This window comes from Zootoca vivipara, chromosome 16 (genome assembly GCF_963506605.1).
Source record: "Zootoca vivipara chromosome 16, rZooViv1.1, whole genome shotgun sequence".
Taxonomy (NCBI): Eukaryota; Metazoa; Chordata; class Lepidosauria; order Squamata; family Lacertidae; genus Zootoca; species Zootoca vivipara.
In genome coordinates this window covers 40,129,903-40,417,303 of record NC_083291.1, presented here as the reverse complement: position 1 = coordinate 40,417,303, position 287,401 = coordinate 40,129,903, and the positions used below count along the sequence as shown (strand labels likewise).

At 46.9% G+C, this 287,401-nt stretch overlaps 4 protein-coding genes and 1 long non-coding RNA gene across 17 annotated transcripts; 3 read left to right on the top strand and 2 right to left on the bottom strand.

Moving 5' to 3' along the window:
• Positions 1-14,945: 14,945 nt before the first annotated feature.
• On the top strand, positions 14,946-36,701 carry G6PD (glucose-6-phosphate dehydrogenase). Of its 3 annotated transcripts, none has more exons than XM_060269058.1 (13): positions 14,946-14,966; positions 16,039-16,184; positions 26,743-26,780; positions 27,018-27,126; positions 27,247-27,464; positions 30,209-30,367; positions 30,643-30,768; positions 31,281-31,374; positions 32,389-32,575; positions 32,732-32,967; positions 33,543-33,619; positions 34,132-34,224; positions 36,132-36,701. In XM_060269058.1, the coding sequence occupies exons 2-13, from the start codon at positions 16,056-16,058 to the stop codon at positions 36,220-36,222; spliced, it is 1,557 nt and encodes a 518-aa protein (XP_060125041.1). In that variant the 5' UTR covers positions 14,946-14,966; positions 16,039-16,055; the 3' UTR covers positions 36,223-36,701. The 3 variants fall into 3 exon arrangements, with proteins under 3 accessions (XP_060125041.1, XP_034996672.1, XP_034996671.1); XM_035140781.2 differs by having other exon boundaries at positions 14,962-15,084; XM_035140780.2 differs by lacking the exon at positions 14,946-14,966 and adding an exon at positions 15,151-15,253.
• LOC118097668 (ceramide kinase) lies at positions 35,398-57,119 on the bottom strand. Of its 4 annotated transcripts, XM_035140786.2 has the most exons (14): positions 56,551-56,686; positions 54,307-54,409; positions 48,470-48,571; positions 47,173-47,298; positions 46,474-46,602; positions 46,306-46,369; positions 44,066-44,211; positions 43,622-43,696; positions 43,052-43,204; positions 42,085-42,190; positions 41,924-42,006; positions 38,895-39,094; positions 37,624-37,817; positions 35,398-37,277 (listed from the first exon to the last, which is right to left on the bottom strand). In XM_035140786.2, the coding sequence occupies exons 3-14, from the start codon at positions 48,540-48,542 to the stop codon at positions 37,187-37,189; spliced, it is 1,440 nt and encodes a 479-aa protein (XP_034996677.1). In that variant the 5' UTR covers positions 48,543-48,571; positions 54,307-54,409; positions 56,551-56,686; the 3' UTR covers positions 35,398-37,186. The 4 variants fall into 4 exon arrangements, with proteins under 4 accessions (XP_034996677.1, XP_034996675.2, XP_034996674.2 ...); XM_035140784.2 differs by lacking the exon at positions 54,307-54,409 and having other exon boundaries at positions 56,596-57,119; XM_035140783.2 differs by lacking the exon at positions 54,307-54,409 and having other exon boundaries at positions 56,551-57,118.
• Positions 57,120-76,590: 19,471 nt separating this feature from the next.
• Positions 76,591-77,522, top strand: LOC118097589 (uncharacterized). Its single transcript, XR_004694075.2, has 4 exons — positions 76,591-76,690; positions 76,975-77,026; positions 77,234-77,306; positions 77,410-77,522. It is a non-coding gene; the product is annotated as an uncharacterized LOC118097589 (long non-coding RNA).
• Positions 77,523-79,279: 1,757 nt separating this feature from the next.
• Positions 79,280-98,573, top strand: LOC118075203 (dynamin-1-like protein). Of its 2 annotated transcripts, XM_035097079.2 has the most exons (18): positions 79,281-79,365; positions 79,472-79,607; positions 81,173-81,323; positions 83,023-83,069; positions 86,666-86,737; positions 86,830-86,916; positions 88,640-88,802; positions 89,083-89,203; positions 89,419-89,550; positions 89,851-90,057; positions 90,169-90,289; positions 93,549-93,704; positions 96,347-96,436; positions 96,536-96,634; positions 96,727-96,870; positions 97,339-97,448; positions 97,948-98,107; positions 98,437-98,573. In XM_035097079.2, the coding sequence occupies exons 2-18, from the start codon at positions 79,506-79,508 to the stop codon at positions 98,491-98,493; spliced, it is 2,019 nt and encodes a 672-aa protein (XP_034952970.1). In that variant the 5' UTR covers positions 79,281-79,365; positions 79,472-79,505; the 3' UTR covers positions 98,494-98,573. The 2 variants fall into 2 exon arrangements, with proteins under 2 accessions (XP_060125202.1, XP_034952970.1); XM_060269219.1 differs by lacking the exons at positions 97,948-98,107; positions 98,437-98,573 and having other exon boundaries at positions 79,280-79,607; positions 96,727-96,917; positions 97,339-97,447.
• IQSEC2 (IQ motif and Sec7 domain ArfGEF 2) lies at positions 97,776-267,370 on the bottom strand. 7 transcript variants are annotated; one of them, XM_060269213.1, is made up of 15 exons: positions 266,537-267,370; positions 236,051-236,080; positions 136,497-136,791; positions 135,504-135,902; positions 132,941-133,815; positions 127,792-127,953; positions 126,658-126,780; positions 121,850-122,016; positions 116,242-116,381; positions 116,001-116,126; positions 115,230-115,329; positions 114,726-114,887; positions 107,008-107,181; positions 105,345-105,394; positions 97,776-104,837 (listed from the first exon to the last, which is right to left on the bottom strand). In XM_060269213.1, exons 1-15 carry the CDS (start codon positions 267,211-267,213, stop codon positions 103,776-103,778), a joined length of 4,542 nt encoding a protein of 1,513 aa, XP_060125196.1. In that variant the 5' UTR covers positions 267,214-267,370; the 3' UTR covers positions 97,776-103,775. The 7 variants fall into 7 exon arrangements, 5 of the variants coding, with proteins under 5 accessions (XP_060125196.1, XP_060125199.1, XP_060125198.1 ...); XM_060269216.1 differs by having other exon boundaries at positions 97,776-103,600; positions 266,537-267,360; XR_009556893.1 differs by having other exon boundaries at positions 103,581-103,600; positions 105,345-106,017; positions 266,537-267,360.
• Positions 267,371-287,401: the final 20,031 nt, after the last annotated feature.

The following is a 287,401-nucleotide window of genomic DNA, read 5'->3' as shown; positions in this document are numbered from 1 at the left end:
TGGAGATGGGAAGCGGAATTTGAGGACACGGAAGAAGAGGTGTGGGTTTCACCGAGGTCGACGACGTCAGAGGCAGGAGAGGACTGGCAGAACATTTTTACTCCCACCAGCTCTGACGCCACTGACTTCTTGGGATTCCCGTCTTCTCAGGGGGAAGGAGAAAGATCGCAGGATTGGGGGGAAATTTTTACACCCACAGGGTCGGATGCCACAGACTTCTTGGGGTTTCACTCGTCCCCAGCAAGCAGAGAGCCACTAGGAAGGGGGGGAGAGGAGCCTGGGAGGGGGGTGGATGTGAGGGACAAGGGATACAGGGAAGTCCCTCCCATCTTAAGTTCCAGCCCATCCCCAAGCGCTGGAGAGAGTAAGGAGAGCTCTGCCTCCAGCGGAGAGTCAGGAAGTGGTGTCCGAGGCTCAGGCAAGGTTGTGGAGCCCAGGCCGCAGGTGGGACAGGAAGTTGGACGCACGGGGGGGGAGGCCAATCCCCCCAACTCCCGAATTGCGACGCAAACGTAGGGGGAAGAGGTTGGGTCTGCCAAAGCTGTGGTGCTGGAAGAAAACGCGCCAATCGCCATTCGGGAGTTCTGACACCTCACCTTAAGGATGCATTTTTACTGCTCTGAACACTGTAAATAATCAGCACTTAATAAAAGCCTTAAAAGACCATGTTGGAGTCGTCACTCTAGAGTAGCCATACCAGGCCCTCTGACACCAGGTATTCAAACGATCCCAGAGGCGTGAACATCGTGGTCTTCCACTCATCGCCTTCCCTGATCCTGATTAAGTTGTACGCTCCCCTTAGATCGAGCTTGGTGAATATCTTGCCCCTGCGCGCTGCTGTCAACAGATCGTCCACTCTGGGCATTGGAAACGCCACTGGTTCTGTCATGCTGTTCAGGCGTCTAAAATCCACCACTAGACGGCGCTGTTGCGTGTCTTTCTTGTCCACCCAGAAGACCGGGCTGCCCCCTGCTGCCTTGCTTTCTCTGATGAACCCCCGCTTGAGGTTCTTGTCGATGAACTCCCTCAGATCCTCCAGTTCCTGGTCTGACATGGAGTACAGCTTGGCTGGGGGTAGCGTTGCCCCTGGTATCAGGTTTATCTGACAATCAAAGGACCTGTGCGGTGGCAGGTGGTCGGATTCCGCTTCGCTGAAGACCTACTGTAGGTCCCAGTACTGTTTGGGAATTGCCTCTCCCCCCTTAACGTGCATGGTGGCCACCGTGGCTATCGGTGGCCCCTCCCCTGGTTGGCGCTGCATGCAATGTTCCAGACAAAAGTCAGACCCAAATGTAATGCATCTCTGGTGCCAGCTTATGGATGGGTCGTGGCGTGCTAGCCAGCTCATTCCTAACACTAGGGGGGGGTCTGAGATGGTGGTGACGTTGAAAGCCAGTGTCTCTGAGTGCCTTCCTACTGTCATTCTCATGGGGGGGGGGGGTCTGGTGGGTGATGGCCCCTCCCAGGAACTCCCTGCCGTCAATGGTGGAGACGTGCAGGGGAAAGTCCAGCTGCAGCAGTTGGATCTGGTGTGCTTCCGCAAAATTTCTGGAAAAAAAATTGCCAGACGCCCCCGAGTCGATTAACGCTAAAACCGTCAGTGGGTACCCATTAGGGAGTGTCAGAGTCACTTCTAGAACCACCCCTGCTCTGGGGGGTGTGGGCTGGCGCTGCCCCTCTGTGGAAGGGAGGGAGGGAGGGGGCTGGTTTCCGTCGATTGCGCCTGGCTGCTGCCCCTTGTCTCCTGCAGCCAGGCTGTCTCGTTTCCCTGCTGTTGCGTTGAGTCTGTGGAGGCGGGCATAACAGTTCCCGCCCTTCCCTGCCATTCCCGGCGATGCGGACAATTCCTGACGAGGTGACTGGGGGAGTGGCACAAAAAGCAGTTTCCTCCCCTCCCCTCTTTGCGTTTCTGTGGTGCCGGGGTTTGAAAAGCCCCCCCGCGCGCGCTCCTCCGATGTCCATCGGTTCCGGCTCTGGGCTAGGTCTGGGCGGGGCTTGGGGTGGGCCCTGGGGTGGGGTTTGGTGATGAGGTCTGTCCTGGGAGCGTGGGAACCAAGGTTTTGCTGCGCGCGTCGTTTGTTTGTCATTCCATCTGGATTCCTGCCGCACCCCCACCGCTAGCGCAGCTTTGCTCAACTCATCCATAGTCCGCTGTTTTGGACCTCTCGCCAGCTCATCCTTAACGTCTGGGTGCAAGCCCAGATAGAAAGCTGATTTCACTGGATCACTGTGCAGATCCCACCCCAGTTTGTGCACCAGCATGGTGAATCTCGCCCAGTACTCTCTAACTGTTAATTTTCCTTGTGTTAAGTTATGAAGCTCTTCTTTTGTGGCTTCCATTTCACTGTCACTAGCGTACATTATTTTTAAAGCTTCTAAAAATAGTTTTACGTTCTTCATGCAATCATTTTTTTGCGCGATGAGCGGTCTGACCCATTCGCGGGCGGCCCCCGTCAAATGCTCTATAATAAAGGAGACTCTGTGCGCGTCATCTGGGAATTCCGCTGCATGCAGTTCCAGTGCATAGTTTATTTCCGTCTCAAATCCTAGGTACTCCCTAGGGTCGCCGCTAAACTTGGTGACTAGGGTCTGTCCCCTTCTCATTTGGACTAGCTGTGGCTGGGGCGCCCCCCCCACCTCTCGCGGCTCTTTCCTCATGCAACTTTTTCTGCAGGTCCAATACCATCACCCTTAGCTGCTTCTCAGTCTCCTCTTTTGTCCTCACCTGATCCACCAGCTTGGTTTATGATGTGTTTGTCCAGGTGCCAAACATGCTTTTTAGGGCGCTTCCCAAATACAATGACCTGCGTTTTATCGTAATTTATGGATAAGGCATTCCTCGTGGAATTTTTTTTTTAAAGTAATTTTTATTGTGTTTTTTTTACATCAATATAAACCAACTCAGACAAAACACAAAATTATAAACCAATCCCCTAAATACACAAACTAAATACACATTCCAGTAAATCCGTTCTGCCGAACTTGACTTCCCTTTTACATAGTTTTGGTTTTATTTGATCATAATCTCATTTATCTGCTTTCTATCCTTTTTTCCACATTATATAATCATATATTGTCCTATCTTCTGTTCATACAATATTTTAACAGTTATAGATATTATGTCATTCCTGTAAGTGTTTTTGCTATTTTACAATGCCTTTTAAGATATTCCCAAAATTTACTCTTTATAGGTTTTTTGATCTTTTTGTTCTCTTATCCTTCCAGTCAGCATGGCTAGTTCTATATACTTGGTCATCTTACCTCTCCACTCTTCTACTGATGGTATTTCTGATGTTTTCCACCTTTGTGCAAGTAGGATTCTAGCCGCGGTGGTGGCATACATAAATATTTTTACATCCTCTTTTTTAATTTCATTACCTATTAAGCATAATAGGAACAACTCTGGCTTTTTTGGGAATGTATACTGTAACATTTTTTTGATCTCATTGTATATTATTTCCCAGTAAGGTCTCACTTTTTTACATCGCCACCACATACGATAGATATCGCCCATTTCCTCCTTGTATTTCCAGCACTTTTTATCTTTTGTTTTTGCCAGCTTGACTGGAGTCAAGTACCAACGATACATCATCTTCATGATGTTCTCTTTGAGTATCGTACAAGCAGTGAATTTCAGATTTTGGTTTCAAACTTTTAGCCATAGGTCTATCTCAATGTTATGGCCAAATCCATGGCCCATTTAATCATTGCATCTTTAGTCTCCTCGTCTTTAGTATTCCATTCCAAAATATAATCATATGCTTTTGACAATAATTTCTTGTTTCCCTCCACTATGTCCAACTGAAATTTTGATTTACAATTATTAAAGCCACTCTTTCTGTTATCCTCTTTAAACAAATCCCTTATTTGATAATATTGGAGCCAACTTGTCATTTTATCCTTTAGTTGTTCATATGACTTGATTTTCCATTCATTTCCAGATCTTACTATTATTTCTTCATATGTCAGCCAATTGGATGCCATATTTTTTTTTCTTTATTGTTAATGCTTCCGTTGGAGATAGCCACCATGGAGTTTTCCTTTCTAGCAATGTTTTGTACCTCTCCCACACCTCAAATATCGGCCTTATCAAAATATGTGTCAAGAAACCTCTATGGGCTCTAACTTTATCATACCATAGGTACGAGTGCCACCCGTACCTGTTATTAAATCCTTCCAGATCTAAAAGATCTGTGTCCTTCAGAACCATCCATTCCCGTGCCCATACAAGGCAGGGGGTGGCAGGGCGGGCGAGGGCAAGGCAAGGCACAGCCGCAGCCACGACGGCTCCGAGGCGTTGCTGCATATCAGCATAATATTTCAACCATGTTGTGGGTTCAAGCCCCACCTTAGGAAAAAATTCCTGCATTGCAGGGGGTTGGACTAGATGACCCTTGTGGTCCCTTCCGACTACAATTCTATGATTCTATTGATATATTACCATAGCATATGCATCATTCTGCTTTCTTGAATTGTCCTACTCCTAGGCATAGCAGCCAACTCCTAGAGACCTAGGTGCCTCCCCCCCCCAATTACTGGTAAATACCGTATTTGAAAGAGTCATCCCCCCCCCTGTTGATGGGCTTTCTATGTGGGGCTTATCTGCCCCCACCCCCGTATTTTATTAAAGATGGAAGAGGGAGGGAAGGAAGGAAGAAATAGAGAGAGGGATAACTCATATTTGTGGGTGTCTCTGGGTGATGCTGTGATGCTGGAACTCTGCAGCAAGAGGACGGGAGGGTCGGGCAGGCGAGAGGGGGTGGCAGGGCGGGCAAGGGCGAGGCAAGGCATGACCGCAGTCACGACAGCTCCGAGGCGTTGCTGCATATCAGCATAATATTTCAACCATGTTGTGGGTTCAAGCCCCACCTTAGGAAAAAAATCCTGCATTGCAGGGGGTTGGACTAGATGACCCTTGTGGTCCCTTCCGACTACAATTCTATTATTCTATTGATATACAGTAATACCTCGGGTTACGAACGCAATCCGTTCTGGATCGCAGTTCGTAACCCGAATAGTTCGTAAACCGAACACGACCCGAAGCGCCGTTTTGCGCATGCACAGACCGCACACACACGCGGCGAAAACACTTCCGGGTTTGCGCAGTTCGTAACCTGAACTGTTTGTAAACCGAGGTGTTCGTAACCCGAGGTACGACTGTATTACCATAGCATATGCATCATTCTGCTTTCTTGAATTGTCCTACTCCTAGGCATAGCAGCCAACTCCTAGAGGCCTAGGTGCCCCCCCCCCAATTACTGGTAAATACCGTATTTGAAAGAGTCATCCCCCCATGTTGATGGGCTTTCTATGTGGGGCTTATCTGCCCCCCCCCCGTATTTTATTAAGGATGCAAGAGGGAGGGAAGGAAGGAAGAAATAGAGAGAGGGATAACTCATATTTGTGGGTGCCTCTGGGTGGCGCTGTGATGCTGGAACTCTGCATGTACAGGAGCCTTGTAAGCAGCTTTCTCTCTGCTTGATTTACAGCAGGCACGTCCAACAGGTAGATTGTGATCTACCAGTAGATCACTGGATGTCTGTGGTAGATCACTAGTAGGTCACTGGCACCCCTAAAAAAAGCTCACCCAAAATTTTCCTCCTCCCTCAAAAAAGTTGACCTATGACCTGAAGCCCTAAAGAAAAATGGGCCTCCCTCCCTCCTAAAAGAAGCTTCCCTTCCTTTTAAAAAAACTCAACAGCTTTGACCTGAACCCCCCAAAAGGGGGTAGATCACCCCCAGTTTTAAACTCTGAGTAGATCAGAGTCTCTTGGGAGGTGGCCACCCCTGATTTACAGTATACAGATGCAGGAGGAGGGGCAGACTGGAACACTACTGCTTTTTATAAACATCACTGTGTCTGTCGAAGCTACAGCCCCCCCTTCTTATTCACTTCCTTTTAGCCTTGCAGAGCCACCTTAGTCAAATTGAATCCTCTGCACCCTCATTAAATCGCCAATAGAACTCTTAATGCGATTCCTGAATGCTCATTAACAACTCCCACTGAAGAACAATAGGGTGAAGTGGTCAGCTATCGAATATTGCCTGGGGATATCTGCTCCATTGTCTTAACTGCTTAACTACTGGTAGCCACTTTGCTTTATTTATTTGATGTGTTTTAGTTACAGCTGTCTCCCCCCCCCCCCCAGCAAGCGGAAACTTAGCTGCTCTTGCTAAAGCAAAGCCCTTTCCACTTCAGTTTTTGGAGGGGGAAAGTGCTGGTTATGGTCTGTAAAATACATTAATTTTTTGCTTCTGGGGGGGGGCAGCTGTCCCCTCCTGCCCCCCCTGCCTACGCCCATGGCACCTAGGGTCACAGGTCAAGTTGGCACTCCTGATCTCTCAACCTAATGAACCTCATGGGGTTGTTGGAGGGGGGAAAGTCATGTATGCCACCTTGAGCTCTATGGCAAAAAGGTGGGATATACTGTAAAAGAAAACAATAAATGAACAAGCAGCTGAACTATGGGTGCCATGTGCATTTCAACTCATAGATACATATGTCAAAGTATGTCAAAATACCAGCCTGTACCTGGAAAGAAGCCAGGGTGTTTTCAAAAGATAAGGCTGCAACCTTTTCCTTCTGGCCCAACTCCTATGCTTTGAATTGTTGCAGGGTTTTTCTTCCAGGGGAAACTTGCTACAACTCACTTCTGGCACTTTTCAGGTGGGTTCTGGAATCTCTCAGGTGGGTTCTTTTGCTATTCTAAGAGAAAGAGGGAGGCCCAGCACCTCTTTTTCTACAAAAATAGCACTGATTAGTATGACAGATAGGTGCAAGGGTGAAATAAAACCTGTAGAATTTCTGCCTGCTGCAAAACTCATTAACCCGCATAGGGATTTAGTGAGAGTTGCAAACAGGCCTATCAGAAATGACGGTGAGGTTGTGGGGTGGGTTTAAGCTAATTGGGAGAACCTGATTGGAGGGGCTGGCTGTCTCTGGGGAGAATGGCATGTATCCAATTTTGATTGACAAGGGGATCTTTTAGTAGTCAGCGTCCCAGGGGTCTCAGCTCCATTCCTGCTAGTGAATTTGATCTGGCAAGGAGCTGATCATTGATCTGGCAAGGAGCTGATCGTTGGCTGGCTTTCTGGAGCTTAAAAACGGTTGTACCTGCTTTCTTATTGCTCTTGTTTATTGCCTTTTTGGCTTCCCTGTAGTTTATTATTTCCATTAATTCATTATTCCTTCTTTTCACCTCCCCTTTATTTGATCATTTGCTTCCCCCCTTTTTTCCCTTCCCCCCTTCCCCCCTTTCGTTCCTGTCCCCCCCCTCCCCATACCTAGATTTGATAGTTTAAGACCTACTGGGGTGGTGTGGGTGGCCTGCTTGGGTTTGGAAGGCCCCTTAGTTAGGCCCAGCGGGCCTTTGGCTTGGGCTTTCGCCCATTTTATTTACCGGCCTGTTGAGGTTCCAGGCTCCCCCCCCTCCTTTCTGCTTTGCTAAGCCGATTGCTTTAGCTCCCCCTTTAGCTCCTGCCTGCATCGCAGGTTGCTTTTACTTAAATTCAGCCTTATTTTGCTGATTTCTTCGAGGCCCTCCTGGTAACATTCACAGGGAGCCTTGAGTAGGCCCGGGTGTTTCCTGAGTCATTCTCAGGAGCGACGGCCATTTTGTTTGCTTCTTCTTGGGTGGACGCCATTTTGTTTCTCTGATTGGTGGCCTGGTTACTTTCTTTCTTTAATTCTAGGCTGACTGTTTGCATTTATTGCCATTAATTTTTCTGGTTAGTCTAATCACTTGCAGGAATACTTACGCCATGGCTGATGGACGCGCCCGAAGAGGACCATCGGGGGCCCTTCACAGGCTCTTCGCTCCCCCCCCCACGGAGTCAGCGGCTGGTCGTGTGCAGGCTTTTTTAGCCAGCCTTGCAGGGGATCCGGAGGCCTTGGCTAGTTTTGGGTCTGGCCTGGATGCGCTGATGCAGCGTTCGGCGGTGGCTTCTGCTTCTACGTCTGAAGCTGCTGCTTCTACTTCTGCTGCAGGCCCTGCTCCAGCTCCCATCACGGTGGTGGCGCAGGTTCATGCCCCGGCCCAGAGGGATGCCACGCCTCCCCAGACTGCAGCAATGTCGCCTGCGGTTGTTCAGGAATCCCCTTCCGAACTGTCTTCCTTAGATGAGGATGACATTGTTGCCCCTTCTGGGAGGGTATCTGCCTTAACTCAGATGGCTCCTTCGGTGATTCACCCTTCTGCCGCAACTGTGGGGCGGCAGAAGGTTAGGCCGGCGCGCAAGCCTGCTAAGAAGCAGGCCAAGTCTCAGAGCGCCACTGGGGTGGGGGTGGCTGCCCAGACAATGGCGACACCTGCTCCCGCTTCTGTATCTGTTGTCTCTCCCCAGACTGCGGTTGCTGTGCTAGGTCAGGTCCAGTCTTCATCTTCCTCGGAGGAGAACGCTTTACCCCTGCCGGCTAAGACCTCGCTCGGCAGAAAGCGTCGCCGATCCAAAAAGTCCAAGAGACGGGCCAAGCGTCGCAAGGATGACTCTTCGGCGACCTCGACAACAGGTTCTTCGTCTTCTGATACGGATTCAGATTCCCCTCTTGGCCTTTATTGGGGGTTTGGCGAACAGGCTGGGGGCTTCCCGGTTTGGATTTGGAAGAGAAGCCCCTGGACGACGGCAGGTCTGTGATGAAGTCCATGGACACTACTTCCCACGGCCTGTGCGGTGTGGCTAATGGCTCCAGCAAACCTGCTGGTGGCGCTCTGACCACCTTTGCTCGCTGGCAGGTGTCACATCCCCTTACATAATCCCGAACATCCTCCCGCACCCCTGGCCACCAGAAGTGTCTCATGACTAGGTGAGTGGTTTTGTCCCTTCCGAAATGACCCGCCGTTGGGTTGTCGTGCATCTGCTTGAGGGCCTTACCTCTCAGTTCTCTGAAGATGCGGGTGGCAAATTCATCAGCTGCTGTCAGTGCTGTGAGTTCTGCCTCGCTCACCACTGCTGCTCCGCATGACCATGCTGATGGGGGGAAAATGTGCCTGGGTGCTGGTGGCAACTCCTCCTCCATGTATCTGGCTTGCGGGAGAGGGCATCCGCCCTGACATTCTGCTCCCCCGGGATGTAGTGGATAGAGAAGTTGAAGTTCGAGAAGAACTCTGCCCACCGTATCTGCCGCTGGTTGAGCACCCTGGCAGTTCTCCAGAACTCCAGGTTCTTGTGGTCTGTGCACACCTGGATGGGGTGCTTGGCGCCCACTAGGATTGTGTCGCCAGTGCTGGAACGCAGCGTGGATCGCGAGAAGTTCCCTATCAAACACTGTGTAGTTGCGTTCTGGCTGGATCAGCTTCCTGGAGAAGAAGGCACAGGGTCTCCACTCTCTGTTGGCGTCCAGTTGCAACAGAATCGCTCCCAGAGCCTTGTCCGAAGCATCTGTCTCCAGGCGTAGGGGCGCATCCTGCACCACGTGGAACAGGTGCTGGTCTGAAGCGAATACCCTCTTGAGGCTTTCGAACGCTGCTTGCGCCTCTGGTGTCCACCGGAACTTCTGCTTGCCTCTCAGGCAGTCGGTGATAGGAGCCGTGACACGAGAGAAGTTCTTGATGAACTTCCTGTAGAAGTTAGCGAAGCCTAGTAGGCGTTGGGCATCTTTGCGCGTCCTGGGGCTGTGCCAGTCCAGGATGGCCTGCACCTTGTCCTTGTCCATCGCCAGCCCCTTGTCTGACAGCTTGTAGCCCAGGAAGTCCACCTCTTTGGTGTGAAACTTGCACTTCTCCAGCTTCACATACAGGTGGTTCTCCTTCAGGCGCTGCAACACCTCCCTGACATCCTTCACATGCTGCACTGGGTCATTGGAATAGATAAGGATGTCATCTAGGAAGACCAAGCAGTTCTTGAAGAGGAGGGACCCCAGGACGTGGTGCATGAAGGCCTGGAAGCATGCTGAGCCCCCTTGCAACCCGAAGGGCATCACCAGATATTCAAAAGAGCCCAGAGGCGTGAACATCGTGGTTTTCCATTCATCGCCCTCCCGGATCCTGATCAAGTTGTACGCCCCTCTTAGGTCTAGCTTGGTGAAAATCTTGCCCCTGCGTGCCGCTGTCAGGAGATCATCCACTCTGGGCATGGGGAAAGCCACTGGCTCTGTCACTGAATTCAGTCGTCTAAAATCCACCACAAGACGGCGCTGTTGCGTGTCTTTCTTGTCCACCCAGAAGACCGGGCTGCCCCCTGCTGCCTTGCTTTCTCTGATGAACCCCCGCTTGAGGTTCTTGTCGATGAAAGCGCGCAGATCCTCCAGTTCCTGATCTGACATGGCGTACAGCTTGGCTGGGGGTATCGTTGCCCCTGGCACCAGGTTGATCTGGCAGTCAAAAGGCCTGTGTGGGGGTAGGTGGTCGGACTCCGCTTCGCTGAAGACCTCCTGCAGGTCCCAGTACGGCTTGGGTATCGCCTCACCCCCTTTGACATGCATGGTGGCCACCGTGGCTATCGGAGGCCCCTCCCCTGGTTGGTGCTGCATGCAATGTTCCAGACAAAAGTCCGACCCAAACGTGATGCATCTCTGGTGCCAACTTATGGAGGGGTCGTGGCGCGCCAGCCAGCTCATTCCCAAAACGATGGGGGGGTCTGAGATGGTTGTGACGTTGAAAGCCAGTGTCTCTGAGTGCCTTCCCACCGTCATTCTCATGGGGGGGTTTGATGAGTGATGGCCCCTCCCAGCAACTCTCTGCCGTCAATGGTGGCCACGTGCAGGGGAAAATCCAGCTGCAGAAGTTGGATCTGGTGCTCTTCTGCAAAGTTTCTCGAGAAGAAGTTGGCTGAGGCACCACTGTCAATTAAGGCGAGGACTGTCAGGGGATAGCCATTTGGGAGCGTTAGCGTGACTTCTAGAACCACTCCTGCTCTGGGAGGGGTGGGCTGGCTCTGGGAGCGTGGGAACCAAGGTTTTGCTGCGCGCGTCGCTTGTTTGTCATACCATCTGGATTCCTGTCTCACCCCCACCGCTAGCGCCGCTTTGCTTAACTGATCCATAGTCTGCGGTCTAGGACCTCTTGCCAGCTCATCCTTAACGTCTGCGTGCAAACCCAGGTAGAAGGCTGATTTCACTGGCTCACTTTGCAGATCCCACCCCAGTTTGTGCACCAGCATGGTGAATCTCGCCCAGTAGTCCCTAACTGTCGATTTTCCTTGTGTTAAGTTATGAAGCTCCTGTTTAGTGGCCTCCATTTCACTGTCGCTAGCGTACATTATTTTTAAGGCTTCTAGAAATAATTTTGCGTTCTTCATGCAAGGATTTTTTTGCGCGATGAGCGGTCTTACCCATTCCCGGGCGGCCCCCGTCAAATGCTCTATGATAAAGGAGACTCTGTACGCGTCATCTGGGAATTCTGCTGCATGCAATTCCAGCGCATAATTTATTTCTGTCTCGAATCCTAGATACTCCCTAGGGTCGCCGCTGAACTTGGTGACTAGGCTCTGTCCCCTTCTCACTTGGACTAGCTGCGGCTGGGGCGCCCCCCCACCTCTCGCGGCTTTCTCCTCTTCCAACTTTTTCTGCAGGTCCAATACCATCACCCTTAGCTGTTTCTCAGTCTCCTCTTTTGTCCTCACCTGGTCCACCAGCTTGTTCAGCTCCTCCTGCGCCCCTCGCGCTTCCTCCTGAGCGGCATGCAATTGCTGCTGTGCGTGCGCTGTGAGGTTCTGCAGCTCCTGCTTCGCTGCTTCGGCCTCCAGCCTCCAATGCTCAGCCTCTTGAGCGCTCATCGCTGCACTCCAAAGTAGCCAAAAAATGATTCGGGAGTTGGGGGGATTGGCCTCCCCCCCGTGCGTCCAACTTCCTGTCCCACCTGCGGCCTGGGCTCCACAACCTTGCCTGAGCCTCGGACACCACTTCCTGACTCTCCGCTGGAGGCAGAGCTCTCCTTACTCTCTCCAGCGCTTGGGGATGGGCTGGAACTTAAGATGGGAGGGACTTCCCTGTATCCCTTGTCCCTCACAGCTGCCATTAGACAAAATCTCGAAATTAATAGGCATCATCGAAGAGGTCTTGTTAAAGGAGAAGGTGACCCTTCGTCAATTGCAGTCCTTAATTGGCCATCTTAACTTTGCGTGCAGGGTGGTGGCGCCTGGTCGCCCCTTTTGTGCACGCCTGAACAAACGCACGGTGGGCCTCCGTTCTCCCCATCATCATGTGCGTTTGCACCAAGGTGAAAAAGCCGATCTGCGGATGTGGCTTGAGTTTTTGAACAATTTCAATGGGGTGTCCTTGTGGCAGGATGTGTTGATCCTGCACAACGACTTTCAAGTTAACTCCGATGCTGCGGGCTCCCTAGGTTTCGGTTTATTTTGGAATGGCAGGTGGTGCGCTCAGCGCTGGCCGCCTGATTGGCAGGGGACGGCCATCACGCGGGATTTAACCTTCCTTGAGTTCTTTCCTATAGTTGTAGCCGTTCACCTGTGGGCCGATGACTTCAGAGACCATCGCGTTTGCTTTTGGTCTGACAATCACGCGGTTGTCGACGTCCTCGCCAAACAGTCTTCAAGGTCCCCTCGGGTATCTGCCCTCCTGAGGGCCTTCATTTTGCAATGTTTAAAATTTAATATAGCCTTCTCAGCGCGATTTATTCCGGGACTGTCTAATGATATCGCTGATGCTTTGTCCCGTTTCCAGATGGAGCGATTCTGGTCCCTGGTTCCGGACGCACAGACGCAGCCGGAGTATTTCCCGGATCGGCTATGGAACCTTGGGAGCTCCTAGTGTTGCAGGGAGTAGCCGCGTCTGTGTCTCCCTCTACTTTACGTGCATATCAGAAAGCCTGGACTGATTTTTTGGCCTTTAGAAGTCAGTCCTCTGCAGTGGTTGGGTCGGCCCGTCCCACTACAGCGCAGGTGTTGCAGTATCTGGCGCACCTCTTTCAATTGGGCAGGGCGGCCAAGACAATGAAACTCCAGGCCGCTGCCATTTCCTTTTTCAGCAAATCATTTTATAATAAAGACCCATGTGCAAAATTTATTGTCCGTAAGGCCATGGAAGGTTGGGGCCGCCTTCGCCCCCCTCGCGGCCTCAAGAGGCTTCCCATCTCTTTTGACCTTTTGACCAACATGCGCCGGCAATTGCGGGCTGTGTACTGGTCAAAGTACGAAGCAAGGCTTTTCTCTGCAGCTTTTGCAGTGGCCTTTTTCGGGGCCCTGCGGGTTGGCGAGGTTGTCTATGAGGAAGCGCGTACAGGGCTGTCTAAGGGTTTACTTTTGCAGGATGTGCGTATCTCGTCATCCGAATTGCAGCTTACAATTAGGAGCTCAAAAACTGATCAGTCTGGCAGGGGTGCCGTCATGCGCCTTCCTGCCACCGGTAAGAAGGGCCCTTGTCCTGTCAAGGACGTGGCTAGGTACTTAGCTGACAGGCCCGCAGGGGATGGTCCGTTCTTGAAGCATTTGGACGGGCTGCCTATGACTAGGCAGCAGTTTGCTAGGGTTATGAGGAAGGCAATTGCAGCTTGCGGTTGTACAGCTGCAGATTACGCTCCTCATTCCTTCAGGATTGGGGCGGCCACTACTGCTGCTCACTGGGGTTTAACTGCAGACAGGATTAAAAATTTGGGTCGCTGGAAGTCTGAGGCTTACAAACTCTATGTGCGACAGCGTCGCTGATTTATTTGTTTTGTTCTTACTGTTTTCATCCAGGACCTGCACCTGTCCGCGTGTGGTTGGTTGGACATTCTATTGTTTACTGGGCCGGCGTCAGGGCCACTGAAACTGACTTCGGGCGTCATCTTGGTCTTCCCCAGCACGTGCAGGTTTCATGGATGGGCCATCGGGGAATGCGCTGGGGGGGATTGTTGCCTTTGTTGCGGGACAGGGTCTCCAGGGAGGGTCCCCCTCACACTATGGTTATCCATTTGGGGGAAAATGATTTTCACGAGAGAGATTGCCTGTCCCTTCGCACAGCCATGCAGACTGATTTGGTGGAATTGCAGACTTGGTTGCCTGGGGTGCACCTTTTCTGGTCTCAATTGCTACAGCGCAGAGTTTGGCGTGGCAGCATTGGCCCGGCCAGTCACGCTGCATTTGAACGCATGAGGAAGCGTATCAATAGTGCGGTTTCTAAAAAGATTGTAGACTTAGGAGGGTCGCTTATTTTGCACCCTGCGATTAAATCTACCGCCACCTCCCTATACCGCGATGATGGTGTCTACTTGTCCCCGGCTGGGTGTGATTTTTGGTTGGGGGCTGTAGCTTGGGGTTTAAAAAGTTGGTTAGGTTTATGAGTGTTGGCGGGAGCCTGCGGCTTTGTGGCAGGTTAGGCTTTGGTTGATGAGTTTGGGAGGGGCATCGCATGGAGGTGCATGCCCCTCAGTGGTTGCTCTTATAGAAGTATTCCGTTAAAGGAATCCTGGGGCTCCGGGGCTCTAGTCTTTACACCCCCGCACGGTGCGGGGCTGGGGCCTATACAGAGCACGAGCCTTGGGGAACATTTCTGGAGGGGGAGATTGCCTGTTGCACAGTTATCTCCTCCTCCATGCAGTGTTTACTTGACTTTCCTATTGCAGGAAGTCAGAGCTGGTCCTGTCCCACCGTGGGGCAGAAGATTAACCAAAGCCTAAGGCCAACACTCAAAAAATTAATTGTAATTTTAAATAAAGTTGTGGCCAAAATTATGCCAAAAACAAAACCTAAAATAATGTGTCCGTCTGAGTTATTGGTTGGGAATTTCTGGGGGTCTTGGCTCGCAAAACAACTTGTTGTTGTTTATAGTCGTTTAGTCTTGTCCGACTCTTCGTGACCCCATGGACCAGAGCACGCCAGGCACTCCTGTCTTGCACTGCCTCCCGCAATTTGGTCAAACTCATGTTCGTAGCTTCGAGAACACTGTCCAACCATCTCGTCCTCTGTCGTCCCCTTCTCCCAGTGCTTGTAGGGTTAAGGAATTTCTATAGAGAATTTCTATAGAGATGCATACGGCGATGCAGAGAAGCAGCGTTTCCGACAGGAGGCAGAAAGCAAATGATCAACGGGAGGTTGGCCCGTTCTCCGATTTCCCCTTTCTCCCTTCCGGAGAGGCGGCCGCGCTGTTTGCAAGCCCGCCGCCGCCTGGGCGGAGGGCGCGAGGAGGAGAGCCGGACGGGGGCAAGCAAGGCGAGGGCAAGGGGGCGGCGGCGGCTCGGGGCTCCTCCTGCAGCGACGCTGGCGGGCTGGTGAGGGCGGGCCGGCCGGGCAGCCGGGTGTGGGCGCGCTGGGCGGGCCATGGGAAGCCGCGCGAGCGTGAGCGAGGAGCGCCTCGGGGGTTCGCCGGCGCTGCGAGCAGGTAGCGGGCGCGGGAGATCGCGGAGGGTCGGCCGGGCGGGGGAGGGGGCGCCGGCTGGGCCGCGATGGCGGCGGGTTGGAAGCGGAGCGAGGGCAGGGCAGCATCCCGGGATCCGGGGAGGAGGCCGCTGGGCGCGGAGGAGGAACAAGGCACGGGGCAGGCAGCCCCCTCTGCGCCCCCGACTTTCGAGGGGACTCCCGGCCAACCACGGCGCGGCTCCCCCGGGCAGCCTCGGTCTTGTTGCCGCTTCGCCGCCTTCGCTCGCTCGCTTTCTCGGGGGAAGCACTGCGCGCGGTCCAGCCGCTGCCGCTATAATCGAAACTCCGTCCGTGTGAATGTGTTTGGCCTCTTATTCCCGGGTTCAAGGCGTTGACAGGCCGTGAGATTCAACGCACGTGTTTTCCTTGCAGAACTTTTTGGGTCTTCTTCTTCCCTTTGGCCCCGCTTGTTTTTCTCTCCCGCCCCCTGCTCTGGTCTACAGCTCATCGTTTTGGACCTGAGTAGCAGGAGAGAAGCCAAGCTGATATTCAGGAAGTATCTTGTCCATATTTGTTTTTGAATTTATCCTGGGGAAGAAAAGAATGCTTGAAGTGCCCCAGAGGCACATATGCAAAGCAGCCCTGCTTGGGTCAAGTTGAGACTAGTGCTTTGGCAAGCCATTCAGCATGTAGGCTGTGCCAGGAAGGAAAGAGGTGGGAAAACTGCTCACCTGAGCAACACCTGCCGGAGGTGAGTGGGTCAGGAAGGAGGAGGAGCCACATTTGACAGACACCTTTTCTCCTCAGGAGACAACGCTGCCACCATGAGCCATCATCAGCCACGGGAGAAGCTGTCTCGGACAGACATCTGTGGGATGCTTCGTGAAGAGTTGTGCAAAGGGAATGACTTCCACGAGTCAGATACCCACATCTTCATCATCTTGGGGGCTTCGGTGAGTTTTTTCCCCTTTGGACCACTGCAAACCTGATATATACTGTAGGCATCTTTATATTTTAGGATCTCTAGATTTTGAGGTCTTTTCTTGTCATCCAGCGGTACTGTATATAAATTTTATGAAATAAATAGAACCCAAACTGGGACAAAAATTCCCAGGGTGGCTGGCTTGATCTCTAGGGAGGGAGAATCTAGATGGCTATATGGCTGTGCAATGGGCATGGGAAATGGCAAAGGTACATACAGGTATGGAACAAGTGAGTGGTGCTGGCCCTCCATTTCCGTTGGCCATATGCCCACGGCATGGGGGTGGGTTTCCCAAATCTATCATGTGACTGGCATTAATAAGGGGAGGGGGGGAGCCGTGTGCACTACCTTGTGCTTCTTGGAGGAAAGGTGGGATATCAACATAATGATAAAGAAATAATGTATTGTTATAATTGCATTTGAGAGGCTTTTTTGTTTATAGCACTCTAAGCTATTCATTCATTCATTAAATTTGTATCTCACCCTTCCTTCTAAAGGAGCCTGAGGTAGCTCAATAGAACTTTGAGGTTAAAACAATAGAAATAAATCAGTAGAACAGTAAAACCAATAGGGATGGAGGGTACTCAAGGGCTGAGAAAAAGTTGCCACAGAATGTAACTTAGCTTTTATTCAAACTGGTGTTTAAAAGCAGGATGCAAGTGTTTGCATCACAATAAACTACACAAATCTGTTTCTTCATCCCCTCTTCTTCTTTTTTCTTCCTCAAAACTTTCAGGTTGGGGTTGGGGAGAAATTTTGTGTCTTCTGTTCTGACATCTTAATGTTGCATATTTTCTTGCTGGCACCACCCAATTACATTGGTAATTGATCCCACATATTATGGGGGCAGAATTTGACAGAGATTATTTTTTTCAGGGGGTGGGAATCCCATATCCCATGCCGTGTGTTACTGTGCCTCAGTAGAAGCTTTCTGTTAACTGAAAAGGGAACTGGATTGTGTTAGGAGAATTCACTTTTCCTTTTGTATAGCCTGGAACTCCAGAGGGTCATCTCTTGAATTTTTCATTGCTCCACCACTGAGCTCCCAGCTGTTTCCCATCACAGCAGTAGCTCTGCTGTGACCCCGCTTTGCTCTGCTCCCACATCCCCTTTTGACCCAGTCTAGCATCTTCCCTTCCAGAGCTGTGACTCACAGCCACACAAGGTTTGTGCCTGGTGACAGGATGCTGGTGTGGCCCAAATACAAAAACAGGTGCTTCAGTCATGCTGCCCTGAAGCAGACACTGGCTTCTCTTCCTGCCCCTTGTATAAGTGCCTCCTTGCGCTGGGAAGCTGTTGTATAACTCTGCACAGCAATTACTGTGTGGTGTGTAATCATCAGCATCCCTTCTGGTGTTTGTGAGCATGCTTGAAGGGGTAGGTAGCTAATCCGGGCATTGCATGGATTTAGCAATGTGTTGGTAATCCAGTGCTTGGAAAGATCAGCCTAAAGTGGCTTGCCTCCTTCTCACCATTGGCCCCTTGCTATAATTGCAAAATATTCCCCTGTCTGTGCGGGGGATTGTTTTGCTGGGGAGCAATTTCAGTGAGAATCAAACCTACTACAGCAGGCATCCCCAAACTGCGGCCCTCCAGATGTTTTGGCCTACAGCTCCCATGATGCCTAGCTAAGAGGACCAGTGGTCAGGGATGATGGGAATTGTAGTCCAAAACACCTGGAGGGCCGAAGTTTGGGGATGCCTGCAGGGCCGTCTCGAGCAGGTCGGGTGCCCTGGCGCTGAGGCGCGGAGATCGCTCCGGCGCCCCCGCCCTCACAGCGTGCAGCACACGGCTTCCACGCAGCTTCGCTGCGCAGCCCCCCCGCCGCCGGCCCGGCGCCCTGGCGCCCTGCGCCACCGGGACTGCACCTAGAGCTGGGCCTGGATGCCTGTACTACAGTCACAAAACTTAATCCTTGTAAATATACTTTGTAGTGTGACCACATTTGAAATACTGTGTATTGTTCTGTTCGCTTAAGCAAAAAAAAGGGATATAGTGGAGCTGGGAAAGGTTCAGAAAAGAGCAATCAAAATGATCAAAGGGCTGGAGCAAGTCCTCTATGAGGAAAGGTTACAACATTTGGGGCTTCTTAGTTTAGACAAAAGGGAAGTAAGAAGTTTATAAAATTATGTGTAGCATGGAGAAAGGGGAAAAGAAAGAAAAGTTTTTCTCCTCCTCTCATAACACTAGAACTTAGGGACATCCAGCAAAGCTGAATGATGGAAGATCCAGGACAGAAAAAAATAAAGTGCTTCTTTTCATAGTTTCACTTTGACTTTTGCTCCCATAAGAGGCAGCGATAGCCACCAACTTAGATGGCTTTGAAAAAAGGTTAGACAAATGATGGCTGCGTACTGATGGCTGCGTAGTTGGAAGCAATGAGCTTCTGAATGCCGGCTTCTGGAAAGCGCAGGAGGAGAGTGTGCTCTTGTGCTCGGGTCCTGCTTTTTTTTGGGGGGGGGGTCCCACAGGCATCTGGCTGCCCCTCATAGCTGCCAAGTTATCCCTTTTTTACAGGGATTTTCCCTTATGCTGAATAGGCTTCCTCGCGAGAAAAGCGAAAACTTGGCAGCTATGCTGCCCCTGTGTGAACAGGCCATTGGTCTGATTCAGCAGATGGTTCTTATGTTGTTACTCCTGAGTCATATCCTACCTTGTGTCTTTGTTTCCTTTCATGTTCAAGATGACACATACACAATATGCTGTAAACCACTTTGAAAAATTTCTTTAAAATATAAAGCGGTATAGAAACAAAATAAATAATTATGAAAATGAGTGGGTGCAGCAAGATAATGGGGTACTGTCATAAGGGTACGGTCAATAGTGTTTCAGGAATACCAACATAAGCTATACTTGTTAGTTGTTGTTAAAGGTCTTTTTTTTTGTTCTGGGAATAGTGGCAAGGGAGATGTGGACCCCTTCAATTTAAAAGGAGAGGCACAGAGGTTTAAAGGAGCCCTCTGTCTACCCTGGAATGAAGCCCCACCCTTCAGTTCCATTGGAATAGGCTGCAATTGCTCAGAAGTGCAGCAGTAGGAAATGCACTCTGCCCACGATTAAGGGCATTTAATTCATAAATGTGTTACATCATATCTGTTTAATGAAAAGGACTGTCCAAAGATGAGAGGGAGTGATGCTAAATGGGAATGGTTGGAGGGTGAGAGATGCCGTCGTAAGGCCCACAGTAGCTGCAATATCTCTTTTGTATTTCTTCCTCTGGTCAAAATGAAGGCGCCTGTGCTTTTTCTGGCCTCAGGCACATCTAGGGCATTTTGGAGTCTTCCTCCTTAAATACAAATCATGCCTGTACTTTGGTGAATTGCATGGGGCTGCCAAAATGACTTCCTTCTGCTTTTTTCTTTGATCTCTCTTCTTTGTGTCTCTTTCCTGTTTTCCGTTCTGGAGTGGGTTGGCCTAAGACCGCTTGGGCCGCCTTCTGCATGGTTGCAGTTCAGCACACAGGAGAGAGAAGGAGCCGCCTGAGTGCTCAAGGGGCAGGGAGCACAGCTTTAGCAAAAGGAGAAGCACCAGCTTTTGCTGAGTCACTGGGGAAGAAGGTGTGGTGCTCTCAGTAGGTAAAAGAGGGAAGTGAGCCTTCTGGTATGTGGGGAAGTAGCAGTCTTCCTCAGTAAATGAAAACGCTACCAGTTTGGAGCCATAATATACAGTGGTACCTCTACTTACGAATAACTCTACTTACGTATAATTGAAAGGAGAGACAGTGTCCTTGGGAAAAACAGGAACGGTTTCTACCAGGACACCTCTGTTGTTAGCCTTGTAGATTGTAGGCACAATGTGGCCAGTCTAGCCTGTTCCTGTCAGAAATGTGGTTGCGCAGCGAGCTGGTGTTTGGTCTGAAAGCACATACTGTACATAATTGGCACACTCACTTCCCAAGACTGAACCATCTGGATGCACCTGAGGGTTAGTTAGGGTAGTTCCAGATGCCAGCTTTTCCCCAGTGGTGCTAAGGCTATTGAGGGCAACTAGCTAACTGATTCAAAGGAATGATTGCCAACAAACAACGGATGTTTTGGAGAAATGAAGCCTTGCCTTTTAGACACTACTAATTTGTAAGGACTAGCAGGATTGGGAGGTTAGAACTGCATCTAAACAGCAACTGCTGCTCAGAATCCTAATCCCAGAAAATGACAGTATGATCAAGCATGGTTTTAAGGGCTCTTGTCCTGCTGCTGCCATTCATAGCAACGATTTTGGCTTAGTTCCCAGTGAGCTAGTAAACATATAGCTGGCTGAGGGGGTTGCATATTCTACACAAACTGTACACACGTACTCACATACAGTGCCTACATAGAGAAAATTAGTGCTTCCCGAAGAAGACAAGACTATGATGTTTCTCCCTGACATAGTTTTCTAAATGCAGGTTTGTGGAGCTCAGTTCTTCCTGGTGTTCTGCCGTCTGAAGTGCTACTTGAGTCAAAGCGGGATGTGCTTCTCCTGCTGCAGCATGCCTTATCTTGGTTGCGCAGTGGTGATGACCATGGGTTCTGACAAGGGCTTGTGAGATTTCAGTGAGACCGTCTTGGCTGTGAGTCTGGGAAGACCTGCCCTCTGCCTTGCAGGCTTTTTCCCATGTGGCCCAGACTGACTTCACCACAAAAGTGGAGGCTTCTGAAGAGGCCAGAGACCATCTTGGCTGGCTGCCTCTTAGAGCAGACCCAGGACATCCACAGCTGACAAGATGGGCAGCGGCAGGGGGTGGGGGTGGGGGCACCTGCAGGGGTCCCGTGTCAGGGTTTCTGCCTCCTGATCACTGGGAGCTGCTGTGAATGATTGAGATCTTTTAGGCCATTGTGCAAGGCAGTGCCCATGCAATTAAACAAGGGAGATGTTTAAACCAGGCAAATAGGAGGCTGCCCACATCATTGGTTCATTCTGACTCATCATTGTCTATCTCTACACTAACTCTCAGCAACACTGCAGGGTTAAAGGTAGGGGCCTCTGCCAGCCTTGCCTGGAGATGCCAGGGCTTGAACTGGACCTGCCAGTGCAGAGCAGAAGCCCTGAGCTGTAGGCCTTCGCTGCTAGGGAAGAATAAAACGTACAAGGAGGTATTGCTTTTTACTACCTTTCCTCATTGGAGTTGCTATGCTCTGGTAGCTTACATTTCCTGTGTCTATTCAAAAGCAAAGCCTATTGAATTAAATGGGGGTTGCTCTGTGGAAAGTATGGTTAGGATTGCAGCCAAAGTTATTCTGTGTATTGGTTGGAATACCAAGCCAGTTCTAAATGCCTGTGACAGGATCAGGCTTTGTGGCACAAAAGTGAGGGTCCCACACCATACACAACCTCTACAGTAAGTAGCTTCTCTAAATACTCGCCAAGATTAGTGCTTATTCTTTCCCTCTAGACTTTAAAGCAGAGGGGACTAACCTGGAGCTTCTAGATGCTCTGGGTCCCCAACTCCCACTAGTCTCTGCCAGCACAGCTGAAAGCCAAGGAAATGAGTATTGCAGTCCATCAACTGGAAATGAGTATTGCAGTGTGTGTGTGTGTGTGTCAAACGGTAGCTACCCTTTGCTTTAAGATTAAGGACAGGGAAAGAATGGTGAACCAGGTTTTTATAAGTGCTTCAGGTGAGAAAGCTGAGGTCTGGAAACAGAATTAGATGAGAATTGCAGATTTGATGTCTGTAACTTGTAACCACTAAGCCTGTTAGCAGCTTGCAACAAAATTTTAGTTGATCAAGTGTCTCTTTGTTTAGTCAGTTAAATAATAATTAAATTTGCATATTCCATAAAGCAAAGCATAGCTGTCTGTTAAGAAATATCGATGTATGAGATAGGCACTTACAATCTAATCATCCAAAGCTAAGACTCATTGTTAGAGGGAGAAATCCTTCTGTGTTGATTTCTTGTATTATTTCTTCATGTTTATATTGCCCTTCATGAGGCAATCACAGGACTCTTTACAACATAAAATACAGAACACACTACATAATAACAACTAAACAAAAAGCCCAATAACCCCCCTCCCCAAAAAACATTTAAGAGGCCATAAATTAGACAAAGGTCTGGGAGAAGAGGAATGTTTTTACCTTGCGCCTAAAGGTGCCAGGTGGGTCTCTTTAGGGAGAGCATCCCACAAGTGGGGAGCCACTGCAGAAAAGGCCTGTTCTCATGTTGCCACTCTCCAGACTTTTCATGGAGGAGCCACACAAAGAAGGGCCTCAATTGACGTTTGCTGGGTCTGGGTCAGTTCATAGGGGGAGAGGCAGTTCTTGAGGTATTGTGGTCCTGAGCTGTTGAAAGGTTTTAAAGGTCAAACCCAGCACTTTGAAATAGGCACAGAAACTAATGGGCAGCCGGTGCAGTTGGCCCAGGATTGGTGTGATATGCTTGAACTGCCTTGCCCCAGTGAGCAAACTGGCACCAGCTGAAGTTTCCGAACAGTCTTCAGAGGCAGCCCCATGTATAACAAATTGCAGTAATCTAACCTAGAGTTTACCAGAGCATAGACAACAGAACCCAGGCTATCCCTGTCCAGAAAGGTGTGCATCTGGGCCACCAGCCAAAGCTGATGGCAGAATATCAGGGTATTCTCAACCCTGGTAAGAAATAAACAAGTGTGCATTCAATTTGCAGAGCTGCATATTAGAATCAGCTCCACCACTTAATTAGAAATTAAGCTGGTTAGAGCTTGCAGCCCTGGTAGCTAGCTGTTGAACTCCTCTCACAAGGGAGAAACAGGAAGACTTGCAGGCTAAGCTGCTGGCAGCTGCTCAGGAGGTTTTTAGCGAAGGCAATAAAAAGATCACCTGACCTGTGTAGGCAACAAATGCACCTAGAAAGAAAGTTGGGTGCCCACACTCCACCCAGTTGCAAACCTCATGTGTCCTGGATGTTTCACACCTTTTTGGCCCAGGTCACAGCAGGTAGTTGACTTAGTAGTGTTTGCGTTAGATAAGGAGCTTCTAGCCCTGGATGGATACAGGGAAAGCGAGGGCTTCTGTAGGTCACTGCCACTTGTAGCAGCAGCAGCAGCAGCAGCAGCAGCAGCAGCAGCAGCAGCGGTAGGGCACTGTACTTTGTGGCCAAAACGGAAAGAAGCCATGTGAATCTGGAATGCCTTGCGGCTCAAGAAAGGTCTGGGGATTCACAGAGGGGGAGAGGAGTCTGTATTGTACCATTGATGAGGCAATCTGTTACTTACTATTCACTGCTAAGCACTGCTAACCTACACCAGTGGTTTCCAACCAGTGTACCCAGGGGAGACTTGAATGGTGGTCAGGTGTGTTGCGGCAGCACCGGCCTCTGTCCCTCCCACCTCTGATGCTCTCTCACGTCCACAGTGTTACAAACTCAGGTAGAAAAGCTAGGAGCCAAATTGCTCCTGGAACCTGGGTTACAGGCTCAAAAACAGAATGGCAGCAGCGCTTTCTTTCTTTTCAAAAAGCGTGAACTAATATGCAATTAGTTTGGCTGCTGCGGGGAAGCGTGGCACACCCTCTGCCGCTGCAGGGAGGTAGGGAGGGACTCTCTGCCACTTCGGGGAGGCATGGCAAAGCCCTCTGCTGCTGCGGGGAACCACAGCGCACCCTTCACCAATGTGGGGAGGTACAGCAGTTCCCTCTGCCGTCATGGGTAGGCGCAGCAAGGCCCTCCACTGCCACAGACGCTGCTCATGCTGCTTATTTCTAATCTTCTTCTCCCCTCTTTTCAGGGTCTCATTGAAAACCTTTTGTCTCATTGAAGGTCTCATTGAAGACCTTTTCAGGGTCTTCATTGAGGAACCTTTCTTTTCTCACATACCGGTACTTCTGCTTGTGCTTATTGAGTTGAAGAACAGAGAAGCCAGGAATGCTGGTTTTATGCCTGGAGGCAGGGCTGGGTGCCCAACATGCCCAGGGAGCCACCCCAGGGCTCCTCACAAAGGTTTTGTGTTTTGCAACAGGCAAACCTTTTCTCAGTGCTGTATAGCAAGACTGGGGAGGGCAGGAGAAAGCCATAGTCCTCTTGCTGAAAGACTAGGGCGGGCTTGAACTCCTGTATAGGGAGAGATTAAAATGTTGCGCACACAATAAAGCAAGAAGAGTTTGGGAGTGCGTCTGGCCCTGCCATGCAGCTTGTTGAAACAACATTTCAACATTCCCCTCACCTCTGAATAAGGACATCTGGGTTTAGGAGGGGAGTTTCCAGGGCAGAAGGCACCTGGATTTATAAAAACCAATCTCCAGAGAACCTTTGAAAATCTCTTAGGAGGGCACATAATGGGCGACAGACCTATTTGATTGTTTTTATTGGTTATATATTTATTCCTAATGCTTATCAGACTAATACCAATCTCTCAAAGCAATTCACATTAAAAAATCAATAAAAGCATTAATAAAATATTAGCAGTTTTTTTAATATAAAAAATAATTCTTAGCTTAGCATTTATGTTAAAGGTAAAGGGACCCCTGACCGTTAGGTCCAGTCGTGACCGACTCTGGGGTTGCGCGCTCATCTCGCATTATTGGCCAAGGGAGCCGGCGTATAGCTTCCAGGTCATGTGGCCAGCATGACAAAGCCGCTTCTGGCAAACCAGAGCAGCACATGGAAACGCCGTTTACCTTCCCGCTGTAGCGGTTCCTATTTATCTACTTGCATTTTGACGTGCTTTCGAACTGCTAGGTGGGCAGGAGCTGGGACCGAGCAACGGGAGCTCACCCCGTCGCAGGGATTCGAACCGCCGACCTTCTGATCAGCAAGCCCTAGGCTCAGTGGTTTAACCACAGCGCCACCTGGGTCCCAAGCCATTTATGTTAGCCACCAGCAAAATCAAACAGTACAGCAGCAGAAATTGGAACCATCTTGGAGGACAAAAGCCTTCCTGAGGAGAAAGAGTGCAGTCAGGTAAGTTTTACTCAGAGTAGTCCCATTGAAATTAATAATTTTGACTAAGTTAGGGTCATTAATTTTAATAGATCAACTCTGAGTAAAACTTAGTTGAATACCACCCAGTTTTTAAAATTTGATCTTTAAAGGCCAGGCTTTAAAGGCCACTTCAGAGAACCTCCTGGGCAGATTGGAGGAGGAGCCAGGGAAAGGTGTTTCCTCCTTCGACCACGTGCAGGCCATAGTCTCTAACGCTCAACACCAGGTTTTATTTGTTTCTCTTTCTCGGAAACATTATGATCCTGGTAATCTGAGTTGCATTTTGGTTTGTTCCAGGGGATTTTGTTTTGTCGCCCGGGAGGTGGGGGGGGGGTTTGCTGGCATATGTCACAGAACTTTTCACAATTTTCTGACCTGGAAAACAGAATTGCTTCCTCCTTCTAGCACCTTGGTATAAATATTCTGAAGGGTGGCATATAAAATCTCTGAAACAAATAAATCATCTGTGATATTTTAACAGTAGAATGAAGAAAAGGGGGGAGGGGGGAGGTGCAAGATTCATAGTGGATTAATGGTCTCTTGTAGTAGAAAAAAGACCAAGTTTCTCTTGTGGCCTCTTAAAGACTGACAAATTTACTCCGGCATAGCCTTTGATGGACTGCAGTTCCCTTCATTGGACATGTCTGACCTGATTTGATGTACAGTGTGAGTCTTTTGAAAGAGGCCCTGTGGAACATGTGTACTCTGTATCCACAGGGCCTCTTTTAAAGGACTCACCCTGTATAAATGTGTTAGTCTTTGAGGTGGCACACAGGGTGTTCTGCTGCTTAGCAACCAGATAGCTGATCGGCTTCTGACTCAAACATGAGGGGCTGGACCGAAAGCCCACAGGTGTGGGCACCCTTTGGGCTCACGCTGCATGACTAGGCATGTTTGCAACTGGGCTTTCTGCCAGTGGTAACAAAGCTTGCTGCCTGCCGTGTGATGAAAGGACAAAGGCGACTGCCAGGGGTGTTTCATGCAGCGTGGCACTGCCAGGCACAGGGAGGAGCTCAGGCTGGGGGAAGGAAGCACCTGTGCCAGGGAGGGGTTTTGCAGTGGAATGCCAAGCTGTAGTCTTTGGGGTGCAAACTCCCTATACTTCCTGAATGTCCCCTAAATCTGGTTCTATATGGCCGGGTCTTCAGAAAAGATACGAGGGCAGAGATGGGCTGCCTTTTGTCCTTCCCCTTACCAACCCCAGTGCAATGCTTTGGGAGCAGGGAACTATGGGAGATTGCAGTGTGGTGGTGCAGTGCAAGACTGGAGTCGTCTCCTTCCTGTGATTTAGGAAAGGCAGGAGGAACGTCTGGTTCACTCTTATTTCCTCAGTTATTGACTGATGACCACAGATATACCAGCAGGAATTAACTGGTGATTATTATCAGTGTGTTTACATGGCCATATACTTCAGATAGAGCAGTAGTCATGTGTATGGGGATTTGGAAGGACGGCTGTCACTCTCTCTCTGTGGAGCCCAGTCTCAGCCCAGCTCAAAAGAGCAGGGATTTAAACAGGGACTTTTCTGTTCTGAGTCGCTTGAGTCCCAGCCCCATACATGCCACCCCTCAGCCTTTGCCTCAGCACACATTCTTTGTCTTATGCTTTCTGTGATAATGATGACTCCCTCCCCTCTCTGTTTCATAATTTCAGGGTGATCTAGCTAAGAAGAAGATCTATCCAACCGTCTGGTAAGTTCACTGCCCCGAGGCTTTGCCTTCCTTGTGCCATGGGGCTGCCCAGTTGAATTCACTGGCGGGAAGAGGAGTGCGGGGGGAGTGCACCGCCCCCCACAGCGCGATCCCGGTAGGGTGCCATCACGGCTGCCCTCCCGCCACACCCCCGGGACGCGCGCCAGCCCCACCCCCAGTGCTGAGCATGAAGCTCTGCCACTGTTTGAATTGGGACTGTTCTGATTTCCCATGCAGGTGGCTGTACCGCGATGGGCTGCTTCCTGATGACACTTACGTGGTGGGTTACGCCCGGTCCCAGCTCACTGTTGCCGACATCCGCAAACAGAGCCAGCCACACCTCAAGGTGAGACTTTCCTTCTCACCTGCTGCCTCCTCAGCCCACAGGACTTTGTTCACATGCTTAAGTTTGTTGCATTTGCCACTGGAAGTGATTGCAGCAAAACAGATCTATATATCATTCCAGGCCACCCCTGAAGAAGAACAGAAATTAAACGACTTCTTTGCCCGCAACTCCTATGTCTCAGGAAAGTATGACGACCGGGCCTCTTTCCAAGGTCTGAATGCTCACCTGAATAGCCTTCACAATGGCCAGAAGGCAAACCGCCTCTTCTACCTGGCCCTACCGCCAAGTGTCTATGCAGACGTCACTGGCAACATCCGGGAGAACTGCATGAGCACTGTGTAAGACTTGGGGCCTGGCAGGGGAATCAGGGTGGGGGAAGGGTTAGCAGGAGGGCACTGGGGCAAGTTTGCTCAGACAGAGGAGGTCGTGTCTGGTTGGAGTTCTCCCTCCCTTGGTGGCCCCTTCCAGGAATGTGGAAAAAGGCTTCTGCAGGCCCTCCGGATCCTGTTATATGGGGTGGGGGCAGGTGGGCAGGTAGGGAGAGCAAGTGTTGGGGCATGTGCAGAGTAACCAACAACACACCACCAGATTATGCAAATGGAAAACCCAGAATGGAAGTGTCAAAGAAAAACATTGGACAGTTTAGGGAGGGTCATTTCTTTAACGGCCAAGTATAATGCAGTTCCTCAGCTTAGCAGTTACATACAGTTGTAGTGTAAAGTAATCCTACTATGCTGTTAATTCCCAACAGACAGCCTATGGCACATGTAAAAAAATGTCTTTCCAACAACACTTGCTCCCTGCAGCAATCCAACATGCATTAGGTTCTAGCCAAAGGGTGGGGTCTAACTTTCTAGAAACACAAGAGTATTTTTTACTTCATTTTCTGCTTGGTCACTCTCTGACTCACTCACACAAGTTTGCTCACTCACTCAGGACCAGCTGAAGGTGCAGGACAAGCACACCTTTTTTGTCCTTTGCATGCATAAACTCACATACACTAATAGCAAGAACAAATAATTGAAAGAGCAAGGAGTGGGCACAGCAGCGATCTTTCTCCATGGCACAGATGGTGGGATGAAGAGAGTGAGTGCTTCAGGAATCTGCTCCCTCTGCCACTGGTTTGCTAGCACAGGGAGTCCCCAGGAAACAGCGACTGGCTGTGGCTTGTTCCCTCTTGAGCACACAGTCAGTGGCAAGCTCCAAGTTTGCCATCATGTGATGCATGTAAAAATTGCCCTCAATGTCAGTCCAGCTTTGATGAAGACGAGGCGAGAGTTGCTGTCATGGAAGGTGTGAGCCATTCCCGGGCCTCAGTATGTACATCCAGGGCAGGAGATAACATGCAAGCCTGCCATCCCCTTCATTCAGTGTAGTGTAGAGCTGCTAGCCCCCTACCTCTGATTCATTGGCATCCCTGCCCGAAGGATGCCATTGGCTTCTATGGCTCTTTCTTCTTTTGATATGCTTCGCTTACTCCCTTGAGCAAGAGCCAGAACTTCCAGCCTGTCATTTGTTTTGAACCAGTTCATTCTTCTTCTACTACTACTTTTTAAAAAATAAAAATAGTTTTATTTATTTCCATTATATAACAATTACAGAAGAAGAGAAATGGCCACAAAGCAAAATCCCAACTCACTCCTCTCCCCTCCAGGATGGATCAGTTTGTCAAAGTCCAGTCCGTGATTTCAGTAGTTGTCATTCTTCAGGGTTATCAGTAAAGTATTTTATAGAAGGGTGTCATACTTCAACAAAACATCTATATCATTTCTTTATTATTCCATGCATGTAATATCTTTGTTAAGTTTTCTGATACATCAATTATCAATCATAAAACTTGACTTAAAGCTAATTAGATTAGCCCTATATCCATTCTCGCTGCCTTCTACACTGTATCTACAACAAGAGTTCTAAATATAATTAATTGCTTTAAAATCCCCTGTAGAGATTCACAGTCTTCTTTTGAGGAGTAAGATGACTTTGAAGCCATTCTAGAAGCTTCTTTCTCTTCCTCTGTAGGTAGATTTATAGCTCTGTCTTCCACTTCAAAGTAGTAACTTATCAGCAGTTTTCTTTTGCTCTTATGCTTTTAATCATTAGAGTAATTAATTGCTCATGGATGGCTTAAAGTTGCTAAAATGGGGAGGAAGGAGGTCAGAGCAATCAGGTTAGCTTGTCAACTTCCCTGGAGCTGAAGCTGGAACCCCCAAACCAGTTCATTCTTCAGCAGGTGGTTCATTCTCTTATGGTGGGCAGCTCAGAGCCGATTTATACCTGATCTGTGTGAATCCAGATCCCTCACATGCATTGAGCAGCTTGTGTAACGTGGAAGAAGTGCACTCTGGAAAGAAACAGCACTAACATGTGGTAAGGGCATGTCTTGGGGCTGCAGAAATCCCAGCTTATACTTTCCAGAAACACGCTTCTGTGCACTGCTCACACAAGGAGGCCACTCCTGGGAGCTGATATTCATGTGCCTCAAGACCAAATTGTAAAACATCTCATAGTGGCAGTTTGAGAATTGGTGGTGGAAGGCCTGCTGTGGAGACACTTCTGGGCACCTGCTAAAGGCAGAACTGTTGAACACATCACTGAAACAAGGGCTGTGATATCTGGAGAGTCTGTGTTTTTAATGTTTATTTTTAAATAAACTGTAGTAAGGAGGTACTGTAAAATGTGCATACATTCCTTACCCATTGGTTATACAAGTTATGTTGGTTGAAGCTGTATTTTGCTATATTGAAAACATTTGGCAGGAGGAAAAAAACTGGTGGGGGGATGGATTGAAAATGTATGGCTGAAAATGCATCAGCTATGACTGGTGACCTTGGAAACTGGAGAAGAGCTGAGCAAGACTTGTGGTTATCCTGGGGTAGGATTTCAGAGCTCTGCAAAACACCTTGAACCTCATGAAGGCCAGTAAAATAAATATTGCAAAGAAATACCTACAAAAATCTGCTTGATTCACATAGCTTTTCGGGGTGTGTGCATGTGCAGTATGAGGAGAGGGCTCTAGGACTCATTTAGATTCACCCCACATTTAAAGCTGGCCTTTGCCATCTCCTGTTTCCCAATTCTCCAGGGGCTGGAATCGTGTCATTGTGGAGAAGCCTTTTGGCAAGGACTTGGAAAGCTCCAACAAGTTGTCAAATCATATCTCCACACTTTTCAGTGAAGACCAGATCTACCGCATTGACCACTACCTGGGCAAGGAGATGGTGCAAAACCTGATGGTGCTCAGGTAAAACTACCTGGGCTCAAGCATGCATTTTTTGTTCAGTCCTCTGACAGATGCCTTCAGGCTTGGTTACACCCATGTGCTTCAAAAGTCTTTTCAAATTTCTGCCAATAAAGCACCTTCTCAACTGGATTAGGGGCTGGGTATGGTCTCCATTGGGGTGTTTGGTGGGGCTCAACCAGTATAAATAGGAGCCCTTCTGTTCTGCTGCTCAGCTGGGGCATCTCTGCCCTGCAGCCTCAGCTTGAGTCTCAGGTCATTTCCCCCTTCATTTGCAGATTTGGAAACCGGATCTTCAGCCCCATCTGGAACCGTGACAACATTGCCTGTGTCATTCTGACCTTCAAAGAGCCGTTTGGCACAGAGGGACGGGGTGGCTACTTTGATGAGTTTGGTATTATCCGGTGAGAGAGTGGGGGGACAGGGCGAGGGAGTGTGTGGAATCATTTTCTTGGTGTGTTTGAGGTGTGCAAACCACTACAGGGATCAACAGACATGGCATTAAAATTCCACAGAGTTGTAATTCACTCAGGTGACAGATGAAGCAGAAACCCCATATCTGCCCAGATAAAACATAGTTTGGCTTTGAAATTCTCCACCTAACCCAACTTTCTATGATTTTTTGTGCTCCCTGTCAAATTTATTGTGGACAGACTGCCTTCCTGCGGGGGACAGCCACATGGGGTTTTCTGCTGATCCTCATGCCTGTCAGGGCCCCAGTTCCAGTCATCCCATTTGCTTTCAAGACACTGCTTGTGTGCAGATATACAAGGAAACCTTGCAGTTAGGCTGCACCAGGCCACCAGGAACAGAAGTAGGAAGCACATACGGATGGGGATGATTGAGAGAGGGACATGGCTGGCGATTTTGGTACTGTTCCTGTAGCTGATACTGATTCCTTCTGCCACCTCTGCAGGGATGTAATGCAGAATCATTTGCTCCAGATGCTTTGCCTGGTTGCCATGGAGAAACCAACCTCTACCAACTCCAATGATGTGCGTGATGAGAAGGTAGGAGCATGTCTAGGACTGAGTATCGGATGGGAACTAGAATTTGGACCCAGCGCTTCTGATCTGAATGTCCTTGAGCAAGTTACTACCGTATTTCTGTGTCTGCCTTCCTTCGCTTCAAATTGGAAATGAATTGCCTTGGGAAGGTCCACCCACTCTCTTCAAAATTAACATTAGGCAGGCCTTTTGGTTGTATTGTTTTTGACACCTACTATAAACTTCTCTGCTTAGGCAAGCCTACTCAGACATGTATACTGTATTGGTTTTTAAACTGTTTATTTTAAAACAAAAATAGAAAAGGTGTTGCTCACAAGCCCTGAGTGGAGACATGGTGTCCCATAGTGGTTGAGCACCCTTGGCTGTCAGAACTAGGCTACTGTAGTTATTTTGGGGCACAGGATTTCTATCCTTTCCTAGTACTCTTAAGAGCATTTTCAGCCAGTGTGGTGTAGTGGTTAAGAGCGGTAGGCTCGTAATCTGGTGAACCGGGTTCACATCTCCGCTCCTCCACCTGCAGCTGCTGGGTGACCTTGGGCTAGTCACACTTCTCTGAAGTCTCTCAGCCCCCCTCACCTCACAGAGTGTTTGTTGTAGGGGAGGAAGGGAAAGGAGAATGTTAGCTGCTTTGAGACTCCTTCGGGTAGTGATAAAGCGGGATATCAAATCCAAACTCTTCTTCTTCTGTGTGGTTGTCACTTCTAAGTGGGAAATGGTGCTCAGGCAGGGGACTCAGTCATGAATGGTTGCTGCTTGTGTGTCTTGCGATGTGTACATGCCACAGGAACCCAGCACCCATTGGAGAAATGTGTGTGTGGCACATATTTCCTTAACAGCTGCCATTTCCACATAGGAGATTAATTCTGAAACTTGTAATCTTGAAATTTCCCAGAAGTAAGTGGTTTAGGTTAATACTGAGCTTTGAGTCCCCCCGTCCACACACACACTCCGCACCTTTTTCAGGTCACTTTTGCTAGTTTGTGAGGATCTCCGACTGTGTTCATGTCTTTCTGCCAGGTGAAGGTTTTAAAGTGTATCTCAGAGGTGAAGCCTGAGAATGTGGTGCTTGGTCAATATGTGGGAGATCCCTCTGGCAAAGGGGAGGCTCAGAAGGGCTACCTGGATGACCCCACAGTCCCAGCTGGCTCCACCACCCCTACCTTTGCTGCCGCTGTGCTCTACGTGGACAATGAAAGGTGGGATGGTAAGTACAGTATGAGGGAGGGGAAGAGGGAGGGGTAAAAGACCAATGCCTAGACATCCTTGATTTGGGGTGCCAGGCCTATTGGTGGGGGAGATAACATGGATCAGAGTCCCAACTTGTCTCTGTCTCTTTCCCTCTTGAACCTGCTTCTCCCAGGAGTACCATTTATCCTGCGCTGTGGCAAGGCACTGAATGAGCGCAAGGCTGAGGTACGACTGCAATTCCGGGAGGTGCCGGGCGACATCTTCCATAGCCAGTGTAAGCGCAATGAATTGGTGATTCGTGTTCAGCCCAATGAGGCCGTCTATACCAAGATGATGACCAAGAAGCCAGGCATGTTCTTCAACCCAGAAGAATCTGAGCTGGACCTCACCTATGGCAACCGCTACAAGGTACCATTACCAAGAGTTTCTCTCTATATAGGCTAAGGAGACTCCCAAATTCTGTGCTTGAGTAATAACAATTTTGCATAGGTAAAAGAGGCTTCCTTTCCACATGGTTGTTAAAGGTGCATGGCAGACCTATTGGAGACCTTGCAGAATGTTTGTTTCTTTCTTTTGAGTAGAAGCATGACAGTGTGTGGATTGCTAGCAGGAGGAGATGAGCAGTGGTGGTGGTGGAGGGGTAGAAATGCTCAGCTTGACAGGGACCACAAGGGTCTGGAGGCTTGAGGGGTGCAGTTGTCATCCACCCTCTCTGCCTTCCGGAAAGTGAAACTATTGCTGGCACATTTTCAGACATGCTTTGTGTGGCAGCCACTATGTTGAAGACAGACATATGGGATCAGCACTTTAGATTCCCAGGCTTCTTAGCATTGCAGTGTTCTGCTCAGGACGTGTCCTGCCTGCTTCTCAAATTCTTTCCTTCCAGTGAGTGTTACAAGGAATAGAAGGCACCCTCTCAAAAAGTGGAGGTACATCGTGGTACACAGCACATTCACCCTCTTGCTCCTGTCTCCTTTCTACAGGATGTGAAGCTCCCAGATGCTTATGAGCGCCTCATCTTGGATGTTTTCTGTGGGAGTCAGATGCATTTTGTGCGCAGGTACATGCTGGCACCCAGGGGTACCAACTGGAATAAAATATTGGGGGGGGGATCCAGATGAGCCCTGCTTTGTCTGCTGGCAGGCACAGTTTGCATTCGATCCACAGGTGCAAATGGGCATTTCCCCCTCTGTCTTGCCCATCTGAATTCAAAGTGTGCCTGCAAACAGGCAAAGTGGGGCTTGCGGTCAGCCCCAGTGATGGGTGTTGTCTGCAGGGGCAACTTGCTAAGGAATCAGCAGGAGTCCACTTTGAGCTCTGTTTGCAGCTGCACCTTGAATCTGCCTCGCAGCTGACATTACATATGTGGGACAAGTGAGTACGGTTTGAGTGAGAGGACCTCATGTGCCAAATGAGGACCCCTGCCAGATCTAATGAGGCCCATGGACCAGGTTTCCCACCTCTGGCATAAGACATGATGACTGAAAAATATCTGAACTACTACTGCAGTTTAAGGTGGGTAACTTCTTCAGAGTTCAGTAACCCAACCCAGGACTTTCCTCCTCCCCACAGTGATGAGTTGCGTGAGGCCTGGCGAATTTTCACTCCGCTGCTCCATAAGACTGAGGCAGAGAAAACCAAACCAATTCCCTATTGCTACGGCAGGTGAGTTTGGACGAGATAGTGGGGTGAGCTTAAATACATACGGCAGTCGTTTCTTTTAAAAGCAGGCTCTATGGTTGGCCCATCACTCTGAGGTTTCAAGGGGAGATTTTGCTGATAGCTGTCAACATGTGCATAAGGGCAGGGTTAGAAACTGAAACATGAAGGCTAGGAGCTAAATGGCACCTCCAACCTCGGTTATGGGCACAACAACGGAATCTCTAGGCACATTTTCTTTTATATATCAAGAATTCAAAGCTGAAAATGAATGAACTGCAGCTAAAATATTGTGTTCATGTTTCATGGTCTAGTCCTTCCCCTGCCCCCCGCACCCCCACCCCCTGATATTCTTAAGAGGTTCTCTTCTCCCGTCTTCAGAGAGTAGCTGGAAGTGGGGAGGCAGAAAAAGGTCCTCCTTTCCTTCCACTGCAGTTTTAATCTGTAATCTTAGGCGCTGTACTGTGCCCAGAGCTCAGAAATTGCTCACGCTAAATGCGCCTAGCCCTAGAACAATGGGAGTTTCGAACACTGCATATGGGCCCCCTAAACCCCTTTCCTTCCCTCTCCTCCTCAATGGGGTTGGCCATGGCACTCCGTCTTTCTCTCTCTTTTTTGGTAAAAAAGTTTTTAAAACAAAAAACTTGGTCTTATATAAAACAGACAGAACAATTGTAACAACATGTGAAAATCAAAACATGGAAAACAAAACTATATAATAGATATGTAGAATGAGGACAGTTGCACATTCTGGGTTAAAATAACAAAGTCAATCTAGTTCCAGATTTGCCAGGTTTGTGATGAGGGTCATCTTGAAAACCATGTTTTTACTGTATAGGTCATAAAAGAATGCAAAATCATATATAAAGTGTCTGGAGGTTCTATTCCCTGTTGAAATCTCAAGTGATGCATAATTTCCTCCATTATAGCCACATTCCAGAATGAGTGATAACAGAATCCAGTGTAAGGTTTTGGACTGTTTTCCGTTGAGTTGCAATTATTATTCAAGCTGCCAACAACATATAAGACCAATTCTTTTGACAATATATCTACATCAGCATCATCAAAAATATTCAGTAATGTTACTTTTGGACAACAATAGTTTCGTTAGTAATATTAATCATTCCTGTCAAAATTAAATTCCAAAAACATTGCACCAATTTACATTTCCACCATAAATGATAGTATGTACCAAGTTTATTGCAACCCCTCCAACAATCAGGTAACACAAAACAAAACATTTTTGACATTTGCAGGGAGTGTGATACCCCTCACAATATGGGTCACAATACCCATATTTTATTCCAATCCTTGGGAAGAATTTGTGTGCTAATATATAGTTCCCCTATCTTTTTAAGGGGTTCCGTAGGTCTTTAAGTTACATTAAGCAATATAAGGTACTATTTAGAAACTAATCCTTTCCCCCTTCTACCCATTATGCTTAATAAATTTTTCAAATTGTGTTAGGGTCTCAGAACTTGTGTTTTTATATGTTCTTTTATTATATATGAACTTGATTAAAATTAATCCAGTTTGTGTTAAGATTTGACCAAATTAATTTTATTTGGTTAATAGAAACAGTGGGCCTGCAACATTCACTTTACTACTTACACTACCACGACTTTACACAGGAGGAGGAATAAATAAATAAAGAGTAGGGAAAACCCACCATTCCCTACTGTCCATTTATTTCCTCTCTCCTCACTTTCACACCCACAGCAGGCTTTCCTTGCTTAATGGGCTTTGGGTAGCAGGGTGGGGTCAAAAACCAACATCAAAAACCAACTTAGAAAAACTTTTACATCACCAATTCAGCTCATATCCACAGTGATATCTAAATATCTAAAGCATTAAGACGGTTTCGCTATTGGCCACAACCAGAATGACTAACGGGGAGCCTTTTTCCTTTCTAGCCGTGGCCCTGCAGAGGCAGATGAGCTGATGAAGAAGGTGGGGTTCCAGTATGAAGGCACCTACCGCTGGGTCAATCCTCACAAGCTGTGACCACCAACTGGGTAGCTTGTATGAAGGGGTGGCAGCTGCTTTTCGCTGCAGAAGCCAAGCTGACCAGACTGGACAAAGGGATCTCTGCCCCAACTCCTGCTGCCTACACCTGAAAAACGGTGGTTTTTGTCCTAGGACCACCTGCTGGCCCTGGGCACCAGTGCACTCCTCCAGCATCCACTGCGCTTAGGTGTGGGCCTAGTCATCTTCTCTACTGTGGGCCCTGCCTCTTTAGTTTCGCTGGCTGCAGCTGGGCCAGATGTCCCATTTCAACTTCTGCCCCTTTCTGTGGGGGAAGTCTCTTGTGGTGATGCAGAAGGCAGAAGGGGGGTCTTCTTAAACCCTCGCCCTCTTTTACACAAGCTGCTGTTTCAATTGCACTAGCCCTGCTTTTGCTCCATTACTTGTTACATTCCTGTTCAATCTGCGTCTTAGTTTTATATATGATGCTGGTATGTAAATGGAAGTTGTTACAAGGAGACCCCTGGTCCTTGCATTTATTTCAAGCGGCTTTAGTCTTGAGGGGGACTAAAAAACTACAAATGGGCAGGGAGGGGTGGTTAGGGGGAATTAGCCCGGCAGACAATTTGGCCCACAGGTCAGAGGTTCTGCACTGCTGAGCTAGATATTCCTTTATTCTGCCAACTGATTTCCAGTGTGATGTGACTGCATATAGGATGAGGACCAGGAAGACATGGGGGCCTGGTATCTGCACAGCAGGCAGAGCCCCATGTGCTGTTCCTCTCTAGGGTCAGCACCCTAAAATGGTAGGTGTGAGGTGGCACTTCTGCACATCTGAATGTGGAGCAGCAGCGTCTGGTTACAGTTTCTCTGGAGCTGCACTATGACTCACAGGTCCTGAGATACCAGTCTGGAATTTATTCCCCAACAATGCTTAGGCAGTGGCTCCGTAGTGTTCATGGCCTTGTAGATTCTTAGCAGCAGTCGCAGGCTGTGCTGTCATTTAGCTTTGACCCTCTCTTGGATCAGCAGGAAGCCTGCAGGGTGCCTGTTCGATGCCACGGGCAAAGAGATGGATGAGTCTCCCATGGACTCTGTGGAGAGAAAGGCAGAGAGGGTCATTAGCAGCACTACCTGATAGAAGGAAAGCTGATCACTTAGCAATATAACACTCCCTAAGCATCTTTGGCAGCTTCCATGCTTGTGCTTGCACTAGGCTACACTTTGTGGAAGGGCCACAGGAAGCTTTTTACTGGTTCTTAACCTGCCAATCCCAGTTCTGATCCCATGCTGTTGTTCTGATACTTCTGGCTATGTCGGTGTGGCCCTGAAGTCTCCTTCACAAGCTTCTAAGTGTAGTCTGTAGGTTGCTCTCCCAACACCTGTGCCCCTGAAGTACAGCAGAAGAATATTTGCCACAACTATCCAGACACAACCTACCTGACGCTGATGTCGGTATGTTGCAGGGTCTCACCGTCGCAGGTCCAGCAGCTGGTGGGTGGTTCTTCCTGACACAGTCCCCCACACAGCCCCTTGCGTCGTCGTACAACTGGTTCTCCATCCTTATGGTCTTCCACTTTTGAGGTGAACCGAATAGCCCGGACCCGGTAGACACTCACAAAAGGCAGGTCAAACTGAAAAGCACATTTAAGGGTTTTTTTTAACCCTCTGATCTCTGAAACTCATGCCATTACCAGAAGAAGTCTTAACCTCTCCAGCTCTAACTCAAGAGGTTGTGGCTTTAAGCAAGAGCTTAAAGTATGAAGCTGCTTTCTACTGTCAGAGCAGTTGTCCAGGTGGCATTTTGCAACTCTTAATACCCAATATGCTTTTTGCATTTCCTTGGCTGCTCTTCATGCAAAAGTACATGCTCTGAAGGAGAACTGTGGCTCTTTCCCTTATTTAAAATACTGCCTTTTGACCTGGGAGCCCCCAAAGTTACATGCAGAATATGTAAGAAAACACAATAGTGCCAATACAAGTCACTGCAGTGGAATAAAATAACAGAAGGAGGAATATCATGACTGGAACAATTCAGCCACTTTTAGAAGCCCAGAAGAAAACTAGCTTTCACCATCCCCTAGCAAAAGATGTAAAGGGGCCAAGCATACCTTTTGGATGAAGATGATCCAAAGCCTTTGTAGCACCATGGAAAAGGCCCACTCCTGTGTGTTTACCAACCTAACTTGGGCAGTGGTGCCACAAGAGCAGAGCCCCACTCTAAGCCTTTGTGGCTTCACCATTTAAATACATGGAGGGTGCTCTTTGTTAACTAAAGAGAGGAGGGCCCAGGGACCCAAGATGAAAGAAGTTGTCAAAGGGGCTGTTAATTTTGCTTAAGACAGGACAATGCAGTTGCCTAGAAAAGTCTCCTGTGTTCAGGTTATATTCCAAAAGGATTTTGAACTGCCAGTTTAATGTGTTCTAGCCCCGTTCTTCAACCTTCCACCAGGGACTTCAAACTTTGCCTCAAAAGATGTTCAGATTCTAAAATAAGAGTTGACCACCAGTGTCAAATACGGGGCCTCGGTTCTGGAGCAGGAATAAATATATGCCTGTTGTACAGAGTGCTCAGTTTCACGCATATTTGAGTTCCCATAGTTGTAACTGCATATACATGGGCAGAATTGTGGTTGTCAGAAAGAGGCTTGGCCTTTCAGGTTTGTGGGGGAGACAAGTGCAGGGAAGGAAGGCAAAGGCTTTCTCCATACCTGGTCTGAGCAATTGGTGTGCCGAGTCAAGTGTCGCAAGAAGGAGAGTGTTGAGCATTCATGTACCAGGATGAGGTCTGCTGTACCGTCGGCCAGATGAGCACAGGGTGAGAGTCCCTCAGGGCTCTTGGGGCAGGCACTGCTCATGCACGTCAAGTTGACAGCCAGGAAACGCCCCTGAACCTGCTGCCATTCACCATCTTTGGGGGGGGGAGGGGGTGGAAGAAGAGAGAGGTTATCCTGGGATGCTTTAACTGGAACAAAGCAGCTGCTTGGACAGCCTGTTTGAAAAATGTTTTTTCTAGGGTGCAAGACTCCTGACAGCCCTGTGGCAGCAGCAATTTGTTACATAGAAGTGAAGGTGAGGAACTCCCTCCTTCAATACAATTTCCCACCTGCTGCAGCCAAGCACTGGCATTTAAAAGCTATTTCCAGGGCTAAGCCCTGGCTCAGTAAACCCTGATGGTGGGAGATTAAAGACAGCAACAATGCCCATTAGCCTGGAGCAGGCAATTAAATCCTATTTGAGGTTGCAAACTTTGCTCAGACCTAGGGATTCCCGCCTGTGTTTCTCTACCACATTCTGCCCCAAACAAAGGCAAGCATCTCAAACCAGTTTAATTCACTGCCATTGCATTTGCAGGAAGAGGGAGGTGACAATCTGGGTGGGAGTTATTGCTTTGCTTTTGAGGTCTCCCAATGAAATGGAAGACATGTTTTTGGTTTCATAAAATTTATATACTGCTTGATTGTAGAGAAAACCTCTAAGTGGTTGTTGCAAGTAAGGTGGCCAGTGCAGGATCTATATAATCTATCCTGATGTTAGGGACTGGCTGGATTCTGACGAGTGCAGAGAAGGGGTGTGGGAGACTGACTTGGAAGAAGGGATCTGAGTGAGTCTGAGAGGCAGAGGCAGCAGGAGTTGCAGGAACGGAGAACGTAGAACAGTTGCAAGAGGAGGGGGAGAACAGTTAGGCTAGTGTAGAGCCCATGGCTTCCACACCTCCTCCTCCTGCTCCACTGACTTCCAGCACCAGGAGAGGATTGAAGAGGGAGGAGCAGAAATAGGTTGCCAGCAGGTGGGGTCTTCACCTGCCTTTGTGCAGCTCAGGTGGGGAAGATCCATAAACTGAGGTTGGGGGCGGAGCTTCTCTGTTATGCCAACTGCCTCATTGGGTGCACACCTAGGAATAGCTGAGAGACATAGGGCTGATAGACCTGCCTTTCCCTTGACAATAAAGAGTTAATTCCTCACTCTGGCCATTCCTTGCCTCACAGTGCTGTGACACCTGAGCCTGGAAATTAACAGGGTGGCTACACAGCTCTAGAAGGCTATTCTGTGTGTAATAATAGCACCTCTATAGTACTTTAGGATCCATAGTGCTTTAAACATTCATTAGCTTAGTAATTTTTACAACCTTGTAAAGTAGGCCAGAACTAGTCTTCCCAGCTGTAAGTAGGATGCCTGAATGCAGGAGATGGCAGCTTGCTTAAGGCTACCCAACCAATTTGTGGTTGAGATGAATCAGGGTTGATATGAATCAGGGATAGAATGCCATATGCATTTTGCTGTGACATTCCTCTTATGCAGGCATCCCCAAACTGTGGCCCTCCAGATGTTTTGGCCTACAACTCCCATGATCCCTAGCTAACAGGACCAGTGGTTGGGGAAGATGGGAATCGTAGTCAAAAACATCTGGAGGGCCGAAGTTTGGGGATGCCTGCTCTTATGAGAAAAAGGCTTTGGGTTTTTAACAGTGGCATGGCAGGCAGTTCCTGGGCATGTGCAGCTTCTGACTTAGAAGTGGGAAATGTAGATATGATAAAGCTCTTTCTGCTCAGATGCAAGATGAACAAGAACCCTTTCTTGAATCAGATCTGGCCACTGCCGCGAGACATGGGGCTTGGAGCATCACTTGGGGTCTGCATATTCCAAAACAGGGGAAAAAATGCAAAACTCTGTACTCAGCAAAGCCAACTTTTTCTTTACCTTGAAAGCCTCACTGTTGTAGTTATGCTTATGTGCACATTTTCTAGTGCTGCATTTTTCATATTCAGTCACCCTTCTAGCTTGTAATTCTTGAGCCGTCACTGCTTGTGCACTTTGAAAATGCAAAGAGCTTTTTATTTATCTGGATGCTGTTCTAGGAACCTTTCTGGATAAAAGGGGGTATAAATATTTTGCATATGTGCACCCACAACTGATATACTGGCAGCCCCTGAATACACTGTTCATAGGCCATCCCTGGCACCTGCAGGGTCTCTCACCCCCATCTGCAAAAAAAGGTATCCAATAGAATAGTCTGCAGTGTGTGCTTATTAGTGGTGTGTGTGTGTGATTTCTCTATTTTGCAAATGTGCCCACAAGCCCAAAAAGGCTGGCAACACCTGAGTAAGTGAAGTGCCTTGAACATTTAAAAGCACTATGCAAATTATTTTATATATTTTGCAGTTATAAGGAAAAGAAACCTGTTTTTAAAACATCTTTTTAAAAATCTTTTTAAAATTCTCGGGGAAATTCCAAAGCCAGCTCTAGTTGCATACAACTAGCAGCAGCCATGGATGTGTCTTGAGATGCACAGAGCCAGTTCCAATAGAGGCAACATATACATTCACACATGATACATGCCCACTCATGGAAGTGTGCTGGATCAGGGCAAATGTCTCTCTTGTTTCTGAGGCCTCTGTAGATGCTGTTTATACGTTTAAAGTGGGAGGGGGAGATAGGAAGGACACAATTCTGCTTAAAAACATGTGACAGTAAAGTTACCATTTCTAATCTGTTCAATCATATGGAATTCATGCATATAATCAGATCATTGGCTCACATTTGCATGTCATAACCATATATGGTTCTGGTAGAAGAGGGTGCAGCTGAATTTTAAAAATAAAGTAGGATCCAGGGCACCTGGCTTCTATGCCCAGACCCCAGAGCAGCTTCAGCTTACAGGAAAGCATATGAAGGAACTAAACCAGATCCAGCCCCAGCCAGTTGGCTGAGTATCAGTCTCAATGTCTTGTTCTCTCACCTATGTGCTGCTCCGGTTCTGAAAGGTTTTCTTCCTCTGTCCCAGCCAGTAACTGTTTGCTAGACTCTGAACAGACCACACACCTGAAAGAGAGGGGTGGTGTCACTTCTGGTCCCAGCCTTTGTCTTTATTGTAAATCCAACTGTCAAACTTCCACCTACCCAGAGCGGCAGCGTGTTTGGTCCCTTGGGTTTGCCTCCTCCGGTCTGGCCACTTGGAATTCCACTGTGCCTTCATAGCTGCAGTTCCTCAGCAGCGCCTTGGCTCCTGGAGAAAACAGGGAGAGAGTTGTTTTCAACTGGCTGGCAGCCTGCAGCACTTCAGCGTAGATTTTAATAACTCATATGTAATCCTAACAATCTCAGTTTTTATTTAAATACCAAGGACTGTGCTCTGGCTTGCTTTGCTTGCCAACCCTGCCTTCCCCCACCTCCTTGGTTGCCACCAATCCCCCCCACTCTCACTCCCCCTGGACCTTGCCAAACCCCACATCCTCCTCCCCACCTCATGCTGCCACCACAGCCGAGTGGGAGGAAGAGTTGGTTGGTCTGGCAGGAGGAAGAGCACAGGAAGGAGGCTGGAAGTGCTGGCTGGCCAGCCTGAGATCTTCTGGTGCTGCCACCACTGCCTTATCTGGACCAGGGGCAGATTATCAGCTTAGCTGGCTTACACTTCCGGCTTCCCTCCTCCTTCCCATGCTGCTGCTCTGGCTAGGCCAGTTCTTCACTGCAAATTATGAGGCTGCTGCTTCCAGGCAGCTTCCTTGTCCCGGCAATGGCTCTCCTGCCACTCTTCATGCCAACTGGAGGCTGTGCAAACTACTATGGGAAAACCAATGAGTACAACTATAAAGAGAAAAAAGGGGCCAAATGTACATCATGCAAATTATCCATCAAGTTTACAGTTAACACTATTTCATAAACAGACACACACTCGTAATTCAAAGGTACCACATTTCCTGGTTATAAGGCAATAAGGTTCATCTTACTGCTGGCCAAGCCAGAGAGCCCTATCAAGCCCAGGAAAGAGGATTTTAGTGGGCTGCTCCAGATATTCAGTGTACATGCTCAGAGGGTCAGTTGGGCATCATTGTTCAACTCGTCACAGTGGATTCCTTCCCCTGCGTACCAGCAAAGGTGTAGCGCATTGGGCCCATCCAACGGTACTTCTCACTGGTGCTCACTACATCACCGTAGAAGCCATAGCCAACCAGTGAGACTGAATAACGTAGAAGCTTTCCATTGTGCCAAATGCTGCAGACATCCATAGGTTGGCTGTCCCCTGGAAAACAGAAAAGGGCCACGAAGGTTCCAGATTTTTGTTTTTTTAAAAAAGGTTCCACCACCCAGTATTGTGCTCTGCTACACATTTTCCATCAGAAAAAGAGGTAGCATCTGTATTTACCAAGGTACAGGTCTCTGTTTGCAATGCTCAGCAATTACTGGAACACAGTAGCCAAGATCTATCATTTGCAAAGGATGTCCTTGTCTTCCGTACTAACCCTGCTCATCTATCAGTTGGCCTCCCAACTTTTTTACTTTAGTGGGGGTGGGGGTGGGGTTCCTCAAACCAGAGAGGTTTTGCTTCCCCAACCCAGCCTTGCAAAGTTCCCAGCCGAGATATGTCAATACTCCATTCTCTCAAGAGTTGAATGCCAGGAGCCATGGAATAAATGGGTAGGAAAGGGGAAATCAGTACCTATAACAATATGCAGAGCAGAGGTGATGGGGTCGTTTGTTCCCACAGTTGCAAAACAGATGCAGTCTGTAGAACCTGGGGTAGAAATAGAGCAACAGATTACCACCCAGACTGGCTGGGGCAACCCAGTCAGATGGGCAGGGTACAAATAATAAATTATTATTATTTAAATAATTATTATTACTTTACCTGGCTGCAAGAAAACCCTGGAAATGCCCCTTACCTTTTCCTGCATCTTCAGGTGGGCAGGGCTAAATCTCAAGAACATAAGAGGCCTGCTGGATCAGACCCGAGGCCTGTTGTATTAAAGTATCCTGTTCTCACAGTGGCCTGACAGGCACTAAGAGGACCATCTGAAAGCACTGGATGCCCACAGGTGCTTGCTACCTTGGAGGCCCTCAACACGCTTTCTCTCAAGCACCCAGGACACATATACTCGCTCACCTGCAGGTATGATGCCAATACGAAGCCTTGGGGACAAGAGTTCTGCATCAATGTCATTCTCTGATCCCCCTGCTTTTTGCTGTGTCCGGTCAATCAAGGCGCTCATTAGCTCATTAAAGGTGCCATCGCCCCCCACACTCACCAGTCTGTGGAGAAGAGGTAGATTACATCAGGCACTGAGACAACCTCCCTTGTGGTTCCTAAGTGGAAAGGTCCATGATGGGATTAAATAGGGGGGGGGGATGGAAAAGGGTGGTATCAAGTTTTTTAAAAAAATTATATCCGGGAATGGGTATCTGACTGTTTTAAGTATTACTAAGTGAATGAACTACTTGTAAAGGACTTGGTGAATGGGTTTTCTTACTGTAGATCAGAGTTTGATCTGATCTACAGTTGGATCTACAGAGGAATTTGTTAGACGAAGATGAGAAGTTAATTTTGAAAATGTATAGAATACTTCTGGAATGGAAAACAAAGGACGAAATGGTTAAAGCAGTTATGATACAATAGGCAAGGGACCAGGGCTATAATATAGACTTTGCCACTTGGGAGTGTAGCCTTATTGCTGATAAGGGTCCTTTTAAGTTGCACCCAGGCAAGACAGAGATAGCCAATAATGACACCGGGGGGTTTGAATCCAGAGAAAGAATTTAATTCTTAAATTTAAGAGACTCCTGGTGGTCAAGCTCACGACAGGAGTAAAACAACACAAATTGCAAAGCTTTCTTATACCCTTCTTTTGGGCTCTTTCCCCATCCTCTGTAAGAGTGTGTACGCAAGGGGGTCACGCATGCAAGGGGGTCACGCACGCATATATGGATCTTCCTGTGTCCAGTTGTTCTCATGCGTAACCACATGCTGACTTAGGCAGCCTTGACTATCTTGCTGCTCTTTGTGTCAGACTGCTAGCATCAGACAAGACAGTCATCTGGCCTTGATAGCTTAGCTGGGCATCCTGTTTTGTTTACATTACCCTTCGGCACACAGAGAGAGACAAAGAGAACAAGCATTTTAAGCAAGTCATCCCAGGGATATGGGGCTAAGCCACACAGTCAGAATTCATACAATGCAAGCAATGCAAACTATAGGATCCGATTTGGCTCAATAATACAATTAGCAAATCACTCCTCCACAGGAGAGGCTCTGGCACGTTAATTTAAAATCTACAGACGGTTATACATTAAAAAAGAATAATATGAAGATGATGTATAGATGGTACTTAACACCGTATAAGATTGCAAAAATGTATAAAGTAAATCAAGTACCTTTTGGAAGTGTAAAATGTTGGGTGGAACTTTTTTCATATGTGGCGGACCTGCAGAAAGGCGAAAGGTTATTGGGAAATGAAGTATAATGAGTTTTTTGAAATGTTTCAAGTGATGATTCCCAATAAACCTGAGGCCTTTCTGTTAGGTATAATTGGACCAGAGCTTCTGAAGGAATTGTTTAATTTGTTTATGTATGTTGCAACGGCAGCAAGAATAGTCTATGAACAAAACTGGAAAGAAGAATGGCTTATGAAGATAATGGAATGTGCTGAGAGGGCTAGACAGTGAGAGTTAAAGAACAGAATGGGGGGGGGAATCTTGAAGAATGGAAATATTTTGTAGAATATTTGAAAAAATATCATGTTCTGTGCGCTGTTTCGCCTCCGCTCTTCAGCACCTCAGCAGCGACTGGGCCAGGACCTCCCCCTCTGCTGCGGGGCGTCTGTTGGGGCCCACCACAGCTGCAAACACACCCCAGAAGCACGGCCACGGCCCAGTCTGAACCATCTCAAGGCCTGCAAGCACTTTTCTGCAGGACTCCTGGTGTCCACTTGTAGCAGATTGCTCTGGATTCCATAGAATTTATGCCCTAACTAGGTTGATCTGAGCAGACAATATCAGTGGACTTCTGGTGGAGTCTCAAAGCAGGATGCTGAGGGTCATCAAGACAGCAGGGAACATAGATGCAGGTAAGGTGGCAATATATCATTTTTTACAGAGGAAAGTCCAATTTGAATGGCTCTCCATTCAAAGTCTGGCATTATTAAAAAATGCTGGGGGGGGGCATTTAGTATCTAGACAGCAGATTGAACAGGCAAACAGATCACCAGTCACAGTCTTCCCTACTTGATATTTCTATTTAAGCTATAAGTATTTCTAAATCAATATGTATAAATTAACATATATGTTTCCTTTTGTCCTCTTTTTTTGGTGATGCAAAAGTGGCCATCCTAGATGCTGGCTAGTCCTTACCCATCAAAGTCACTGAGGTCTTGCTGCAGGATGTAGTCCCGAGCCTCGTTGGCATGGCAGGTCTCTGGGAAGGTGCAGAGAAGGTCAGAGGTCATGTCACGGGGAATGGGGAAGAGGCCATGTCACAGAGAAAGCAGGAGAGTGGTGGTCAAGGGAAATGGGACTTACCCAGAACTTGAACATGGATCCCGGCAAGGGTGAAGAGTGGGGCCACCTGACCCTGGTAGATTTCCCCTGCTCGCCTGCGTCCCCCGACCGGGTTGATGAAGACAAAGAGGCTCTTGGGTCGTGTAACTCCTGAAGCAGAGGGAGGGGAAACATCAGAACTTTCTTGGATGAGGCCAAAGTCCCATCTAGCCAAGCATCAATCAGCTTCCTCTGTGAAGCACGCATTCAAGACAATTGTCCTCCCCAATGTTGCCTCCCACCCCCCAAAATAGTGGTATTCAGAGGTACATCGCTTCTGAGCATGGGGTCCCATTTAGCTATCATTTTGCTCAGTGTCCATACATGGGAGGGGTGGAGACTTGATTTAAAGCCACTGTCACAACTCCAAAACTCCAAAATCCAAACCAGGGTTCAGCCTTGAACTAGCTGAAACAGCAATCATGAGTGTCTTCAAGCTCATGAAGAAAGCCCACCTTCCCTTACTACTTGGTACTTACCACAGTCCCCACCACACCCACACACCCACCCACACACACACACTGGGAGGGCCTTGCAGTCTCCCTCCTCTTGAAAACTAAGCCCTGCTCTCAGGAGCAGCCTTCCTCTGTCATGGCAACCATGGCCTGTCTCTGGAGGCTTCCATCCAAAAGGAAAGCCCCATCTTTAACCATCCCTTTCCACTGCCACCTGAAAACTGACCGTGGTGATGTATCCAGCTCTGTAGGGCATTGACCCAGCGTACTGCCAGCTGAGACTTGGGAGGGGCAGTGAGCTCCAGCATCCCCAGACTCCAACACTCTTGTTTCTCCCGTTGCACAAAGAAAACTGGAAGAGGAGAAAAGAAGAAGTGAGAAAGACTGGTGGACAAGAGGGCTGGTGTGGGATCTTGAGAAGCCAAGAGGGAGAGGCCTATTGTGGCCCAACCCTTAAAAGGTGTGGAGCATACAGGAGATTGCCTGGGGCATTAATTACTTATTTTCATTGGAAATAGTATATACATTTACTTCCATATCTATACTGTTATTGATGCTTTTGAATTATGGTGCTGGAGGAGACTCTTGAGAGTCCCATGGACTGCAGGAAGATCAAACCTATCCATTCTTAAGGAAATCAGCCCTGAGTGCTCACTGGAAGGACAGATCGTGAAGCTGAGGCTCCAATACTTTGGCCACCTCATGAGAAGAGAAGAATCCTTGGAAAAGACCCTGATGTTGGGAAAGATTGAGGGCACTAGGAGAAGGGGACGACAGAGGATGAGATGGTTGGACAGTGTTCTTGAAGCTACCAACATGAGTTTGACCAAACTGCGGGAGACAGTGGAAGACAGGAGCGCCTGGCGTGCTCTGGTCCATGGGGTCACGAAGAGTCGGACACGACTAAACGACTAAACAACAACAACAACTGTTATGAGAAAAAAAACTGCTCCTTTTCCCAATACAGTACACAGTTGTATAACTCCTGCTCACAGTCTGAAAAAAGAGGGTGGATATTGAGATTACTCTCAGTCCTCCTCCCTGACAGGATTGAGAGTCAATGACTGGAAACAGTAGAACCCGGAAGATGCCTAGAGGAAATAAGTTCTATTTCTATGGTTAATCAAGACTCCACTCTCTTGTATGTGGCAGAAATATAACTTTTTCTTCTTTACTAAATCAATTATCAGGTGGTCAGGAGTTCATAGCGGTTATAAAATTCACTGTACCATGGAACTAGGAAGAGAGCCACAGGACATCTAGCGAGGAACTAAGCGAGCTGATTTGGGGAGCACACAGGGGAAGGAAAGGTAGCAAAAGGCCCATCTTAGTCCAATAGCTCTTCACCAGAAATAGCATGTCCCACATAAATAATCCCTGACTGATGTCCAACCAACCTTATTCCGAATGCCACTAAAGGTCTTGTACCCCCAGAAGTGAGCTCTACTGTTTGGACCTTCCGACCAAGATTTAACTTTCATATTTGACTTTTGAGGTTGCCTGCCATGTTCTGTCCTGCTCACCTGTGAAACAGCTTTCAGCCTCTGGAGGGTCCTCCTCTCCATCCCTGGTAGCACCAAGCCTTACAGCAACCATTTCCTGGACTGGAATGCAGAATCCCTGACCTGGGGGAGAGGGGAGATCCATTATTCAGAGGGCACAAGTTGAGCTGAGCAAGTGCTGATGGGTTAGAAACCCTTGACTCCACCTTCTCTCACTCTCTTCCAGAACCTGGCTGCAAGCAAAGGGCTCTTGATTGCAGATATGCAAAATTCCTCTGCTGTATTACTCAACTGCCCACTTACTCTCCATTGCAAATCACTTCACAGGAATCCCTTGTTGTCCTTCTTCACACTGGGGGAGAGGAGGTTAGAACACCCTTGTCAGGAGGAATGCCAGGACTGTATGCTGGCTCCTGTATGCTGGGGTTGATGGGCAAGACGGGCTCCCCTGCTCACCATCTCTGCTCATTTGCCCTTTCCCTCTGACAGTCCAATCCACACACCATGCGGAGGGAGAGGAGAGGAGCTGCACAACTGAGATGTATGGGCCATACAGGCTGCCCTGCACCCACTAGGCCAGGCTATTGCCTCTCATATTGTTACTCAGTTATATTAAAGGTACAGTACAGGCAGACAGTGGGGAATTAGCTCAGCATTTATTGATGACTGACAGAAATATACTATATTCTAATTCAGGCTTCCTCAGCCTCGGCCCTCCAGATGTTTTTGGCTTACAACTCCCATGATCCCTAGCTCCAAATGTCGTAGAGGCCTCTGTTTTTTAGTAGTTTTAGTAACTTGTAAGAGTCCCTAGTTATTGGGAGTTTTCCGCAAAGGAAGGTTGCCCCTGGGGTTGTAGGTTGAGTGTTTTTCAAGGATATGCCTTTTATATTTAGGTTGAGGTCACCTCCTAGGATTGCTTCCCCTTCCAAGAAGGAGAGGAACTTGTTCAGTGTCTTCTGGAAGAATTCTAGTTGTTTCGAGTTTGGGGCATATATAGAGCCAATTGTCAGTTTAATTTTGCCGTCTAGTGTTCCTTTGATGAAAATGAATCTGCCTCTTTTGTCCTTTAGGACTGTGGTGGCATTGAAGTTTAGGTCTCTATTAAGTATTACAGCTACTCCGTGAGCCTTTCCTGAGCCTTGTGCCACCCATTGTTGACTGAAGCGGGGGTCACTCAGAAGTTTGTTCCCTTTGGGAGGGTTATGTATTTCTTGTAAGAAGGTGATGTGTGGTTTCATGGTGTTTATGTATGAGGTGATGCGTTTTCTTTTGATGGGATTTCCCAGCCCCCTCACATTTAATGCAATTGCTTTTAAGCTAGCCATCATGCTTATCTATTATGTAGGGCGATTCCTTGCCAACCCATCCAGGTTGTCCTGTGTCTCTCACTTCATGCTGTTTACTGAACCGTTGAGGTTGCGCTGACCTAGGGTGTGGTTGGTGGGTGGGGGGCTAGTGGGGTTAGAGTTAGATTTGGGTTAAAGAGCAGGGGGTAGGTTGTAGAGAGTTTCCTATATGTAATCTGCTTCTGTACTTGGAATATTAGAGGCCATGCTGTCCTTCACCTCAGGCCAGCCTTGACAGTTGAAGGCAGGTAAAAAATTAGCAACAGCGGGAGGGAGAGCAGCCAAGCCATAGGGCCACAGACACTCGGGTTTTTTTCCTGCCTTTTAATAACTCCCAATTCAGCTGGCCAGGAAATTTAAAACCCTGGTCAGGCCAGTAAAATTCTGGTCAAAGACCCATGAAGCACTGAACAAACAAACCGGACCTTTTCAGACCCTATACAGTCACTAGGGTCAACTAGAATAACCAGTTGTGGCAGTGATGACGTCTTTGCTGCAGAGGAAGCTGATGTGACAGAGACAGACATGGGACACATCCTCTGAGCACCAACTCTCACCCATAATGGCAACCCACCCCCTCAGTTTCCTACACTTCTGCACCAGGGCATCTGCACAAGATTCAAGGGAAGGTAAGTGCATGCACAAACAACATGCTTTCAGGTCAACCCAGGTCCAGACTTAAGTGCCCACTTCCCCCAAAGTACTGTAGTAGAAAGAAGGCCTGCCTCTTCCTAGCATCTGCTTAGTGCACTCCTTCCATAGCTGTCAACTTTCGGATTTGAAAATAAGGGATCAGCAGCCTCACCTGTCCCGGGGACAGTCTATGGTATATCTAACAATCCAGGATAGCAGTGGGAAACGGCGCTGGAATAAGGGAATTTCCAGCAAAAAAAGGGGGAAGTTGACAGCTGTGGCTTGGAATAAGGGAGTTTCCCACACACAAAAAAAGGGAGGGTTGACAGCTATGACTCCTTCTGAATAAAAGGAACAGCAGAGAGCTGAATGCTAAGAAGAGGTACAGGCAGAAGCCCTGCAGCTAAGGCAAGGGCATAGATGGGCAAACAGTGGGCCACCTCTTAGGAACACCCCTGAGGCCAGGGGGTACGTTAGCAGACACAAGAATACAGTTGACCCAACACCTGACCCACCTCATCTGCTCAACTTTTAAAGGAGCAAGGCATAACCTGTCACTCACATGTTCTTGTGCCAAATGAAAAGAAGATGGACTCTGCAGCTTAACACTTCTAAGGGGCTGCGGGGAGGGAAGCTGGCTCTAGGACTCCCGCCCATCCCTCTGTCTCCTCCTCCACCCCAGACCCAGATGGCTCTACTGATTACCTGGCTGAGTCTTTGGCTCCTGTGGGAACATCACTCTCTGGAGGCAAAGGAGAGATGGGCCCAGTGGACTTCCCTCCTCTTCTGGGACATCTGGCAACTCTGGGATAAGGCCCTCATTCTGATCCCTGCCCAAACTGTCTACACTCACACCTCCTTGCTCTGAATCCTCCTCCTCTGATTCCTGCTACGCTTGCCCCATCCTGCCTGGCTCCACAGGACTCATGGCAAGCACTCACTCAGAGAGTCAGGATAGTAGTGACTACTTTTTAAGAGGATTTTACAGGTTCATGGGGGATTGGCTTACTGAGGGCTGTTATTCTTGATGAATAAAAATTCATATTTCATTTTCACTGACATGTGTCTGTATGTCAGAGACAAAAGATGAGTTACCTCCATCGTGCCCTTCTTGTGAGTGGGATCCTTGCTGACAGACAAAGCTGCTACACACCCAAATGGTTGTGCAAGCTGACTTGCATTCAGCTTCAATGAGGGCACCAAAAAGAGGGCCAATATTTATTCATTAGACTCTAGGCAGGTTATTACTCAAAATACAGGTATTCTCCTCCTTTAATGCAGATATAATATGATCTTCTCACAAAGAAGCACTAATGACCTCAACTGTCCAGATGTCCAAGCTTGGCCTAGTCACATGCCATTTTCCAATAAGCTGAAATGCATGTTTCATATTTCACTTTCACAATCCGTGCTTTTTTCTGGGGAGATGCAGGGGGATGCATATCTCTAAACATTTTGTGAATCTAAGTTTGACCTCAATGAGGGGCAATAATTCAAAATAAGTAGGAAAATGAGAGTACTCCATAACTTTTAGAAAAAAAGCACTGTTCATAACTATGTATTTTTGAACTGTAAGTACGTGTAACTCCCAAAATACTGTGAGATTATCATAAATGTCGTAATGCAGTATACAAGTTTGTGAGATTCAGTACCCACATAAATCTGGGAGCACTTTATTACTGATTCCAGACCAACAAAAGATATAGGACAGGTTGAGAGAATGAGGGGGCCCATAGGAACCACACAGTGTCACTGAGTACTTCCAAGAGGTCCATCTGTGAAGACCTGGTCCCTTCAATGCAACGGCTGACACATGCAGCATTTCATTTCCCCATAGGAGTCAATAGGAACATATAGGGGTCCTTCAGGAAGCCACCAGCCCTGGCCCCATCACTTGCAGCACTGAGCTAACCCCAGTTCCACCTCACTTGGCTCTTTCACAAACAATGTTCCTCGTCAGTTAATCTTCTAATCAGATGCCACTTGCTTAAGAAGAATGGAGGGACAGGGGGAATGTTAAGATCAAAGGATGCCAACAGTCCTGATTTCTTGCTGGACAACAAGAAGACCAGCAACAGTGAGAGGAACTAGCTATTCCAACTTCCAAGCCTTGTTAGGCCAGTTGAATGACCTTTGTATGTTAGTAAAGTGACCTGTTCCACTCAGATGTGAATAAAAATTCCTGCCAGGAGGCGAGCGTGACCTTTAGTGAAAGCCATGCTGCAGTAATCCGACCCAGCAATTCCTGCAGTGAACCCCGCAGCTTGTTCTTCAGCCACCCTAGAGCCATGCTTCCGCAGAGGTGGGAAGCAGCAGAAAAACAATATTGCAACACAGGACAGAAAATGTTTTCTTATTCTGCAAGAGCTACCAATTGCATGCATTGTTCTGATTCTGAAACTAGTTTAGGATCATAGACCGAAGGCAAAATGCCACTGAGGAGGAACAGGCAGTTTATACATGGCTTAGCTAGATGTTTCACCTCCTGGAAGCCTTCTATCCATCTTCCTCATCCAAATATATAACAACTATATAATACAGATCAAACTTTGATCTATTCCAGCACTCTATTCCAGCACTCTAACAGTGCCCAGCCTTGGAAGTTCACAAGCATACTGCAAAGCAAGATAGAAACAACTTACGGTAGGTACCCTCTATTGTGGCCTTCTCCTCCAACCTGGCATCCTCCAGATGTTGGCCCCATTCTCCCTGACCAAGGGTCAAAGAGGATGGGAGTTGTAGTCCAACAACGACTAGTGGGCATCAGGACAGGGAAGGCTCCCTACCCGCCTGCTACACTCTGTACATGGGAACTGTATTCAGCTATCATGACAGCTGTCCCTAACCCTATCCTCCATAAAAAAAATTAAGCTAAATAATCTTTACATCTGCAGAGAAAGTTCATGAGCTGAGCTATACTAGATACTTTTTTATATAGACCAAGATCTGCTACACAAACTCTCTAGATAGCACTAAGTAAACTTAATTTCTCTCAGTTTCTTTTCCCAATTTGTAAAATAAGTAAAATTAACTGGTATAATGGATAAGGATGTGAGCTAGAAAGCTCCCCCAGTTCAGCTATCACCCTTTTCAATAAATGTACAGTACTGGGTGATCTTAGACAATCCATTCTTTTCACAGCCTCAGCCACCTTTACACCTGCAGGGTGGAAATAATATTGACCTGCCTTACAGGGCTGGTGAAAGGATTACAGATAAAACAAACACACTTTGAAATCTTAAAATATTCTCTATAAAATTCTCCGTATTATTACTACTATCCTGCCCTAGAGGATAGTTGTGAGAATGAGAATCACATCAGAGAGCATGCACATGAAGGGATCGGTTGACAAAAATAATAAGCAATGAAACACAATATGCATGCAGGTGACAACTAGATTTACTCCTTTATAAAACAAAACCACCAGGATCTCAAGCCCCACTGAAATGAACTTTCACTCCTCAATATAAAAGGGCTTCTAACTTTTCACTCTCACGTTGTAAACACATACATACAAGACTTTTCAAAAACAATCAGGGAAGTATGAGTGAGACTTAAAACAAAATGTTGGGGTGTGTGGAGTGCTCCCTGTTCAGGATTCCACCCCTTCCATTCAATGGCCTCTTGATTTCCCACACACTTGCACATATACACTTGCGAGTTAGACTGCACTCCATGGCCACTAAGGAGCTCAGTTCTCACTACTGCTTTTTTCTATTTCTTATTGTTTTGGTACTTCTATAAACTTCATTGTCCCACCCTCCCCATGTCTACTGACACCTGTCTTGTGCATGGTTTGTGCTGTTTTGGCTATAAATATAAAACCAAACAGCACTCTCAGCATGAACCCTGGAAATAGGAGTTACTCACACACACCTCTGGCCCTGTGTTCCTTTTAGTGCTTCTCTAAGTCTGCATGCATTCTTTCCACATCCACCTGTGTTAAATGATTAACCTCAGTGAGGAAACGATTCTGGTCCTAAGAGTGGAGAGATAATTTGTCTTGTTTACCCGGAAAGGTAGGGCAAATATTAACCAAGACTAAGTGCAGTCAGAGAATGGAACAGCATTACCTTTAATAAAACATTAAAATAATTACTGCATTAACATGACTACAGTGGGACCTCTACTTACGAGCATCTCTGGTGACGTATCCTTTGGGATACGCATGCGGCAAACCCTGAAGTTATTGCTATGCAACTGGGGGAAGAGTGAAAAGCAAAGTCTACAGGGGGAAGGGGCAGAGTACAAGCAGAATGCCCAGGTTTCCTTCCCTGCAGTTTAAGCGGGATTAGGTAGCAAATGATGGGAAATACCTTTCTGTCTGTGACCCCAGAGAGCCACTGCCAGTCAGAGGAGGCACAACTGGGCTGGATGGACAAAGAGTCTGACATGCTACAAGGTCATAGAATCATAGAGTTGGAAGAGACCACAACCCCCTGTCCCCTGCCAAGCAGGAAACACCAACAAAGCATTCCTGACATATGGCTGTCAAACCTCTGCTTAGAGACCTCCAAAGAAGAAGACTCCACCACACTCCTTGGCAGCAAATTCCACTGTCAAACAGCTCTTGCTGTACTGTCAGGAAGTTTAGGTGGAACCTTCTTTCCTGTAGCTTGAATCCATTGCTCTGTGTCCGCTTCTCTGGAGCAGCAGAAAACAACCTTTCTCCCTCCTCTATATGACATCCTTTTATATATTTGAACATGGCTATCATATCACCCCTTAACCTTCTCTTCTCCAGGCTAAACATACCCAGCTCCCTAAGCCGTAGATAGGCTGCTCTGTTCCTAAAATGGGGCAGCCTTGTCAACAATGTCACATCCTTTCTCTGCAAAACCTAGGCAGGAATGGGAAAGGTTCCTGCCAGACTTTGGCTGCAGAACCCCCCCCCCCCCGGGCTGGATTTAGGTTTGATGAGGCCCTGAGGTCCTGAAGGTGATGGAGCCCTTTATATGTCCAGCTGTCCTTTGTCAACAACAAAATGTCGCTGTTTTTTGTGTTGAATATATGCTATATGGGGTAATTTAGGGACGCGGGTGGCACTGTGGGTTAAACCACAGAGCCTAGGGCTTGTCGATCAGAAGGTCGGTGGTTCGAATCCCCGTGACGAGGTGAGCTCCCATTGCTCGGTCCCTGCTCCTGCCAACCTAGCAGTTCAAAAGCATGTCAAAGTGCAAGTAGAAGGTAAACGGCGTTTCCGTGTACTGCTCTGGTTCGCCAGAAGCGGCTTTGTCATGCTGGCCACATGACCTGGAAGCTGTACGCCGGCTCCCTCGGCCAGTAAAGCGAGATGAGTGCCGCAACCCCAGAGTTGTCCGCGACTGGACCTAACGGTCAGGGGTCCCTTTACCTTTATCTTTAATAGGTATCTAAAGCCAATAGGTATCTACTGTCATTATATTTTGGAAATGTACATCCTGTTTTTTCCTTTAATTTTTGGGGGGCCCCCAAGAGAATGGGGCCCTAAGCTATAGCCTGTATAGCTTATAGTAAAACCGGCAGTGCTCCCCCCCCCCCCCAACTATCACATTGTGGAGTTCCTACCCATTGTTTTCAGCATTGCAAGAAAAGCAAGTCCTCGGAAAGGCCATAATTATGGAATACTACCAACGTTCCCCTTTACAAAGTGGCAAGCATACTGGATAGAGCAAGCCTGTGTAAATCTACTCAGAAGTAAATCCCATAAATGCAGTGAAGTTAGTTTACTCCCTCCAAAGTGTATACAAGATTGCAGCCTTAGGCTGCTTGCACAGCATATAATTAAAGCACATACACCCCCGAATCCTGGGAACTGTAGCTTTGTGAGGAGTAAGTTTCCATAATATTGGAGTGAGTGTTTGTGTTCCACTTCAAATATATGCTGTTAATGAAGAGAGACCTGGCGCCTCTCAAATCCTGATGGAAACCTGAAGAATGAAGACCCCCGACAAGAGGCACCAATCTTCGAAAGAAGGCATCCACCCAAAAGCCACGCCGCAAGGGGTTGGGCTAGATGACCCCGGGGATCCCTTACAACTCTACTATGCTATGCTTCTGCGAAGCAGGCCCAGGGCTCTGTTCTGGGCCGCATCTCTGCCCGGCCCCGCCTCCTTCAGCCCGCCCGGCCGGGACACTCACCGCTCGTCCGGCCCACGAGCTCCGGCGTGCCCAGCAGGAACTCACCGCCCGGCGGCAGAGACACCAGAACCCGCCCGGCCGCCGTGCGCAAAGGACAGCGCAGGAAAGTCTCCCGCATGGCGCGCACTTGCAGCGGATCGCAGCAGGACACTCCGCTCGCTCGCTCTCCTCGGGGCAAGATCCTGCCCTCCTTTGTGGCCGCCGCCCTCCCAGCGAGTGCTTTTACCTGTCGCAGGCCGGCTATTGCGCCTCCCCGGGGCGGGGGAGCCCGCAGGAACCCGCCCAGCCTCCGCCTGCCCAGGTCGAGCGAAGCGCAGCCTGGCCCGTCCCTTCGCCAGGGGATCCTCGGCAAGCAAGGAAGCCGAAGACGCCGCGTAGACCCGAAAAGAGCGCGCTTGGCTGGCGCAGTAGAGCCAAAAAAAGGCATTCCCTGTCCCGAGAGGGGAAAGGTCTCTCCGCAGGGGCCCCCAACAACGTAAGAGGCCCCCGTGATTTCGGGTTTATTCTTCCCTCACCAGGACGATTATTCACTCGGGTGACTCTCAGTGCCCCTTTCGAGAGGGAGCCACCAGAATTACACACAGTAAGCACCACCTGGCCAGAGGTAAACCCACTGATTTCCACGGGAGGGCAGAGAGCACTTCCCCGGCGGAACGTTTTGGCTGGCATCCTGGCTTCATGGACAATTGCCCACACGAAGGGCACGCAGCAGACCTTGCAGCTAGACGGCAGGCAATGGCAGCCACTTGGCTATCTGCTGAGGATCATAGCTGCCAAGTTTTCTCTTTTCTCGCGAGGAAGCCTATTCAGCATAAGGGAAAACCCCTTAAAAAAAGGGATAAATTGGCAGCTATGCTGAGGATGTTTGCATCTCAACTTTAACTTCCTGCAGTTTCCTTCTCAGGTAATACAGGGAGTTAGTCCCTGGCCTGAAGGGCTTCCTTGGTTGAGGCCCAGGTTGCAAACTGGCCTGAGGATGTTGGAAAACAACTGCGGGACAGGGGTGCCAACCTGAATAAAATATTGGGGGGCCAAGGTAAGCCCCATCCTCCATAAGCAACTACATGACATGGTGCGCACACACCATTTGAATGGCAATGTCCACAGCTTTGGGGGGGGGCAGCCCCCTCCAATATTTTATTGCAGGGGGGATGAAGCCCCTTCGGCCCTAGGAGTTTGCTTCTGTGCTGCAGGAAGCACGTGGCTGCAACAGTCCTTTACTTTATTCTCTGGGATATTGCCAGCAGCAACCCACATACTGTAGCCCCCCAGCTGCTTTCACTGGCATTCCGGAATGATCACTACCGATCGCAACTGCTTGGGTTCCTTTGTAGAGTTGAGCTGATATTGATTCTGATTATAATCTGTAGTGTAAATACAGATCCTGAATTGGACAAAGAGGATAGCTTACTTTGGTGACTGCAAGGCAGATACAACCAGTTCTATTTTCCTAGAAAAAGAGGTGCCGGAACTCACCATGAACACGCCTTTCATTCTCTTAGAATGGCAATGGTACTCACCTGAGAGGTGCCAGAACTGAGTTCCTTTAAGTTCCAGCTGGAAAAAAGCCCTGGATACAACCATAGTCAGAGATCCTCAATCCAGCTGCTTGAGAACAAATATGGTAGATAGGTTTCAGCCATATACAGTCCTTAACAGATACAAGTTGCCCATTCCTGATGTAAAGGATGTACAGTACTGTGCACTGACCTCTTACTAACTACAGTGGTACCTCGGGTTAAGAACTTAATTCGTTCTGGAGGTCCGTTCTTAACCTGAAACTGTTCTTAACCTGAGGCACCACTTTAGCTAATGGGGCCTCCTGCTGCCGCCGCGCCACCGGAGCACAATTTCTGTTCTCATCCTGAAGCAAAGTTCTTAACCTGAGGTACTATTTCTGGGTTAGCGGTGTCTGTAACCTGAAGCATCTCTAACCTGAAGCATTTGTAACCTGAGGTACCACTGTATTTTCAGTGCCGGGAAGGAATCTCTTCTTAAGCAGCTCTCCTCCTCCTATGTCCTCTCCATAGCTGTCAACTTCCAGATTGGAAAATAAGGGACCCAACAGCGCATCACCGGAAGTCGCTTCTGCGCATGTCCAGACATGCGCAGAAGCAACTTCCGGTGCTGGCTCTGCCCATGTCCGGGGCACCGGAAATCAGTTCTGTGCATGTCCAGACATGCGCAGAAGCGATTTCCGGTGCCGGCTCTGCCCATGTCCGGGGCACCGGAAATCAGCTCTGTGCATGTCCAGACATGCGCAGAAGCGACTTCCGGTGCCGGACTGCCCGTGTCCGCATGTCTGGGCACTGGGAATCACTTCTGCGCATGTCCAAACATGCGCAGAAGCGATTTTCAGTGCCCAGACATGGGCAGAGCAGCAATTTCTGGCAGCACTCGGAAAGTGAGCGAGCAGCCACTGAGCGAGGTGTTTTACCAGGCAGTGGCTGACTGCTTGCTTATGGGGGTGGGGGTGGGGGTGGGGAGCCATCAGGGAGGGAGAGGAGCTGCTTCATTTGAAATCCGGTAAATTTCCAGGATATCGAACAATCTGGGGTTGCGGCGGGAAACGGATTTAAATCCGGGGGTTTCCAGCCAAAAACGGGAGGGTTGACAGCTATGGTCCTCTCTCTTTTCTGGGGTGGGGTGTCTGTGTACCCACTATACTTTCGAAGCACGTTTGAAACACATTATTTCCCCCCAAGAATAATGTGCACTGTAGTTTATTAATGTTTGCTGAGGATTGCAACAAGTGTGCCCAGAATTCTTTGAGGAAATGAATGTGCTTCAAATCTGGTTTTTTTAGAACCATTCCTTTCATTGATTAAACAAAGGTTAAAGTTTAAGAGATTTGTTCATTGCTGTTTTTTTGCTGGGGAAGTAGGAGAGAAAGTGGCTGGATTTGAGAACTGATCCTCCTAACAACAATGGCTGATAAGAAGTCAATAAACCTGGCCAATTGTAGATTAAGTATGGATTTAAGGCAGGAACCTTCAAGGAAACCATCAGAGTGCAAGACTGTCAGGCGTGGGGTACTGGGACCCCTGCTTTGTTGGGGTGCTAGTCGGCAGAGGAAAGGCCAGGTTTGGGATCTCAACTTTGAATGACACAGGCTGGAGGGATGTCCTTTGAGTTAGCAGCAAGAAGGAGGGGCGTAACTCCAGGTGAGCTGGGAATGGTGCAGGCTGGAACTAAGAGACACAGATGATGGCTTTTTGCTGTCCTTTGCATCCAATGCTGCCCTTAAGGGGGAAGCCAGACCCTCATAGGTTGTGAATGTTCTGCAATCCCTCCATCTAGGAGCAGGTTGTATTTATGTGTAAATACAGTGGTACCTTCGTTCTCAAACTTAACCCTTTCTGGAAGTCCGTTCCAAAACCAAAGCATTCCAAAACCAAAGCACGCTTTCCCATAGAAAGTAATGCAAAATGGATTAATCAGTTCCAGGATTTTTAAAAACAACCCCTAAAACAGCAATTTAACATGAATTTTACTATCTATCAAGACCATTGATCCATAAAATGAAAGCAACAATCAATGAATGTACTGTACTGTACTATAAAACAAATAAGACAGTATTGTAGATGATAAAGATTAAAATTATTATTATTTTCTTACCTGCACTGATGATAGCCATTGTTTGCATGGGGGGGGGCTTTTATCCATTTCCACAATCACACAATCAATCAATCAATCAATCAATCAACCAATCAGTAGCTGAACTGGGTTGCACACAGTCACAAAAACAAATTAACCGAAAAAGCAAAATAAAGAGCAAAAACAAAAGTGCCAAACTTAATCTGTTCCAGAAGTCCGTTTGACTTCTGAAATGTTCGAAAACCAAGGCGTTACAAACACTTTGGGTTACAGACTCCACAAACCCGGAAGTAGTACCTTGGGTTAAGAACTTTGCCCAGGGGCGGCTCGCCCATTGGCCCTTGTGGCGCAGGGCGCTGAGGGGCGCCCCAGCAAGTGGGGGAGCTGCGCGGCGGCCTCCCTTTCCCTCCTCCTGGACGCCCGCCAGCCGCGCCGCTTGGGGGAGAGAGGTAAACGAGCGGAGCAGGGACACTAGGACCCTGTTCCGCTCTGCAGTGCTGGGGTCATCCCTCACCCCGGGGGCTGCGTTTCATTGGTAGAGGTGACGCCACATGGCAGCAGCTCTACTAATTAAATGCAGCGTAGAGGCGATGGCAGGCCGGTCCCCGGTGTGGTTTTTTTCAAAAAAAGAGAGTTGGGGGGTCGCCCGAGGGATCCCTGCACCAGGGCGCCCAATGAGCTTAAGACGGCCCTGACTTTGCCCCAGGATGAGAACAGAAATTGCACGGTGGCGGTGCGGCAGCCCCATTAGCTAAAGTGGTACCTCAGGTTAAGAACGGTTTCAGGTTAAGAATTGACAAATTAAGTTCGTAACCAGAGGTACCACTGTACACTTAAAGTACTTAGGCCTATACAATTGCGGTATGTGTAGCAGCATGTGAGGTGGCCTTGATTTAAACAGTTGACATTTCTAGATTTTTATTTAGTGCCAGTAACTGCTTTTTGCAGTGCCATTCATTGGTACAAGGTGATATTTACCAGAGATTGACATACTGAAATATATTATCATATAGATAGATAAGATAGATAGATACTTTATTGTCATTGTACTTTAAATAGTACAACGAAACTGAATGCCCTCCCTTAAAAACAAAACAAAAACACAATTACAGTCATACACATACAAGTTGTGGCTTCCAAAGTTCTTACAGTGTTGGAGGAGAAAGTCGCTTATGTTTCCTTTTCCTTTTGTGTTGCATATTAGCTCTGCTTCCTTTCTACGGCAGGTTGCTTTGTATATCTTGAAGAGCTTGGTTTAAATTTTGCACATTTCACAGTAGCGCGGTAGTCTGCAAGTGTGGGTTAGTGAAGAGCAGTAGTTGGGAGATGGAGGATTGGAGTGGCTTGTTTAAAAAAAAAAGTAGGCACAGTCCTTGTTTCAGAACTTCGTTCCTCACTCAAGAGATCCAGTGGTGTTCTGGGTTAAAATGTATGCTGGAGAACAGATTACAAACCGGGACTCTCTGAAAGAGAAACTTGCATGCATAGCTGGATGAAATGGAATAAAAGAAGGTGGAATCTCCTTGTTTCTTTGGTATGTGAGAGTGGGAACAATTGATGAGCTTGGGGGCGTCATATCAGCATGCCGGCCCGACAGCTCTGCCCCTGCCTCCTCTCTTTGCGTAGCCCTCGCCTCCTTCTTAAGTGGATCGTAATCCATGGAGAGCCTGGTGTCTCAGCTACTCCCGTCGGGATATTGTTTAGGCGAAAATAATCTGCTCTTATAGCTTGTTCACATTGTAACCCGACCCTAGGAGTTTCTGACGGCTGTAAGTCTTGCACGCCTCCATCTAGATCTTAATAACTGCCACTCTCTTCATAACTGCCATTTACCTTTCAGGAACCTTATTTTAATATTTAAACAAAGAAATGTAAATTAAATTTGCCTAGCCAAATGTAACAACATTAGTAACAACAGGAAGGGCCAAACAAAAAGTTAAAAGCTAAAGCTAAAAGCTAAAAGCCCAAAAAAAGGGAGAGCACTGAGCCCCAAGATAATATAATGATAATATATTTAATGTTAATGTTGTTGTTGTTGTTTAGTCGTTTAGTCGTGTCCGACTCTTCGTGACCCCATGGACCATAGCACGCCAGGCACTCCTGTCTTGCACTGCCTCCCGCAGTTTGGTCAAACTCATGTTCGTAGCTTCGAGAACACTGTCCAACCATCTTGTCCTCTGTCGTCCCCTTCTCCTACTGCCCTCAATCTTTCCCAACATCAGGGTCTTTTCCAAGGATTCTTCTCTTCTCATGAGGTGGCCAAAGTATTGGAGCCTCAGCTTCACGATCTGTCCTTCCAGGGAGCACTCAGGGCTGATTTCCTTCAGAATGGATAGGTTTGATCTTCTTGCAGTCCATGGGACTCTCAAGAGTCTCCTCCAGCACCATAATTCAAAAGCATCAATTCTTCGGCGATCAGCCTTCTTTATGGTCCAGCTCTCACTTCCATACATCACTACTGGGAAAACCATAGCTTTAACTATACGGACCTTTGTCGGCAAGGTGATGTCTCTGCTTTTTAAGATGCTGTCTAGGTTTGTCATTGCTTTTCTCCCAAGAAGCAGGCGTCTTTTAATTTCGTGACTGCTGTCACCATCTGCAGTGATCAAGGAGCCCAAGAAAGTAAAATCTCTCACTGCCTCCATTTCTTCCCCTTCTATTTGCCAGGAGGTGATGGGACCAGTGGCCATGATCTTGGTTTTTTTGATGTTGAGCTTCAGACCATATTTTGCGCTCTCCTCTTTCACCCTCATTAAAAGGTTCTTTAATTCCTCCTCGCTTTCTGCCATCAAGGTTGTGTCATCTGCATATCTGAGGTTGTTGATATTTCTTCCGGCAATCTTAATTCCGGCTTGGGATTCATCTAGTCCAGCCTTTCGCATGATGAATTCTGCATATAAGTTAAATAAGCAGGGAGGTAATACTGTACCAATCTCAATAACAACCCGCTTCCAGAACCTATGTCCATAGTTACATCCTCACATGTATGTTCCTTGTAAATTACAGCCCAGCCAGCATGGGAACCAGATCTTACAATATGAACTACCGTAGTTGGACTGGAGTTAAAAACCAGTGGTAGACCACCTTAAAGAACGCTCCCTAATGTTAGCAGACACAGACCTAAAGGGACAAGTGGACCAGGACTGGGAAGCAGTCAATCTGCTCCAACTATCCTTCCTTTCTCCCCCCCCCATCCCGCTTCCCAAGGGGTGGGAAGGAACTCAGTTCCTGTCACCTCAGACTCCACCTCTTCTTCTCTTTACTTATTGCCTCATCATGTTATTTGTTTCTCAAAAATAGTGCAAAGAAGGAGCAATAAGGGAGAGTGTAACCTGCATGCTGCTTCTGTGGACAGCTACAATACTGTGCAAGTCTGGTGGATTTAGGTGGTGTCATAGGCACCCCCACCCCTACAACAACCCCCATTGGGCATTCTCACAGCCTGCCACAGGCGTGGGAAAGCCCAATTGCAGGTGTGGGAAGGCCCAGCAAGGCCTGGCCCCTCAAGGTTGGGGGTGCTTAGCCCCATCCCAATTGGGGGGGGGGGGCTGAGGTCCTCTCAGCCATAGGAAGTTGGCACCTATGGGTGGTGTGGTCATATGAGAGCTGCCATCTTAAACCTTCCCAAATCTAGGTAAGTGCTTCACAAAAATCCATGGTTAAAAAAAATCCATGAATTGCAGCAAGTGACGCTGGAGCCCATCAGAAGTGCTCCCCAAAGGTGTTTTTCCAGGGTGAGAAAGGATTTAAAGTGAGGCAGGAGTTAAGCAGGGAAGTGGAAAAGTGGGAGGCGGCACAGAGAGAGAAAGAGTCACCCTGTTAATCTGTTCTCAGCATAACAAAGAGCCTTGGGATACTTCAAAAACACAGCACATCAGGAAAAGAAACCTGTCAGGATGCAGTCAGTGGCTCCCAGCTGTTTGCCCAGAAAAGTATAAAGACAAGGAAAAGTTTCTTACCGTCCTTTTTTATTTCAATCTTTAGAGAGATGGTGTTGTCCCGAGTGAATCTCCACCCCTCTTCTCGCCCACTTCCTCATTCGTCATCACCTCCTCTATGGGTGCTGCTACCGTATGTGCCCTCTGTCTTTGAGCTCTTTGCTCTCCTACTTTTAAGGCTTGCCGGGTTCTGGGAGATGGAGGGTCTTGAATGCTTTCTGATGACACCATGTCAGCCAGCTGCCACTCAGGTTCTGCCTGCTCCTCCTATTTCCCAACTTTCCCCCTCATCTGCCTCTGAGCTGTGACCTCCCGCAAACCACTGTTGTAAAGTTCTCCTGCCCCCCCCCCCTGACAACTACACCTTGCTGTTTCTCATCTGTGGATCCTGCCATGGACAGGGAAATGGCTGCTCTATGCAGCACTGGGAGTGGTTAACATAAATGTGCACATAAATGTTTTTTAAAAGCCCATCACAAGCTGTGCTAGAAGAACAGCCTTCGTTCTCCAGTGAAGGAATGAGAGGTAAACAAGAGAGGCTGGTAGATTAGGCAAACCAGCCAGACGGTCCTTAGCAGTTCTGCATGTTCTACAGCTGAACAATTGAATGGACCTGGCCCTGTGTTTTGGTATACCAGGCATGACAAAGCATTGCAAAAATTTATGAAGCTATATGAATAGCTTTTCAATAATGTCTACAACCTGATTGTCATTTAAGAATGTTGAAAGTGTTTAGAGGTAGCCAGGCTTGTATATTTGAGTGGCTGTCCTGCCTTGTAGGTTTTATATGCTGATTTGGCCATGTGTTTTTTAAACCCCTTCTTCTCCAGCCTCTTGTAGGTTTTATATGACCTGGTGGGTAGGAAGGAGCCAATATATATATAGCAATACACTTTAAAAGCCAGTATTTTCCACAAATTGGGCTCACCCTCACGTCTGTTTCCCCTGTGATTTATAGGCACGGGTTCAAGAGTTTTCTTGTGTCCCACAGCTTCCCCTGGGAAAGCCCGCTGTTTACTGCTGAATTGGAACACGCATCAGTTGGGTTTTTTTTTACAAAATATTTATTCCAATTCAGCAGTAAACAGCAGGTTTCCCCTGGAAAGGCAGTGAGACAAAAGAACACATACCCTCCAACATTTCTCTGATGAAAATAGGGGTGTCCTGTTTAATAATGATGATGATGATTTTACCTCTCCCATCTGAGAGGGTTGCCTCAGCCACTCTGGGCAGCTTCCAACATATATAAAAACATACTAAAACAGTAAACATTAAACAAAACATCCCTATACAGTGGTACCTCAGGTTACAAATGCTTCAGGTTACAGACTCCGCTAACCCAGAAATAGTACCTTGGGTTAAGAACTTTTCTTCAGGATGAGAACGGAAATCGTGCGGTGGTGTTGGTGTGGCGGCGGCAGCGGGAGGCTCCATTAGCTAAAGTGGTGCTTCAGGTTAAGAACAGTTTCAGGTTAAGAATGGACCTCCGGAACGAATTAAGTTCTTAACCAGAGGTACCACTGTACAGAACCCCATTCAGATGTCTTCTATAGGTTGTAGTGTTACTTATATCATTGGCTCGGGGGTTACATATCTCCATACCCTCCAACATTTTTCTGATGAAAATAGGGATGTCAAAAAAAAAGCTGGACATTCCAGGATCAAATCAGACATGGGGGCAGCTTCTGTAAATCTGGAACTGTCCCTGGAAAATAGGATCACTGGAAGGGTCTGAGAAAAGCCTCTTGGACATGTGCCTTGAAATCAGGAATGTCAAAAACCCAAACCCCCTGTTAAAATTAATTTTCACTGAAGCAGTTGACAGGTCCCTATTTTTATAAAGGATACAGATTTCCGCTCTCCACTGCACATTGCAGGACTATAGACATTAGTGTTCACGGGCATCCTGCGAGGGAAACATTGTAATTTAAATCAATGAGTTATTGATCCATTTTTCATGCTCAGGAAGATAAAAGGGAGCGTGTTATTTCAGCTTGTACTTCTAATGACCTCAGAACATATAGCACAAACCCACTGTAAAATATGGTATTTTCTCAGCTAATAAGGGAGGGATTTCAATAACAGTGGGCCTAGGTGAGCAGAAAAGCATCTGCAAATAAGCCTGCTGCAATCCACACCGTACCTGGATAGGGAGCTGCTTCTAGTAGGAAGCTAACCCTAACCCTAACCCCAAAATTCAAAAGTAATTTTTTTCTGAGACAGAAATTTCTCTTTTCGGGGGTGGGGGTGGGGTGGAGGGGATTTCTGCAAACCTTGCAACTTAAAACGTAAGAGCCCTGCTGGATTAGGCCAAAGGCCCATCTACATACCCCACAACCACCCTGTTTTTCTCGGGACACTCCAGAATTATAGAAGCCATCTAGCTTCTGCTTGGATCCTGGATTGTCCCACACTCTCACACAAATCAGTTGTCTCCCGCAAGAGTGAGGCAGTGAAAGATGTGAGTCTGAATGCTGGAGGATGTGCATCTGGCCCAAAGGTGCCTGTGGGAAGGCCACAAAGAGGAGCTGTGTGGAAGACCTCACTTGCGATTCCCAGCAACTGGTTCACAGAGGCGTACTGCCTCTGACAGAGGAGGGAGAACACAGCCATCGTGGCCAGTAACCATTCCCCATGAATTTCTCTACTCCTCTTTTAAAGCCACCTTGTGGCAGTGAATTCCCTAGTTGAACTATGTCCTATGTGAAAAAGTGCTGTCCTGAAATATCCAACACTGGACGGCCTGCAGTTCTGTTATAAGAGAGGGAGAAAGGCTTTATCCACTTCCTCCGCATCGTGCATAATTGTAAACACCTCTATCACGTTCCCACTTCCTTAGCCATTTTGCTAAATTAAAATTCCCAAATGTTGTAATCTTTGCTCATAGCAGGGTTACTCCAACCCCTTGATCATTTTAGATGCATTTTAGGTCTCCCAAAGCCTGCTGACATCTCCTCCTAGGGTGCTGTGGCTACATAAGGATTTGCCCTCACAGAACTGTGCCTGCTACAAGTAAACAGGATTTATTGCATATGTATCCCATGCTTCATTCACAGAACTCATGGAGGTGTATGTGGTCTTCCATGCTCCCCACTTTATCTTCACAACAGCTCTGTGAGATCAGGCTGATAGTCATCTAGTGAACTGTATGAATGATGTGGGATTTGAACTTTTATCTCCTTGATCCTCTGCACACTACAAACACACATGGGAATGTATGAAACCCTAATTTGTTCTAAGTACAAATTCCAGGGGTCCTTGAGTGAGAGTTGAGACAGTGTAACAGGTTTGAATCTGGTTTTGAAGTAAGCCTTGAAACCACTTACAAAACTGCTTGCAAAAACAAAGAACCTCAGTGTTTTTGGAACAAGAAACTCATTTCTAACCATACCTTTATATCTTTATATCTATATATCCCCTTCAAATCTTATCCAAATTCAGCCTCTGCTTCAGGCTGATATAAGCTCGCTTGCTTATTTATTTATTTTTAAGTCCCAGGGCAGGGTTAGGGTTAGGGTTAGGCGTTGAACTAGGCCAGGAAATAATTTGGCAGCCATCTAAAGGAGAGGTGAGATCTTGTAAACTGGCGCAGCGCAGCATGGGAATTTGCCGAGTGGTGCCGGAAGTAGCTTCTGTGCATGCCCAGACGTGATCTTCGGCTTCTGGACATGCGCAGAAGCAATTTCCGGAGCCCTGGACATGGGCAGCGCGGCACCGGAAATTGCTTCTGTGCATGCCCGGTACATGTCCAGCCCACGGACGATCATCCGTGGGAATGATCCAGCCCATGGCCAGAAAACATTGCCGACGCCTCCTCTAAACTTTTCCAACTAGGGGTTCAGAGCAGGACAGTCATCTCCAGTAATCTAAAGGTAAAGGTAAAGGGACCCCTGACCATTAGGTCCAGTCGTGACCGACTCTGGGGTTGCGCGCTCATCTCGCATTATTGGCCGAGGGAGCCGGCGTACAGCTTCCAGGTCATGTGGCCAGCATGACAAAGCCGTTTCTGGCAAACCAGAGCAGCACATGGAAACGCCGTTTACCTTCCCGCTGTAGTGGTTCCTATTTATCTACTTGCATTTTGACGTGCTTTCGAACTGCTAGGTTGGCAGGAGCTGGGCCCAAGCAACGGGAGCTCACCCCGTCACAGGGATTCGAACCGCCAACCTTCTGATCAGCTCAGTGGTTTAACCACAGCGCCACCTGGGTCCCAACCCCAGTAATCTAGCAGACAGCTAATTAACAGGAAAGCCAAATCTCCTGCTTCACAACATTAAACCAGGAGATGGTGAGCCAATAAAGCCTGCCAGTCATCAATCAAAAGGCATTTCAGAGGTGTGTGTTGGAGGCAGGGAAAGGAATGCTGCTTTGACAAAGGTAAATGAGAGGTTCCTACCGACAGGTTGCCCTTCACTACTTGATAGCTCAAAGGGAAATGCCATGTGTCAGCATTTAAGAAATTAAACCTACAACACATAGCAGTGCCAACTTGCAATGATGGGGGGGGGCTCTCTGTCAAGAGGATAAATCCTTCTGAATCACTTTGTTTCAAGTGGGTGGCTCTTTCCAAAATTGCAAATCGCAAAGATCTAGTCCAGGGGTTCCCAACAAAATTTTCTCGAGGACCCCCATTAATTCCTAATCCTAAAATTAAAAAGTAAGAGCCAAATTAAGAGTCTTTTTATATTTTATATTTATATGTTTTTTACAGTTACAACAGAGTACTCCATCAGTATACAGTTAGTTTTAATTTTCAGTTCTTAATGAGATGAGTTAAATCTGTCCTTTGAGTCCATTATTTCTGAAATATTAGGTTCCAAACTTGAAACCAACGGTCCATTTTTAACTACACGAACTGTAGCTTCCGCGAAAAACAACGCTTTATTTACAAACACTACTGTTTTGCAAAGAGGCAGCGTGCGCCAGGGAGGAGGGAGGGGAATGGAGAAGACAGGGTACCTGCGCAGTAGCGCACAAATGAAGCCGACGCGCGCAAAGCATCTTGGGGAGGTGAGCGTTTAGAATGCGCGCGCTGCCTCTTTGCAAAACAGTAGTGTTTGTAAAGCGCCACCTAACGGCATACAGCAGAACTACTGCCTCTATCTAATTCTAGTTTTGCGCTAGACTCTGCTCATGCAGGAAGCGGCCAAAACAAAAAACCTGTTATCATACGAAATATATTTAATATATTTTTTATTCTAATAGCATCTTGCAGACCCCTCTAGCATAGCTCGCAGACCCCTGGGGGTCCGTGGACCACCTGTTGGGAACCACTGATCTAGTCTATCCAGATGGGAAATGCAAGCCAGCCATCTGTCATGGACAGGGAGTCCCAACAAACCAAAACAGATTTATCTTCTTCTAAATACCTTTGAAGAAAGGTTACACCTTTGATTCCTTTTTTAAAATAATTTTATTTATGAGTTTCAAAAGTTTACAAATTAATATATATATATTACAAATACACATTCATGTCACATTCGACTTCCCCTCCATGGTTTCCCTGTAATACAGTATATGGTTTCCCTATAATATATCTGCTGCATATTATAGACATTCTGTACTTTATCTTTTCCATACTGTAATCCAATAAATATTCAATTGCTGTTCTTCAAATCCTACCTGCGTTTTTACATGTTTACAATAATTCTTTAAATATTCAACAAAAGGTTTCAACTCCTCCTTAAAATCTGCCTCTCCTTGATCTCTAATTTTCATAGTTAAATTTGCCGATTTGGCATATTCCATTAGTTTTAACCGCCATTCTTATACAGTAGGTATCTCCTGTTTCTGCCATTTTTATGCATAAAGTACTCTTGCTGCTGTTGTGGCACACAAGAATAGGTTCATCTGTCTTCTTGAAACTCTGACCCAGTTAACCCTAAGAGGAATGCTTCAGGGTTTGTTTGTTTTTTTAAAAAAATGTCACCTCAAACATTTTTTTATCTCATTATAAATCACACACCCCCAAGTCCTTAGCCACTTTGCATGTCCACCACATAGGATAAAAAAATGCCTTCTACTTCTTTACATTTCCTGATTTCTTTGCCTAGTTTAGCAGTTTGCCAGCTGAGTTCTGAAGAAACCAGAGGCTCTACAGAAGCTGCTGGTGGTGGAGGAGGGAGGTTCTGAATGAGAAAAACAGCAACAAAGAGCTACCAATGGCTCCTATTTATGAAGGCTGTAGTGTGCACCACCTGGATTTGGGGAGTTGTAGGCAGTGCGCCAAGCTGAGGGGGCACAAAATTGAGAAGATCCATAACTGATAAGTTCTATTTGAGAGCACCAAATTTTGGGCTTTTACAGGGCGCTGTATTATGAATGATTACCAAAGTCCACCCCTGATCAGAGGCTACCAGTTGCTGGACCTGTGAGTCAGAGAGAGGTGTGCTCATGTCTTCCCCATGGTTGGCTACTGTGAGACCAGAATGTGCTTTGGCCTGATCCAGAAGCACTGCTCTGAACTCTGCTTGTTAAACCTCTGCAAATTGTAACTCTGAGAGGGGAATTGTTGTTGTTGTTGTTGTTTAGTCGTTTAGTCGTGTCCGACTCTTCGTGACCCCATGGACCAGAGCACGCCAGGCACTCCTGTCTTGCACTGCCTCCCGCAGTTTGGTCAAACTCATGTTCGTAGCTTCGAGAACACTGTCCAACCATCTCATCCTCTGTCGTCCCCTTCTCCTAGTGCCCTCCATCTTTCCCAACATCAGGGTCTTTTCCAAGGATTCTTCTCTTCTCATGAGGTGGCCAAAGTATTGGAGCCTCAGCTTCAGGATCTGTCCTTCCAGGGAGCACTCAGGGCTGATTTCCTTAAGAATGGATAGGTTTGATCTTCTAGCAGTCCATGGGACTCTCAAGAGTCTCCTCCAGCACCATAATTCAAAAGCATCAATTCTTCAGCGATCAGCCTTCTTTATGGTCCAGCTCTCACTTCCATACATCACTACTGGGAAAACCATAGCTTTAACTATACGGACCTTTGTCGGCAAGGTGATGTCTCTGCTTTTTAAGATGCTGTCTAGGTTTGTCATTGCTTTTCTCCCAAGAAGCAGGCGTCTTTTAATTTCGTGACTGCTGTCACCATCTGCAGTGATCAAGGAGCCCAAGAAAGGAAAATCTCTCACTGCCTCCATTTCTTCCCCTTCTATTTGCCAGATATATTGAGGGGAATTGGAGGTCTCCAAACAACTCTCAAACAGTAGGTCCCAGAATTCTTTTGAGGAAGCATGACTGTTTAAAGTGGTATCATAGTGCTTTAAATCTACAGTGGTGCCTCGCTAGACGAAATTAATTCGTTCCAGGACTCAATTCGCCCTACGAAAACTTCGTCTAGCGAGGCACCGTTTCCCATAGGAACGCATTAAAAGTCAATTAATGCGTTCCTATGGGCTCCGGGGGCCTGGCGGCGACAGCGGTGCTTGCTCTCTTGGCTTGGGGAAGGCAGGCCGGCGTTTGTTCTCTTGCCTGCCTGCCTCCCCCGACAGAGCCAGCATTTGACAGGGCTTCGGAACCCCCGTCAGATGCGGGCTCTGTTGGGGGGGGGGGAGAGGAACGAAGGAAGAGAAAGCCCTTTCTCTTCCTTCCTTCCTCTCCCCCTGCCGGTGACAGCTTTCACCCCACCCCGCCCGACACAGCGCGGATCAGAGGAGAAGCCTCCTCCGATCTGCGCTGTGTTGGGCGGGGTGAGGGGAAAGCGGGGCTTTTGGCAGCCGGTGAAAACGTCCCCGCATCGGCGCGCTTCGGCTCCGGGTGACGGGGCCGAAGCGCGCCGGTGCGGGGACGTTTTCGCTGGCTGCCTTCCCCAAGCCAAGGGGAAGGCAGCCAGCGAAAACGTCCCCGGCAAGACGAAGCGGCGGCCATAGAAAAACTCGTCGTCTTGCGAGGCAACCTCCGATCGCAAAATCCATTCGTCTAGCAAAAAATTCATCTTACAGGGCATTCGTTAAGCGAGGCACCACTGTACCTGCCAGCCATCTCATCCTAGGTCACCTCCTACGCAGCATTAAGCAGGTGAAGTCAGTAACATCCGGGGGGGGGGCTAAGGCAAATTCTGGGACTCCAGAATCCACAGATACCTGGTACCGTAGGAATCCACAGATATATGGTACCGTAATTCACACAAAATCCAGTAAAATATGACTGATTGAATGATTCGCAATTGGATATGATTTGCATGCTGATTAGCAAATGGCAAGCACAATAAAAGGGACTAACATATTCGATAATAATTTTTTATTAATTTTCCATTCCAACCCAATTATAGCCTCATTATAACAATACCAAATTATAATACAATTACTAATACCAATTGTTCAAATACAAAATTTTATAATTTAGGTGGCCTCCCATGTGGTAGAATTGATGGTTGATGATTTTATTTCTACGTTCCAAAATCTTATGAATTTCAATTACATTCCGGTCAAAAATTATAATCCCTTATAAAACAACTGCAATATTCACTCTATAAATAATAAAGGATGGGGATGAGTCAGCTCTAAGTTTCCATCATAAACCTTTTGCAAAATAATTTCCCTCCCTTTTTCCTCCCCCCCCCCATTATTTTGCACGCACAGTTCTGTTTAATGTTATATATAATATGGATCAGGCTTGGCTTCTAACTGCCTCAACGGTTCCTCATAAGGCTTGGTTTCCAGACCCTTCATCATCCTGGTCACCCTCCTCTGCTCACTTTCCAGCTGCTCAATATCTTTCTTCCACTAGCCTGCACTGACTGGCAGCAGCTCTCTAGGATTTTGGAGGGGGAGGAATTCCCAGCCCCCAGGAAGGAAGACCTGCATGCCAAGCAGATGGTCCAATCCTGCGCTATGGAGATGCCTAGCCTGCCTTGAAGGATGTGGGGGTGGTCTCCCTTTGGGAATGGGGCTGCAGGAAGAAGGATGTGAAATGAAGATGCAGCCCAGCTGCAGGCGGAACAGCAGGTGCCTCTGAGTTCTGACAGAGGAGCATCACCACTCAGGAGGGGCCAGGTGGGGCCAGGTCCTGGAGGGGGGGGGTTGCCACGGTGACAAGGACCCGCCCTCCCTTGTGACATCTCTTGCTTCTCCTTTAAAAGCCACTGACTTGCAGGCGGCCATTGTGGGTTTGTAGTGAGGCGAGGAGAGAGAGAGAGGAGTTAGTGGTGGTTGGTGGTGGTTGGTGGCGAATAGGAGAGGAGAGGAGTTTGGTTTGTTGTTATTTTTCCATTTTCTTATTTTAATTTTGATTTGATTTATTACTTTTATTTGATTTGATTTATTTTCATTTTCTTTTATTCTTTTCTTTTAACACTTTTATTTATTTTATTTTATTTTCTTCTTTATTATATTATTTTTGTTCTTTGTTTTTTGTCTTTTCTGCACATCTGTGCAGAGTTTGTATATATTTTGTACATAGAGTAGTTAGGGTTAAGTGTAGGGTTAGGGCGGGGGTTAGGTGTAGACTTAGGGCAGGGGTTGGGGTCAGATTTAGGCTTGGGTGGGCATTTTAGATAGTTAGTTACTTTAGTGAGGAGGGTGGGATCTTTTCGTGGACAAAATGGGCAGGCTGTAAGTAGCATTCCTTCCCTTTCTCTTCATCTCCGGGGGGTGGGGTTCTTCTTCTTCTTCTTCTTCTTCTTCTTCTTCTTCTTCTTCTTCTTCTTCTTCTTCTTCTTCTTCTTCTTCTTCTTCCTCCTCCTCCTCCTCCTCCTCCTCCTCCTCCTCCTCCTCCTCCTCCTCCTCTTCCGTCACTCATAGCCGAGTAAGATTGACTTCCATGAACAGTGAGTTTTAACTGTGAGTCTGTAAGTGACTGTGGAGGCCAATTCTGGATCTACACGTCCTTCCACAGTGGGGACATTGTTTTCTGGGCGGGAGTTGATCACAGTGAGGGTTTGCAAAGCATGCCTTAGCTCATTTCCTTTTTGTATCCTGAGTTCATGCGTCTTCAAAGCCCATAACACCTTCGGTAAAAGCTGTTCTCCTACCGGAGCGCTCGCAGGCCAGTGTTTCCCAGCCATTGGTGTTTATACAACATTTTTCTAGATTGGCCTTGAGAGTGTCTTTGAACCTCTTTTGTTGGCCACCAGTATTACGCTTTCCATTTTTAAGTTTGGAATAGAGTAGTTGCTTGGGAAGATAATAATCAGGCATCTGAACCACATGGCCAGTCCAACGAAGTTGGTGTTGAAGAAACATTGCTTCAATACTGGGGATCTTTGCTTCTTCCAGAACACTGGTATTAGTTTGCCTGCCTTCCCAAGAGATGTGTCACATTTTTCGGAGACACCATTGATGGAATCTTTCAAGGCGTTGGAGATGGCGTTTATAAGTGGTTCATGTTTCACAACCCTACAGCAGGATTGGTAGTACAAGAGCCTAGACTGAAACGCAAAAGACTAGTTTCAATGGACCAAGAACGGTTTTCATGGTTGGTTCTGACTTTTCCCCTTTCCCAGTGGGAATTCCTATTTGTAGAGCAGAGGCCACGGCTGGTCGGCAGTTGCAGTGCCTGTGTGCTTTGTGCTGGGGGGCGCTGTTTAGCGGCGCTCCTTGGTTGCTATTGGACAGTTACTTGGATAGGCTGAGCAGATTGGTTGAGCGCCTTGTGAGTAAAAGGCTCAGCCTTCGTTAGGGCAAATGCTCTACCCTTATTCACGGGAGCCTTTGGAATGGAAAGAGGAAAGGACTGTGTCAGGATGATGTGTTTTGTGGGGACATTTGCTAGAAGTGAAGGTGTTGATTTGGGCTGCAGTTGGAGTGGGGTATGGTGCCTGTTCTGCCCATTCGGTGGTAGTTCCCTGTCTTCTCCAGACACCCCTCCTCACACACAAACACCCCCCAAGAATTGGGGCTGCCAGTGTCTGAGTCGCTCTCTCCGCTCATCTCTTCTAGGATCAGGTGCTTAAGGCGCCTGTTCCGGCGCTGCCACAGGGTGGCCCCCCAGCAAGGCCCAGAGCAGCCCGTGGCGCCAGGTGAGCAAGTGGCCCTCCTTTTTTGGACAGAGGAGGGCAGCAATCGGCATGGGGGGAAAGCTAGTCAAAAGATGGAAAGAGCCAGGTGGCTGAATCCGACCCAAGGTCCATTGGGCCAGTGGCTGGAACCCCCTCCCCCCCAGAGTCCAATCCATTTTGTGGAGTCCAATGAAGGGAGCAGGGGGCTGGGCTGGGGGGCATGGCTGGGGGGCAATTGCCAGCGGGAGGGGCACCTTCCCTGGGGAGCCACATTCTGGGGAAGGAGGATAGGACTGGCCGCCAAGGCCTGGGGATGTCCCACCTCTGTAGTAGGACTTTGAATCTAGGAGGAAACTCTTGGAATAGCCTTGCCAGGGGCTCAGGGACAGACTCACCTGTTCGCATGTCCTTCTTTTTGCAGTTCTGCGGTTCCACATCCCTTTACCAGGGGTGAGTATTGCAGAAAACAAGAACAGGGACTGGATCCCTCAGACCTGCCCCCCACTCTGCACTCTCAGATGCAGAGAAGCCCTCCCCTCACAAGGAACTGACAGCCTGACTTTTGCATTTCAGCTGCTCGAGGATGAGCAAGTATACATCCTCGGGGTCATCCAGAGCTGCCAGGCAGCTGAGCTCAGGGGGCTCCGAACCCTGAAGTGCTCCAAGGAGGAGACGGCCAAAGCCATTTTGGTGAGTGAGGGGTGGTGTGAGGGACCCCCGCGGGGAGGTGGGGGGGAAGGAGGGCCTTTAGGGAAGGGGTTGTGCATCTGCGGAGAGGAGGACCCTGCCGGCTTAGTGTCCCCTGGAAAGCCAAGCCTGGTGTTTGGGGTGGGAGCTGTCCTCCGGAGGCCCCGGAAAGAGCTGATTTTCCTCTTCTGTTCTCTTCCAGGACATCTTGGGGCCCTTGGAGCACTTCAGGGATCGCCCCCTGACCCTGGCCCTGGCCCTTGCCTTGGAGGCCCTCCTCCAGCTAAGGTGAGTGGGGTCTTTGGGATGGAGGGTGGGGTGGGGGGCAGAACTCCAGGGGAGACTCGGAGGAGGAAGCGTCTAACCCTCTCGCTTTCATCTCTGCAGTACCATGAGGCCCAAATTCAGCTCCGATATGATCAGTGCAATCCTCCATAGGACCATGGAGGCAGTTCTTCAGGGCCCAGAAAAGGAGGAGGAAAGAGAGGTATGTCCTTTGTCTTGAATTCCCTTTGCATGGCTCTTTCTTCTTCATCATCATATTTCACCAACATTCAAACTCTCTTCTCTCTTTTCTCGCAGGAGCTGAAGCGCCACTTCCGTCTCCTCATTGGAAGTCTCCTTATGGAAGCCCTCCTGCAACTTTTAAGCGTAAGTGTCCCGATGGCATCAGGGGTGGTTTTAGGGTTGCCCCCCCCCGTCCCTTACCCAACGGACTGCCCCATTTCTGGGGCACAGAGCCTCTTTGGCCCTCAATTTGGTCCAAGACCAAAGCTGGCAAACCCTCATGGTCCAGAAGTGCCAGGGACTCTGTGGTGGGGGCAGTGAGGGCCGCTTTGGCCCAGACTGGCCCCTGACTCTGAGACGCTCTTCCCTCCTGCAGGACCTGCGAGGATATGTCCTGGGGGAAAGTGGGGAGGCTCAAAAACTAGCGGCCAGCAGCATTTCATTGCTGCTGGCCGTTGCCCAGAAATTTCCCCGCCTCCGAGTAAGTAGCTCGCCTTCTTCTATTCCTTTCTGTGTTCGCTTCCATCCCTCCAAGAGCACATCCCTGAGTGACCTTTAACGCAGGTGATGTGGTGTGTGTCCCTGGGGGCCAGGGTGAGGCCAGAGGCTGCCCTTCCACCTCTGCCCAGGAGGCTGCAGGGCCCAGGGAGGTCCTCTGGAACAAGGGATTGGGCCCAAGACAGAGGGAGACCCATCCTTTCTGGCTTGGCGCTGCTTCTGTGCTCTCTTGCTCCCAACTGACCCTGATTTTTCTTTCCTCTGCAGATGACGGTAGTTCGGCCGGACCTGGCGTGCTTCCGCCGGAAGCCGGAAGAAGGTGGGTCCCACACCCTGGAGACAGCAAACCTTGTCCCTTTATTTGCCCAAGACCCACCTCTGAGGTCTTCTTGCTAGGACTCCTGCAGGACCTGCTCCCTGCCTGGCAGGCCTTTCCCACCTTTGACTGAAGGATGGGGGGGGGGAGAAGGCCTGTGGGAAAATCTCATGTTCATTCTCATTCTCATTCTCATTCTCTTCCATCCAGATGACATTGTCATTGAGGATTTATAGGCAGTGCGGACACCAGAGAGAGGCCAACATCCAAATGAACTCAGCAGGTAAGACTTTCTCAAAAGCCCACCTGTCATTAGAGATGCCCTGTTTCATCTGTGAGAGAAGCAGGAACTCCTGGCATCCTGCTTACCTTTTTTTCTCTTGCAGGTGACAGAATGATGGCGGCAAGACCTCCTTCTCCATATTTTCATGGGGGCAGAGCATTAAAAACAGAATAAAACTTCAAACATTAAAAACTTCCCTGAACAGGGCTGCCTTCAGATGTCTTCCAGAAGTCAGATAGTTGTTTATTTCCTTGACATCTGCTGGGAGGGCATTCCACAGGGCGGGCACCACTACCGAGAAAGTGTTTGCAGGCTCCTGACATCCTGGTCCCGATCCTCGCAGAACTTGTTCTTGATCTGCATATCAGAGCACACAGAACGTAAACACTCAATATGTTAACCGGAATGGAGGTAGTAGAGAGATGGAGAGAAGATGGAGAGAGATGGAGAGAAGGCAAGCATTCTGAGCCCTCAGCTGGCATTTCTATCACAGACAGAAGGGAGTCCCTCGCTGCAAATCGTATGCAGTGAATCTTCGGGATGTCCTCCTTACCGCAAAAGGTGTAGTTCTCTCTGAGGCTGCCATTCGAAGCAAGTCTTGTCCCTGTAGAGCAGCAATGTCAATGTTGAGTGTTTTCAGCTCATGGTCAATGATGTTCATCTTCTGTGAGTTGTTGACCTGCAGCAAGCCAGAACACATGGGCCTAATGTTCCAGCTTGCTGAGTGCAAAAGGGTTTGTTCCTTTCTTTCTTGCCTGATATAGCAGTTCAGTCTGCTTAGTGAGTGATACTGTCAGCTCCAAACATCCACTGAGGCAGGTGGCCAGTGGCCATTCATCACTTTATTGATTGGGAACTGCCTGGCTTTATTGAGGTTGTGCATGAGTGTGTGCGCGCGTGCACACACACAAACACACAGTGATCACAGGGTTGGTGGGAGAAGGCAAAGGAAGGGGCACATAGCCGCCGACGCTGCCAGCCCCAGAAGCACAAGCACAAGCACAAGCAGAAGCTGCCGCCACGATGTCATCAGGCCCGCTGGCCCTGTAGCCCTGCCCACATTCTCACTTCATGGCCCCTCCCCTCCCGTGCCTTGGCCCCGCCCCTGAACGAGCATGGCTCCCCCCCCCGTTTTGATCCTGGCTACGCCCCTGAATGGGACACCAGTTTTTTAAAAGTGCGGAAAGGGAAACTAAAAGGATCAAGGGGCTGAAACACATCTATGATGCAGGCTTAAAACATGTTGGGACTTTTCAGTTTAGAAATGTGAGAACAGATGGTGGCAGACGTGAGAGCTGTATAAAATTATGTGTGGTGTGAAGAAAATGACAGAGAAAGGATTTTCTCTCAACATAGTATCACAACTCAGGACCATCTTGAAGCTGAATGTTGCTTCTGGTGGCAAAGAGGGCCTATTGGTGACACGAGCCTCTCGCGCCTCGTCTTCGTCCTGCAGCGGGGCGGACTCGGAACCCACCGGCCCACCAGCTTCCTTTTTGTGCTGGGTGAACAGCGCGAGCACGACGGAGAGGAAGCCCTCGCCCCTTGTTGCTCCGGCGGAGGGAAGTCGCCACGGGACCCGCAGCGCCACAGAAGCCGCTGCCGGGACTCCAGGCGGCTCGGCCGGCCGCGTTTCCGGGCGAGGCTTCGGGCGTCAGCGCAGGCGGAACCGAGGACCCGTCCGCCTTCGAGGGGGTCCTTCCTTCCCCGGTTGCTTGAGGCTCGTCTGCCCCGCTGAAGCTTTTTCTGCGGTCGGGCTTTTGAAAACCCTTTTCAGTCGATTGGTGGTCAAGCCGGCCAATGAAACTGTAGTCCCGCCCCGCCGTCAATCTCGTCGCCAATGGAGCTGACCTTTCGCTTGATAGACACGTAGATAGCCTGTAGAGATAAGCGGTGCTAAAAATGCCGGCCAATAGAGGCAAAGGTCGGGGCGGGCGAAGCGTGGGCAGCGCTTCCGGGTGGAAGAGGGAATGGGGCTGCCGCCAGGTGCAGAGTGACTCCCCGTGGGGCGAGGGGGCGCCTGGGACGCCCCTGTTTTGGGGCAGGGAAGGCGAGAGCGGTGAGACCGGAGTTCGAGCCCCTGGATCCTGACCCGGAGCGGGTGGCGGGGAGTTCCGCCGCCGGCTTCTCATATTCTGCCGGATACCCGTTTCCTTGCTTCGTAGGGAGGAGCACCTTTCCCTCTGCGCCTCCGTCGCCATGGAGACGCTCATCCCCGTCATCAACAAACTGCAAGAGATCTTCAACACGGTGGGAGCCGAAGTCATCCAGCTGCCCCAGATCGTGGTAGTTGGTTCCCAGGTGAGAATCCGCCTGCTGCTGCCTCTTCTTCCCGCTTGCCTTTGACCCTCCTGACTGCTATGGCTGCTGCTTGGAAATACCCGCGCCAAACAAGGCCACTAATGGGTGGGGCCGGGAAAAGGGTTATGCAATTATATATGAAAAGTATGGAGAAACAAACAAACAAATAATTTATTATACTCCTCCCATCTGGCAGGGTTTCCCCAGGGAAATCAATAGGCTGTAGGAACAGATAAAAGAAAGCATTGCTTCATGGAATGCATAGTCAGCACTGTTACACCGGCTATGGTAACGGCTCATTATGATAGTCAAGCTGAACTTCCAGGCTCTGAGGCGTTCTGTCTTTGAACACCAGGTGAACTGGACAAACCCTGGGGGGATGGATGGGTATTACATGCATGACCAGCTAGCGGACTTGCTAGAAACACAGTTGACTGTGTTGGAATCAAGCTACTGCATTATATGGATTTTTGGCAGGGCAGTTTTCATTCTTGATGCAGTGGCTCTCCCAATGTAGTGTGGAAGCCTCCAGTTCTACTGACAGCAAATTAATCCCTAGGAATTTTTGTAGAGGCATCAGTGCCTGTCTGATGAAAATGGAAGGATCTGCTAATGATACCATTCCACGTTTAACTCACTTGTGGGGCTTTCTTAAAACAGGTGGCTCCGCCAGGGCCAGCCCAAGGTGGAGAAATCTATTTGGCAATTTCCTCCCCTTCATCTCTCAGTAACAAAATGATAAGAATAGCTAACTGATCATTTATTAATGCTTCCCAAACTGCCAACTCACTGTTTCTAATGGTAAGACTTGCCTTGACTATCCTGGGAGAGAGGGATGGATAGATACAGAAAAGTACAGAGTTAAAAATAGCCTACCATTTCAGCAGTGTCATGAAAGCAGTGTCCCCTTCTAGGGGATGTAATAGATGCAACAGTTGAGATCTATCTTGGTTTTCTTTATGTTATCTCTTGATTTTGAAACAAAAAGCTACACCACAAGCTAATACTGGTTTTATTATCCTTGCCATGGCTATAAATTCTTTTAGAATTCTGGCAACTTTTCTTTGATGAAGAATTCTTCTAAGAATCCCAAATGTTCACCCTGCCACAATTGCACTGTTTTCAGGGGTCCCAAGATAAGTGTTAATTAGGGTTGCCATCTAACCTTAAAAAGTGGTCTGACCTGTTCCTGTTCCTTTCACAGAATAAGTTGTTGTTTAAACTAGTAGGCTGGTGTTTTCAAGGGATGGAAACATTCTTACCTGCTAATGTCTGTAGTTCAAGCTGCCATTCGGTACAAGAGCAAGAGGTGAAGAAAATGTTGGTTGGAACTGTGTCCCCTCCACCTGTTCTATTCATATAAGCTGGATAAGGTACCTTGAGGTGATCTGTATGGTAGCTTTCAAGAACACCAGGAATGCTTTATGGTATGCAGTACAGTCTTCTTTCTCTGTACCAGTACACAGGCTAGAACTCCCTGGAGTGAAACTGCTTTCTTCTTAGGACGACAGTGCGTCATATTACTGCTTTGCATCCTCTACTTCTAACACTGCCTGTCTCCACAGAGCAGTGGGAAGAGCTCTGTGCTGGAGAGCATTGTAGGCCGGGACTTCTTGCCTCGTGGCTCTGGCATTGTCACACGCCGGCCTCTCGTCCTGCAACTGGTGCATGTCCCAACACTAGAGGAGAGAAGGCAGACAGCCAGTGGAGAAAGCGGTAAGACACGAACTGGGGATTGGGTCCTCATCCCAGCAGGGGATGCCTGGGGCTTGGCTTTGGTTCTGAGAGGGGAGTGTTGGCTCGTGTATGTGGCTAGTGGATCTAGTCCCACTGAAAGTTATCCAAACTGTTATTTTCCTCCAGTTCTTTTTCCTTGAAAACTATTGAAACTTAGGGATTTAACTAAAGGGCTGATGAGGCTATGCTGCATTGCTTGTCACTGCTTACACTTTATAGACTGTTTTCTGGGGATAGTTGCTGGAGATGCTGGTTTTTGCCAAAGGCAGGACGCCTAAGATGTGTGGCTTGGGGGTGGCCTTTGACAGTGACCCAAACAAAGGCTTATGTAATTTGAGCCATAGTTCAACTCGGTTGTGACTATAAGGAGTTGACCGTGGCAAAAAAAAATAGTGGAAATTAAGCCAAGCACATAACTGAGAAAGAGCAGGTTGCTATCCCCTCCCTGAGGAGCCACAGCCATCAAGTACACACCTGGGAGTTAGGGGGCAAGTCTTCTAAGTGGAGAGTTTTAGGCTGGAGTGTACTGAGTGAGAGAGAAGATGGATGCAAGAGGAACTGGGGGTGAGTGCCCTATGTTTGAGACAACCATTTGCAAGATTGATCATTGGAATGGGAATTGGGAGAAGAACAAGGGTTGGTTTGGATTTGTTTCTTCTAGAAGTCATTGGCTTGTCTGTTTCACAAAGGTAGCATGGTGGGTAGAGTAGCCTGCCTTTGGCTGTTGGGAAGCATCTTTGCAGTGTAGTATTCCATCTCATGAGCATAGGAGCCAACTCCTAGGGGCTAAGGTCCCTTCACACACACACACACAAAAATATTTGAGCCCTCCTCATTAATAGGCATTGCCATTCAAATGGTGTGTGTTTTCTCTGTCTTGCGATTGATTATGTGGGGTGGGGCTTATATGCCCCCCCCCAAATATTTTATTTCAGTTGGCATCTGTAATGGCTTGGCTCTCCCACAGAAGGGAGACACCCGGCAGTAATTAACTCAGGTTTATTACTCAAACACACAAATCACTCCAGAGCTCTGTGTCTGTCTCCAAGTTCGCAGTTGCCCGAGTCTAAACTCCGCCCCTTCCTCTTCCTCCAACAGGGGGAAAGCCCTTTCGCTTTTGTTCTTTCCCCCGCCTCTCACTTACCCTTTCCTGCCTGTGAGTTTTTTTGGGGGAAACTTTCCTGGCTTTCCTTCCTCTGTGTCTGAGCTCAAACTGCCAGTCTGTGTATCCCTGCTCGGCCCCCCTTTCCTTGCCCACTATACTCAGGAATCAGGTTACTGTTGTCATCTGCTGCCTGCTTTCTGTAGTCGGGCAGCTGTCCCTCCTCCCTCTCACATTCCAGCGTCCTTATATCTCTTTGTCTGTCCTTATTCCCGGCCTCTGTCTGCTCCAGAACGAAGCTGACAGCATCCTTCCATGAGAGGAATGGATACCAAAGTTCCCTGACTTAAACATTAGGAAGAACTTCCTGACAGTAAGAGCTGTTCGGCAGTGGAATTTGCTACCAAGGAGTGTGGTGGAGTCTCCTTCTTTGGAGGTCTTTAAGCAGAGGCTTGACAGGCATATGTCAAGAATGCTTTGATGGGGTTTCCTGCTCGGCAGGGGGTTGGATTGGATGGCCCTTGTGGTCTCTTCCAACTCTATGATTCTATTTTTTCTGGTTTTCTTTGTTTGCAGGTATCCAGGCTGATGAGTGGGCCACCTTCCTGCACTGCAAGCACAAGGTACAGCCTGGGTGATGTGAAGGGCTGCAGCGGTGGTCAGAGCAGGTCCAGTCCCCTAGGCAGGACAGACAGCTGCCACGTGACAAAAGTGCAAATGCTTCAGGCAAACAGAGGACTCTCTTCCCAGGGGCAAACTCAATTGTTTCTCCCCTCCCCCAAATCACTGAGGAACAGGGTTGGAGGCATGGGGACAATCGCTGTGAATAAGACACAGGTGCTTTCTAATGGCAGGTCCCCTTCTCTCATGCTCTGCAAGTGAATGACACAAGACTCTCCATTCCATGAAGTTCAGACAAGATGCAGCAATTGGGACCGCTCTCGAGGACGAAGAGCAGTTCCTCTTGCAGCATGCATGCCACAAGGAAAATTAACTTCCACCTGGAATGAAACGTAGGATGGGGAAGGAAGAGAGGGTGTTGCAGCCCTTCAGATAGACTTGCCTTGCTCCACCACCTTGTTTGCTGCCTATTTCCTCCTTATTTTATTTTTTATCTTTTAATTCATCTTTATTCGTTTTACACATATGAAAAAACAATACATAAAAATACAAAATGCAAAAAGAAAAAAACACAGGAAAAGAAAAAGACAGAGAAAAAAATAGAAAAAAATCTAATAATCTTATAATATCTTCTTAACATTATAGACTTCCCCGGCTCCCCCCTCATTGATTCCCTATTTCAATTAATCCATTTTATAATCAGTTTTCACATTATAATTCCTCTCTAATTATCACCATTCAATTTTATCTATAAACTCAATTTTTTTATATCCTTATAATTAATTATATCTCCCCTTAGCTTAAATTTTTACCAGCAATGAAACTCCATTTTAATATTTCATTCATCCCCCCCTTCCCCGGACCTAGATTTCCCAGATATCTCAGCGAATTCCATATTTCCTACCAATGTCAGACTTTTTCAATCAGTCCAGCCTAAAATCACACGATTAACCTTTTTAACCCACTCCCACTCTTTCTGAAGACTTCCACCAACATTTTTTAAACCTACTCTGCTGTTTCCACACTTCTCTTACTGCTTCCCAACACCCTCCTTCTTCCCATTTTCCCAGAGATTTCCTTGCACTCCCTCTCTCACTGGGAGTGCAATAGTCCCCCCCTGGTTCTCCCTTGAGGAGTTCTTTATTCAGATCCAAATTCTGTTCCACATCTCCCACTTGTGAGACATTTTGCCAGCCTTCTTCCTCCTCTCCTTTGCAACTTTTGAGTTCTTCCAAATTGTTAATACTGTCTGTCATTTGTGATTTTGCCTCTAATTCCTCGGAACAGGTCTCTTTCTCTTTCTACATCATTTTCCATGTTCATTAATTTGTCGCAATTGCTTATTGTTCTTGACCAGTTCATCTTTTAATGTCCAAAAGTTCCAGATAGATCTTTTGCCAGTATGAATCTTGTGATGATGTTGAGTCTGCCATCAGTCTTGCCTTCTCAGATCCCATGGGAAAACAGAAGATAACAAATCCAGATGTGGCAGGAGTCAAATTTCCAAGTAGAAGCCATTTTAAGTCCAGTTCTGGCTATTCCGCTCCAATCCAATTGTCAATAAAATAGTCCCATCTTGATAACAACAAAATTATAAATCCATTCACTGATCTCTCCAGGAACCTAGATCCAGCCTCCTGGGGGATTTTTAAAAGTCCAATTCCTGGTAAATTAATTGCTTCCTTTCACTTTCCCAGCTGGGGATCAGGTTACTGCATCACAACATAATCAATGTGGGAGACCGACTTCCATTTTTAGAGTCTCCCACCGTGACCAATTCTTTAAAAATATATTGCCAATCGAAATTTTTACTCACGGTGCCCAATGTCAATTCTTTTTCTTTGGGAACAATCCACTGCTCTCCGCTGCCGGCTCGGAGCTTCACTTCCAGAGGGTAACAATGGCGCTCGATGGCCCGCAACACCCCACTCGCACCGGAGCTCCTGCTGGGGCTTACCGGGGAGTAAATGGGTCGCTTTTTCGGGCTCTGCCGAGTCTTCGTCTCCAGAACGCTCTATCTGGAGCTCTTTCGGGGGCCACGTCGCTCTCGCGGCTCTCCCCTCCCCCTCTCGAAGCCCGTTCCCTCGGAGCTCGAGGGAAACGTCGCCGCACAGCGCTGGCAGTAGACCGGAAGTGCCTTTCCTCCTTATTTTAAACCAGGGATGGGGAATTCCTGGCACTCCAGGTAGATCTTTATTTGAGTGCAACTCCCATCATCCCTGAGCATTGGCCATGTGGACTGGGACTGATGGGAGGTGGAGTCCATCAACACCTGGAGGGACATAGGGTACTCATTCATGTTTTAAATGGAGCTGTAATGTCTCTTTTGAGGGAAAGAGGCAGCTATTCCCTACTTTGCCTACCAGCCTGTCAGCTTTACTCATCCAGTGTTTCCTTCTCTGTTTTTTGTCCAAAGAGCTCAGGACTTGCCCCCAAAGGGAAAGGACTGGAGGCTGTTAAGCTAGAGACTGAGCTTGCAGCTGGTCAACCTCTCTTATGGAGGGGAGAATTTAAAACACCCACACACCAGATATGTATTTTTTGTCTAAGTTTGAAGCAGTAGGGAATGGCAGGATCTTTCCATTTCTGACCTAGTTTAAAATCTTGTTTGTTAGTATTGGCTTCCCTTTTTGCATGCAGTTCTTGAATGGCTCTTCTACATATTGCATCCTTTTTTAAAAAAAAAAACACCTCACTTTTTAAATTCACTATGCTTTCTCTTCCAGAGTATGTGTTTTGTAAATAATAAACCACAATAAAGAATTCTAGAAATGATCTTAATAAGGGCCATTTCCCAAATGTTGTGATTTTCTGCTCAGTGAAGTATTGAGCAAAGAGCCCAATTTCTTTTTCTTCTTTCTCTCCATTCTCACTTCCTTTCTGTTTTTTTATATTTGTTTATTTGCTTTTCTGTTTTATAATATCATCAATGCATAGTATGTTAGAGTCAAACACATGATAGTAAGATGATAATTATTCTGCCCCATATATCTAAATCTTTTTTAAAGTTTTCACATAGTTATTCTTATAGATGTTATGATGGTTTGTTGATACCCTCACTCCTAAATGCTTCACTTTTTAATCTATTTTCCAGCCAGTAATTTCCCCTAATTTCATTTTAACTTGGTTATCCATGTTTTTAACTAACATTTTGGTTTTAAAACTCACTTGGGAACCACTAACCTAGAAGCCTGTTGAGCTACAAATGCCTCTTGATAATTCACCTAAAGACTGAAAGGGAGCCAACCAAACTGCTTGAGGGAGTTTCTTGAGTGCCCTCAGGTTTTGTACTGCAGCTGAGAAGTATTTGAAATCATTTTTTCTTAAAAAAGTAAGAAACTTTGGGTGATGATGCAGTTGAACTATGTCCTCTTCTGCTCTGTTCTCTACACTCCCCACTCCCCCATATGTTCTCCCTACTGTAGTGAGCAGGACTCTGATTCTGCCCAGGAGCAGGTGAGAGGGTGGGAGAGGAGGAATCAAAGAACTTTAGCTGCATCCTTTCCTGCAACCCTCTTGACTTCTAAACGGAAATGCAATCCTTCTGGGTTTGATACTGGCAACAGCCAGCTCTCTTGGTCCCTGTCTTTCCCCCCAGATTTTCACTGACTTCAGCGAGATTCAGCAGGAGATTGAAATCGAGACGGAGCGGACCACTGGGACCAATAAGGTACTGAGCTCCTCCCCACTCTGGTGAGAATCCTGTTCTTTGAGCTCCCATATTATCTTTCTTTAACTGATTTTTTTTTAAAATGCATGCAGGGAATCAGCCCAGAGCCCCTGTACTTGAAGATCTACTCCCCACATGTCCTCAACTTGACACTAGTTGACCTTCCAGGAATCACCAAGGTGAGAGGCAGTGGAGAAAGTGAGCAATTGGCTTCCAGAGAAAGCGAGGAGATGCTGGCCACTTCCTCAGTGATGCCAATGGTGGAAATTGCAATTGGCAATAAGTATGTGGTTTCTAGCCTTAGAATCAAGTGTGCAGAAATGATGAGGCGGTCACATCTGTAGGGGAAAATTTTGATAGGGTGCTTCCCCTTTACATCAGCCACTCCTTTCCCCTGCAACCCCTCTGCCCAGCCACTTGGTCCCAGTTGACCGACAAACAGCTGAGAGTGGGAGGGGAGAAGAGTGAGGGCAGGCCTCGGGCATTTTTACACCTGAAACAAATTACGGTAGACAACTGCGTTGCTGTTGTATATGGTGTACACTTCAAAACAATAAACAGGTCAGGAAGGGAAAAAGAAGTGATTCTGGCTTCCCCATCCACCTTAGTTTTCTGTATTTTGAGCAGTAGTGGCAGCCTGCATAGAGGGCCTTTCTGCTCCCTGTACAAGCTGCCACTTCTGTGCAAAACACAGAAAACGAAGGTGGTTGGGGAAAGGGGAGCAGCCAGTTCCAGCAATTGGCACAGTGAGCTGTGAAGGCTCCACATCTGGGAAAGAAATACATGCTGCACTTGAAAGTAACTCAGTTGAAATGCAGGTGGTTTATTACAAGTGAGAGGGGATCAAGAGTGGGAGGGAAGGGGGAAGCAGAAGACCAATGCAAGGAAATAGGTGAAAATGAAGGCTACAGTTGGTGCACACACTTACTTCATAGAATCCACTGTTGAACAGCTCTTACTGTCAAAAAGTTCTTCCTGATGTTTAGTCGGAATATTTTTTCTTGTAACTTGAATCCATTGGTTCGAGTCCTACCCTCCAACAGCAAGAGAAAGCAAGCTTGCTCCATCTTACTTGTGACAACCCTTTAGATATTGGAAGATGGCTGTCATATCTCCTCTCAGTCTCCTTTTACCAAACATACCCAATTCCCTCAACTGTTCTACATAAGGCTTGGTTTCCAGGCCCTTTATCACCTTGGTTTTTTGGCTTTTTTTGGGGGGGGAGAAAGCTCAACAACTTTGGGGGTTTGTCTAAAAAAAGCTGTTTCAGGGTGTCCTGGTTTTTACTTTTTGAAATATGGCAACCCTGCACTAAGTCCACAGCATTCCTCAATCCACCAAGCTTGTATGCTTATCAAAAATTGAAATGAGATTTGTCTGGCATGTTGGACCATCTTTCTTGCATTTGTACCTTCAACATTTCACATTTAAGAAACTCTCATCCATCTTGGACTCCCTTCTCTTTGAGTATATTTGATCATGGGTTCTCATCCAGTGGCTCCTTAAGCTTTTTAAATTGGCTTTCTTAAAGTCAAGAGTACATGCCCAACTACATTCAGCTTTATGTTGCCTCTGTATCATCATTTGTGTGTGTAATGGTGAATGTAATGGGCTAGCTTCATGGGGAGGTGAACCCAGGCCTTCTTTCTCTGATTTCCTTCTTCCTATGAGGCTCTCCTATTTATTAGCTTGGTTTCCCTTCTTCCAGTAAGAAATCTTTGATCTGGCTTTTCCTCTCTCAGGGTGGAAACAGAATGGGAAATTGGAGGCAACTGTGTAAACTTCCCTCCAGTACTTGGCCCATTATGATACCAAGCTGGAAAGAGAACCTGGAGTGTGACATTTTGTGGGCGTCTTCCTTAGTCTTGTAGCAATTTCTAGTCTTTCCTTTGTATACTGCAGGTGCCCGTTGGGGATCAGCCCCACGACATTGAGGTTCAAGTACGGGACATGATCCTGTCCTACATCTCCAACCCAAACTGCTTGATCCTGGCTGTGACAGCTGCCAATACAGACATGGCCACGTCAGAGGCACTAAAGCTGGCACGCGATGTCGACCCTGATGGTATGGCATGTGTTGTTGTGTGCCTCGATTTAATAGCAGCATGTGTTGGTGGTCAGGAGGTCAGTGCTTGGTCCCCAGGAAGAGCAACAGGATGATGGAGCTAAGTTGCTGCACATGTTGGAATGGGGTGAGAGAACTGGGGCAGATCAGTAGTGATGGAAACTGAGAGAATGTATGTGTAGGTAAAGGAGGGGGATGGAGCAAGGAATATGCAGACCAGGCTGGGGCAGAGGGAATAAAGGAAGGAGCAGGCTTTCATCCTGTGCTGATCCCCGTGCAGGGCGAAGGACACTGGCTGTGATCACCAAGCTGGACCTGATGGATGCTGGGACAGATGCCATGGATGTGCTAATGGGTCGGGTTATTCCCGTCAAGCTGGGCATCATTGGGGTGGTCAACAGGTCAGTAGTGCTGGATAACAGGGAATATGGGATCTGGCCCGGATTCGGAGTGTCTGATGGCAGAACCCCACTTTCAGTAGGGCAGGACCTTCTTGAAGGATGTATTATCTATTGTCTTGGGTGGCATGGTTGGGGGAATAGACGCTTGCTTCAAGACATCACTCCAACTTGTGTAGGTTAGTTTGTTGCTATGATCTCCCTGCTTCCTCTACTAGGAGCCAACATGATATCAACAGCAACAAGAGCATCAGTGAGTCCCTCCAAGATGAGCAGGGCTTCTTGCAGAAGAAGTACCCATCGCTTGCCAACCGAAATGGCACACGTCACCTGGCTAAGACTCTCAATAGGTGAGGGGGTGCCAAGGCACAGCGGTTATTGATGAATAAAGGAGCTGGATGTTGGGAGGGACTGAGTGAGCAGGAAGGGGCTGGCCAGGATCTGGTGCAGGTGTCTGGCTTATCTGTTGTGAGTACAGAAGGCTCTATGCTCTGAACACTGGAACCTTTTGCTGATGTATCTGGTGCTTCAGAGAGTCAGTTTCTACAACCTTGAGGACTAGAAATCTTGAAAGTCTAGGCCAGACTGGTCATCCATGTCAGCAATTACTGAGCATGCTGTTTTATTTCTTTCTCCTCCCTGCCTTCAAGGCTGCTGATGCACCATATTCGTGACTGCCTGCCTGAATTAAAGACCCGGGTGAATGTGCTGACTGCCCAGTACCAGTCTGTGCTACAGAGCTACGGGCAGCCCATTGAGGACAAGAACGCCACCTTGCTTCAGATCATCACCAAATTTGCCACCGAGTACTGCAACACAATTGAGGGCACGGCACGTAACATTGAGACATCGGAGTTGTGAGTGACCTCTCTTGGCAGGGCTGGGACTGGGGAGGAGCCTCACAATGTGGATCAATAAGGGGGATTGTGCTCTCTGAAGCTGACCTACTCTCCCTCCCTCCCTGTCAGGTGCGGAGGAGCCAGGATGTGCTACATTTTCCATGAGACGTTTGGTCGCACCCTGGAGTCCATTGATCCTCTGGCTGGACTTACAATGCTGGATATCTTGACAGCCATCCGAAATGCCACCGTAAGCCACCATTGTGGAGCTGGGATGCCTTTGAGGCCATTCACCTATTGGTCTCTGCTTTCAGCTTCTTCTCCCTCTCCCATCCTATGCCATCTAGAACTCAGTTCACCCCTAATAAATTGTGCGGGCACATTGCGTAAGACAGCTTGCATTGCATAGTGGCCCAACGACAAACTGTAGGTTGAGAGAGGGCGATCATTCTCATACCCCGCTTGTGGGGCTCCCAGCACAGGAATCTGGTTGGTCACTTTGAGAACAGGGAAGCCACACCTCTTCTAATCAAAGTCCGGTTTTTATGTTTGAGTGATCCACCCCCCTTCCATCCTTTATCTATTTCCTAGGCCAACCCCCCTTGGCTTCTGCACATGGGCATTTCTAGGACTAGTGTTGTGTCATACAAATGGCTGCACTGATTGAGAGTTTATTTCTGGGCCCAGTTCAAGTGCTCATGTTAGTTCTTATAATGTTGAACAACTTAGGCCCCCAATACTTGAAAGACTGCCTCCTTCCTTACAGACCCTCTTCAGTGTCAAGATTGCTGGCGCATCCGTTTGACCCCGTTTCTGCTCCTTCAGAAGGCAGAATAGGGGTGGTGCTGGGCGTGAGCCCGCTGCTAAAGAACAAGCCTCCGCTACCAGCATGATTTATGGAAAGATTTCTCCCTAATCTGGCTAATTGGACAAATTGTGAAGCACTCTCTGTGCAAGATATGCAAATAAGCTGCAACTAAACCAGCTGCCTAAAACATTGGAACATTTGAAGGTATTTTCATGTTTTTGCAGTAGTTGTGAATGGAAAAGGAGGAGAGCAGATGACTTCATGTTTTGTTACAATTTTTGCATCTGGCTCTCTCTGCCCTCTCCTGAACAATGAGAAAAAGAGGCATGTGATGTTTGATAAAAGACTGCTTTGTGGAGGAAAATGGGAGAATTGGATAAAGTATTGGAAAAGGTATTGTCATGAGGAAGCCACTAGACAGCTCACATGGTTAACTGCCGAGTGAAACCAGACACATGAGAGACTTTACAGAAATATATGGAGATCATGGACTGTGCTCCTTCAAAGCTGAGCTCAGAGTGCCTACTCCCCTCCCCCCAGCAGCTACTAACTGCCCCGACTGGAAGCTTCCTGAGATGGGGGTCTCCATCATTCCTCCCTGACAGGTGTTACTATGCCTGCCCTTCTTCTACCAAGGAGTGGCTGGGTGATATTGATGACCATCTTTTGATGGTGTTCAGTGTTGCGGGAGGAAGAAATGCAACTACTGTGATTTACAACTCTTTAGACTAAGAAAGCGCTAGGGACGCGGGTGGTGCTGTGGGTTAAACCACAGAGTCTAGGGCTTGCTGATCAGAAGGTCGGCGGTTCGAATCCCCGTGACGGGGTGAGTTCCCGTTGCTCGGTCCCAGCTCTTGCCAATCTAGCAGTTCAAAAGCATGTCAAACTGCAAGTAGATAAATAGGTACTGCTCCAGCAGGAAGGTAAACGGCGTTTCCGTGCGCTGCTCTGGTTCGCCAGAAGCAGCTTAGTCATGCTGGCCACATGACTGTACGCCGGCTCCCTCGGCCAATAACGCAGGAGTCGGTCACAACTGGACCTAATGCTCAGTGGTCCCTTTACCTTTAGACTAAGAAAATTCACAGCTGGCCTTGCTATGATGGAAGGTATGTAGGCAATGAAGAGACTGAATCAAACGGGACGCAGCTTGACACATATCATGATAGGTACTGTATATTCCTGTGTATAAGACTACTTTTTAACCCAGGAAGATCTTCTCAAAAGTCGGGGGTCATCTTATAGGCCAGGTCGAATTTCTTATACTGCGAGTATATCCCAAACTCTAACTGGAAAAGTTGGGGGTTGTCTTATACGCCGGAATATACGGTACATCTGTACGGGAAAAGATATGTTTATATGGCATCATAGTACAGTGGTACCTTGGTTTAAGAACAGTCTTGTTTACGAACAATTCGGTTTACGAACTCCCCAAAACCAGAAGTAGTGTTCTGGTTTGCAAACTTTACCTGGGTCTACAAATGGAAACTGACTGGTGGAAGGGCACTGGCGGCGGGAGGCCTCATTGGGGAAAGCGCATCTTGGTTTAAGAACGGTTTCGGTTTAAGTTCGTAAACCAAGGTACCACTGTATTGGAAATCAATGGCCATGCTGCTTCCAGAATGTTCTTCTCTGCAAGAGCTACTTCATGCTGCAGTTTGACTGTTATCTGTGCGAAGAAAAATGTGACCTTGAGTAGTGCGAGCAGAGCCAGAGGAGCTGCAATTAATCAGATGAGCAGCAAAAGAACTGATTTGAACAAGGATGAGAGAAGATCCAAGCTGGAAAACCACACCGAAATCTGGAAATAAGAACTTGTTGTGGAACTCTCTACCCCACAAAGGAGCATCTGGCATCTTCATTATACAGCTGCTGGCAAATGCTGGAGATGAAACTCTTTGCCTGGCATTTGACACCTGAGCTGTATATTTTCAGGACCCAGCCTTTTGTGATTGCATTTTTTTTTTGTAACTGTTAAGCTTTTAAACTGTTTTCAGTGTTGTATTTTAAATTGTTATAACACACCCTGGGACATTAGGGCAAAGGGAGGGATGGTGGTGGTGGTGGTGGTGATGATGATGATGATAAAGTAAAACCAGCTTTATTAGTCCCAACCAAAAATCTTGAAGCAATGTGTAAACTTTTAAGTTGACCAGAGGTCTGTTCAGGCTGGATGTTAAGTACTTTAAGAAGAGGGAGGAAGAGACCAGTGTTGCTATGGATGCTGGAAGTCCCGTCTGCCATTTGTAATGTCTAAAAATGAAATGAAGGGGAGTTTTTGCAGAACTGAGCTGCGATTCTTATGCAGATTTATTTTGGGCTGAGCCTGCTTGAATGCAGTAAGAGTTGATTCTGACTAAAAGTTCTTGGGTTTTGGTGCAAAAAAAAAAAGGTTTCTGGTTGCAGCAAGGCATGCTGGGACAAAGAAGCCAGTGGTTACAATTCCTTTGGAAAATATAAATGCCAGTAGTTATTCATATCTTGTCTCTGGTACTTACTGAAACTAGCAGGGCCCTTCTAAGGCAGAAAGCTGAAATCAAGAAATGCCCTTCAGCTGAATATGACTTTTTGGGGAGATGCTGCCATAACTAGGCATGGGTGGGCTCAAATCATGGCCGCTTCTAGCCTCTCATGCCTTAGTTGGTCATCTTCCTGCCCAGCCCTGGGTAGCAGTTTATACTGATGGGGTTTCTCCACCCTGCAGGGACCCCGTCCAGCCCTCTTTGTCCCTGAAGTCTCCTTTGAGCTACTTGTGAAACGTCAGATCAAGCGCCTGGAGGAACCAAGCCTTCGCTGTGTGGAGTTGGTGCACGAGGAGCTGCAGCGCATTATCCAGCACTGTTCCACCTACAACACACAGGTATGGCCTTCCTGACACTAGGGCCATTCCCAATAGCATGGGTTTCAGAACCCCATTTGTTTGGCCTTTTATTGCAGGCATTTGTGATTCTACAGATTAAAACAGGGCCTGTGCATGCATTACATGAAAGTAAACACCATTAGACTCCATGGGGCGTCTGTGTGAAACATTTGCTTAACAAAGGCTCTCCTGCCAACAGTAAGGCAACCTTTGCATTGCCAAAAAGCTCAATGATCTCACAAAGAGCTGTGCTCATTTCCAAATACTTTTGGCCTTCTAAAGGAGCACTGAGAAATTTCTAGCCAGCAGGTCCTAATTTTCCAGAGGTTATTTCCCCCTAAACCACAGCCACCTGCCCCACACCTCATGTGTGGACATCATGTGCCAGGCAGGCAATTACAACTGCAAAGGAACAACTGAGAATTCTAAAGTGCACTCCCCATTGCTGCTTGGCAAGCAGTCATCTGACTAGCGCTTGCAGAAAGCCCACTGGGATCAACTTTGAAGTTGGGTCCTCCTGTGTTATAGTGGAGCAGCTCATGAGCAGCCCTATTGGCTACCACTCTTGCTTTAAATTGCTGCACTTCAAACAGAAGAGACAGAGCCTTGCCCTACATGGCTCTTGTTAGAATTGGAAGTATTTTGCTCAAGCCCATTCTGTAACACGAATGGTTTGTATGTATTGCAAAGAAAGAGAAAAATGCAGCCTGCACCTCCTTTCTCCACACTCTTCCTTACTCTGGAAGCCCTGCTGAGCTTCAGTTCAGAAAGATCATTGGTTGAGCCCACTCCCAGATGCCCCCTTTGAGCAACTTGCCCCAATTTCCTTCCTCTACCTCCACACCTTAGGATTTTTGCTTTGTCTTTTATCCCCCGGCCGACTGAGTTGAAGAGGAGAGAAGGGGTGCTTGCAGAGCCAGGCCAGTTGCTATGGCAATCATTTTTATTTTATTTTTTGTACAGTAGATTACTGCCTGGGTGGTAGTGCCCAAGGCCTAAGCAGCCTTCAGGAGTTGCCTTCCGGGAGAGGCCTTCATGGCCTGCTCTTTGTAGGCTTTTAGACAGGCCCTGATGACCTTATTTCAACTGGTCAGTTGTAGGCAAATACAGTGGTACCTCTACTTACGTTCACCTCCGGTTACGTATCCTTTGGGATATGTATACGGTAAACCCGGAAGTATTTTTCCGGGTTTCGTCATGCGCATAAGCGCTCTACTGAGCCATGCACTAATGCTATTCTAGAATGTGTCATAGAATCATAGAACTGTAGAGTTGGAAGGGACCCTTAGGGTCATCTAGTACAACACCCTGCAATGCAGTTGTCCCATATGGGGCTCAAACCTGCAACCTTGACATTATCAGCACCTGCTCTAACCAACTCCAGGCAGTATAGTGTCAATATCAAGGCAAGTAATAGTACCACTCTATTCTGCCTTGGTCAGACCCACACTTGGAAGTCTGTGTCCAATTCTGGGCACCACAATTTAAGAAGGATGTTGACAAGCTGGAGTGTGTGCAGAGGAAGGCAACCAAGATGATCAAGGGTCTTCCGAGGAACAGTTGAAGGAGCTGGGTATGTTTAACCTGGAAAAGAGGAGACTGAGAGGAAATATGATAGCTATCTTCAAATATCTTAAGGGCTGTCACATGGAAGAGGGAACAAGCTTGGTTTTTTCTTGCTCTAGAGGGTAGGACTCGAACCACTGGCTTCAGATTACTAGAAAGGAGATTCCGGCTAAACATAAGGAAGAACTTTCTGACAGCAAGAGCTGTTTGACAGTGGAACAGTCTCCTTTGGGAGGTTGTGGACTCTCCTTCCTTGGTGGGTTTTAAGCAGAGGTTGGATGGCCGTCTGTCATGGATGCTTTAGCTGAGATTCCTGCATTGCAGGAGGTTGGACTAAATGACCCTTGGAGTCCCTTCCAACTCTATGATTCTGGATTATGCTGGAAATACTGAAATAAGTGAGAAGTTGGCCTCATAACATTGTCTTTCTTCCCATATTGTTGATGGTTTTGCCATAAAATCATTCTTTCAGCATACAATGATGCAAATAAGTAAGGCAGTTTTCTGAAACTTTTCCTACAAGACGTTGTTGTTGGTTCATGTTGCTTCGCATAAGCTGATGGTGCAAAATAAACAAAAGAAGTCAGGTTCCTGCCTTCCATAAGCTTATAGTCTGAATTCCAATGGCTAGGGAGCGAACAAAGTTTGACTATTTCTGCATAATGCTTTTTATAAAGATTTTTCCATTATTATATCCTGTGCTCTGCTTGTTTTTTTTAATGTATCTTTTGTGTGTATTAGCAGTACAATAGTACTGTACAGTGGAACTTCGGTATACGAACACCTCGGTTTACGAATTTTCGGTTTACGAACGCTGCGGACCCATCTGGAACGGATTAATTCACTTTTCATTACTTTCAATGGGAAAGTTCGCTTTAGTTTATGAACGCTTCAGTTTATGAACAAACTTCTGGAACCAATTGTGTTCATAAACCGAGGTACCACTGTATTTCAATTTGTGTCTTTGTAAGCTTCATTGACAAACGAATTGTAGAGCCAAAAGGTAGCAGGTCTTTAAAAAATAAAAAATAAATGTCCAAATTGCTTCTCTCAATTCCTCCTCACCCCTTTTTCAGGAGCTGTTGCGTTTTCCTAAGTTGCATGAGGCGATTGTGGAGGTGGTGACAGGAGTCCTTCGCAGGAGGCTGCCCATCACAAATGAGATGGTAATGATGGTTGTTTCTTCAAAGAATGGAGGAGTGGAAGCTGGTTCCTGTTCCAGATTTGGGGCCAAATGTTCCAACAGTCAATGCCTTTTCTCCTAGGTGCACAATCTGGTTGCAATTGAACTGGCCTACATTAACACCAAGCACCCAGACTTCATTGACACAGCTCTCGTTTCTGCCTCCGTGAGCAGTTCTAAGGTATGATCCAACCACTACCACCCTTTCTACTGCCTTGATGCCTGCCCTAAGAATAACCCCACAGCCCACTCTCACATTTATTCCCTTCTCAGACTGAATCCGTTCCAGATGGTGCCCGGCGATGGAAAAGTGAAAAAGCAGAAGAACCTAGTGCAGATGACAGACCCAAGGGGTCCTCGCAGACCTCCGTCTATTCCAGCCCTAGTCGGTCCCATGCAGTCAACCTGCTAGACACGGTCAGCTGTGCGGGAACCTGGAAGTACAGGGTTGGTGAGGTGGAGAGGTGGGTTGGTGACCTAGAGGCAGAACATTAATTGAAAAGAGGACATTACTGGCTTGAGGACATCCTCTTTGGGTTCTGGGGAGGGTCCAGTGGGGCCTTGTTGAGGTCTTCTGGCCTAACAGCTGATGTGTGGGGTAGCACAGCAGCTGCTTACCCGCATGTCAGCTAAGCAAGCCCCTCTGCCCCCCCCAGGGTGTTCCCAATATACAGAGTTTGTGTTTCATGCAGGGGGGCCTGTAATGTAACCCCCACATAATTTGGGAGTTGCCTGTACAGATTACCTGTCCTCTGCCCACCCCACACAATATGCTATATCTTGTCTCACTGATCTTGGCCAAGAGTGTAGAAACTGTTCCACCAGCTCTATTACCACCACCTCTGGCAATTTCCTCTCACAGTAGTCTTCCTTGACTTTCCCTAGCCCATGCCTGCTACACGCAAACTGAGCCAACGGGAACAGCGAGACTGCGAGGTCATCCGCCGCCTTATCAAGTCCTATTTCCTCATTGTGCGCAAAAGCATACAAGACAGGTAACTTCAAGTTGGCAAGGGATCTAGCATGGGCACATGTGGGCCAGATGTGTCCAGTTGTGAGAGCATCTGGGTTTGGGGTTTTTTATACAAAGTGAATGTTCCCTACTTCTTAGGAGTTGAGAAAGGAGCATGCAAAGTACTGGGTGATAGCACAATGTGTCTGTGTCCTTCATATGTGCACTGTAGATTTGGATTTCTTCATGATCTTTGTGTATGTGGGTAAATTAAAGATTCCCATCCTCTTCGTTACTCAGAATTACTAAAATAGTCCGACTGAAATGAATATTGCAGCCAGTTCATAGCTCAATACTTTTTGAAGAAGAAATTATGTAATTGGGTAAGTAGCAGCTGTTGGTCCACAGTGATGGATCTACCTAGCCCTGTAGGGCCAAGCAGGGGAGGTAAGGTTGGGGCAAGAAGGGAATTGTAGGCCTCGGATGTCTGCAAGATCTCACAAGCTTTATATGAAAAGATATCTCTGCTTTCCACCCTGTAGTGTCCCCAAAACAGTGATGCATTTCCTGGTGAACTACGTCAAAGACCACCTTCAGAGTGAACTCGTGGGCCAGTTGTACAAGCCACAGCTCCTTGACACATTGCTGACAGAGTCTGAGGACATGGCTCAGCAACGCAATGAGGCTGCCAATATGCTCAAGGTGAGGGGACGAGGGCAAGACTCCTTGGATAGAATTTAGGAGCTACTCACAGGAGATGGGGAAAGTTCTCTTTGGCTCAGCAGCACAGTTTCTTACTTTTAGGTTTCTCAAAATACTGAAAGAACTGCGCTGCTTCTCTGGCTTTTGAAAACTTTTAAAACAGCCTATATCCAGGAGAACTGGCTCTTCTCAAATGAAGCCCTTGCCTTCAGAGTCAGACTAGTGCCCATGCTCTGGCACCACTACCTTGAAAGCCCAGCCCGTTTGGGTTGAAAGATGGCATTAGAACATCTATTAATCACTCAGCAAGGTATTTTCTTCTCTTACAGGCATTGCAAAAAGCCAGCCAAACTATCTCAGAAATCCGTGAGACTCAGCTCTGGTGAGGGGAACCCACTGCTTCTGATGGCTCCAACCCACGAGTCCCATTCACCCAGAGCCATGCCAGCATTCATTTCTGAGCCTTCTGGAGCAGAGAGGTCTTGAGCCCTTTTTGGTTCTGGCCCAGAGCGAGAGCCTGTCTAGTTGAGCATTTGGCTGGTAACACTGTGGAGCCAGCATCTCTGTGCTGAACTGAAGGCCAGTCCTCATCCACTGCCTCGTTGGTCATTCATGCATTTCCAGCCTTGCTAGTCCAGTCGGTATTAAATTGCTGTTTTTATCCACATTTTGAATTCCTTCTCTCCACAGCTATATCCTTGAGTCATTGCTGGTTTGGGCCAGTCTTCATTCTTGGCAGCTTTTGTCCTAAGTGCAGGAGAGCTTTCCTTCATCCCCAAATGTTGGTGCATTTGCTAAAAATATGAAGTGAAGCAATTTGTTTATGTGTGTCTGCCTGAGCACTAAGCAGACAGTGGTGTGTATGTGGATCAGCTGCTGAATGTCTTTAATCTTTATTACCACCCTGAAAGTGGTTGGTGCTGGCTAGGTAGAGAAATGGGCACAGGTAACTTTGAAGACAGTCAAAACTATAGAGGTGGGACATCAACTGTTGCTTTAGAGGGAGATCTAGCCTTATCTTTTTCCAGGAGTTATGTGCAATAGTGCCACATATTTGGGGGCACTATCCCAGTCCTAGTTGGCAGGAAAGGGGAGGCACAACTTCTACACAACCCCAAGTTTGCATGCACCTCTGAGCCACATAGGACCCAGGCTTCGCCTGCTAGTTTCCTGGAATAAACTTGTGTACTGTTACAAATGTGCTGATGGTTTTTATTTGTATGTATGGTGTACAAAGAGGCTGAGAAGAAAGAGCTTGATGAAAAATGAGTTCTAAATTAAGTCAAAAGACTGAATGTCTCAACACTCACATAGCTTATTTCCAGTCACAAGGATTAGAAAGGTTAAACAAAAGGTGACTCGCCCTCTAGCAGTAGTCAGTACTCTGTGGCTACCTGTCATACTGAATTTATGGTAAATGTACAGCTTTGGAGAAAGCCTGCTGTTTCTGTGGTGCTCCTGCTGCCCTGGCAGGCTCTTGTGAACTATGCACATCTCCTCTACACTCTGAAACAGTATACGCCAGGTGGGAAAATACTACTAGCTCCAGAGAGCACTAGGCTGGTTTATGGAACAAGGAGGAACTCTGCTGCAGGACCACTGCTCTGTTTCCCATCCCTCCCCCCAAAATGCCCAGTAATCTTAAAATAACACACAAGACATCCTTTCACACAGCAAGGACATTTGGTCAATTTATGAAGCATCAAATATACAGTTTCTTATGTACAAAGTGGACCAGAGGTGAGGGGGTGGGAGACAGCAAGAAACAAAATAAAAATAAAATGCAGTCAGTTTGGAGTCTTCCAGCCATGAACTCTGGGAGAAAGGGCAGGGGGTGGCCCATGCTGCAGAAAATACATGGGCTGGAGCCCACACACCCCCTCCTCTCTTAAGAGGTTGCTATTTATAATATATAATATATACACAGGAATCTCTGTACAGCAACAAACCCAACACAGGAAGTGCAGTGCAGGGTAGGGATAAAGTGCATGCTGGGGGGAGGGCAAAGGGTGGGAAGATCTGATATGGAGTATGGGGGGAGGGAGGGAAGGAAGGAAGGAAGGAGAAGGGAGCCCAAGCCCTGCAGGATGCAACTGGGAGCAACTACAGCAGGGCGACAACCACCACCACCACCACCTCCTCGCAGTACAGGCAGGACTCCTCAGTTCCTCCAAGGCTGTGGAGTCAATTAGCGGAGGATGGAGAAGATGAGGAATGGAGGCTGAAAGTCAGTGAGCCTCCTAAAACCGTTCCTTAACTGGTCCTCTGTGATTATTTTTCCCCATCCTCCAAAGAGCTAGAGGCCTGAAATCCTGCCTGCTCTTGTTGAGTGGTTATTCCTAAAACTGGTTGATGTGACACACGGGCATGACTTGAGGAAACGCATGTGTAATGTGCAGAAACAATTAGATTTATTCAATAATTCTGGTTCCTATAAGGTTCCAGCTTTTGCTGCCTCTGAAGCTGGGTCCTTCTGCTCACACACTGCAGAAAGAAGAGCCTGCCTTCAGAGAGGGTCATCCATTGCCCATCACTATTCTGGCTGGGCCTCCACTTTTCTACTTAGAAAAATAGTGTGCTTCCACTATCAGAAGCACTACTTTAAAATGTAAAATAATTTCTTCCACCAACATTCATAGCATCTCCTTAAAAATATACAGACGAGGCACTGTAACTCTCATGTTTTGAAATCATCCTCTGGCACCCTTGAGCCTACCTCCATATCCCTTTGCCCAGAGTCAAAACACCCACACCTAGGAGTCGGACTAGACTGGGGAGGGTGGTGGCTCAAGGGAATGTCTTTAGGAAAGGGAGAGTGAGAGGAAAGGTTAGGCCTGGATGGGCTCCATTAGCTTGGTTTGGGACAGGAAAAACGGGATCCCATCTGTTTCTAGAAGCAAAGGAATGAGGAAGTAGGGGGTTAAAGTGCATCTAAGCTCCCGAGGAACCAGTGTGTGTGGCAGTGGTAGTTTCTCTCCCCTCTTGGCAGGCAGAGAAACACCCTAGGATAAAAGAACAAACTGGGTGGGAGGAGACAATTACACCCTATATTCCTCTCTATGCAGTTCAGTGAGGGAATTTATCCAGAGAATATATAACACCCCCCCACCCTTTTAAAATGTTTTCAGTGCAAACCCCATGATAGGGGTGGGAAGGGAGTAAGAATAGCCCTTTGTGAATAAGAACTGAGAGGGCAAGACAGATTCCTTCCCAAGTTTCCCCAAAATACTGATGATCTGCCCTGCTCTACATATTACCTTCCTTCCTTCCTTCCTTCCTTCCTTCCTTCCTTCCTTCCTTCCTTCCTTCCTTCCTTCCTTCCTTCCTTCCTTCCTTCCTTCCTTCCTTCCTTCCTTGTAAACAGCAGAAACTCATAAACTCGGTGCAAACTAAAAAGGAGAGCCTCCTTTCTGCAAAATGCCCAGGAGCACCAAAGCCCCCGTCTCCATTCCCTCCTACAGAACAAGCCAACAGGCAGAGAAGTGGAAAAAGCTACTTTATAAAACTGAAAAACTATCCCTCAGAAAGATAAAACCCCTGGTGACCACCACAGATGCCACCAAGCAGGGGTGGGGAGAAAGCATGCTGGAAGCATCCAGGCAGCAAAACATTAAAAGGCTTGGGGAGGAGGAAAGGAGAGAAGCAATCTGTGCAGGCCCTGTGCCAGGGCACACTGGCCCACAAGGCGTTTGCAGTGCCTTTCACTGTGAAGCAAGGGATCTGCCTGCAGCTGCCCTTCCTTGCTGACTCTTCTCTTCTCTCCGCTCCCCACCCCTGCCACTTGGTAGGCAAGGTGGACACAAACAGGAGCACCTGGATAAGGGAGGCATTGCTCCCACCTGCAAAAAAAAAGATAAAAAGTGCCAGACTCTGCTGGCACAGAGCAAGGCTTCTCTTCCATGCAACCACTACATGCTTACGTCAAGCCCAGGAGCCCACATGGCTTTAAAAAAGAGAGACCTGGTAACTATTTTTGCCCCTCTTTGTATAGCTGAGAGTTACTACATTCCCATCTTCAATTGACTGGGGATGTTCAGGGCTGAGCCCTGAGAAACGAATGGAAATAGTGCTTTAGATGGACTGAGCGTTGCTTTTTAAAAAATAAGTCATGCTAGAGACAGCTTTAAGAACTGCTGCTGTTGTGGCAGAAGAGCCATTGGCCTGGATGCGTGTCTATGGCCCACTTAACAGTGGCTGGGAGTACGGCAGTAGCAGCTTCTCCAGCAGACTCATCATCACAATGCTTATCAGGGCAGCCTGAAAGAAGTGGCAGAGAAGCGGTTCCTAGGTTGTGTGAACTGGGCCTCAGCCAGTTCCTTTAGACGATCAATCAAGAGTTCAATACAGTAGCAAAGCTTGCTTAGCCTTTTGTGGCAACAAACCCCAAGTGGGGAATTAGCTGCAAACAGAACTGTGGGTCTAGAACAGGGTTTCCCAAACTTGGGTCGCCAGCCATTGTTGGACTACAACTCCCATCATCCCTAACCTCTGGGCCTGCTAGCTAGGAATGATGGAAGTTGTAGTCCAACAACAGCTGGAGACCCAAGTTTGGGAAACCCTGCTCTGGAACATACCCACCTTTAATTTGCTGCTCTGTTTTCAATATTCGCCATGGCCATTTGCTACCATTCATTCACAGCTATTAAAAACTGGAGCAGTCAGATATTTTAAGTTAGACGGGGAGTGGGGAGCAAGAGGCTCTCCTTCGGTCATCCTTCTGAGCTGAAATAATGCTCTTTGGGCAGGTCTGATAAATGGCACCTGCTATGTAAACAAGACACACAGAAGGCAGCCATGGGGGACTGCCTGCTACTTGGCTAACATTTCACAGAGACATAGTGTAGGTGGGCAAATGCTGGTGCAGAGTCAAACACCAGGAGCAAAAAAGAAGTATCAGCCATTCAAGTTCCACTCTACAGCTTATTCTTATGCCTTCAAAGTGCACAAGTTGTCCCTGGCACTAGCATGTCTGACTTGCTTTGCACAAAAACAGCAGATGGTGCAATTAAACTGTTCCTGGACTGTTCCACTTTGAACTGCAGGGGGAAACTGCACTGCCAAATGCCCCCCTCCCCCAGCTAGCATATCAGGGAAGAGAGGTGGGAATCTTCCCTGGCATCTGGTTTTTTAGACCACCTGGAAACAGTTTTACTGCTTCGTATGCTGTTTGCATGAATGAGGTATACATACACCATACCATCTCCATCTGCAGCACATTTAGGGGAGAGTCCAAGGGGAAACACTCTGTGGGACAACAGACCACAATGGCTGCACAAATGCGGAAGAGATTCCCCCTCTCTTGCACCTCATGTTTTCAGCACGTCTCTGAAAAGTTGCCGCATAGTCCTCAAACACCCCATTTTCTGACACGAAGGAAACAGAAAAGCCCAAGCGCTAAGTAGCGCCACCCTCAGGCCACGAATGGGGTTGCAGATCCCGATTTCTTCCTTTCCGAGGCATTGGTTGGAAGGATGCCCTCTCTCAGTTCTGATCCTAGGAAAAAGAGGGATGGGGTATGGAGTGGGGAGGAAGAAGGGGACTGGCCAAAAAGGTCTAGACACCCACTGGGCCCCACCCCTCCTGACCACCTCACAGCTATGATGGGAGAAGCCCCGAGCTCTGATATTTATATATTTATAACCTATCAACTCCGTGGTGTCGGTGTTCCTCACACGACGGTGCTGATTCTGTTCACTGGCTTCTGTTTTGGGTTGGGAGGCCCTTGGGAGGGCATGGCTTGAGGGCCCCCCTGGTGCATGGTGATGTGCTGGGGCAGTGGGGAGGTGGGGGCAGCTGGAGAGTGGGGACTGAGGGGCGTGTGAGGGGAGGGAGGTGGGAGGGGTGGGTAGGAAGGGTGCGGGGGGATGGGGGAATGGGGAGGGGGCATCGGAGGCTGGCCATGGTGCTGCTGAGCAGGATGCACAGGGTGGCCATGGTGTCCAGGGTAGGGCCCCATGCCGGGAGGCGGAGGCGGCCGCTGCATGAGCTGGGCAGGGTGGTGGCTGAAGATAAAGTGCTTTGGGGCCTGGGGCCTATGCAGGGTGTGCTGCTGCCCACTGACCCCAGACTGATGCAGCTGCTGAGGGTAAGTGTGCGCCAGGGCATGCTGGGGGGCAGGGCTGTAAAGGGGCAGCGGCGAGGTGGGCTGGCGCCCATGGAGGAAAGGGGGGTGCTGGGAGGCAGCAGCAGCAGCAGCCATCTGGTGGGCACGTTTCTGCTGGACAGGCCGGCCGAGGGTGTAGTGGTGGTGAGGCTGTGGGGTGGGGAAAGCCGGGACCGCCTGCTTCTGTGGTGGGGCGGAAAGCGGGGGCTGCTGGGAGTGGTGGTAGCGCTGGACCTGGGGAGGCAGGGGATTGGAGGGCAGGGCTAGAGGGGGTGGGGGTGGGGCTGGCTGCTGGGGAGGAGGGGGCTGCTGAGGGTAGGGAGGAGGGGGCTGGGCAGAGGGGCCGTGGCAGTACTGGGCATGGAGGGCCTGCAGCTTGGACTGGCTGCCATCCAGGAGGGACGGGTGGCTGTGATGAGGGTGGTGGTGAGAGGAAGAGGCTGAGGAGGAGGAGGCTGAGGCCTGGCCAGGGGGCATCTGAAAGGGGCCCTTCCCACGCTTGCTGCCAAAAAGGGAGCCCAGGAAGGACGACGAGTTTGAGGGGGGCCGAGGCTGGGGTTTGTACTCCTCAGGAGGGGGAGGCGGTGGTACTCTCTGGTGGGGGCGTGGGCTGCTAATAATAGACCCCTGGAGGGACGTAGGAGGGTGGAGAAACAGAAAGAAAGAGGGAGAGGAAGCAGAAAGGAGAAAGAGAGAGACACACACAGAGAAAGATGGGGTATTAGACAACTGGCTCCTATAATTCCCCCACACCTATGGGGCTAGGACTTGATACTCAAAGATGGCCATACTTTTCTGCCTGTCTGAAGAAGGGTTGGCTTTAACTAAAAGTAATTCAGACTGGGATGAGCCAGCCAAGTCTTCTGCACCAAAGAAATGACTTCCCACATCCCTTAAACCTCTGTGCCTTCCTCTGCTAAGAGTGGAAGTAATTGCGAGAGAGAGAGAGAGAGAGAGAGAGAGAGAGAGAGAGAGAGAGAGAGAGAGAGAGAGAGAGAGAGAGAGAGAGAGAACGAGAACAGAGAGGCTGCAAGGCAGAGAGTGGGAAGGCTTGGGGAAACTCCACCTGTGTCCCTCCCCACCCTCAATCTCTGGCTCCCTTTCCTCCTCCTCCTCCTCCACCAGCCCACTTACTTCAATTGTGCTGTCCAAGGATCCCACGCTGTTACGGCGGCCCCGCTTGCCTGCAACAGAGCAGGGGTTAGCGAGACCTGAACTCCACCCTCCCCCTCCCTTACAGCCAACACTCCCACTTTGGAGGGGAGGAAAAAAGGGGAGCCCAGGCCAAGAGCCCCCAGCCATCCCACAACCCAATCCCACAAAGCACAGCAACAGAGCAGAGGAAGAGTTAGCAGAAGACAAGAGCTAAAATACAGAGAGTCTCCTGCCCCTGTTCCACTTCAGTCAGATGCAGGGTGGCCATGGTGTTATGGGCCTCTAGGAAGCAGGGGGCCTATTCTGCTGTTGTGCCATTATCTGTGTCAAAGTAAGTATGCCCTTGACAGTGCCCTGCCCCCTTTTACACACACACACACACACACACACACACACACACACACACACACACACACGGTTTCTTCAGGCACTTCCAAGCCATTATTTTAGGTGGGATTCAATCACAGACCAATGCATTTGGGCTGCACAATTATAGCTGAGTGAGAGGTCTTGTGCAACAAACCCATTTCCTGAAAAGTTCAGACTTTAGCAGTAAGGGAAGTGATAGGAAAATGTGTGGGGTAGAGCTTGCTTTGATGCAATGCCATCTAACCTCTCAGGATGGGATAGGCAGCATTAGGCAATAATCTCCCTGTGAACAAATCAGAATGCTCAGTAAGCAGGTGGTCTGGAAGCACCCTTCCTCACAATCAGTTTGGCTCCAAGAAGCAAGAGAGACACACATCCATTCACCAAAAGTACTGAGTCACCAGCAAACAGCAGCCACCCTGCCCCACCCAATCAACACTACCAATCCCAAATCCCGGGGCTCAATGTTTTTTAGTCAGATGTGTGGATTAGAATTAAAATGATGGTGGATGAAATGCATGTTCTTTTTAGCCAGTAGAGGGAGCCACAAAAATTACATTCTAGAGATGGGCTGGTTTTTGGAGTGGAACCAAAATCAAGCAAAGTTTGAGAAGAACTGAGCTTTTTTTAAAAAAATCTGGATGCCACCAAAACATCCATGTGAAAGACGACGAGTCTTCAGTGGAATCAAGTGGCAAAGGCTTTTCTGGTTAACCCTTGCTCCAGCATATTGCAAGTGGCACTGCGTGGTCGACATCAGCAAATAAAAACTAGCATGCCAAGGAGAAGTTTCAGCCTAGGCTTCTCCATGGCATGCCACTTTCCTACATGTAGGGATTTTACTTCTTCATTCAAATAAGCAACCTCCACATCTAAACCCTGAAGTGGTAGCCTAGAAAAATGCCCTACCAGGTAACTGGTATGAAATGGCCCAAAGTCTGGAACCTACAAAAAAGGAACCCCAAATGGCTCACAAAGCTTTACTAGAGGCATGCAGGGGCCTCTAACACACGGAGGGGGCCGCCAGTGATTTCATGTGATGGTCTACCTTAGAGGCCCTCAAGGATGCCTGGCAAAGCCTGGCATGCTAGAAAGATCCCAAGACCTGTCACAAATTTTAGTTCCTGTGGAATCTAGTGATGTTTCTTTTAAAGTTCTCATCAGCATAAACCCAGAAATTCCTTCCTTATCTTCATCCCAGCCTGAAGCCTACCAGGCTCTCCCCTCCTGGAGCCATGGAAAGATCCCAGAGTCCTGACCCCCAGCCCCTCACCAGCATCAGAGAGGTCACGAAGGGAGCTGCTGAGGGCACTGCGCTTCAGCCCTTCTCCCACAGTGTAGGCATCCTCCAGGCTACTGCGAGTCAGGGTCCCATTCACTGCATCCTTGGGCCCAGATGAGGGGGAGGCATTGGGGCGCATCACTCCTTTTTGCTTCTCTAGCTCCGCTGTGTGTAGAAGAAAAAGAGAGAGGCAGTGAGATTTAGGGGCCAATCTGTTTGATGCTCATCAGCCCCCCCCCCCCCAACAAACAGGACTTGCTTCCAGTTTACACCAAAGGAGTCTGCAAATGATGTTTGGAAATAATAAACAAAAATCATGAATCATTTGCAGGGTTTTATTTGAAACAGGGAAAGAGAACCAGTGGCCCTTGAGATGTTGTTGAACTACAATACCCATCATCCCTGAACAGTGGGAGGCATCTAAAGAAACTGGTTTGGCTGCAAAAGCAGCTTACAGATGGGCTGAGATGTAAGAAGGGCATGGATAAGAAATGGAAGAAAGGGGAAATCACAAAGGTGGCGCCTTCCCTGTGGAACACCCTCCCTTCAGATGTCAAGGAGATAAAGAACAATACAACTTTTAGAAGGCATCTGAAGTTTTTTATGTTTGATGCTTTTTTATGTTTTATATATTTTGTAAGCTGCCCAGAGTGTCTGGGGAAAGCCTGCCAGATGGGTGGGGTATAAATAAAAATATTATTATTATTATTATTATTATTATTATTATTATTATTATTATTATTACCACCCATTTTCATATCCATTTTCAATAGCACTGAGGACTAGAATCACTTAAGTATTGTGTAATGCACACAGTTCTGCTCTCAAACCCTCTTCTCATCCCCCTTGGCTTATTACAAACCTCAATTCAGGCTAGCCTAGCAGCCCCAAAATTGAAGAGAAGAAGAAGAAGAAGAGTTTGGATTTGATATCCCGCTTTATCACTACCCGAAGGAGTCTCAAAGCGGCAGACATTCTCCTTTCCCCTCCTCCCCCACAACAGACACCCTGTGAGGTGAGTGGGGCTGAGAGACTTCAGTGAAGTGTGACTAGCCCAAGGTCACCCAGCAGCTGCATGTGGAGGAGCGGAGACGCGAACCCGGTTCCCCAGATTATGAGTCTACCGCTCTTAACCACTACACCAGGGGTCAGCAAACTTTTTCTGCAGGGGGCCGGTCCACTGTCCCTCAGTCCTTTTGGGGGGCCGGACTATATTTGGGGGGAAAATATGAACAAATTCCTATGCCCCACAAATAACCCAGAGATGCATTTTAAATAAAAGGACACATTCTACTCATGTAAAAACACGCTGATTCCCAGACTGTCCGTGGGCCAGATTGAGAAGGCAACTGGGCTGCATCCGGCCCCTGGGCCTTAGTTTGGGGACCCCTGCACTACACCACACTGGCTCTCTCAATTATTTGAGTCAGGGCTTCTTTTCAAAAAATGGAAAGTGGTGCTTCCCATGAATTTCTGTTTGAAGAGTGGGTTGAAGGCTATTCAGTGAGTAAGATGACTCTTCCCACTGAATTGGATAGGCAGGGCCTTTCAAATCCTTTGCCTCCTCTTCCAAGGGAGGAGCCATCCTGCCCCCCAGAACTAACTGGCAGAGATGATAATGTCACCCCACCCCCACAAGATAAGCACAGCCATGGTGACTATGCCCAGCACAAAAAACTATGTCAAAACAGACATACCAGTAGCTTGCATTTGGAAATTACATAGCACAACACTTAAACTCTCGTTCAAACCAAGACAGCGAAAATATGTGAATTCACACTCCAAAAGACTAAGAGAATGAAGGGGACATAAAGAATGAAGCACCACTTTTTGGTTTCTCTGAAAAACTGAACACAAATTATTGTGATGAAAAATGCAGAGCTGTGGGTCAGAGGACAAGGCCCCCAACTCTGAAACCCAATGAGCCAAGTAATGGCTACTAGGAAAACAATTTTTGACGTTAAAATTTTTGGATTAGGAACTAAGGGGTCAAAAGGCAGACTCAAGAAAGCTGTGAGAACCCAATTTAAATTCCAAGAAAGGAATCTATATATGATCAGGGTGCAGGACAAATAACCCCCCAGAGAGAACATTTAAACATCAGATGGAAAGAAACAGATCCTCATCCAGACAAGAAAAAACACTGCTAAAGGAGGCCACTTGTCTTTTGATGGTGATGGTGCTAAGTCCCTTATTTATCCCTTCCTGAAGAAATGGAAGAAAATCATAAATGTCATGTGAGAGAGGATCCAGCCAGACCAGGAACATCAAGACAGGTAAGACTTCCAGGTAGTGCTGTAAATACATTTGGTTGATGCCCTTCTGGAAGCCAGCAAAATCTAGTGAGGTCAACCAGATCCTTTCAGCCTCCAAGCGGTCAGGTGGAAGAGGTCTGGGTGAGGATAGAACACTGGACCCTAACTGAGAAGATCCAGGAGAAGGGGTAGCCTCCATGATTCATGTGCCAACAGATTCAGCAGATCTGGAAACCATGGAGACCTGGGCTAAAATGGAGCTATAAAAATCACCTCTGCCCAAAGGGACTGAATCCTGATAAGAGGAGAAGGGACTTGCCTAAAGACACCAGTACAGTGGTACCTCGCAAGACAAATGCCTCGTGCAACGGAAAACTCACAAGATGAAAGCGTTTTGCAATGTGTTTGGTGACTCGCAAGACGAAGTTTTCTATGGCTGTGCTTCGCAAGACAATTTTTTGCGGTTTGTTTTTTATTTTTGCCACGGCAAACCGCGCTTCACAAGTTATCACAAGAAGAAGCGACTCACGGAACGAATTAATTTTGTCTTGCGAGGCACCACTGTACATTCAGCTAACAATACTTCTGAATGTTTTAGTATCAGCTTCTCTAGCTATATAAGCTTCTCAACCTCTGCACAGTGGCAGGATCCTGCCACGCCGTGGGGGCCAACGCAGTGCCAGCCATCCCATACTTGAACTACCATTTGAAAGGATGTAATGGAGTACTAGAAAGCTTGGGGTTGCTGTTCCTCTTAATTAAGCAATAGAAGGAGGAAAGCATCTTCTTGTCCTTGATTCTATTTTTAAAATCTTCAAAACTCTCCAAAGGAACTATCTATCAAAGAAAGGAATGAGGAAAATTTATTTTGCATTAATAACATACACTTTATTTAACTGAACTGTCAAGATGTAGGCAGAAAAAAACAGACTAGCATATTGAGTCTTTAATCTCTTTGTCAATGCAAGAGTGTACCCATGAGAGGAAAAACCCCATGGCAGAAAACATGGGCTTTGAGACCTGTGAGATCTGCCCCCTTCATGTCACTTAGGAAGGTGCTTGCATTTGCACTTATGTGTAGAATGCCCTGTGGATAGAGCCTTTAATTTCCTTAGAAATATATATTATTATCCATGACATAAATTTAGGAAATTCCCTTTTCCTGGGGAAAACCTCAGAAAGGTTTGTGGACTGAGCACTGATGATGACCCCACTCATGACACTTGGAGAAGGCAATATGAAATATTCCCTGTGTCTGGGGACTTTCAAAAGAGAACCCTCAGAATCCTGCCCCTCACTCATGGGTGGCAGCAGTGGGGGTGGCAGGATATCAATTAAACATGGCTCAGCAAACATGACACCAAAAACAAAACAAAACAAAACCCGACCTCAGCCAACTCCTACAGACAATAAACAACACAGAAGAAGCAAGAATTAAGGCAAAAGAGAAACCACAAAGGAATTTTTCCTCACAGAGAAAAAAAAGAACCTGCTAACTTGACCAGAAGTAGGGCAGAACTGGAGGGTGGGTAGTTCCTGCCCCTGGAAGAGGAGGCAAAAGACTCAAAAGGCCCTGCTTATCTAGCCCAGTGGGAGAAGTTATCCTATTCACTGAATGTCTTCCAGTCCACTCTGGCAAACTTGTAATTATTATTTCTTTACTTTGTTATTTGTTTAACCAATATTGTTTATCATTAGAGTTTCATTAGTATTGTTTTGTTTAACGTTTTATTTTGTTAAGTTATTTGTCGTGGCGAAGGGGCTTGAATAATTCAGAGAAGCTATGAGCTATGCCATGCAGGGCCACCCAAGATGGACAGGTCATAGTGGAGAGTTTTGACTAAACGTGATCCACCTGGAGAAGGAACTGGCAAGCCACTCCAGTATCCCTGCCAAGAAAACTCCATGGACAAAGACAACAGGCATATAAAAGTTATGACGCTGGAAGATGAGCCCCTCAGGTCGGAAGGCGTCCAACATGCTACTGAGGAAGAGCGGAGGACAAGTACAAGTAGATTCAGAGCTGATGAAGCGGCTGGGCCAAAGCCGAAAGGACGCTCAGTTGCGGATATGCCTGGAAGCGAAAGGAAAGTCCGATGCTGTAAAGAAAAATATTGCATAGGAACCTGGAATGTAAGAACCATGAGTGGAGGTAAGCTGGATGTGGTCAAAAATGAGATGACAAGAATAAATATCGACATCCTGGGCATCAGTGAACTAAAATGGAAGGGAATGGGCGAATTCAGTTCGGGTGACTATCATATCTACTACTGTGGGCAAGAATCCTGTAGAAGAAATGGAGTGGCCCTCATAGTCAACAAAAGAGTGGCAAAAGCTGTAATGGGATGCAATCTCAAAAATGACAGAATGATCTCGATACGAATCCAAGGCAGACCTTTTAACATCACAGTAATCCAAGTTTATGCACCAACTACCGGTGCTGAAGAAAGTGAAATTGACCAATTCTATGAAGACCTACAACAACTTCTAGAAATGACACCAAAGACGGACGTTCTTCTCATTACAGGGGATTGGAATGCTAAAGTAGGGAATCAAGAGATAAAAGGAACAACTGGCAAGTTTGGCCTTGGAGTTCAAAATGAAGCAGGGCAAAGGCTAATAGAGTTCTGTCAAGAGAACAAGCTGGTCATCACAAACACTCTCTTCCAACAACACAAGAGACGACTCTACACATGGATATCACCAAATGGGCAGCATCGAAATCAGATTGATTATATTCTCTGCAGCCAAAGATGGAGAAGCTCTATACAGTCAGCAAAAACAAGGCCTGGAGCTGACTGTAACTCAGATCATCAGCTTCTTATAGCAAAATTCCAGCTTAAACTGAAGAAAGTAGGAAAAACCACTGGGCCAGTAAGATACAGTCTGAATCAAATCCCTTATGAATACACAGTGGAAGTGAGGAACAGGTTTAAGGATTTAGATTTGGTGGGCAGAGTGCCTGAAGAACTATGGATGGAGGCTCGTAACATTATACAGGAGGCAGCAACGAAAACCATCCCAAGGAAAAGGAAATGCAAGAAAGCAAAATGGCTATCCAACGAGGCCTTACAAATAGCGGAGGAGAGGAGGCAAGCAAAATGCAAGGGAGATAGGGAAAGATACAGGAAACTGAATGCAGATTTCCAAAAAACAGCAAGGAGAGACAAGAGGGTCTTCTTAAATGAGCAATGCAAAGAAATAGAGGAAAACAATAGAATGGGGAAAACCAGAGATCTGTTCAAGAAAATTGGAGATATGAAAGGAACATTTCGTACAAAGATTACCATAATCAAGGACAAAAGTGGTAAGAACCTAACAGAAGCAGAAGACATCAAGAAGAGGTGGCAAGAATACACAGAGGAATTATACCAGAAAGATATGGAGGTCTCGTACACCCCAGGTAGTGTGGTTGCTGACCTTGAGCCAGACATCTTGGAGAGTGAAGTCAAATGGGCCTTAGAAAGCACTGCTAATAACAAGGCCAGTGGAAGTGATGATATTCCAGCTGAACTATTTAAAATTTTAAAAGATGATGCTGTTAAGGTGCTACACCCAATATGCCAGCAAGTTTGGAAAACTCAGCAATGGCCAGAGGATTGGAGAAGATCAGTCTACATCCCAATTCCAAAGAAGGGCAGTGCCAAAGAATGCTCCAACTACCGCACAATTGTGCTCATTTCACACGCTAGCAAGGTTATGCTTAAAATTCTACAAGGCAGGCTTAGGCAGTATGTGGATCGAGAACTCCCAGAAGTGCAAGCTGGATTTCGAAAGGGCAGAGGAACCAGAGACCAAATAGCAAACATGCGCTGGATTATGGAGAAAGCTAGAGAGTTCCAGAAAAACGTCTACTTCTGCTTCATTGACTATGCAAAAGCCTTTGACTGTGTCGACCACAGCAAACTATGGCAAGTTCTTAAAGAAATGGGAGTGCCTGATCACCTCATCTGTCTCCTGAGAAATCTCTATGTGGGACAAGAAGCTACAGTTAGAACTGGATATGGAACAACTGATTGGTTCAAAATTGGGAAAGGAGTACGACAAGGTTGTATATTGTCTCCCTGCTTATTTAACTTATATGCAGAATTCATCATGCGAAAGGCTGGACTAGATGAATCCCAAGCCGGAATTAAGATTGCCGGAAGAAATATCAACAACCTCAGATATGCAGATGACACAACCTTGATGGCAGAAAGCGAGGAGGAATTAAAGAACCTTTTAATGAGGGTGAAAGAGGAGAGCGCAAAATATGGTCTGAAGCTCAACATCAAAAAAACCAAGATCATGGCCACTGGTCCCATCACCTCCTGGCAAATAGAAGGGGAAGAAATGGAGGCAGTGAGAGATTTTACTTTCTTGGGCTCCTTGATCACTGCAGATGGTGACAGCAGTCATGAAATTAAAAGACGCCTGCTTCTTGGGAGAAAAGCAATGACAAACCTAGACAGCATCTTAAAAAGCAGAGACATCACCTTGCCGACAAAGGTCTGTGTAGTTAAAGCTATGGTTTTCCCAGTAGTGATGTATGGAAGTGAGAGCTGGACCATAAAGAAGGCTGATCGCCGAAGAATTGATGCTTTTGAATTATGGTGCTGGAGGAGACTCTTGAGAGTCCCATGGACTGCTAGAAGATCAAACCTATCCATTCTTAAGGAAATCAGCCCTGAGTGCTTCCTGGAAGGACAGATCGTGAAGCTGAGGTTCCAATACTTTGGCCACCTCATGAGAAGAGAAGAATCCTTGGAAAAGACCCTGATGTTGGGAAAGATTGAGGGCACTAGGAGAAGGGGACGACAGAGGACAAGATGGTTGGACAGTGTTCTCGAAGCTACGAACATGAGTTTGACCAAACTGCGGGAGGCAGTGCAAGACAGGAGTGCCTGGCGTGCTATGGTCCATGGGGTCACGAAGAGTCGGACACGACTAAACGACTAAACAAACAAAAAACAAAAAATGTGTATTTTAACTTCAATAAAGCTTATTTTTTTCCATTAAAAAAAAAGATATCCCGCTTTATCACTACCCAAAGGAGTCTCAAACATTCTCCTTTCCCCTCCTCCCCCACAACAGACACCCTGTGAGGTTGGTGGGGCTGAGAGACTTCAGTGAAGTGTGACTAGCCCAAGGTCACCCAGCAGCTGCATGTGGAGAAGCGGAGACGCGAACCCAGTTCCCCAGATTAGGAGTCTACCGCTCTTAACCACTACACCAGGGGTCAGCAAACTTTTTCTGCAGGGGGCCGGTCCACTGTCCCTCAGTCTGAATGTCTTCCAGTCCACTCTGGCAAACTTAGCTGCCTACTATCTGCTTACCACCTGGGCTGTTGGATGCTGCCCCAATGATGCCATCCACAACCCTCATCCATTATCCCCCCTGCTGCCTCCCTTCCTACAGTATCCATGCCCCCTCTTAATGCCTCCTGTCCTTTAACAATCCCTGCCCATCACTCACATTCCACACGGTACTTCTCCATCTCTTGCACTTCAGCAATGGATTCCCGCAGGTCACTGGTGAAGCGCAACCGATCCTGCAGGCTGGGGGCATTGAAGATGATCAGGACTTTCCTCTCCCCACCGGGAACAGCTGAGAGCAGTTTAATCCCGAACTGGTAATCTGGGTGGCAGAGAGTGAGATGCTGGGTGACTGTGGGCCCCACTACTCACCCTCCCCTTCAATGCGGGTAACTGGCAACACAGAGCTGGGCCCGGGCAAAGGGTTTGCTCTGAGATGGGGAACCAGGACGTCTCCAGCTACAGACAAAGGCATGAGCAAGCAGAAAGGAGGTCCACAATAGGAATGGGGCCGAAGGCACAACATCAATGTGGATCACTGAGGAGAGCTCAGTGGAGAGAATGGAGAAAAGATGCTAATTTGGGAGAGCTGTTAGTATGTTGTGCCGGTTGAGCCCTGGGTTCTAGGCTCCTGTATCATGACCTATGGTTAAGAGAAACTCACATGAATTCTGAAAGAGCTGCAACTGCATCTCAACAAGAGGGAAGCTCTGGCGGAAACTGTATGTCACAAGGATCTTCTTCTTCTGGAATATCTTTGTCACCTAAATGTTGTGAGGAGATGCAGTGGGAAAGCAAAGGATCAATGAGGAGTAGAGAGAGCAGCGAGGTAACTGTTCACTAACCCAAGCACAGTGCTCAGAATTAGTCACCCAATTAGCTGAAACCTGCTTCTTTCCTGAGTTGCAACAGTCCAACCTACAAGTTAAGAACTTATTTGCTCTTATTGTCTGTTCAACCCATAAGGTATTTTCTTATGGAAGTTTTCAGAGCAGAGGGGGAGCTCAGAAGGAGCTTGGATATAATGTGGCATGGATGTTTAAAATAGATTCGTTAATTTAATTTATCCACAGTCCTTTTCTTTACAATGTGGTGCTACTGACGAATACATTTTTTTAAAATTAGCCAGTCTCCTGCATTGAGACAGCCTATTACCTCATGACAATGGCCATGTGGCACCACAAAAGCACTGTGGGAGAGAACCAGGAGGCAGCAGGCAGGCAGGTAAGTAAGTAAGTATAAAGCACAGCTTAGCAGTCATAGCTTCTTCCAAGAAATCTTGAAGATTTTTGTGACAATGTCCACAAGGTACGTGCTTCACCCAGGCATGTCAAAGCAGGTGCATGGTGGGGCAGCCAAATCTGCTCAAAACAAGCCACTCCATCCATCTTCCAACCCTCCCTCCACCACTAAAGCCTTAGCTCCCTGACCTTACCACTAACAAATCATTGAAGAGGAAGACCTCCCTCTGGTGTAGCCCAAGCCTCTGTGGCCGGTTGGGGTCAGGGACCTCATACAGCTGGCAGCAGCAAACCAGGCGCCTGTGGGGCAAAGAGAGAACCTGGGTGGGACAGACAGACAGACAGACAGAAAATGTTAGGAGTGGAGCCAGAAAGAGGGGCAGAAACCTTCCGTAAGCCCAAATCCATCTCCTCAGACAGCCTCTTCCCACTCACCGGCTTTTTGCCCACAATCATTCGCTCCACTGCTTGGACCTGAGATACGTGGTCATCATTGGTGCGCAGCTCCCGACTCTGAATTCTCTGGTAAATCCCTACAAGTAGGTCACGGGGAATGTCCTCGCCGTTATCTACCCCTGGTGAAGCAACAACAAAAGAGGTTGCAGAGAAAGACTTTGCCAGATTTAGTCACTCTCAAAAGCAAAAGCAGCTCTTCGAAGTGCTTTCCATAGGATATTCCCATGAGTCTTTGCAACAGCCCTACAAAATAGGGTAATAATATTACTCCATTACTGAAGACAGAGGTTGGAGGAATGAATGACTTATCTGATGCTACTACTGGCCAGGCTTGCATCTGCTTGTGCACACAGGCTGATCACTTCTGCTTTGGTCTTTCATTTGCACAAGGGGTGTAAACAAACCAGGAAGGTTAGCATTATGACTGAATAAAGGATTGTGATTTATTTCACCCTAACATGCCACGTTTAATAAGCCAACAGCAAACCTTGTATCTCTTTTTAGTAAAAGCAATATGGAATGTTTGTGAAACACTATAAAAGCATGTTTCCCAGGGGTGAAGGTGGGATGCCTACTGCACAATGATTAATTGCCTGATTGAATTTATATCCCACCCTTCCTTCCGAAAGCAGCCCAGGGTGGCAAACACATCCATAATTTTTTTAAAGGCATTCTCTAAAAACAATTACAATGAAAAACAGTATTTCATACAATGATCTCAGGGATCCTAGGACACTGGACAGTATTCTGCAGCCACCAAATGCTTGGGTGATCAGGAATGTTCTCAAATTCCTCACTTGGAAACCACCATTAAAAAGGCCCCATCACAGGGTCACCACCAACTCCACCAATTCAGGACCAGGCAGTTCCCCACACCCACCTGCTCCCTGTCCCCCCCCCCCAAACAGTACTTCTGTCTTGTCAGGATTCCAGGCACTCACACAGGACATTCCACTCACACAGGACATTCACCACCTTCACTGGTTCTGATTTAATGAGAGGTAGAGCTGGGTATCATCCGCATACAGTGGTGCCTCGCTTAACAAACGCCCTGTAAGACGAAAATTTCGCTTAAAGAAAGGATTTTTCTAGCGGAGGTTGCCTCGCAAGACGAATTCATTTTACAAAAAAATTGTCTTGCGAATCACGGTTTCCCACAGGAATGGGGTTAAACCACTGAGCCTAGGGCTTGCTGATCAGAAGGTCAGCGGTTCGAATCCCTGTGACGGGGTGAGCTCCCGTTGCTTGGTCCCAGCTCCTGCCAACCTAGCAGTTCGAAAGCACGTCAAAATGCAAGTAGATAAATAGGAACCGCTACAGCGGGAAGGTAAACGGCGTTTCCATGTGCTGCTCTGGTTTGCCAGAAGCGGCTTTGTCATGCTGGCCACATGACCTGGAAGCTGTACGCCGGCTCCCTCGGCCAGTAATGCGAGATGAGCGCGCAACCCCAGAGTCGGTCACGACTGGACCTAATGGTCAGGGGTCCCTTTACCTTTACCTTTTATGGGCAAAAAAAATAATCAAAAAAATGCAATGCATTCCTATGGGATTCGCTAGACGAATTTTTCGTTATAAGAATAGACCCGTGGAACGAATTAAATTCGTCTAGCGAGGCACCACTGTACTGGTGAACACCCAGCCCAAACCTGCAGATGATCTCTTCCAGATGCTTCATATAGATGTTGAAAAGCATGAGGGTGAGGATAGAGCCCTGAGGCACCTTGCAAGTGAGAGCCCAGGGGTCTGAACACTCATCCCCAAACACCACTTTCTGGACACGGCCAAGGAGGATGGAGTGGAACTACTGCATAATTGTGCCCCCAGCTCCCAACCCGCCTAGATGGTCCAGAAGGATACCATGGTCACTGGTATCAAAAGCTGGCCAACTCCCTCCTCACAGTTCTACTTTTGGCCTCGGAGAAGGAACACGGTCCTTCCTCCGCCTCCCCGTCCCCTCCCCCTCAGAGCCTGGCAGCTGCGGGGGAAACTGCCGTGTGTTCCTCGCGCGGGAGAAAGGCCAGGCAACGCGGGCGCCTCTATCTCCAGTGAGCAGGGCCATCAGAGGTGACCCCGGGGACAACTCGGCGGCCAAGACTCCGCGCACTTTCCGGAGGGAGCTTTCTGCTCTCCTCCCGCCACTCTGTGGCTCTTCCCCATTGTAAATGCTGCCATGGTTACCCAAGCAAGAATACAAAAGCCCGCCATGCAAAGGTAACTCTTCCTCCACTTTCGTTTCCCACTCCTCCATCTCCTCCACCCCCCGAATCCATTCAAGCAGCCACTGCCAATCTCTCCGCAAGCGAGATTAGCATCCCTTGTGCTCCCTGCGCAGTCGAGCAGCAGCAGCAGCCGGAGCAGCAACCCAAAAGTGAGCTGCGCCAAGGCGAATGTGCCGCGCTCGTCAGCGCATAGGGTTTGTTGCAGGGCAGGCAAGGGAGAGGGGGAGAGAGAGAAGTGCAGGAAGCGAGCCGCGCAGAAAGAGAGAGAGAAGCGCAGGAAGCGAGCAGCACAGAAAGAGCTTCGGCTGCTCCCGAGCCCGGCTCTTCCACGTGTCAGGATAATAACAATTCTGACGGTCCTCTGAGCCCCAGTGCCACCAGCCCAGAGGCTCCTGCGGAAAGTGACCCGGTGGTTTTCCGGCTAGGAAAGGGTTGGGGGTGGGGCGCTGGAGGGATGGCGCTGGATAGGCTTAAGACGGCCCTGCTAAAAACCCTGCTTTGAGTTACTGGGCATAATCACTTTTAGCCACAGAAACCATTTGAGACTTCAGTGACAAGGGCTGGATTCAATTAAGATGTTGCACTAGCAGAAGCCAGCACAAGGACTCCCTCTAGTGCAATGGCACTTCCCCCCCCCCTCCCCAAATCTGCTCAGGAGGGTAGCAATTTCACTCCTCCGATGCTGCATTTGTGATTGGTGTAAATCACATGCCTGTCTGAGAAGAGTGTGGGAAACGGAAGACAGTCCTATCTCTTCCGCTGCATGTACTTTGTAACGTACTTTCACTTTTACTTGTGCCTGTTGTTCTCTTGCAGCTGAAGAGAACGGACGCCATTATGCTTTTGTCTGTACATAGTGTGTAAATAAATTCAGTGGTACCTCGGGTTACAAACACTTCAGGTTACCATCTCCGCTAACCCAGAAATAGTACCTCAGGTTAAGAACTTTGCTTCAGGATGAGTACAGAAATCGTGCTCCAGTGGTGGCAGGAGGCCCCATTAGCTAAAGTGGTGCTTCAGGTTAAGAACAGTTTCAGGTTAAGAACAGACCTCCAGAACGAATTAAGTTCTTAACCAGAGGTACCACTGTAGTAGATTAGCTCTACGATGTCTCACGCTTCTTGCTGTGTTATGCCAGAAGTGAAGTGTACATATACCATCCGGTATATGTAACTGAGCACACTGGAAGAGAAGGGAGATGCCTTTTCCAGAGCTGCGTGTACCAGAGGACGCTCAGAGTTCTAGGGGCTTGCAGGCACCCCATTTTTCAACAGGGAGAACCCCTAGAACAGTGTGCAGGGGGAGTAGAGGGGAGATATTTTGTCTGGCAAGCAAACATCATTGTGCTGATGGAATGATCTCCTTAGCATGCTGCTGAATTCCACCTGAGGAGTACTCCCAAACTACAAATGTGTTCCTTTGTGGGAAGTGCAAGCCCTCCCAGTACAGATCATATAATGTACCTAATTCCTGGACATCTGCATCACAAGTAGCAATCCTATTCAATTGCTCTCAGGACTCTGAAAAAAACAATTATCTGTCTTCAGCCTTAATTAACAATCTTCCAGATGCTGGGTCCTTTCTGAAATACTAACGAAGGCTTCTTGTTAGAATTATAAAGCTGATGAGTGGAATCAAGTGTGGGAACTGAGTTTTCACTTGTGAGGAAATGAATTTTACTATCCACATAACCAACATAATTAGGTCAGTACTGTATTGGCTTAGAAAATCACAGGGCTTGTGAGGTTGCCCACCTGTCCCAAGCATGGCCTACTCTACTGAAAATGAAGGGAAATAATAAAGAGGAAAGAGGGTAGAAATGGAATTATAGAAAACATCTATGCCAAGACACAACATGTAGATTTACAGGGTCAGAAGTTGTGAGCTAAATCCTGAGGATTATTATATCTGTGGTGCTGCAAGAAAGTAAGACTGCACAGACAATAAAGAATAAAGCATGCTTCCTTCCCTCCATCCATCCCTGGCCCTCCTATACAATCTGTAAGTGCATGTAACAGTTTCCCTTTGATCTGAAAGATTGTCCGCGAGGAAGGTTCACCCTCATTTTCTGTGCCTTAAAAATACCACAAGGCACACTAGCACGATGCACTTTAAGTTAGGTTGTGCTTCTCGTTTCAATAGGAGGCTGATGGCTGTTCTGCTGAAGTAACTAGTCACTGCTTGGTCATCACCACCATCATTATTTTTGTAGCCCAAGGAGAGAAGAGTCAGGAACAGCAGGTGCAGTGGATTGCAGAGTTCCCCTCCTGACAGTAGCATCAGGGGCTGCCGATGGATGGCGTCTGAGAGGGAAGGAGAGGGGTCTGCCCTCCTTCTCTTCTCCTGTGCATCTGGCCAGATGGTTCCCAGCCCCACTGGGGCCATGGCTGCTCTCCTTCTCCTGCTGAAGGGGCCCTGAGGGCCTGTGGCAGACGGAGGGAGGCCCAGAGTCTGTCCCAGAGAGGCCAGTCCTTCAAGAGCAAAAGAGGGCCATCCTGCATGGGGTCCCCTTCCCCCCTTTCCTTGGCGCGCTGGAGCTGGCCTTTCAGGGCCCCCACACCTGCGCAGCTAAGGGACTCGCTGCTGCTGTGGGAGTCAGGGCAAAGGAGTCAGGGCCCCTTGGCACAGGGGCCCAGTGACTCCTCTGATGAGTCTGCAGAAAGATCTCCTCTTGAGAAATGCCTTTCCGCCCGTTCAAACCTTCCAGGCTGTAGGCCGAAAAACAAAGGGCCCAGAATATGGATGCTGGGAGGAGGGGAGGAGGGAAAGGAGAGCTCTATGGAGCTGGGAGAAAATGAGAACCCAGTAGGAGTAGCGGAAGGGAGCAGAAAGAGGGTAAGGAAAAATCCCTTCCAAGTTGGCGTTCCTGCCTCTCTTTCACCGTGCCCAGAGCAGCCGGTCAAACAGCCTGCCAGTGACTCGCAGGAAGCTGAACGGGAGATAAAGGGGTTGTCCTGCGCCAGGTAGAGTCTCCAAAGAGTTCACTTCCTGCCAGAGGTGAAATGAAACTGGGATAGATTCTGTAGCCCCAGGCCTGTCCCTGGAAAATCAGGACACTTGGAATGTATGCTACTGATCCCTCTCTGGCTTCTGAGATTTTAGCAGGCCTCATCCATGCACCTGCAAGCTGCCTTTTTAGCCACAATGGCAAGAAACCTGCTGGGTTACACACACACACACACACACACACACACACACACACACACACGGCTTTTGGGAAGCTGCATTTTATCCTTGACACATTTTTTGCTTTCCCTGAACTCCCAGGGAAGTATGGGACTCCTTTGGGATTCCAACCATGTTATCCCGAGGAGCCAAATGCAAGAGACAACGCCAGAAAGGATTGTTTGAGTGCTGTTCTTGCTTACCTCGCAAATTTTTGATGAAGTCATCCAGCTTCATCTTCCTCTCCGCCTTGACACTGGGGCTGTACATGTCGGTATTAAGAAGGATGATGGCAAAAGCCAAGATGAAGATAGTGTCTGGATTCCGGAACTGGCGCACCAAGGGGGCATTGCACACACAGTAGCGCTGGCTGAAACAAAATGCAGCAGAAGTCAAGGCGAAAAGAAAGTAACGATCAGCACAAAAGGCCGGAGGAAGAAAAGAGTCAGAAGCAGCTCAAGGTGGTGAGTGAGCTCAGGGTTTAACTAACCCTCGATCCCTCTTCCCAGTGAACTCTGGAAACTGCGTTCTGTGAGGGATATGGGGGGGTCACCTAATCGTATCCTTAACAAACTACAGTTCCCAGGATACCACAAGTGGGATACTACTTCACATGTATGGTGTAGAGGGGGGTTTTAGAGGAGTGAAAGTAAAAGCCAAAATCTAACCATTCTGGGGTCTAAATAAAAAATAGTATCCCCCCGCAAAAAATAAATAAATGTATAATTCATACTGAGGCAGGAAGTTCTGAAATTAAAGGGTTTCATTGGCTCTCTTACTCTGTTTTCAAATTATAAATATGCATGAAAATTCCACATCCCATTATGGAAGAAAACAACTCACAGCTACTACATTCATTTACAGGCAGCCTTCTAGTCATATAAATAGCAGGGTTGCACACTCTAAGATGGATTAATCAACAGATTCATTACCAAAGGATTAAGCTGATTTACTGGTGGAGCCCAGTTGTAAAACTGATGAAGCTGAAAATTAAAAGACATGCTTTCTTTATTTTTTGAGGTTGTTTTGGTGCTGGTGCATTACTATAATATGGAAGAAAAAAGAAAAATACGGCCTTTTAATAGTAGCTTTTGTTTATTAAAACACAAGTTCTCTCACATTCTCTTCAATATCACAATTCAAAAACTCATATTACAAATGTTTTGTAATAGGCTAATATATGTAACTATAAGCAGGTAATTCATTGATTAATCTATTTAGAGACATAGGTTGGATCCAGATTGAGTTAGTTGCACTTGGTTTCCAATGAAATAAATGGGATTTGAGTCACAACTAATTTGTCCCATTTTTCAATGGGTACCAAATTCAATTACGTATACTTAGGGCTTATCTACATTTCAGTTTGTGTTGTGATTACTAGGGACAGGTCCGTGATTTGCAAAGATGCTATTTCTATTACAGACAGTCCCTATAGTCAATGATACATGAACCTTTAAGGAATGGCAGAAAGATCTATCTAAGTTTATTTGGCAGGGGAGAAAACCCAGGATAAAACATAAGAATACGATTGATAGCAAAGAGAGAGGTGGTTTCACACACACTCCGACTTACAATTATATTTTGACACATCATGTTTATGTTGGTTGAAATACAGTCATGCCTCGTGATATGTCCGCTGCGGGTTCTGTCTTTTCAGGTTACGGATGTGCCGAACCCTTCTTCCCTGCTCAGTGCCTGAGGGCCCCAGTCCTGCCACTCACCACCTGGCCCAGGGCGGGGCATGATAGGCTTTATAAAGGACTCTTGCCGCCGCCGCTGCTGGGCAGAGAGGGCTCCATTTTGTTTTGTATTTTGTTAAAATTCCTGTTATTTTTTACCTATGTTATTTTAAACTGTATTAAGGATGTATTCTTAGTTTTAGATTTTGATTTATGTCGAAATTGTTTTCCATTCGGTTGTGTATTTTTTGATATGGTTTATGTATTGTTTGTGACTTTTGTAATTGTGCTATTGCTGTATTGTTTTGATATTCGACTGGAAGCCGCCCAGAGTGGCTGGGGAGACTCAGCCAGATGGGCGGGGTACAAATAAAAAAATATTTATTATTATTATTATTATTATTATTATTATTATTATTATTATTATTATTATTCCCCTTGCTGGCTGGGACAGTGCCTGGGCTCCAACACATCCCTGAGCCGTCCCTCCTCCCCGAGATGGTCAGAGTGGTGCAGGGGCTCCGATACGTCTCTGAGCCCTTCTTCTACCATCTGTTCCCCCAAGCATTGCCAGGGCTCTGATGCCTCGCTGAGCCTTTCCTCTTCCATTTCGCTTTCCCCTGACCCGCTGCTAGCGCTGGTCAGGATGATGTGGGGAGGCTCCCTGTAGGGAGTCCCCCTGACATATTATATACATATTGAATTTATATATCACCCTTCCTCCTGAAGGAGCCCAGGATTCTGATCAATATTAAGTAAGAGCTCTGCTGGATCAAACTAAAGGCTCATCTAGCTGAATACAGTCATACCTCATTATATGTCCGCTTCATGTTGTGTCTTTTCAGGTTATGGATGCACCGAACCTGGAAGTCCTGGAACGGGTTACTTCCTGGTTCCGCACGTCCATAAAACTGCGCGCATGCGCAGAAGTGCTAAATCACGCTTTGCGCATGCACAGAAGCGCCGCATTCCATCATGCGCGTTTGCAACATGAGGTACCACTGTAGTCCATTTCCACAGTAGCCTGACAGATGCCTTTGGAGAGCCCACAAGCACCATCTCCTGCTCTCCCTTCCAGGCAACTATACTATTCAGCAGCATGCTGATTCACAGTCCATTTTACTATCTCAACGCCACAGAACAAAGGCTGTTTAGCCAATTTACCTCAGGGGAATTTACCTTCCCATCCTCCAAATGAGGATGATCATCAAGAAATGGCTATCAACTGAGACATTATTCCAAACCATAGTCTGTCACCCCAATCAAACCAGTTTCTTGTTCTGGTTTACCCAGTGCTTTTTGGGGGGGGGGAATGCAGGGGTATACATTTCCCTAAACATTTTGTGAATCTAAGTTTGGCCTCATTGAGGGGCAGTATTTCAATATGAGTAAGAAAATGAGAGTACCCCTAAACATTTTTTAAGAAAAAAAGCACTGGGTTTACCAACTAATTGCTAACCAATGTTTGTCAATTCAGATATTGCACCAAACTGTAGTTAAGCTGGATTGAGCAGGAAATCAATAACATATCTTGGGGTAGGGAAAGGGGGATCCTTTTTAACACCAACAAGCCACCCCTGTGGCACCAAAGTCACAGGATAGTCTGCCTAAACTTAACTGAATTATGGTCTTGAAACCAACAAAACTCATAACTCTTTTTTAGAGAGGAGAAACAAACTTTTCAAAATCTGGAATCAAAACTACTTCCCTGTTTCTAGTTACATTTTTGCAAAAGACCAATTTGTAAGCTGTTACTGTAACTGTAGTCTTTTATTGGATAAAATAATTATTCCCTGCCCTCACCAGAAGGACCATTCTAATCCACCGCAGATGTGAACACTGGCTCCCTCCAAACCACAGTTTGCCAATGAGTCATCTTTGGGAAGGAATGATCCTTCCTTCTCCTTCCTCCCCACTCTGCCACATATTCCCCTCCCTCCCTCCCTCCCTCCCTCCCTCACCTTGTTTGACTTAACCATGACTTAGGCTGCAATCCTTACACACTTACCCAGGAGTTAGCCCCACTGAAGTCAATAGGACCTACTTCCAAACAGACACGTAGTAAGAGTGCACTACATTTTGTACATTTAGCATAATGTTTGTAATATTTAAAATCTTGGTTAATGCTAACCAGGGATTTCAAAGTTGCTTCAAACCCTGGTTTCAAACTCTAGTTAAGTTAGAACTGTTAAATTAACAGTTTACATTTGTGAAGGCATAGCATCAAACCATGGTTAAGGCAAGGCAATCAAGGGAGGGAAGAATCTGGAATGCGGAATGTGAACCGGAAAAGGAAGGCAGTACATATTCTCAAAACTGCTCCTGGTCTGCAAGAGGCTAGTGTTATTTCTACACTAGTCCTGTGATGTATTTTGCAAAGTGTGTATTCTCAACTTTGTAAGCGAGACAGCCAGCTCTCGATCTAAAATTCTTTCATGGTTATTCTGTAATCATTTTTAAAGGGACAGCTGTGTAGTAGCAAAAACAACAGAGTCCTGGCACCAGGACTAACAACCATACCATAAGCTTTATTATCATTTTACTTCTTTACAGTGGGTGGGCACAAGTCCTTAAATACTACTCAGTCAGATTTAAAGCCTACCCAACTTTGGCCAATGCTCTGCAGTCTTAACAGACAATGGGGTGAAAGAGTGCATCTTTTGCTTGTGCCTGCCCACTACGTACTGCTTCGTCAGGCTCATATACGCACATACAGCCACACACATATTCCCTGCCCGCTCTTTCTTACAGCAGATGGATGGAGTGGGCGGGATACATGCAAAAGGAGATGTATGTGCATATATGATCAATCAAAACAGTAGCTTTTAAACACTGTAGAAAGGGATCTAATTAAGCTAGAAACTTACTCCAGCTCCTCATAAGTCAAAATTTATACACCAGAGTCAGCACATAAACCTGCCCATTTAAGTGTTGAATGGTTTATTTAGCCTTCCTTCAAACTCCAGCGTTTTTCCTCTTACTCATAGTTTATTTCAATAAAAACAAATTCAGGTTCCATCTAAATATATACAGGAATCGTTGCTAACAGTAAAAAAATTATTTACATGCCCCTTGGTCCAGGATAATTGAGGCACTATATGTTGTAGCGTCACAATACAACCTCACTCTTACTGCAGTGATTAACCAAGAATATTCTGGGGCAGAACCACATGCTCCTCATTGCCCAGACCAGGCTTCTTCAACCTGGTGCTCACCAGGTGGTGTTGGACTCCCAGTAGCCAACATGGTGATGGGGATGTTGGATGATAGGGAGTTGTACTGCTCTAAACTAAGAAGGAAACCTTGGGAAGATGGCAGCACCTCCAACTTACCTGAAGGCCTCAACGAGGCGCTCCACTTTCTGTGCCTCGCCTTGCACCCGAATGTGAGACTGGAACTTTCGCAAAGCATCATCCAAGTCCATGTTGGAGAAGTCCATCTCGTCTACCACGCAACTGTAAGGCAAGAGAAGACAGGAGAGTGACACACAGCAAAGCAGCAAGGGGGGTAAGGGAATGGTATGTTGGCCTGACATGTGTCGATCCCCAGCATCTAGGGGATTCCTGCCCCAAACCCTGGAGCACCGTTGCTAGTTAGATGGCTTATGACTTTGTGTAAGGGAGCTTATGGCGTTTCTACCACTTCTCTCTGTTTTAAAGCAAGTACTGTTGTAGCCTTATTAGCTACTAAGGGTCCTTTAAGTTGCGCCCAGGCAGGGACAGAGACAGCCAATAATGACACCGGGGGTTGAATCCAGAGAAAGAATTTAATTCTTAAATTTAAGAGACTCTTGGTGGTCAGCTCCACGACAAGAGTAAAGAAACACAAATTTGCAAAGCTTCTTATACTGTACACTTCTTGGGCTCCTTTCCCCCTCCTCTGTAAATGTGCGCACGCAAGGGGGTCACAGGTTACAAATCCATATTAGGAAAATCCGTATCCTGTCCTTCCCATAAACACAAAGGGGGTCACAGGTACATATAAGGAAGATCTGTGTCTGGTCCTGTGCATAAACACATGCTAGACAAGACTATCTTGCCTGTGTCTCTGTCATAGCTGCCAAGTTATCCCTTTTTTACAGGGATTTTCCCTTATGCTGAATAGGCTTCCTCGCGAGAAAAGTGAAAACTTGGCAGCTATGGTCTCTGTGCGTCAGACTGATAGCAGCAGACAAGGCCAGCCATCCGGCCTTGATAGCAAGCTGGGCATCCTGTTCCTTTTGCTTACATTACACAGAGAGTGGCAAAGAAAAAGCATTTTAAGCAAGACATCCCAGGGATATGTGGGGGGGCGGCGGGCTAAGCCATACAATCAGAATTATACAATGCAACTATATGATCAGATTTAGCTCAATAATACAATTGGCAAATCTCTCCCTTCATTGTGAGCCTTGGGGAACAGGATGAGCTATAAAAGTTAAAACCATGGTGAAGGGGAGGGGGAAGGAATCAAGCAGAACTCCTTACTCCAGTACGTCCCGGTTGAACTGCTTTTGCCGGTTACCAAGAAATTCACCAATCATCTGCCGGCTCAGCCCTTTCCGCTCCAGGATAAAGCGTGCCACGCCAACCGGTGTGTCTGACAGGAAGCCTCTCTCAATCAAATACTGGATTCCCTTCTCTGGTTTCCTGCCGGTGGGATGAGAAGGAGCCTTTATGCACACCTGAAACCCTTTTCACCTGGAACCCACTTCCCCCAGCTCAGCTATGCAGGGCAGAACACCTATTTCAAAATATAATAATAATAATAATAATAATAATAATAATAATAATAATAATAATAATAATAGTTTATATACCCCCCTATACCCGGAGGTCTCAGGGCAGTTCACAGAAAAGATCGCAACATATATAATCAGAATAACAACAACAACCCAATAACACCCCTCCCCCAAGAAAAGAGCCACATTTTAAAAGGCTATAGGATGTCAAACAGCTCAACCAGAGGCCTGGTTAAAAAGGAACATTTTTGCCTGGTGCCTAAAGGTGTATAATGAAAGTGTCAGGCAAACATCCCTGGGGAAAGCATTCCACAGAAACAGGGAACCACTGCAGAGAAGGCATGTTCTCCTGTTGCCACCGGTGCTCTGGACCTCTCGAGGAGGAGGCACATGAAGGAGGGCCTCAGAAGATGATCTCAGGGGGTGAGGTAGCTTTGCAAGGGGACCTAAACCCACATGTTCCAGGCAAAGGACAGGACTGCAGAAAGGACCTGGCCTGGTATGGTTTCTATATTCACTTATCTGGAGTGGGGTGAGGACGGAAACAGGTGAGGGAAGAGGACTAAATTACCTAATGTGTCTTCTATTTACTGCTTTTAGTCAAAGGCCTTTGCAGACAACTTAACGGCTCTTTTCTCCATTTGATTCCAACTCAGCCTTCACATTTCCATTTGGTTATGTGACAAGCCCAAGGCTGGTATAAGTTAAATGATGGCTATTATAAACGACCCAGTAAATACACCTGCAAACTAGGCTGGCACAAGCTGTTTCCTTGTCCCAAGAGACAGCACCACAGAACCTGAGAGATGCAGTCCAGGGTCCTTACTGATATTGCAAAAAATCATGGAAAGCAACTCTCAGGTGGTGTTCTGCTTCACTAGCACCCTTAAATACAGAGCTGGTGCAGTCAGCTCTCCCTGCTCCCAAGGATAAGGACAGAATGCATGGTGTTAACTAGGTATTATTCAGAGTAGATGTATGGAAATTGACAGACCTAAATGAAATTAAATCTTCTTTAATTTCAATGGGTCTACACTGAATGAAACTTAGTCGAAAATACCAGGAAATGTGTTCTCGCTTAATTCAACAGCTGATACGCAAGTATCAAGGAAACCACATTGTGAAGACAATGGTTACATTTCACTTCCTAGGCAGGAGCTGTTTTGTCCCAGGGTCAATGCAGGTAAGAAACATTTCCAGCAGCAGACACCCCAGATTGCTGGAAGAGGCTAACATCACATTCCTACAGCAAGTTGCCCCATGGCCAAGACATGGTAATGGATAATCACTGTGGGGACCACTTAGCTCAAATGGTGGAGCATGCAGCTTTGAACATAAATAAACTTAATGAACACCACTTGGCTTGGTGGAAAACTATGCCCCTTTTCCTTCCACCTTGCATAGACCAAGAGGCTCTGAGTTTGAGTCCCTGCTGATCCTGACAGCTGGGCTGCCATTTCTACAGATCATGGCTAACTCCTACCATGGAGTCAAATAATGCTCCCCTTTCCTTAAAAAAATGTTCAAACCAATCCCCCACAGTGGAGGAAGGAGACTGAATGTAATTTAGTTGATTTGGGGCACTAACTTTGCCTCTGGCAGCAAAAGGGTGAAAAAGCTAAGGCTAACTTTGGTGCAGGGTGTGTGCGTGCGAATTAAGTAAGTCACAAAGTCAAAGTTGGTCTTAAAAACTCTCTCAACTGGCTGGGACCTGGTCTACACATGAGACGATAGACTAGACTGTACTACATAGAGTCTTTAGGAGGTACATATAGGAGGTACCATTTTTTAATGTTCTCTCATGAAACACACACACACACACAATTTCTCTTTAAGTAAACAAGAACCATTTTCAGGGAGTTTTAACAGAGAATTGGTTTTTAAAAATCAAAATTTCCTCTCCTGCAGTCTGAAATGGCACTGTCCACTCTCCCACCTCAAGACTCCACCATCTTTTTCTGTCATATGCTTAGATTCAAGTTTCAGTACTGAATTCTTCCAGTGGTCACAAGATGTAAGCAATACTGTTCCCCATCATCCATGTCTCCCCACACCCCAATAAATATGGAAAAGAGGCAAAAAGAGGTAATGGGAGCTGTGTGTGTGTGTGTGTGAATGTGTTGGGATACAACTTAACATCTGGGTCCCAAAGAGGAAAGTTTTTCTCAGCCTCATTTTGGTTCACCAGTATTTCCCAAATAGCATAAGCAATGAGGGAAGTGTTAATTATGAGGTATTGATATGGCACAAAAGTTGCTCTAGATGTGCTGGAGAACAGATGCCCCTATTGGATGATATTGGACCACAGTGCAGATCTCTCCAGAAATGAGCACATGCAATGGCAAGTCCCATGAAGCAAGGTCTGCACTCATCACTCATGCCAACAGAGCAAATTCTGAGCCATGCTTAAAAGCAGCAAAGTGGGAGGAGGCAACTGGATTTGATTTGACAGTGCAGTCAGCGAGAAGTTCCTGCTCATTACAATGGGGCTCCCAGCAGAGAACACGCTGATGGACAGCAATCTACCTAGACTAGTGGGGGAGGGGGTGTTACCATTCTGGGTTTTCTGTTTCCAGTACCAAAACATATTGAATGGGCCTCAAACAATCTGCAAATGAGCAGGGTTTGTCTCCCAGGGAGAGAGGGTGCGCAGCTCCCTCAGCCTTGGCACTTTGCCCCAAGGATTCAATGTGAGTCATGACTCCAGCTGGTTAATGTGTTGTGATGGCTGCCTCCCAGCCCTCAAGAGCCTGCCTCCTGCCAGTGAAACAGATGCTGTCTTGCTCAGTAGCTATTAAAATACCAAGAGCAACAGGAAGCCAAGATCCGAGCCTTCCCCGTCCCCTTCCTTGGCCCAGAAGACCACTGTGCACTGCAGGGAGTTATCAACCAGTTGGGATGGGTGGGAGGGAAGTGCATTAGGACCAAAAGGGGCACAGACAGGCTATTAGGCTGCCCCCTTTCTACTGGCTAGGTTACAAGTGCCTTTAATAACAGCCTGACATGCAGAAATTTAAGCAAGTGGAAGTTTTCCCCATCACTTAGTTCCATGACAAGAGGTGGGGAAAGTTTCCCTTGCTTACATTTCTGCATGTCAGCCTGTTATTTGGTGGAGCACCTCTGCCCAGCACCCTGAGATCAACAGGAGGGTCCTGCTTGCAGCTCCACCATGGAGTTCAGCTCAGTGTGGAGACCTGCAGCAAGGCCTTCTCTATGGTGGCACCTCAGTTATGGAACTCCCTCCCAACCTTAGAAGCAACAGTGGCTCCAGCCTTTCTTGTGCCTTTGAAGGCAGTGTTTACATTGATTCTTTCACATTACTTGTCATCATTTAATTGTTTAAATTGCATTATTATGATGGGGTATTTAAAAAAATATATTGTTTTGTTAATAAATGGAAACCAATTTGTGAGGAAAACCAGTATATAAAAGCTTTAAGGTGAATAAATAAAGGCACAGAAACATGGCCAATAAAAAAGGGAGGGTAATGCTAGGCAGAAATAGACAAAATGGAGCAAAAGCTGTAAAATTCCTGAGGAATGAGGTGTCACAGGGAGGTGGCTCATAGTTATAACATTTTTGCAAAACTGGAATTTCAACCAGAATTCAGCACCTGAACTGCCCAGTCTCTAAACTGACCCCAAATTTTCTGCCTGGGCCTCTCTACCAATATTCAAACACCTGGCCTGGCAGTCCAAAAGTCAGCAGCAACTAATCAGTCTCTCTCCTCCTTCAACTGCCTGTTTCTGCCAAATATTGTTTGGGTTCAGCCTGTTAGCTGAGCCTGGAAGGAGAGGAGACAACAAAGAGAAACCATCCTCGGTTAGAGGAACTGTGCCATCTTCTTGCTTGTACATTGTGATTGCCCAGCAATTTCATCAAAGTTATTATTGTCAAGTTCATGCATACTGTTCGACTCCAACATCCAAATTCTGCAAGCAGGAAACCCCAAACCACATGACCAATATGAGTTATTTAGTATGAGCCTATCTGTTCACATTTGCATCTTAAGTTTCTTCCGATTATTATTTTGGCAAAACACAAAAAGGGGAAGCCAGAGGGGAAGGAGTGGACCAAAAACCATGGCAACTAGGAAGCACTGAGAAATTGTTGATGCTCCATAGTAAATGATGTGCTAGAACAACCCCACAACACACACGCCTCAGGGTGAAACAGAATATCCAGACATCTGGTTATTTCCCATACTGTCTGACTGTGTGCCCTGCTTGCTCAGTGTGTGGGTCAACTCAGGGGAACAGTTGCTCATAAAGGAAAGGGCTATCAATGGCTACTACTCATGATGGCTCTGAATATCAGTTGCTGGGAATCACAAGTGCGGAGAAAGCACCGTTGCCCACAGGTCCTGCTAGCAAGCTGCCCACAGGCCACTCTGAGTACAGGCATCGTCCCTCCACTTGCACGCATTCTACTCGTGTGTGACTGCATATACCTGCAGCACCGGGGGGAGGGGGATAAATAGAATAATACCAGGAATGGCGGGAAAGAGCTGGAGAGTCCTCGTGGCTCACGAGGAGACCCTCCCCAGAGCCTGAAGTGGATGTCTGTGAAGGCAGAGGAAGCCCCAAAGAGACCGGAGGCACAGCAGGATTTTGTTTAGGCTGCTCCGCTTGCCCACCTAACAGCTGGCGTGCGGGGTAGTACCGCCACCGCCACCGCTTTCCCTCATGTCCTCCAGCTGGCCTCAGAGCTTCAACTCTAGCTGAGGAGAGAGTTGTGTGGAAAGAGTGTGGGAGAGAGAGCTGTAGAGCAGGGGGAAATAGGCCCAACAGAGCCTTCTCTAAAACAAGCCCAACGCTTCCCTCCCAAATGGCTATCCTTCTACTACTGAAACTTCCATGGGCACCTCCCCATGACTCTGCCCAAGCATCTCATACTTGTTGAAGAGATTGAGGCCGATGCGGTATTGGCGACGCTGCACAACATCGTTGTTGAAGGCCGGAGAGTCCCAGCTGTGCCGTGTCTCCCGCTGGTAGGTCTGTTTGCAGGGGCCCCCGGGAGCCGAGGAGGCGGCTGGGGCAGGCGGGGGAGGGTCGCGCAGGCTGTCGCGGGAGGAGGAGCCTGAGCTGCAGTTGATGGTCTCGTTGGAGTTGGTGGTGCTGTTGAGGCTGTCGTTGTCCCCATCAGAGTTGTCCGGCGGTGGAGGTGGGGGCAGGCGCCCAGGGACTTGAGGGGGCGGTATAGGCAGAGGTGGGGGTGGCTGGTTTTGTTCAGGGTGATAATGCCGGTGTGGGTGTGGGGAACGGGTGGGTCCGCCAGGGTGCTTGAGGGTGCCGTGGGGACTGCAACCGTCTTGCTCAAATATGAGGCCCCTATTGAGAGAACCTCGATCGGAGCGGTCGCTTAGATCCACTGAGCTGTCGCTGGGAGGCTCGATGGTGAGCAACGGGAGGTGGGCCCCGCGCAGTCGGTAGTCCCTGCATTCCATACAAGGCGTGCTGCGCCGGCTGCCACCGTTCTCGCGGCTGTCCTCTCGCTGCGGCCCACCCCAGTACTCTGGCCGTGGGGGTGGTGGGATTGGCACTGTGGTGGGCTCAGGTGGCTCAGTGCTGGGTGGGCGCTCCAGAGAGATGGGTGAGGTGGGAGCTCCTTCATCCAGGTACAGCGTTACATCACTGAAGGAAGTGGCCGCACTGTCACCCTGCTGCTCCTTGGACTCGCTCTTTTCCAAGGAAGGTCCGCCAGCCCCTCCCTCCTGTCCCAGTGGGTGGCAGTTCAAGGCTTCATCAATCGACTCTGCCAAAGACTTCACCTGTTGGAAGGCACAGAAGGAAGTTAGCCAGGAGGGATTATACTCAGGGCTTTGTAAGAAGAAAATGGGGGGGAATGGAACCAAAAAGTGCTGCATCAAGGAAATTTACCTTTGAAAATCAAAATCACACTCTGAATAATCTTTTACAAAGCATGCTACAATTGCAGGAGGCCAAATGCAGTATTCTATCATAGCACAGGACTTGTAGTATTGTAGAAAAATAGAAGTTTATCCATTTATCAAAATCAGTTAAAGACAACAAAGGAAACACAATTTCATATGCAGGCTGCAGTTTGGGGCTCTACCACGCTAGAACCTTGGAGCACTGCTGAGGGACTGCTTTTTGCCATGGGAAGGAAAAGAAATTAAAATGTGAGTTCTACAGAAGTGTTTAGTACAGCATCATATTATCCAGCAATGCTGAATAATGGCTTTGGCCATGAACCTACTATAATGTATAAAAGAAAAATAATATGAAAGGAAACCAAGAACTAAAGTCCCTCCCATTCTGCAGGGAATAGAAGCTAACTAACTAAGAGGAAATTCTTCACTAATTCCCCCAGCTGTACTGAGATGCAAAAAGTGCAGGGAGGAGAGTTTTAATTGAAGGCAAATAGACCTGAGCATCCTTACTAAATAGTGCTGTTCCATAGTGAACAGGCAAATGGTGCAATCATCCTCCAATACCAACCCCACACCACAAATCAGATCTTTAAAAAAATGAAGGATATTGCAGAAAACATTGGAAAGCAACAGTATTACAGCAGAAAGAAAACACCAGCACAGAAAATGTAAGCGTTTAAATATTAGTTGCATTCTCTACCGCTTTTGTATTGAGTTTTTTTTCTTAGGATATCTTTTTGGAGTCAAAAGCAGGAATCAAGACTTTCTAATAAAATTAACCAAAACAAGCAAGCAACCAAAGCTTGCTTTCAGAGTTACAATCTGAGAGAACCCAAGAAGTTCAGAGCAGATTCACTCCTTACAAAGCAAGTGCTTTCAGGCCCAGAATCCTTTTACCCCCAACATGCATTTGAGGACCCATTTCTTTGTGATCAACCTTAGATCAGGCCACCACACATTAGTGGCTTACTATACCACCTGCATGTCTTTCCTTGTATCTCTCTACATATAAGAGCTAGAGGCTCTCTTTTTCCTTTCAATGAAATCTGAGAAGAGCTTTGGTTATGCCCTGATTAAAAAAACAACAGGTTAACCCCCCCCCCCCCGGTGCTAGCACTCAGTGCGTTTGGAATTGTAGAGTTGGACGGGACCCCAAGGGCCATCTAGTCCAACCTCCTGCAATGCAGGAAACTGAACTAAAGCATCAATGACAGACAACCTCTGCATAAAACCCTCCAGTGAAGGAGAACCTACCAGCTTCCAAGGGAGTCTGTCTCACTGTCAAACAGAAAGTTCTTCCTGATGTTTAGTTAGAATCACCTTTCACGTAAATGAAAGACATCAGCATTGTTTAAAACTTGTTATTTTTGGATCCCGGTAAGCTGAATTCACAATGGTGGTAGGGCAACAGAAGGGATTTGCGAAGGGCTGAAGAAAGTCCGGGGGGGGGGGGCTTGAGGTCATTACAAAGCAAAGGAACCAAGAGAACAGCCAAAGGGGTTGTTGAAAGGTCTTAGCTGGGCAAAGGAAAAGGCAAGGGTGGCGTACAGTTTGACATGGCCTACCTGCTTGGAGAAGGAGTCCTCTAGCTCAGTGATGTCATTGCAAAAGCCTCCAGAAGAGGAATGCAGGGAGCTGCCATCCAAGCCAGCCCGACAGGAGCCACCATAGGGTAGGCCATGGTCCAGCAGATGAGGTCGAGCACCGACCATGGTCCCCTCATCCAGTGAGGCTGGCTTGCCTTCAAAGTAAGGGGCATTCTGGGCCTTGTCATACTCCTCAAAGGAGTACTGCATTCGCATGTTGGAGAGGATAATGCGCCGTGACATGCGGCTCTCAGATGCCGAGCTTCGCAGACGCTCAAACTTCTTGTTCATGCGATACTGGCGAAAGGCTGTTTGGATGGTGCGAGCTGCTCGTCGGCTCAGGAAATAGCCCCCATACTTCCGCTCCAGCATCTCCACCTGCAGTAGGCAACAGAGGAACAGTAGTGGTGGTGAGGGCAGGGATTTAGGCAAGGGAGTGGGGAAAATCATTTGGATTAAACAATGAGTTCTATGGAAAAGAGAGATCTCGTTAGCAAAAGAGGGGGCAGGATTCTAGAGGACCACGGGCAAGATGCCACAGCAAAGGACAGCGCTTTCACTTTCACCCCCTAGAACATATGAATCAGCCTCCTGCTGAATCAGACCACTGGACCATCACTTCTAGGGGTGGGGAACCTGTGGCCCTACAGATATTGTTGGACTCCAAATCCCACTGGCCCCAGCCAGCATGCCAATGGCCAGGGAAAATGGGTGATATATCCCAGCAACCCCTGGAGGCCTAGGAGAAGAGCAAAGGCTTGCAATGGCCTCAACGTTCCTGACTGCACTGTGCCAAGTGAGAATGAGAGTTGAAGCTGGTCTCGTTGGCCTCAGTAGGCCTCTGGCTCTCATTTCTGAAATCATCTGGCCCTAATCATGGAGACAAGTGGCACACATTAGATTGCCTTGGGCTTCTTGCTATATATGGGGCTCCTGGCTTTATAAAATGTGCAAGCTGAAGACACTGGTTACCTTTTTGTCCTGGAGGTCTGTCGAGAGCTCATAGCTGTCTGACAGTGCCTTGGAACGCTTGCTCTCTTCCTCTTCCTGCTTTCTCAGCGCCACACTGGCTGGCTGCAGCCGAGCCCGCTGAGCCCACGGTATGCCTGGTGATGGAGTGTGACAGACAGAGGAGGACGATGAAGAGGGTGCCAAATTGTAGTGCTCAATCTTGGTCACCTCAGGGGCACAACGATAGGGAGGTTGACTGCCCAGGCTGTCCACTATAATAGTGCCTGCCTCACTTCCAGACGGGTCTCCTTCCACGCTGAAGAAAAAAGGAAGAGAGATTCAACAAACAGAAGAGAAGCCATGCTAGGTTTGAGAAGGGCCACTGTAGAAGTACTGGTGGTGAAATGGATGAACCTTTACCTGCCAGCCACAGTCATATAATTTCCCTGATTGACAGAAAACAGGCACCATGAAGCTGCTATTATCTCTGCTGGGGCATCAGGCCTATATTGTTTTCCTAGTGGGGCTAACAGCAGCTTCAGGGTGATTTAGATCCGGGAAGCAACATGAGGGGAAAGGGTTAAACACCTGCAGCATCATAGATCCAATCAAAGCTAGAGCTCCTCTACTACTTTTACGGGATGGGTCAGTTCCCATTCTGAATTCTCCTGACACTGACCTTCTGTAGGAACTTAATCATAGGCACTACCCACTAGGTGCCCATAATGACATTTGTACAATCACATTCTAATAAATTTTTAAAATAGTATTGTTACCTGTGTTGCGTTGCAATAATCAAGATGGATTGCTAACTCTAGTTCTGGGGATGTTCATCCAGCTCACAATATAAATGCTCAAATGCTCAAATGTGCTGCACTGTGTGCTGCCTTGCCTGCTATTTGGATGAAGGAGCTGAAGTTTCCATAGGCGTCTGCACATGTCTATTCCATGCAGCACAGGCTGCCTTGAGTGTGCCATTTCTGGATGGCACAAAGCAGATCCATGAGCGTGAAGCTCTACACGTGAATGGCGAAGAGCTAATGTTACCTCTAATATACAAATGGTAGGCAACGCCAGGAAAGGGTGAGCACACCAAGAGTGCCTAGCTCAATTCTTATCTCCCATCACATGGTGATTTTGATAAAGCCACCTGCAGAGTGTGTGTATATAACACACACACACACAGTATGTGTATCTAGCCACAATGAGAAAACAAGTACAAATGTTTTGAGTACTTTTTTAAAATTAAAAAATAGTACTTTGAGTACTACTGGTACTACTTTTTTAATCCTTCTATTGCTTTAAAAAAGACTTTAGTTGGGTTTTTTGTTTGTTTTACAATGCAGAGCTTACACACATATTCTGTTTGTCTGGTGAAATTGCTCCTGTTTTAACATTGCATCTTCATTTTTAATTAACAAAGCCTTGGGTGGTAAAGCACACACATATACACCCTGTTTAAGAAGCCACGCCTGATTTAATAAAAAGCACACTTACTCAATTCTAAAACTCATAAGCCACCAAAATGAGCACAGCCCATCAGCCACAAACAGTGACTTGGGAGGTTCTTATCAACTCCCTGCTTCTGCAGTCCCAGCAGGCAAACAACAAGTTTATATGAGTCTCTGGTACGCTGGGTCACAGGTTATTTAGACCTCTTGAACACCGAGAAGATGCAAGAAGCATACTTTGTTCTTAGAAGATGCAGGAATATGTTACAGTATCTTAGATGTGGCATCCTCTTCTGTGTGTAAGAAAGAAGGGGGAATGCCTCTTAACTTTGGCAAATGCAGAATGATGTCATGCTCTACAGCAATGATTTCAAACTTTTCACTGTTCAGGAACCCTGGAATCCTACTCCAGAATTCCAGCACACAGTAAAGGATTCTGAGAACACCTTTTTGCTTCTGGCAAAACAGCCTAGGGGCTGTTGCCCAGAGACCACATGCAACCCTCCACACATCTCTATTTGACCCATGAGACTCTCCCAATACCACAGCCTCTCCCAGGGCCACCTCCATCACTGACCCTGCTATGCACTCTCCTAGAGCAGGATTCAACTAAGTTGTTGTGGGGGACTTTCCTCTCCCACCTCCCAAATTTGTTCTGAAGGGCTGGGAAACCTCAAGAAGAGTGGCGCATTGGGGGGAGTCCCATTGCATGAGCAGACCTTGCTCCCCAACACTGAATTCACCCTTGAGCATGGGCGTAGCCCCCCTAAACCAAGTAAATAATTAAAAATACTTAACTGTGTCACAGATAACTCAGTTCTGTCCCCAAACATAAAGCCTGTTCCCCTAAAATAGATCCTGGCTACGCCCATGCCCTTGAGTGCTTCTTTTTGGCATGAATGGGTATTTAAACTGTGATTAACTCCACTTGCTTGCTTGCTCTGACCTTTCCATGACTGTACAAAGCTAAAAGTCACACCTATTGTTTCAACCACTTTTGCTTCTGGCCCCATGCATGCAGCCCCTGAAATTTCCCCATGGGGGACTATGACCCTCACTCTTAAAAAGGTTCTCCAGCCATGCCCTAGAATGTGCCCAACACTCTTTTTCTGTGCATTACTTGGAAAAGAGGATTAATGGTGAGCAAGCTGTCTTGCAGGCATCTTATGGATCTATCTAGTCAAAGAGCCCAGAGACACTTCATGGTCTACAAACCAGATTGTCCCCTTCCACAAAAGAACATGGGGGCTCTGCAGTGAAGCTCTTTTCTGCAAGCTGACCAGAAAAGAACAGAGCTGCACAAGAATAATATTGTGCTCTTTCCCAGGTTGAGATTAATGCAGAGGCTTGTGCAGAAGATCATCATCTGCGACCTGGATCACAGCTGTGTCATTGTTCCTCCCAACCCCAGTCTCTTGCTCTCAATAACATCCAAAATGTGCTGTCCAAGATAACTGCCTGCTCTGACTTCACGGCAGTGCCACCTCTGGGAAATCCTCTATCCCAATGGATCCTGGCCTGGTGGTCTAATGTGAATCTTAAGCAATGATATGCCAGGTACCTGACATTAACCCTGTTGTAGAAAATTGAACGCCATGCACTGCACTCATAGGTCCACAGATGTACAGAGAGGGGAACGATGCCTTGACCTGACAGGAGCCATTTTCCCTGCCAGAAACAAAGGTCAAGGAAAGGCTATCCCTTGCTCAACAGGAGGAATAATCCCCACTTGACCCCAGACCATCCCCGGAATATGCCCTCGCCTCCTTTGCATAGCTATCGCCCAAGCTCTTTTACTGCCTTAACTCAGGAAGGTCTGGCAACAACAGTAATTGCGCATTTTGCACCAATCTCCCTTCTTTATCTCTGCCCCAAAGAGTTTTTCCTCCCAGGAAGGAGACTTGCTGAATCTAAAATCCTCCTTTAATTCTGTCTGAATAAAACTATATTCTTGTATGAATTTATCTGTTTGATTGTATTAAGGGGACAGGGGTTTCTTTGAATGTATAAAAAGAAAGCGATAGCTGTGAATGTATTATTTTTTATATATCCTATACTGGAAATGTCAAGACTTTTAAGTGTTTCACTCACGTCCTTATAAACTTGTATCTGTCTGTATTGCTAAAATGTAACTTGCCTCCTTTCCCATTTACCACAACGGCCATCTAGCTTGGCTAATAATAATGACACCAATACACAACTCAGTGAAGAAAAACAAGTTCATTCAACACAGGTGTCATCCTGTGAACAAATAAAATGTATGCAAAATCATTATCAGGACCATCACCCCAATTGTCCTGCTAAGGTCCCCACATCGAAAAACCTATCAAACCTTTGTATTTACCTGATTGCCCTCCACCCAACTGTCTCCCGCCTTTTTCTTGTAATTGAGTAACATTGGGAAGGAATATTATATAAAGTTGGAAGTTCCCTTTGTTCGGGGTTCTTCTCGCTCCGTCTTGCTACGTGAGAGAGGAACCGCTGTTGCAACAGCTTTTTATTTTGTCTTAGAATAAATCGCCTTGCTTTTTAGGAAGTCCTGGTGTGGTCTCTGTCATTTCGCTGTCAGTAAGAGCTCCTAATTTGTACCTCTTGCTGAGGTTCTTGGACTCCTCCTGGGTCAGAACCCTTACTTCTCTGGGTCTTCAAGACCCCCCCAAATTCCTATTTCAACCCCACATCCTTTTTGCAGTCCCAGACAGACAGCAAAAAAGTAAGTTTTATTGATCCCCTGATAGGCCGCCATGCTTGGTTGCATTCTAATTGGTGGGTCACAAATTGTTCGAGTCTGACGTATGCTGTCCTGGTAGCTAACACAGTAGGTCTGGACTTATGTAGGAATCAACTTTATTTAAAAATATTTCTACACTGTTATTGATCAACAATTTTCAAGGTTTGCAAATTAAAAACAAAATTGACAATAAAATAATACAATATAACATTTTTTAAAAACCATCAGCAGCAAACACAGCAAAGCAATGTAGCTCAAGAACACGACGGAGTTGGTTCTAAACTATCAGCTCTCATAGAATCATAGAGTTGGAAGAGACCACAAGGGCCATCCAGTCCAACCCCCCTTAAGGCATGCCAGCATGGAATAGGCTGGCTGAACCTGTTTGTGAAGAGAGTCTCTTAGCATCCATGCCACACGACCACTGCAGATGTGCAGAGATGACTGACTGCCTATGGTTAAGTATGGTTACCACTCTTTGACTTCTAGGGATCTAGCTTAGCAAGCCACCAAGGATTGTTGCATTTAGGCATAGAAGGAAACAGGGTGGTGAAATGTCACCCACTGAGATTGGCAAGCAGTTTGCAGCCTTTGGATTGGTGAGGCCTGACATCAATCCCCAGAAATCAGCCTTCTGCTAGTGTCTGGTCCACAGAATGGTTATTCTGACAACTACACTTATTTTACATCAGGGCTCTGATTAGTTTCACAAGATTAGTTTTCTATATGTGTATATAAGTTTATCTATATTACTTTGTGGAAACTGTTCCAGCTCAAAAAAGTTTGGATGTTATTTACTGGTCTACACTTACAAGCCACATGGCTAAACCAATATCCACACAAAGAAAGATGATAAGAAAAATCCCTATAAGCTTATTTACATTAAAAATAACACTCCTTCAACTAAAATCGGTATTCCATAGATTAAAATCAGTACTCATTCACCAGTCATGACTGTCACCACAGCCTGTCTTGTCCTCGTTGCCATAAAACATAATTTCGCAACAGGCCTAATGATATCCAGATCTTTAGCAACTTACGTTTCCTCTGAGCAGCCAGGTAATTTCCTTAATAATGGTAAGTATAGTAAGTATAAGTATGGGCAGTATAGAAGAACGGGCCCAATGGATTCAATCTCATTAGAGCTGCATGGGCAAAATCTTTGTTCAATTGGGATGTCATGATATCTGCCCTCAAGTAGTACTGAAGGGAGAACATTAAAAGTGGAAAAACCCCAATGATGTTTAGGGTTATCCACTGAACTTAAGTAATTTGTGGGATGGGATCTTTGAGGTTATGTAGAGATTTATAGATTTTAGAAGATCGGTTACAATCATTTTGGAATTCTCTGTCCCAGATTAGTTCTTTAATGATATTTCTGGCCCTTCCCATTTCCAGACTTAAAAGATATTCAGGAGAAAGGCCGTAAAAGGACAGTTTTCTTTCTTCCACTGTTTTGATAGTCATCAACCAGCATCAAGGGGAGGAGCCCAGTTAGGGTCCTATTAGGTCTTAGCCATAAAGGATGGTCAGCCCACACTGGGAACTGAGGGGCCTCAAACTGACACACACTCACTAAGGGCCCCCTTTACCCACAATTGCTTTCTGCCACACACAGGCATTATTATATCTGCCAGGTCTCCAGCTCATATAAGAATAATGGGTAAGCTGATTCCACAGAGAGAGGGAGAGAGAAAATACATAAGAGGAGGCCAAATTGCTCCCTGAGGTCTTCTTAAGTCTTGAGAGGCTAGAGAGCACAAAGAATATAAGTGCCAGATTGGGGGGGGGGGGGTGGAGAAAGGCAGGGACCGAGAGATTACCAGAGAATGAATTTAGTCCAGATTTTGCATTCACTAACTGAATCCTGGGGAATGAGATTTGGATTGAGGAGAGAGAGAGATGTCACAGCAAATATGCACAACTGTTGTTGTGAAAACCCTGTCTGAAGCATGCAGTATGCTATCCGAAGGCTCAGCAGCAAGCATCATATGCTATAAATAATTATAAGCATGATTTGCCAGTATTATAAAGAAAAGCTTCCCTGGACACACTGGGGGGAACTGGGAAGGGTTAGAGAAAGTTCAAGAAAGATACTGACAAGCTGGACCGTGTCCAGAGGAGGGCAACCAAAATGGTCAAAGGCCTGGAAACAATGCTTTATGAGGAACGGCTTAGGGAGCTGGGTATGTTTAGCCTGGAGAAGAGAAGGTTAAGGGGTGATATGATAGCCATGTTCAAATATATAAAAGGATGTCATATAGAGGAAGGAGGAAGGTTGTTTTCTGCTGCTCCGGAGAAGCAGACACGGAGCAATGGATTCAAGCTACAAGAAAGAAGATTCCACCTAAACATTAGGAAGAACTTCCTGACAGTAAGAGCTGTTCGACAGTGGAATTTGCTGCCAAGGAGTGTGGTGGAGTCTCCTTCTTTGGAGGTCTTTAAGCAGAGGCTTGACAGGAATGCTTTGATGATGTTTCCTGCTTGGCAGGGGGTTGGACTGGATGGCCCTTGTGGTCTCTTCCAACTCTATGATTCTATGATTCATTAACCATTGTGAGGAAAAAGAACAATGAACATGTAGCACACTGTAGAAAATCACAAGTGTGGGTTAACAGTCCAATGTTTCTCAGAAGAAAAAAAATGTGTTCCTGTGGTAGGTGTGCTACATACAGTGGTACCTTGGTTCTCAAACGACTTAGCTGATGAACCAATCGGCTCCTGAAAGCCAAAACCCCAGAAGGAACAGCAGCATCCGCTTGAGTGCAGGAAGCTTTTGCAGCCAATCGGAAGCTGTGCCTTAGTTTTCGAATGGTTTCGGGAGTCGAACGGACTTCCGGAATGGATTAAGTTTGAGAACTAAGGTTCCACTGTACATCATTTTGATAAACGCACACACAGGGAGAATGGTTTTAAAAACGATTTAAGTTTTGCAATATGAACAATATTACTTTGTTTCGTAAAAATAACGCACATATACTAAAAAAATATCCCCAGAAACTCCCAAGAAATCTAGAGGATTGATAGTGAGTGTCCAACAAGGAGAGTACAGAGCAAAATATACTACAGAGGATGTAAAAAAAAAAACCCACATACCGTTGTGGAAACCAAAGAGAATGTACAACGTGCCAGCAGGCAATGTAACATCATAGCCTCCACCCTGACCCTTAAACAATGGTGAGCTTGGACCCTGCCAGAGACCAAGGAACAGAACAGAAAGTGGTAGAGGCAAGTGCTCCTCTTTCCCTCCTTGTTAAGCCTTTGTCACCAGCTGAAACAGAAGCTTGGAACTCTGGTACACGGGGCAGCTGCAAGTTCAAATCTCAGCAGAGCCTTTTCTGTTTTCTCTTGGTCAATGCCGGAGAAAGAAAAGACACTTCCTTGTCATTAGCACTAGGGCAGGCATCCCCAAACTGCGGCCCTCCAGATGTTTTGGCCTACAACTCCCATGATCCCTAGCTAACAGGACCAGTGGTCGGGGAAGATGGGAATTGTAGTCCAAAACATCTGGAGGGCCGAAGTTTGGGGGTGCCTGCACTAGGGTCATCCAGCACATCCTGCCTCAATACACCTTCACTTTTCAACAAAACAAACATACTCAAGCCACATTCTTTTCTACTGGATTTCTGGGCTACATCCCAGCTAAAGGGATTTCCATTCTCTGGTCCTTTAAATATGCTTCCTTTTCTTCCCCACCCTGCAAAGGTTCCCAACCAGAAACGGGATGTTCCTTTACTTCCTTGTCTTCAAATGTTATGGGGCTGAGAGACATCAGCTGCTGCAGCCCACCCTAGAAGCAGCTGCATCTTGCTGAGAATTGAAATTCCATATGGCTGGGCTCCAGGCATGACAATTTCCCTTGGAGATGAGATGTAATGCCATTTGTCAGGTCGACTTCCTTGTTCTATTGCTAAAGGATGCAGCAGAGGGGCGAGTGGCATCTTGGCTCCCCTTGCTGCCCCTCCTTGAGCTTCTGATCATACCTGCTAATAGGGTGCCATGCTGGAATTTATAAACTCTTGCCAGTGCTGCCCTTCCCAAATCACATGGTCTCTCTTAGAGCCTTTCCAAACAGCAATAAAACCCCTATTTTATTTTGCCAGCCTAGATCCAGAACCAACTTTACCCCAAATAGTGTATGGTTCGGGGGGGGGCATACTTTTGATCAGTGGGACAACTGAATGTTTGCTGCTATGTGAACAAAATGAAAACGAAAAAGATGGGCCTCTCTGCTACATGGGCATAGCCAGAATTTTTGTGCGTAGGGGGAGCAGGACTTTTGTAGGAGGAGGTAGGACTCTTGCTAGGAGGGCAGAACCGATGTGATTGGTCAGTTAGTTAAGTATTTCTATTGTTTTACTTGATCTAGGGGGGCAGCTGCCCCCTGCCCCCCTGGCTACACCCATGCTCTGCTACAAGGCAGCCTTATGGGGTTCACCTTTTTCATTATATTGCATGAGATATCCACTATAAAACAGGGAACATTCAAACTTCTCAGGACTTTTTAAAATGATGTTGCGAAACAAAATGATGCAATAGGACATTGGGTCTTTAAGCAAAGTAATAAGAAATGCAAGGTGACATTTAAGCAATCCAATTTAATAGATTAGACAACTGGGCCAAAGCAAACAAGATGAATTTTAACAGGGAGAAATGCATAGCTGCCAAGTTTTCCCTTTTCTCGCGAGGACGCCTATTCATCATAAGGGAAAATCCCTTTAAAAAAGGGATAACTTGGCAGCTATGGAAATGTAAAGTACTACACTTGGGCAAAAAAAATGAAAGGCACAAATACAGGATGGGAGACACCTGGCTTGAGAGCAGTACATGTGAAAAGGATCTAGGAGTCTTGGTAGACCACAAAAATGACATGAGTCAACAGTGTGATGCAGCAGCTAAAAAAGCCAATGCAATCCAGGCCTGCATCAATAGGAGTATAGCGTCTAGATCAAGGGAAGTAATAGTACCACTGTATTCTGCTCTGGTCAGACCTCACCTGGAGTACAGTACTGTGTCCAGTTCTGGGCACCACAGTTCAAGCAAGATACTGACAAGCTTGGACCATGTCCAGAGGAGGGCAACCAAAATGGTCAAAGTCCTGGAAACAATGCCTTATGAGGAACGGCTTAGGGAGCTGGGTATGTTTAGCCTGGAGAAGAGAAGGTTAAGGGGTGATATGATAGCCATGTTCAAATATATAAAAGGATGTCATATAGAGGGAGGGAGGTTGTTTTCTGCTGCTCCAGAGAAGCGGACACAGAGCAATGGATTCAAACTACAAGAAAGAAGATTCCACCTATACATTAGGAAGAACTTCCTGACAGTAAGAGCTGTTTGACAGTGGAATTTGCTGCCAAGGAGTGTGGTGGAGTCTCCTTCTTTGGAGGTCTTTAAGCAGAGGCTTGACAGCCATCTGTCAGGAATGCTTTGATGGTGTTTCCTGCTTGGCAGGGGGTTGGACTGGATGGCCCTTGTGGTCTCTTCCAACTCTATGATTCTATGATTCTACCCGCAGGTCTCAGGGCGGATCAAAAGATTAAATTACAATATAAAAACACAAAATACATAGTCAAAATATAAACAGAAACTGCCAAATCTTCACAAACATGAGGACTAGATTGTTTTCCCACACGCTTATGAAGGTTAGGATTTTTAGGAAGCCACACCGAAACCCACATCCTGACTTTTTCCACTGTATTTCTGCTGAATTTTGGCATACTTGTACATGCACTCTTCTTACAAGTATGACAACCACATTTGTCACCGGATTAAGCTTGAGAGATTACACTGCAACCATAAGGAAAGTCTGTAGTCGGCAAAGTTCAGTCGTGTGGGCAGGGAAATTTTAAAATGTCCCCACTACTCAGTGCTTTTTTTTCTACACAAAAAGGTGCTGGGGTGGGTCCTCAAAAGACCCACCCCAGAGCCCCAGGAGGGTACCTTTGGGCTGGGGGGGGGGTTCCCCTCTGTCAGGGGAGCTGATGGCACGCAGCTGCTCCGCACTTCAGCTGAGCAGTTTGCCCCCCCCCCTTACGCCTCTCTGGTTCAGGTGACCTGGAGTAGCAAGGGAGCTTTCTCAGCTGAAGTGAGGCTCTCCTCCTGCAGGTCAGCTGTTAGCTGGGAACAGCCTCAGCAAAGTCCTGCTGCACCTCCAGCTCACCTGCCCCTCTCTGGAGCCCCGAAAGGGTATCCCCTTCAGGCTCCCGGGGGGGGGGGGGTTCCTCAAGTGCCAGAGGGGCTGCAGGGCTTTGCTCAGGCTGGTCAGATCCCTCCCCCCCAATTCCAGGGCCCAGCAGAGAGATGCCAGAACACAGTTCTGCCGCGTTCCAGGTGAAATAAGTGCTGCCACTACTAACTGCAAAATGTAAGGATTCACACCACCACATGTTGAGTTTAGAAGCAGAAAGTTGTCTACAAGCAGAGACATGCCAAAGTGTTTACAGGGATAACACTTTGGCATGTCTCTGCTTCTAGACAACTTTCCCATCACCATCAAAGTAAGGGACCCAAATCCATGTTGGCGATTGTGTGTACAGAGGAAGGTACAGCCATTCCAAATTAATTACAGTGGTATCTTGCAAGACGAATGCCCTGCAAGACAAATTTTTCGCAAGGCGAATGCATCTTGCGACCTGATGGTGACTCGCAAGACAAATTCGTTTTGCAAAAAATTCGTCTTGCAAATCGCGGTTTCCCATAGGAATGCATTGAAATTTAATTAATGCATTCCTATGGGCAAAAAAAGAAATTTCAATGCATTCCTATGGGAAACCGTGATTCACAAGACGAATTTTTCGCAAAACGAATTGACTCGCGGAATGAATTAAATTCGTCTTGCGAGGCACCGCTGTAATGCATAGTAAGAGGTTGTGATGGCAGGTGGTACTACAGCTGTGAAGGTGAGGTGGGGGAACTCAATTGGGACAAAGTTGAAACCTATTTCAGTGCTTTAGAATTTCACTTCTCCACCAAAATCTGTTTCTCCCTTCACGGTCCAAGTTGGGATCTCATCCAGGTGTGAGGTCTTCAAATATTCTTCCTTATACTGTATCTTGGAACCCAGAGTGAGGACAAATTCGCTCATACAATTAATATTAGCTAACTAAAAGGAGTGAGGCCCATATCACAACCTAGCCTGAGCGCAAGCCCTGAAGGCCAAAGGGAGGCCAAGCCCAGCAATGGAGCTAAAAAGAAATGGAAAAGGGGGCCTGTGGATATTTGCAAAAGGCATTCAAAGACCCGACCTGTGGAGAGTTGAGGGACTGACTGATGTTTTTGTTATTACTTTTATATCCCACCTTTCCTCCAAGGAGCTCAAGGTGGCACAAATGGTTCTCCCCCTCTTCATTTTACCTTCACAGTAACCTTGTGAGGTAGGCTAGACTGAGAGACAGTGTCTGGCTCAAGACACACCCAATGAACTTCATGCCTGGGTAAGGATTTGAACCCTGGTCCCCCAGGTCGTAGTCCAACACATTAACCACTACTACACTACCACCTTGGTTCTCATGAGACACTAAACCAAACCTTGGTTCAATCCTTAGCATCTCCAGGAAGGGTTGGGAAAGATCCTAGGTTGTTTGAAACTCCAGAGAGTCACTACAAGTCAACTGAGCAAGGTGGGGCCATGGTTTGATTCAGTATAAGGTAACTTCCAGTGGTAACTGTTCCTGCTGGGATTGCCAAGGCAGAAGGCAAGGAGGTGGATCCAGAGCCAAGCAACAGGAGGAGCCAATTCAGTGTAGGTTTCTCCCCATCCACCTTCCTGCTGAGTTCTACCAGGGTGACACGGAGACAAAGGAAGAGGGTGATGGCAACCGGGGCACTGCCTAGACGTGATGGCAGATAGGCAGGCAGGTGGGGGCTGGGCAAGGGCAGGCTGAGGTTTCTGGGGCAGAACCCCAACAATAGTCTCAATGCTCCTTTGTCTGCTGAGAAACCCAAGGAAAATCCGTAGAAAAGAAGGAAGGTTGTCCCAAACAGATGATGTGCATAGCTGTGGGGGTTAGCCACTGAGTTAGGGGGGGGGTGAGTGCAGGGGAGCAAGGGACATTCCTGTTGAAGGGGAATCGTGGGAGTGTGTGGCTCCTCCTACTGGTGATGATAAGGGGATTCCAGCAGAATAAATGGGGGTGGGGTGGTAAGAAAACGACTCAGGAGAAATTATTTGGGAGACCCGTATGAGGACAGACAGAGATGAGACATCAGAAAGGTTTCCTTCTAAGATAATTTAAGAAATTTTAAAATCTGACAAATTGTGAGGGGGTGGTGGTGGTATTTGAGAGGTTAAGAAAGGGGTATTTCCTGGATGGGTGGGCATTACCCAATGGGGTATCTGAAAAAAGCTGCCCCCCCCGGCAACATTTAATCCCTGAAGGAAAAAGCAGATGGGGAGCGGGGAGTTCCCTGATGAAGAGGACTGATATTGGGGGGGGGGGAGGCGGCGGCATTTCTCTGCTGGCTGCAATATTCCCTGCGCTAGTTCAGCATCCGCGCAGCCTGGGCGAGGCAGAGGCCGTGTGGGGGAGGGGGGCTCGGCGAAAGGGAAGCGGCGGTGGGAGGGGGCTGCCAGGGGGGTGCACTCACTCACCCGCGCAGGAGCTTGTGCTGCAGCTGCCCCGGGCGGCGCTCGGACGAGCATTGCAGGCACCACATGGCCGACTGCGCCCCCAGCCCGAGAGCCGGGGAGACGGGCAGGGGTGCGGGGAATCGCCGCGGCGTCTCAGCCGCCGCCGCGGTTCCTCGGAGCCCCCGAGTAGCGCCGCCGCCGCCGCTCCTCCATCCCCGCGCGAAGCGGAGGAGGAGCCAGCGCCCGCGAGTGACCGCCCTCCTTGCCGGCCCCCCAAGTGGCGCCCCGCCTCCCAGCAGCATCTCCGCGCTCCCCCCCCCCGCACCCTCCCGCTCCCTCTTGATCCTTGGATAAGGACACCGAGGCGGGCTCTTCGGCTCAGGGCTCGGGGGTTCGAGCCCCGCGTGGGGCAAAATCACCCTGCACTGCTGGGGGTTGGACTAGATGGGAGGGATTCCCTTCAACTCCCCAGAAGGGTCCAAGGCTGCTTCGATGTCAGCTGCCAGGGAGGAGCCAGTCTTCTGGATTTTGTGACCCCACTCCCACCCCCACCTCTTCTTTGGTTCGTTCTCTCTCTCTTTCCTTGGGAGGAGGATTTCGGCTGGGCATTAAAACCCCTGTTTTCTTTTATGCTCAGTTGGAAAAAGTTTCTAAAAAAGAATAAATGCCCGCCTGTCTAGCTGGTGGCTGCCAGGTCCCTAAAAAGCTCTGGCTGGGTGATTATTATTGTTGTTGTTGTTTAGTCGTTTAGTCGTGTCCGACTCTTCGTGACCCCATGGACCATAGCACGCCAGGCACTCCTGTCTTGCACTGCCTCCCGCAGTTTGGTCAAACTCATGTTCGTAGCTTCGAGAACACTGTCCAACCATCTTGTCCTCTGTCGTCCCCTTCTCCTAGTGCCCTCAATCTTTCCCAACATCAGGGTCTTTTCCAAGGATTCTTCTCTTCTCATGAGGTGGCCAAAGTATTGGAGCCTCAGCTTCACGATCTGTCCTTCCAGGGAGCACTCAGGGCTGATTTCCTTAAGAATGGATAGGTTTGATCTTCTTGCAGTCCATGGGACTCTCAAGAGTCTCCTCCAGCACCATAATTCAAAAGCATCAATTCTTCGGCGATCAGCCTTCTTTATGGTCCAACTCTCACTTCCATACATCACTACTGGGAAAACCATAGCTTTAACTATACGGACCTTTGTCGGCAAGGTGATGTCTCTGCTTTTTAAGATGCTGTCTAGGTTTGTCATTGCTTTTCTCCCAAGAAGCAGGCGTCTTTTAATTTCGTGACTGCTGTCACCATCTGCAGTGATCAAGGAACCCAAGAAAGTAAAATCTCTCACTGCCTCCATTTCTTCCCCTTCTATTTGCCAGGAGGTGATGGGACCAGTGGCCATGATCTTGGTTTTTTTGATGTTGAGCTTCAGACCATATTTTGCGCTCTCCTCTTTCACCCTCATTAAAAGGTTCTTTAATTCCTCCTCGCTTTCTGCCATCAAGGTTGTGTCATCTGCATATCTGAGGTTGTTGATATTTCTTCCAGCAATCTTAATTCCGGCTTGGGATTCATCTAGTCCAGCCTTTCGCATGATGAATTCTGCATATAAGTTAAATAAGCAGGGAGACAATATACAACCTTGTCGTACTCCTTTCCCAATTTTGAACCAATCAGTTGTTCCATATCCAGTTCTAACTGTAGCTTCTTGTCCCACATAGAGATTTCTCAGGAGACAGATGAGGTGATCAGGCACTCCCATTTCTTTAAGAACTTGCCATAGTTTGCTGTGGTCGACACAGTCAAAGGCTTTTGCATAGTCAATGAAGCAGAAGTAGACGTTTTTCTGGAACTCTCTAGCTTTCTCCATAATCCAGCGCATGTTTGCTATTTGGTCTCTGGTTCCTCTGCCCTTTCGAAATCCAGCTTGCACTTCTGGGAGTTCTCGGTCCACATACTGCCTAAGCCTGCCTTGTAGAATTTTAAGCATAACCTTGCTAGCGTGTGAAATGAGCGCAATTGTGCGGTAGTTGCAGCATTCTTTGGCACTGCCCTTCTTTGGAATTGGGATGTAGACTGATCTTCTCCAATCCTCTGGCCATTGCTGAGTTTTCCAAACTTGCTGGCATATTGGGTGTAGCACCTTAACAGCATCATCTTTTAAAATTTTAAACAGTTCAGCTGGAATATCATCACTTCCACTGGCCTTGTTATTAGCAATGCTTTCTAAGGCCCATTTGACTTCACTCTCCAAGATGTCTGGCTCAAGGTCAGCAACCACACTACCTGAGGTGTACGAGACCTCCATATCTTTCTGGTATAATTCCTCTGTGTATTCTTGCCACCTCTTCTTGATGTCTTCTGCTTCTGTTAGGTCCTTACCACTTTTGTCCTTGATTATGGTAATCTTTGTACGAAATGTTCCTTTCATATCTCCAATTTTCTTGAACAGATCTCTGGTTTTCCCCATTCTATTGTTTTCCTCTATTTCTTTGCATTGCTCATTTAAGAAGACCCTCTTGTCTCTCCTTGCTGTTTTTTGGAAATCTGCATTCAGTTTCCTGTATCTTGTGATTATTATTATTATTAATTAATTAAATTTGTATACTGTCCTTCACCCATACATCTCAGGGCGGTTCACAGCATAAAAATACAAGATTAAAAAAGCACAAAATATATAATAAAAGCAAGAACAAAAACAAACCAATAACCCCACCCCCTCCCACAACACATTTAAAGGGCCTGGTGGTTTAAAAATTCACTTTGCACATCCACAGGGACATATTCCAGAAATATAGGCTTCTCCACTGTAATAACTTAAGAAAAGCTGCACTGGATCATACCAATGGCCTTTCCAGTATAGAAAGCATCCTGTGTACCACAATGGCTAACTACCGGTAGTACCACAAGCCAGGCAAGAGCCCATAGCACTCTCCTGCTTCCCACCTCACCAGCAACTGGTACCCAGAGGCATACTGCCTCTGTGACCAGAAATAATAGCCTACACAGCCATCATGCCTAGTAGCCATAGATAGCCTTATCCTTCATGAATGTGTCTAAATTCCTTCATGGTCCTGACTACATCTTCTGGTAGCCAATTGCACAGTTGAGCAATGGACAATGAGAAGAAGCACATCCTTTGGTCTTCACTCGATCACTCTGCTCTCTACTTTCTCCACACCATGCTAAATTTAATACACCTCTATCATGCTTCCTTTTACTCAGCTTTCAAACTAAAATGCCCCCAAACCCCTTCCTTTGTAGGGGAGATGCTCCAGCCCCTTTATGCTCTTTTCTGCACCTTTTCCAGCTTGAAAATGGCCTGTATGAGGTGAAGTGCCCAGAACTGACCACAGACCACTGATTGTATACTGACATTTTCATATCAGCAGTTTTATTTCTCATGCCTTTCCATGTGGTGGGCCGGACTATATTTTTTTGGGGGGGGGAGGGGATGAACGAATTCCTATGCCCGACAAATAACCCAGAGACAAATAACCCAGAGATGCATTTTAAATAAAAGGACACATTCTACTTGTATAAAAACATGCTGATTCCTGGACTGTCCACGGGCCGGATTGAGAAGGCGATTGGGCCGCATCCGGCCCCCGGGCCTTAGGTTGCCTACCCCGGATTTACACCCATTCTGGTGAATTTGGGGCATGTGATCTAATGGTCAAAGGGTGGCTACATTAGTTCTGTGGTTTTATTTTATGATTTGTACTCGTTTTCATTGTGATATTTTTGTAACCCGCCCTGGGATCATTCGGTGAAGCACAAATGATCCATAATAAAGAAGAGGCTCCATTTCCTGGTCTAAAATGGAATAAGGCAGGTATGCTGCTGAAGTCCAAGACGCCAGAACTCTGAAGGAAGAGAGTCTCTGGCAACGTCATTGAGACAGAACAGGAGCCCACATTATTAAGGAAGTCAATATGTGTCTTTGACATACATGTCTAATTTATTGATCTAGTCAGCTGTTTGTAACAATTGTCACTCAGCCCACCCTCTCTTCTCAGACCTGGAAATGGGTTGGCCCCATCTTTTCATTTTTTGAATGCCCCCTCTTTTGACAGTAGCTTAAAGCACAGAAAAGTAGCAGATTGGTGTTTTTGCCTGGTGCAGGAAAAGCTCTGCATGCTAAATTTTTACCTGTCAGGCTGCTACAAAAGGGAGAGGCACAAAAAAGATGACAATCTTACCAAGGAAAAGTATAGCCCAAGCAGCTGAACTGTGGCTCTCTTTAGCAGTCTTAAGCTTTGTTTTGTTAACATTGGGAGATACTGCACCAGCCGAATTTCTGCCTATCATACAGCTCTTTTGGTATTCAGGCCTTAAACTGGGGTCCTATTGCCAACTGCAGAAAGCAAGCGGTGATGGGAGGGGGAAGATACATGAGCAGCTAAGTAGGGGGGGAGATATGGTCTACAGCGGTCTCAGGTGGCAAATTTTGAGAGCCAAAAAAAGCAGCAGGCAGACAGATCTGACCCATGGGGCACATCCCCTGCAGGAAGCCCCTGACAGTGCATTTGCAAAACACTTGTTCTTTTCAATTAGGCTTGTGGGGGGGGGAATGGAGAATGCACTCCCTGTTAATGAGTATGTGTTTGTGTGTGTGTGGAGGGGAAGTTGCCATTTAGGTTGTCTTCCTCAAGCACCAAAATGTCTGGGGTGAGGGAGCACCCTCAGATAGGGCACTGTTTAATTCTCAAATCATGCCAACATTTTTGGCAAAATGGTAAGTTGGAGGTCATAGGTCATACACTTCAACAGGTAACCTTCCAAGCCAAGACTATGTGCTGAGCTCATTTTCCCTTCCTCATTCATTTAATGCCACCTTATTCTCACCAGGGAGATGACAGGGAGAGGGTTGAAAAGGTAGCCTGGCAAGCTTCAATTTTGGAGCGTGGGGGTGGGGGAAAGAAATAACCTGGAATACTACTATTACCAAGGAAACCATCCTGGTGAGAAGAGTCTAGTCCAATCCAGACCATGGAGCCAACTAGACCGGCATCCTTGCTTCCAACAGCAGCCAGCCCATTTGCCTCTGCAGAAAGCCCACAAGCAGGAAATGAAAAGGTACCGGTAACTGCCCTCCCCTGACTCATGGTTTCCAGCTGCTTGAGGAAGGAGTCCTTTGTGTCAGGGAGGGTTGTGTAGTGGAAACAGGAGGCAGAGCCCTACACAAATGCTATCTAGTCATCTACAGTGCACAAATTTTATTATTTTTATTTTCAAGGCTTAGATAAAGGGGGGAAATGGCCATGTTCCTTGCTTCCTCAGCAACTGGCTCAAAAGCAAAATTAAATAAAAGTAAAATGTTCCATGACTAAAATGTTCCCACCCACCCACCTGGACAGGTGGCAAATACACTTCATCATCATCATCATCATCATCATAATTTATTATTTATACCCCGCCCATCTGGCTGGGTTTCCCCAGCCACTCTGGGTGGCTTCCAACCGAATATTAAAAACAGTACAGCATCAAACATTAAAAACTTCCCTAAACAGGGCCACCTTCAGTTGTCTTCTAAAAGTAAAATAGTTGTTTATTGCCTTGACATCTGCTGGGATGGCGTTCCACAGGGCAGGTGCCACTACCAAGAAGGCCCTCTGTCTGGTTCCCCGTAACCTCACTTTTCACAATGAGGGAACTGCCAGAAGGCCCTCAATGCTGGATCTCAGTGTCTGGGCTGAATATAACTCAACATGTTATATTAAATATTCCAGGATATTGGAGGTTCCATATATCCTTCATGGCTTATTGTCATTGACAGATCTAATCTCCATATACAGTCATACCTCGGTTTAAGTACGCTTCGGTTTGAGTACTTTCAGTTTAAGTACTCCGCGGACCCGTCTGGAACGGATTAATCCACTTTCCATTACTTTCAATGGGAAACTTCGCTTCAGGTTAAGTATGCTTCAGTTTAAGTACAGACTTCCGGAACCAATTGTGTACTTAAACCGAGGTACCACTGTATTCCCAAAACAGGCTGATAACTCCTAGTGCTGCCCAATCATCAATCACTCTTCTGCTGTAAGTTACACGAGGAATTGCAACCTCACATTTTATGGGGGTCTAGCATTTTTTACATTTCTGCATCCTGTTGTTGTCAATCCACCTAAGCAGACATGACAAAGCTGCATAAGCAGGGAAGGGACAAATCACCCACACACGTATTTTAGGATCTTTTTAAATTAAAAATAAAAAAAATCCTTTAAAATATGCACACACAGAGAACTACAATTTGATGACAATGTTGTCCCATAAGTGAATGAACAAAGCATAGCTATTACAGTGGGGAAGAAACATAAGCTACTAACCATCACCATGTCTTGTGACAATAATTTCCACAAGCTGCTTAAGTTTCACATGAAAAATACTGTCCTCTGTTTGTCCTGAATAAACTGCCTAATTTCATTTGCTGACCCTCACATGCAAGAGAGAAGACAAAACAATCTCATTTATACACTGCCGCACCATTCATACTTTTAATTATTAGTTTTAGTCAAGCACACTGGCACTCACACAGTTAACATGCATTTATTTATTTATTTATTTATTTATTTATTTATCCATTCTGAAGGAAATCAGCCCCAAGTGCTCACTGGAAGGACAGATCCTGAAGCTGAGGTTCCAATACTTTGGCCACCTCATGAAAAGAGAATACTCCCTGGAAAAGACCCTGATGTTGGGTAAGATTGAGGACACAAGGAGAAGGGGACGACAGAGGATGAGATGGTTGGACAGTGTTATCGAAGCTACGGACATGAGTTTGACCAAACTGCGGGAGGCAGTGGAAGACAGGAGTGCCTGGCGTGCTATGGTCCATGGGGTCACGAAGAGTCGGACACGACTAAACAACAACAACAACAAGCATTTATGTGGTTACATTAGATGAACTCAAAAGACTGGGGGGGAAATAACAAACCTATTCGCCTACACATGCAGAAGCATGCATCTATATCTGATGACACATGTAACACACACACACACACAGAGAGAGAGAGAGAGAGAAGACACAAATATATTCACTGACCAACAGTCATGTCTAGGTGCACATACACCTATGATACTCTATGTAGGTACTCTTTTCAGCTGTGTGGGTGCTACTATAAAAGACACCCACATAGGTCCACTCCTGACCCAAATCTCATGTGCTTTGTGAGCATGGAAACTTACCTACCTACACACACAATGAGGAAGCAGCACAAAACAACTCAAAAAACGCTCTAAGACTCACAAGCCTTCAAGCACACACAGAGAAGCATGAACATAAGCAAGACTGCATACTGTTCATCCATGTAAGCAAAGAAACACTGACAGGCAGTTATAAGTCATGCCTATATAATTATTTATGTACATACATATACAAAGTGATAAAAACATTCAGATCAATATTGCATTTACCTGTGTTTATAACACAAGCACCTAAGCTATCACTCCTACAACCCTCAGATCATATTATTAATCATTGACAATATACAGTTTATCAGATGGAAGCTGCAATCCTATACATACTTGGGAGCAAGCCCCACTGAGCTCAGTGGGACTTACTTCTGAGAAAACATAGATAGGATTGGGTTGTTGAAAAACATATTTTCCTGTTGTGAGCACCTTTTGAGCATTGCCCCATCTATCCAGTCTTACAAGGCTATAAATAAATCCTGGAACATGCAAGCATGCCATAATAGGCATCCAACACACACTCCTTAAACAAATTAGAAAAACATAAACTGTAAAATAACCTGCAAAGATAAAATGTTCATGTACAAGCAATGCTCTCTCCATCTTATGCAAATATGTAAACAGTGGGCAGAGTGAACCCTCAAACTACTGCAGTCTCCTCTGTCTTCACACACCCCTTGCACCCCACTTGCAAGTAATGCAGGCAGACTATATTTTTCCTTCTATTCTGTGGCTGAACTGCAACTGCCCTCCCACTTTGTTCCCCATCCTCAAACAACTGACAGCAACAGCAACACAGCTAGGAAATTATTGATGAAGCAGAGCAGGCCTTGGATGTGGTTGCCATGGGGATGAGCGGAGGGGGTGAGATGCTAGGTTGCTATGGCTGCTGCAAGGAAGAGGATGGGTACCATCATCACCATAGTGATGTTATGGGAGTCGAGATGCTCAAAAGCTTTGAGAGGGAGGGTGTGCAGCCTCGATTTGTGGAAAGAGTGGCCCGGAAGACACCCCTCCCACTTGGGACTGGACTATGGGAGAAGAAGCACGTTTCTGTGAGCAGAGAGAGAGAGAATTCTCTCTGTACAAACAGAATTCTTCATTTATTTCTGCAATACAGATGAGGCTGTAGCTTGTCCATGAAGTAGACACTTGATGTCTTACACACACACACCATTCCTGCACACACAAAGCAGTTGACATATGAGAGGGGAGGTTGGGAAACCCTGGATTTGCGGCCACTGCAGGGGCTGCAGATTCAATTGCCTCTTGAGAAAAGCAGGAGGTGGAGGGGATTTCAGCTCGCAGCAAGTGTGAGGAGAAAGCAACTGAGTGGAAACTGGGAGCAAAGTCTCCTGATTTTTATGCCTAAGCTCAAGGTCGACCACATTGAGAAGGGGATCCTGGAGTCAAAACACAGGGGGGTGGTTTTTTTATTTCTCTATTTTAACAGGCGTTACCTGGCTGTACAGTCCCCTCCCAAATGTCACCCCTAAATAGAACAGCAATTTGGAGTCGCCATAATTGTTGCATGCCTGCCCATTGTCATGGCAACAGCTCCAAAATAGCTATCTCACAGAAAGGCTCCAGAAAAGAGAGGGGGGTGTTATGCTGCTCAATAAATAACATTCCAGTGCCAATTAACGCTTCTTGCCATTCCAATTGCTGCTGGAGTCGAGATTATAATCACTACTGTACTCTCAATACACATTGACTATGGGAGTGAGCACATGTTGGGGATAGTCAGCCCTGGTGTGTCTAGGGATGTTATCCTCAAACCCCCCCCCCCCCATACTGGTGCCAATACAAACACTGACACATGTTCACGAGCATAGGCAGACACATGCCTTCTGACAGACACATGGTAACATCAAAAAATATATGCACACATTGACTCAACCATCAGCAGGGTCTTACTAACAAAACCACACACACAAATATCTAAGGCTGCATATTTCACTGATGCATCAACAATACGTGCAACAAAATATAAAAGGCACAAATTGTGCTATTGTCAGGAGAGTCAATGCAAAGACACCTCACTGAATGTACTCCACTGTATATTCCATAAAGCACCAAAATCTATATCAGTGGTTCTCAAAGGGTGTGGCAGGAGAGGAGGGCATGTGTGGCAGGAAGATTCAAGGACAATCAAATTATTGTTTGTTTGTTTGTCACCCATCTGACTGAGTTGCCTTAGCCATTCTGGGCAGCTTCCTACAAATTAAACCATTGAACACATAGTATCAATATATATATATATTAGAATATGGATTGAGATATTTTTTTTTTCAAAATGAGAGCAAAAGCATCAAGTGATACTGAGGACAATCTTAGTTGTGATCCAGAACCGCCGTTTGAAGAGAGGGCTTTATAATAGCATTGTCTATTCTCCTACAGTTCACCATGACATATTGTTGTAAACAGGAATTTTGAATTCTGACAAATATGAAAGATCAGAAAAGAAAAAGGCTTATTTGTGTTGATGAGGAGATGAGAGTTTGTCTCAAATTAGACCTAATATACGTAAATATATTTACCGAGCAAAAGCAAGCTCACACCTCTCATTGAGTTTTTATTATATTTAAGGTCAGTGCTATATATACATATATCACTGACCTTAAATATTATAAAAACTCAATATATATAGAAAAAAGGTGCCGGTACCCACCAAAAAGTTGTTACTGTAAGTTTCACACTTTAAACATTTGGGGGGGGGGAAGGTGCTGGTACTGCATACCCTAGAGAATCTGAAGAATCTGCATGCACACCAATGACAAACTTAGTTGGTCTCTAAGGTGCTACTGGAAGGAATGTTTTTATTTTGTTTTGACTACGACAGACCAACATGGCTACTTACCTGTATCCAGAAAAAAAGCACTGCTTAAGTAAGAGGCTCCTTTATAATTTTATTTACCTTTACCTTATTATGTGAATGATTCATGTTCTTATGTAGCTGCATTGGTTTACACTTTCTAGATGTCCCAGCATCATATAACAAAGTACGGTAGTTGTGTTCTATGTTATAAATCAAACACTGCCAGAAGTTTCCCAATGTATTTCCCTTATCAATAAAAAAATGGTGTAAGGCGAGCAATTTTTTATCCTAAAAGTGTGGCCCAGAGAAAACAGTTTGAGAACCACAGACATATATTCAAGGTGCAGAACCAGAAACATAACCACTTGCAATTTATTAAATAAATAAATAAATAAATAAATGCACAGATCCGACAGAAACATGGGGTACATTTATGGCAGTTGAGCATATCAACCTCTATTAAATACAGAATACCCAATGCTTAAGGCAGTGCACCTCCAGGTTGCTGAGTGACAAACAATGAGAGAGAGATGCCTCCCTCACGTCCTGTTTATGGACTTCCTAGAGGGATTGGGCTGGACATGTTAGAAAAATGATGCTGTACTGGATGGACCTCTGGTTTGGTCCAAGAAGGGCTCTACGCTCTTCCATACTGAGCTCTGTGACTTACCATTAATAATATTTAACACTGATCAAATACTTTGAGAATTCAAAATGCTTTGCGTACGCAGTACTGTACTGACATGGTTCTCTCATCACATTAACCATAGTTTAATGGTTTGATGAGCTCAAAATACTACTCAAAAGTTATTCTGATTTTTGCCATGCCACAAATGAAACAAGACAGTCTGGCTTGTTGTGTCACGGAACCTCAACTCGTGCTTTGTTTTCTCTGCAAAGTCAGAGCTAAACCACAAGCAATAACTAATGTTTTCATATACCACTAATACACAGAACTGAGACAGGTTAGAGAAGGACATTAATGTCTTTGTATCAAGCTGCAGGTTAACTGAAATTTCACCAAAACCTTGGGATTAAGCAAAGTTGTTAAAGTCAATATAAACATGTGTGAAAAGAGAGATAGACTCACTAGAGAGATAAGAAACCCCCCATACAAGGCAGGACCTGCTGCATCTTCCAAAAAGTCACTTTAGACCACCTTTGGTTGCAACTCTTAATTTACATCTCTCTTCCTGCCACCTTTGCTTTGCTTACCCAACAGAATCCTTGTGTTATAATCCACATAAGGCAGCAGTTGCAGATCAGGTCACAAGGTGTAGGGGGTGGTCCTTTTCCTACTTGCTGATCAGGACACAGAACAGGAAGGGCTAGTGGTCACTTGCTGTAGGACATTCCTGCTTGAGCAGTTTGTGCTGGGGAAGGTTTGCTTCAGTCTGGCATCTTATTAGTTGGGTGAGCACTTGCTAAACTCATCTGACATGACTGAAGAGGCTTAACCACTGGCCAAGGAGAACAGCCCCCAAAGGGTCACCCACAATCCAGAATTTCCACACCCAGCACACAAAAACACTTACAAAGACCATGTCATCTGTCACACCCACACTATAAATAGCCCAAAGTTTCTCTCTCTTGCAAACACTGCATGCACAATTACTCTCACATTGGCACAGCCTAACAAACTCCTAGTATCTGTCTAACTATGGAACAAACCCACGACTTCTGGTCCCAAACCCCTTCCTTTGCTCTAAACTACTAGACCCAGCTCTTCTCCCACAAGAATGAATAGTGTTCGTTTGTTTTCACTACTGAAGTGTCGATATGTTCTACTTTATAGAGAACACTCCTTAATTGGAAGGCATCCTCTTTTTGAAGGGCTCTCTATTTTAAAGATAAAGACCCTTGCAACAGAGAGCACTTGGGCAGCAGCAGCCTTAGCAGGCACAGAGGTTACCTGGTCGCAGTGGCCACAGTCTTCTCCAGCAGGGAGGGATGCAGTTCTGTGAGAACCGAGGGCTGGACTAGAGGGACCTTTGGTCTTATCCCACACTGCTTCTCTTATGTTCTGATAGTACGGTATAGGGGTAATTATTTTTACATTTGTATCTATACATAAATACTAGCATATTCATATTTTATTCACGTCTGCACTCTCTTTTCTCCTCTATCTGTGGTATCTTTTTGATAATGCGGAAGTGGCTGCCCTTTTCACCATAAACTATGACAAAAACAGCAAGCAACAGAAACCAGAGACCTGGTTCAGACTCAGCTGGTAAACCTGGCTGGCCTGCTCCCCTTTCGCTTGCAGATGGGGGCTCACATGACTGAGTGCTCCTGCATACCAAAACTCTACCAGCAGCACTGACTTGGGCCCCAGACTGTGGGTGCCCAGTGTGCACATGCCATGCTGCAATCTCATGACGTCCAATTGCATTGTGCAGAGCAGCCTTTAACCTAGAGCCTTTTGCTGGAGTTGGGACAGCTGCCCAGGTACTAAAACCAGGTGTGCTCAGAGCAGAGCAGAGCAGGCCAGCTACAGCTCACAATTATTGCTTGGTGTTTGTTGTGATTACAGACTTCAAGCTCTCCTTTGCTGCAAAGAAGATAAAGGTTCTGTATCTTGATCTTCAACAGTTCTGTCTCCAGCTCTGAGAGCAGAAATAATGTATTATGGCAGTGGTTCCCAACAGGTCGTCCAGGGACCCCCAGGGGTCCGCGAGCTATGCCAGAGGGGTCCGCAAGATGCTATTAGAATAAAAAATATATTAAATATATTTCGTATGATAACAGATTTTTTGTTTTGGCCGCTTCCTGCATGAGCAGAGTCTAGCGCAAAACTAGAATTAGATAGAGGCAGTAGTTCTGCTGTATGCCGTTAGGTGGCACTTTACAAACACTACTGTTTTGCAAAGAGGCAGCGCACGCATTCTACTAACGCTCACCTCCCCAAGATGCTTTGCACGCGTCGGCTTCATTTGTGCGCTACTGCGCAGGTACCCTGTCTTCTCCATTCCGCTCCCTCCTCCCTGGCGCGTGCTGCCTCTTTGCAAAACAGTAGTGTTTGTAAACAAAGCGTTGTTTTTCGTGGAAGCTACAGTTCGCGTAGTTAAAAATGGACCGTTGGTTAAAAAGTGGTTCGTTAAAACGACAAAGGCCTACAGATGAAGAGGAAGAACTGTAAAAAACGTATAAATATAAAATATAAAAAGACTCTTAATTTGGCTCTCACTTTTTAATTTTAGGATTAGGAATTAATGGGGGTCCTTGTCACAATAGAGGCTCGATGAGGGGTCCTCGAGAAAATTTTGTTGGGAACCCCTGTATTATGGCTTAAAGGGAGTTGAGTTGCTATCTTTCCCCCCCTGTCAGAGCACCTCTGCTTTTAATGGTTACAGGAGAGACAAATTTAGCATGTGAAATGCTTCCCAATATGCAGCTGTTGAAGACATAATGCATGTTGGGGGCTTTCATAGCAGGCTGGCATACAAGAGTTTATCAGGAGAAGCCTTTCCTGCTGCTTTTCTCTGCCAGCAAAAACAACAAGCTGCTATATTTTTGGGTTTTAGGCTACTGTTAAAAAGCTGCAAAAACAAAGTCATTCTTTTAAAAAGTGGGAAGCCATCCGCAGGTCTGGAAAAGGAATGACGACTGAGAGGGATGGGCAGCAGTTGAGCCTCTGCTTGGATGGGAGGCAACCTAGTTCAGGAGCTAGCTAGCACCTCAGACTTGGAATTCCTAAATTCAAATCCCAGTTCAGTATGGTAGCCTTGGGCACACAGGAGCCAACTCATAGGGGCCGAGGTCCCTTCACCCCCTAATAAAATATTTGAGGGAGCAAGACTCCCCCCCAAGTTGATAGGCAGTGCCATTCAAATGTTGTGTGTGCACCACATCATGTGATCCATTATGTGGGGCGGGACTTACCTGGGTCCCCCCAATATTTTATTCAAGTTGCTTGGGCAAGTGGCCCCCTTTCTACCTCAGTTCCTCAAACTGTAAAATGGGAATAAAGGTGACCTCTCATGTTGGGAAAGATGATGTTATCCATCTTGAACCCTCATGATAAGGCTGGTTATGGGGCTAGAGAACCCCCCTCCATGCCAGCTGTGACCAATTTACAGGTTGTGCACTCTGAGTGACCACTGTTATACACAATTAAATAGTCCTGTGTATTTGGTAAGCATTTGCTTTTAAAATGTGGTGCCTGCTTGTTTTGTCTTGGTGATATTGTTATAGTTAAGAGATAAACAGAAGTAACCACAACCAATGCTCTTAAAATTCACTGTGCCGCACACCCTTAACCCCAGTTATAACTAAACATACCTTGGAGCTTTGCCCCCACCACCACCACCACCACCAATGAAATCAAATACAGCCCAATTGGTGGGCCAGTTTTGGCAAAAGTGAAACCCCCACCCCCACCCGAAATTCACTGGGAAATCCTCTGGGACAAGCCCTTTCCTTTTCCTTCTGTGAGAGAACTTACCAACCGACTGCATCTCCTGGATCACAACTCACTACCTCTCCCTCTGCTATCTTCCGTTGGAGTGGGGGAGGGGGAGGGGTTTCCAACTGAGACTCCCCACCCAAGTGTTCTGTTCCCATCTGGCTGCTTCCTCTTTCCATTTCCTCTTGCGTTCTCCCCCTGCCATCCAATTCCCTTGACTACAAAGTTGTTACACAGCCTCGTTCCTTATACGTACATTCTTCCCAATCATCACCAGGAGTGTCATGCAACAGCTGGCTCATTTGACCAGCATCATAAGCCTCCAGCGCCAGCCCAGGACATTTTGGTACTGAGGCCTAAAATCTAAACAGCGTCCCCTCTCATGAACCTCAAGTCAAGCTGTCATGAAGGTCCCATTAATTTCATTGGGGAAGCTGCGGGATCAGCTCTGCCTTGTCTTCTTCTAGCCCTTAATGACACCCCAAATCACCACCTTGCCTGGCCTCGTGATGGGGCCACCTCTGCTTTGAGGAGACCAAGACATCTGAGAGGCACCCTAGGAGTGCCCCCTGCAGGGACTGGAGGAGCCAGTTGAACCAGTAGACACCAAGTGCTGTGCCCTGCCAGTGTGCATTCCTGTCCTAGTTGAAGAAACAACACACACCCCAGGCAGCACTTCTCTTCCTGAGTCACTGTTTCCTCCTTGGCAGGGCTTGTTCTCAGTGTTTGGCTTGGCCTCCTTTCACACCCTTCAACCATAGGGGCCATAGTCACTACCTCTTGTCACAGAAAAGATGAGAGCCAGTGGCTTTCTCCGTCAGTGCCAGCACCACCATCCCCTTATCACTGCTAGCTTAAGGATCACCCTTTTCTTTTCCAGCTCTGAAGCTTGCAGAAGACCATTTCCTGGTGGGTTGTGCCTTCCATAGGTCACATCTACCTGCCTCTCTCTCTAACACCTTTAATACCATCCAGAATCTGCACCCTGACAGACTTAGATTTGAATTAATGGTAAGGTTGCCTTAGCCCAAGCAGAATCAAATGTGGAAGAGCAGCTGCCTCTGGAATGGGATGGGTGAGCAGCAGGCACACAACATAAACTTTGAGCGGCCCCAGAGACCACTGTTCTGGTTGGGCCATGAGCTGGTCTCTAGCTCTCTAGTGCCAGCCCCTAATCAAAACGGGAACAAGAGCAACCTCTTTCCTAGTGACATTGGGAAGATGAATGGGATGCCAAGTGCTATTCCCTAGTCCCAGGAACAGAACAGGCTAGATATGCAATGAACCAAATAATGCATTTTAGATTCCATCTGTGGGCAAAGCAGACAGAATGCAATGTGTCCCCACATCTTCCAAACTAATCACAGTGTCTGTTGCAGGTTATGCTCACTCCCGCCCCCTCCTGATCACATCTAAGTTAATACCTGCTTCATTTCTTCTAACCTGGTTTCTTCTAAACCTCTTTCCCCATGACTCCTGCCAAGATGCTGGGAAGGATAGATACCTCAGGGTCCGCACCGAGATGCAGTACCGCCACATCCAGAGTCCAGGACAGGGGCAGATGCCAGGTCACAAGGAGCAAACTACTTGTGGTGGCATGAGAGGAGTGAAGGTTGTCTTTCTTTGGCTGTGCCAGGATAAATCATTTGCATGCCGCCCCCCCATTAAGGTCCCAGCAGGCGCAATGCAACCAAGTTCCAGCCGTTCAGTCCACACCAACGCTCAGAGTCCTTGGCAGTAGAAATCCCCCCTCAAATTCACTGTGCAGAGCTGAGCTCCCAGAGCCCTTTGCTGCTGTGTTTGAGCTCTCTAGACCAGGCATGTCAAACCTGCGGCCCTCCAGATGTTTTGGACTACAATTCCCATCTTCCCCAACCACTGGTCCTGCTAGCTAGGGATCATGGGAGTTGTAGGCCAAAACATCTGGAGGGCCGCAGGTTTGACATGCCTGCTCTAGACCCTCAGCTGTTCCCCAAATTCCAAGATTTCCAGCCCTGTTTGAGTGAGCGGCGACCAGAGACACCCCACAGCACCTGCTGTCCTGAATGGCGACTCCGCCAGCTGAGGGAGTGAGCTGTGTGCCCCCCCACCTCCCGCGCCAACACGTACACTCAATGTACGCTCACGCTGCAGCCAAACTCCCCAGGGCCCTGCGACACAGAGCAGACGGCTGGTTTCCAACTGGCTTTTCCTGAACTCCAGCCTTCTTGCAGCAGTTAACAGCATCCATCTCGTGTTCACCTCAGAGCAAGAAGCCCAGCCAGACTGAATTCTGTAATGCCAACCCTTTTCTTCAGTCAGTGGCTTTAAAAAACAACAACTCAATTTAAATTTTTACTGATTTGTGAACATATGATATCATATGAGTATATGATAGATAGCACAAACCAAGCTTTCTCCAACCCCGCTGCCACCCCTTTCCTTGATCTTCTCTTCTCTCAATAATTGGCCCCCACATTGAGAAAATGAACATGGAGGGGGGCCATTAGTATACAAATCTTACAGAAATTATCTCCTGTATTGATCACTGCAGATGGTGACAGCAGTCATGAAATTAAAAGACGCCTGCTTCTTGGGAGAAAAGCAATGACAAACCTAGACAGCATCTTAAAAAGCAGAGACACCACCTTGCCTACAAAGGTCCGTATAGTTAAAGTTATGGTTTTCCCAATAGTGATGTATGGAAGTGAGAGCTGGACCATAAAGAAGGCTGATCGCCGAAGAATTGATGCTTTTGAATTATGGTGCTGGAGGAGACTCTTGAGAGTCCCATGGACTGCAAGAAGATCAAACCTATCCATTCTTCAGGAAATCAGCCCTGAGTGTTCACTGGAAGGACAGATCCTGAAGCTGAGGCTCCAATACTTTGGCCACCTCATGAGAAGAGAAGACTCCCTGGAAAAGACCCTGATGTTGGGAAAGATGGAGGGCACTAGGAGAAGGTTGGACCAGTGTTCTCGAAGCTACGAGTTTGACCAAACTGCGGGAGGCAGTGGAAGACAGGAGTGCCTGGCGTGCTCTGGTCCATGGGGTCACGAAGAGTTGGACACGACTAAACGACTAAACACAACAACAATTGAAAGTGGACTCAGCTAGGAGAAAAGTAATTGGGGGTGTAGGGTGCTCTACTGCTTTTAGACTCAGGGGCATTATAACTTTCCTGGGGAAGGAGGGGGAGAGAGAGAGACTCAGACTCTTTATTTGTGTGAGTCACAAGCCATAGCAAAGGAATTGTGCTCCTGAACATCAGTTGCTGGAGAACAAGTGCAGAAGAGGGGTATTGGCTGTGGACTTTCAATGGGCATCTGGCTAGCGCTGTGAGAAACAAGATATGCTGGATTAGATCTGCCTTTGATCCGATTCAGCAGGTCTCTTATGTTCTTATGTCTCTACTACAAAGTCACTTCCTGCAAGATGGAGATGGCAATACTGTTTGCTAAAGTGGTGCTCAAAGTTTATTAAGGTAAGTATGTGAAACACTTTGTGCATGCACACGAAAGCTCATACCAATGACAAACTTAGTTGGTCTCCAAGGTGCTACTAGAACAGGCATCCCCAAACTTCGGCCCTCCAGATGTTTTGGACTACAATCCCCACCATCCCTGACCACTGGTCCTGTTAGCTAGGGATCATGGGAGTTGTAGACCAAAACATCTGGAGGGCCACAGTTTGGGGATGCCTGTACTAGAAGGAATTTTTTAATTTTGTTTCGAGTTTGTGTGGTTGATTTTTATTTATATATTTTGATTATGAGGGGTGGGAAACTCCTGGCTCATGGAACAATCTTGCCTCACCAAGGACATTTGTTAAATGTCCCATCAGCTGACATCACTCCAATGTGGGGCTGTTATAAGAATTCTAACGTCTCAAATATAGAATAAATGTTCATATATGTACAATGCAATATTATTATTATTATTATTATTATTATTATTATTATTATTATTTCTTCTATGGATCTTGCCATGCCCCTCACACCAATCTTTCATGCAGCAAGGAGGTTTTCTTCGATAGACCTGATTGCCTACATATGAACCTCTGTGGGTTTTGCTTCTTTCCCTCTTTTCTGGCTGTGAGCAATTTTGGTTGTTAAACATGCAAATAGGTCTGAAATGTGGGTGGTGGCTGGTTTAATGGTTTGCAGATATCAAAAAAGTGCTGCTGCCTCTCTAAAAGGGGGAATAAGGTAAAGGTAAAGGGGGCCCTGACCATCAGGTCCAGTCGTGTCCGACTCTGGGGTTGCGGCGCTCATCTCGCTCTATAGGCCGAGGGAGCCAGCGTTTGTTCGCAGACAGCTTCCGGGTCATGTGGCCAGCATGACAAAGCTGCTTCTGGCAAACCAGAGCAGCGCACGGAAATGCTGTTTACCTTCCCGCTGTAGTGGTACCTATTTATCTACTTGCACTTTGATGTGTTTTCGAACCGCTAGGTGGGCAGGAGCAGGGACCGAGCAACGGGAGCTCACCCCATTGCAGGGATTTGAACCGCCGACCTTCTGATCAGCAAGCTCTAGACTATGTGGTTTAACCCACAGCGCCACCTGGGTCCCTAAAAAGGGGAATAGCTATTGCTATTTCCCCCTGCAAAGAAAATGGGCACTTGGTAGGGTGGCTTGTATCAGGTTCAAAGATACTCTTAAGAAGTGAGAGCAAAGGCATTGAAGTTGACCAATACAGTAGTACCTCTGGTTAAGAACTTAATTCGTTCTGGAGGTCTGTTCTTAACCTGAAACTGTTCTTAACCTGAAGCACCACATTAGCTAATGGGGCTCCTGCTTCCGCCGCACAATTTCTGGTCTCACCCTGAAGCAAAGTTCTTAATCCAAGGTACTATTTCTGGGTTAGGTAAAGGTAAAGGTAAAGGGACCCCTGACCATTAGGTCCAGTCGTGACCGACTCTGGGGTTGCGCGCTCATCTCACATTATTGGCCGAGGGAGCCGGCAGAGTCTGTAACCTGAAGCGTCTGTAACCTGAGGGACCACTGTCGTTATCACCTGGACAGGAGACTGAGAAACCAAATAAGCCACCTAGTCACAGTCTCCCCTGCTAAGATGTATTGTATTTGTATTTCTATTTAAATTAAAATAGTTATATTATAGTAATTATAGTTGTGATGTTTTAATGTGGCAGCACCTGTACTTTGTAACAACTCCCTGCTTATTGACACCAGGCAGTTGCCTTCCCTGTTCTTTTTGGTGCCTGCTTTAAACATACAATCATGCACCATATACCGTACATTTTGTTAAACAAAAGAATCTTTTTACTATGATTTAAATGGAAAATAGAGATTGATAGGTAGACAGGCAGGCAGAAATAATTACTACAAATTTAAATAGAACTGCAATGCATCTCTCCATGCTGGGGAAGACTAGGTCCGGGTGGCCTGTTGTCTAGGACAGGGGTCCCCAAACTAAGGCCCGGGGGCCGGATACAGCCCAATCGCCTTCTAAATCCGGCCTGCGGATGGTCTGGGAATCAGCAAGTTTTTACATGAGTAGAATGTGTTCCTTTATTTCAAATGCATCTCTGTGTTATCTGTGGGGCATAGGAATTCGTTCATCCCCCCCAAAAAATATATATAGTCCAGCCCCCCACAAGGTCCGAGGGACAGTGGACTGGCCCCCTGCTGAAAAGGTTTGCTGACCCCTGGCCTAGGATGTTCGGTGTTGATGGGCAACTTCCACGGCCCATGCTCTCCCTTCATATGGATCTTTTTCTTTAAATTGCACAATGCTTCAAAAGGAAGATGTCTTCAACTACAGGACCAGCCCCTGTAAAGCAGTTCACACTGCCAACGTGCATCTTCTCCATCCTGAGAGCCACCTGACTGTGGTGTAGAGACTGTGCCATGCTGTATGTCCATACAGATACCTTATTTACTCCTGAAGTTGTCCTTTGTCCTTTGGAAGAAAACAGCTGAGGAATAAACTCTCAGCAAAGCTGGATGCAAAACAGCACCTCTGGTTTATTGATTTGAACTGAATTAATGGTGATTATTTCACCTCAGGAACTCCTGGGAAGTGTAGTTTGGTGAAGGTTGCAGAATTCTCAGCAACCTACAGTTCCCAGGATTCCTTGGAGGAAGTTGTGTCAGTTAAACTGTAGAAGACAGATACGTATTTGTGGTGTAGGTATGCCAACCATATACACTCTTTCCCGCAGAGCTGAGAGTTCATGCTTTCCCAACTTCCTTGTAAATGTTCAACTCTCTCAGCCTGGGTGCATGCCAGAATGAAAGTAAGCATGGTGTGGGAAATAGTCAGGCTGGAGACTTGGGTTCAAGTCCCACTTCTGCCATGGATGTGTTGCGGCAAGTCATTATCCCTGCCATTTGGAAAATGGGAATTGAGATAGCTCAGTTGGTGGAGCATGAGACTCTTAATCTCAGGGTCGTGGGTTTGATCCCCACATTGGGTGAGATTCCTGCATTGCAGAGGGTTGGACTAGATGACCCTCGTGGCCCCCTCCAACTCTCAATTCTATTAATCTATGAATCCCCGCTGCTAAAGCAATATGGATCAGGACCTGTAAAATACCTAGATACCCCACTAGTCCTTATACTTCAACTTAACTAAAGTCCACATAATAGAAATCACCACATATTTCCCCACTACTCATCCTTGCCTCCCTTCCTATGTTTGTTGTTTCCTGGGAAATATTTTAGAGTGCAACCCTCTTGTCATACCTGTTCTTTGTAAACTTCCATTTACATAGATATAATGATAGTAGTAGTAATCATAAAGATAGAAGCAAGCTGCTCTTGAGCTCCTTGGAGTAAATGCGGAATCAAATCCCCCTGGCCTTTGACCCCTGAGATGTGTGTTTTCAAGACCTCCTCTCTTCCTGTGACTGTAATTTGTTTTAACTTTTTAAACTCTGGGTTTATATTTTTTTAAAAATAGTTATAACCTACCCTGGGATCCATTGGTGAAGGGCAGGTAATAAATTTAGCAACAAATAGCAATGATAAAAATATCCACTCAATTAGTCAATCAATCAAACATGGTCAACTGATTGGGCTTCTGTATATCACATGCATATCAAAACAGTAGCTGAATATGTAGACGTGGAAGTCAGTGTATGTTTCTATTGCCTCGGCCCAGTATACCTGAAGGAGCGTTTCCACCCCCATCGTTCTGCCCGGACACTGAGGGCCTTCTGGCGGTTCCTTCACTGTGAGAAGTGAGCTTACAGGCAGAGGGCCTTATCGGTAGTGGCACCTGCCCTGTGGAATGCCCTCCCATCAGATGTCAAAGAGATAAAACTACTACCTGACATTTAGAAAACATCTGAAGGCAGCCCTGTTTAGGGAAGTTTTTAATGTGTGATATTTTAATGTATTTTAATCTCTATTGGAAGCTGCCCAGAGTGCCTGGGGAAACCCAGCCGGATGGGCAGGGTACAAATAATAAATTATTACAGTGGTACCTCGGTTTGCAAATGCAATCCGTTCCGCCGAGGCGTTCGCTTGCCGAAGGCACGCTTTTGCGTGTGTGCGAAGCGCCGATAGAGGGCTTCTGCGCATGCGCGAGCTGCACAGATCGTTTCTGCGCATCTGAGTGCCGCGGAAACCGGATGTAAACACTTCCGAGTCCACAGCGTTCGTAAATGGAGGCGTTCATAAACGGAGGTAGGCATAAACCGAGGTTCCACTGTACAATATTATTATTATATTTAGAACTCCACTGATAGAGCTGGTGACGACCTCTGGAGGCCTAAAAAGAACCAGGGTGCTGAGGGTGACGGACTGGGGCCTGGGAGGCCAGGGTTCAAATCCCTACTCACCCATTAGTCCCACTGGGTGACATTGGGCCAACCACTGCCTCTCAGATTAATTTACCTCACAGGGTTGCTCTGAGGGGGAAATGGGGGTAGGTGGGAGAACCACTTACGCCATCTTGAGCTATTTGGAGGAAAGTAGTAGTTGTAACAACAACAGAGCAACAAATCAGTCAATCAATCAATCAATAATTGTGTGTGTCCAGCAGCATACATAAGAAATTACCTCCACCACTATGAAATTGTTTTAAATGGAATAATTTTATTTGACTTTAATTTTAGATTTTAATGTTTTGATTGATTGATTTTATTACACATGCTGATGTTTTAATTGTGCAGATCTGCAGAATCACCCTGGGATCCCTTTAGCAAAGGGCAGTTCAGAAATCATAGAAATTAATTAAATTGATTAATAAATAATACCATCAATACATCTAAACTAAATCGGTAGTATCCCCTTAAGCTTGCCCAGTCAAATCCACAAGGGTGCACATTTTAAAATATTATTATCTACACATCCCAAACTATTGGGTCTGGGAAGGCTACAAATGTGAACAATTAAGTAAGGTGTAATTGAGACTGGACACCTCTTTCGTTAGGACCCATTTACAAAATAACTGCCTCAATTCAGCTATAAATGGCATGTATGTGTTTAAATACCCACTTTTCTCAGCAAATGACACTGAAACCGTGGCTTAATTCTTTGCAAAATGCCAAGTGTTTGATCAAAAAAACGATTATTTAACTGTATGGGTATTGTTGCCAGGTGCTGCCAGGCAAGCATAATTTTGTACCTGGTTTCTGTATCCAAGTATAAAATGCCAAGTGAGAAGCAGCCCTCAAAGCAGTTGGGGGGGGGGGCAGTTGCCGGCATATGTACTCAGGGCCGTAGTGAGGCGCCGTGACACCCGGGGCGACAAATTGCCATGCACCCGGGGGGGGGCGTCGCTACGTAATGACGCATGCATGTTACGTAATGACGCATGCATGTTACGTAATGACGCATGCATGTTACGTAATGACGCATGCATGTTACGTAATGACGCATGCATGTTACGTAATGACGCATGCGTCATTATGTGGCGGGGTATAGTCCCCGTCCCCCCCCTGCGCCTCCAGAGCCACTCGCCTCCAGCTACAAATTCCAGGTAAAAAGCCCGCCCACCGCGCTGAGTGGGCTTTTTACCTGGAGTTTTGTAGCTGGAGGCGTGCGGCTTTGGAGGCGCGGGGGGTGATACCCCGCTATGTAACACGCATGCGCAGCATCCCGCTGTGCATGCATGTTACGTAGCGGGGCATCGCCGCCCCCTGGTGACTCCAATCCGTGCAGGGCGGCGGCGGGGGTGCTACTTGGCACGGACTTTTTATCAGGAGGCTGGAGGCTCAGCTTGGGAGTCGCCGGGGTGGGGGCGCCAAGTGGCACCCCCCCAGAGTGGAACCCAGGGCGGACCACCCCCATTGCCCCCCCATTGCGACGCCCCTGTATGTACTGACAAAGACTGGGTATGTGTGTAGGCAGGTCTAGCATTGCAAACCCACCTTCAAGTGGTATGACTGCGCATGGATGTGCAATATCGCATACAGAAAGTAAGTATCTCCATGCAGGTGTCCTGTGCGCTGCCCCACTCCTTCCAATCTCAGCAGGGCAGTCAGAGGATCCCTGCATATCCACAGGGCCTGCACAAGTAAACAGGCCTGCTTGCTCCCTTCTGCAGTCACAGGGCAGGGTTGCTTGGCAACAGCAGAGCTGTATCTCTCCCCCCCCCCCCCCCGTCTTCAGGGATCTTTTTATAACCAGGGCTGTGGGAAGTGGGTCAAAATGGGAGAGCCTAGGGCAGCCACTTAAATGCCAGCTGAGGAGTGGGGTTAGGATCAAGGCATGAAGGAGAAGCTGCAAACCTTCCCCAGCTCTATTCAGATCTCCATTGGGCTTAATCTTGCATTGTTACAGTATATTGCAACCTGTCATGGGAAGGCAAACTATAGATCCATTAAAAATAAAAATAATAACAGAATGATCACTGTCTCGCTGAGGGGGGAACGAGAATTGGTGGTGCCACTCACATTGGTAGAGGACCTGTGTTTGCTCCAGTCACAGCAGGGAGCTGTGGGTGCCCCTTTTAAACATCACAAAAATGAGAATAGCCCTCCCGGTGTCTCCAGATAGCACATGTAGTTGATTTCCCTCAAAGTAACCAATGTTTGTTCTTTGACTCGCTTCTCATGTTTTGTTTTAAGAAAACAAATCATGAGCCCAGGTTTAGAGGGCACAAGAAGTCAGGCCATGGAGCAGCAACAGCCCAGGAGCACTGAGGGAACTGTTGAGCTATGTGCAACAGCAGGTTGCTAATTCACATTAAAACCACTGTTTATTTCAAACTGAAATATCATATGATGGACAAATTGGGTGCTCCCTAACGGTTCCTAATCTTCCTGGGGAAAGTGACAAGGGAGGCCTGGGGCCATTGTTGTTCGTCTTTATAAATGACTTGGATGCAGGATGAGGGGATGCTCATCAAATTTGCTAATGACACCAAACTGGGAGGGGTAGCTAACGCTACAAAATGCAGAATCGGGATTCCACAACTGACTGAAGAACTGGGCCCAAACTAACACAATGGATTTCAACAGGGACAAATGTAAGGTTCTTCACATAGGCAGGAATAACTAGCTGCACAAATATAAGATGGGGGACACCTGGCTTGCCAGTAAAGGTAAAGGTAAAGGTAAAAGGATCCCTGACTGTTAGGTCCAGTCGTGACGTACTCTGGGGTTGCTGCACTCATCTCGCATTATTGGCTAGGAACCATGGAAGTTGTAGGCAAAAACATCTGGAGGGCCGCAGTTTGGGGATGCCTGCTCTTGGCTGAGTTTGACATCCAACAAATATCAGGATAGTTGAAATCCCCCATTACTACTATCTCACTTCCTTTTGAATGCTTGGTCATCTGTTCCAGGAAGGCTTCATCGGTGTCCTCAGTTTGGCTTGGGGATCTATAGTAAACTCCCACAATGAGATCACTGTTATTTTTCTCTCCCTTAATTTTGACCCAGATACTCTCAATATGGCTTTGAAGTTTTAAATCCTGGATCTCTTCACAGGTATACACATCCCTGACGTATAACGCCACTCTTCCTCCTTTCTTGTTTGGTCTATTGCTCTGAAATAGATTGTATCCCTCTAGATAGGATAGCCATCTCCAAATATCTTAAGGGCTGTCACACAGAAGAGGGAGTAAGCTTGTTTTCTCCTGCTCTGGAGGGTAGAACTCAAGGCAATGGCTTCAAGTTACCAGAAAGGAGATTCTGACTAAACATCAGGAAGAACTTTCCAGCAGTAAGAGCTGTTTGACAGTGGAACAGACTCCCACAGGAGGTTGTTGACTCCCCTTCCTAGCAGGTTTTACAGCAGAGGTTGGGTGGCCACCTGTCATGGATGCTTTAGTTGAGATTCCTGCATTGCAGGGGGTAGGACTAGATGACCCTTGGGGTACCTTCCAACTCTACAATTCTATGATTCTATGATAATCACAGTTTATTTTAAACAGATTTCATGTGATATGTGAACTGGGTCTGTGTTTAAGGATGAAGAACCCTAGAACTGAAATCAATTTGCTCCCAACATTCTTCTAAATATTATCCTCTGTGAATTTCAATCCTGCATATTCAAAGGATAGTCTCTGAATATTTGATTTGTGGACTTGCCTGTTTATGCTATTTTATTTCAATATTTAATATTTAACAGTTGATATTTTAATAAAAATGGTTAGTTGACATATAATAGTACTTTGTATCTGAGAAATGACAGCTGAAGAGATTTCATATTTGATGGCTACTGAAAACAAAACAATGTCAAGTGATGCCAAAAAGTATAAAGCACTTGATTTCAAATATTCTCGATTGAAATCACAATGACAAATTATGAATACCTGTGTATATTTGTATTTCAGCTCTCTCTGTGTGTGTTCCTATTTTGGAGTCCAAAGTTCTGGGTTGCACAATTATTTAAATACAGCGATTTCCAACTCTGAGAACAGCATAAGGGAGCACAGGCACAAGCTCCTCCCTCAACTTTTTCTTCCAGTTTTCTAGAATCCAGAATTAGAGGGGCCAAACCTGCCACCCTCTGGGTGATGCACTTCAACTTTGTAGAAAAGGTAGGAGTTCAGCTAGATGACCCACTGAGCAACATCCAACTCATGCGTTATTAAGAGCAAAATCTTAATAAGAGCAAAATCCAACAGAGTGAATACAGTGAATACTGGGTCACAGAGAAGTCCTGACTCTGCGTCTCCGTGATTTAATCACAAGCTCACTGCCCAACATTGCGAACAAAAGCCAGGATTCAAAAGTCCAATTTCCAGCCCCACCAGAGAAAAAGCTCAGTCTCTGCTCACCCCAGCCCCACTCCTTAGCATTCACATTTTCCCATCTCTCCCTGAAACCACACTGGCCTTGCCTTAACCACTAGAGCAGGGCGTGCGGCCGGGGGGGGGGGGACACTGGACGACGACCTGCAATTCCCAAAGTGCCCCCAAGTAGGAGGCAGGTTTGTGATCTCATTCAGATGCAGCAGTAAGCAAATCTAAAGAAGAGAACACATTCAGGTGTTAACACAGAATTTCCAGTGAGTTAAGTTCTCAACTGTTGTGAGGAAATATTTACAGTTTTCATCTTCCCAGCAGGGCACCCTGTGCTGTTGCTAAGAGCTGCTCAAAAGACAGGCATCTAGCAGGACAGTTTTGCCAGGCATATTGATACAGTGGTGCAGAAAGTTGCAACTGTTAGAATTCTGGACATCAAGCAGCTCTTAATGGCACAGAAGCCTGGCCATAGAAAGAAATATTACAACCCCAGCTGCGGGCTTCACAAAGTCAGGAGAGCGGGTGGCACCCTCTCCCCTAACACACAAGAAGTGGAGCTGCAGTGGGTTGTGGTTGCCTGCTTCTCCAAGGGAACAATCACGTGTGTGTGTGGTGCTGCATGCAGCTTTAAACCTGGGGAGAGATGCTGGAGGGTGTGGGTATAGAATTCCTGCACCTTCCAACTTTCTGTAGAATCTCAGCTGGGGGAGGTTTTCTCCTGGCAAGCTGCATCTACCCAAATTCTGGTTCTGCACCATTCCTGAAGCAATACAGGAGGGAGCCCTGTCCTTACCGACATCTCTTCATGGCTGGGACTCTAAGAAGCCTAGGTCTGGGGGTGGGGGCTGCAAGCATTTAAACATGCACAAATGGCAATTAAAATGCAAAGAACAATGGTGTGGGAGAGGAGTGTTTCTCCACTGGAACTTGACCGAGAGGCATGATGGAGGGCTGCCTGGCTGCAGCCCCATGACCACAGGTGCTTCTGTGTAGGGTGGATTGCTAGGGAAGCCATGAATCCCACCTCCCCAATTTACTTCATCTCCTTCCAACCAATGTAAAATTGACTGAGGGGTAGTGAATGTCAAATGGGAGACACCCCTTTCACAAACCTGCTTACCTCGCCCTTTCCTTTGATATCTGATCCCAGGAGATTTCTGCCAGCCAAACAATCCACCATCCAAACTTGCTTGGACAAAGTCTAAAAAATGTATCAGCTCCAAAAACTAACCATGTGCTTACCTAAACTGTGGAAGTGGCTCAGCAGCAAAGGACCCCTGGGTGGGAGGTAAGCATCTGCCCCTCCTAGAGTTATTTCACTTTGCAAGCTCAGGGCATCAACCATTTCTCTTCCACACACACACCCCCCCAACTGCCTCCTACAGAGCAAAGAGTATTTCAGGGCTCAACTGCTGGGAGAACAAAAGCAACACAGGAGCATACCAAAGGTGTGGGACAAACTAGCTCCACCTTGCCCACCTTGCAGTCGCTGCTTTGCCTGCCTAAAACCCAGTATCATACAAAGGCGTTTCGTGGCATGAGATCCTAGCCAGCCCTGGGACTGAACTCATAATTGGCTCTTTGGCATAAACCTGTCATTCTTCTTCCAGAATGCTCCAATCTAAAATTCAGACAGATATGAATCCACCAATGGTGTTGGTCTGGAGGACCAAGGCTTCAGTCTCTAAGACGTGCTCTGTGGCCCTGGGCAATCTCTCTGAGGATTCAGATGGGGGATCCCATTTGCTCACTTGCTCATCCAAGTGGCCTATCTGAATGAGTGGAGTACAGCGGCCCATTGAGGATGCTCCCAGCTGCAGCAGCTTCAGTGAGCAGGGGTTTCCATGTCCCTTGTGCACCCCACTCTCAAAACCTGCTGCAGGTAGCCCCCACCTGGTGCCCTATGGATGTTCCTAGATAGGGGTCTGCCAAGAGTGCAAACAATGCTAATTATAACACTACAGCATGCAATTGATGAGATCCAGCAACAGCCAGCTGAGGGAAGCCACTGTAAGCAAGCTGTATTAAACTTACACCTACCTTAGACCAATCTTTGGTGTATGAAGGTTTAATCTGCATTTAACATTCTGATATGACACATTAGTCTTTGCACCTTCCTGTCACATGCTATAGGCTTAGGATATGATAAGGATTACTATGAAATAGGCAGGGGGGGACCAGCACCCCCTGAGCATATTTGGCTGTGCCCTGTTGTCAGCAGAATTCGCCATTGGAAAAGATATTTTACTGAATAATGGGTTTTAGATGGAACTGAAGTTCAATGGATATGAGCTAGATAAGTCAACAGTTATTGGCCAGTTGTCTTGACTGAAAGTTGCTCACCGTTGCATGCTTTTTCTTATACTGAAATGGTGCAATATTTTGGCCATTTCTGAGGCTTCTGTCTTGTGGCTGCAGTTCATGTGGAATAGTCAACTCCTCTTCCCACATGCCCACAACAAATGAGAAATGAAAGTCACATTTATGTGGCAAAAAACTTATTGTGCAGAAAAGCCGTAAGGAAATATTTTTTGAATCTCTGGTCTAAATGAATGCAATGACTATACCTTCCCAAAATGTATTGGGCATATAAAGATAACCCTCACCCAGCCCTCAAATGCTACCTCTAGACCAGGCACGTCCAACAGGTATGTCGTGATCTACCGGTAGATCACTGGCTCCCCTCAGAGAAGCTCAACAACTTTGCCTCCCCTAAAAAAGCTCAACAACCTGAACCCCAAAAAATGGGGTAGATCACTGCCTGTTTTTAACTCTGTGAGTAGATCGCAGTCTCTTGGGAGTTGGCCACCCCTGCTCTAGACTAAAGCAGAAGTTTTTATTGCCATTTCTCTGTGTCTATTGAGATCATGGGGTTCGATGGACATGCTGTGGTTACGTTTATATTTTATACACCTATAGTTCTGTGATGAAGTGGTCCAGGAGGTGCCCAACAAATGCAGGTGAAGAGATCTGTTCAAAGCCCCAAAACTGGGGAGCAGAGAGAAATATGAAGAAGATAACATTTGGACAGGAAGCTGCTACCCACTCCCTAATAAGGACAAAAATAAAAGCCTGTGGAAAAGTAGCTTTAGGACAGCAAAACAGAGGGGAGCCACCTGCTCCATTTTCCTCCTTTAGTACAGTCCCTACAAATACACACCTTCCTTCTGATCCCCCAGCTCCCCACCCACCAAATGTCTCAGAAGCAGCAGCCCAGCGTCTACTCAGCCTTGCAGAAAATGCGAGATTTGAGAGAAGGGAGAAGAGGCAACAGAAGTCTGGAGGATCCATTTAATTGTTCTTTTCTTTATTGTTTGGTTCAGAGAAGACAGAAGCCTTAGATTTATTGACCGAAATCATTTTTATACACAAGAGTATTTGTTATAAAGCCTCTTTTGTTTCTTATTCTTATTTACAGAAACAAGTTGGGGTGGGAAGACATGGAGCAATGGGCTTCTTCAAGCAGCACACATCAATATGGTACAGCCTATACCTGGCAGGGAAACTGAGGAGCTGAGCAAAGAGGGGACCAAAACAGGTGGTGGGAGGGAATCGCCCCAGAGATGGACCAGCATGTATTCCTGACATGCTCCACAGGTGGGGGGGGGCAGGGGCAGGAGAGGAGCTTTCCTCCCCAGTCTCTCCCCCCAGCAGCACCTGTTTGCACAATATCTCCGAGCACATTTTCATAACTGGCTGGCAAATGGCTATTCAGCTAGTGTGAGACCAAGCAACTGGTCCATGTGTTAAAGTGTTTATGGCCGCTTCATAAGACACAGCCTTCCCTTGGTGTGCAAGGCACGCTTGTTTGTTTTGCATGTAGGGGCAGTGCAAAGTCTCATACTGTGCACCTAAGATCCAACAGGGAGTAGGGAAACCCGCAGGGGCATGGGAGGGGAATGAGGACAAAGGCAGGTTAACATGAAGAAACCTCATTGCAGGACACACCCATTTTGCATACTTGTAAACTGGTGTGGCACAAACTGCACCTGAAATGGTGCTACTCATCAAGTTTGCTCCTGTTTTGCACAGCTGCTGTCTGGCAGGTAGTGCTAGCTACATTCCTTATTCACACAGATGGTACAGGAGGGTGGGGAAGAGTTCCAGTGCAGTTTCAACAATTTGCAGAAGAATGCCATAGTTTTGTGGAAGGGGAAAGTTGCAGGGGGAGGGGGGGAGAAGTGGTTTTAGAAATCTGCCAAGGCCCACAGTTGCACAGCAGAACGCACTTTATGGCTTACCAGAATCCAGTACTGGTGGAATCCTGAGAATCTGAGCTTTCATTTAAAAAAAATTAACAAGCAAGCATCTAGCCCTCATGGTTGTGGGCAGTGTGTGTGTGTGTGTGTGTGTGTGTGTGTGTGTGTGTGTGTGAGTGTGTGTGTGTGTGTGAAAACATATTGGTCAAGTGTGTAGAAATAAGGAGCATTTGAATGGAACTGCTTCTTCACCTAGCATAGAGCCCAATGTTTTTTTTCTTCTGCCCCACCTCATTAACTATTTTGTATGAGCAAGCAAACCTCTTTTTTAGCCTGCACCTTATGAGGAATGCTGTTGTAGATGAACATCTCCATCCATTGTGTCCCCTGTAATACTTGCAAGGGAGTTGGAAAATTCAGTATGATGACATGTCATGCTTCTTGCTTAATGAAATTTTATTGTGGAGATGTAGGGTTGCAGAAGCCATACATTCCTTGTAACATGTAGTTTTGAGTGTCAGTATGTGACAGAGAGCAGGGACAGGGATATCAACCCTTATCACAGCAGCATTAACCATTGTTAAGTTTTTTGTCTTTACCAGCCTTAACCATGGATAATGCAAACCAGACTTCCCATCTTAATCAGCATTTGAAACTAGTTGGCAAACTCTGTTTAAGGCAGAAACCCTAGTTAGGGACAACCATTTTTAAAGTCAATGCAGAAATAACTATGAATAAGACTGCCAGGTGAGGGGGATCGAGAAGTGCAGGGTCCCATGACCTGCTCTCGTTTACTGTACTTAACCATAGTTAATAGATTGGGGTTTTAGGGCAGCAAGAAAAAAAAAGTAGATTTTGTTTTTTGTTTTGTTTTGTTTTACAAAACCCAGCTAGGAAAAGGCACAAACACTGTACAGTCGACATATAGTAAAGCAAGCCAATTAAGATGCAAATGTACAGACTCTGTGTAGGGTCAGGAGTGCTTCAAACATGATGAATTCCAGAAAACAGAAATCAAGTCCATGCAGGAAATAACATGCAAGCCACATGTAAGAATATCCCACATGACCACAGCAAACATGTATTTTGCCATAGCACACAGCAAAATATAGACATGTGTTATCATCACACATTATTTCCTACACAGAACTGTCGTGTTCTGTGGATGCTCAGCTGAGTTTGCAGCAGTTCTATGGAGTCCAAAAGCATAATCTGAGCTTTCTGGTCACCTGATTCATATATGACGACGGTGACACAGTTGTCATGAAATAACGTGCTTCCATGTGGTTGAACTACCAAGATAGAGGTAAAGTGCTGGCATGGGAACTAAGCAGGATTGTACCTTCCCAGCTGTGCAGAAATGTGGATCCCTCCCCCCCACGCCACTTTTCGAGATGGTAAGCATGTTGCCGTGATAACACAGGTATCAGCACCTAATTTTGCAAACAGCAGCTGTAATTCACACTGCCCCACCAATGAGGATTAAACTACTATCGCTTACCTCTTTGCTTTGCGGCAGAACTGGGTTAAAGTCGTGGCTTTCCCAGAGTCCTTTGCAGTAAAGGAGAGGTGGCTGCTGCCTTTGAAAAAGCCACTCTGCCCAGCCGTTGATGCGTAGGAGAACAGGTGTACGCATGAACCTGGTTTGGTCAAGCCAGTGATCCATCTAAGCAGCTCAGTCTACTCCAGGAATGGGAAACCCATAGACTCCTTGACGCTGCTGGACTAAAACCCTGACCATTGGCCATGCTGGCTGGAACTGATGGGAGCAACGTTCAACAGCACCTGGAGGCTCAAAGGCTCATCACTCATGGTCCCCTCTGCCTGCCTGCCTAAGGCCTCAGGCAAAGGTATTTCACAGCCGTGCCACCCAGGGGCTAGTGTGGGACCCCCCCGGGGGGGCACAGCCCCGACACACAATTTTTAGGGGTTGTGAGCCAGGTGCCCCCATGCAGGGATCGCCACCCTGCCCTGCCTGATGCCCCAGAGCCCACTGCGTCCCCAGTCCCTTTGCTGAATCGGGGGGATTTGCTCACCAAGGTCTGTGTCAGCCAATCGGGCTCCTCCTCCTCCAGTAGCCAGGGCTGAGCTGGTGTGTGAGCTCTCCGTGAACCCTCTGTGCCCTGTGCATGCATGCCTGGCACCGTTGGTGGCGAGAGCCCTGCTTGCCCTGCCCATGCACGCACGTGCGCATGCACCCTAGGCACCAAAAAAGGACACAACGCCACAGTTGCCACCCAAATCCATTGAAATGGAAAGAACCTGGGACCTTTGGCAAGCAAAGCCTGAGCCTTGTCGCTGACTTCCCCCAGATGTCTGCACCAGAGGCCATCCCTTTAAGACTCTTTCCCCCAGAAAAGCATACAGGGATTATTATCAGGCAGAATTCCTTATGTCCCACCACCTCAGCCACCAGTTTGTCTCATCCACTGACCTGGAGAATGCATGTGCCATTAACACAGCTTTCTCTTGTGGCCTCTCCAGGAACCACGAGTGGAACTTGTACATACATGGCCCAGGCTCAGCCAACGCTGTACCACTCACACACTCATTTGTCACATTGACAAGATGGGGAAAGTCAGAAACATTTCTCACACTGAATATCAAAATCTCAGCAGTAGTAGAGCAGATTTGGCAAAACATCTCCTTGTAGATGACACCCCGTGAGCTTTCTTCGCCCCCCCCCCTGCCTCCACCTAGCCACTTTTTTCTTCCAATGAAATCCACAGGCGGCCCAGATGGGAATACAAGATCTTATGCATGGTGCCAAACCAGGAGACAGCACAAGCAAAACAGAGAGTGCCCCCCCCCCACAGCACAAGAACGCAGAGTCTGCACGCTTCACAGCCTGCAAAATCCTCCATTGTCCAGGATTCCTGGCCCACACCCAGTGTCTGCGATGCCGGAACAGTTTGCTTGATTAAGCAGAGAGCTGCTGCATCCAAGGTGCCTCCCTGGGGGGTTGGCTAGCAGATCCTGAAGCCCCAAAGGAGGAAAACAGAGAAAGGAAAAGAGAGATGGTCGCAAGGGCATATAGTCTTGCAGGGTAGAGGCTGGTGCCCAGTTTGGACAGAGTCCCACAGGGAACAAACAATCGAAGCTGATTCCAAAGAGGGTTTTCTTTTTGGTTGGCTTCCATGTTCTTTCGGGTAGCATCCTGAAATTGCAAGGAAGGCTGAGACGGAGCAGCGACAGGCAGAAAAAGTGCATGTAGGGGGACCCCTAGAGGCCAGTGCAAGAACTGCATTTAGAGTTGAGGGGCGCAGCAAAGGTTGTTTGGAAATGCTCTTCCCCGTGGGGGTGGTGAAAAAGCAGAAAAGGGGGGGTAATATTTAAGGCTTATGCGTCTGCATAGAAAAATGTGTAAACTGAGATTGGAGCAAAAGGTTAGGGGAGGTTAGGGATATTTGGCAGAGTCCGTTCCAGAGACAAGACCGGGGGGGGGGGAGCAGTCTCCCCATTATGTGGCAGTAAAAGTGTACAGTGTAGACTCAGCAGGAAACCAGAGCCAAGAGTGCCTGTCTGATGCAGCAGTTGTAAAATTTGCTTTTTACAATTTTACAATTTTAAAAGGTAATGTGTGAAGAGATTGGAAGACCACCACAGCCACGATGCAAGGACACACTGCAGAAAGTGAAATTATGAGTTCAGAACCTGTTCCACCCCCCAAGTAAATGAGCACCTCCTTGGGTGAAGTGTGGTCAGGATTGGTGCCTGAACCATGTTTCTTATAGACCAAACAACCAACGACAAATACTAAACATCAGAATACAGGACCAATGGCTCATCCAGTCCTGCATCCTCTTCTTATGCTGGCCAACTAGATGCATGTGGGAAACGAGCCCCAGGGCAACTCTCCCTTCCTGTGGTTTCCAGCAACTGATATTCAGAAGCATCTCTGCCTCCAGAGGCTAGTAGCCATTGACAGCCTTATCCTCCTCCATGCATTTGCCCAATCCTCTTTTAAAGCCATCCAAGTTGGTGGTCACAACTGCCTCCTCTGGGAGGAAGCCCCTTGTCACAGCCAACTCCTTCACAAATCAGCAGGGGTGCTAGCTTTCTGAAACAGCCCTGCTCCAGTGCCTTTTATGCCAGCCAGCCATAAATAGTAAGTGAAACTTTCCCCGCCTCCTTCCCCCTACCATGAAAAGTCTCACCAGCTTAACTTCTGCCTGCCAGCTGCAGTTAGAGGCAGAGGAGAAGGGGCACTGTAGAAATTGGCAACTCAGCCATGTCTGGATTTAGGAAGCAAAGCAACCATGGCCACTGGCGGGAGTGTTGGCAGTAGGCAGCGTATCCTCTTCTCTTTCTTTTTTTTAAGCAATGTTACAACAAAATGGCAGAAGCAAGTTTGAGTGATAAAAGGAGATCTAAAGCCAAGATATGGAAAGTAGAGATTAGCTAAACCAAAACTTAAGAGGGTTAAAGATGACCAGAAAGGTGGGGGGAGCTAGAGTGAAACTGGGTTGCCACCTCTGTATCAGCCAGGCTCCTGTGCCTTTAACCGGAGAGAAATGTAGGAAGTCCCCTGGTATGTTTTTGCCTAACAGGCAGCTGTTTAAGACAGGGCCAGTTGCAGAAATGTTGGCAATCTGGGAGTTCAAAAAGCCAATTCAAAGCTCAAAACCAAAGTCTGGAAAGGTGAGGGAGTGTCACTGACACAAAAACAGAGGTCAAAGCAACCCCCCTCTTGTGGGGGAAGGTGGTTGATGGTCAAGTTCAAATGGAGAAGTACTTTTGTTGCTGTTGTTTACGGCTTCTGCTCTTGTTGCAAATAAATTTTAAAAAGTGACATTCCCCCCCCCATCGCTTTCTCCCCCACCCTTTGTCATGGAGATGACAAATACTTCCCCTGATAAATTTCTGTATGCTGGGCTGATTATTAAGGGCACAGGAGCTAGTACGAAAGCTCGCACAACCCAGGAACCAAAACATCAAAAGACAAAAGGATGCAAAGAGCAAGAGAACAGAGACTACGAAAGACCAAACTCAGAGATGATAAATGAGATGAACCTGCCTGGTTCAGAGCTGAGTAAAGGCAGGAACTGTTTGCCATGAAGACCCTCCTTTGATCTATGCAGGAGGGGAAGGGTGTCTCTGGAACGGCCTCTGAGCCCATCCCCAGGGTGCCAAGGGGGGCAAGGTTTGAAGCTGGTGTAGTGAGGTCTCAGGGTCCAGGTTAGAAGTGCAAGACGTGGAGGGGGGGATGGTGGCACCCCCTCCAGGTTACCTAGAGGAGGGGCTGCTGCACTCAGAGGCAGGGCAACAAAACTGGTGGACGTCCTCAGCCTCGTCATCATCCCTAGAAAATGGGAAGGGGACAGACAGACAGATAGACAGACAGACAGAGAAGGATTATAATCCTGCAGACAAAGCCTCCATTGCCAGGGAGGGGGGCAGCAGGGTGATGACTGGAGTGGAGATGGCGATGTGATGCATCTTTCTAGCTGGAATGCAAGCAGGGAAACTTAACAAACCTTTGGCTTTTCATTTCTCCCCACAACCCATTTAAAGATTGCTAAGCCAAAAACCAATTTCTTTAACAGAATTCTCCAAATCACAAAAGAGAAGGCACCTACAAATTTTCCATCATTCTTCATCCTCCAAATGGTGTTCTACTACAACTGTCATCATCCCTGGCCACTGACTAAACTGGCTGCTGACTCCAGGTCACATCCTGGAACTTTGCATTGTACCTTTAATGCAACAGAGGAAATGGGGGGGAGGGTGAACACAGCTGTGTTCCCCCCCCCTCAGTTCTCTTGCCTCCCCCCCATACTGCAATGAACCTAGACTCCAAATATGTGACACAGGACAGGAAGAGGAACTGGTTGCCTTGCTTAAGGGTACAGCATGGACTTCTGGGTTGCAGCCTGACAACCCAAAATAAATCCTCCTTTAACTACGGTATCCTGCCTGCCAACTTAATTCCACTTTTCTCTTACACGATTCATTCAACTACTACTGCACCATCACACTTTGTTTACAGAATAGATCAGTGTCTTATTAATATTCATTATCATCCATCCATCCATCCATTTATTCATTCTCTCCTATCCCCACTCCTCTCATTCTGTTCACAAGAGCAAAGGCAAGCACTCCTGAGTGCTTCCACAGGGTTATTTCTGGGCATCAGGGCACAGATCAGGCAGCCATTTATTTTTTCCTCCTAGCAGCACAAGAAACAGAAATCCAGCAGGTGAATTTTTTATTGGCAGGCAGATGCAATGATGGGGGAAAGCTTCACCTAATGAATGCCAGACAACTGTTAAATACACAGGAGCCCCTGCCAGAAAAATAGAGCTGGTGACTCTGTTCTGCACTATTCTTTCAGTACTGTTCTTTTAAAATTTTGTGTAAGACATTCTACTCAGAAAGTGAACAGAAAGTGAGTTTTGAATCATATTCAAAACTCCACTACACAACCTTGTATGGTCAAGTCAAGGCAAATGACATTCCAGAGTTACCATGCCCTGGATTTTCCTCATAATTTCTTTGCAATTTTTGTTCCAAAATAGTAGCTGGAGCCAAATCAAGACAAAGGTTTGTGAATGCTCATAATGCTTGACTGTTACTTGGATACATGAACTCTGTGGAAACTGATCCCATGATTCTGTCTGCACCAAATATTACCATGTCCAACGTGTCACCTTATACCAATTGGTTATGGCTTAGGGACAAACAATGGACAGAAGTCTCAACCTTTACTCCACAATCCTGTGACAGACAAGACATTTAATAGCACCCCAGAGTCTCCCTGCACTGCAGCTCCCATAATCCCCTGTGTTATATATAAGTGTCTGTTCATAAAACGAAGGCTAAATGAATGGTAATTTAACTTGAAGGTTAAGATGAGAAAAGAGCTTACAAAGCAGGATCAGCCCAAGCCACTTTGGCGTTGGAGCTGCCCCCACTCGCCCCTGGGCATTCTCGTCCCCATACTGACATGGGAGCAATCTTTGCACACTTTCCTGCCCAAGGGCTCAGCAGCCCTTAATGGAATTCATATAAGCATATGCAACTACCATACCGAGTCAGACCACTGGGTCCATCCAGCTCAGTGTGATCTTCTCCAATTTGCAGTGGCTTGCCAGTTCTTTCAAGCCTTGCAACTTGAGATTGTCCAACTGGAGATGACAGGGTCTGAACCAGAGAACTTCTGCCCATGCTCTTACTGCTGAAGCACCCAACCCACTTTGCCTCTCAGTAGGTCTGGTTCAACTCTCTATTCCTAAACCAAGGATGGGGAACCTGTCATGGGCGTACCCAGCATGGGGCAGGAGGGGGGAGCTGCCCCCCCTAGAAGCTGGGGGGCAGCTGGAGAGGACAGGCAGGGACGCTGCCTGCTGTGCTCCGCCTCAGCTTGCTTGGCTGAAGCAAAAGACAGCAGCGGCAGCGAAGCTGCCTCCGTTGAAAAAAAACCTGGACCTGGACCTGGGCTAACTTCAGCCCACACTCCTTCAAGTCACAGCGAGCACAGCACAGAAAGAACTGCCCCACAATGCTCTGCGGCACCTCATTTGCATACATGCCTTGTTTTAGTCACCGCTGGCATGAAAGCAGCGGGCAAGGCAGGAGTGCAAGCACGGGTGGCTCTGTGTGCTGCCTTGCAAATGGCCCCCTTTCCTCTGGGTGGCGTGGATGTTGACCATGCCTCCCTGGGGGGGGGTCCTGGCCACATCATTGCCAGCTAGCCAATCGGGTGGCTGGGGGGCGTGGCTGGTGTGCCCCCCTAGCTTTGATCCTGGGTACGCCCATGGAACCTGTGGCCCTCCAGATGCACTTGGACTCCATCAGTCCCAGCCAGCCTGGCTAATGGTCAAGGAGTTGCAGTCCATCTGGAGACCCACAGGTTCGCCTATGAGAATGCTATCCTCTGTCCACCCTAAATTATTATTTCCTCTCTAGAAAGCAAAGAGCTCTGGGATACCTTCTGTGTAGCAGAAATGGAATACATAAAGCCATATACATATCTGAACTGCACATGATTAAGCCAACTGCCTAAAAAATGCAGAAGCAATTAGCACTGCCTTGCCCACGTGAACACAAGCGAAATGAATTGTACAGTTGTGTTTGGCTATTGTAATTCATGTCCAGTACTGAATTTTTTACTTACTTTCCTGTACACCTGGAGTGGTTTACCTGTGGCCTTCTAGAAGTTGTTGACCTCGAGCTCCCATCAGCCTCAGCTAGCATAGCCAGTAAACAGAAATGACGGGAGCTGTATCCTAGCAACATCTAGAGGGCCACAGGGTCTCCATCACAAAACTTACAATCATGACCATATTTACACATGACGTTAGGGTAGTTTTCACAAAACTTTTTTTGCCCCAAAACAAGCACCACTGCCTTTCCTGAGGTAGACTATCTTGCAAAGAAACATGAAAAGTTGCTGAAATTATGGGAATTGTTACTAATCATCTGTGTCATTAAGTTTCTCTATCTTAGCTCATACTGGGGAGGTGAAGCACTATGAACAAGGACCAAATATGTGTATTATGTTCAAACCAGCCTACAGCTTAGACCAGCTCTGCACAAAGTATGACTGAATGTGGACCACTTGGCATACATTGGGGCCCAAAAGACATTGTTTAGAGTCTCATAAGGATTATCAACCATAGTGGGATATATGTAATAATAATAATAATAATAATAAATTTGTACCCTGCCTATCTGACTGGGCTGCCCCAGCCACTCTGGGTGCTTTCCAACATATATAAAAACATAATAAAACATTAAAGATTAAAAAGCTTCACTATACAGGGCTGCCTTCAGATGTCTTCAAAAGGTTGTATAATTAATTATCTCCTTGACATCTGGTGGGAGGTTGTTCCACAGGGCAGGCACCACTACCGAGAAGGCCCTTTGCCTTGTTCCCTGTAACTTCACTTCCTGCAGAGCGGGCACTGCCAGAAGGCCCTCGGAGCTGGATCTCAGTGTCTGCGCTGAACAATGGGGGTGGAGATGCTTTTTCAAGTACGGTATATAGGACTGAGGCCGTTTAGGGGTTTAAAGGTCAGCACAACACTTTGAATTGTGCTTGGAAACGTACTGGGAGCCAATGTAGGTCTTTCAGACTAGTGTTATGTGGTCTCGGCGGTCACTCCCAGTCACCAGTCTAGCTGCCGCATTCTGGATTAGTTGTAGTTTCCAGGCCACCTTCAAAGGTAGCCCCACATAGAGCGCATTGCAGTAGTCCAAGCGAGAGATAACTAGAGCATGCACCACTCTGGAGAGACAGTCAGCGGGCAGGTAGGGACTCAGCCTGCGTACCAGATGGAGCTGGTAGACAGCTGCCCTGGACACAGAATTGACCTGCGCCTCCATGGACAGCTGTGAGTCCAAAATGGCTCCCAGGCTGCGCACCTGGTCCTTCAGGGGCACAGTGACCCCATTCAGGACCAGGGAGTCCTCCACACCTGCCTGTCTTCTGTCCACCCAAAACAGTACTTCTGTCTTGTCAGGATTCAACCTCAATCTGTTAGCCGCCATCCATCCTCCAACCACCTCCAGGCACTCACACAGGTCGTTCACCGCCTTCACTGGTTCCAATTTAAAAGAGATGTAGAGCTCTCATTAAAGTCTGTGGTGCGCCACAAACTCTGCAGGTCTGGCCGATATATGCAGAGTCCGTCACAACCACTCGTTAGACAGAAAGCTGTCTGTTTCTATTCCTCCATTAATTTTGCTTGCCCAGCTATTGTATAATTAACAGTTGTATGATAAGCAGAAATTCAGCAAGTGAAGAAAGCTGGATCTCTCCTTTGTCACATGGCTGTTAAGAGCACAGGCTGTGTGTGTAAAGAGCAGGACATGGGTCTTCTTCACCATTAAAGTTACGTGGAAAAGGCAGCTTTCCTATCAGAGAAGAGGCGACCCTTGTACCCATCACAGTTGTGTAGGAAAGGCAATTTCAGCCCCTGCTGAAATCCTGTCTTCTAAAGAACTGTGATAGTTGTAGGAGCCCTGTCCGACCCAGGTGGCGCTGTGGGTTAAACCACCAAGCCTAGGGCTTGCTGATCAGAAGGTCGGCGGTTCGAATCCCTGTGACGGGGTGAGCTCCCTTTGCTCGGTCCCAGCTCCTGCCAACCTAGCAGTTCGAAAGCACGTCAAAATGCAAGTAGATAAATAGGAACCGTTACAGCGGGAAGGTAAACGGTGTTTCCATGTGCTGCTCTGGTTTGCCAGAAGCAGCTTTGTCATGCTGGCCACATGACCTGGAAGCTGTACGCAGGCTCCCTCGGCCAATAATGCGAGATGAGCACGCAACCCCAGAGTCGGTCATGACTGGACCTAATGGTCAGGGTCCTTTACCTTTTATGGCTATTTGCTACAGAGGGATTGTTATGAATGTAGGAAGTAGACTGCACATGCATACACAAAATGTCATAATGCTGTCAATTTCTTTTCTGGCAGGGAACCTCTGCTTTTCACAGCAGTCTAGCAGGTAGGCACTAAGTAGGTGAAACATTCCCCCATCTTCCCAGCTCCCTACTTATCTCTTTGTGGTTGCAGTCTCAACTCCAGGATTTAGCAGGTGACATTTCTCATGGCATGGCACAGAGATCAACATTCCCACCTGCCATGCTAATTGCTGCAGATCAAGCCATGGTTAAAGGTACAGCAAGAAGGGGGACAGTTCAAAAGCTGGCCTTCTCTTCTTATCTCCATACAAGGAAAAGCTACATCTACTTAATGTCTGTAGATCAAACTGCTGTTGAAGATCAGCAAAAGAAAAAAAGACAGACAGAGAGACAGCAGCTCTGGGCAGGCTTGCTGAAACTCCTCAATACACTTGCTAAGGACCCTTTCATTTTATGATCACTCATTTGCACATTCAGTCTTGCTCACACAGCTTCTGTCTGACATACTTGCTCTAGTCTAGGCTCTTGCAAGCCAGTGGCGTGCGAACACTTGCATGCATCCACACACACAGTCTCTGCATGAGCTTAAGTCCCCTTGTCAAAACTAGCCCCAGAGCACAAAATGGGCCCACACCTCCAGTTTCTTTATCTCCATGGCATAAACAGAGATGAGAGTGTCCTTATTTTGTAACCTTAGGCTGCAGTGTGGTGTGAGGGAGAAGGGAGTTTGAGTTAAAATGTTAACGGGGATCAGCAGGGTCTAGGGTGGAGTGAGCTGCGGCATGGGTTAAGGCAGTGTTTCTCAAACTTGGGTCGTCAGCTGTTGTTGAACTACAACTTCTACCATCCCTGACCACTGGTCCTGCTTGCTAGGGATGATGGGAGTTGTAGTCCAACAACAGCTGGGAACCCAAGTTTGAGAAACACAGGTAAGGCAAATGCAAAGGAATGTTGCAAGCATGGAGGAAATGAAATCCAGTATTTCCTTTTATGGGGACAAAAGCCCCACAGGCTCACAAGGCCAACACCAGTGGTCTTGTTGGGCGCCTGCTAACTCCCTGTGGGCCTACGGCCAACCTCCAGAGCCCCCTCTGCAGAAGAGAGGAACTACCAAAGGAATCTCACCCAAGGACCTGCCAAACCCTTCACCACAGCTGAAGTAACTATCTACAGGTGAGAGCAGTACTCCCAGAATCTTGGCTCTTTTCCCACTTGGTGACCAGAATATTCTGCTATTGCTGGGGGAAGACCCCAGAAATCCAGCCCATTCCCCCCTGGTGTTAAGAACAAAGGAAGCTGCCTTGCACTGAGCAACAGCATTGGCCCATCAAGCTTAGGATTGTCTAAAGTGGCCAGGAGTGACCCTTCAGGGGGTTGGCTTTTCCAGCCCTACCTGGAGATGCCAGGGTCTGCCTAGGGAGCTACAGGCAACCCAACCCTCAGGTCTGTCATGGGAACCAGGAAGTCTAGGAGATGCTGGATTTTGTGGATAAGCGTAGCATGTTGAGACATGGGAATGGCTTGGAGTGAGCAAGTTGCGGGTTGTGGGTGTGAGTGGCTTACCTGCAGCCTGTGTGCCTGGCAGGGGAAGCTAGCTGCGAGTGGAGAAGCGACTGAGCAGAACAGCAGTACTGGTGCAGAGTGGGACACGTGGACGACCTATAGAAGGCAGCAGAGAGACGGAGCAACAGAGAGAGAGAGAGAGAGAGAGAGAGAGAGAGAGAGAGAGAGAGAGAGAGAGAGGAAGGGAGATGTGTGGACACAGATGGAAGGGATGTGCCAGAAGGAGTGGGTGGATGGATGGGCAGAGAGAGGGGAAGGAAGAGAAGAAAAAACACAAAGTCAAGAAAAAGAAGGACAGCACTGAACAAACAGAAAAAAACATAGCAACACCCCCTGGCCAAACGAAGAGACTCAGCCACACACTGGGCCATGGAAAGAAGGGGGGAGGGGGTAAGAGAAAGAGAAAAAGCAGCAGTTCCCTGGGGACAAGGAGTAGAGGCCACAGGAGCTACAGGAGCAGGAAGAGATAGGCAGCAGAACACTTGGCGGGTCACAGAATTGAGGGCCGCCTGGCATGAAGGAGCAAGAAAGCACTTGGGTGGGGAGGTATTCAGGGACCAAGGACACAAAAGCTACAGTAGGTGAAACAGAAAAAGCAGGGAACTAGCCTAGAGAGAGCCAAGAATGCTGACAACGAGCTGAGGTACTCGTTCCTCAGGAGGAGTGGAGCAGAGGGATCCTGGTCAGAAGTGCAGGGCACCAGGGCTGAGGGTGAAATACTTTAAATCAGCTGTGAACACACATGGAGTGATGTTTCGAAGGGGTCCTTCACCCTCCAGGAAAACTGATGCGCAGGTCTTTGGTTGACTACAGCTGCAAGTGCAACTTGGCATGGAACTCTCTTGGCGGCCTTGGGGGTCTCTGTCAATCCCACGCCCCTCTGAGCCAGCAGCCAGCCCCTTCCTCTGAGATGACAGCTGCAGGAGGGGAAGCTTCTGGGGCAAAAGTAAGTCTCACTTGAAAGACTCCGAAGGTGGGCACTTGGAGGTGTACCTGATGGGAGGGAGGGAAGACTGGAGAGTATGTACAGGTTGGTAAGCATGCACACTGAACTGCCTGGGTCACATAAGGTCAGAAGGAAGGATCTGCTAGGGAAGCTGCACAGGAGGAGCAGGCTGCAGAGTTCAGACCCAGAGGGATCAGGATGAAAGCAGCAAGTTTCTGCCTATCCCAACCACCCAACCCTTTGCGAGTCCACATTTCTTCCTATAACCCCTCCCCCTCCCCTGAAAAGCCCTGTTGTTTTCTCATCAAAACATGAAGGAGGCAACCAACTTGGAGAAAGGGGTGGAGATTAACACCCCCACCCCATATGAGGAAGCAGATAAAGGAGAACCGTTGGAAGGGAAGGGAAGCTGCCCCAGAGCTCAAGGCGGGTCCATTTTAACATTTTAACATGTTTTGTGCTGTTTCATCCTAAGCAAGACTTTGCCTCGTATCCTGTTTTCAGCCCCAGATTTCAGTCCTGGAATATCTGCTTAATTGTCTAAAAGCCGCTTCCTGGGCTCTCTACTGCATTCCAATGCAACCCCTCCCCTCCAAAACTTGGGATTCCAGAGTGGGTATGATTAAGCATGTAAAAGGGTGGGTGATCAGGATAGCTTTGATTCTCAGTGGCTCCCACTAAAGTCCCCAGATACAAAATAAAAGGGTATTGTTATGTACTGAGCTGAATCCTAGAACAATAGGATTCAGAATCAGCGGGAGCTACCCAATCCAACTCCAGGTGGAAGTGAATCCGCAACCTGATTGGCCTGCTGGAGCAGCCAATCAGGCGGCTGGCAGAAGTGAATCTGCTACCTGATTGGCCTGTAGGAGCAGCCAATCAGGCTGCAGGCAGAAGTCAATCCACAATATAATTGGCCCACAGGTGTAGCCCTGAAGTAGCCAATCACGCAAGGCCCATTGTGTAAATAATGTATATAAGCAGATGGTTTTGGGAAAAGAGCCATTCGTCTTCTCTTCTCCTCCTTGATGACTATGAGCTGAATAAAGAGCATGAAATTCACTCTCGACTCCGAGTATATTTCACTGGCGACGAGGATGGGATCCCGCTGAGCTGACCGCCACCACGCACTGCACCGCAGCACCGCCACCTGCTGCACCGCTGCATCGCACCGTGCATCCAGGCTTCAGCTCCAGGACCCAAGGAACCCAGAATGGCAACCGACAGCAGCTTCTCGCCATTCAAACCAGCATCAGGAGACTGGGAAGGGTACGCCGCCCGTTTCAACTTCCTCCTGCAAGCGAAAGAAGTCACCAACGATGCCATGAAGAGGGCGACATTCTTCAGCGTCTGTGGAGAGGAGACGTTTGAAATCGCCCGGGCTCTCCTTGCACCTAGAGATGTCGCTACCGTCTCTTACAAAACAATAATGGAACGGCTGAAGGAGCACTTTTCACCACAGCCCTCGGTGGTAGCTTGCCGAAATGCCTTCTACGCAAAGCGGCAAGCCCCAGGGGAAACCATAACTGGGTTTGTGACCTCCCTCCGCCAAGCCGCCCGGTTATGCAACTTCTCAGAGTTGGAGAACATGCTTCGTGACCGCCTCGTCGGTGGCCTGAGGGACGAGATGTTGCAACGACGCCTCTACGCAAAAAAAGACCTCACGTTCCAGATTGCTCTGGAGGAAGCCCTGGCAACCGAAGCCGCCGAGAGGTCAACGCAAGAGGCACGACCGGCCCCGCCATCCCAACCGAGGGTCTACCACGAAGACCTCACCGACGAATCCGAATCTGACAGGGAGGAAGTACACCGAGTACAGCGGCGCACTCAAGCAGCACACACACCACAGCAGCCTCGACGAGAAGGAGGGAACTGTGCAAGCTGCGGGGAGAACCACGAGAGGAGGACCTGTCGTTTCCGCAACGCAGAGTGCAGGCAGTGCAGAAAATTGGGACACATCGCCCGGGTGTGTCGGGCTCGACTCACCCGTCGACAAGCATCAGATGACCGACCCAGGAGCCCCAGGTCACACGGCACCATGCACCAAGGCAACTCGACGGAGATCACGGACTACCAGGTATTCCAGTTGCCCCATCCCAGCACAGAGAAAATTTATATAGAGGTACAGATAGAGGGAGCCCCATGCCGCATGGAGCTGGACACGGGTTCAACTCTATCCATAATCTCGGCCCGAACATTAAGGGAACTGTGCCCTAATGGGGGTCCCAAACTAAGGCCGGCCCCATTCACCCTCCGGGACTTCCAGAAACGTAAGGTCCCTACAATGGGGGTGGGGACCTTCAGGGTGCAATATCGAGGGCGAAAGCAACAATTGGACTTGCTGGTAGTTAAGGGCCCCTACGTTAGCTTACTGGGACTGGCATGGTTTGGACCTCTGGGGCTAGCCGTTACCGGGGTGAACCGCACTAGCTTACAAGTGGACGTGGACGCCATATGCAAAGAGTTTCCAGGGGTTTTCGATGGGGCATTGGGACGATATACAGGACCCCCCATTGCCCTACAGCTAGACCCCGCTGTACGACCCATCAGGCACAAGGCCCGCCGGGTCCCGTTCGCCCTGAAACCCCGCATAGACGAGGAATTGGACCGGCTCGTGGAGCAAGGAGTGCTGGAGCCGGTGCCCAACGCCCCCTGGGAAACTCCAATTGTCACACCCGTCAAGCCTAACGGTTCGGTCCGCATCTGTGCAGACTACAAATGCACCATAAACAAGGCTCTCACGGCCCATGCATACCCAGTGCCAGTGGTCAGCCATGTCCTCGCCACCCTGGCTGGGTCAAAAATCTTTGGCAAACTGGACTTGGCCCAAGCGTATCAACAGTTGCCTGTGGACGAAGCCACAGCAGAGGCTCAGACGATTGTGACGCACAGAGGGGCATTCAGAGTAAAGCGGCTGCAATTTGGCGTTAGCGTGGCACCAGGCATATTCCAGAATCTAATGGACTCTCTCCTTAAAGGGATTCCTGGCGTCACCCCCTTCTTCGATGATGTACTGATCGCCGGGCCCACACCAGAGGAATTTGAGGACCGCCTCCGCTCCGTCCTGCACCGTTTCCAGACGGCGGGCCTCAAGGTGAAGCGGGAAAAGTGTTTACTGGGAGTGCCGCAGGTGGACTTTCTGGGATTTAAGGTGGATGCAGAAGGGGTCCATCCAACCGGTGACAAGGTACGGGCCATTTGTGAGGCCCCAGCGCCCAAGAGCAAGCCCGAACTTCAGTCATTCTTGGGACTATTGAACTTTTACCATGCCTTCCTTCCCCATAAGGCAGCGGTAGCGGAGCCCCTACACAGACTCCTAGATAAAAGGGCCCCTTGGGTGTGGGGCCAGCGACAAAGGGCCGCATTCCAGGCAGTCAAGGACTTGCTCGTCTCGAACTCGGTCTTGGCACACTTCGACGAGAGGCTGCCAGTGGTGCTGGCATGCGACGCCTCTCCCTATGGCATCGGCGCTGTCCTGGGACACCAACTCCCGGATGGAAGAGAGGTGCCGGTGGCATACTTCTCCCAGACGCTTGCTGCAGCCGAACGAAACTACTCACAGATTGACAAGGAGGGTCTGGCAATCGTGAAGGGCGTAAAAAAATTCCATGATTTCTTGTACGGGCGGCCCTTTACCATAGTGACTGACCACAAGCCGTTGCTTGGCCTGTTTGCCCCCGAGAAGCAGACCCCCCAAGTGTTGTCTCCACGTGTCCTCAGGTGGTCAATTTTCCTTGCCGGCTACCAGTATGCACTAATCCACCGCCCTGGGAAGGCGATGGGCCACGCAGACGCACTCAGCAGGCTACCACTACCAGAAACAGGCCCCGACCCAGCGCCTGCGCAAGAGGTTATGACCCTGGAGCTGCTTCCCGACCGACCCATTCAGGCACAAGAAGTTGCGCACCATTCCACAAAAGATAGGGTCATCTCCCGGGTCCTGGACTGGGTGTGGCGAGGATGGCCCAGCAGCAGCCCCGGGCCAGAATTCGCTGGCTACACAAACCGCAAACATGAACTGTCGGCCCACAAGGGGTGCCTGTTATGGGGAAGCAGGGTCGTTGTTCCCCAGCCCCTCCGCAAAAGGGTCCTCACAGCCCTACACGAGACACACCCAGGGGTAGTGAGGATGAAGGCCCTTGCCAGGAGTTATGTGTGGTGGCCGGGGATTGACAGAGAGATAGAGGCCTGGGTCCAACACTGCCAGACCTGCCAAGAATCCCGCCCGGATCCCCCAAGGGCCCCAGTCCAGCCCTGGGAGTCCGCCCGACATCCATGGTCACGCTTGCACGTGGACTTCGCTGGCCCCTTCCAGGGAAAAACATTCTTCATAGTGGTGGATTCCTACACCAAATGGCTGGAGGTCGCACTGGTACCGTCCACTTCTACGGCGGCAGCCATCCGGGTACTACGTAAGCTGTTTGCAACCCACGGGCTCCCTGACACCCTCGTCTCGGACAATGGAACCGCATTCACGTCAGAGGAGTTCCAGACCTTCACAGCGCAGAACGCCATCCGCCACATCCGCCCAGCACCATTCCACCCTGCCACCAATGGCCAAGCGGAGCGCATGGTGCGGACCACCAAGGACAGCCTCCGCCGCATAACACAAGGGGACTGGGAATACCGCCTTGCCGCATTTCTTCTAGCACAGCACAGCACCCCAAGCACAACGACGGGCCGGAGCCCAGCTGAACTACTCATGGGCCGGCGCCTTGCAACTAGACTGGACCGACTTCACCCCGACAGAGCTCAGGATGAGGTAGTGGAGGGGAAAGGCAGGAACCCCCGGACATTTGTGGCCCAGGACCCAGTGTATGCAAAGAATTTTGGGGCAGGCCCAGCATGGGTACCCGCCACAGTCACCAAGGTGACCGGTCCCGTGTCGTACGAGGTACTAACGGAAGGGGGCCAATGTTGGCGCCGCCACTGCGACCAGCTACGGCGACGATTCCCAGGAGGAACCCGGGAGGAGAGCGGGACAGAGGGGTCCCAAGGGGACAGCAGGGCAGTGAGGCCTGTAGAGCGAGAGGGGTGGGCAGGGGAAGCAGAAGCAGTAGGCACAGAGGGGCGCCCCGAGGCTGGAAGGACACCGGAACCAGAGTCACAACCTAGTGGTTCAGTGGCGCCAGACCAGACAGCCCCGGCACAGCCAGCAGCCTCGGAACACGAGCCAGAACCAGAACCCCTGACCAAGGAACACCCCAGGCCACAACGCACACGGAGGCGGCCAGCAGACCTTGGGGACTACGAATGCAACTTCCCGGGCAGGACTGGAACTTAGAGGGGAGGGGTGTTATGTACTGAGCTGAATCCTAGAACAATAGGATTCAGAATCAGCGGGAGCTACCCAATCCAACTCCAGGTGGAAGTGAATCCGCAACCTGATTGGCCTGCTGGAGCAGCCAATCAGGCGGCTGGCAGAAGTGAATCTGCTACCTGATTGGCCTGTAGGAGCAGCCAATCAGGCTGCAGGCAGAAGTCAATCCACAATATAATTGGCCCACAGGTGTAGCCCTGAAGTAGCCAATCACGCAAGGCCCATTGTGTAAATAATGTATATAAGCAGATGGTTTTGGGAAAAGAGCCATTCGTCTTCTCTTCTCCTCCTTGATGACTATGAGCTGAATAAAGAGCATGAAATTCACTCTCGACTCCGAGTATATTTCAGGTATGCAACTGGCAACGGCCGTGAGCAGAAGGCACAGCTACCCCTTTCCCCAACACACCTTTACTTTCTCACAGATAAGAAACGGCTGCTCTTGGGGCCTATAGGAAATGCTGCCACAGGATGCAAAAGTTACTCCACCCTGATCCTGGAAGGAAGACGCAGTCCAACTTCCACGCCTCCCTCTTTGGAGCAGGCAGGCTTTGACCCTCCTATTGAGACATCTAAATGAGTGGCTTGCCAAGGCAAAATTGTAGTCAAACAAACACCAGCAGCCCATGCTATGCCACTGCTCCTGCTGCTTGCAAACAAAAACTCGAAAGGATGGCTCTTCAGTTCTTTGTCCCCAGCTGCTGCTGCTGCACAAAACCAGTGCCTGCTCCTGCTCAAATCCTGCTCAAGTCACTTTCTTTCCCAACCAGTCTTCTCTTTTTTTCCCTTTCTACCACTACGGTACTTCCTCCACAGGCACAGAGTTAAGAACACCCGGGACAAACAACATAAATAAGTTTCGCTTCCTGTGTACATATTTTGCTGCACATTATAAAACAATGAAGAACTCAAGTGAGGGAATGAGAAGGATGGGGAAATAGGTGGTGGGGTAGTGCTGTACATGGCTCTCAACAGGAATTCAAAAATTCTGTGCTTGAGACCTTAAAAAAAAAGCCTTGCCATGGGACACTTGAATCAGCCATGAATAAGAAAGAGAGAGGGGTTGCAATTCCAGCAGGCCATGCCAACACCCCCCATCTTGATGAAAACTTAGCACACAGCCCCAGAAGAGAAAGTCGTCCCTTAGCAGAATTCCCTGCAAGAGGGCTGCCTGCAATAGGTGTGATCCTCCCCAGCTAACTGCCTTGAGACAGAGGTTTAGAAGTTGATTAATAAAGTAATTGCATCATCATCATTATTATTCCTGCCTTGCTTTCCTGTTTTCTGTTTGGGGTTTGAAAGAGTTCCATGGGTCCGCCCTTTCCCCGCTCCCAGGTTCTCCATTGCGGTGGCAGCGGGGTGGGGGTGGGGGAATGGTTCATTCATGGGGGTAAGAAGCGCCACGACTCCTGGCCTAGAGATAAGGAAATGTACCAAGCCACCACATCACGCATGCTTGGGAGCTGTCCCCTGCCAGCCCCCCGGAAAGTGACAGGCCCCCAAGCAGCCTCGCCCTTCTTCTGCCTCCCCGCCCCGCTCCTTTCTCTTGGCAGTCACGTCCCCATTTTGCAGGTATTCCGTGGCAGAATCCCAAACCCAGGCGCCTTCTCCACGCCCCTTGGCCCCACGAGCCCCGCGGCACTTCCACCTGGAGGGGCAGCCGCCCCACGAGAGCTCCACTCACAGATCGCGCTCCATCTCCGCCTCTTTCTCTCCTCTTCCTGCAAACTTCTCTCCTTCCATGCGCAACACACCCACTTATTCCAGCAGGTGGGGGCGGTGAACCCCCCCCGGCTTGAAGCAAGGCGTCGCTCTTCCTTTTCTCCCCCTCCGTCAGCTGATCGCATTCAACGGAAATCCAGGGCTGGGCATGGGGGAGGGTGAAGGGAGAGCATTGGAGTTAACATGTTAAATGCTGGTTTTTTGCTCGCAAGATCTTTGAGAGCTGATGTTGAGCTGGTGAAGGCGGAGGGGGGGCCGTTGATGAGAGTGGGAAGAGATGCAAAGATCCAGACGGCGGTGCCCTCTCTGAAAGAACTATTCAGTCTCATTAGACCATTTTAGAAAGTCATTTTCAGCCTATATCAAATTTGTTTTAGATGAACAGACATATTAAAAGAGCAAAGTACATAAAATAATACAAGAAGTGGAGTGCTTGACCCAGCAGCAAATCGCTACAATTTAGCAAAACAGCAGGAGAAACCAAACAAGAATGAAAGGACTTAGATTACAGTACCTGCTATTTCCCTGCCCCCATTGCAATGGGCATAGGAGCCAACTCCTAGGGGCCAAGGGGTGTTTGCCCCCCCCTACAATATTTGAGGGGGCTGTGCCCTCCCAAAGTTGATGACCGCATCATGTGATCAGTTAGGCAGGGCTGGGCTTACCTGCCCCCTCCAAATATTTTGTTCAAGTTGGCACCCTGGCAATGGGTGTTAATGAATGCAGCCATAGCCCATCAAACAGTCCAAACATTCCTGTACATTCCCAGCTTACAGTGATTCATACGGTGGCCATCTATATACATATATAAAAATGTAGAGAGTCCATGTTTGTTGAGCCACGGCATTCTCCCAAACCGCTTGCCCAATCACCGTCAAACTTGGCCACAACGTCACATGGGTATACGCGGGTGTTTCCACGCACATGTCACACCAGGAAAACCAGATAAAACCCACTAAACTCAGAGGGCCGGGGAAGCTGTGAAATTCAAGAGAGATTCCGCAACAGTGTCCTCTAGCGACGCCTACACTGGTAACACACCTAGAAAACATTCACTCCCCACTGTACCTCGGCTCAACTACTGTATACAGACTAGGCGGCTTTCAAGACTAAGCCAAATGGAGCAGGTGGGGGCTTACCTGGGTGGGGGTGGGGCGGGGGGAAGGCATAGCTGCCAAGTTATCCCTTTTTTACAGGGATTTTCCCTTATGCTGAATAGGCTTCCTCGAGAGAAAAGCGAAAACTTGGCAGCTATGGGGGAAGGGGGCCGAATAAGTCATGGGTCAGGACAAGGTGGCCCCGATCACAGGGATGAGCTGGAGGTGGGGGGAAGAGGGGGCAGGATAGGTAATGGGTCGGAACAGGGGGGGGGCTCACAGGGATACACCTGTTTAAACATAACACGTGTAAAACAGGGGGACTCTGAGGGTCGGGGGGGTATGAAGGGGGACTCCGAGCCTCCGTTTAACAGACTAAGGCACAGCAACGCGTGCCAGGGCCAGAAATGCCCCCAAATACATCAACTGACACATGCCACTTGTTTGTCAGTTTCTCTCTATCACTGTTTGAACTTGCTCAGAAAACCTATCCACAACCTGTGGTGGGAAGGGAACCAAGAAAGGCACAGAAATAAGAACTCACCACTATCAACACAAAAATCTGGCTTGCTTGATCCACAGAAATAAACAAGAGAACTTTTTGCAGTATGCAGATGCGCAAATTTAGTGTGCAAATTTAGTGACTAGATTTAGTGACTGTTAAAGGTACAGGAGCAGAGGCAGGTTGAAAAGCTGGTAACCCTACCCCTCATCAGTTAAAACTTATTCCTATTCCAGAAAGATTGGGGGGGGGAGTAGTATAGGCCAGTGGTGTAGTGGAATCAGAATGGGGGACAGAGTGCAGCTCCATGACTTTTAAGAGTAGGAAGATGATCTGTCTGAGCACCAAAGTATCAAACCCTTCTTTTCTGGAAAGTGAATGAGGTGATAAGGAGGCTTTCAAGTGTGTTTGTTTTTTATTTAACAGATGAGAATAGAGGAAGTCAAAGAATGAGGGAGGAAATCTAGCAGAGGCCAATGCTACTTTCATTTCCTTTCGTAATTAAAAGCTAAAGATTGCATTTCAGCTGGCTGAAGAATTTTTCCTAATGCCCAAAATGTTTTACAAGCTAAACCTCAGCTGCCTGCTCTCTGTGCCTCTTCTTGGAGGCATGGCTATGAGGGCTGTCATATTGAGTTCCTCCACTTAATAATTTACCATCCTAGCTCTCATCCTAGCTCTCCACTATTATCCAATCTAGATAAACTTAAGAACAGGATTCGCCTTTGCTAGATTCTTTGCAAGTATCGACAACACCAATTGCTTAGTGCACATGGCATAACTAATGACAAGTAACATACTCCTCCCCCCCCCCGCCCATGTGATCTGAGAGTTATATCATTCCCTCCCGCTTAACTGTTATTTTTACCTGATACATCTACTCTGTTGTTTTGTTTACAAGGACCAAAGTCGTAAATAGGCAGATCTATGTACTGTACTGTATGCGCATGCACACATACACAGTATCCAACCATCCCACCCACTCAGGAATAAGATTTCCCAATCCTATCCATTGTAAGAGGCGGAGGTTTTGCCTTACTAGCTTGTATCATGCCACTCATAGTAAAATATGGGGGTCTATTTTGGTCAGCTGGAAAAATCCCAATTACATCTCAAAATGTTTGAATGTACACCACTTATTCAGTTCCAAATATTTTAACAGTGGTTCTCCAAGGGTGTGGCGCATCATATATATTTTTCCCAATAAACTTTATTAAGATTCGAATTAAAACATACATCAAATTTAAATCATACTAAATAAATATAACACAATACTGTTAATATATACAACTTTCCACTATAAATTCCAAATCACATATCACGTATAGCATATCAATCTCTTCAATTTGTGACTTCCCCTTGTCTGTACCTCGGTTACCTCAGTTTCTTTCTAGATACTGCTTCCCTTTACATGCTATGTCCACCTTTCTTTTCCTCATCATATTATTCTGGCAGGAGCAGATGGTAAGTGTGGTGGGAAGATTCAAGGACAATCAATATTATATTTTGGGAATGATTCATGTTCTTATGTAGCTGCATTGTTAACACTTTCTGGATGTCCCATGATCATACAGTCATACCTTGGTTTGCGACCGCAATCCATTCCGCGGAGCTGGCCGCTCCCCAAATCGGTCGCTCCCCGATGCATACTTCTGTGCATGCACGAAGCGTCAATAGAGTGCTTCTGCACACGCACATGTTCAGATCGCTTCTGCGCATCCGAGCACCACGGAACCCGGATGTAAACACTTCCGGGTCCACAGCGGTCGGAAACCGAAGCGGTCGCAAACGGAGGCGGTCGCAAACCGAGGTATGACAGTATTATAAAATAGTATTATAAAATAAAAAAACACTGCTAGTTGTTGTTTCTTTATGTTTTCCAATGTACTTCTTGTCAATAAAAAATCAGTGTGGCACAAACAATTTTTTAATCTGGCCCAGAGAAAAAAAGTTTGAGAACTACTGATCTAGGGCATGCAATTAGAAAGTATGTGTATTTGTTCTATGTACAGTTAAACCTCGCGACCGCCACGGACCTGGAAGTGTTTACATCCGGGTTCCGCAGCGATGGATGTGCAGATGAGATCTGCACAGCACGCGCGTGTGCAGAAGCGCTCTATTGGCGATTCGCGCACACGCAAAAATGTGCCCTCAGGGAACAACCACTTCGGCGAGCGACTGCCTCCGTGGAACGGATTGCAGTCGCAAACCAAGGTACCACTGTACATGTACAAACAGGGCCGCCTCTACAGCCAGGCTGGGTCCACCCACCAGGGGGGTCGCCACGCAGCTGCGCCTGCCCGCCCGCACTGAGCCCGGCCGCCCGTCACGCTGGAAAACGGGGCAGCGGGGGTCAGCGGAGGGGTCCGTTGCACCACGGCACCAAAGGTGCTTAAGACGGCCCTGTGTACAAAGCTGCTTCCTGGCTCATAGGGAAGAATTTGTGTCTTGATTACTATCACTTTCAATCTCTTTTGTCAGGGTATTACAGACTACAGAGCAATGACAGCTCACTTGGCATTTTCATACCATGAATTCACTGAGCACAACTTGAACATACCTGGTGGGTTTTTTGCCTCTACGTTGGAGGTTAGGGGATGGAAGGAGGATGTTTGAGAAATTCTGTCTACATGAATTCCAATACAAACTAATCTGATCTGCATGTCCCAAATAAATGCACAGATCAGGACATATCATATTGGTTTGAATATAAGCCGCACCTGCAAAATTCAAGGTGGGAGGAAGAAAAAAGGACAATACCCGAATATAAGCCGCTCCCTTAAAATTGGGTTACAGGCTGAAAATCACTGAGGTTGGTAGAATTGTAACTCTGAGCCAATTTAAGCCTTTGATCTTGCAAGCCTGCAAAAGTTACCGTACAAATACAATTGCTAAAATCACAAATTTCTATTCAATTGTTACAATTCCACAGGCACTCACACCCATAAATGGCAAATGAACAGTCTCAAGTTCGTAATTCGGCAAAAACTTTTTTTGTTCCGTTTTACCATATGTCTGTTTCAGCAGCAATATCATAAAATCCAATTTTTGTAAGGTAGCGAATTTAAGCTGTACTTTACTTTTTCACAGTTGGAATTTGGGGGAAAAGTGAGGCTTATATTCAAGCCAATACGCTAGTCTTCTGACCTAGTTCACAGTTCAAAAACATATACAAATATGTATTTAAAAAACTGAGTGAAATGCTACAAACCACATATATTATTTTCCTAGGAATGGAAGAAAGATATAGAGCAGTCTTTGTCAATCCAGTGCCCTCCCATTGTTTGTTTGACTACAATTCCTACCAGCACAGAAACACCCCATGATGGTGTGTTGGCTAGAGCTGATGGAAATTGTAGTCCAACAACATCTTGGAGAGCACCAGATTGGCGAGGGCGGCTGTAGAGGTAGTGAGGACCCCTAAGTGTATACCCACTTTGAGAAGGAAGTGGTGTTTTGTCCTTTGCACTGGGAGGCAGGATTCTCGGTCTCCTCGTCTCTGTTTAGGAATGCTCAGTGCCCTTTGATCCCAAAGGGGGGAAAGCAAATGACCACCTTGCTTCATTCAACACAGTGTTCACATCCTTTGAGGGAAATCCTTCGGCTAACAGGAGAATAAGCACTAGAGGGCAGTGTTTACTGCACAGAAACACCCCATCCACTACCAGTAGACTCTTCCAGTTCACATTTCCTTGGCTTCACCTAGGCAGCTGCAGCATTGGGCCACTTCTGCCTTGGAGTTCCTCTAGTTCTAACCCCAGCGGCACTCTGTATACTCTTGAAAGTACTCACTACTTTATCTAACCCAGGGCTGAGCATCAACACTGAGGCAAGTCCCAGGGATAAGCCCTCAGTCCGCTTTAAGTGTGAACTCTGGTCACTCATTCCACAAGGGCTGGCTCTCCTTATGTCAAAGACAGGGAACCTGTGCCCTTCAGATGTCGTGAGACACCAACTCCCACCAACCCCAGGCAGCATGCCCAATTGTCAGGGGTGATGGAGTGCAGCTGAAGGCCATAGTTTCCCCAACCCTGAAATAGGTAAGCCAAGGGCTCAACCAGGCAGAAGCAGAGCCAGACTAAGTATGCAGGTGGGGAGCACATTCATGCAGCTGTTCTGGGAATATAATACTTTGATTCACTTTTCCTCCGCTTCCACAAATGCAAGCAACGATTTTTTTCCAGAGAACAAGTCCTTCTACTTGGCATAGCTACAGTCACAAGACACACACCCCTTGCAAGCATAAAATGGTTGTACTGCCACTGTGGTGGGAGGGGCACATACAAACAGGTGCTTGCCTAAAGCTGCCTTCTTGGTGACAGAATTGCAGAAGTGAGATTTGAACAGGGGACTTTGGGACTTGCACCTCACAGTTTTGGTCATCACATCATCTCTTATTTGTCTCCTGACCTTCTCCTGGCTCAAACCTTGGCTTCTTCCCCATGCACAGGGATTGCATCACATGTATGCTTTATGCAGCACCCAGCATGCCACTGGCACCCATAAATGCCCAGCAAATGCTCAGTAGGAGCAAGGGAAGGTGTTATCTCAATGCTGATTTATTTACAAAGGTAGTCAGACTATAGCAACAAGAGATACTGTACATTTACAGAGCAATGCCAGGCATATTGCTCAGAAGTAAGCCCTGTTGTGTTCAGTGGGGCCTACCACTCTCAAATAAGTGTGTTTAGGGTTAAAGCTTTAAGGCCATTTAGATCAATAGACTGAAGCCTGGCTTATTCAGGGTTGGACTCTTGGTGCTTTCAGACAGGTCTTTACTGTGGGATCAGTGGTCCTCTTGCATACAAGGGTTTTTGTTGTTGCTTTTGTGCACCCACATAATGCTGCTGGCACCAAAATGCCAGCCTGTATTTCTTCCAAGTGTTGCTAACATCCTGTTGCCCTCTGTGTAGCATTCATCTTGGTTTATGTGAACAGAGGCTGCTCTGCAGTTGTCATCACTCCCCCCCCCCCCAGGTAACACCACAGATCAGGACATGCCACCAGCACCAATAGTCCATTCCATTTCCCATGTCTGTCGCATTTAAATACACTTATGCAAAGTATTAAGGTGATACGTTCATTAACATAAGAATGTTAACACAGACACACTATAATTACATTTGCCTCCTGCCCTTCCTAAATTCTAAATTTAGCCTCACAACAATCTCCCAGAGGAGACACATGCTCATTAATACGCCAGAAGCAGGTACAGAAAAGTTATGTGTGCCCTGAAGAGACAGACACACCTCCCTCCTCACTCCATCTGCACCTATCCGAAGATGTAGTTATGTGGATCTGAGGCACTAAAAAAAGAATGCTGTGGACTCTGCAATACCAGATCAGGATTTGCAGTCTTAGTTTTTACAAGATGCCCTACGATTATTGATCTGCTTGAGTGTATCATTATTTTATAAATAGAAGCAGAGTTGTCAGCCCCTAGTCCTGCAGGCTGCTCCCTTTAATAATTGCAGCATCACACAGAGATATTTGTTAGCTGCTTCGTCTTCTTTTACTGCAGCAGTGGGGTGAGAGAATCCACCTCTCCCCGCAATGCAGCTCTTAAAAGCATAGGAGCTCAATTTGGAGCAGCATCTGGCAACCTTAATTATGAGAGTCACGGTAGCAGAGAGCCAGCTGGCACAGCTTCAGTGCCCTAGCAAGACTTTACAATTGGGTTACAGGTTTCAATATGCTGAAGCCAGCAGGAGCCATATGGTCTGGTCGACTGTGTACCACAGGTTTGTCCTCCATTATGTTGGAAATGAGCCCAGACCCTTGGAGTGGCTCTTTTGAGGGACTGAGGCAACATTGGCTCTAAAAGATCCTGAACAACACTAGGGATTGTCACAGAGCCATTGGCTGCAGGAGCATCCAGATGGTTTCAGAGGTGTGTGTGGAGGTTGACAGTAGTCAAGGGCGCAGAGCCAACCCTTCCTCAAGTTGCTAAGACCAGGAAATACATATTTTGAAAGTCTACTAGAAACAGAACACAGTGAAGACTGACCCAAAAAACCAAACACAATTGATGTCACTTGTTTGGCAAGAGTGGCAGGGTTGCCTGCAATGCACAAGCAACTACTGGTATATACAGAAAAGTAAAAAACCAAAAGTGAGCTACTGAAATGAATCCCTGCTCCTCCACCGGCCACAAAAATATAGCCTAATATTTAAACACACACACAAACACAAAACACCTCTTGATCTGCTTTTGGTAATTCTCATGCCTGGAAAAACCTCTATAGGAAGCAAGAAATTTCCAGGGTGCCCTTTCTGCATTTCTCGGTGTCCAGGTGCACCAGAGAATGACAGGATTCCTGAAACTTCTAGACTTGGGTAGGATGGAGGTAACTCCCGCACCACAGATGTACAGTTGGGGAATGTGCATCTTCTGCCACCACCAGCCAAAATTAAAAAGAAAGCTCTGGTGTTTTTTTCAAAAAAGTGTGAAATATTGGTACAAGCATAGGGTGCAGGAGACTGGTTATTTGTTTATTTATTCACTACACTTATTCCCCACCTTTCTCCAAAGTAGTCAGGGTCATGGACAAAGGTCTCTCCCCTCCCGTCTAATTTTCATCTCACAACAACCCTGTGAGACAGGTAAGGCCAAGAGAAAGTGATAAGCTTGAAGTCACCCAGTGAGTGTCATGACTGGAGTAGGTATTTGCAGACCCTAGTCCAACCCTCTACTTTGTTTTCAACCTTTTTGAGTCCATGGCTCCCTTGACCAACCACATTCTTTCTGCAGCACCCTTGTGGGGCTCAGGAGCCCAGTTATGTCACCCCTTGCCTAGAGAGCCAGCAGCCCCTCAACACTTTTTGTGAGAGTCCTCCGGGCAGCTGCAGCTGCTGCCCCCGGTCTCTGAACTTTCCTCCCCCTGCTGCCCAAAGAGAGGTGCCTCCTCACACTGCCCCATAGGGGCCTGGGAAGAGGATGCCGCCAGCCTTAGTGGCCCAATGGAGACTGGCCAAAAGGGAATGTGAGGCCACCACGTTACATTGGGAGGCAGCAGTGTTTCACAATTTAGGTAAAAATGAGGTATAAGCAGAGGGGTTCAGAGAAGGAACAAGAAAGTGGGGCCACCAGAAAGTGAGGTGATGTTGTTTTGTATACTAACATCAAACTCATTCACAAGAACATAAGAAGAGCGCTCCTGGATCAGGCCAATGGCCCATTATAGGCCAGCATCCTGTTCTCAGTGGCCAACCAGATGCCTATGGAAAGCCCACAGGGAGGAACTGAGTGTAACGGTGAGATTCCCAGCAACTGGCATTCAGAGGAAGACTGCTTTCAGCAGTGAGGGTAAAGCACAGCCGTCATGGCTAGTATTCTGAGAGAGTGGATCCTCAGGCAGCTTACAAGGAGGGTGGTATCAGCGAGTGAGGGAACCCAAAAGTTTGTGGAAGTATAAAAAAGTCTTGTGAGGGTGGGGATTCAGACAGGAGAACCCAAAAACTTCTCAGTGAGGACTGAGTATGCTCAGAGGCATGAACGCTGGATGATGGTTGGGTTGGGGGCAGAAAATATGTGTGTGTGTAATGAAGAAGTAAAGACGCACAGATATCTCAGAATTTTATTCCAGAGCAACTCAGGTTGGTCAAACCATCACACAAGTGCTATAAAGCAGGCAAAGAGTACCTCCTCAGCAGTAGCTTGCTTTTATTTTCAGAAAGGTAACCAATTTATACCAGATGCTATTCAAATTTTTCAAGGTTAAGTGTCATCCCAGCTACTTTTTGGGATCCCAATATGGATACAAGCATATAATAGTGATTTAGATAAGATACACTCTCGTTTCTTGAGATGTATCCTGGGCTCCCAAGTTCAATCAAGTATGAGAAGATGTATACAGAACTAGGTATACACACGATGGAATATTGGGTGTCGGCTAGCACTGAAAAATACTGGCTGCATTGCCATTCCCATTGCCAACCCTTGAGTCTGGTTTCTGATTTACTTAAGGACTCTTATAAATCCAAATGGTTCCAACTCTTACATACCAAAATCAGATCTATTGGTAGTGACTTGGAACTCCTGTATAATTCAAGTTAGCAATATATTTATCGTAATATTCAAACCAGATTAAGGGACATTTGAAAAACAAAACATCAAATCAGCTGTAAATAAAATTTGCTCCCCCAGGTTTAATGGTATAAATACAACAGATAACAGGGTCACTTATACAGGCAACACTGTTTAGGGAAGCTTTTAATGTTTAACAGACTATTGTATTTTAATATTTTGTTGGAAGCTGCCCAGAGTGGCTGGGGAAACCCAGCCAGATTTGTGGGGTATAAATAATAATAATAATAATAATAATAATAATAATAATAATAATAATAATAATTATATTATTATTATTATTATTATTTCAAAATAAATAATTCCAGCCCAACACAAGGCCTTTATGTTAGCTTGACTGAACGTTTTCACCTCAGCTTTTGTCAAGGGACCGATATTTAAACATCCCCAGAAACGATAAACATTGCGGATGTTTTTTGAATGTGCTGGATACAGTAGCACAAATTCTTTTCTACTGTCCACTGCACAAACAGCTACACAAACGCATGCTATCCCCTTTTTGGGTAGTCTAACATCAAGGCCCAATGAAAACATCAGGTTCTATCTGTCTGACATTAACCCAGTAGTAACTACATGGGTGGCTGAGTTTTTATCAATAGCTCTCAGAGCTACTATTTAGCCGGAAGAAACTCCAATGAATTCCTCATTACTACATATTTTTACATGGCTGTTTATTTGTATATATATATTTTATATATATATAGATGTTTTATGATGGTCTATATTTGTAATAATAAAGGTTTGGCAAAGTACAGTAAGTGTGGAATGTAATAATTCTGGAAGAGGACATGTCTGACTGGCTGAAATCCTGGATAGCAGATACTTCACACTGCAACATTTTGTTGTAGGTCCCACTTATATAATTTTTACAGCATGGCGCCTTCATAAAAATGGACAGTCATTGCAAGCTGATGGCTGATTTCATCTTCTTTTTTATTTTTTTTATAAAGCTGCAGATGGACACTGGGGCTGGCTGATGGTTTTAGATGCCAGCCTGTCGTTCCCTATTCACTTCTGAGCGCTGGCGGCTCATGATGCAGTCCAGATTCCAGCCTCCTTCTCCCAGGTGAGTGGGCAGGTGGACCTGCAAGTGGACTCTTTGGTGGTCAGATGCCCATCCACAGGAGCAACTCTTCGAATGAAAGCATTTGGAGCTTTTTTAGCTCTAGAGAAAAGGCGCGTAAGAGGCGTCATGAGAGAAGTGTATAAAAATATGCATGGCATAAGAGAAAATGGATAGAGATTTTTCTTCTCTCCCTCACTCATAATACTAGAACTCTTGGATAGCCAAAGAAACTGGATGTTAGAAGAATCAGGACCGACAAAAGGAAGTCCTTCTTCACACAGTGCAAAGTTAAACTATGGAATTCACTTCCACAAGAGGCAGCGATGGCCACCAACCTGGATAGATCTAAAAGGGGGTTAGAAAAATTCATGGATAGAAAGGCTCTCAGTGTTCACTTTCACTAGACATGATAGATACAATCTGTCTCCACAATCAGAGGCAATACACTTCTGAAGACCACTTGCAGGAACTCACAGGAGGGGAGAGGCCCTTGTGCTCAAATCCTGCTTGCAGGCTCACCAGAGGCATCTGGGTGGCCACTGTGAGAATAAGATGCTGGATTACATGAGCCAGCCACTGGCCTGATGCAGTGGCACTATTCTTATGTAAGTCAATGGGCACGTCTGGACAAGTAGGCTAGGAAATATTTCTGTGGGAAATTAACTTTTGCAAGCTTGTTTGCAAGGCTGTCGTAAAATTTAAACCTGCTTTGAATACAGGCACACCCACTATTGCACAAGTAGAATTTTCATTATATAACCAGAATACTCACATCATGGAATCCACAGCTATTTTTGCTCTTGCAGGCAGCCAATTTTAGAACGAACATTGGATAATTAATACTGCTTAAACATAAACATATAGTTTATACTGAGCGTCTCTTAAATAATTTGCTTTATACCGTTTGCTGGTACATATGCTTTCTTTAAAGCACAATATATTGTGCACCATTTATATACCTGTATATGTTACATTCGTGCTTTTAATGATTTTAAATGCTTCCCTTACTGTTCTTTTTTTTAAAAAAAAATTACAGCACATGATAGTCTCAGGGTTGCTTTTTTAAAGCTAACATACTGTCATTAATTAATTTACTTAAATATAATTTGAATACCCAGAGGCAATTGATAGAGAAAGTATACAAGCAAACATATTGGACCAGATCCAATGCTTTTGCCCAGAATCCTGTCCTTGAGGGCTGCTTCACACAAGATTAATTTTCTACATGAAATTTACAGCAAATGTCTTGCATGTACCCCCATATACACACCATCCCTTGTGGAGAAAAATGGGATGCAAGTAAGTTTTTCTCCCTCTCTCAGAATGCTAGAAGTTGGGGCATCCAATAAAGCTGAATGGGGGAAGAATCAGGGCAGACAGAAGAAACTACTCTTTCATACAGTATATAGTTGAACTATGGAATTCATTCCCACAAAACCTAGTGATGGCCACCAATTTGGATTGCTTTAAAGTGGGGATTGGACAAATCAATGAAGGATACCACGATCAATGGTTACTAGCCATGGCACCAAAATGCTGTCTCCGGTAGAAAATGCTTTTGTGTCCTCATAGCCTGCTAGTAGGCTTCCCAAAGAACCTGCTTGGTCACTGTGGGAACAGAATGCTGGACCAGACAGGCCTTTGGCATAGCTGCCAAGTTTTCCCTTTTCTCGCGAGGAAGCCTATTCAGCATAAGGGAAAATCCCTTTAAAAAAGGGATAACTTGGCAGCTATGGCCCTTGGTCAGTTCCAAGAAGGGCTCTCCTGATGGTCACACAAATGTCTGCTTTGCCATGTGTATACTATACAGTATAGGAAGGGTTTGACACTGAACCCTCAGGCCACACACTGCCTTGTTGTCACACATGGGGGGATTTGATGCCCACACAGCTCTTATGCTGCCTTCCCATAGACAGATAAGTGAGGCGCTGGGCTTTGGGAAGGAGGTGCAAGGCTTGGGCCAGGCCCTAGAGCCCTCCCACTTCTTCCCAAAGCAGGGAAAATGCTAACTAGGACCCTGTTAGAGCTCCACACACACACACACACACACACACACCCCTCCTTCCCAAAGCCCAGCACCTTTCATACCCAGTTTTGGGAAGGCAGCACAGGGGCTTGGGGGGTGTGTGTGTGTCAAATGTTGCCAAGAGCAGCCCTTGGGCTGTGTGTCATATGCTATATTCTGATTACATTACAGTATTTGAGTGCTGTCGTTTCTGCAGTGAAAACAGCAACAGCCATGCACAAGAGGCAGATACTGGGGTAATCTTGAGGTTTGCAAAATACAGCTTTTCTTTGTAACAGACACCTAGATCAAAGAAGTAAAGGGAGAACCATGACACCATCTGGATAGGCCCTTTCCTGGTTTACACGAAGGGATGGAACTGAGAGTGGTCCAATGGGGACTGAGCATGCTCAGTTACTACAGAATGCTAACTGTTGGGACAGGGAAAACTGAGAACAGTAGGGGAGCAAACACTTTTCTACAAGCAAGTCCTTGGGTTGGCAAAATGCATAAAAGGGAAGTCCAAGGTTTGCAGAAAGAAAGAAAAATATTTACGAAACTAATTCTAACTAGGGACCCCAAAAGCAGCCCAATGAGGACTAGGTGCACTCAGTAGAGATGGAGTACTGACTGACAAAGGGAAGGGGAAACGGAACCCTGAGCAGCAGCCCCCCACGTGCCAACATTTTGTTAACAGTCCCACTTGTCATGTTTATTGTCCATTTGCCCCAATACACAGATTCTCATGTGCAACAACAGAATAAATGTGTGTGCTGCTGCATCATCCAGAAATCTATTCATTTGCCCAACAGATGATCAGTGTGAGGTTGGGGATGTGTAGAATTTTTGGGGGGGGCAGTCTAAAAAGAAAAGTGAAACACTTGTCATATGGGCAAGAAAAAAGCTACTTCAAAAGTTATGGCACTGTGTACGGTTGGTGACTTCAAAGTCAAGTTCAATTCATCTGGAATTTGCTGATATTTTTCACAACTAGATACTGTTGTTGTTTTTTTGCAGAAAGCAGTTTATTTACTGACTGACTACATTTATTAGTCACTTCTCCACAAATGATTGAAGCAATGTAGAACCACAATAAAATTATGAATTACAAAACAACAATCATCATAATAAAACAATTCAAAGTACCAATTCTATCCCCCGCCCAAGTTAAGAGCAACAACACTCAAACCTTCTCAAGACACACCCCGGGCGGAACAGGTGAGTTTTATCTAACATTCTCAAAGCAAGGAAAGGACTCAATATGAAGCTCTCGAAGGAGAGCATTCCCTAGCTGTGATGCCAGCACAGACAAGGCCTCCCTCTGTACTCTCCTTTTTCATAGATAAGACTTGAAGCAAAACCTCATTTGACCATATTAACAACTAAGAAGGATTATAGAGGAAAAAATATTCCCTAATACAGTGGTTCTCATTTAGGGGTCCATGGAACGCACCCAGGGAGTCTGCAGCCCCATCCCTTGCCTCCCCCCAACTATTTTTTTGTCATTTTCCATGGCAATATCACAAATTTTATGTTCTGTTTTAGCGCTGTGCGATTGTTCAAAATATTGGGAAAAACTGGTTTTGAAATCACACCGCAATAACCATTTTGACCCGGCAATACGCAGTAATATATCACTCTTTGCGCAAGGGAGCGCACGATGATCTCAGCCGATAACCTTGCTGATCTGAGCTGCCTTCTCTCATGCTGAGGGAGACCAGGGCAGCTTTTCTCAGCAGGAAAGCAGCAGCAGCCACAGTGGATGTGCATCTTTGCTGGCTGCCCCACTGATGGTGGGTTGATGCACCCCCATCCCCATCCCCTCCCACTCAAACCATGTGGTGGTGGTGACTCCACTTCTTCTCCTCTCCCCCACCCATCCAATCTCTGTGGCTGCTCCTTCCAGCATCCCCACACCTGATTTCAGACATTGTGATATATTGCAATGTTTAAAAGGTAAAGGACCCCTGACCATTAAGTCCAGTCACGAACGACTCTGGGGTTTTGGCACTCATCTCGCTTTACTGGCCGAGGGATCCGCCGTTTGTCTGCAGACAGCTTCCGGGTCATGTGGCCAGCATGACTAAGCTGCTTCTGGTGAAACCAGAGCAGTGCATGGAAATGCCGTTTACCTTCCTGCCATATTCCTACCTATTTATCTACTTGCACTTTGACGTGCTTTCAAACTGCTAGGTTGGCAGGAGCAGGGACCGAGCAATGGGAGCTCACCCTGTCACAGGGATTTGAACCGCCGACCTTCCGATTGGCAAGCCCTAGGCTCAGTGGTTTAGACCACAGCGCCACCCACGTCCCTACATTGCAATGTTTAGCTGCTGATATATCACAATGTTAAAAACCAGATACTGATCAGCCCTTGTCTGTTTTTTTAGTATACCTAAAATCCTTTGCTTATTATGGGCTACCCAACATTTTGTTTAAAAAAATGTGTTGCAGAGGTAACTACCATAGAGTTCTCAAAATTTTCAAAAGTAGGGGGTCTGTGGCTTGGCTTTTGAAAAATAGGGGGTCCTCAGTAATTAGCTAATTGGGAAGCACTGCCCTAATACATCCTGAAAGTTGTGAGCCTTTTAGGATAGGGTACCTTTCCCTGGTAATTTAACACTTCAAAAGAACTAGGGCTACGGGTGTGGAACACATTTTACTAGATTAAAATACTGTATATACTTCTAATGTCTACCAAACCATTTTGAAGCAGGGGACAATATATATGAAAAGGAGACAAGCATGCTGCATAGCCCAAACCTCACCATTTTGAACATTTATCAGTAAAATCACACACCGTTCTGATGAAATATTCCCAACAGAAACAATTAGGTTAGCTCATTTGCAAAGGTAACTTTAGACCAATGAACAGGAAGGTGCACAAGTCCACAGAATAATACTGAAGCATAAATTGTATGTATCCAAATCTCAGGAAGTAGCTCAAAGTTGGGCTCAGGTAAGATCTCCTTTGAAGAACAGTGTTCATTTCTCAGCATTACAATTCAAAAGGGATGCTGATCAACTGGAAAGGATTCAGAGAAGAGCTGTGAGGATGACAAATGTCTAGAAGACAAATCGCAGGAGGAAAGGCTGGAGGAAACTGGCATATTTAGACCAGAGGATAGATTAAAGGGGGATCTGTTGAGAGTTTTTGAATATTTGGAAGGACATCAGGCAGAAGAGGAAGGACTGCTCTCACGGGATCCACTAAGAACAGGACACAAAACAAGAGGCTTAAGTGTGCCCAGCGGATGCTGAATCTTGTGAGCCAGACTGCTAGGGCCTTTATGTACAGCCTTGGGCAAGTCACTCTCTGCCAGACTCAGTTCCCCATCTGTAAAATGAGAACAGCAATGATCTTGGTGTGAGGGCAAATACAAAGATGGTCAAGTGTTTTGCAAAATAGCTCTATACAACCTCTATAATAGCCAGTTCCCAACATTGTCTCTTTTGTCATACTCTGAGATGTTGTGCACTGAACATTTCAAAGACGAATAATGCTGCCACACGGAGATGAGGTGGGAGTGAAGACAACAGAATGTGGGTGCTGAGAGTGAGAGTAGATGATGGATGGGGAAGGGGAAGAATCGAGGTAATGCAAGAGCTGAACCCCTCCCCCACCCTGCTCCAGGCACCCAGCCCCACTGTGAAGCTTCTCAAGCCTGTTGTAATGGGGAATCTGCAGCCCCCAAATGTTGCTGGACTCAAATTCACACAAGCCCCAGCCAAGGCTCAGGGTGATGGGAATTGTAGTCCAGCCACATCTGGAAAACCACAGGTTCCCTGTCACAAAATGAGCATGTGTGTAGAGCGCGCGCACACACACACACACGTTAGGTGCCTATGAAATTAAGAAAAATGTTCTAAGTATCAAAATGCCTCAAATGAAAGAATACAATTAATTTAGCAATGGAGCAAGCTGCCAAGTCAATGCTGTGGTGAAAAGACAACCATGGATAGATTCAGATGGTTGAGGGCATGCAGGGCACGAGGGCTGCACCTGTTAGCTCAGATACTGGACCCTGCCCTTTAAATCTTCAGCTGAAAACAGGCAGCCATGGCTTTTCTCACCCATTCCCTCTGCAATCATGACTTCTGCAACCTCCCTGCACACCTGCTCAGGTGAGCAGGTTTCCAGGCAAGGTGCACCACACACATGAAGGATTTGGGGAGACCAGAGAGTGGGAATGGGCAGCAGGATCCACTGCTGTCTGAGGCAAGAAGTGGCAACCCCATGTGGAGTCAGTATCTGCTTGGCAAGGTAAGCCATCTATAGCAGTGTCCTTCAGCCTCGAATCCCCATATGGACTGCAATTCCCATCATTCCTGACCATTAGCTAAACTGACTGGGGCTAAGGGAGTTGTTGTTCAAAAGTACCTGAGGACCCAAGGTCCTCCTCACTGATCTGTCAGACAATGTGACTAAGCCCAAAGTTGTCTCCTCTTCACAACCACTCTTTGGTATGCATTCCTAGTGCATGTAACAATTGCCATTCAGTTTGCAGAACCGGCAAGTTTGTCAGATACATGTATAGTTGCTTCTAAAGAATAGTCAGATGTAATAAGAAAATCAGGCCTGCTCCTGGCTCTTTCTAAATGGCATGTCTGAAGGGGGCACTTTATATTTCTTGTACAAAGTGGCCATTCAGGCAAAGTATTCGCTATGTTGGAATGTTGTGCTTCCCTGCTTTGGAAGAGGGTTTTTTAAAACGTGTTTTTAAGATAGGCAACGCAAGGTTTAGAATGTCCTCAGCTATTAATTCCCTCACTTTTAAAGTACAGTACATGAAGCTTTGTAAGCGAGCAGCAAACTATAACATTGTTACTAAGCAACCTGAGCTGGCTTTTGAAATGGAGCTGTTGGTGAATAAATAGCTTGGCATTCAAATGCATGTCTGCACATGTGTGTACAAAAATAAGCATGTGTAGATTCCACAAGAGGGGCTTCTAGACAAGTCTTGGAGACCCTGTTGGATACTGGGAAGCTCTCGTGCATAAAACTGCATTGCAAATGAACAAGAGCTACACAGAAAGGTGTCCATGATGGATGCACCCATTATGCAAGAACATAAAGTATGCATTTCGGAGATGGAGAAATGAGTGAAGTATGGCATTTATAGTCTATTATGCAGATGATGTCTGTGGGCGTAAAACTGAATACAGTGAGAATGGCATGATAATGTTACTAGTCTTGAAAATTAAGTCCACAAAAAGTTGCTAGCCTGTGGACATTTTTTACTAGCCTGGCTGCCTAGCCAAACATGCCTGTGCAAATTATATTTGATGGCCAGAAAGAAAAAGACAGAGATAAGCAGAACCACTTTTCTTACAAGTATCAAAATCTTTTCTGACAAGTCACTTGCAGGATCAGTTTGGGATCTTCTGACAAGATTGACTTTGCAAATGTATTGCAAACACTGAGCCCAAGCAATTGATTTAGTTGTGTGGCAATGTCCCTCCTTCCCAGAAATAAAGACACCAGACACAAGAATTAAGTTATAAGTTGGGAGGTTAAGGCCACAACTTTATTGATTAAGGGTGATGAGCGCTATTGGCTTAGGCGTTGGAACCTATCAAACTATATCCGACTCCAACCCGTGTGTTGAAGTCCGTGAGAAGTTGATCACCAGTAAGGAGTCCAGTGATGTACATCTACCAGAACTCCTCCTGTGACCACCGTAGGGGCGTGCCTTACGGCCTTGGCGTCTCCAGGCTCTGGACCAAGCCCCGCCCCCAGAAATCCTTTAACGGATTACTTCTCCAATTTGGGCAGGGGGCTTTAAATTGCCAAGCCCCGCCCCGGCCGACCTTATTGGTCGGCCCGGGGATGACGCAGGCGGGAACCCTCCATCACGCAGGGGCTGAGCTCGCAGCCCCTATGCGATGGTTCAGTCGGGCCGCCCACAACCCCACCTCCGTAGAAGGCGGAAGTGGCAATTTCATACGAGGAGTGACCTCTGCTCCTTTTCATCCCTCATCTAATGGTCAAGCAAACGAATGGTGCAAACTGCAAAGGGTGCTATATCACGTCTACTGGAAGGTGACTGGGCAGCCCAAATAGCTCATATGCTGTTCTTACAACACGCCACACCATGCACAGCCATGGGAAAGTCACCAGCCGAGCTACTGTTAGGTCGCAGGCTGGTGAAAGCCCTGGACTTTGTGCATCCAGATAGGATGCCCTCCCGTTCGGCACAGGAGCCACCTCAACCCAAAGGAGACAGAACGAGATACCTTAATCCGGAGGATCGTTTGGGTGAGGAATTATGCCAGAGGTCCCACTTGGGTTCCGGGGGTCATTTCGCGGGCGAGCGGTCCCGGGTCATATTATGTCACGTTGTCACAGGGTCAGGTCTGGCGTAGGCATGTGGATCAGCTGAGACGCAGGATACCCAGCAGGATTGGTGACGAGGGACCAAACACCCCCGCATTAAATGAAGAGTTGCCGCCCCCGAGTCAGGTGGAGATGCCTGCACTGATTAATGGCCCACCAGGGCAGTCAGAAGGCGAGCTCCCCGCTGGGAATATGGAGCTGGCAGAAGATAATGAGCTGGGGGGGCTTTTAGGAGGGACAGCTGTAGCCGATACTCCCAAGGAGCCTCCTCAGCCTCCAACCCCTAGTGTCACAACACCGGATGTGAGACTTTCTAGTAGAAATCGCAGGAAGCCACAATCCCTGAAAGACTTCATGTGTAATTCTCACTAAGTGTGTGGGGGTGTGTGATTTGGTTAATCTCCACACTAGCTCTCCAAATGCCCATTGGCCTTAGACAAAGAACTCTTAAATAGGACTGAGAGAGCTTAGGGGATCCTTTTTACTAGCAAGCTCTTTCTTTCTTTTCTTAGATCTAATATTGCAAAATAAAGTCTGCTTAATTGCAATCAATGGATAATACACTTGGGGGGGGGGATGAGGATCCTAAAGTGGGGAAGGGAAGACAGACACACACACAGAGAAAGAGAGAGAGAGAGAGACCGAGAGACCCTCAGGGAGTCTTTCCCACCTGCTCATGGGCAGCTTACTGGGCACCAGCAAGGCCAACAGCTTGGAGAATTCCAGGTAGCAGCCTTGGATCTGTGGTGGATGATGAGCACCATGCAGGCGCACCATAGAGATAGGGAAAGGTCCATACTTCCTGGTTCTGCTTGCAAAAAAAAATTACGTTTGTGCCAGTTGATACCACTGGCTAAGTGGGGGACAGTGGGACATTCACTAAGCCAATCAGAAATTGGGATGGGCTTCTGAAATGTGTGATGTCCCGCTAAAATAGGGACACTTGGGGGGTCTAAATATGTGAAGTCTGAAGTTTGATTTAAATCACTGATCAAATCAGCCCTTATTACCTTGTTGATTTAAATCATCCCGCTCTGCAGGGTCCTGCACATCCAATTTGTACCCATCTGGTGGATTTCTGCCTACCTGGATGGGGGTTGATAGAGAGGAAGCTAAGGCTCAATGGAACAGAGGTTCAGGAGAATGCCTGTGAGGATGGATCCCTGCTGGCAGGGAGCAGTTGGTTTATGCCCATGCTTTATTTTATCCACTAGATATTTTTATACATTTATTTTGCAGGAACAAATCCAGAGCACATCAGCCCATCTTATAGCTTCTCCCAACCATTTTGCATTCAGAATCAGTATTATTAGGCCATTTGTACAGGAGCAATTTATGAAAATTCAGAGCCTTACCTGTGGCTCAAGTGTTGCCAATGTATTATTATATGAATGCATGAACAGGGAGAATTCATGGGCATGATATTAATCTTCCCCCTCTTCCTTTTCAGCATAGTTCAAAGCTTGATATCTAGCTGTGCAGTAGTTTAGGTCAGAGAGACCCAGATGCGTCAACTGCTCTGGGATGGTGTCCAACATTGCAATCAACACAGATCAAGAACAAAACAGAAGACCTCACCAGGAAGAATGTCTTTGGGGTTTCCATTGCATACCGGTAGTTTGTTCAGCAAACCCATTGCCATCCAGCATCTTTAGCATATTTTAAGAAAAGTTTAGGAAATTTAGCAATAAAGAGGTTAGCAATAAAGTTATGTTTTGGAGCATGGGTAGGCAAACTAAGGCCCGGGGGCTGGATGCGGCTCAATCGCCTTCTAAATCCGGCCCATGGATGGTCCGGGAATCAGCGTGTTTTTACATGAGTAGAATGTGTCCTTTTATTTAAAATGCATCTCTGGGTTATTTGTGGGGCATAGGAATTTGTTCATCCCCCCCCCCAAAAAAAAACAGTCCGGCCCTCCACAAAGTCTGAGGGACAGTGGACCGGCCCCCTGCTGAAAAAGTTTGCTGACCCCTGTTTTGGAGTCTATAAGTGAATTGCATGTAAATTTTTCTCTATGGTGCATCATATGCAGCTATCCAAGGGGCATTCCGTATGATAGGCTGCATGCTCCTGGGACAGGTCCAAAGTTCTTGTGTTACTATGCAAAGCCCAGAACAACTTGGGTCCAAGTTATCTTAAGGACTGCTTGAGCCCTTGGGTGCCAGCTCAATAACTGAGATCCCTGATGATTCCTGCCAAGGTGTGAGGTTTTGCATGGGCATATTTGCATGAAATCTTGAAGTGTCAGAAATGACAGAGTTGTACCATAACTGGCAGTCCTTCTGCAAACAGAGGCATAGAGCCAGTTCATAGGATTTAACCTGATGACCTACTATGTGTTTAAAATGTACATCAGCTTCTCTCCAGGTCCATTTTGCCATCCCTATAGAGAAACCTGATCCACCCATTTCTCCAGAGATGTTGTAGTGATGAGGTTCACTGGTGAATTCTGAGCACGCCTGCACAAAAACACCCACCTCAGGCAAGCAAGCCAGTACAGAATACGACACATTTAAAAATACACAAAATATGTCATAACACATACACATACAATATAATCAAAGAGACACACTTTCACACATGCCAACAGCCACATTCTTACACAAGTCTTACACAAGTCTAGGCAAAATCATGCTCACTTAAGACTGCTGAGAATATTGTGAACCACTTAAGAAAGATTATATGTACATCAGCTTTACTAGGAAGATGCACATTGCAATTTATCTGGCATTTGCAAAATGTACATCTTCATACTGAGTCAATTACCCAGCTCAGGATTATCTTCATCGGCAGGTGGCCAACCCTTTGGGGATTCCAGCACAAGGACTAAGATTCTGCCCTGCTCACTGAAATCCTTCAAGACAGGGATGTCAAGGATTGAACAACAAAGGGGAAGGAGGAGACCATGAAATACCCTTGCCATTGCAACACAGCCCCTGACCAAATTAGCAGCCCCACGGCTGCGCGCTCCGCTGGAGTCCTGGCCATAGTGCACCGGGGGCAGCCCGGCGGGCCAGAGCAAGTGCCCTGGCTGCATGCTGTCAGTGGAGCCCCAGAGCCTCCGACTGCAAAAAGCTTCATGGCGCCAGGTGAGACCGGAGTCAGTTTCACCTGGGCCCCGTAGCCCCACACACATTCCCACTTTGTGGCTCCTCCCCTCCCGTGCCTTGGCCCCGTCCCTTCCCCCTTTGCTTTGATGGTGTTTCCTGTTTGGCAGGGGGTTGGACTGGATGGCCCTTGTAGTCTCTTCCAACTCTATGATTCTATGATTCTATAACTCTAAGACCCAGCATGGGTTTCTTCAAAACAAGTCATGCCAGTCGAATCTCATTTATTTTTTCGATAAGAGTTACAGGCTTGGTGGATCAGTAGAATGCTGTGGACATAGTGTACTGTATCTTGATTTCAGTGAGGCTTTTGACAAACTCTCCCATGTTATTTTTGTGGAGAAGCTGGTAAAATGTGGACTGGACGAGGTAACTGTTAGATGGATTCGTAGCTAACTCAAAGAGTTCCTCATCATTCTGGAAGAAAGAGACAAGTGGGGTGCTGCCTCAGAGTTCTGCCCTGGGCTCATTGGTGTTCAACATATTTATAAATGTGTTAGATGAATGAATTTGGGGGGGACACTAATCGAATTTGCAGATGACACCAAACTGGGAGTGGTAGCTAATACCGCAGAATACAAAATCCGGATTCAATATGACCTTAACAGGTTGGAGAACTGGGCCCAAGATAACACAATGAATTTCAATAGGGACACATTGAACAACCAGCTGCACAAATATAAGGTGAGGGACACCTGGCTTTCTAGTAGTACATGTGGAAAGTGTCTAGGGATCTTAGTGAACCACAGACTTAGCATGAGGCAACAGTGTGATGCAGCATCAAAAACAGCTAATGCTATTCTAGGCTGCATCAACAGAAGTCTAGTGTCCAGGTCAAGGGAAATAATAGTACCTGTAAGGGGGAAGGCTTACAGAGAACAGCCTCCCCTCATCAGGAGCAGCTCGTCTCCGAGCAGCAAGTCAAGCGAAGGGTCAGATGACAAGAGCCAGGAAATGGAAAGGGAGTGCCGGCCCTCGAGCAGCCTCCAAGAGCCCTTGCTCCATAGGCAGGAAGAGAGGGAGGGGGAAAGAGGGGACAGGAGTCAGTCAGTCAGCAGGCCATTCCCCCCCACACACACACCAGAACTGAGGCGTCGGAGAAGGGGGAAGCGCTTCACAGTTCCAAGGCTTTTGTGTTGGTCGAAAACCCGGAGATCGCCAGTGCAGGAATCTGATTTGGAATGAGCAGGCGCGAAATCTGCAGCACCTCACACTGTAAATAATGTGCACTAATAAAAGCATCTAAAGACAAGCGGATGTGGAGGGTCGTTACTCAAGTGTAGCCACAACAACCCTGACAGTACCACTCTATTCTGCCTTGATCAGACAACACCTGGAATATTGTGTTCAGTTCTGGGCACCTCAATTTAAGAAAGAGATTCACAATCTGAGAGATGTATGGAGGAGAGCAACCAAGATGATCAAGGGTCTGTAAACCAAGCCTTTTAAGGAACAGTTGAGGGAGCTGGGTATGTTTATCCTAGAAAAGAGGAGAAAAGAGAGGAGACAGACAAGATACGACAGTCATCTTCAAATATCAAAAAGCCAAGCTTGTTTTCTCCTGCTCCAGAGGGTAGGACCTGAAGCAATGGCTTCAAGTTAGAGGAAATGAGATTTTGACTAAACATCAGGAAGAACTTTCTGACAGTGGAACAGACTCCTTTGGGAGGCAGTGAATCTCCTTCATTGGAGGTGCAGCCAGGAGTTTTTTTGGGGGGGCAGGCTTTTGCTGGGGGCAGGCTCTCAGATTTGTATTGATTTGTACTGCTTTTGATTGATTTAGGGTAGAAGCTGTCCCCCTCCTCCCCCCCTTGAATACACCCACATGCGTGCGTGCACCACACTCACACACTTCCCATATTCCACCACGACATTGGCTTGATGTCGGATGTCGCACCCCCTTGCACACCCCCTCATGTATTCAGGCTATGTGTGAGGAGGGAGCCCCCCAGACCCATTGTCTCCCCTGATTACACCCTTTTCCTCCAGTTCTCTGTGACTCACACACTAGCTACTAATTAAAACCAGGAAACAAGCTGGGGGGAGTGGGGAGCAGGCAGGATTATTTTAGAAACGATGCTGACTTTGGAGGGCACCAGCCTCTCATCTCCATAGAAACCAGGGCTCCAAAAAAAAAACCAACCCCACAACCCCAGCCCCAACCAATATCCCCTACTCTTGTCTGCATTTCCCTATCCAGATTTGTTCCTCCCAGGGTACCCCAATCTCACTCTTGAAAAACTCACCTTCTTCTAGTCCTATACAAATATAATATTCTACTTTTCACTAAAAGCCCTGCAAGCAGGGGATACGGCAATAGTTATTCCACAACCCTCAAATTATGTAATTTGAATGAATGAATTATGCAAATTCAGACCTTCTCTGGACATTTAACCTGATTTAGCTACTGTGGAACACCCATAGGGTTTCTGATGCACAGAGGGCATTTTGAAGTAATGTTGTGTATGGAGCAATCCCAAGCACTCCCAACTCTGCAGTAGATGTGCCTGTGCACACACACATGTGCACACACAGTTTGTACAAAGGTGCTTTTATTCCGGAGAGATTAATTCCCAGGTGTTCAATGTACAACTCTCAAATATTCAGTTGAATTATTAAACTGGGTTGTGATGAATCAGACTTTGGAATATTTGAGGGGAAATGAGAGAACACTATCATTAAAAAGGTAGATTCTAGGAAGTGGCCATCACCCTGATTTTGGCACACACACAAATTCTGCTGTCCTTCAGAGACTCCCACAGCCCACCTGGAGCCTCCCAATCCTTCTAATGTTGGGAAGAAGCACCCTCCAAGCATCTCTTAAACCCTACATCCTGCAGCCCTGACTGCTCACTTCATTAGCTGTTGCTGCACAGTGAACCCAGAGGATCTCAGCAATATGCTTTGGACAATGGGCCTACTAGAATCATAGAATCATAGAGTTGGAAGAGACCACAAGGGCCATCCAGTCCAACCCCCTGCCAAGCAGGAAACACCATCAAAGCATTCCTGACAGATGGCTTAAAGACCTCCAAAGGAGGAGACTCCACCACACTCCTTGGTAGCAAATTCCACTGTAGAACAGCTCTTACTGTCAAGAAGTTCTAGGTGGAATCTTCTTTCTTGTAGCTTGAATCCATTGCTCCGTGTCTGCTTCTCTGGAGCAGCAGAAAGCAACCTTTCTCCCTCCTCTATATGACATCCTTTTATATATTTGAACATGGCTATCATATCACCCCTTAACCTTCTCTTCTCCAGGCTAAACATACCCAGTTCCCTAAGCCGTTCCTCATAAGGCATCGTTTCCAGGCCTTTGACCATTTTAGTTGCCCTCTTCTGGACATGTTCCAGAGGAGGATTTGTGTGACTACATGCCCCCACCCTCATCCTATTTCAAGCAGCTAGGAGAAAGGATGGGAGGGTGACCAGATGGGGCAGGGCCTTATGCCTTGAAAGACAAGTGAGAGTGCCCACTCCTCAGGAAACCTACATGGGACCCAGAGGTTTTAAGCAACTACCAGCACAAGGCTAACATCCCCTTTGTGGGGAAGGTGATTGTTAGTGGTGTTCACTGAGCTTTAGACACTCTTGGAAGAAACTTGATTACAAGATCCATGCCAGTCTAGGTTCAGGTCTGGGTTTGGGACCAAATTAGCCTTGGTTGTCATGACTGAAGATCTCTACTGAGAAAGAGGCATGGGGAAAAGACCAGGGGAATGGACAACTCTGTTGATCCTCTTTGAACTCTCAGCAGCTTTCGGCACCATTGACCACAGCATCACTCTTGACTGACTCCATGGTTTGGGAGTTGGAGGACACAGTAATTTTGTGGTACTGTTCCCACATGCAGGATCATGTCCAGACAATAGCACTGAGTCACCATAGCTTGGCTTCATGACAGAAAAAACCTGGGCTGCGCAGGTTTATATTCTGTCCTCGATGCTGTTTGAAATCTACATGAAGCCATGGGGTGGGGTAGACATTAAGAGATTTGGAGTAAAATCCTGTCTGAGTCAAGAGAGGCTGTGCTGGTCCTGGACCAGCACCTGGGTGGTGGAGTGGGCTCAACCTGTCGACTACCTGGCACCTGAGGTGAAGCCTGACTCCATGTGTTACTACAGTTCTGTGGAAACCAAGGGCCTTCTTGGGCCTAAGCAGCTCAACGGCTCCTTAGTTGGTTCTATTCCTCACCTTCCTGCCCCTATATAAATTTTACTTTCTTGTCAGAACACAGGGGCACCATCTCTGCAGGTCTGTGGGGGCCGAGGCCCCCCAACATTTTCAATGAAGGGGCTGGACCCCCCAAAAAAGGTTCTGTGGTGCCATGTGCGCATCACAGGGGGTATAGTGATGTCATGTGGCCCTGGGCCCCCACAATCGCGGGGCAAGGCGGTGGAAGTCACCTCGAGGGTCATCTAGTCCAACCCCCTGCAACACATGGTCCCTCATCCAATTTGAAACTATACAAAACCCTACTTAGCTTTGCAAATATGCTAGCAGTTTTATTGCTGCACCACAATATGTTCCACTATACAATAAATAAATAAATAAATAAATCAACCAATCACAGTCCCCTTAACAGAGAAAACCAGTGTGTCACATGCAGGGTACATTGTTCCGCAGAGAAGAATTCCATCATGTTAGCCTCCTCCACCTGCAGTCTTTAATGGTACAGTCCAGAAATAGCTTTTGTTACCTCAGTGAAAACTAGGCTCCTGCTCAGCGAAGACACACACACTTCATTGCTCATGCCTCTTCCATCTTTTTCTGCTCTATGCTTCCTCTGAGTTTGGTCCCACTTGTACCCACTTCTGTTAGCTAACCCGCCTTGCCTTTCCCAGTTGCCTTGCTAACCAGTTTGGTCCCCGTCTTTGGATGATTTGATGCTTCTACCAAACCCTATGCAAAGGGGGCACAGGACTCTTCCACCAGGTGACAGTTGGAGTGGATGGCTTCCTGCAGCTCATCTTTTCTCATCTGGACCACTTCATTGCAATAATCCTTGAACGGAACAGGCACCTCTGGCACGGGACACCTTCTTTATATTGCCGCTCTCTGACTGTAGCTTACCAGAATTTGCTTAACGTGGGATATTCTGTGGCAAAATCTCAGTTTGCCTGCCTTCCACCTTAAGAGAATTCCCTGCTGCCAGCTCCATTTTTATCTAAGAATCCATTACTGTAGGGTCTCCATGGCTTTACTCAGCTAGGCACCCTTTCAAACACCTGCTTCCTACCTGTCCTTTTTAGGAAACATAACTGCTGCTGCTGTTATCTCTCGATGTACAACCAGGCAGGTGAAAGTTTGAGAGCAGGGTAGAAGAGAAGAGAAGAGATGACTGAGCAGCAGTGGGAAGTGAAGCAGAGCTTAGGCAGGAGCCAAGCAACAGAGAGCATGCATCTCCCTAGCAGTCTAGCTCTCCTGGAAGAGCCATGCCCTTTCAGATGCCAGCATGGAGTCTTTTGCCACCCTGCTGGGCAGCTGGCAACCCACAATCAGTGCTAATTGGCCTCTGCACAGGTACCTTAGATTCAGTCTTGCCTTCCTATTTATGGAGCGGGGGGGGGGAGAGGGGGAAGGCCGTAGGATAGACAGGCTCAGCTGAAAAGCTTGGGGTACAGTGTGGGAACTCCCATAGAGGCCAAACATAGCAAGCTACCTTCCCCAAAATGGAGCAACTTCTGTTCTGCTTTTTTTAAGAACCCAGAGACAGGGAGGCCTTCCATTTCTGTGATATGTGTACAGTACTTATTTTAGACCTAACTTAACAGAAGACGGCCCTTTTTTGAGGGGTGAGGGGTGAGCGATGGAGCGGCTAGATGGCAACACTGAGAGGAAAGGGGTCACCAAGCAGAGAGGGCAATCTGTCTCCGGGGGGTGGGACACCCTTCGGCCTTCCTCAGATCATGTTTATTCAAAAGCTTGCTGTTTCTTCTCCCAACAGCTGTTGAGAGGTAAAAGGTGCGTGCCCTGCCATAAAACCCTGCTCAGGCTTCTCTAAATCTCTTGCAGTTCTTGGTCATAATTGCGGGATTAAGTTTGGCATTCCAAATAGTCACATACAACAGTCATGTACTCCTCCCCAGAAACAGATGCATCTCAGCACAGGCTGGGGGCGTCCCGTAACATCAGTTCCCACACCAGGGTGGAGTGGGGCTGATCTTTGCCACCGGAGGCAGAAATATGGTCCTTACCATGGAAACAGCTGTTGGGAAGTTGGTGCTGTGTATGCTTCTGGTTGCTGTGGCAACACCTCCTGGCAGTGGCCCTGCATGCTGTCACTCCCCCTCCTCCGAACTGTCATCTCCCAACACCCCCTCTCATCCACCCTGAATATATCCTAGCAACCTGCCGCTACATTAGCCTTGCGGTTGGCATGCCAGCTCACTTAGCAACACCAGCCATGCTTCTGACTGCAGGTGCAATCCAGGGAGTCCTGGCTCCCAGCTCTCAATCTCCCCTTAACTAGGACAAGATGGGTCCCTGAGTTTAAAATGGGGGGGAGGAGAGGTCCCTATTTGGAGTTAAGTGTGTGGCTAGTGGCAAGATCCCCCGTCTCTCCTAAACAGCCAAGAGCTTTTTGTCTCCCCCGGCAGTCGCAGCCACCAATTCTGCCACTGAGGATAGTGGCATGTGAAGGCGGCTCCTTGGGGCTCTGCATTCCTGACAGCAGGTGGGGGGTGGGGACAGTGATAGCAAGGTGCTGGGAACAGCTCCCTCCCTTCCTCCAGCAAGCGTCACAGGAATGTTTTGTCCTCGGGAGAAACTTCAGGACTTCCCCACCACCCTCACACACTAATATATACAAAATACGGGGTCGCTGGAGAGAGCAAGGAGCTGAGGGCATGCCAAGGAGGAGAAGGGCACAAAGAAGAATGAAGGGGAGAATGGGGTGGTGGCTGCATTTTGCTTTAGTACCTAGAGCAGGGGTTGGCAAACTACGGCCCGGGGGCCGGATGTGGCCCACCGGGCTTGTAAATCTGGCCTGCAAACTCTGTGGACCCTGCCGCCCGCTCAGTTGGTCCCCACGCTAAACCGGTGTGGTGCGGAGGCCTCGCCGCGCAGGGACTGACTTCCGCGCTGCTGGCGCGGCTTCGGATTGGCGGCAAGAAGCTCCTGCAGCCAATCCGAAGCTACGAACACCTCTGGGCGATGCCCCTTCCTTCCCTCTGAGGTGGCTGCGTATGGCCAAGAGCTGAGTGGAAGGAAGTGGTGGCAGTGGGGAGGCTGCCAGCGGCCTGGGCTCTGCACCCCGTAGACCCCTGGCCAAGGCAGACGATGACGATGCTGCTAAAGACGAGGTGGTGGTGGCGTGAGTGGTGGTGGGGGGGTCCTTTCGGGAGAAGGTGGGTCCAGCCCCGCCCCAAGGTCTGAGGGACAGTGGACCAGCCCCCTCCTTAAAACGTTTGCTGACCCCTGACCTAGAGCTTTGCCCTCCTCCATCAGGAGCAACACCCGGAGTGTCGGCTCTGCACGTCAAAACACAGGTCCTGCCCCAAAAGCATACCACTAATATAGTCCTACAATAGTTAATTCACAGGTAGGAAGGGCTGCAGCTCAAGGGCAGGGCATCTGCTCTGCATGCAGAAGGTCCCGGGCTCAACCCCAGCATCTCAAGGAATCATAGAATCATAGTGTTGGAAGAGCCCACAAGGGCCATCCAGTCCAACCCCCTGCCAAGCAGGAAACACCATCAAAGCATTCCTGACAGATGGCTGTCAAGCCTCCGCTTAAAGGCCTCCAAAGAAGGAGACTCCACCACACTCCTTGGCAGCAAATTCCTGGGCTGGGAATGTCCCGTGCCTGAAACCCTGGGGACCTGCTGCCAGTTAGTGTGGACAGTACTAAGGTAAGGTAGAGGGCAGTCTGTGACCCAATGCCCCACTTCTCCTTGCTCATCTTCTGGAGGGATGGGAAAGCAGTCAGTATGGGGAGATGAGGGTATCCAGTAAGGCCTAAGGCCTTACCACTAGGCTGGAGCAGTTTATTGTCCTTGCTGGAGTTTGCCACCCTCCGTGCACCATTGGGAAGCTCCAGCTCTGGTCCCAGCTACCCAGAGACACTGCCTCCGACCCCTGCAGGGATGTGGTCTGCCAAACTCCTGCTCAACTTTGGCAAACCTCCCAGCAAGGACAGGCTTTTAGCTAATGAAGCCGGCCTGGGCGTGTTGGCAGCCCATTAAACTGCTGTTCAAACATGTTCTGCTGGCACTCAGTGGGTGCTGGTGCAGCAACAGCCAAGACAAACTGATTCCTTTCTCCTCCTGCCTCTATCCTTTGAGCACCAACACCAGGAATCACCCCAGAGCTTCCTGTTCTGTGACAGTAAAGTCACATTGTACAGCAGTGTTCTCAACGAACCATATCACAGCACAAAATGCTTTCCCCGGCTTTCCCATAAATTCATCGGAAAGAACATCAGGCCAAATGAGTCATATCACACACCGTTCCAGAGTAGTCACCATATTACCCTACTGCTGCCATGATACAACAGCCCTATAGAAAAGCTTGTCTGCCATACAACTTCCATGGTGCTATTGGGGAGATCAGAAGGGATGTTCTTGCTTAGCAGTGATGCCCAGTCATAATCAGGTCTGTTATGAGCCAAAGGCCAAGGGTGGCTGTATGGGAAACATAACCCATAAGAGGAGTTCACCCTTTTGTGCTAGAACCGTGGGTTGTGAACAGGATCTGTGCGGAGACATTGCAGTGCTCTGTGGTTTCTCAATGCAGAATTTTGGGCTCTGGGGTGGCTGTTGCTCCTTTACAGTAACATTTCAATTTGTGGAATTGCTCCCATAATAAAATACTTAGCAAAACAGACCAACTGCAGAAATCATAGAATCATAGAGTGTTTTTCATTTCTTGAATGAGGTACGATCTGCAGCATGCCAAACAATGGCACATTATGGGATGTGGCGTGGATAGCATAGCATTCTCACACAATTTTCTGCAGCAGATAAGCATGAAAAATCTGCCTTTTCTTTAGCACACCCTATGAAAATATGGTCCTGCCACATTGCAGTTTTCCCACAATGCTATGCCACATCACCTGAACTTTTCTTCCAGTGAGATGTAGCAATGTGTCAATCCATTCATGCTCGCCTGCTGTCGCACTGGGACATGGGCCAACTGCAGCATCGCAATAAAGCAGCCAAAGATGGAAACAGCTCAGTGGAACAATGCAGCACGAGGGGAGCAATTTGTAATCCTGCTGTCAACAAAACATTACAGAGCAAGATGTGAAGGGAACCCTCCCCTACCATAACTGCAGTCCCAACACTTTTTGCCACATTCCCTATAAACAAAGGAGACGGAGATGGAAAAGAGGGATAGATGGTATTTTAAGGGCGTGTTTGAATCTTATGCTTGGGAATTCCCATCGCTTTTTCTTTGCAAAAAGTAGCCATAAAGGTATCCAGATTAGAAGAATGGCCTCCACCATTTTCCCTAATGAAAATCACAAGAGACAGACTGACAATGTTTGGTTGTTGCCAGTCACATGACAAACAGAAGAGAGTGCACAGTGGCAACCCATTCACCAAGTTGCAAGACGGGCACAGTAGCGACTAGTGGAAGGTGGGTTAAGCGGGGGACAGACAAAGCACTCATTACATCTTTACTTTTTTTTACATCCTCTGCATCTTTCATGGGTTGCCTGAAATCCTTTGGTGGGCCGCAAGTGACCCACGGGCCAAATGTTGTGCAGACCTGTTCTAAACCGTCTGCTGCTTTGCCCATTTAAAAAATGTTCTTCAATCCTCCCACCTTACTGACTCCACACTGGCCCCCTTTGACACTTCCGGTTTCCATCCCCTGCCCTGGCTGCCCTCAACGCCCCCCCTCCCTTTAAATCAGCAGAAGTTAGTTGAGCTATGACTCCAGGGCATCCGGCTCTCCCTATATAACTCTGCTTATGTGTAAACTTGTTGCCTAAGGAAGAAAAAGAGATACACACCAATATAAAAAGCAAGAGGTGGAGACTCCAGAGAGATCCTGACTTTTAGGGCAGGGAATACAATCAGGAATCAGGTTGCCTACTCACCACTAACAGCTGCCAACAAAAACTTAAGACAACTGCCACTGGTGCTTCCTCTTGCTCCTTCAGGAGTCACCCTCTCCTTCTATTCATTATTTTCATTGCCATGATCCTACACTTTGTCGATGGGAAACTCCCCATATATCGAACAGATGGAAAGCTCTTCAGAAAGCAAAAAGTAAGGTTACCGTAACTTCCGTCATAGAGCTTCAGTATGCTGATGACAATGCAGTGTGCACATGTTCAGAAGATGACCTCCAAACTACCCTAAATATCTTTGCAGAAGCTTACGAAAAGCTTGGCCTATCACTCAACATCCAAAAAACCAAAGTGTTGCACCAACAAGTACAAAATAACCCCTCTGCAGCGCCACAAATCCAACTCAGTGGTGTAACGTTGGAAAATGTTGACCACTTCTCCTACCTAGGCAGTTACCTTTTCACAAGGGCCAACATTGATGCCGAAATCCAGCATCGCCTGAGCTCTGCGAGTGCGGCTTTCTCCCAATTGAAGTGCAGAGATTTGAGGACATGCGCAGGGAAACCAAAGTGTTTGTTTACAAAGCTATTGTACTACCGACCTTACTATATGCTTGTGAAACATGGACCACTTATAAACGCTATCTCCAACTTCTCGAAAGATTCCATCAACAGTGTCTCTGAAAAATTTTTACACATCACTTGGGAAGACAGGCGAACTAATATCAGTGTACTGGAAGAAGCAAAGATCACCAGTGTTGAAGCAATGATTCTTCAACATCAACTTCGTTGGACTGGTCATGTTGTGCGGATGCCTGATGATCATCTTCCAAAGCAACTACTCTATTCCGAACTTTAAAATGGAAAGTGTAACTCTGGTGGTCAACAAAAGAGATTTAAAGACTGTCTCAAGGCAAATATTTAAAAATGTAGTATAAACACTGACAACTGGGAAACACTGGCCTGTGAGCGCTCCAGTTGGAGAACAGCCTTTACCAAAGGTGTCGTGGGTTTTGAAGAAACTCGATCTCAGGACGCAAGGGAGAAACGTGCTAAGAGGAAGGCACACTTGGCAAATCCACACCGTGATCAACTCCCGCCTGGAAACCAATGTCCCCACTGTGGAAGGACGTGTGGATCCAGAATTGGCCTCCACAGTCACTTACGGACTCATTGTTAAAACTGTGTTTATGGAAGACAATCTTACTCGGCTACGAGTGATTGCCAAAGAAGAAGAAGAAAGAAGAAGTGTCTAAACCACAGAGCCTAGGGCTTGCCAATTGGAAGGTTGGCAGTTTGAATCCCCACGACGGGGTGAGCTCCCGTTGCTCGGTCCCAGCTCTTGCCAACCTAGCAGTTTGAAAGCACGCAGTGCAAGTAGATAAATAGGTACCACTCCGGCGGGAAGGTAAACGGCATTTCTGTGCACTGCTCTGGTTCACCAGAAGCGGCTCAGTCATGCTAGCCACATGACCCAGAAGCTGTCTGCAGACAAACGCCGGCTCCCTTGGCCTATAGAGCGAGATGAGCGTGCAACCCCAGAGTCATCCGCGACTGTACCTAATGGTCAGGGGTACCTTTACCTTTACCTTTTTACCTTTATGGTACAAATGAATTCCATGTCACTGGAAGTGCAAACAACAGTGAGACACTGTGGGATGCCTACAGACCACAGCATTCCTATTCAGCATATTGTGCTTCCCCTCTTCCTCTCCCCTCTGCCATCTTGGACTCTAGTATGTGGGAGTTGGAGTTGGCATTCCTAATATTTTTGCTGCGGGAGTAGCCAACACAGATCCCAGGACCAATGCAACTTTCTTGGCACATCCAATTTGCAACTGAATGTGACCATATCAGCAGTGACCAATCCCAGGAAAAAGGTGGTTGCCCTTAACGATGCAAAGGTAAAGTGCATAGCTGTCGAATTTTCCCTTTTCTCGCGAGGAAGCCTATTCGGAATAAGGGAATTTCCCTTTTAAAAAGGGAGAACTTGAAAGCTATGAAAGTGGCCCAACGTGGCAGAGGGGTGTAGCGGTTAGAGGCATAGCTGTCAAGTTATCCCTTTTTTTAAAGGGATTTTCCATTATGCTGAATAGGCTTCCTCGCGAGAAAAGGGAAAACTTGGCAGCTATGGTTAGAGGTCCCGGCTTCAGCCCACCAGTTAGCCTCAGACTTCATGGGGTGGCTTCCCCAATGGCTATTTTTCAGTCTAATCTATTTCATAGGGGTGTTGTGAGGACAAAATGAGGAAGCTGCAGGAAATCTATGTAGGGCAATTCCAAGTTACTTAGACGGGGTAGAAATGTAATAAATGAAACAAATTTAAAAAGATCCTTTGACCCAATGGCAGCTTTTGAATGGGAACAAGAGGTAAAGACTACATGTTGTAATCTTTTCTTAGCTCTGTGGTAGTCCCTATCTACTTCCCACTCAAGTTGCTTCGTTCCATGTCATTTTTTAACTGGACTAGATTGCATTGAATAGAAAATTCCCCACTGCCTATGCCACTCTACCCTCCACCCAAGAGATGGTCCAAGCCCAAACAACATGTGGCCCACAAAGCTGAACACAGACCATCCGCCAAACAAAGCTCAGCTTTGTTGGTTAGCATAGTGGAGCAACTGACAGGGCCCATGCGCTGACCAGAGGGCCTATGGCCAGCCAGGGCTCCCAAAACAAACCGCTGATCCCTTGGGCACGATTTCCTCTTACACACAGTACATGCCCTGGTGGCCTGTCAGGCACATGGGGAAAATCAACCAAATAGAACTGAGCAACATCCTAAGGAGGCAGAGCATGTGGCAGGAGACAGGCTGGCAGTGGCAAGGAAAGAGAGGAACAGTTCCTTCTCTACAGAGTTGGGCCAGCCGAAGCCTCCCTTTTATTTTCTGTACTTACTTTCTGCCCTCCCCTCCCCAAGATTGTGGCGGCAGCGGCAATCCCTGATAGTGCTGGGATAGAAGCAGTGGCAAGTCCAGCATAGCTGCAACCACCCTCTTGCTGGCCAATACCAGGCTTCTCATAGATGTATGTATTGGGTGGAAGGGGCACTGTAGCAATCTTGCCCAGGCCTTGCCAAAATCACAGGAGCCTCCCAGGGCCTCACTGAATTTACTGGGTTTCTTGATTTGCCTAGGAAAGTATAATAACAGCAATTGTCAAGCACCTGGCCGAGCACCTATGGGTGGCAGCTTGTGTTTGGCTTGCTGGGTTACAAATTGTACCCCCTGCCGGGACTATCCCCTTGAGCTCTGTATTGGGAGGTTTTTAATGCTTGATGAGAGTGGCTGGGAAAACCCAGCCAGATGGATGCGGAATAATAATAATAATAATAATAATAATATTCTCTTATCCCACCTCCATTTTTCATGCATCATGTCTGCTTTAATTCCAAGCCAGTGGGCAGAGATCAAGGTTATTTATTTGCTCAATGTAAAGTGATAGGTGCTTGATGAGCATTTATATGTTCTACTAATAATGTGTATACCTATTATTATCAATAGCATTGTTTTCATTATTATTAACCTTACTCAAGAAGTAATACATCAATGCCTGATATTTTAACACTACAGGAATCCAATTTAAATCAAAGCACGCTTTCTTAGCCATTCCACATCTTGCTGTATGCCATTCTGTCTCTGATCTAAGGAAAAACAACCCCTCTCCCGTGGGCAAGGACACCTTTTTCTGCCCCCCCCCCATCCATTGGTTACCACAAGTGTATGTTCAGTCCAAGCCACATCCAGGTATTAACTCTTTCTCCATGGAGGAAAAGATCCAAACTCAGAAATTTATCCAGGAAGACCACACATAAGAAACCACGAAGGTCTCTGGGTGGGATCGGAGCAATAAGGGTAGGTGGGTGGACATAACAGGAAGAGAGGGAAAGGTTGGCAGGGGGGGGGATAGGGAATGTGTTTTTCTTAAAAGAAACAGTGCAACTGACCTGACACTTCTTGAATTTTCCCCATCCGACCTGCAAAACAAAGAGACAAAAATGGTCAGTGCAAGATTATGATTCAGGTCTCTGTGAAGATAAAGTGTTGTGATGTGCGTGAGGGGTCAGAAGAAAAGAGTTTTGTATTAGAAAATGGTCACACCCAGACTTCAAGGGGACACATAGTGACAAAGATGGATTTGCTGGAGGGGTGGGGAGTGGGTCTGCTTTTCTTTAGTATTAAAATTGGAGTCCTTCTTGCAAAGAAATTTTGGGGAATGTCTTACGAGTAATTTTTTAAAAAGTTTACTCACCTTTCCTAAGAAGCCAGAAGCCTTCCTTTTAGCAATAATAGGGGAAGAGATTCCAAAGAACGTTTAAAATCTATTTCTTTATGCAACAGCGGCTGCAAGAATAGTTTTTGCAAAGTACTGGAAGGAGGAGGCAACTCCAACAAAGGACCCATGGTTGCATAAACTAATAGAATGTGTGGAATTAGCAAGTTTAATGGCCAAAATAAGAAACTGGGACAAGGAAAAAATAAGGAGTGAGTGGGATTGTTTTGGAAAATATTTTAAAAGAGACTTAACCGTCCAGGGGTCCTTTACCTTTACCTTAAGGGACTAGGGACTAAAGTTTCTCATGTAATGTTAAGAAGTGGGGGTCAGATTTTAGCCAATCTGGAAAGGAAAGGAAAAGCTAGTGATGTTCAGCAAATTTGCCCAACTTGGAGCATTGGGCTATACAGTGGTACCTCGGGTTACAGACGCTTCAGGTTACAGACTCCGCTAAAGCAGAAATAGTACCTTGGGGGTAAGAACTTTGCTTCAGGGTGAGAACAGAAATTGTGCAGCAGCAGGGGGAGCCCTATTAGCTAAAGTGGTACCTCAGGTTAAGAACAGTTTCAGGTTAAGAACGGACCTCCATAATGAATTAAGTTATAATAATAATAATAATAATAATAATAATAATAATAATAATAATTTATTATTTATACCCCGCCCATCTGGCTGGGTTTCCCCAGCCACTCTGGGCGGCTTCCAACCAAATATTAAAAACAATACAGCATCAAACATTAAAAACTTCCCTAAACAGGGCCGCCTTCAGTTGTCTTCTAAAAGTAAAATAGTTGCTTATTGCCTTGACATCTGCTGGGAGGGCGTTCCACAGGGCGGGTGCCACTACCGAGAAGGCCCTCTGTCTGGTTCCCTGTAACCTCACTTCTCGCAATGAGGGAACCGCCAGAAGGCCCTCGGCGCTGGATCTCAGTGAACGATGGGGGTGGAGACGCTCCTTCAGGTATACAGGACCGAGGCCATTTAGGGCTTTAAAGGTCAGTACCAACACTTTGAATTGTGCTCGGAAATGTACTGGGAGCCAGTGTAGATCTCTCAGTGTTATGTGGTCCCGGCGGCCACTCCCAGTCACTAGTCTAGCTGCCGCATTCTGGATTAATTGTTCTTAACCTGAGGTACCACTGTATCACCATTTCCAGCTCCAAATTTCTGATTCTGTGTGGTCAACAGTCAGCAAAGCAGGCACCCATGAGCAAAAGTGCACAAGTTCTTTAAGGATATCCTACCACCCATAATGAAACGCTCACCTGGTTGCACCCAATACTTTGAGCAGGACCCACTGAAATTAATGGACATGAATAACAGACGTTCCTCGATTTCAGTGCCTCTACTCTAGGTCTGACTACCGTAGTTGCACACAGCTACTCAAGCTCCAAAGCCAGCTGTTTTGCAGGCACACATGCAGAGTAAATAATAATTATTTAATAATAACTGCTTACTCTCAATGAAACGCAAGTTGATTGCTGTGAGTTTCATGGTCACAAACTACCCAATCAAGCAACCTTCCACTTGCTTTCTTCTGTTGTGCTCAATCAAGTGTCTTGATTATTTCTTGCAAACACAGCATATACAGTCAGTGTCTCATCCCATCCAGATCTCAACCCAGGGAATTTGTGGCCAGTGCTATTTTTCTAGGGGAAAAAAATAAGTGTTGGAGTTCACTATGAACTCACCCTTGTTTAGGGTTGCCAGACTCACTAGAGGACAGGACTTCTGTGCCTTTAATTGCCCTGCTCTCTTTTGAGTCTGGAAACCCTAAAGAGAAACCAGCAGGCCCTTTGTTTAATTTCCAAGGCACAGAAGTCCTGTCCTCTATTGCAGCGTTTCTCAACTGCTGTTCCGCGGCACAATAGTGTGCCGCGAGACGCTGGCTGGTGTGCCGCGACGTGTGGCGACAAGAAGGGCGATTTGCATTGTCACGTGCCTGGCGGCCGCCAATAATCAGCACTAACCCACTGGAAAGGAAGCCAGCCGGGTCACGACGTGGGGCGAGCGCAGCTCTCAACAGCCGCCACCACCACGGGAGGGTGGTTTTAGACAAACTTAAAGAAGCTGGCTGGATGAGCTCAACCTGAAACTTGCTGAGCAAAGGATTGTGCTGGCAGAGAAATCAGCGGCTTGTGAAGCCTTATTACAGGAGATTGCAACCAACACAGCAATTGGCAAGTGTTTCTTACAGTCATAATTATATAGTCAATATAGGGCGGCACAGAGTTAAATTTTTTAACTTTTTTAATGGTGGTGTGCCTCATGATTTTTTTCACGGAACAAGTGTGCCTTGGCCCAAAAAAGGTTGAGAAACACTGCTCTATTGAGTCTGGCAACCCTACCCTTGTTCTCTTATAATGGCAATGGAGGTGCCAGAACTTTCCAGCGAGTTCCAGCTGGAAAAAAACCTTGCTTGTGGCCCTCCAGATATTGTTGAATTCCAGCTCCCATTAGCCTCAGACAATGTAGTCAATGTGGTCAGGGATGATGGGAGTTGTAATCCAGCAACATCTAAAGTGCCACAGGTTCCCTACCTCTGTTTTAACCTCTTGTTCTTGCATGTATTTGGCATTGGGGCAGGGCTGGAGCAAGGGGTTGAATTTCCAAGTGCTATTCACAATGGCTGGTACTATGGGCTGGATGCAGGGCAGGTGAAACCAATACCCAGGGGACAATACAATACATACATCTGCATGTGACAATATTATAATCTGGGAAATAACTCTCTGGAAAAAGACAAGTATTTTCAGAATGCTCAAATAAAGCTCACAAATACCAAACTGGTTCCAAATCAAGCTCTGAGAAATTCAGCTATCATTATTAAAAACCTAAATACAAGTAGCCTTGTACTTTTACATAGTTATCATTTTAACAAAATAAAGAAAAATGCCATATCAGCCCTCCCAGTACATCTGCACTAACTGCTAGAAAACTGAAAGGTGGGAGCAGGTTTACGGTACTTCCAACTTCAACAGAAGACTGCCTGTACATTTCCCCCCAACATTACTGCACCCAAAAGGGCTGGTGACGAATACATCCTCCAAGTGTCCCTACTTTCCAGGGACAATCACAAATTTACAGAAGCTGTCCCAGTTTCGGATTTGATCCCAGAATGTCGCGTTTTTCCTTAGAACGTCCATCGGAGACAAGTTGAAGTGTATGGTAAAGGTAAAGGTAAAGGTAAAGGGACCCCTGACCGTTAGGTCCAGTTGCGGACGACTCTGGGGTTGTGGCGCTCATCTCGCGTTAATTGGCCGAGGGAGCAGGCATGCAGCTTCCGGGTCATGTGGCCAGCATGACTAAGCCGCTTCTGGCGAACCAGAGCAACACACAGAAAATGTAGAAGGTCCATGTTTGTTAAAGCACAATGTTCTCCGAAACCGCTTACCCGATCATTCTCAAATTTGGCCACAACCTCACATTCCCCTACGGGAGTGTTTCCATACACTTACCGGTACATTGGATAGAACTCACCTAGGACAGATAAAAAAGCTGGATTTTTGTATTAAAAAATTGCGCCCTCCAGCGGACATCTAACTCACACATGACAAAAATACTTCCACAATCCCGCCCACTCCCCATCGACCCCCACCATCCCAACCCACAACCCACCCCATAGACCAAACCAACCCTGAGACCAGGACAATCCCCATCCCAGACCATCCACGGAATAGGCTGCTGTAAAGCCCTCGCCCGTACCGGAGATCGCGTCCCCACAAAGGACCAGGCAGACCCGAGGCCACACCCCTCCCCCCGGAGAATACGATGCCACGGAGCAGGCTGCCCCAAGACCAGGCCAATCCCCATCCCCTGCCCACCCCAGAGATCCTGCCGACACCACAGAACAGTCCACCCTAAGACCAGGCCGAGCCGGACTCACACGCACCCCAGAGATCCTTCCACCGCTGCTGACAGGGACCACGCCGCCCTGAGACCAGACCACCCCAGACCCCCAGACTCCCCAGAGATCATGCCGCCACCACCACCACAGACCCACCCCGAGACCAGCCTGCCCCACAGATCTCCCAACGACAGCCTCCAGCCCTCCCCAAGACCAACCCGCTCCAGAACCCCCACACCCCCTGGAGATCCTGGGGGCCAGGCCAGACCACAGGCCAGACCCCACCCCCGATGCCGACGCCACCACCTACACAATGGAGGACGGGATACCCGCTATGACGGATTGGGCTGGCTTGAGTAGAACTCCAGGGTGTTAAGTGTTAAACCCAGCCTCTTGGTTGATTGACGCATTCCATTCCATGAGGGGCGGGACAGCCACTGGTTTAAAAGGGAATGGGTAGCCGTTAATTGAGTTGAGAGAGGGTTTTGGTAGTGGGAGCGTGTGGGTGGTTGTGGAGAGTAGAGTGTTAGAGAGGGATGCAGGAGCTGTATTAACAAGTCTGTATTATATGAAAAGAAGATGATGAACTAAGAGTTTATGCAAATGAAACCATAAAGAAATATACATGTTCTCCAGTTAAATAAAGCTTTCATCTATGTTGTGTCCAATTGGATGTTCCTCCTTATTCCAGCAACGTATCTAAACTCAAAAGGGTGGTGACTGAAGAGGGGAGATAAAACTAAGCCTGAGGAGCAGGTGGATAGTTTGCATCTCAAAGTCACGCACAGAGGAGGCAAGTGGAGGAAAAGAGTGCCACAAAGTAGCTAAAGGGCTGAGGCAAACAGCTGCTGAGGTGAACCTGAGTTGAGAGGGAAACCTTACTGAGGGCACAAGATTGTTCCTGTAACATTTGCCTGGAGTTTTTAAGGATACAGAGCCACGTTATTTGGAAAGCTGGAACTGTACTCTATGTACTAGCAAACCCCTATAAAGACAGGGAGTTTATTTGGGAGAAAGAAGGAATAGTGGGTTGTTTGAACAATAACTGAATTCCTTCCGCACACTGCTAGTAATAGAGAAGGGAGGTACGTCGCACCCGCCTCCTCCCCTACCACCAAACAGACCAGACCACACCAACAACCCCACCACCCCCATCAAAGGTAGACCGGACCCCGCCAGGAGTCACAGGGATGAACCGTGGGGATATAGGGTGGGGTGGGGGGAGTCACAGGGATGAACCAAGGGGTGGGGGGAGGTGGAGGGTACAGGAATGGGGATCAAAACAGTCACAAGGATATTCCAACCGATGGGGGGAGGGGCCACTGCAACGCGTGGCAGGGTACAGCTAATAATAATAATAATAATAATAATAATAATAATAATAATAATAGAATAAAGGTAAAGGGACCCCTGACCATTAGGTCCAGTCGTGACCGACTCTGGGGTTGCGCGCTCATCTCGCATTATTGGCCGAGGGAGCCGGCGTATAGCTTCCAGGTCATGTGGCCAGCATGACAAAGCCGCTTCTGGCAAACCAGAGCAGCACATGGAAACGCCGTTTACCTTCCCGCTGTAGCGGTTCCTATTTATCTACTTGCATTTTGACGTGCTTTCAAACTGCTAGGTTGGCAGGAGCTGGGACCAAGCAGCGGGAGCTCACCCCGTCACAGGGATTCGAACTGCCGACCTTCTGATCAGCAAGAATAGGACATCCCTATTTTCATTGGAGAAATGTTAGAGAATATGGACTAAGGGCCAAACTCGATAAGATCCAGAAGTGGATCTGTCATCTCTTTTACTTCTTTTAAAGCACCTTCTAAGGAAGCAGAACAGATCAAGGCTATAATGTTGAGGGGTGGGGGTAGGGGGTATTTAACTCTTTCCACTACTACACCATTTCCCCAGCATTTCTCCTATGAAGCCAATGGAACCTGGGCATGATTTACACTGGGGAAATACCGGTAATGTAGTGGAAGACCCTTTCCCTACCGGTAGTACTGAAGTCCTGATCTAATTCACCTCTCCTCACTCACCTCCTTTTTAAAAAAAGGGAGATCACAGGCCTTTAACATCTTATCCCATTAGGGTGTTTCTCTTTCTTAATGAAAACTCTGGTAACCTTTAGGTTGGGTTACTGCAATGTGTTATACGTAGGGCTGTCTCTGTAGACAGTTTGGAAGCTTCAAGCTAGTGCAGAATTCGGTGGCCAGGTTGCTCACTGGGACAAGACTGTTGGGGCATATTACACCAATCCTGGTCCGACTGCACTGGCTGCCAGTTAGTTTCCGGGTGATTTAAAGTGCTGGTTTTGACCTATGAAGCCTTAAATGGCTCAGGACTGCAATAGCTCAAGGATGCCTTCCCCCATCCCGGACCCTGCAATCATCACCTGAGGCCCTTCGCCAGGTGCCTCCTCCACGAGAGGCTCAGAGGGTGAAGTTTTTGAATCCCTGCATTGTTAGGGGAAGACATACATACCGATTTGTCAAAAGCAAGAAACCCAAGTATATGAGAGCTCTCAAAAGGTCAGGGAACATTTGTTTCAAGTTTCATCATTTTTTTATTTAAAAAATCAGCCTCTCAAAAGCCAAGCCATGAAAATTAAAGAGCTAATTATTCCAGCTTTGAACAAAGGTAAGAATTTAAGCTGAGTCAGGACTCGCTAGAGCATAGCATTAGAACATATGTCTAGTTTCTTGGCTCAGTTGTGGAAATGGGCAGTAGTAACCTCTGGCTGTGAGCAGAGCATTTATCGCTATCAAGTAATCACAATCAGCTTCTACCGTATATGCATGCGCTTAGAGACGTTTCTACCACAGTGGGGCAGGGTGGGGCGAGAACAAGTGTGATAGTCAGTGTGTCTGATTGAGAGCCTGCAGTTTTCCTTTCAGAGATTCGCTGGCCAAGTCTCCTTCAAAGAGACCCAGAGGTTAACCAGGTAATGCAACACTAAATTGCAATGCCAGTGTACCACCACAGAGAAGTCACAACCTGCCTTGTTGTCGATGGGAAAGAGAACTGCAAATAAATGTGGGAAATTACTTGCATGGGAATTGAAGAAAAGACAGAAACAAAATACGATCACCAATATCAAGATAGAGGACAAAATTATTGAGAACCCGTCAGAGATACGGAAATGCTTTCAGAAATGCTACAAACAGCTATACAAGAAAGACAAAGAACAACAAGACAAAATTGAGCAATTCCTGGACAAGTATGGAATGCAAAAGATTCCAACAGATAAGAGATCCCTACTCAATTACAAAGTGACAAAGCAAGAAGTGGAAGAAGCTATAAAACAGTTGACAATCAGCAAGGCACCGAGCTTCTGGGATAAGATTTATAATGAGTTGAAGAAAGTGTTTAAAAACACATTTATTAAGAATCCAGAAGCTTTTCTACTTGGTATTACAAGAAAGGAATTACCTAAGAAAGATATTACCCTTTTCTGTATGCCACAACAGCAGCTAGAATTGTATTAGCAAGGAATTGGAAATCCGAAGATATACCTACAGTGGACAATTGGCAGATGAAGCTGATCGAATTCGTGGAACTGTCTGAACTGACGGGAGACTCTGAGACCAGGGAGAAGAAACAGTGGAAGAAGATTGGAGGAAATTTAAAGTTTATTTTTAAAAGAATTGTAAGATTAGTAACATTTAATAAAGGATTTGGAAGTATAAGGAGGTTAGATTACTGTATTATGTGTTAATATTTAGTTATATGATAAGATGTTATTTAGCTCTTAAGACTAAAATTATATCATGAGGTTTTGGAAATTATTGATAGAAAAGGGATTAAGAGTAATATTTGAAATAGATAATTAAGAAATAGAGTGTTATTAAGATTCAGAAAGTGCTAAGTAAGAGATATATAGAAACGTAGAAAGGAGGGAAAGGAGGAAGTCGACAAAGTGCTGGATATGTTTAGCCTGGAGAAGAGAAGGTTAAGGGGTGATATGATAGCCATGTTCAAATATATAAAAGCATGTCATAGAGAGGAGGGAGAAAGGTTGTTTTCTGCTGCTCCAGAGAAGCGGACATGGAGCAATGGATTCAAACTACAAGAAAGAAGATTCCACCTAAACATTAGGAAAAACTCGGATCCGAGGTAAAACTAAAGAAGCCCCATTAGTGGAACATTTTATTCAACATAATCATACATGTGACTATTTTTGGTTTTTTGTAATAAAAGAGAATTGCTAGACGCAATTGACTGGTGGTAATATCACCAAATGACTTGCCCAAATGGAATCAAAGTACAGTGGTGCCTCGCTTAACGAATGCCCTGCTTAACGAAATTTCCGCTTAACGAAAGGATTTTTCGAGCGGAGCTTGCCTCGCTAGACGAATGCGTTTTACGAAAAATTCATCTAGCGAATCGCGGTTTCCCATAGGAATGCATTGAAATTCAATTAATGCGTTCCTATGGGCAAAAAAAAAATTCAAAAAAAATTCAATGCATTCCTATGGGATTCGCTAGACGAATTTTTCGCTATAAGAAAAGACCCGTGGAACGAATTAATTTCGTCTAGCGAGGCACCACTGTATATTTACACATTTACATTAGCTCCACAGAGTTAGAATTCATCCATAGAGTTTTCAGGATTTGTTTGGTTGATTTCAGCTGAGCTTGTGGGCAGTTCCCTACTCTACTTTTAAATACCGTATGTGAGCCCGGTCAGCATTCCTCAAGGAAGGGTAACAAATAGAAGGCTGGATAATCTTTTTCTGTTCTTCCCTTGGGAGATATGCCTATAGGGACAGGTATGTTATCCTGGTTTTCCATACAAGTGATGGTGGTTGGTATTAGTTCTACATACCTTTTATGATTAAATTAATAGTTTTGTCCTATTTGATTGCATATTGTTTAGATTCATTGTACAGGTAATCTGTTGTTTTTGTCCATGGAGTTTTCTTGGTAGGGATACTGGAGTGGCTTGCCGGTTCCTGCTCCAGGTGGATCACGTGGAACTAAAGAACCTTTTAATGAGGGTGAAAGAGGAGAGCACACAATATGGTCTGAAGCTCAACATCAAAAAACTAAGATCATGGCCACTGGTCCCATCACCTCCTGGCAAATAGAAGGGGAAGAAATGGAGGCAGTGAGAGATTTTACTTTCTTGGGCTCCCTGATCACTGCAGATGGTGACAGCAGTCATGAAATTAAAAGACGCCTGCTTCTTGGGAGAAAAGCAATGACAAACCTAGGCAGCATCTTCAAAAGCAGAGACATCACCTTGCCGACAAAGATACGTATGGTTAAAGCTCTGGTTTTCCCAGTAGTGATGTACGGAAGTGGGAGCTGGAACATAAAGAAGGCTGATCGCCGAAGAATTGATGCTTTTGAATTATGGTGCTGGAGGAGACTCTTGAGAGTCCCATGGACTGCAAGAAGATCAAACCTATCCATTCTGAAGGAAATCAATCCTGAGTGCTCACTGGAAGGACAGATCCTGAAGCTGAGGCTCTAATACTTTGGCCACCTCATGAGAAGAGAAGACTCCCTGGAAAAGACCCTGACGTTGGGAAAGATGGAGGGCACAAGGAGAAGGGGACGAGATGGTTGGACATTGTTCTCAAAGCTACTAACATAAGTTTGACCAAACTGTGGGAGGCAGTGGAAGACAGGAGTGCCTGGTGTGCTCTGGTCCATGGGGTCATGAAGAGTCCTAAACAACAACAACAGGTAATCTAGAATGAATGCATTCTCACTGAAATTCAACCATTCCATATGGCAATAGATATCTCTCTCTATATAGAAATGTAACATGTCCATGTTTGTGGCCGATGTCTTTTCTCTGAAACTGCTTGACCGATTGAGTCCAAATTTGGACACAACGTTCCAGTCCAAAATGCAAGTGTTTGCATGAACTTAGATTACACAGATGTGACACCTGTCACAGGTAAAAACATGATTTTGTGAAAAAATAATAGCGCCCTCCAGTGGAAGTCAAAGTAACAGATGCCATATGTGTAGTTTCACCCCACCCCACCCACCTCCTCCTCCTCCTACCTCGGCACCACCCACCCCCTACTCCTACTCCTCCTACCTCACCAGGCCGGGCCTCAAAAACCAGGCCGGACCCCCAAGTCACCTCCGCCAACTCCGGCGACGGCAGGAGACCTCCACCGCCGTCCACGCCGCCTCAAGAACCAGGCCGGACCTCAAGAGCCAGGCCAGGCCCCAAAGCCGCCTCCGGCGATGGTGCAAGAGGCAGACCCCTCCGCTGCCATCCACGCCGCCTCGAGAATTACACCGGGCCTTGAGAGCCAGGCTCTCGCCCACCGGAATCCACTGGGGGAACTCGACAGAACCTCCCCAGACGGTATGTGAGGGGGAGCGCAAGGGGGCGAGGGGTGGGGGGTGATGTCACATGGGAATATGACGCCACCCGCTGGGGGAACAGAGGGAGGCCTGTCATTACATCCTACGTCTGTCCAGATAAACAGGGGCCCTGACGGAGCCACAGCAATGCGTAGACGGGTACAGCTAGTTGACTGTAGTTCTGTTTTATCTTATCAGTTCAATGGAACAGCGTCCAGGTGTTGACTCACGAGTTGATGTTGCTTCTACCAAATACACAAGTGACTGTAAAGAAAAAGATTACTTCTGGAATTTATTTGTTTGCTTGTTTATACTCCTTATTGTGGAGCAGTTGCCCTTGGTGATATATTTTTGTGTGACAAGGGATAACTCAGGCAGTCTCCTCTTTCTTTGGGATGCCCCCACCCACTCTGCCCCTGCCAAGTCAGTTCCTCTGAGCAGATAAAGGACAGTTTTCTTTCAGCCCCAGAGGCTTCCTTGACACTTGCTTCACACAAGAGAAGCAGGAGCAGGAGGAAGACCTAGCAGGCTGCCCATCAGCAGCTGAGATTCTCACTCGCAGTCCTGGGCTGATGCAAAACAGCTCCACCAAACAAGACTTTGTTGGCTGCATTGCAAAGAGAGGCACTCTGTTACCACCTAACTTGCTCCTTTCCCTCTGTCTGACTACAGGTTCGAATTTGAACTGAAGATTCCTTTGAAGAACCAAAACAAGTCACGTGACATAGATGTCTTTCTCCACCCCCAGTCCTTTGATTGGAGAAGATTCGTGCTCACTATGGAGTTCCTGACAAATTACTTGCACACACACAAAATTGTTTGATTAATCAACTTTCATGCCACAGAAGTTTAAAACAACACATTTACTATTTTCTTTTCCCCTTGGCTTATTTTGAGCCAGCCAAACAGGCTGGTGCAGCTCTTGGTGGAGAATGGCACATCAGTTGGCACATAGGAGGGGCAGCATGTGTGAAACCATCAGAGAGATGGTTTTCAGTTTAAGAACAATTGTGGCAGTTTCTTTTGGGAACAAAATAATTTCTAAGACAACAACTGGGGCTTTCTTCCTGGATTTAGAGCAAGTTGATGGACACTCAGAGTCCCAAATCAGGAAATCGGCAAGTGGTACCAAGCCTTCCTCTTGCTCCTTATCCTGGACCTTATCCACACATAGATCTAGTTTATGGAAAGAGTCACTAAGCTGCTCCTGCTGAGTCTCTGGACCCAATTGATGAGGTTACAGGAGGCTGACTTCCTAGGAACAGGTGCTGGAGTGGCAGGGGAAGATGCTCTCACTACACCCCTCAACTACCCAGCAAAGGCCTGCTGTCCTGACACATACCAGCAGCACCATCTGCTTCTGGCTTCCAGCCTCCAAGAGGACGCAAAAAGAACTCGCCAACTTGTTAACCAACGGGAACTCAACTGCAGCTCCTTACGCAGATCTGCCTTGGGAGCAGCTGCGTAGGAAATGTCATGAAGGGGTGCTGGCAGGGAAGCCAGTGATCCGGCCTGGCACTGCAATGATCTGTTGGATGCTGCAACAGTGCCCAAAAGGGCACGCAAGGCCACAGCCTGCCTTATCTGTTCCCCAAGGGCCATGTTCACTTCCACTCCACAGGCTGATTATGCAGTCAGACACTGATCTCTGCTAGGGGCTCTGTCAGGCAGAAAATTGACAAAGTGTGCCCTGTGTAGGAAGCGGGGGAGGAAAACAAAGAACAGTGATGCCAGTTATGGGCTCTAAAAATAAAGGCTCACCTGCACCCCCACCAAATATAGGCTCCTGTTCTTCCTTCCTTTCCCTAGGACTCTGCTGCTTCCTTCATCCTTCCAGCCTTCCTGATCTCCATGCTTAAGCTTCCCAGCTCTAGAAAGAGGGAGCATTGCAACACCCCCGGTAGACAAAATAAGGCATTAAGACCTGCACCAGCAATTGGTACTTCCAGGAAGCTGGGGAAGAGACTGACCACCTTTGCCACCCTCACCATTTGCCTTTTGCTGCTGTCAGCCTCCTCTGGAGTAAGGCTATGGGAGCCAGCTGTATGTCATCAACCCCTCCCCTCTGAACTGCATTTGGGCCAGGCTCCATGGAATGCAAGAAGAACACTACCAGAAACGTTATTGCCAGTTAACTCTTGTTTAGCTTTGTATTTATGTACTTAAACTTAGATTGTTTTGTGTGTGTGCAATATTGAATTTGTGCTGTGTTTGTTAAATTTCTGCTTTTTGTCATTTTTTTAATTTACCGACATGCTCTGTACAGTGGATGCTCGGGTTGCGAACGTGATCCGTGCGGGAGGCACGTTCGCAACCCGCAGCATTTGCAACCCACAGCACCACATCTGCACCCACATGGGTTGCGATTCGGTGCTTCTGCGCATGCGTAAAATGTGACTTAGCGCTTCTGCACACGTGCAAACACCGAAACCCAGAAGTAACCCGTTCGGGTACTTCCGGATTCAGCGCAGGACACAACCTGAAGCGTCTGTAACCCAAGGTATGACTGTATATGGTATATTTGTCTTCTAATGTTTTGCATGTTTGCTGTAAGCCACTTTGGGCACAGCTAATTGTGGAAAAGCAGCATACGGTATTTGTCGTTGTTTAGTCGTTTGGTTGTGTCCGACTCTTTGTGACCCCATGGACCAGAGCACGCCAGGCACTCCTATAGGTAAACTCAAATCAACAGATCAAAATGTTTTTGGTCAGGGGTCCCTTTACCTTTACCTTTTATGTAATAGACCTATGTTATAAAATGAACTTGATGTTTGTATTTTTGAATTTAAAATTTGTATTATGCCCCCCCCCGTTTATAAATAAATAAATATTGTTTTTGCTCCTGAAAGTGCCAGATGAGGGTTCTTGTGTGATAAGAGTCCTTTTCTCTCAATGCTCTCATTGCAGGATAAGGAATATCTCACAGTTGGGGGCAGGGGGGAGAGGCAAATATAGATGTAATATGCAAGGGCTAAATTAACCCTCTGTGCTAGTTAGAGCCAGCAGGCTGTCTGGCTTTGGCTGCCCACAAACAACAAATACACACATACATAAACGTACAGGCTGCTGGAGCTGCACTCATCAGGCTGGTCAGAGCTGATGACATTTCACGCAGCCCCAGGGAGCAAGCAGCAGCATCTTGGTGTCAGCAAACTGGGGTTTCCTGGCAACCCTCCAAACTCTGTCACAGAGGGGGACTGGCTGCTTTAAAAAAAGCAGATTTTTTTTAAAATAGTGCCCAGAACCAGGCAACCAGCTGCCCAATCTGGATCTGTTCAATAGTTAGTCAAACCCTCCCTAAAAAGTCACTGTCCCCAAAGCTGCCAGTCTGTGCACCAACTGAGTCAGGGTTGGGCCCAGCACCTCCTAAATGAGAAAAATCATCTGAATAGGTTGCTCCCAATCCAGCTGGCCCCCTAAATCAGGATAAGCACACTGCGAAGTAGCTACTCCTTCACACGCTCAAAGTATCTACTGTACTTGCAAATAATTTGTAATTCAAAGTATCTACTTGCAAATAATTTGTAATTCAATATCTGTTGAGAGATGATATTCTCAAAACTGCTGCAATTGTTTCAGGATATTTAGCCAATACTGTATTTTTAAAGCCAAATTTAAAACTACTTAATTTTACTTAATACAGGTAGTGGCTACTGAGTCTTCTATATGTTTTATATGTTTAACATGTCTGGATTACCAATGTTTTATGGATGGGTTCCCCCCTTTATGATTTCATTGTCTCAGTCATGCCAATAAAGGCTGAATGAATCAGGGTGCATGAAGGGTAGATCTCCAGTGTTCTGAGCAAGAAACCGATCCCAGCAGTGTAAACAGGAAGCTCAGCCTAGGAACAAGTATGAAAGCTGCAGATCTTATAAGTGCAGCATGACAGTGAGGTTGTGTATATAAATGACAAAGGCACCTCCCATCAGTCTTCTTCTTGGAAAAGGTGGACATATTCTCAGTGTGTATTTGGTATGAAAACAGGAGTCTAACTTATATAAGTGATTGCATGCATGGGAGCCAAGGGGTGCCAGTGGAGGCTATTATAAGGTTGCTCATGTCAGTGTTGATTGCTCTCTACATACACCAGGGGCTCTGCCAACCGCATCGCAGTCCCATCCCACTGTGGCCCAGCACTCCCCTGCTGCAAATCAAACCTTACCGTCCACATCCCAGCCAGTCATCCAGCTGCAACAGAGATACACTCTGATTGAAAATGACAGGGAAAATTCAAAAGCTACCACGTAGCAGCAGCAGCAAGGGATGCATGAATGGGATGCAGCAGTTGGGCAGCAAAAGCTACAAAAGCACACACACACACTCCATCCTGGATAGTGCATGAATAGTAAGAGATGAAGCTGGACCACAGCTCCCACCACCCCTGAGGACTGACCATGCTGGCTGAGGCTGCTGGGAGTTTGAGAGCAACAACATCTGGAAGGCCACCAGTTCCCCCATCCTAGTGGGCAGACACAGAGGAAGCCCAAGCAGTCTACCTGCATCATTTCCCATGTAAGGAGTGCCTTCAAAACGAGAAGGCCAACCTTGGCAATGTCACATATGGGATACAGGAAACTGCCAACAAATCCTACCACATTTTCCCTCAGAAGTCAAGGTTTGGAATGCTATGCTGACCTCAACAAAATCTGACATTGTAATCTAGTAGGATAATAATAATGAAAAATATGCACAGCAGTAGTTAGAATCATAGAATCATAGAATTGGAAGAGACCACAAGGGCCATCCAGTCCAACCCTTTGCCAAGCAGGAAACACCATCAAAGCCAGGGCCAACTCTAGGGTGGCGCAGGGCACCAGGGCGCTGGGTCGGCAGGGGGGCGCTGCACAGTGAACATGGCTATCATATCACCCCTTAACCTTCTCTTCTCCAAGCTAAACATACCCAGCTCCCTAAGCCATTCCTAATAAGGCATTGTTTCCAGGCCTTTGACCATTTTGGTTGCCCTCCTCTGGACACGTTCCAGCTTGTCAGTATCCTTCTTGAACTGTGGTGCCCAGAACTGGGCACAGTATTCCAGGTGAGGTCTGACCAGTGGTATTATTACTTCCCTTGATCTAGATGCTATACTCCTATTGATGCAGCCCAGAATTGCATTGGCTTTTTTAGCTGCTGCATCACACTGCTGACTCATGTCAAGTTTGTGGTCTATCAAGACTCCTAGATCCTTTCCACATGTACTGCTCTCAAGCCAGGTGTCTCCCATCCTGTATTTGTGCCTTTCAATTTTTTTGCCCAAGTGTAGTACTTTACATTTCTCCCCGTTAAAATTCATCTTGTTTGCTTTGGCCCAGTTGTCTAATCTGTTAAGGTCATTTTGAAGTGTGATCCTGTCCTCTGGGGTATTAGCCACCCCTCCCAATTTGGTGTCATCTGCAAACTTGATCAGGATGCCCTCAAGCCCATCATCCAAGTCGTTTATAAAGATGTTGAATAAGACTGGGCCCAAGACAGAACTCTGTGGCACCCCACTAGTCACTTCTCTCCAGGATGAAGAGGAGCCATTGATGAGCGCCCTTTGGGTTCGGTCAGCCAGCCAGTTACAAATCCATTGAATGGTAGCATTGTCTAGCCCACATTTTACCAGCTTCTTTACAAGAATATCATGGGGCACCTTATCAAAGGCCTTGCTGAAATCAAGATAGGCTACATCCACAGCGTTCCCTTCATCTACCAGGCTTGTGATTCTGTCAAAAAATGAGATCAGAATAGTCTGACATGACCTATTTTTCAGAAACCCATGCTGACTTTTAGTGATCACAGCGTTCCTTTCTAGGTGCTCACAGACCGTTTGCTTAATGATCTGCTCTAGAATCTTTCCTGGTATTGAAGTCAGGCTGACTGGGCAGTAATTGTTTGGGTCCTCTCTTTCCCCCTTTTTGAAAATAGGGACAACATTTGCCCTCCTCCAGTCTGCTGGAACTTCGCCTGTTCTCCAGGAATTCTCAAAGATTACTCCCAGTGGTTCGGAACTCTGTCTGGTTGAGTGAATCTGTCTACTTCCTGCCATCTCAGTTCCATACACCTGTTGTTTTCATCACCAGCCAGCTCCTTAGTCTTAGTTAACTCGTTTCATTACATGACTACATATGAAAATATTTTTTTAAAAAAAACCACATGCACTCTTCAGACATTTCCCACCACACAGATGCATACACCCAAAATGTGGGAGGGGAACCATGCTCACTGATCTTGCCGCTGACGTTGGTGCATCTGCTACCTCCAATCCCTGAACTCCATATCTTCAGTGTAAAAGGCCCTGCAACACATCTACGCACAATCGGACTTCCTGAGAATGTGGAAGATCCACCCCAGTGATGGGGAGCCTGCCGCCTTCCAGGTGTTGCTGGACCTCAGCTCCCATCATCCCATCAGCACTGGCCACACTAGTTGAAGCTGACAGGCACTGAAGTCCAATGGTGGCTGGAGGGTCACAGCTTTGCCTACACGCAGGCTCTGTACACATGCAGTTGTGTACACAAATGGGCTCTTTTTATACATTTCACAACCAACTTAACACATGGAGATCAGGGAACAGTGGCAGTGGGTGTGACAAACTCAGCGGTGGGATCAGCAGCCATGGTCCTGTACCCTTTTCCATAGGGCCGGGCAATATCTGGTTTCCAAGATCGTGATATATCACCAGCTAAACATTGTGATATATCAATATATCAATATATCACAATGTCTGAAATAAGGATGGAGCTGACCACATCCATTGCAGGCTAACTCTTCTACAAACAGGAACCCAAACTTTGGCTTTAGCAAAGGCATTTGAGGCTAAGGTAAGTTTACCACTTTCAAATACAGTACAATTGAATTTAAGATAAGCTACCATAGCTGTCAGTGAGGTGCGATGTAGTGGCTTAGGGTGTCGGAATAGGTCTGGAGAGGCCAAGGTTTACAACTTCATTTAGCTGTGTGATGCTCGCTGGGTGATGTTGGGCCAGTCACTATGGCTGCACATACATCATACATTCAAAGCACAGGACCCCCACCCCCACCCCCCCAAAATCCTGGGAACTATAGTTTATTGAGGGTGCTGGGAATTGTAACTCTGGCTCAGTGGCAATGCATTATTATTATTATTATTATTATTATTATTATTATATATTTGTAATCCCCTCTTCATCTCTTCATCTATAGTACTCAGGGCAGTTCACAGCATAAAAGCAGAGATCAATTTAGATTACAATCCTATACCCATGTGCCTGAAGTAAGCCCCACTTACTCAATGGAATTTAGACCATGTCGACCTCTTTAACCTTATTTATAACTAAGGGTTGATACCCAGTTTGTGTATGAGGACTCATCGAGACTTCCTTTTGGACCATGCTTTCCAGGCATAAGTTCGCACTTTAAAGCTCCATGTCCCAGCATGTGGTTTTGTTTTTTGTTTTTCTCCCAGAGCTTTCCCTCTGGGAAAACTCATGTTTTACTGCTGAATTAGAGCAAACAGCAATTTGGTTTTCCATGAATTGCTGTTTGCTCCAATTCAGTGGCAAAATACAGGTTTTCCCAGGGAAAGTGCCAGGCCGGGGGGGGGGGGGGGGACTCCAACATAGAGCTTAAAAAGCCCAGACCTGTGCTTACCGGTACAAATGTAGCACAAAAGGAAGTCTTGATAAGCCCTCAAAGGTGCAGGAAGAGAACTTGCCATTAGCACTGGGATGCTGCCTAGATGAAACACTCTGGGAATGGATTTCAAGGCTGATGGGGTAAAGAAATAAAATCCTTAAAAGTTACTTTTACAGACACATATTAACTAACACCAAAACCTACACACTTGGCTGCACTTCAAGTCCTACTGATGAGCTCTGAGAAAACACACTTAGGATCATATTGTAAACCTCACCAATGCTAAGGAAATTACTCTTGTCCCTTTTAATGCATTGCTCATGAATGAACCTCACCTGATGAGCAGAAAAAATATTGCCAACCCCCCCTGGACTAGTTGCGGACCCTCTTGCAAATGACCCATGTTACAAATCCTGCAAGAAGTGTAAAAATAGTTTACACAAGAGTAGTTTTTTTCCTATTAAATGCATGTATATATTGTTAAGTTTTCAGTGAAAGCACCTTTCTGAATGTCTGAAGAAAGAAGAGGACTGTTGCTTGAAATGAAATATGATTCGAGCTTAGAATTGAATGAACACCCTTACTGCTATGTGTTGGAGAAAGTTAAGCTTAGGAGTGGTAAATCAATGTCTGGGCTGTACCACGTTGGACTGCTGAACTGGACTGATAAAATGCTGCTCCATATTTATTTGTCATTTTTGAAAAATCCCTCCACATAGAAAACAGGCATATCAAAGCAAAAGCTAGATTAGAAGCCTTCTCCTTGACAGATTTATTTTATAAATGGAATTTCTGTGTGGGTGGAGGGCCATTCCATCATGCAAGTCCACACCAACGGTCTGAAGTGAGACAGTCCCAATAGGTTCACCACCTCAATAACAACCAGGCCTTGTAATTTACCTCTTATGTCCCCCAGGACATAAGAACTTCTAATGCTAGCAGTTGCCCCGATTGGAGAGTACCAAATCTATCCCCTCAAGGGTCTTTCCAAAGAGAGCCATTAGTAACTGATGGGATGATGGGAGTTGCCACCCAAAACATCTGGAGGGCACCAGATTTGCAAAGGCTGCCCTGTTGCTGAAAACAGTTTGGTTGTGGGCCCCGATTCAAATGAAGATCCTGCGTACAACTTAAACGCCCCAAAGCCTCACCATCACACAGTAATCCTCCTCTTTGCCTGCCACACAGCTTCAATCTCAGACTTCTCCTCTCCCCGCTTCCCCCTCTTGGAATAATTTCAAGTGTTAAAAAAAAGAGGCCCAAATTTGAGACAACCCACATTTCTTCTCCAGTCTTCCTAAACAGCTCCTTAGGGCTGGTTTTCTCTTTTTGATGATTTCCAGTGCATGCTTCGCTTCCTTACTCAGGAGTAAACCAGTAGGACTTATTTCTAGGTAAACCTACAGGCAAGTTTTTAAAAGAAACAGGCACTTGCTCCAAGTGGTTTGGGAAAGGGTGGGGCTGTTTGCAAAGAGATGTATTGTTTTATTAAGATGCAGAAAGCAGCTGCTTGCTGGAGAGACAGCTGGGGGAACAGCTGCTGAGCAAGCTCCCCAGAGTGTGCAACACTGCTTCCATGCACAGAGCTGCAAGACAGGGTGAAATGACCTACACTGCAACCCAACACTAATGCCCGAGAGGAAGCTTTGATGTGCAGCTACTGGAGTCTGTGTTTGTGCGACAAGTGGCAGTAAGCACATTGGGGAAATGTATGTGAAGCACTATCCTGCCACAGTTCTGCAACGAGCGAAGGCAATGATAATTCCCCGAGAACCAAAGAGAAAAGTTCCTACCAACTAAAAGGCCGGTATGTACACTCATATCTGCAAGTATGAGCCAGCAGGCACCAGAGACAAGCACTATGCTTAAGGTAATTCCAAGGTGAGAGGATAGCTCTTTCTGTGGGTCTGGTCTGTGCTTACTCATTCATGCAAAGCATCACTTGATGCTCCGGTTATCTCTGGGTGAACATGCATGTGTGAAATAGCCCCTAGGTCTGCTGCTAATTAGGACCCTTGTGCAGCCAACTAAGAAAGACCACAGAATTTACATGTTGAGGAGTATAGTCATGGCGACATTCTGCAACCTTCACCTGTTTTCTTCCTCATTGATCTAGGAAACTGAACTGGCACAGAGCTTTAAAAAACTGATTATTGAGAGTCAGGGTGGTATAGGACCTGGAAAAGACCAGGGTTCAAATCCTGCCTCAACCATGAAGTTCACTGGGTGACCTTGGGCCAGTCACTGTATCTCAGCCTAACCTACCTCACAGGGTTGTTGTGGGGATTAAATGAGGAGGAGGAGAACCATCTACACCATTTTCAGCTCCTTGGAGAAAAAAGTGGGATATAAATGCAAATAATGATGGTGGTGGCTGGAGAGGTGGGACGGGGGGTGCATTCTGTAAGGTCTTCTTGGCCTGGCAAACGACGCTGAAGCCTCTACCTGGATCCCTCAGAAGAAGAAGAGTAGTTTGGATTTGATATCCCACTTTATCACTACCCTAAGGAGTCTCAAAGCGGCTCACAATCTCCTTTCCCTTCCTCCCCCACAACAAACACTCTGTGAGGTGAGTGGGGCTGAGAGACTTCAGAGAAGTGTGACTAGCCCAAGGTCACCCAGCAGCTGCATGTGGAGGAGCGGAGACGGAACCCGGTTCACCAGATTACGAGTCTCGCTCTTAACCACTACACCACACTGGCTCTCTCAGAACACAGTGCTGCTAGGCCTGGGAGGGTTGTTAATGTTACCTGTGGCATATTTCCATGGAAGCAGACAGGGCTGAGTCTACCACCCAGGAAGAACAGACAGAACATCATTCTGGCAGAGTACACTGGAGCAGTAGCATTCAAGCAGTGCTTACCTTTCCAGAAGCTGCACTCACACTGCTTCTGACATATGTGGCTCCCTGCATGAAGCAAGAGTACAATCTAGATTCCTCCCTAATGTTACAATTGGTTTCTGGGACATGATCTCACCTAAGACCACATTAGATGTTACACTACATGTGTGAATGCTGCCAAAAGCAGCCACTACACATCCACTTTTTCTATGATCTAGCACTTACTCATGTCTATGATATCCCTGTTTCTTCCCCGCTTCAGTGTCCTAGTTTGCTATCGGCAAGGGCTAGGGAAATACAGAACAAAATGTTGTCAGGAGACGGGCAAGTTCCCCTAGATGCAGTACAGAGGGGTTTCTGGTCCCTGTCTCCCTTAATGAAGGCAGCCCCCACGACACCGCAGGGATCAAAGGCGAAGGAAAACAAGAATGATAGAGGGTAAATCGTTCTTGGACATTCTTCCCAGGGAAGGGTGGAGCAGGCTTCACTCACAGTTAGTCTCAGTACCTGGCTCTCGCTTTGGCATGTAATGCAGGGGGCAGGGAGGCATAGAGAGGAAAAAGCACTTTGCCTGGTGAAACCCTCCATATACTGTAGCATTATGAAGCAGAGGCTCTCCTGTTAATTGCATTTATAACTGGCTTTAAAGTCAGGCACACTCCAAGAGAAGATGTTGTCATCAGAACTGCAGAATTATCCAGCTGCATTGATCTGAGGTTTGGAAATTGGAACTGAGAAAAGATTTTATTCGGTGTGGGCGGTGGATGGCGGAGAGGGGAGCCTCTGGTTTCCTGTTTACTTTGAGCTTCTTTATTAATTATTCGGCAAACCTCTCCAGACACAAAATTTTAAAGATGTAAAATAAGGTTGGTTTGCAGTACGGAAAAAACTTGTGATTAAAAGAACAGTTAGGTGCATATGGTTTAAAGAAATGGAAGGAAGGGAGAGCTCTAATGCTGGAATGGATTATCGGTATCTTGGGAAATTAGAGTGGATACCTTCTCTACCACCACCACCCCCTTAAAAACAACAGAGAAGTGAACTTTGGCCAACATGCAGTCGTAAAGATGAAAGGAATTTGGGGCCGCAAACAAGTGAGGGACAGAGACGTTGATGGTTATTAATTAAAATGAAGTACTCCAAGATCCCCTGTGGCAGAAGTTAGATCCCTCTTTTTCAGGCTGTAGAAACTTCGAGACTGAGTAGTGAGAAAGGTGGACTGTTGGAGTATGTTGTTGTCCAAAAACATTGAGCAAGATGAGAGCATGATGGGAGGAAGCTAGTCAAATATTTTGAGAATTCTCCAGGATTATAGCCACACCCCAGTGATGCTGAGAGACAACAGCAGTTGGAGGGGAGCAGAAAAAGGGCCAAGGACTTCATAACTGGACATATTGAGACTGACACACGCAGAGAAAAGGAAAATAATTAGAGCACCTTTGAAATCCTATGAAAAGTTAGATAATGCAGTAACACGAAGAGTAATTGCTTTAAAAATGCAGCTGTTATCTTAATGATTAATATACCAACTGAAATGTAATTAGAAATTAAGGAAAAATGTGAACCGCAGCAATATAAGAACTGGACAAAAACATTGATCAAGGAGCGCAGGAAACCACTTTGATTAAATTGTATAAATTTAGAATTAATTTGAATTACTGTATTTTGATTCAAATCTGTATGATTGGCAAAAGTGTGGGAATATTGGGTAAATAAAAAATTATTATTATTATTTTTAAAAGGTGCAGTACAGAGGAGAGGGGGCATTAGATGCATGGCTGCCACTCTTGGCAACAGACATACATTTAGTGCAATATGAAACTTGTCCCTTTTCTTAGCAACCTGCAGCTGGTCCTACACACCAGCCTGTTGTTGAGACCTAATTATGTCTGGCTGGCCACATAGAATAGAATATTGTCATTGTATATAGTACAACAAAATTCATAGAATCATAGAATCATAGAGTTGGAAGAGACTCTATGATTCTATATTTCTATGAGACCACAAGGGCCATCCAGTCCAACCCCCTGCCAAGCAGGAAACACCATCAAAGTATTCCTGACAGATGGCTGTCAAGCCTCTGCTTAAAGACCTCCAAAGAAGGAGACTCCACCACACTCCTTGGCAGCAAATTCCACTGTCAAACAGCTCTTACTGTCAGGAAGTTCTTCCTAATGTTTAGGTGGAATCTTCTTTCTTGTAGTTTGAATCCATTGCTCCGTGTCCGCTTCTCTGGAGCAGCAGAAAACAACCTCCCTCCCTCCTCTATATGACATCCTTTTATATATTTGAACATGGCTATCATATCACCCCTTAACCTTCTCTTCTCCAGGCTAAACATACCCAGCTCCCTAAGCCGTTCCTCATAAGGCATTGTTTCCAGGACTTTGACCATTTTGGTTGCCCTCCTCTGGACATGTTCCAGCTTGTCAGTATCCTCCTTGAACTGTGGTGCCCAGAACTGGACACAGTACTCCAGGTGAAGTCTGACCAGAGCAGAATACAGTGGTACTATTACTTCCCTTGATCTAGATGCTACACTCCTATTGATGCAGCCCAGAATTGCATTGGCTTTTTTAGCTGCTGCATCACACAGTTGACTCATGTCAAGTTTGTGGTCTACCAAGACTCCTAGATCCTTTTCACATGTACTGCTCTCAAGCCAGGTGTCTCCCATCCTGTATTTGTGCCTTTCATTTCATTCATTGTGCCTTTCATTTGCCCAAGTGTAGGACTTTACATTTCTCCCTGTTAAAAATCCTCTTGTTTGCTTTGGCCCAGTTCTCTAACCTGTTAAGGTCATTTTGAAGTGTGACCCTGTCCTCTGGGGAATTAGCCACCCCTCCCAATTTGGTGTCATCTGCAAACTAGATCAGGATGCCTTCAAGCCCATCATCCAAGTCATTGATAAAGATGTCGAATAAGACTGGGCCCAAGACAGAACCCTGTGGCACCCCACTAGCCACTTCTCTCCAGGATGAAGAGGAGCCATTGATGAGCACCCTTTGGGTTCGGTCAGTCAGCCAGTTACAAATCCACTGAAGGGTAGCATTGTCTAGCCCGCATTTTACCAGCTTCTTTACAAGAATATCATGGGGCACCTTGTCAAGGCCTTGCTGAAATCAAATTGATTGCCATCCCATAAAAAACAATATAAAAACACAATTACAGCCACACACACACATACATATACACCCATCACAACTCCCGGGATCATATTATTTAGTTACAGCATTTAAAATGGTTATAGCTCTCAGATAGGAACTGTTTTTTAATCTATTCATTCTCGATTTAATTGTTCTGTATCTCTTGCCCGAAGGCAGCGGTGCAAAAAGACTATATCCAGGATGAGATTAATCCTGTAAAAGATTCCTTGCTTTTTTAAGGCAACGGGAGTTGTATAGTTCTTCCAGAGATGGGAGAGGATGGCCGATAATCTTTTGGGCTGTGGTTATGACCTTCTGGAGCAGTTTCCTATCCATGGCTGTTCAGCTGGAAAACCAAGCACAGATACAGTATGTAAGAATGCTCTCTATGGAGCCTCGGTAGCAGGACACCAGCAATCTCTCACTCAGCTTGTTCTTTTTTAAAAGTCTGAGGAAATATATTCTCTGCTGGGCCTTCTTCACCAGAGCAGTGGTATTTGCGCTCCAGGTCATACTCTGCTCGATGTTAACACCCAAAAACTTAAATACAGCCACCCTCTCCAACCGGTCCCCGCCAATATACAGGGGCTGAATGTCAGCAAACTTGATGATTTTGTTGCTAGAGTGGATAGCTGTACATGTAGAGGGTATAGAGCAGGGGACTCAGCACACAACCCTGTGGGGAGCCGATGTTAAGGCTAAGGGCTGTGGACATATATGACCCCACTCTAACCCTCTGGGAGCTGTCACACAGAAAATTCAAAACCCAGAGACAAATGGAGTTAGAAAGTCCAAGCACCTCTAGTTTGGACATCAGTCTGTGGGGGGCGGAGGGTAGTGTTAAAAGCAGAGCTAAAGTCCACAAACAGCAGTCCCGCATAACTCCCCGGCTGCTCCAGATGGGACAGAGCAGCATGGAGAGTGGTAGTGATGGCATCCTCTGTGGATCTATTCGCCTGTATGCAAACTGGTAGTTGTCAAATGTCAATGGAAGACAGGAAATGAAGTAACTCCATACCAGTTTCTCAAAACACTTCATAATAATCGGAGTAAGTGCAACTGGTCTGTAGTCTACTAATTGTGGATTTTTTGGGCAGAGGAACAATAGTTGATGACTTCAGGCAGGGTGGGATAATTGACTGGTGTAGGGAAGTGTTGAAGATCTTAGTAAAGACCCGCACCAGCTGGTCCGCACAGCCCCTCAACACCCTCAACAGTGATGCCATCAGGGCCAGCAACCTTCCTCGGATTCACCAACCTCAGTACCTGCCTCACCTCATGCTCTTCGACAGTAAATGAGGAGCCACTCTGGGCTGGTAGCTGTAATACAGCCTTCTCTGGTGGCTCTCTCTCAAAGCGAGCGAAGAAGAGATTAAGCTCCGCCGCCAGTGAAGGGTCACCATCGACAGCACCAAGGTTCGGTTTGTAGTTGGTAATCTGCTGAATCCCCTGCCACACCTGCCTTGTGTTGTTTCTACTAAAGTTATCCTCAATCCTCTGCTTATAGACCAGCTTTGGCCGTCAAATACCTCTCTTCAAGTAGCTCTTGCGGTGCTGTAAAGCTGCTCTTCGCCAAGCCTGAAAGACCTGTTCCTATCCTGCAGCAGGCACTGGACCTCTCTGTTCATCCAGGGTTTCTGATTGGGATAAACCCAGGTGTATTTATTTACTGTGACAGTATCTGTCACAGTATTCTGTTTCAGTGTATCTGAAGAAGTGTGCACACGAAAGCTCATACCAAAATAAAAACTTAGTTGGTCTTTAAGGTGCTACTGAAGGAATTTTTTTATTTAGTATCTGTGCAGTGATTGATATAGCCCAGAACTGCCACCGTATGCTCCTCCAGATCTGGATGATCAAAAATGTCCCAGTTGGTTCTCTCGAAACAATCCTGCATGGTAGTCCTCACAGGAACGGCAATCATGTGACAACCCAGTTCCTAACCTTGATTTGTAGGAACGCTGCGCGTCAGGGTGCCACCTTGATTATATTAGTTGTAATACTATCTGGATTTAATATCAATGAATGATTTTGTCTGCATCACAACACTGTCTTCTCACCTAGAGGGACAGAATAAAGGGAACAAGGGAGATGTGCAAGGAAGCGCATCAACCTGCTACCAACATCCACTTTTGGCTATAAGCCCACTGCACCTGTAGTTGGGAGTGTAGAGCAGATCCCACAGACTGGCACAGATCAACACAGCTGCAGCACTAGCCAGAACTGTAGGCTCCTTGCCTGAGATCTGGCCAGGGTCTCCCAGGAAATCTGGCCTTAAATCATTCCTAACTCTCCCTCTCTCTCACAGCACGGACTCTGGGGCTAGTGGTTCTGCAGCTCACCAGAATTACGTAATGCAAACATACTCTTCAGCATTCCACAGAAATATCTGATGAGCCATGCACACAACTGGGAGGGGCCATTGGGCAGGCTAGCTATTGCTCCCTTCTGGCTTTTACTCACATGCCTAGACATTTATGTCTCACAGTATGAGACAAATGGCTTTTGTAGCTCTGCTTATGCACCTACGGTATGCTAAGAAACAAGCAGGGTATACTATATATCGAGGACAGTTAGTTCCCTGGCTTCCCAAGCACAGACTTACAATTGCCTCCAGAGTGGACCGCAATCATTTTTCCAATTGATGGCTGGCAGTGGAGTGAGAAAAATCAATCCCAGAGAAGCTTTCAACAACCACATGTTTTCAGCCCATGCAGCAAACCGCGATGGACTGATGGGAAAATACATTCCCTTCCAATCTCCCTCAGGAGGAAGTGATGAAAAAATTGCATGGGCTACCACCATCCTCTGGGGCTGACAAACGGGCAGTATTGGAAAACCTCTGCTCCCTTCCAAGTGCCGGGAAAGAAGTGGAATCTATACTATTCCTATACTGCTTTGTTGAGTGATCAAAGCATTTGCACACTATCTCTCCCTACTCTGTACAACAACCTTGTTAAGGTAGGCCAGTATTAATATCATCCCCATATTACAGATGGAGGGCTGAGGTATGACAATTTACTTAAGACCACTCAGTGTTGAGAACTGAATTAAAGGCTTTTGGATACACAGATCACACATCCTGCTCAGCCACTATGCTGCACCAGCACCAGCTACTGTACTAGCTACCTTAAGGGCAGGGACGTGAAGGAAGCGGGTGCTCAGTTTCCAGCTCAGTAGGAAATGCAAAAAAAAAATTAGAGTAAATGCTATAGGCCAGAGCAGGGGTAAGGGGTTGCCTCTAGCCACTTCTGGCTTTTTTTTCCAGCAGGGAGAAGAGGCTCAGAGAACCCACCCACCTCTCCAGGCTCTCAAAAACCGCCTCCCTGGTGTCGGTAGCGAGTGGGCGGGAATGGCAAGACACATTTGTGCTGGTTTTAAGTCATTTGCAGCATCAAACCACTTTGCTAATTTCTATCCAGGAGAAGGAGGCGGGGATGAGGAGAGAGAGAAAAAGAACACACGGCTGGATTCGTCAATTCCCACCCCACACAGCCTCCCCTGCTGCCATTTCCGAAGCAGATCCCAAAGCTTTCAGGGCTAACTGCATCCCAATCTCTTCAGCCAAAACTCGTGGGCAACTAGAACATATCCTGTCCTGGAGATCAAGTTCCCAGGTAAAATGATTTAGTTCAAACACCCCCATAACTCCCCAAACAGAAGGTATCAGCATCAAAGCAGGGAGTGCTGTTGGAGGAGACCAGATGCAGCCCTAGTAACAATGTGGGGAGGGGGAGAGAGGAGGGGAGCCTTAGCAAAGAGGACATGGGCCCGAGGGCTGAAATAAACAGGTGTGCCTCTTCAAACAGTGTGCTTCAGAACAACTCCTGTACCAAGGTTAAAAGGGTGGGGAAATGCCTTGCTTCAAATCTTGCCTGTTTTGCATGCACCTTAGGAAAGTCAGTTCTCTCAATCTCCCCTCCCCCCAAGTCTTCAGAACATGAAAAATACTTCTGACCTACCTTACATGGCAATTGTAAGGACTGTTGACAAGAAAGAGTCTTATAACACCATGCAGAGTATCAAATATATTACGACATGCATTTTCGTAAGCTAACGTAGGAAACTGTCATTGGTCTATCCAGCTCAGACCCCGACTATCTGCAGCTCCCTGGAGGTTTCAGCCAAGGGGTCTTTCCCAGTCTGACCTGGACCTGCCAAAGGTTCTGCCTGGGGTCCTCTGACTGCACACAAAGCATGTGCTTTACCACTGAGGAGCAGGTGGAAACTTTTAAAGCTCAGGTGCCAAGTGTGTACAGTAGCCTAATTATTTTAACATGGTTCTTACCAAATGCATCTGGAACAGGGATGGGCAATCTGTGGCTCGCCATAGATTTTTGGCTCCCATCATCCCTGACAATTGGCCTTGCTTGCTAGGGAGGGGGGTGGAGTTGAACTCCAATAACACAGAGAGAACCACCAGCTCCCTTTTCTTGAAGCAAGAAGGTGATGTGAGCCAAGGGGGCGGGGGGACACGAATCCTGTTCCCTTCCAGAGTTGATGTACCAGGAACCCAGCGGGCTTGGTTCCTATATTTGTCACTCTAAGTCACTTAATCCTGCTCTTTCTCCCCATGGCACTTAGAAGGCATGGTTCCTACACACACCACAAATTATCCCCCCATATTCTTTTCTCAGTCCCTGAACTCAATACTCAGTACATAACACCAGACAACCCATGCGAAATCATTTCACACCCACACATGCACACCCCTGAAGCATCAGTTCAGACCCTCACCGCTCATCATAGCAATGGTACACTCGGTAGGAACACTGCTTTTTTGGATGTAACCCTTAAGCCACATTTCAGGAAGATCTGGGGGCTGGGAGGATCCAGCCCCTGTCCTAAGCAGTAGCTCTTTCCTGTCAACCACCCCATTAGTGAAAAATATGCCAATGGGCTGGTTCTTGGGGATTACTCAGAGGGAAGGGGGCTTTTATAGATGTGTGCGTGTGTATGTCAGGGATTGGGAAACCTGTACCCCCCCCCCCGATGTTGCTGGACTCCAACGTCCCCCAATTCTGAACTCTGGCATGGTGGCTGGGGCACCTCAAGGGTTACAAGTTCCCATCCCTAGTGTATGTACACCACATACACATCCCTATTAAGCAGAAGCAGAAGGCCCTGCCTAATATCACTCCAAACCAAATAGCTGGAAGGAAACACTAAAGGGGACCCTCTGTTAGAGACTGGCTATTGGGATTCACAGAAAAATCCTATCACTTTCAGAGGCAGCTCTTTTCCCTTACACAGGACAGAGAAAATTCACCTTAGGATTCAGAAGGTTGCGGGGCGGGAGGGGGGGCAGTTACACAAATAAATCTAAGTAGGACTTTAGCCCTGGATTTGTGTTTGCAATTGTGGGAGTCCTGAAATATGTGGAGGGAATCATCCAGGAGCACTAATACAAAAGAACCAGTTTTCCAAGGAGATTAAGTTAGGATCCACTGCACAGTTAAATCCCCCAAAAGTGGGGTGGGGGGGGAGCCATTTGGTATGTTACAGAGTGAGAAAGATGCAGGACTGGCAGGAGAGCACATTCAGCAGTCCATTGCAGTTATGACCGCTTCCTCCCCCCCCCCCTGTGCAGAGCAGCTGGAAAGCAATTCTCCTAAAGGATCCAGGGTGGCAGGTGAGAGTAACACAGCATATCTACAGTATTGCTCTGTACAGAGAGGTGAATTCTGGAATAAGGAAAAGCTGGCAAGGAGCAAAGAAATTGAGGCTGAAGTGTAAAACAGGAAGGGAAGCAACCCAGCTCAAGTACAGGGTCAGCAGGTTCTAGTCACGGGCGTAGCTAGGATTTTTCTTAGGGGGCAGGCTTTAGTTGGGGGGCAGAAGCCCCAGCCCCCCTTGGCTACAGCCATGGTTCTGGCTGGAATGCACTGGTGGGTATTCCAGACGGGCTAAGCAGGGGGCTGCGATCCCAGACAAGGTCCAATGCACACAATAGGGAATGAGGGTTCAAGAATGAGGATTAATGAGACCTGACTATAAGGATGGACACTGCCAGGCTAGCAAGGGATGGGTGCAGATTGGGATGCTGGTGGGAAATAACTGTGACTACAACAAGACTCAAGAGGCCTAGATCAGAGGCAGCAGAGAAATGCAGAGAGGTTTAAGGAAGGCAGTCCCAGAACATATCTATGCTCCCCAAACCACCACACTTCACAACCCTAAAAAGCAAAAATGCACCTCAGGATCCCCTGCAACGCAATAAAGGGTGTCGGGCCACGATGACTCTTAGCCTGCACACTGCTTGCCTGGCATCCACCAATTACTATGACCTCCTCCCCAAGCGACTGCTTGTGAAATGAGAGCGGCCCTGGGTGGCCGGGCAAGGAGGGCAGGCGCTAATGCCGCCGGGGCTGCCAGGGGCCTGGAGCAGCTCCTTACTTTCTCTGCAGAGTCGTGGCTGGGCTGGTGCTGGCGCTGGTGCTGTGGCCCCCTCCGGCTCCCGGGCTGGAACTCCGGGACGCTCCCCGGCTCAGCTGCCCCCTCTCCCTTTCCCGGGGGGGCCGAGGGTACTCGTGCTCCTTCTCCCGAGCGGGGTGGCACTGCGGGGGCCGCTCTCGATGCAGCTGGCAAGGTTCCCTGTAGTGGCTCTCCCGGTTCTGGTACTGCCCGTCCCGGTTTCCATAGTGCTGTAGCTCTCGCTCCTTGTCCCGGTTCGGATACGGGTTCTGCCCTTCCCGGTCCGCTCTGCTTTGGTACTGGCTCTCGCGGTCTGCACGGTTCGGGTACTGAACATCACGGTCCGTTCGGTTCTCCCGGTTCTGATACTGCCCGTCCCGGTCGGCGCGGTTCTGGTAGTGGCTCTCTCTCTCCTTGTGGTGGTACTGCCCGTCGCGGTCCCGGTGCCGCTCTCGATCTCTCTCGCCGTCGCGCAGGTCCCGGTTCTCCTGGCTCAGCTGCTCCAGCTGCCCCTCCAGCTCCTCGATCCGGCGCCGCTGCGTCTCCAGCAGCTTCTGCTGGTTCTCAATGATGTTGTTGAGCTCCAGCAGGTACTCCACGGCCCGGTTGGGGCTCTCCGAGCCGGGCACCCCGGGGCCGCCCCCCGCTCCCCCGTCCATGGAGAGCGAGAGGAAGAGGGGCGCGCGGGCGCTTGGCGCGGCGCCCGGCGCCCGGCGCCTCCGGCTCCCGATCGCGGCAAAGGGCACCACCCCGCACCAGCTACGGACCCGCCCCGCGGCCCGCCGAGGGCTGCCGGGCTACGGCCACCATCCTGCCTGCGGGAGCCCCGGGGAAAGAGCGCGAGGAGGAGCCGCCGCTGCCGCTGCCGCCGCCGCCGCCGCTGCAGAGGCACTGCGCACTGCGAGCGCGCCGCCCGGCGAGCCCAGGGCGAGCTCCAGCCCCGCGGGAGGGGCCGGGCGCGGAGCGAAGGGGCGAAGCCGGAGGGCGGCCGCGACGAATCCCGGCCTGGCGGGCCAGCTCCCAGCGGACCCGAGCACAGCCCGCCGCTGAAGGAGGCGCCCGGCGAGTCCTCAAGGCCGAAGCGCCGAGGAAGGACTCGCCGCTCGCGCTTCCCCTTCTCCCTCCCTATCCCTGGCGCGCGCGCCCCTGAGGAGGGGGAAGGGGTCAGGGGTGCTCAGAGCACGGGTCTGGAGAGAAAGGGGCGTCAGGGGGCGGGGGGGGAAGGGTGCACGGAGTTTGGTTGGGGCGCTCCCTGGGCAACCAAGTTTCCCGAGGCCCCTTCCGCCCCCGCTGCGCGCGGTGCCTTCAGCCGGGAGCCAAGCGCAGGACCTGGGCGAGAAAGCAGCTCAGGGATATTGTTCTTTGCAACTGTGCTCGTTGCATGTGAGGCTTCGCATTATTAGATGATCGCGCAATTTTAGACATACCCCTGTAAATGGCCCCCCCAAGTGTTGAAACGCAGCCCTGATGCAATAGGAGGCCCCTTGCTTCCAGCAGGACGTAAGTTGCAAAGGCATATATACCCCCTTTATTGGGAAGAAGCCCTACTGAAAGCAACGCACGGCGCTTACTCACTAATTAATAGACATACTGTGCGTTGCCCGTCGCAATGCACTTCAGCTGAACCAAGTCCATAATAATCCGTGAAGGCATTTTCAGCACCAGTTTATGTCTGCAGTATGTAAAAAGGTAAAGGGCCCCTGGACGGTTAAGTCCAGTCAAAGGTGACTGTGGCACTTGGCCACCATTTGGTTACGTACTGAACACAGTTAAGTATGGAGGAAAATAGGCAGTCTGTAAAAATGGGGCAGACATGGATATGAGCCACATTAGTCCATTTCACACAAGGCAGGACAGTGGCCTTGTTCTGAGTGTGTTTAGTGTGTTGTGCCCCATCCATTTCCACAGCAATACCCATACGATAGATGCAGAACTAAAGGCCAATAAATAATTTTCAGACAATGCTGAGATTTATAACACCTTTATTGCAGACTTAAAGGAATAGGCAGATAAATTCATAACTTAGCATTTATACAGCAACTTTTAGGTGTCCAAAGTTCTTCACATACATTTGTCAGTTATCCTCTCCAACATACCTGTAACATAGGCCAGTAACAAAAATGGAAACTCAAGTTAGGTTGCAGCTGAAGTGAGCCAACTCATAGGCTTAACTGTCCTGTGTGCATGCACACAAATATAGGTAACTGTACCCCAAGTAGTCTTTAAAACACACACACACACACACACCACACACAGGGAGAGGGAGAGGGAGAGAGAAGCTGCTTCCTGGAGGTACCAGCAAGAGCTGAGCAGCAGAGAGCAGGAATGCATTGTTTTAACTCTTCTCCCCAGCCTAAATCCTCCTCTGCCCCCTGCACAGCTTTCTTCTCCAGGGGCATTTCAAGTGTGTGTTTGCCATTACACTAGTTAGGGTGGGTGGGAAGAACATGAGGTTACCTCCACCACTGATCAGATGTATGATATGGTAGGAAGGACCATATCATATATCTGTTTGATGTCTTTGGGCCAATGCAAAATAGGCAGGAGAATGGTCAATTAGGGTATTTGTCTCACTCAGATAGCAGAATGGTCACTCAGAATGGTCAATTAGGGTATTTGTCTCACTCAGGGACCCAGGTGGCGCTGTGGTTAAACCACTGAGCCTAGGGCTTGCTGATCAGAAGGTTGGCAGTTCGAATCCCTGTGACGGGGTGAGCTCCCGTTGCTTGGTCCCAGCTCCTGCCAACCTAGCAGTTCGAAAGCACATCAAAATGCAAGTAGATAAATAGGAAACGCTATAGCGGGAAGGTAAACGGCGTTTCCATGTGCTGCTCTGGTTTGCCAGAAGCGGCTTTGTCATGCTGGCCACATGACCTGGAAGCTATACGCCGGCTCCCTCGGCCAATAATGCAAGATGAGCGCGCAACCCCAGAGTCGGTCACGACTGGACCTAATGGTCAGGGGTCCCTCACTCAGCAGGCTTCCCTTGGTCATAGCTTAGTGGTAGTGCATGCAGAATGCCCCAGGTTGAACCTGGGACATCTTCAGGTATGGTTGGGAAAGACTTCCATCTGAACCTCTGGAGAGCTACTACCAGTCAGTGTAGAGGTTCTCAGGCTGGTTCACAGACCATTGGTGGCCCATGAGTTTTATTCAGGTGGTCGGTGGTGTGCCTGTAAAAATACAATTAAAAATCATGAAGCATCTAGCACAGTGCAATACGTTTGCTGCAGCAGGAAGAAAAATAATAAAGTGGTTCGTCAGAATCCTCATAAATTTTCAAGTGGTTTGTGGGGGAAAGAGTTTAGGAATTGCTGGCATAAACAATATTGTGTTAGAAGGGCCACTGGTCTGCTGTAATATAAGACAGCTCCCTATTAACTTCTAATATAATAATATTGTGTACACACACACACACACACACACACACACACACATATTTATGTAGCTTTTATAGCGTAAGAAAAAATAGGCTCCTGTCCCATGAAGACTTCAAAATTAAAATTCAATGCAAGGGAGGAAGGTTAAAGAGGGGAACAATATAAATAGGATCAGCAAGCCGCCACCATAGCATTTTAAATGAATGGAGGTTTGCATATACTGTACCAAGTTCTACTCTGGAAATAATTCAATAGCAGGATAACAGAATAAGCCAGCTAACACATGAATTCTGCAAGGATGCCAACCAACACAGAAAAATACAGTTTTTGAAATGCATGTGGGATTTGGGGGGGGGGCTGGCAGCCTTTGTCTCATCCACAGGGGAGCCCCCAAACCACACCCACTGGTGAGCTGATCTGATGAAGTGCGCAAACACAGGGGAACCAGGTTAGGTATTGCAATCTTTATTAGAACTAACATAGTTTTGCTAGAATCAAAGAGTTCTGGTTCCTTTGCTATCAAATAAGGTAGGCAATAAGAGGAACCATTTGAAGCTGCCTGTTTGATCCCCCAGATTTGTCAATGCAGCCAGATAGATATTCCCTTCCATCCCTAAGGGAGACAGCAGTATCAAAGCCCACTCAGTGTTACCTGCTTTCCTGCAGCAGCACCAAGAAGCATCAGGAAAAATGTAATCTCCCAGACAAATGCAGACCTGAATGACAAGCTGAACTGGATTTTTTTAGTGCATCACTAAGGAAGAGCATGCTAAGAGAGCCAGTGAGAGTCTTCTGCCTTTGTAGTTCAAACTACTGGAAGAACTGAAAAATTTATCCAGCTCCTTCATGCAGTTTGCACTGCATCCCCAAGGGAATGTGCACATAGAACAGGAGCTTCACCGACAGAGATAACTGAAGCAAGACTAGCATTCTGCAGTGCCTGTTGGCAAAGAGAAGGTGGCTTTGCTATGCTGAGGCTTCCCTGGGCATGCTTAATGAATGAGCTCAGCTTAAAAATAATAATTTAAAAGATCTATAGTTTATTTTTCCACAGCACTTGACATGACTGGATACTCTGCAGAATACAGTATGGTTTTGGAGAGTCACTGAAAATGAACACATAGCTCTAAAATGCAAGCAATTCGGGCTATGGCACGAGAGGCTGCAGGTGGGACCAGACATTTTGTTGCTTGAGATGGGAAATGCAAATGGCAACTCTATTTCACTAAGTCACATAGATCACCATTACCCCCCCGGGGGGGGTGGTACAATGCAGTTGAAGGTCACCAATAACTCTCCTGTTCTTAATGGTGCCTGCAAGCTTAGGGCCACTTCTCAGAGGCATGCTTGCGCGAACCAATGACAGCACACTAACTGAACTGGCCTCACAGCCTGCAACTCAGAGCAAGCAACGTCACACAAATTCACCTCAGGGTTGTTAGTTTTTTTAAAAAATAATCCTGAAAATCACTTTTCCTGTTACAAATAATCCTCTAAGAATCATGAAAGTGTAGAGTTGGAAGGGACCCCAAGGGTCATCTAGTCCAACCCCCTGACTATGACCATCCAACCTCTGCTTAAAAACCTCCAGGTTCTTCCTGCTGTTTAGTCAGAATCTCCTTTCTTGCAACTCAAATCCATCGGTTTGGGTCCCATCCTCCAGAGCAGGAGAAAACATATTCTGTGTGATAGCCCTTTTGATATTTGAAGATGGCTATCATAGCTTCTCTTTTCCAGGCTACACATACCCAACTCCTTCAACCATTCCGCATAAGGCTTGGTTTCCAGACCCTTGATCATCTTGTAACATTCTGTAGTAATAATAATAATGATGATGATGATGATGAACTCTGACTCACAGTATTTTGAAGTTCCATTGGCCCAATAATCCCTATGGCTTGGTTTTCACCATGTACTTCGGCGTGGAGTGCAGCAATTCAGATTGCAGGGGGTCATGTGTTGAATCTTATCTTATCTTATCTTATCTTATCATCTATATATTTAAAAATGTACTAGTTACAGGTAGGTAGCCGTGTTGGTCTGACGTAGTCGAAACATAAAATAAATAAAAAATCCTTCCAGTAGCACCTTAGAGACCAACTAAGTTGGTCATACGTATGAGCTTTCATCTGAAGAAGTGTGCATGCACACGAAAGCTCATACCTATGACGAACTTAGTTGGTCTCTAAGGTGCTACTGGAAGGATTTTTTAATTTTATTTTATGTTAATTGTTAATTAACAATTTTCTCCGAAACCGCTTAACCGATCGTTCTCAAATTTGGCCACAACCTCACATTCCCCTACGGGAGTGTTTCCATGCACTTACAAGTGAAACTCTGAAAATTAGAATATCATCGAAAAGTGCATTTATTTCAGTAATGCAACTTATTTTTTTATTTTTTTTATTTTTACAAATGCTTTCTTTTGGAAATTCCACAGTAATAAAACAAATAGTTACAATAATACAAAAATAAACAAAAATAAGCATCGCTATTACATTTCATTAATTACATTCCATTTATAATTGACCCGCCTAACGACAAATAATTACAATTACAACAAATAAAGGCTTGACATATCTTGCTTTGCATGTCATGCATCTATCACATATATTGGTTTCACCTTTTAAGTTGCATTACTGAAATAAATGCACTTGTTGACGATATTCTAATTTTCCGAGTTTCACCTGTACATTGGATAGAACTCACCTAGGACAGGTAAATAATAATAATTGCGCCCTCCAGTGGACATCTAACTCACACACGAGAAAAATACTTCCACAATCCCGCCCACTCCCCATCAACCCCCACCACCCCAACACACAACCCGCCCCATAGACCACACCTGCCCTGAGACCAAGCCGATCCCCATCCCGGACCATCCACGTAGTAGGCTGCTGTAGAGCTCTTGCCCGTACTGGAGATCACATCCCCACAAAGGACCAGGCCGACCTGATAAGCCATTCCAACTGGTCCATACTGATTTATGTGGACCTATGGTAAAACCCAGCATAGGAGGAGCTAAATATGTGCTTACAATTATTGACGATAAAACATGATTTTGTTGGGCATATCTCCTTCAGAAGAAAAGTGAAACAGCTGAGGTGTTTAAGAATTGGGTGAAATTTGTGGAGAGACAATATTCCTTTAAAGTTTGTAAAGTGCAAAGTGACAGAGGAGGAGAATATATGAGTGGCAGTTTTCAAGCATGGCTGGAAAAGGCATTTGTCACAGGACAACAAATCCTTGCTCACCACAGAAAAATGATGTAGCTGAAAGGAAAAATAGATATATTCAGGAAATGATGAAAGCCATGTTATTTGACTCCCACCTTCCACAACAGTTTTGGGGGGGGGAAAGCAATTTTATGTGCAAATTATATCCAGAATAGATTATTTAATTATTCAGTTCAAAACACCCCATATTTTCTGTTATATGGAAAGAAACCTCCAGTTGATCATTTTAAAGTTTTTGGTTGTGAAGCCTGGGTATTAATCTGCTAGAAATTGGAATATTTTCCTAAATAATGTGCTTGAAAGTTTGGGATTTAGAGCTTGTGTAGCCGACAATTGTTTGTATGTAAGAGGTTCAAATAATAAAAAAGAACTTGTTTTAGTTTTTGTTGATGATATGATTTACATAGCTGAATCTGAAGCCCAAATTCAAGCTTTTGCAAAACAGCTACAAGAACACTTTAAGATTAAAAACCTAGGGGAAATACATGAGTACCTAGGAGTACAAATCACAAGAATTGAGGATGGAAGTTTCCTGTTAAATCAAACAAGTAAAATTGAGCTGCTACTACTACAAATATTTAACATGTCTGAGTGTAAAAGTGTACGGACACCTATGGAAGTAGATTTTATAAAAAAATGCTCAATCTGAAAATGATGTAAAGTTTGAAAATCCTGAGTTATATCAGTCTGCTATAGGAAGCTTATTATATTTATCCATGTGGAGTAGGCCGGATTTAGCTTATGCAGTTGGTATACTCAGTAGATCACTTTCTGAACCAAAGAAACATGATTGGGTTGGAGTAAAATGTATTTTCCGTTATTTAAAAGGAAACAAAGATTTTTTCCTAAAGCTATCATATTCTGGAACTGAGCAAATTAGTTGTTTTGTTGATAGTGACTGGGCAAACTTGACAGACCGAAAATCAGTATCAGGTCTGGTCATCAAATTCAGAGACTCCTTGATAGGATGGAAATCAAGGAAGCAAGGTCTAATAACTTTGTCATCTACCGAGGCTGAATTTTGTGCTCTTTCGGAATTATGTAGAGAGCTAGAATTAGTTTGGTTAATGATATTCAAGGAATGTGTGAGTTACCCATTGCATCAACACTGTATATCTTTGGCCAAGACTGGAAAATTTAAATCCAGAACAAAACACATGGATATACGTTTCCAAAATGTTTGCCAACAATTTAAGAGAGGTCTGATACAGTTAAAGTACTGTCCTACAGAAGATAACGTAGCTGACGGTCTAACCAAGCCTCTAACTTTTCAGAAACATAGTGATTTGTGCAAGCACCTAAATATGGGAAGATATGAGTAAGATGCGGATGTTCAGCATTTAGACAATATGTTGTCTAAAAATGTTGGATTTTTTGAATAGGCAAGTTTCTTTAGAGCCGGTCTAATGTAAATACTGTCTGTTTAAGAGAAACAGGTGTCGTTGATTTCTGTTAATTGCTCACAGGCGTGGGCTCTGCTCCTTGTATATAAGGCTCTGCCGGAAAGCCTTCTGTATCTTTCAGTTTGATTTATCTCTTAATTAGATCTCTTAGTAGATCACTCTCTCAGTTTAATATCTCTCAGTGTGATTTAATTCTCAGTTTAAGAGATTCCCAGTTTAATCTTAGTATATAAAGTTGCTTAGTTATAAAGCTAGTTTGCTGTTAATTATTGAGTAGTTTAATGGGAGTTATGTGGGAGTTGGTGGGAGGTTTGGAATGGTTTGAAAGGTTGGAATGTGGGTAGATAAAGTTGCTAAGAGAGAAAGCATTTATCTTTAGTTTAAAGTCTCTTTTGAGTCAGTTTGTTTTTCAGTTAAAGAAACCCAACTGTTTGTATTTTCATCTGTATACTTTTACAAGTGTACAGCTAGTAAGGGGTTTCATATAAGGGAGATAATTCCCTACGCTCTTGGCGGTGCTTTCTTAGCCAGGTCGACTTCTGACTGTGTATACTCTGCGTGAAGCGTACTTTAAAGGGCCGCTGGAAACTGGGATATATGATTTAGGTTAAGCAGGTTTCAATACCCAGTTTTCTCCAATATTATTCTTATTATATATTTTTCCCCAAAAGGATACAGGGTGGGGGTGGGGGGAGTCACAGGGATGAACCGGGGGGGAGGGGGTACAGGAATGGGGAACAAAATAGTCACAGGGATATGCCGGTCGATTGGGGGGTGGAGGGGGCCACTGCAATGCATGGCAGGGTACAGCCAGTCTTATATATAAATGCAGAAGGTCCACGTTTGTTAAAGCAAAATGTTCTCTGAAACCGCTTGCCCGATCGTTCCCAAATTTGGCCACAAGCTCACATTCCCCTACAGGAGTGTTTCCATACACTTACATTGGATAGAACTCGCATAGGACAGGTAAAAAACCTGGATTTTTTTTGGGGGGGGAGTGCGCCCTCCAGCAGACATCTAACTCACATACGACAAAAATACATCCACAATCCCGCCCACTCCCCATCGACCCCCGCCACGCTGACACACAACCTGCCCCGTAGACCACACCCACCCCGAGACCAGGCCAATCCCCATCCCAGACCGTCCACGGAATAGGCACTGACTTCCTAGTGAACATGCATAATATCACACTGTTAAGGCAGTAATACTCCATGCTACACAACTCACAACCTCTCACTGTTTTGCAAAATGAACTTTTGAACACCTGCAACAGGAGTTAACAACTTCCCCCATAGCTTTCTCTCAGTGGTAGCTCAGGCACAACCTCTGCATAAATTTATAAATTTCCAGTGTTGAATATATGCGGTTCTAAAATGCAACATGTAAATGACACTGACAGCCTGCATTCTTCTTCTTCTTCAGCGATCACTCGTAGCCGAGTAAGATTGACTTCCATAAACAGATTTTAACAATGGGTCCGTAAGTGACTGTGGAGGCCAATTCTGGAGCCACACGTCCTTCCACAATGGGGACATTGGTTTCCGGGTGGGAATTGATCATGGTGTGGATTTGCCAAGCGTGCCTTCCTCTTAGCACGTTTCTCCCTTGCGTCCTGAGATCGAGTTTCTTCAAAGCCCATGACACCTTTGGTAAAGGCTGTTCTCCAACTGGAGCACTCGCAGGCCAGTGTTTCCCAGTTGTCAGTGTTTATACTACATTTTTAAATATTTGCCTTGAGACAGTCTTTAAACCTCTTTTGTAGACCACCAGCATTACGCTTTCCATTTTTAAGTTCGGAATAGAGCTTTGGAAGACGATCATCAGGCATCCACACAACATGACCAGTCCAACAAAATTGATGTTGAAGAATCATTGCTTCAACACTGGTGATCTTTGCTTCTTCCAGTACACTGATATTAATTCGCCTGTCTTCCCAAGTGATGTGTAAAATTTTTCGGAGACACCGTTGATGGAATCTTTCAAGGAGTTGGAGATGGCGTTTATAAGCGGTCCATGTTTCACAAGCATATAGTAAGGTTGGTAGTACGATAGCTTTGTAAACAAGCACTTTGGTTTCCCTGCGCATGTCCCGGTCCTCAAATCTCTGCACTTCAATTGGGAGAAAGCTGCATTCGCAGAGCTCAGGCAATGCTGGATTTCGGCATCTTTCTTTCTTTCTTTCTTTCTTTCTTTCTTTCTTTCTTTCTTTCTTTCTTTCTTTCTTTCTTTCTTTATAAAATAATTTTTATTTGTTTTTACCATACGAAATATGTAAGCATTCATCTTAATATCATTGAACATCATTCATGATAAGCAATTTAAATTCCTTTAGAGAGAAAAAAATATAAGGGGGGGGGGAATAAAAATAAAAATAGGAAAATAAAATAAAGGGGGGGAAACATATAAAAAGAATATACAGTCGTACCTCGGGTTACGACCACCTCGGTTTGCGAACAGTTCGGGTTACGAACTGCGCAAACCCGGAAGTGTTTTCGCTGCGCGTGCGCGCATAAGCCGCTCGCGCGCGATCGTGCGATTTGCGCATGCGCAAAGCGCGAAAATCGCGAAAATCGCGCTTTGCGCATGCGCAAAATGGCGGCGCCCGTCGCGCTCGGTTTGCGAACTATTCGGGTTACGAACTGCGATCCGGAACGGATCGCGTTCGTAACCCGAGGTATTACTGTAATAACAATAATTGATTGGACTTCCTGTTAACACCCTCAGTACGTGTGTACTCTTCATATTCGAATGACCATACCATTGGTACCATATAAATAACAGTTATTCTAATGCATTCATATTTCTTAAGACATCCCAACATTTACATTTCAACCGCATTTTTCCTCTAACCTCACTTGAACGCTTGATCTTCTAGGTTTGATCTAGAACGCTTGATCTTCTAGGTTTGAGCTAGAAGATCAAACCTATCAATTCTTAAGGAAATCAGCCCTGAGTGCTCCCTGGAAGGACAGATCGTGAAGCTGAGGCTCCAATACTTTGGCCACCTCATGAGAAGAGAAGAATCCTTGGAAAAGACCCTGATGTTGGGAAAGATTGAGGGCACTAGGAGAAGGGGACGACAGAGGACAAGATGGTTGGACAGTGTTCTCGAAGCTACGAACATGAGTTTGACCAAACTACGGGAGGCAGTGCAAGACAGGAGTGCCTGGCGTGCTATGGTCCATGGGGTCACGAAGAGTCGGACACAACTAAACGACTAAACAACAACAACAACAACACTTGAACGCTATCATAGAAATTTTATTTTCACTATATTTTTTAACATATTTCTTGTACCTATCTCACTTTTTGGCAAATTCTCCCTGTGGTTTTCCTCTCAAATTATTCGTTAGTTGTGCCATCTCAGCAAATTCCTGTAGTTTCCCCTGCCATTCTACAATTTTTGGAGTTTCCTTTTCTTTCCACCCTTTGGCCACCAAAATTCGAGCTGCTGCTAATGCATACAGGAAAAATTCTCTAAGTTGCATAGGAATATCTTTGCGAGTGATACTTAACAGAAAGACCTCAGGTTTTTGTTTTAATGGAAATTCCCATAAATTTTGATCTCATGTATTTTATCTCAATTTTTAAAAATATTTTCACATGTCCACCACATATGAAATAAATTCCCATTATTTCCACCACACCTCCAACATACATTTGCTATGTTCTTATACATTTTAGATTCTAGAGGGTGTAAGATACCATCTGTGATTCATTTTTAGCATATTTTCTCTTATGTTGTAACTCGATGTAAATTTCATATTGGTGCTCCAAATATTTTCCCACTCCAAGATCATGATGGGGTATCCAAAATCTTGTGCCCATTCTGTCATGGAAACCGTAACAGCTTCTTCCATCACTTCATAATCTAGTAAGAGTTTATACATTTTGGATATAATTTTAGTCTTATTTTTCAACAATTCATTTTCAAACTTCGAGGTCTCGTTTTTAAATCCTATTTGTTTATCTTTTTTAAATATTTCATTCAATTGATGGCAATCCAACCAAGTATTTAGATCAGGGGTCAGCAAACTTTTTCAGCAGGGGGCCGGTCCACTGTCCCTCAGACCTCGTGGGGGGCCGGACTATATTTTGGAAAAAAATATGAATGAATTCCTATGTCCCACAAATAACCCAAAGATGTATTTTAAATAAAAGGACACATTCTACTCATGTAAAAAACACCAGGCAGACCCCACAAATAACCCAGAGATGCATTTTAAATAAAAGGACACATTCTACTCATGTAAAAACATGCTGATTCTCAGACCGTCCGCGGGCCGGATTTAGAAGGTGATTGGGCCGCATCCGGCCTCCGGGCCTTAGTTTGGGAACCCCTGATTTAGATGTTCCTTTATTTCCTCATATCTTTTTTTTATTTGTCCTTCCTCCTCTATTATCATTGCATTGTATGTTATCCATTTTTCACTCATATTCAGTTTTTTTGGTGTGATTGCTTCCATTGGGGATACCCACCTTGGTGTTTTTGGTTCTAGGTATCTTCTATATTTATCCCAGGTTCTATATAGTGTGTTTCTTATTATGTGGTTTGTGAAGTTCCTATGTATCTTACTTTTCCCATAATTTAAGTAGGCATGCCACCCAAACATATTCCCATATCCTTCAAGATCTAGGACATCGGCATTATTCATCAGGCACCACTCCATCAACCATAATAAGCAGGAAGCTTCATAATACAGCCTAAAGTCCGGGAGGCCAAAGCCTCCTCTATCTTTGATGTTTATTAATATTTTATGTTTAACCCTTGGCCGCTTAAATGGCCATAATAATTTTGAAATTTCCTTCTGCTACTTTTCAATAATATTTGTCCTCCCAATAATTGGAATAGCTTGAAATAAGTGGAGCATTTTAGGTAGAATTTTCATTTTGATTACCGAAATCCTGCCACAAAAAGATAATTTAAGTCTGCTCCATTTTTCAAGGTTCTTTTTAATTTCTTCCCATTTTCTTTCATAATTATCTTAAAATAAATTAATATTCTTGGGAGTCAACCAGATTCCAATATATTTAATTTTGCGGCAAGTTTTTAAATGTGTTATTTTTAATATTTCCTCTTTTTCCTTTTGTGTTATATTTTTCCCAGTAATTTGGTTTTGTTGTAATTTAATTTGAATCCAGAGACTGTACCATACTCTTGAATTATTTCTAAGACTTTAATGAGACTTTATTTTGGATTCTCCACCATCATAATAAGATCGTCCGCGAATGCCCTTAATTTATAGCTTCTAGATCCCAGCGTTATTCCTTTAATTTATTTTTCCTCCCTGATTCGTTTACATAAAATTTCTAATGTCAAAATAAAATTAACGGGGACAAGGGGCATCCTTGTCTAACCCCTTTATTAATTTCACATTCTTGAGCTACATTCCCATTTATTATAATTTTTGCTTTCTGTTTTGTATATATTGCCTTTATTCCATTTATATAATTCTCCCCAAAATCAATTTGATATAATAAACCCTTCATGAAGTCCCACGAAACTCGGTCCAAAGCCTTTTCAGCATCAACGGCCATTAAAATCACCGGTTTATCTATTTTTATATCAAGATATTCTTACAAATTTATGATGTTCCTAGTATTGTTTTGTATACGTCTCCCCGGGAGGAAACCTGCGTGGTCATCATGGATAATTTTTTGAAGAATTTTTTTCGTTCTTTCTGCTAGAATATATGTATATACAGTGGGACCTCAGTTTATGAACACCTCGGTTTACGAATTTTCGGTTTACGAACGCCGCGGACCCATCTGGAACGGATTAATTCACTTTCCATTACTTTCAATGGGAAGGTTCGCTTCAGTTTATGAACGCTTCAGTTTATGAACAGACTTCCGGAACCAATTACACCCATGCTTCGGGTTAAGTACGCTTCAGGTTGAGTACTCCGCGGACCCGTCTGGAATGGATTAATCCACTTTCCATTACTTCCAAGGGAAAGTTCGCTTCAGTTTATGAACGCTTCAGTTTAAGTACTCCGCGGACTGTCTGAAACAGATTAATCCACTTTCCATTACTTTCAATGGGAAAGTTCGCTTCAGTTTATGAACGCTTCAGTTTATGAACAGACTTCCGGAACAAATTGTGTTCATAAACCGAGGTACCACTTTAATTTATAGTCGTTATTCAAAAGTGTAATAGGTCTGAAATCCGCTATTATCTGCTTATCTGTTTCCTGTTTTGGTATTAATGTAATAAAACTGTCTTTCCATGTAAAATAGAAAAAAATTCCTTCAGTAGCACCTTAAAGACCAACTAAGTTTTTATTTTGGTATGAGCTTTCGTGTGCATGCACACTTCTTCAGATACACTAGAAACAGAAGTGTCAGACCCTTATATATATACAGAGGGTGGTGGGGGTGGGTGGGAATGGGAGATGGGCCGATGGGAGTGGTAAACCTGAGATGGCTGTTAACGACTGCTGATTACTGCAATTAGTCCTGGGGGGGGGGAGCAAGGGCTGAGGCGCTGAAGAAAGCTTGATCATGCATAATGAGATAAGAATCCGATGTCTCTATTCATCCCAGGTGGCTCCATGGTTTTAAGCTTGGTAATGAGTTCCAATTCAGAAACTTTCTCTTTCCATGTATTCGGCATAGCTCCTTCTATCATACCGTAATATTATTCATTATATTTTTAAGCGGTTCAGTTAGAATATCTTCTAGTTTCCCCTGTCTTTGCTTCTTTAATTGCCCTTTGGATTTCAAAAGTTGTTATTGGTGCATTCAAGATTTCTTTTTGTTTACAAAGGATTTTGGGGAGACTATTCTCTTCTAAATATTCTCTTATTTTCTCTGTTGCTTCTCCTTCTTTTTTATATAATTTATTTTAAAAATTCCACAAATTTATTTTCTATTTCTTTAGGGTTACTTATAAATTTTTCTTCATGTTTAATTCTATTGATAATTCTTTCGGCTTCTCTTTTTTTTAATTGCCATGCAATTAATTTTCCCGGCTTATTAGCAAATTTGAAGGTAATTTGTCTCATTAATATTAATTTCTTTTCAATTTCCTCGCTTATTAAGATTGAATATTGTGATTGTAAAAAAATTATGTTTCTTTTTAGTTCTTCATTTTATGACTTTTGGTACAATTCCCGTTCCTTTTTCCTAATTTCTTCCAACAGGTCTTGTTTCTTTCCCCCCCCTTTTGTTTCTTTTGAATTACGTTGTGTTGGATGAAAAAACCTCTTAAAACCGCTTTACTGGCATCCCATACTGTTTTTTGGTCAGTTCCTTTATTTAAGTTTAATTCAAAAAATTCTTTTAATGCTTTCCTCACATTTCCCCCCCAAAAAATCATCTTTTCACAACCATTCGTTTAGTCTCCATCTTTTACATCTTTTTTCTCCACCTTTTATTTGTATATAAACTGCATTGTGGTCAGAAATAGTCTTAGGTTGTATTTCCACTGCAGTTACCTTAAGTGTCAAATCTTTTGTTAACCATACTGTGTCTATTCGTCCAGACGAATTATTTGGAAAAGAGTAATAAGTATAGTCTCTTTCGAATGGGTTTTTTACTCTCCAAGCGTCTTCCAAATTCAGCAAGTCTATTAATTGTAAAAAAAAGGTTTTGGTAATTTAAACTGTTTTTTCTTTGCCGCCTTTTTAGATCTGTCCAATTCCGGTGCTACCACCCCATTTTGATCACCTAATAAAATAATTTTCTCTCCTACTGCCTCCCCTAGTTTTTGTTCTAAATTTTGGAAGAATTCACTTTTCTGTTCGTTGGGCGCATACATGGGATTTTGGCATCAATGTTGGCCCTTGTGAAAAGGTAACTGCCTAGGTAGGAGAAGTGATCAACATTTTCCAACGTTACACCACTGAGTTGGATTTGTGGCGCTGCAGAGGGGTTATTTTGTACTTGTTGGTGCAACACTTTGTTTTTTTGGATGTTGAGTGATAGGCCAAGCTTTTCGTAAGCTTCTGCAAAGATATTTAGGATGGTTTGGAGGTCATCCTCTGAGCGTGCGCACACTACATTGTCATCAGCATACTGAAGCCCTATGACAGAAGTTACGGTAACCTTACTTTTTGCTTTCAGCCTGTTCAGATTGAAGAGCTTTCCATCTGTTCAATATATGATTTCTATTCCGGTGGGGAGTTTCCCATCAACAAAGTGTAGGATCATAGCAATGAAAATAATGTATAGAGTTGGGGCAATAACACAACCCTGTTTAACACCTGATCCAACTGTGAATGGTTCACTTTGAGAGCCATTGTTATCTGTGATTGTTGCTGTCATATTATCATGGAGAAGCCGAATGATGTTTACAAATTTATCTTGGCAGCCAACTTTCAGAAGGACAGTCCACAGGGCATTACGATTTACAGTGTCAAAAGCCTTAGTCAGGTCAATAAACGCCATATACAGGGGTTGGTTTTGCTCTCTTCCTTTTTCTTGAAGCTGTCGAGTGGTGAAAATCATGTCCACTGTCCCCCTAGAAGGCTGAAAACCGTTTTGGGATTCAGGAAGGGTCACCTCAGATATTGTTACCAGACAGTTTGCTAAGATCCTTGCAATAATTTTGCCAGCCACAGCTAATAGATGCCTCTATAGTTTCCACAATCAGTTCTGTCACCGTTTTTAAATAGATTGATAATTTTGGAATCTCTAAAGTCTGCTGGGATTTTTTTTCTCTTTCCCAGTTTTTTTCGATGAGCTTGTGAAGTTGTTGTGCAAGTTCAATTCCGCCCACTTTGAAGATTTCAGCAGGTATCCCATCAGGTCCACTGGCTTTGTTGTTTTTCATTTGGTTAATAATTTCAATGTCCAGAAAGTGGGAGAAGCAACAAGAAGATCAGCCATTTTAGATCTGGTCCTAACCAATAGTGATGACCTGGTTAGTGGGGTAGAAGTGGCAGGATCATTAGGTGGGAGTGATCATGCTCTTCTGGAGTTTATTATTCAGCGGAAAGGAGCAACCAAGCATACTAAGACTCAAATCTATGATTCTATGTTTCTATGAGACCACAAGGGCCATCTAGTCCAACCCTCTGCCAAGCAGGAAACACCATCAAAGCATTCCTGAAAGAAGATTCCACCTAAACATTAGGCAGAACTTCCTGACAGTAAAAGCTGTTCGACAGTGGAATTTACTGCCAAGAAGTGTGGTGGAGTCTCCTTCTTTGGAGGTCTTTAAGCAAAGGCTTGACAGGCATATGTCAAGGATGCTTTGATGGTGTTTCCTGCTTGGCAGGGGGTTGGACTGGATGGCCCTTGTGGTCTCTTCCAACTCTATGATTCTAAGCCTCTGCTTAAAGACCTCCAAAGTACTACACTTGGGCAAAAAACATGAAAGGCACAAATATAGAATGGGTGACACCTGGCTTGAGAGCAGTACATGTGAAAAGGATCTAGGAGTCTTGGTAGACCACAAACTTGACATGAGTCAGCTATGGGGGTGTTGTGGTTAAGGAGATGTTGGTAATGTTCTTTTCAGCACAGTGCAATAGCTTCTTTATCTTTTAAAATTGTGTTACGGTCTGCTGAGCATAGGGGGCATATGCCATAATTTATTGGCCCATAGATGGTATTTATGGCTTTAAAGAAACTCTGTGCATCATGAGTGTCGGCTAAGTGCTGAGCTTTTTTATCCACCAAAAACTCTTGCTTGCACCAAATCTTGTGACACCTTAACTATGAACAAGTATTATTATGGCATAGCTTTATTGAACTGGAGTCCACTTCAAGAAACTTATGCTATTATAATAAACTAGCTGGCCCGACCACCATAGCTGCCAAGTTTTCGCTTTTCTCGCGAGGAAGCCTATTCAGCATAAGGGAAAATCCCTGTAAAAAAGGGATAACTTGGCAGCTATGCCGACCACGCATTGCTGTGGCTCATCCCTGTGATTTCCCCCACCCTGTCCCGATCCATGAGCTATTCCACCCCCTCCTCCCCCCAACCCCCACCTAGGCGAGTCCCCACTTCCATTCGGCCTAGTCTGTAAAGGCGAGCCAAGGTGCTGTGGAGAGGGAAGGTTTTCTAGCTGCAGTACCAGTGTAGCCACCGCTAGAGGGTGATGTTGTGTAACCTGGTTCTTTTCCCAGCATGCCCAGCAGGGTCTGCTGTGTGGGTTTTGAGCTTCAAAAAATGGGGTTTTACATGCCAGAGGTGTGACATCTATCTAAGCAACCTGTATATGTTCACTCACATATTCGGTTTCGGAGAAAAGTGGAGACCAACGCACATGCCCCCCCCCCACACACACACTATATACATACAGTGGAACCTTGGTTTATGAACACCTCGGTTTACGAATTTTCGGTTTACGAACGCCGCAGACCCATCTGGAACGGATTGATTCACTTTCCATTACTTTCAATGAGAAAGTTCGCTCCAGTTTATGAACGCTTCAGTTTATGAACAGACTTCCGGAACCAATTGTGATCATAAACCGAGGTACCACTGTATAGATTTGTTAATCTTTAAGGTGACACAAGACTCTGAAGTTATTTTTGCTGCAACAGACTCACACAACTATTCCTCCCCTGTACTAGAAGCTCTCCTAAAAAATGGCCCCAAGACTGAAATTAATTGAGCTGCAGGAAGAGTTCTCATTCACTTCAATTGAGTTTTTGCAGGAGAATTTGCTGGTGACTTGAGCCTGTGCTAACTTACTGAAGAGGAGATTGCTCTTTGTCTCATCTGCCTTGGTTACCAAAATGCCTTGACGAGACATCCTGAATACTGTACCAGAACTACTTTGTGCCTTGCCACTGATTGTGTCAAAAGGTCAAATTCCCTCGCACACCCCATCTCCCTTCTTTGGGGAATGAGCCCACTTAGTAGCAGAGCAGTTTTGTTGTTATGGAAACAAGACACATGGAGATTTTTAAAAATATCAGCTCTGCGAAAATAGAAGGGTGGGAAGCCACAAGACAATCAAGCCCCACCCAAAATGTGTGTGTGTGTGTCTGTGTGTAGATTGAGGCAGAGAGGACTTCTATTTGAGCCCACTGGATTTTAAAAGTCACCTTCTTGAATGTTACTACCAGCCACTGCCTTTCCCTTGCTGTTGGTTCCCAGCACCAAGTAGGGTTGCCAGACTCAATAGAGGACAGGACTTCTGTGCCTTTAATTGCCCTGCTCTCTTTTGAGACTGGAAACCTTAAAGAGAAACCAGCGGACCCTTTGTTTAATTTCCAAGCAAAGGGTCTGCTGGTTTCTCTTTAAGGTTTCCAGACTCAAAAGAGAGCAGGGCAATTAAAGGCACAGAAGTCCTGTCCTCTATTGAGCCTGGCAACCCTAGGCCTGACCCTGTCCTAGCTCCAGGTGCTGAGAATACCTCATTGCCAACAGCTGGTCCACGACCGGCTGGGTCAGCAGAGGCTGAGGTGGCTCCTGGGTCCAGTAACCCTCCAAGCTGCAGAGACTCAGGGTTGAGATGAGGAGAGACCTGAGTACTCGCAGGAGGAGTGCTCGCCTTCAGGCGAGGCAGGGTAGTGAGTCATCGGGGGATCGGGACTGGCCATTACCTCATCAGAGATAAAAGGCGGTCAGACCCTGCCCCGGGTTGCGGGAGCAATATTGCTGATTGCCAGATCCTGCCTGTGCTCCAGAACCTGACCTGCCTGTGTTCCTGCTCCTGACCTTGCCTAGTCTCCTGCCCTGCACCCTGCCTCAGCTTCATTGGACTGACCTCTCGTGGATTCACTAGACTTCGGACCGGCCCTGGACCTCGCCTCTCGGTTTACCCTGGGACCAGCACAGTGCTCTTCCAAGAAATAAGCTGCATCAAGTCTCCTAATTCCAGACCTTAGAGAACTACAAAAATTGCAGCAAGAAGTTTCCAGGGCAACCTGGACTATGAGCAGCTCCTTGCCATGCCCTCTAAGTGCTGTGAGGGGTCAGAGTTCGTGCCCAGCTATGTGTCAACATGCAGACTTCTCCCTCTTCTCACTGCCCAGCTCTTATTTAAAATAATCCCACCTCATTTCCTTAATAGGAGCAAGTAGTTCTTGACTCCCAGGCTCTCCTTGTGGTTCAGTAAAAAATAATTATGAGTTGGATACATGGGCAAAAGTGCTGTTGTCTCAGTTCAAAAACACTGAAGCCATAAAACAAAGGGATGTGGGTTAAATTAAGAAGGCAAGAAAATGGGGAGGAGGGATTCTATATAACATTATAAATATCCTGCAGCTGATTGGGGTTCAGGTCTCATTGAGGAGATCAGTCTACATGTGGGCTGTTGTAGCCTGGCCGCCTCTCCACGATGCTAGTTACGGAGATGTTTTTAAGGAACAAAGACTTTGTTTAAATGGAGCATCAAATCACCTGCAGTCCAGTGCTATACAGTCTGCATGCAGGTTTCCCACCTGGGTAAGAACTAGACTTCAGGTGCACTGGGCTTCTGGTGCCCCCCACTTCTGCTGTGCAAATAAGGCACACACCAGACTTCCCCCGTGACAAGGATTCAGAGGGTGGGTGGATAGAAAAAGATCTGTATACTAAGGAGAGAAACCCATGGCTCTTCACTCCCACCTCTCGCACCTGCCAAGGGTGCCAACTTGAATAAAATATTGTGGGGGGGCAGGTAGGCCCTGCCCTGCTTAATCCATCATATGACTCAGTGCATTCACACCATTTGAATGGGAATGCCCATCAACTTGGGCCCTCTCAAATATTTTATTCTGGGGGGTGAAGCGCCCATGGCTCCTAGGAGTTGGCTCCTATGCCACCTATCCAGCCCCAGGGTTCATTACCACTCCCATTGCAGAGCCACAAAACCAGAGGTCTGAGCAGACAGATAAGACAGCAGATGTTCTGCCTCTGTATCACTGTCGACACAGCCAAGA

What these genes read in the sequence shown, in the direction of transcription:
- G6PD (XM_035140780.2), top strand. Translation starts at nt 15,193, where the DNA reads ATGGGAAGCCGCGCGAGCGTGAGCGAGGAGCGCCTCGGGGGTTCGCCG. An exon ending in TTCGCCGGCGCTGCGAGCAG is followed by an intron (nt 15,254 to 16,038) that starts GTAGCGGGCGCG and finishes TTTTCTCCTCAG; the next exon opens with GAGACAACGCTGCCACCATG. An exon ending in GATGAGTTTGGTATTATCCG is followed by an intron (nt 30,769 to 31,280) that starts GTGAGAGAGTGG and finishes CCACCTCTGCAG; the next exon opens with GGATGTAATGCAGAATCATT.
- LOC118097668 (XM_035140783.2), bottom strand. Translation starts at nt 56,977, where the DNA reads ATGCCTTTTTTTGGCTCTACTGCGCCAGCCAAGCGCGCTCTTTTCGGG. An exon ending in GATCCATGTTCAAGTTCTGG is followed by an intron (nt 46,370 to 46,473) that starts GTAAGTCCCATT and finishes GCACCTTCCCAG; the next exon opens with AGACCTGCCATGCCAACGAG. An exon ending in CATACCGACATCAGCGTCAG is followed by an intron (nt 37,278 to 37,623) that starts GTAGGTTGTGTC and finishes TTCTCTCCACAG; the next exon opens with AGTCCATGGGAGACTCATCC.
- LOC118075203 (XM_035097079.2), top strand. Translation starts at nt 79,506, where the DNA reads ATGGAGACGCTCATCCCCGTCATCAACAAACTGCAAGAGATCTTCAAC. An exon ending in TCCTGCACTGCAAGCACAAG is followed by an intron (nt 83,070 to 86,665) that starts GTACAGCCTGGG and finishes CTTTCCCCCCAG; the next exon opens with ATTTTCACTGACTTCAGCGA. An exon ending in TGCCCATCACAAATGAGATG is followed by an intron (nt 96,437 to 96,535) that starts GTAATGATGGTT and finishes CTTTTCTCCTAG; the next exon opens with GTGCACAATCTGGTTGCAAT.
- IQSEC2 (XM_060269213.1), bottom strand. Translation starts at nt 267,213, where the DNA reads ATGGACGGGGGAGCGGGGGGCGGCCCCGGGGTGCCCGGCTCGGAGAGC. An exon ending in CAGACCTCCAGGACAAAAAG is followed by an intron (nt 135,903 to 136,496) that starts GTAACCAGTGTC and finishes TGCCTACTGCAG; the next exon opens with GTGGAGATGCTGGAGCGGAA. An exon ending in CTTCATCAAAAATTTGCGAG is followed by an intron (nt 116,382 to 121,849) that starts GTAAGCAAGAAC and finishes TTGCTTCACCAG; the next exon opens with GGGTAGATAACGGCGAGGAC.